The 243,793-nt window shown below is 41.0% G+C and overlaps 2 protein-coding genes across 6 annotated transcripts; both read right to left on the reverse strand.

Moving 5' to 3' along the window:
• Window positions 1–67,634: 67,634 nt before the first annotated feature.
• On the reverse strand, window positions 67,635–141,511 carry LOC309965666 (alpha-tectorin; the record flags this gene model as incomplete). 3 transcript variants are annotated; one of them, XM_082845303.1, is made up of 25 exons in its annotated part: window positions 141,400–141,511; window positions 140,140–140,195; window positions 137,521–137,585; window positions 134,218–134,351; window positions 131,219–131,506; window positions 127,301–127,438; window positions 126,789–126,954; window positions 122,740–123,152; window positions 116,263–116,833; window positions 113,759–114,351; window positions 111,893–112,466; window positions 106,593–107,194; window positions 98,109–98,670; window positions 90,939–91,138; window positions 86,464–86,847; window positions 84,118–84,404; window positions 82,263–82,543; window positions 79,069–79,179; window positions 77,526–77,728; window positions 76,417–76,580; window positions 75,735–75,983; window positions 70,955–71,117; window positions 69,758–69,845; window positions 69,334–69,450; window positions 67,635–67,735 (listed from the first exon to the last, which is right to left on the reverse strand). In XM_082845303.1, the coding sequence occupies exons 3-25, from the start codon at window positions 137,582–137,584 to the stop codon at window positions 67,635–67,637; spliced, it is 6,453 nt and encodes a 2,150-aa protein (XP_082701429.1). In that variant the 5' UTR covers window position 137,585; window positions 140,140–140,195; window positions 141,400–141,511. The 3 variants fall into 3 exon arrangements, with proteins under 3 accessions (XP_082701429.1, XP_082701428.1, XP_082701430.1); XM_082845302.1 differs by lacking the exons at window positions 140,140–140,195; window positions 141,400–141,511 and having other exon boundaries at window positions 137,521–138,060; XM_082845304.1 differs by lacking the exons at window positions 140,140–140,195; window positions 141,400–141,511 and having other exon boundaries at window positions 82,263–82,558; window positions 137,521–138,060.
• Window positions 141,512–146,759: 5,248 nt separating this feature from the next.
• TBCEL (tubulin folding cofactor E like) lies at window positions 146,760–230,324 on the reverse strand. 3 transcript variants are annotated; one of them, XR_014326403.1, is made up of 10 exons: window positions 230,163–230,324; window positions 208,913–209,062; window positions 207,100–207,239; window positions 200,815–200,996; window positions 199,253–199,509; window positions 195,878–196,004; window positions 194,234–194,350; window positions 150,274–154,012; window positions 148,070–148,263; window positions 146,760–146,879 (listed from the first exon to the last, which is right to left on the reverse strand). XR_014326403.1 is itself a non-coding variant. In XM_082845311.1 (8 exons), exons 2-8 carry the CDS (start codon window positions 209,043–209,045, stop codon window positions 153,694–153,696), a joined length of 1,275 nt encoding a protein of 424 aa, XP_082701437.1. In that variant the 5' UTR covers window positions 209,046–209,062; window positions 230,163–230,324; the 3' UTR covers window positions 150,046–153,693. The 3 variants fall into 3 exon arrangements, 2 of the variants coding, with proteins under 2 accessions (XP_082701437.1, XP_082701438.1); XM_082845311.1 differs by lacking the exons at window positions 146,760–146,879; window positions 148,070–148,263 and having other exon boundaries at window positions 150,046–154,012; XM_082845312.1 differs by lacking the exons at window positions 146,760–146,879; window positions 148,070–148,263; window positions 208,913–209,062; window positions 230,163–230,324 and adding an exon at window positions 205,265–205,370 and having other exon boundaries at window positions 150,046–154,012; window positions 207,100–207,132.
• Window positions 230,325–243,793: the final 13,469 nt, after the last annotated feature.

Raw genomic sequence — 243,793 nt, forward strand, 5'->3', positions numbered from 1 at the left:
GTACTGCCAGCTGCTGTGTGTTGATGGGATACATGGTAAAATAAGCGAATCCTGTGGGTACGATCACTTCTTTTACTGTACAATGGAATCCATTGTCAGAAGCTGTGTTGCGTGAGATACCACGGTGGTAAATCGTCATTTGGAAGTTTGTGCGTGGTGTTGCTAGCAGAAGAGCTGTGGCCAGGGAAAGCATACAACTATCCAGTATAAGTCTCTATTCCAGTGAAAACAAATTACTGCCCTTCCCATGATGATTTCTAAGGAAATCAACCTGTTACCCTGTGGATAACTGTACCCTCAAAGGAATTGTGCCATGTCAGGAGCTCAGCATTTATTTATGTTAACAGTTGGGCCTTCACACTGGCTTAGATAGATGAACCTTAGTGAGGAACACGCATGTCGGTGATCCCAGCAAAACCTCGGTGTGTGCCATCCGCCCACCTTACTTGAACTTGCGGAGCAAATACTTGAATGGCCATGGAAAGAGGCTGCTAATGACCTACAGAACAGGACATCTTGATCACCTAATTATTGAAAGCTGCCTCAGCAATGAATGATCTATGAATTCACTTGAGACTCAAATGTCCTCGTACGCTGTGTCCATTGTGCGAAGTTGATCCCTAGACCTCCTTGTCACCAGTTTTCCAATCTTGTTCCCTCTAAGTGCCTGACAATGTGGCCAAAGTGTTAGCCCATGCCCACGAATCTAAATAGGTCTGTATAGATCTGGGGATCTCTCTTTCTGGGCAAACTGAACAACTAGATGCACTGCTTATATGAGATGAATGCTCCCAGTGGGAGTGTCCCTTTTCCTCATTGTTATTCAGGGCTACCCTGAGTGCAGCTATTAACGCTACAGCTATCCACTTCTGGCTGATAGCAATTTATTGTGTATCATCATCTGCAAACTAGTTCCGCATTTTTCCTTCCTTAACTAACTGGTGATAGGGATGAGTTAAAGGAGAGCTGACAATTCATCAGGAGTAGGTGCCACTCCTAGCTGCTCAAGCTAAACATTGAAAACAGAAGCTCTGCTACATTTACGCTTATCAGTAAATTCCTACCTGGTCTAGTGCTCTTAAAATTCAGTCTCAGCTTTTTGTTCATATAAATTGGCAAAATATTGCAATCCTTTTGATGACCTTCCTGGGTCAGTCCTTGTACACATCCCCATAGAGCAAGGATTAGCAAACTCTGGCTTGTGAGATGACAGCCTGTTTTTGTCAATAAAGTTTTATCAGAATACTATGATGCCCATTTTTTAACATATTGGTTGTATCTGCTTTTGCAACAACAGTGTTGAATAGTTGTAACGGAGATTCTGTGGCCTGCAAGCCTAAACTATTTTCTATGCAGCTCTTTAAAGAAAAAATGCCAATCCCTGCCCTAGATTACAATAGAACATAACTCTAGTTTTATATCTAGAAGCAATGAGAGATGGTGGAGGTGCATTTGAGGAGAATCAGGATCTGCTTTAAGGGAAAAAATTGTGGGGTCTTCAGGCCTCGGAGGAAGGAAGTGCTAATTTCACTGGAACAGAAGAATGCAGATGTTCAGGCTTCTCAGTTCATTGGAATGCACACGTAAATATCATCATTTCAGTATTCAGGATCTCACTCTTTTTCAATTAACATCCAAAGTTTTACGTAAGAGACTTGACAAGGAAGTGACTGCTGTTTATATTGTAATTCAGCAATCTTCAGTATAATAATTTAAATGTTTTGGGTTTTTTGTTTGTTTGTTTTTTTGGACATATCAACCCCTGAAACTACAAAAGATAAGAGACTTTTTCAAGGGATTCCTAGAAGTTCTACGGTTCTCTCTTGGTACTTTGACCCAAGATTTTAAAGCCCTGATCTTGTCATTTTACTTCTTTTTAAAAAAATTATTGTTTATTTAGGTAACATTGTCTTATAACATTATATGTTTCATGTGTGCAACATTATATTTCTACTTCTGTATACCCTACAGCGTGCTCACCACCCAAAATTTAGTTTTCATCCATCACCATACATTTGATCCCCTTTGCCCATTTTGCCCCGTCCTCTCTGGTGACCACTACTCTGTTGTCTGTATCTATGTATTCGCTTTTGCTTGGTTTAGTTTGTTAATTTATTTTGGTATTTTTTCTTTGTTTGTTTTTCAGATTCTACATATAAAAGAAATCATGCAGTATTTGTCTTTCTCTGTCTGACTTATTTCTCTTAGCATAATACCTTGAGGTTCATTTTTGTTGTCCAAATGGTAAGATTTCGTCTTTTTTTATGGCTGAGTAGCATTCCATTGTACATATATACCACATCTTTTTTAATCTATTCATCCACTGATGGGCCCTTAGGTTTTTTCCATATTTTGGCTCTTGTTAATAATGCTGTGCTGAACATAGGGGTGCATATATCTTTTCTAATTAGTGTTTTCATATTTTTTGGATAAATAGCCATAAATGGGATAGCTGGATCATACAGTAGTTAGTTCCATTTTTAATTTTTTGAGGAACCTCCATACTGTTCTCCATAGTGGCTGTACCAATTTACATTCCCACCAACAGTGTAGTTGGGTTCCCTTTTCTCCACATCCTTGTCGCCATTTGTTATTTCTTGCCTTTTTGATAATAGCCATTCTAACATGTGGAGGTTGTATCTCATGTGGTTTTAATTTGCATGTCCTTCATAATTAGTGATGTTGAACACCTTTTCATGTGCCTGTTGACCATCTGTATGTCTTCTTTGGGAAAATGTCTCTTCAACTCCTCTGCCCATTTTAAAATCAGGTTTTTTTTTAAGTTGTTGAGTTGTATAAGTTCTTTACATATTTTGGATATTAACCCCTTATTGGATATATCATTTGCAAATATTTTCTCCTATTCAGTAGGTTGTCTTTTCATTTTGTTAATGGTTTTCTTTGCTGTACAGGAGAGTTTTAGTTTGATGTAATCCCATTTAGTTTAATGTTTATTTTGGGGTTTGTTTCTCTTGCCTGAGGAGACATATCAAAAAAAAAATGTTTCTAAGACTGATGTCAAGAGCATACTGCCTATGTTTTCTGTAGAAGTTTTATGGTTTCAGGTCTTACATTTATGTCCTTAATCCATTTAAAATTTATTTTTGTATCTGGTGTGTGCAAGTAGTCCAGTTAGATTTTTTTTGCATGTGGCTGTTCAGTTTTCCCAATACTATTTATTGAAGAGGCTGTCATTTCCCCATTGTATGATGCCTCCTTTGTCATAGATTAATTGTTCATATAAGTGTGGGTTCAATTCTGGCTCTCTTACTCTGTTCCATTGATTTATGTGTCCGTTTTTGTGCCAGTACCATATTGTTTTGATTACTGTGACTTTTTAATATAGTTTGACATCAGGGAGCATGATACTTTGCAGCTTTTTTCTTCCTTCTCAAGATTATTTGGGGTCTTTTGTGTTTCCATACAAATTTTAGAATTACTTGTTCTAGTTCTGTGAAAAATGCCATTGGTATTTTGATAGGGATTACACTGAATCTGTACATTGCCTCGGGGAATATGGTCATTTTACTGACATTAATTCTTCCAATCTATGAGCACGGTATATCTTTCCATCTATTTGTGTCATCTACAGTTTCTTTCATGAATGTCTTATAGTTTTCCAAGTATAGGTCTTTTACCACCTTGGTTAGATTTATTCCTAGGTACTCTATCCTTTTTGATGCAATGTAAATGAGATTTTAAAAAAAATTCTCTTCCTTATAGTTTGTTGTTAGTGTATAGACATGCAACAGATTTCTGTATGTTAATTTTGTATCCTGCTACTTTCCTGAGTTTATTTATTATTTTTAATAGATTTTTTGAGGCAACTTTAGGATTTTCATGTACAGTATCCTGTCATCTGCAAACAGTGATGGTTTTACTTCTTCCTTTCTAATTTGATGTCTCTAATTTTGTCTCCTTTTCTGGTTGATAAGTCTAGAACTTCCAATACCATGTTGGAACAAAAGTGGTGACAGTGGGCATCCTTGTCTTCTTCCTGATCTTAGAGGAAATGCTTTTAGCTTTTGACAGTTGAATGTGATATCAGCTGTGGGCTTGTCATATATGGTCTTTACTGTGTTGAGGTATGTTCCCTCTATACCCATTTTGTTGAGAGGTTTTATCAATATAATAAATGGACATTGAATTTTGTCAAAAGCTTTTTCTATTGAGATGATCATATGATTTTTATTTTTCAATTTGTTAATGTGGTGTATCACATTGATTGATTTGCAAATATTGAACCATACTTGCACCCCTGGGTTAAATCCCAGTTGATCATGGTGAATGACCCTTTTAATGTATTATTGAATTTGGTTTGCTAATATTTTGTTGAGGATTTGTGCACCTGTGTTCATCGGTGATATTGGCCTGAAATTTTCTTCTTTTGTTGTGCTTTTGTCTGGTTTTGGTATACAGGTGATGCTGGCTTTATTGTGTTATGTCAATTTCTCCCTTTATGTTTGTTAATACTTGCTGTATGTATTTAGGTGATCCTAGGTTGGGTGCATATATATTTACAATTGTATATATTGATCCCTTTATCATTATGTAATGTCTTTGTCACTTATTATAGTCTTTGTTTGAAAGTCTATTTTGTCTAAGTATTGCTATCCCAGCTTTCATTTTGTTTCCATTTGCATGGATACCTTTTTCCATCCCCCCCACTTTCAGTATGTGTGTTTCTGTACATCTCAAGCAAGTTTCTTGTAGGCAGCATATATATGGGTGTTGTTTTTGTATCCATTCAGTCACTCTGTGTTTTGATTGGAGCATTTGGTCCATTTACATTTAAAGTAATTATTGATATGTATGTACTTATTACCATTTTGTTAATTGTTTTCTGTTTGTTTTGTATTCCTTTTTTCTTCTTATGTTCTTTTCCCTTGTGATCTGATGACTGTCTTTAGTGTTATGTTTGGATTCCTCTTTCTTTTTTTGTGTGTATCTACTATATGTTGTTGGTTTGTGGTTACCATGTGGTTTATATACAAGAAAAAATTTTTGAGTTGATCTCTTAAATTCAAATGCATTAAGAAAAACCCTGCATGTTTACTCTCCGCCCCCCCCAAGTTTAATGTTTTTGACTTCATATTTTACATCTTTTTGTTTTGTGTATATCTTAACTACTTAATGTGGCTGTAGATGATTTTACTACTTTTGTCTTTTAATTTTTATTTTAACCTTTAAACTTTAAAAGTGGCTCATCTACTACATTTACCATATATTTGCCTTTACCAATGAGATTTTTCCTTTTGTAATTTTCATATTTCTAGTTGTAGTCTTTTCTTGTCCACTTAGAGAAGTCCCTTTAACATTTCTTGTAAAGCCAATTTAGTGGTGCTGGACTCTCAGCTTTTGCTTGCCTGTAGAACTCTTATCTCTCCTTCATCTGAATGATAGCCTTGCCAAGTATTCTTGGCTGTAGGTTTTTTCCTTTCATCACTCTAATTATATCATGTCACTCCCTTCTGACCTGCAGAGTTTCTACTGAAACTTTCTACTGAAAGTCAGTGATAGTCTTATGGGAGTTCCCTTGTATGTAACTGGTTGCTTTTCCCTTACTGCTTTTAAGATTCTCTTTAAGTTTTGCAATTTTAATGACAGTGTGTCTTGGTGCATTCCTTTTGGGATTGATCTTGTTTGGAATTCTTTGTGCTTCCTGGACCTGGATGCCTGTTTCCATTCCCAGGATAGGAAAGTTTTCAGCTTTTATCTTTTCAAATAAATTCTCTGCCCCTTTCTCTCTCTCTTTTGCTTCTGGGACCCCTGTAATGTGAATGTTAGTATGCTAGATGGTGTCATAGAAGTCTCTTAAACTATTCTCATTTAGAACAATTTCTTCTTCTTTTTTCTGCTTCGCTTAGGTAATTTCGACTGCTCTGTCTTCCAGTTCACTGATTTGTTCCCCTGTATCATCTAATCTGTTGATTCCTTCTAGTGTAATTTTTCAGTCATTGTACTCTTCAGCTCTGTTTGGTTCTTCTTGTTTATATTTTCTAAGTCTTTGCAAAACTTCTCACTGTGTACATCTTTTCTTCTCCCAGGTTTGTTGAACATCTTTATGATTATTATCTTGAACTCTTTATTGGGTAGGTTGCTCATCTTCACTTTGCTTAGTTCTTCTGGGATTTTATCTGGTTTGTTTGTTTGCAACATATTCCTGTGTTGCCTCATTTCACCTGATTCTCTGTGTTTATCTGTAGGTATTGCATAGATTGGTTACATTTCCTGATCTTGGAGAAGTGGGTTTATGCAGGAGATGGCCTATGGGGTCCAGCAGCGCACACCCTTCTGGTTCCTTGAGCTATGTGCTCTAGGAGCACCCCCTGTGTGCCCTTCTGATGTGGTGGAGCCAACTACTATGGACACACTGGTAAGTGAGGCTGGTCCCTGGCCCAGTTGGCTGCCAAGCCCTGCCTGGTTTGGAGCCTGCCAGCTGCGGGTGGATGGGGCCAGGTCTTGGGGTGGCTGGCTGTGCAGCCTGGGGGTGTCTCAGTACTGGTGCCAGCTGTCTGGTGGGCAGGGAATCCCCTGGCACTAAGGCTAGAGGGAGGGCTCCAAAGTGGCACTTGCCAGCACCAAGGTCCTTGTGGTGGAGTGACCTCCCCGAAATGTCTGCCTCCAGCATCTGTGTCCCCACGGGGAGTCCCAGCTGCCTCCTCTTTCTCCAGGAAGCTCTCCAAGATCAGCAAGTGGGTCTGACCTAGGCGTCTTTCAAATAACTGCCTCCGTACTGGGTCTCGGAGCATGTGAGTTTTTAGCCTTTTAAGAGTGGAGTCTCTGCTCCTTACAGCTCTCCAACTCTCCCACACGCAAGCCTTCAAAGCTAGATGTTCTGGGGGCTCCTCTTCCTGATGAAGGGCCTCAGCTTGTCCTGGATATTCAACTTCTGCACTTACAGTCACTCCAGGTGCTACCAGTCCCCCAGCACACTGCTACCTCGTGACAAGTTGAGGATCTTGGGCGTGAGGGGCAGGCTGTGTACCCCCAGCCCCTGGCCACTGCACCTAGTCCCCACTCATCACCCATTGACCCACTCATTGCTCCGAAGCTGGTCCAGGCCTTTCTACCCTGTTTTAAATGAATTGAATATTCTTTGGAATTCCATTTTACCTTCTCTAGCTATTCCTATTTGAGGAATTTTTTTAGTGGTGTTTTAAAGATTACAGTATACATCTTTGACTTACCATAGTTTATTTTATTTTATTTTTTTGCGGTACATGGGCCTCTCACTGTTGTGGCCTCTCCCATTGTGGAGCACAGACTCTGGACACGCAGGCTCAGCAGCCATGGCTCCGCAGCATGTGGGATCTTCCCGGACCGGGGCATGAACCCGTGTCCCCTGCATCGGCAGGCGGACTCTCAACCACTGCGCCACCAGGGAAGCCCTACCATAGTTTATTTTTAAATAGTATTATACTACTTTGTGAGCAGTATAAGAACCTTACAACAATATGGTTCTATTTATCTCCTCTTCCTTTGTGCTCTGTCGTGTGTTTTACTTCTACATACGCTATAAACACCACAAAACATTGTTATTGTTTTTGCTTTAAGTAGCCCATAGTCTTTCAAAGCAGTTTAGATATAAGTGTATGTCTATCTCTTAAACATAATGAAATCGGTCTTTTTTTATTTACCCACATACTTTTCTTGTGTTCTTCATTCCTTCCTTCAGCTCTAAATTTCCATTCCGCATCATTTCTCTTTAGCCTGAGTAACTCTTTTAGCATTTCTTGTAGTGCGGCTCTTCTGGAGATGAAATTGCTTCACTTTGGTCAATCTGAAAATGTCTTTATTTTACGTTTGCTTTTGCAGGATATATTTTGCTGCATGTAGAATTCTAGGTTGTCTTTTTCTTCTTCAAGTGCTTAAAGTTGTCTTTTCACTGTCTCTGGCCCACCTTGTTTCTAATAAGAAGTCAGCAATCCTTCTTATTGTTGTTTCCTTGTATGTAATATATAATGGCTGCTGTTGAGATTTCCTCTTTATCTTGGTTTTCGGCAGTTTGTGTCTGATGTGCCTAGGTGTGTGGTGGTGTGTGTGTGTGTGTGTGTGTGTGTGCGCGCACGCACACACATGCTCAGAGTTTGCTAATCGAAACCTTTAACAAATTTTGGGAACTTCTCAGCCATTATCTCTTCAATGGTTTCTTCGGCCCCACTCTCTCCTTTCCTGCCATACTCTAATTATTACATCTGTGTGTCCCATAGATCTCAGATACTTTATTATATTTTCTCTCATTTTTATTTCTTCCTTTCAGTTTATATAATTTCTTTAACTTTATAGATCTTTTTCTTCCTTGGTGTCCAGGCTGCTTCTGAGTCCGTCAAATAAATTCTTCACTTATAACAGCATATTTTTCATTTCTAGCACTTCCACGTGATCCGTTTTTATCATTTCCATCTCTCTGCTGACATTCCCCATATGTCTGTGAAAGTTCTCCGGCTTTTCTAGTAGGTCCTCTAACACATTTTTGTGGTTATCTTGAAGTCCCTCTCTCATAATTCCGATATCTGATTCATCTCCCAGTCTGCTTCTTTCCGCCCATGATCATGGGGTCCATTTCCTTGCTTCTTTGTGTGTCTCATAGTCTTCAGTGTACATTGGACATAGTGTATAAAAGAGCATTAGCGGCTGAAATACATAATATTTCCTCCAGAAAATCGCTCATCCCTGATTCTATCAGGAGGCTAAGAATCCCTGGCCCTGTAGAAGCGCCAGATAAGTACCAGTGAGACATCAGATGTTTCTTTGTTAATCTACAGCTTTCTGAACCATGAGTGATTTCTCTCTCTGCTTAACAGTCTGAATTCCAGCTTTTCAAGTCACTGGAAGTACCTCTTTGTCCTTCAGTTCCATCCCTACCTTTATGTACCTAAGGAGATCTCCCTATGCTCTACTGTCCTGCTTTCAGTCTGGCAGTTACTGCTTTTCACTCAGTAAAAGCCCAAGCACTGCAGAGAGATTTCTCATCTCCTCTTTCTGCCTTGCTACTTCTCTGCAATGGGCCATTGTCTCAACTCGGAAGAGGTCTGAGCACCTTCTACGGGATCTCTCTAAGCTCTTTTGCTCTCCTTTCAGCCTTCAGCATACTATCTATGTGCCCTTGATGAAGGCCTGTGGGAAAGAGTGGCAGCTAGGTGATACTCTTTCCGTGGCCGGGTTCCTTGGGATTCTGATGCATCATGGAAGCTCACATGTGGTCTTTATAAATTCATTAAAATATGGCTGGTTTCTCTTTATCACCTACTATGAAGTATTCTGTCCTCTTGCAGTTGCTCTGCTAGAATGAAAACACCTATAGGTCTCTACTCTTAAAGAAAGGCCTCTTTACTTTCTAGATTTTCATTTGGTTAGATTTAGTTCTATCCTCAGATCTCTGGTGGGTTTAAAAAATTATGATTTTGTAGCTTATCTGGTTTGTTGTTATTGTTAGGGTGGTAGCAACTACCCTTGTGACTTGAACTGAGAAGGCCTCGGCTTTTAATGGCCTCTAGTGAATAGGAGACAAAGTCTGGATCCAAAGAAGGGTGGGAAGTAGAATCCAAGATTCTAGCATAAGCCAGAACTCTAAGAAGGGTTGATGTAGAAAATAATGTTTCAAAGGGAGGTTTGTCTGTTTGCATGTGGCTCTAGGATAAGCAGGGAAAGAAAGATCAAAAGAGAAAGAGAGAAAGAAGGAAAGAACGAAGGAAAGAAGGAAGGAAAGAAGGAAAGAAAGAAAGAAAGAAAGAAAGAAAGAAAGAAAGGAAGGAAGGAAGGAAGGAAGAAAGAAAGAAAAAGAAAGAAAGAAAAGAAAGTAAGCTCACACTCGTGCTGATTTGGGGACATAATTCATGCTACCTACATGGTCTGAATACCAGATGCCTGGCACTAGTGGGTCAAATCTTCCCTGTGTAATTCATGTGAAACATTGATTTCAGCTCTTCCTATGCCTAGGATAGTCATGACCTACGGTCCTGAAGTACACAGCTGTTCCAAATCACTTGATGCTGGACATCCTAACTGATGTTTTTGCCGTTCATGCATCAACTGGGCCCTCTCATCATTTTACAAAGGAAGGGACTCAAGTGTGTCAGTACAGGAGAGAAAGTAAAGATCTGCACACCATGGTTCCTTAAGATTGAGGGCAGGCTGCACGCTGATATAAGCTACCCTGCCAGTTTCATGGGTGTCATCAACATTGAGAAGAGTGGTGGGAATTTCCATCTGATCTGTGACCCAAGTTGTTCATCAGGTTGTGCCCGAGGAGGCCAAGTATAAGTTCTGTGAAGTGAGAAAGATCTTTGTGGGCACCATCCAGATGGACATCTTCTGGATTGATTTGGACCTTGGCCAAATCAATTAGCTATTTCATCAAGTTCTGCTAACCCATGTACATTGATGGGGAGTGCTAACCTGGGACAGATTGATGGTATCACCAACACACACACATACACACACACACACACACACAGAAAGAGAGAGAACCTGACTCTTGACCTGAGTCATGTGTAGGAAGCCAATGGCACTAGCTTTGCCACCAGGCTTTCCCAACATATTCATCATTGGAGAAAACAGCAAACAATGCATTTCCCTGCACCAAAGAAAGAGTACGTGCCTCAGTATTGCTGAAGACAGAGACAAAGACAACAGAGCAATGGGTGGGATGATTTCCAGAGGAGAGAAGTAGAGAGCTTCTTTGGCTAATTAAAGATGTATTAGCATGGAGGAGAAAACAGAAACAAAACATTATTTTCAGAGAATTACCACCAAAGGAGCATGCACTCACAATTTAAAAAAAAAAAAATTACTAAAACACATGAAGAAACAAGCCCAAATAAACAAAAGTCAGCAGAAAAAAATATAAGAAACTAAAGTGTCAGACTCCCAAGATTGATATTGGAATTATTAGACTACACAGCAAGAACGTTTAATCTATCTAAGTTTTAGCTGCATGAATGAAAATGAGAATCTTAAAATCATAGCTCTGAATGAAAATAAAAGCAAGTCCCAAATCAGTAAAATAGGTAAATGAATTTTAATCCATTTATACCACACAATATCATAGAGCAGTTTTAAAAAATGCACTAGAAATATGCATATCAAGATGGGGGAATCTCAGAAATAGATGAGTGAGAAAAACGTTAAAAAATACATATAATTTCTTTATATAAGTTTCAAGACCTGTAAAAATTAAATATTATATTATTTAGGGATACGTAATAAAACTTTTTTAAAGTAGCTAGTAATTTATAATTCAGAATGCTGGTTTCGTATGGATGAAAAGGGGAGGGAGAAGCTCAGAGAGGGGGCATGGTGGGCTTAAAAGATTTATTAGGTTGTGTTTTATTTCTTAAGCCAGGAGGTTTAACGTAGAGGTATTTGTTTTTAGTAACATCACTTAAGTATATGAGTACCGTTTATTCATTATTTTGTATGAATGAATTATTTTTTTAAAAGCTCAAATAAATCTGGTGTTAAGGTCAGTGGCCTAAATCCTTGCTAGGAAGACCTCACTGAATAAAAAAACCATTCTCTTTCTTGGAAGACAAAATATCAAATAGGTCCATCTAGTGGTGGATTAGAGAATCTCAAATACAGGGATACTCCAGCTGAAGGAATACCCTGGGATGTAAGGCGTTTACTCAAAAATAGCCCATTCAGTGAACATTGGGGTGCATGTATCTTTTTTTTTTGACCACACCGCGCGGCATGCGGGAACTTAGTTCCCCGACCAGGGATCAAACCTGCACCCCCTGCGTTGGAAGCACGGAATCTTAACCACTGCACCACCAGGGAAGTCCCTGTATCTTTTCGAATTACGGTTTTTCCCAGATATTAAAAAAAAAATAGCCCAGGGCTTCCCTGGTGGCGCAGTTGTTGAGAGTCTGCCTGCCGATGCAGGGGGCGCGGGTTCGTGCCGCGGTCCGGGAAGATCCCACATGCCGCGGAGCGGCTGGGCCCGTGAGCCATGGCCGCTGAGCCTGCGCGTCCGGAGCCTGTGCTCCGCAACGGGAGAGGCCGCAACAGTGAGAGGCCCGCGTACTGCAAAAAAAAAAAAAAAAAAAAAAAGCCCATTCAAAAACCACGTACACAAATAGAAAAAAAAATCTTGATTGATTGAGTGAAGAACTCTTTGTCTTCAGACACATGGTAAAATTCTTTGGTTTGTCTCTAACTGGTTGAAAGACTAAAACTCAACCTCAGGTAATTTGTGAGACCCCAGCCTCCTTTATCTGCATCACTTTTGCCCCTTGTTGGCAGGTTTCCCCCCTCACTTCAGGTGCTGCGGTGCTTTCCTCCAGACCTCCTGTTAGTAACTGCATCTTCCCTGCCTGGGCGTTGGATGACTCCTTCCTACCCCGTTCTTCACCTGAGCTCAGTGCTGCTCTCACCTCTGCTTTAGAGCCATGGCGTATACTCAGGCAGCTATTCAAGATTTAGGTCCCTCTCTACGTACGAACATATCGTTAAATGAAATTGGGCAGGGGACGGAACTGCACGTAGCATGTGTTCCCATTCATATTTTTTAAAAGGATGTATATGTTGTCAAGTATATAGAATATCTGGGGAAGGACATACAAGAAACTGATAAACCTTTAGGGAAGGGCACTCTGGGGAAATTAAGTGAGAAAGAAACTTACGTTTGGTTTTTTACTATTTATTGATGCTGATTGAGTTTTGTTACAATGTGCATGTATGACTTCATACAAATTTTAAAGAGAAAATAGTGTGTTCTATATATGTAGATGCTATCACACTGATAAATAAGCTTCCTACAGATAAAGAGCATTGATGCTTTCTAATGGATGTTAAATCTTAGTGGTTATAAATCAACGCTGTGGTATAAGGCAGCCTTAGATTGTCAGGGGAATGGTCTTGCCTGGATTGAAAGGATCTCTCTTGCATGTCTTTGGATATATTCATTGCCCTTAATACTTAGCTGCACCCTTAGCTTTAAATGGTTTATCTGACAACTGACATGTTTTTCCAATTAGGTTGAAAAAAACCAGTTTAGGCGATTTATTGACATTCGAGCCTTGATACTTTATAAATTGCCTGAAATCTAACAGCATTTCTGACCTGTACTTGACCTTTGCACGATCTACTTCGGACTCTAATTGGAAGAAACACTGTAATTCCTTTTGTATAGCAAACTCCCAAATGAACATGCAATCAAGTGTCACTTCAGCAAAAGCATGAGTGTTTCCTGAGCAGATCTTTTGTAGTGGATGGCATGCTTGTTTCCTCAACATTTCTTCTCCCTTCCCATTGTGTGGCAGCAATGAGCTTTGAGGAAGTGAGCTGAGCTCCATTGATGGGCTCTGGTCAGGAAGCCAGGGATTACTTCAAGGACCTAGCCCTACCGTTGTGTGAGGGGATGTAAACTGGCCCCCAAAGGCTGAAGATAAAGACTTTCCATTTGTTGTCTTAGGGAGAGGCAATTTCTCTCATCTGCTGGATGTAAATAAAGAAGTCAGCGGGCCTTACTGTAACCAGCAGCTGTCTTACAACCCAGAGGGGAACCAGTCACCAGTTGTAGAATGATACAAACCCTGTGGTTACAGAGCAAAGAGATAGAAAGAACCTATGTTCTTGATGACACAAGTGAGTTGCTCAAACAACCAACCCTGGAGGCTGACCCATCTCTGGACTTTGTGTAAATGCCAGCTGGTCAGTTTTTTAGTGTTTGAGTCAAATGCGCTTGGTTGATTTTTCTATTTCTTCCAACTGGAAGCATCGTGGAGCATATTTCAATAGAACAGTAAGAAAAACCCTCAATATATAAATTACACAATGTCTAAGCTAGATCTTGAATACCCTTCTCCAGGTGAATTTCTTGAATATTTTAATTATAGAAGTGTAAATATATTTTAGAGTATGGATATTCATAAGAAGGATTGGATTTTACATTCTCGTATTAGTATGGTAGAGTGTCTTTATCTGTTCAGGCTGCTAGAACAGAATACCATAGACTGTGTGGCTTAAGCAACAAACATGTATTTCTCATGGTTCTGGAGGCTGGAAGTCCAACTTGTCAGCATGGTCAAGTTCTTGGTGAGAGCCTTCTTCCTGGTTTACAATGGCCACCTTTTTGCTGTATCCTCTCATGGCAGAGAGAGAGAGATAATCTCTCTCATGTTTCTTTTTATAAGAGCACTAATCTCATTCATGAGAGCTCCATCCTCATGACCTAACTACTTCCCAAAGGCCCTACCTCCAAATATCATCACAGTGGGGATTAGGGCTTCAACATATGAATTTGGGAAAGACAAACTTTCAATGCATAGAATAGAGTATAACATGAATAGTATTAAACACTAATCTAGATAAATCTTCTATTGTTAGAGACAGAGAAAGACCCCTAGATTAACCATTAAGCAAATAAGCACATGTTCAGGTGTTTTAGTTCATTTGTGCTGTTATGACAAAAATACCATAAAGTGGTTGGCTTATAAACAACAAACATTTATCTCTCACAGTTCTGGAGGCTGGGAAGTCCAGGATCAAGGCTCCGGCAGATTCATTGTCTGGTGAGACAGACATGGAAGACATTCGCTTCCTGGTTTGTAGATGGCCATCTTTTTTTGCTGTATCCTCACACAGAGAAAGAGGTAAGGGATCTCTCTGGGGCCTTTTATATAAGGACACTAATTCCATTCATGAGGGCTCCACCCTCATGACTTAATCACCTCCCCCCAAATCACTCCTTTTAATATCATCACATTAGGGTTTAACATATGAATTTGGGAGGGGGCACAAATATCCAGTCTATAGCATTAGGGCACTAGAGAAAGAGGGGCATCACAGGGCTCTTTCAAATTTTAATAAAATCAATCTTATATCAGGTTTCATTATGTCCTGATCCTTAATTTAGAAACTAACACTGTGACTCAGAAGCTACATATAAGTTCGTTGGCTTTTTACTTAACGTATCTATCTACTCTGCTGATTGTAGACTGTAAACTCCTAATTCAATTCCTTTCATGGTTTTAGATACATTGAAATTTTCCATTTTTCCTTAAGTCAGTTTTAGTCAGTAACATTTGTGTTTACAGGAAATTGTCTGTGTTTTCTAACTTAATGGCAGAAAGTTGTCCACAATATTTTTTTATTTTAAAAATCCCTGGTGTACTTGTTATATCTTTTTTATTCCAACAATTTTCTACTTTCTCCCTGACTTTTTCTTTACCAGTCATGATGTCAGGGATTTTATTTTCTCTCACTTTACTAGTCTTACTAAGCAACCTTCTTTTTTTTTTTTAATTTATAAATTTATTTATTTATTTAATTTATTTATTTTCGTTGCTGCACGTGGGCTTTCTCTCGCTGTGCTGAGCTGGGGCTACTCTTCGTTGCGGTGCGCGGGCTTCTCATTGAGGTGGCTTCTCTTGTTGCGGAGCACAGGCTCTAGGCACGCAGGCTTCAGTAGCTGTGGGACACAAACTCAGTAGTTGTGGTGCATGGGCTTCGTTGCTCCGTGGCATGTGGGATCTTCCCGGACCAGGGCTCAAACCCATGTACCCTGCATTGGGAGGCAGATTCTTAACCACTGTGCCACCAGGGAAGTCCCACTAAGCAACCATCTTGATGATGGTAAATAATCAAAAAAAAAAAAAAAAAAAGAGAACAAAAAGGAGAGAAAAGAAAGTAAGGAAAAGGGACTATTCATTCCATATATTAGAATGCATTTTAAATCTAGCACTGATATAAAAACAGAAATTTCAAATAGTATGGCAAAGTGGAAAATCTATAAATATGTGAAATTATGCATAAAAATTTAATATATAATGAGTATCATAAATGAGATTAATATGTGTGTATATATATTTGTGTATGTGTAAGTATATGCATATAATATATACACTTTGTAAACCTCATCAGTAAAGTACATGAACAGTCCAATTGCACAAGAGGAAAATCAACTAATAAACATTTTTAAATCTAATATTGGTAATCATAGTAACACAAATCTAAACAGCAATAAAATACCAATTACATCTATAAATAAGAAAAAGATAAAAAAGCAAGTGTAATATTTATTTAGGTGTGTCTCCAAGATAATTTTTTTTTTTTTGCGATACGCGGGCCTCTCACTGTTGTGGCCTCGCCCGTTGCGGAGCACAGGCTCCAGACATGCAGTCTCAGCGGCCATGGCTCACGGGCCTAGCTGCTCCGCGGCATGTGGGATCTTCCCGGACCGGGGCACGAACCCGTGTCCCCTGCATCGGCAGGTGGACTCTCAACCACTGCACCACCAGGGAAGCCCAAATCATAATTTTTAAGCTCAACATTTTTAAGAATTAATCTTTAATTCATTGTGAATCCCTGTTTGACAATATGCATTAAAAATCCGTAGAAATTCATATCCTTTGTTCTAATGAAGCATATCATAAGGATTTATCTTAAAATAATTCAAAATGTAAGACTATATTCATGATGATGTTTACCACAGCGTTAAATTATAAAGTTGAAATTGGAAAAAATGTTCAATGATAAATGCAGTGATTAGGAAAAGCATCATCTATAAACTGGATTAAACATGATGTGCTTCTTAAAAATTAAAAAAGTAAAGTTTGGTGTGTGTGTATCACCATTTATTGAGCACTGGCTATGAAGCAGATACTTTATATATACTTATTTCCAAAGCTCATATTCACTCTGCAAGTTAAGTATTTTTCATTCTCAGTTTAAAGAATCTGGGTCCAGTTGCTCTGTGAGATTAAGTCACTTATTCAAGGCAGCATAGCTAGTGAGTGATGGAGCTGGGCCTTGATCCCATGCCAGTACAGTGCCTGCCACACCCAGGGCCTGGTCAAAGGGGACAGGCCCGGCTCACAATTCCTGCTGAGGGAACAGCCTTTGGTAGCACATTCTGTACCATGTGGTTTCTGCATCTTTAACCCACGCATCCCTCCTACCACCACCGAGGCTGGGGCCTCACCTAAGGGCAGCCAATCCAAAGTCAGGCTAGTAGCTCATGATATGGTCGGTCATGGAATGCTCTGCTAGAGAGGAGATGAATTATCTAAATTCTCACTCTTATTGGTTTAATTTTAGAAATAGGGAGCAAATCAGGCAGTTGTTGGGAAAAGAGGCTGGGAGAATGTTAGACAAGCCAGAGGGCTTTTAATAATACTCTCAAGAACACTGCTAACTAGGTGAGACAGAACTAGATTGCTAGGTCACCCATGCCAGAAAGACTGAGGTGGGTTTAACTCAGGCAGAAAAAAAGTAATCAAAATATGAAGTAAAGGGAAGTAGTTGTCGACCACACTAAATTCTGCAAACAGTACCTGTTATCTGCATAATCATATTCATTACATACTCTAGTCCCTTCATGGTCTTCTCCCTTCTGCAGGCTCATGTCTTAACCCCACCTAAGCCAAACAGTTCATGTGTCTAGGGGTGTACTGTGCTGGTGATCAGTGTGTCTAGGGGTGTACTGTGCTGGTGATCAGTGTTGCCTTTCATCGCCAGATTCACCCTTTCGCCTGAATGAATAAGTACATCATGCTGTCCCCTCCCTGGAAAGTATTTTCACTTGTCTAGCTTATTCCCTTGCATCCTACAAGACTTGGCTCAAGAGAAAGTACCTCTAAGGAGCTTCCCGTGATCTTCTCCATCAAAAGGAATCCACATAAACACGATTCCATGGAGACCCTCTTGGCTATATAACAGCTTCATATCAGGAGAAGTTAATCTGAGTAATGATCAGATATAAAATGAGCAGAAAACAGAAGAGAGGAGTAGGTAGCAGATGTTACAAGGACTGACAGGAACCAACCTAATACCAATCCCTAAATGTGCTAGAGGAAAGTGCTCCCTCAAGAAAGGGAGGCACTAGCAGGTGCAAACTAGTATATATAGAACGGATAAACAACAAGGTCCTGCTGTATATACAGCACAGGGAACTATACTCAATATCCTGGGATAAACCGTAATGGAAAAGAATATAAAAAAGAATGTATGTATATGTATAACTGAATCACTTTGCTGTACAGCAGAAATTAACACAACATTGGAAATTGACCATACCTCAGTTTAAAAAATAAATTAAAAAAAAAAAAGGGACCTCCTTGGTGGCGCAGTGGTTAAGAATCTGCCTGCCAATGCAGGGGATGTGGGTTCGAGCCCTGGTCCAGGAAGATCCCAGGTGCCGCGGGGCAACTAAGCCCGTGTGCCACAACTACTGAGCCTGCACTCTAGAGCCCGTGAGCCACAACTACTGAGCCCACGTGGCACAACTACTGAGGCCCGTGCGCCTAGAGCCTGTGCTCTGCAACGAGAGAAGCCACCACAATGGGAAGCCCGCGCACCGCAGCGAGGAGAAGCCCCCGCTCGCCGCAACTAGAGGAAGCCCACGCACAGCAACGAAGACCCAACGCAGCCAAAAACAAACAAACAAATAAATAAATAAGGGAGGCAGACACTTGGGTTAGAATCAGTCACATATCCTTATCTTACCTCCTGAGTTAAAGTAGATATATTTTAAGATATCTACATACATACATGTGTATGTGTATATATATTATTATACATATATATATGTGTATGTAATTGAAAGTTTGAAATCAACAGACTTTTTATCCATTCGTAACTGGGACAAAACTGATATGGTTCTAAATTAATGAGAATGACACACTATAATCGCAATTTGTGTTACAAACTGTCCGAGGCAACCATCTGTACTACACAAATAAATTTGCCTCTGAGGCTGCAAGGCAGCACTTTCCCAGAGTCCTACGGAGAATCCAGATGCACATTTTCCTGGCTCACTGCCTTTGCTTTATCCATTTGGCTAACCAGTTCGTGCGCAAATTTATATGTAAAATTAAAAAGCTGGCTCAGGCCTCGAGAGTGAGGTGCAGAAATAATAACAGCAATTTGTATTTACGTAAGTAGAATATTTATCCTAAGTGATCAGATCATATCAAAATGTTCTCTCATTCATTTACAGCCATTTATTCAAAGCAGAGAAAGTATAAATAAATATTTCAAAAGCATGATTTGGTGAGAAGTATACCCAGCAGTCTACATTGGTTTAAACCGGACATGGGTGTTGTGATTTGTATGTCCCTTAGGGAATGTTTCTTTAAATTCAGAAATGTTGCTTTTTACCAACTGATTGAGATCCCATAAAGTTGTATTTCTTCATCAACTGTGCCTAAGAGCTACGAAACACTAAGCTCAGAACTAGAAATAAAACCGTAAGACTCAAACTTTGTAATCCAAGAAATTTACAGCTTAATTATTCTCCCCCCCCAGCTTTATTGAGATATAATTGACATATAGTATGGTATAAGTTTAAGGTGCACAATGCGATGATACATGTATATATTGCAAAATGTTTACCACAGTAAGGTTAGTTAGCACATCCTTCACTTCACATAATTACCATTGTTGTTATTGTGAGAACATTTAAAATCTAACCTTATAGCAACTTTCAAGTCTACAATACAATGTTGTTAACTATAGTCACCATACTGTACATTAGCCGCCCCCCCGCAAACTTATTCCTCTTATAATTTGAAGTTTGTACCCTTTGGCCAACATCTCCTCTTCCCCCATCCCCAGCCCCTGGTAAGCATACTTCTACTCTTTGCTTCTATGAATTCAGCCATTTTAGAGTTTACTATAAGTGAGATCATATAGCATTTGTCTTTCTCTGTCTACTTATTCTATTTAGCATAATGCCCTCAAAGTCCATTTATGTTGTCAAGAATGGCAAGAGTTCCCTTTTTTAAAGGCTGAATAAACACTCCACTGTGTATATCTATATCTATCTATATCTAAATCTAGATTCATCCATTTATAGACACTTAGGTTGTTGCCATGTCTTGGCTATTGTGAATAATGATGCGGTAACACAGAATAGTGATTTCATTTCCTTTGGATTTCTACGCAGAAGTGGAATTGCTGGATCGTATGGTAGTTGTATTTTTAATTTTTTGAGGAAACTCCATACTGCTTTCCACAGTGGTTGCACCAATTTATATTTCATCAACAATGCACAAGGGTTCCCTTTCTTCACATCCTTGCCAACACATGTTATCTCTTATCTTTTCTGATAATGACCATTTTAACAGGTGTGAGGTGATATCTCACTGTGGTTTGGATTTGCATTTCTCTGATGATTAGTGATGTTGAGCACATTTTCATGTGCCTGTTGGTCATTTGTTTGTCTTATTTGGAAAAATATCTATTGCTCATTTTTTAATAGGATTATTTGTGAGTTTTTAATTTTGCTATTGAGTTATATGAGCTCCTTTTATATTTTAGATATTAACTTCCTGTCAGAGAGATGGTTTGCAAATATTTTCTCCTATTCCATAGGTTGCCTTTCATCTTGTTCATTGTTTCTTTTGCTGTGCAGAAGCTTTTTACTTTGATGTACTCCCACTTATTGATTTCTTTCCTTTGCTGCTTGTGTTTTTAGTGTCATATCAAAAAAGCCTTGCTAAGACCAGTATCAAGGAGATTTTTATCTATGTTTTCTTCTAGGAATTTTATGGCTTCACGTATTACATTTAAGCTCTTAATCCATTTCGAGATAATTTTTGTGAGTGGTATTAGATAGGGGATCAATTTCCATTCATTTGCATGTGATTATCCAGTTTTCCCATCATGATTTATTGAAGAGACTGTCTTTACCCATTGAGTGTTCTTGGATCCCTTGTCAGATATTGGATGACTGTGTATGTGTGTGTTTATTTCTGGGCTCTCCATTGTATTCCATTGGTCTTTGTGTCTTTTTTTATGCCTGTATCATGAAGTAATTGCCTTGAAATCAGGAAGTGTGATGTCTTCGCCTTTGTTCTTTCTCAAGATTGCGTTGTCTGTTGGTGGTCTTTTGTAGTTACATACGAATTTTAGGGTTGTTTTTTCTATTTCTGTAAAAAATACAACTTTGATGGAGTTTGCAGTCTGTCCTTAGATGGCTTTGGGTAGTATAAACATTTTAACAATGTCAACTCTCCCAGTTCATGAACATGAAATATCTTTACATTTATTTGTGTCATCTTCAATGTCTTTCATCAATGTCTTACAGTTTTTACTTCCTGGTTAAATTTATTCCTAAGTATTTTATTCTTTTTGATACTATTGTAAATGGGATTGTTTTATTTCTTTCTCAGATAGTTATTGTTAGTGTACAGAAATGCAGCTGATTTTTGTATATTGATTTTGTATCCTGTAACTTTACTGGACTCATTTGGTTCTAATTTTTTTTTGGCTGCACCATGCAGCTTGCAGAATCTTAATTCCCTGACCAGGGATTGAACCCAGGCCCCTGCAATGAAAGCACTGAGTCCTAACCACTAGACTGCCAGGGAGTTCCCTCTAATGTTTTCTTTATGGTGTCTTTAGGATTTTCTATATACAAGATTATGTCATCAGCAAACCAAGACAATTTAACTTCTTCTTTTCTGATTTGGATGCCTTTTATTTCTTCTACTTGCCTAATTGCTCTGGCTAGGACTTCTAGTACTATGCTAGATAGGAACAGTAATAGTGGGCACCCTTGTCTTGTTCCTGATCTTAGAGGGAAGCTTTCTACCTTTCACTGTTGAGTATGATGTTAGCTGTGGACTTGCCATATATTGCCTTTATTATGTTTAGGTATGTTCCTTCTATACCCACTTTGTTGAGAGTTTTTGTCATGAAACTATGTTGACTTTTGTCAAATGCTTTTTCTGCATCTATTGAGATGATCATGTGATTCACATTATTAATTTGCATGTGTTGAACCATCCTTGCATCCCAGAGATAAACCTCACTTGCTCATGATGTATGATCCTTTTAATATGCTATTGAATTTGGTTTGCTAGTATTTTGTTGAGATTTTTCGCATCTATATGTATCAGGGATATTGACCTGTTGATATTGATCAACGTTTTCTTTTCTTGTAGTGATATTATCTGGCTTTGGTAACAGAGTAATGCTGGCCTTATAAAATGAATTTGGGAGTGTTCCCACCTCTTTAACTTTTTGGAAGAGTTTGAGAGGGATTGATATTAATTCCTCTTTAAATGTTTGGTAGGATTAATCCATGAAACCATCTTGTTATGGGCTTTTCTATGTTGGGAGGTTTTTGTTTAGCAATTCACTCTCCTTATTCATTATTGGTCTGTTCAGATTTCCTGTTTTTTTCCTGAGTCAGTTTTGGTAGGTTGTAAGTTCTAGGAATTAATCCATTTTTTCTAGGTTTGTCCAATTCGTTCACATATAATTGTTCATAGTTGTCTTTTATAATCCTTTGGGTTTCTATGTATTGGTTGTAATGTCCCCTCTTTCATTTATAATATTATTTATTTGAGCCCTCTTTTTTTTCTTAGTAAGTCTAGTTGAAGTTTTCAGTTTTATTTAACTTTTCATAAAACCATTTTGTTACATTCTTTATTTCTGCTCAGATCTTTGTTGTTTCCTTATTTTCTGTTAATATTTGACTCTGGGCTTAGTTTTTTCTTTTTCTAGTTCTTTGAGATGTAAAGTTAGGTTGTTTATTTGAGACCTTTCTTTTTTTCTTAATATACAAATTTATTGCTGTAAACTTCCCACCTGAACAATTTTTGCTGTATCTCATATGTTTTGGTATGTTGTTTCCATTTTCATTTGCTTGAAGATATTTTTTGATTTCTTCTTTGACCCATTAGTTGTTCAGGAGTGAACAACCACATTTTTATGGATTGTCAAGCTTTTCTCTTTTTATTGATTTCTAATTTCATACCATTGTGGTTGGAAAAGGTACTTGGTATGATTTCAATCTTTTTAAAATTGCTAAGTCTTGTTTTGTGGCCTAACATACAATCTATCCTAGAGAATGTGCCATGTGCCCGTAGGAATGTGTCTTCTGCTGCTTTTGGATGGAATACTCTATATATTTCTGCTAGATCCACTTGGTCTAAAATATAGTTCAAGTCCAGTGTTTTTGTATCAATTTTCTGTCTCGATGATCTATCCTTTGCTGAAAACTGGGTATTTAATTTTCCTACCATAATTGTATTGTTGTCTATTTCTCCCTTGTATCTGTTGGTGTATGCTTAATATAGTTAGGAGCACCAATGTTGCATACCTATATATTTATAATTGTTATATCCTCTTGATACATTGACCTCTTTATCATTTTATAATGACCTTCTTTGTCTCTTAATACAGTTTTTGACTTAAAGTCTATTTTGTCTGATATAAGTGTAGCTACCCCTGCTCTCTTTTGGTTTCCATTTACATCAAATATCTTTTTTCATTCCTTCACTTTGACCCTGAGTGTGTCCTTAAAGTCACAGTGAGTCTCTGGTAGACAGCATGTAGTTGGGTCTTGTTTTTTTATCCATTCAGTCACTCTATATACTTTGGTTGGACAGTTTAATCCATTTACACTTAAATTAATCATTGGTCAATAAGGACTTATTAATGTCACCTTGTTAATTGTTTTCTGGCTGTTTCATAGTTCTTTTGTTCCTTTCTTCATCTCTTGCTGTTTTCCTTTGTGCTTTGAGGATTTTCAGTAGTGGTGTACTTTAATTTCCTGCTTTTTAGCGTGTCTTTACCTATTATAGATGTGGTTTTGTGGCTACCCTTATGCTTACATGAAACTTCTTTTTTTTTTTAATTTTTAAAAAAATATTTATTTGGCTGCACCGGGTCTTTAGTTGGGGCATGCGGTATCTTCATTGCAGCTTGCAGGATCCTTTTAGTTGCGGCATGTGGAATCTTTAGTTGTGGCATGTGGGCTCTTAGCTGCAGCATGGAGGATCTAGTTCCCTGACCAGGGGTCGAACCTGGGTCCCCTGCCTTGGTAGCGCGGAATCTTAACCTCTGGACCACCAGGGAAGTCCCTACGTGAAACTTCTTATAGACAGGTTTAAGAGTCTATGTTAAGTGATAACAACTTAATTTCAATTGCATGTAAAAACTCTACCCTTTTATTCCCTCCTCCACATCTTATTATTTTTATGTCACAATTTACATGTTCTTATGCTGTGTATCCATTAACAGATTATTGTAGCTATAGCTATTTTTAATACTTCTGTCCTTTTACCTTTATGCTGGAGTTTAATATTAGCACCCACCATGTTACAGTATTGGAGTATTCTGAATTTGATTATATATTTTTCTAGTGTGTTTTGTATTTTCATATATATTTTCATGTTACTAATTAGCATTCTTTCATTTCAGCTTGAAGAACGCCTTTCCACATTTCTTATAAGGAAGGTGTAGTTATGGTGAACTCCCTCAGCTCTGTGTGTCTGAGAGTCTTTATCTTTCCTTTATTTCTGAAGGACGACTTTGCTGGGTAGTGTATTGTTGGCTGGCAGGTTTTTTTCTTTCAGCACTTTGAATGTATCATCCCACTCTTTTGCGGCCTATAATGTTTTTGCTGAGAAAGCAGCTGATAGCTCTATGGGAATTCCCTTGTAAGTCACAAGCTTCTATTCTCTTGCTGCTCTCCAGATTCTCTCTTTGTCTTTGATTTTAGACAGTAGTAGTATAATATATCTCGGGGAAATCATTTGGGGTTGAAATTTTGGGGTGACCAGTTAGCTTCATGAACTTGGATGTCTAATTCCCTCCTGTTTTGGGAAGTTCTCACCCATTATTCTTTAAGTAAGTTTTCTTTTTTTTTTCCCTTGTTTTCTCAGTTTATTTTTCTTTGAATTTTTTAATTTATTTATTTAATATATCAGGTTCTCATTACTTATCTATTTTATACATATTAGTGTATATATGCCAATCTCAATCTCCCAATTCAGAAAATATGGAACGCTTCACAAATTTGTGTGTCCTCCTTGCGCAGGGGCCATGCTAATCTTCTCGGTATCATTCCAATTTTAGTATATGTGCTGCCAAAGCGAGCACAAGTAAGTTTTCTTTCCCTTTCTCCCTCTCTTTCCCTTCTGGGACTCTAATAATGCATCAGTTGTTTCTTTTAAGGATGCCCCATAAGTTCTGTAGGCTTCTTTTCATTCCTTTTAATTTTTTTTCTTTTTGTTCCTCTGACTGGATAATTTCAAATGATCTGTCTTTGAATTATTGATTGATGCTTTCTTCTGCTTATCCAGTCTGCTATTGAACTTCTCTGTTGAATTCTTCAGGTCAGTCATTGTATTTTTCATCTCCAAAATTTTTGTTTAGTTCTTTCTTGTGTTTTCTCTTTGTTGAACTTCTCATTTTGTTTCATATTGTTTTCCTGATTTTCTTAAATTGTTTGTCCGTGTTCTCTTGTAGCTCTCTGAGCATCTCGAGAACAATTAGTTTGAATTCTTTATCAGGCATTCATGTATCTTCATTTTCTTGAGGTTACTGGAAGTTTACTGTGTTCCTTCAGTGGTGTCATGGTTCCATGACTCTTTGTGATGTCTCTAGCCTTGTATGTGAAGAAACAGTCCCTTTCAGATTTTATGGACTGACCTTGGTAAGGAAAGACCTCTGCAGCATGCTGGAGCATGTTGTGACTCTAGGTCCATACGTGGGGACTTGTGATGGTCCACGTCCAGGGGTTATGATGTCTCATCAGCTTGGGCTGCTAGGGTCCATGACATCAACAACTGCATGGTCCTAGACAAGGGCTGCAAGGGTCTGCAGTGGCTGCAGGGCCTGTTAGAGTCCTCATAGGTGCCTCCAGTTCCAGTGGCTAGGGACCAGGGCAGGCAGTGGTGGTGGCCAGAGCTGGTGATGTGCAGACACTTGTCTGTGGGGGCTGGGTACAGATGCCTTGTAGTGGCATGGGCCAGGTACAGAGAAGCACATAGTGGTGGTGGCCAGGGTCAGCAGCAAGGTGCCAGGGCCAACTGTGGGTGCATTAGCAGCTGCACGGGCCCTGGCTCTCAGTGTCCACTCTGTGGCTACAGGGTCTCCCTATGGGCACAGCATAGCTGTGGAGGCCAGCAATAGGAGTTGGCCTGGGGACAGGCAAGTGCATAGGTGGAGGGTCTAGCTGCAGGTGAATCGAGAAGGACAGGCCAGTGTCAGGAGACAGGGCTGGATCCAGGCCCACAAGCCACTGTAGGGCCCCTGGCTATTGGCATTCACTCCTGTGCCTGCAGGATCTCCTCAAGGGTATGCACATAGCAGTGGAGACTAGTGATGGAAGTCAGGCCAAGCGTGTGCAGGTGCACAGCTAGAGGAGCTAGCTAGCCCCAGATGTGCACAGAGTGCCAGGGTCTAGGCTGGCATCTTGTATTCATATAGCCACAGAGGCTCGGGCTGGCTGCCAGTATGGATCCTGGCTTTAGGGGTGAGGGAAGTTGAGGGTGGATGCTCAGGTGGCTGGCATCTGTGACCAGGAAAACCTTTGGAGGAAGTCTCAATGGTGGACTCTGTAGGGGGTCCATGCTGGCTCTGCTGGGCATTGGTTTCTTCAGTGGCAAAAGCTGCTGGTGTCCTCTGCAGAGCAGGTCACTGGGAACCACAGTCGCTCCGCTATGTGGCTAATACTGATAGCCCTGCTTTTCTTCCTTGTCCCTAGCTATGTCTATATGTCTCAGCCTTTTCAGTTTCTGGGTGGGGTGAGACCAAAGTGAGCCCCTTGTGCAGTGCCCTAAGCAGCTGATAAAGCTCTCACTCTCCCTTTCCCAGCGAGGGGAGCTCTTCAAGCTGGGGAGCTCCCTCCTGGTGCTGAGCAGGGTTCACCTGGGGGATGGGATGATGCAGGCAACATGATTCTGTTCTTCATTTTTTGTGTGGTTATTCTCAGGTGTTTTGTTCTACTGTGTTGCTGAAGTTTCTTAAGTGGACTCTGAACTCCCTCAGAGCCATTTTTGTTTGTGGATAGCTGTCTAATTGTTGGTCTTTGTCAGGGGCTGGAGGGTGGTGTCTCCTACTCTGCCACAATGGTCATGTCACTCAGCATAATCTTTCTTAACAGTAATTTTGCACCGCTTCTAAAAATAAGACACATACTCTAGTATGCTTTTAAAAATATCTTATTACGGATTTAATACAGACTAATTGTAAAAAAATTAAAACAACAGAAAAGTAAAAAGAAGAAAATGAAGCCATCTGCAATCTTAATACTCAAAAATAACTACTGTTAACCAGTCGGTACACTCTTCTTTTAGTCTTTTTTAAATGCTCATATTAAAATATAAATTTGACGTAGTTCATACAGATCTTAATTTTCAAATGAAACAATGTGAATTTTCTGAAGTGGCAAAATATTCTTCACAAACTTTATTTGAAAGACTGCAAACTTATTTATTATATACAACCATTAAATATTATTTTTTACACACATCTGATTACGTCAATTCCCCATTGCTCTCAGGTTTAAGTACAAACTGGGCATGGCCTACGAGACTGTTCTTAAACTTTCCCTTGCCTTGTCTCATGCTTTTTTTTCCTCCTTTATGTTCTAGACTGAGGGTGTACTCACTCAGTTTCCATGTATCATATTCTCTCTCACTTCCAGGACTCTGTCCGTGCTGATCATTCTAACGCATTATTATTCTTTTTCCTCTCCATCACTTAGTTCTACCCACTTCTGCTCCCACTCATGTTTTCTAATTAACACCTACTAATCTCTGATGGAAGGAGAAGGTATAGACGGAAGAAAAGAGGGACGCCTCTGATCAAGTCCTTGGAACAGAATAGAGTTCATAAGTAGACCCAGGCGTGTATCGTCAACTGATTTTGACTAGAGAGAGAAGGTAATTAAATGAAGAAACGACAGTCTTTTCAACAAACAGTGCTGGAACAGCACGGTATTTTTATAGAAAGGAAGAATTTCAACCTTTACCTCACACCATACATAAAAATTAACTCAAAATAAATCATGGACCAAAATGTAAACATTTAAACTACACAACTTCTAGCTAAAACCAGAGTATAATCTTTGAGATTTTGGAGTCAGCAAATAATTCTTAGATAGGACACAAAAGCATGAATCATAAGAGAAATAAATTCGTAAAATGAACTTCATCGAAATTAAAATCTGCTGTCTTGAGCACCATTTAAAAAATGAAAGACAAGCTGTAAAGTGGGGAAAAAATTTTACAATACATGTAAGTGACCCAGGACTTATCTAGAATATAGAGAACTCTTGTATCTCAGTAATAAGAAAACAGCCCATAAAAAATAAGCAAAAGAGGAGCTTCCCTGGTGGCGCAGTGTTTGAGCGTCCGCCTGCCAATGCAGGGGACGCGGGTTCGTGCCCCGGTCCGGGAAGATCCCACATGCCGCGGAGTGGCTGGACCCGTGAGCCATGGCCGCTGAGCCTGCGTGTCCGGAGCCTGTGCTCTGCAACGGGAGAGGCCACAACAGTGAGAGGCCCGTGTACCGCAAAAAAAAAGAAAAAAAAAAGCAAAAGATTTAAACAAACACTTTACAAAAAATACATGCAAATGGCCCATGAGCACATGAGATGTTAAACATCATTAGTCATCAGGGAAATGAAAATTATAACCACAATGAGATATCACAATACATCTATTAGAATGACTAAAAAAGATGGACAGTGACAAGTGTGGTGAGGTGTGGAGTGACTGGAACTCTGATGATTGGTAAGGAGAATGTAAAATGGTACAACCACTTTGGAAACAACTTGGCATTTCTCATAAATTTAAAGATCCACTTTATGACCCAGCAATTCAATCCAAAGTATTTATCCAAGTGAAATGAAAATACATGTCCACACAAAGACTGGTACATGAATGTTCATAGCAGTTTTCTTTGTAGAAACCCCAAACTGGAAGCATCCCAGATGTCTATCAACAGGTAGATGGCTTCCATACTGCTCACTAATAAAAACGAATGAACCACTGATATATGAAATAACATAGATAAATCTCAGAAACATGCTGAGCAAAATAAGTCAGAAAAAAAGAAAATATACAATCCCATTAATATAAAACTCTAGGAAAAATTTAAAGTATAAAAACAAAGTGTGTCAGTGGTTGTCTAGGATCAGGGTGGTTGTGGGGATTGATTGGAAGGGGCATAAGGGTACCTTTGGGGGTGAGGGACATGTTCTATATCTTAATTGTGGTAGTGGTTGCTACAGAGATGTATATATTTGTCAGAATTCATTAAACTGTACACTTAAGATGTGTACCTTTTATTATCTGTAAATTATACATCAATAAATTTGATTTTTAAAAAGTGTGTCCATTGCTATTGAGAAGTTTGGTTAGTCAAGGACAGAGAAGGGACTATTGCAAATGGCAATATTAAAAGTCATGGGTGACTTAATTAAGAATAGTTTCAATGAAGGGATGAAGAATAAAACCTGACTGAAGCAGGTTGAAGAGAGAATGGTGGTTGAGACAGTGGAAATACAGCTGTACATAATTCTTTCAAGGATTTTTGCTATGAACGGAAACAGAGAAATTGGGTGGTACTTGAGAGGCATGTGGGAGTCAAGGGAAAGATTGGGGTTATTAAGGCATAAGTGTATGCCGATGGGAATGATCCAGTAAAGAGAGTGAGATTGATGATACAGGAGAAAAAGAAAGTATTGCCGGAGAAAGTTGTTGAGAAGGCGAGAGCATGTGGGATATTAAGCACAAGAGGAGATACTTACCTTTCATAGGAGCTGGTGTACATTGTCCACTGTAGCAGCAGAGAAGGCAGGTTAGGTGGGTACAGACGCATGGAGATTGGTAGATTTGCTGGTGGGAGAGTGAAGGATTACTCATCTGATGGCTGGTTTTTCTCAGTGAATTAAGGATGAGTGGGGTAGAAGGTGGAGGCTTAGGGAGGGAGATTAAGGTGGGAAACAGTCTCTGGAGAGAGAGAGAATTCACTAGAAAATATAGCACGACTGGTTGAGATGACTGCCCACTGGAGAATTTTTAGTCATTCATTCAAAGGGAAACCAATGGGCAGAGGTGTGCGGCTTTCTCTAGCAATGCTCAGCTTATGGGCTGCAGGCATGTAGAGCACAGAATCTTGCACTGAACTAAGGTTGACACTTTGCAGGTGATTATGCAGAAAAAGCTGGGCAGAGGTTTTAGTGTGGTTGCAAGGGAGTGGTTGTATAATGGACCATAGAATCTAAGGTAGGTAACAAGGGAATGATGGCAAGAAGGGTGTGATAGATGGAGAAGTGGTCAGATCAATAGCTTGCAGGCTCTGCCGGGATCAGAGAATTGCTAGAATGGGAGTAAATGAGCTGAAAGGCTGAGAGTTGGAGTATGCTCCAGGAGTATGAAGCTTGAAATCAAGCTTTGAGATTGGGTTCAATTCTTTAGATGATGAGGGTTAGGGTATGACAATGGAAATGATGGCTGAGGGGCAGGTGGAAGTCAGAGACCTGACAAGTCCAAGGCATTTGAAATCACCAAGCATGATGACAGGAGTAGAGATAGAAAGGAGGGCAAGTGAGCCAGGACTAGAGGTACAAGTAAATGAGAGTGAGTGACCAAGTAGGACTCGGTAGGTGACAACCACCCGGAAGAGGAGCAGTTGTGAAGTCTGATGGCTGGCTTGTCTTTACTCTGAACCACTGAATACTATTTCCCCCTTTATATAGTTTTGAAGGGGGAGAGAAGGAAGGAAAACAAAATAGATTGTATCTATGTTCTTAAAGTGTTGAATTTTCCTCTCTGTTTTACTGATTTCAAGTCCACCTTGAATCACCTAATCATACTTTGCTGGATGAGTAAAGTTTGAGAGCTCTCCGCTGATGGGATTAAAAGTGTTTGGAAAAAAAAAAAAAAAGTGTTTGGAAGGATTTTCTTGACGATAACCCGATGCAAACAGCCATTTACAGCACTGTGAATGCAACTGCTACTGAAGGGATTAAATAACAGCTGAACCTTATTAACTATGTTATATGTGGCCCAAAGATCCAACTTTTTAAAAAAATTAATTAATTTATTTTTGGCTGCGTTGGGTCTTCTTTGCTGCGCAAGGGCTTTCTCTAGTTGCGGTGAGCAGGGGCTACTCTTCGTTGCGGTGCGCGGGCTTCTCATTGCGGTGGTTTCTCTTGTTGCAGAGCACGGGCTCTAGGTGCGTGGGCTTCAGTAGTTGTGGCTCACGGGCTCCAGAGCGCAGGCTCAGTAGTTGTGGTGCATGGGCTTAGTTGCTCCGTGGCGTGTGGGATCTTCCCGGACCAGGGATGGAACCTATGTCCCCTGCATTGGCAGGCGGATTCTCAACCACTGCCCCACCAGGGAAGCCCGATCCAACTATTTTTATTCAGAGTTATGCCAAGACCCCATTTACTGTGTGGGGCAGACACTCATGCCCAGCATCCTCATTTCTACTTGTGGTGTCACTCAAATTTTAAAAATCTATTATTAATAAATATATTAAAAACAATTACATACCATGTTGAATACCTACCATGTGCCAGACACTTGGCTAGCTATAATATTAATATCAATATTAACATTAATTGAATCTTATTATGTTCCAGGCATTTATGCTTTGAATGTGTAATCTAATTTACTCTTCACAGTAGCCGGATGAAGGGTTAAAGCTAAGATGAAGAGATTATGGTTCAAAAATTCTTGCCTAAGATCTCATAGTTATTAAAACTGAATGCAAATGGGGTTCAAAAGTCTGAAGTTGACTCTGAGGTTTCTGCATGAACAGTATGTCCTATTTGCCGTACAACGATCCTTACTACATGCAGAGGTGAATGGTCCCCTGAATGGTATCACCCAGTGGAGGGAGGTAGACCTCTCAACAAATAGGTACAAGACCACAATGGGTGCTAGGAGGAAGGCTTGAATTACGTAGTAAGTGGTGAGCTCAAGAGCCACGTCAAAGGAAAAATATTCAGCATTTAGCAGATTGACTAGTTGCCTGGCTACAGTAACAGCCTCCTAGGTGGTGGGCTCCTGTCACCAGGCCTTTCCTTCCATACCATTCTGAATATCACTGCTAGAGGTCATCTTCCTAAAACACCTGTGCACTTGCTCAGTTTTTCCTGTGTCCTATGCAAACATCTGCACTTAGCTTTTAATTCCCATGCTTCTTTTTTTCCTTTTTTTTCTGGGTGGTGGGAAAACAGGTGATTTTAATTTTCTTTTTTTAAACATCTCCATTGGAGTCTAATTGCTTTACAATGTTGTGTTAGTTTCTGCTGTATAACAAAGTGAATCAGCAATATGTATACATATATCCCCCTATACGAAAATAAACTCAAAATGGATTAAAGACCTAAATGTAAGGCCAGAAACTATGAAACTCTTAGAGGAAAACATAGGCAGAACACTCGATGACATAAATCACAGCAAGATCCTTTTTTGACCCACCTCCTAGAGAAATGGAAATAAAAACAAAAATAAACAAATGGGAGCTAATGAAAAGCTTTTGCACAGCAAAGGAAACCATAAACAAGAGGAAAAGACAACCCTCAGAATGGGAGAAAATATTTGCAAATGAAGCAACTGACTAAGGATTAATCTCCCATGGTTTTTAATGAAGTTATTTCTAAGAACTCTTAAGAACTCCAGCAGGAGTAAACATGTGTGGGGCTTTCTGTCCCAGACTCCCTCTGTCCCAATTCCTCTGAGTGATTGCCTTCTCTGCTGTGCCCATACCCACCTCTCCCCATGGTCCCCCCTCCATGGCAGGAAACAGGCCACCAGCATTCCTGCATTCGGCGAGTATTCCTTTCCTACAGGAGAGGCTGAACTCTTTCTCAGTTTCAGTGCTAAAACCCTAGGTTGGGACTTTTCATTCGAGTTGGAAAAAAAACTCTGAAAAAATGAATCACAGCCAACAGCAGGCGGTAAAAGGGTGGGAGGGTGCGGGTACATCCTCCTCTATATCCACAATACAAGGAGCATTGTGTCCAAACATGGAGAGAGAGAGAGCAAGAGAATGCTAGAGCAAGCATGGTTTCTTTGTTAAGTATGTTAACGTTTGGGGAATCTGGGAGGAGGCATAAGATTTATCTTCTAAGATATCGGAAAATTCTTTGAACTATTTTTAAACCTTTCTATAAGTCTGAAATTAGTCCAAAACAAATGTTCAGCAAATTTTGTGATATGTGTGGGCTTTTTTTTTTTTTAACCAGAATAAAAATGTAAAGTAAAATAAAATACAAGTGGTATCTGGGAGGGGACAGTCAGCTTCAGTTTCCATGGTGCGTGTCACTCCCACTGCCCTGCACTTGATTTTGCACAGGTACCTTGACGACCTAGCCTCGTGAAGGTGTTTCAAGGGATGTGCAGTTAGAATGACCTTACTGGGGAGGATATTGAGCACAGGGTCTAGGGATTTTGATGTTATTTTAGATCAGCAAACAGGTCATGGGTGGTTTTGAACAGTCAAGCAATATTGCTTCGAAAGAGAACTCTATGTGGAGGACAATTTGGAAGCAGAGTGACCTCAGGGAGACTTAACTAAGAACAATGGAAAAGGAAGGGAGAAAAGTGAGCTAAATTTTAGAGGAAGAACTGGCGGATTTGGCTACTGCTGGTGGTACCATTGATGGAAATGGGGGACACTGGATATGTTTGGGGATGCGTAAACATAGAGAGCTACAGAGCATTATAAATAGTGCCAGAGAAAAAGTAGAGGGACTTCCCTGGCGGTCCAGTGCTTAAGACTCCACGCTTCCACTGCAGGGGGCGCGGGTTCAATCCTTGGTCGGGGCACTAAGATCTCCGCACGCTGTGTGGCGCGGCCGAAAAAAAAAAACCAATATAAGATAAAAACAAATAAATCTAACCTGAGCAAAAAAAAAAAAAAGGAGAATCACCTTATGAAAAAAAGGCATGGATAAAATCATAAGGTGGGTAAATATTTATGTAATGGGGGGTATTTCTAAATATGACATCAAACAGAGAAAGCTTGGACTATAAAATTAAAAAAAAATATTTATTTGGCTGTGCTGGGTCTTAGTTGCAGTACGCGGGATCTCTTAGTTGCAGCATGCAGAATCTAGTTCCCTGACCAGGGATTGAACCTGGGCCCCCTGCATTGGAAGCATGGAGTCTTAACCACTGGACCACCAGGAAAGTCCCGAACTATAAAATTTTAAATTGTATCGATTTTTTAAACCCCCCCACACACAAATTAAAAAGTAAATGAATGACCTGAGAATAAACTTTGCAATGTACATTTATATATCTATTTAAGATATATTCTGAATATCAGTAAAGCCATAGTAAAAGACAAACTCCCAATTATGAAATTGGTTAAAGGCAGCCAATTTACAAAAGAAAACACACATATGGCTGAAGGAAGGAAGGGAGGGAGGGAGGGAGAAAAGAAAGTAGTTCAGTCATTAACAGTCAGATAATTAAATTAGAAAAGCTACTGTGTTCCACCCATCAAATTGCAAAGATTCAAAAATGATAGTAAGCTGGGGAGTTTGGGGAGTTATGCGAAGAAACAGGCAGTAACATACGTGATTGGTGGGAGCAGAAGTCTTTCTGGAAGAAATGTACATACCTATTGTCCAGCACTTTCCTTTCTAGAAATTAATCCAGAGTAAGTAATCATAAGTGTATACAGTAACTTATCTACAAGAATATTCATTAAAAGTGTTTAAAATAATAAAATTTATTGCAAATGAAGCAACTGACAAAGGATTAATCTCCAAAATTTACAAACAGCTCATGCAGCTCAATATCAAAAACCAAACAGCCCAATCCAAAAATGGGAAGAAGATCTAAATAGACATTTCTCCAAAGAAGATATACAGATTGCCAACAAACACATGAAAGAATGCTCAACATCATTAATCATTAGAGAAATGCAAATCAAAACTACAATGAGATATCATCTCACACCAGTCAGAATGGCCATCATCAAAAAATCTACAAACAATAAATGCTGGAGAGGGTGTGGAGAAAAGGGAACCCTCTTGCACTGTTGATGGGAATGTAAACTGTTACAGCCACTATGGAGGACAATATGGAGATTCCTTAAAAAACTACAAATAGGACTACCATACAACCCAGCAATCCCACTACTGGGCATATACCCTGAGAAAATCATAATTCAAAAAGAGTCATGTACCAAAATGTTCATTGCAGCTCTATTTACAATAGCCAGGACATGGAAGCAACCTAAGTGTCCACCAACAGATGAATGGATAAAGAAGATATGGCACATATATACAATGGAATATTACTCAGGCATAAAAAGAAACGAAATTGAGTTATTTGTAGTGAGGTGGATGGACTAGAGTCTGTCATACAGAGTGAAGTAAGTCAGAAAGGGAAAAACAAATACTGTATGCTAACACATATATATGGAATCTAAAAAAAAAAAAAAAGGTCGCGAAGAACCTAGGGGCAAGATGGGAATAAAGACGCAGACCTACTAGAGAATGGACTTGAGGATACTGGGAGGGGGAAGGGCAAGCTGGGACAAAGTAAGAGAGTGGCATGGACATATATACACTACCAAACGTAAAATAGATAGCTAGTGGGAAGTAGCCGCATAGCACAGGGAGATCAGCTCGGTGCTTTGTGACCACCTAGAGGGGTGGGATAGGGAGGGTGGGAGGGAGGGAGACGCAAAAGGGAAGAGATATGGGGACATATGTGTAGGTATAACTGATTCACTTTGTTATAAAGCAGAAGCTAACACACCATTGTAAAGCAATTATACTCCAATAAAGATGTTTAAAAAAATAAAATAAAATAAAATAATAAAATTTAAAACAACCTAAATGTATAAATTAGGGGATTGCTTAGATAAATTATGGTAATAAAATGCTCAGTAGCCATTATAAATGTTATTATAGATGTATGTCATAAGGATGAAGAGTTATTCAGTAAAAAGAAAAAGAGAAGAACAAAAATCATGTATATTGTAATATCATTCTTGTTAAAAAATTCAAAGATAAAAATCTGGAAGTACATGTATTAAAATAATATTAATAAAATTGTTTGTGAAGGCCAGGTATGGAAATTATTTCTTTCCCTCATGTTTTCTTACTGTATTTTCTAATGTTTGTACAAATAGTTTTATTACTTTTATAATCTTTTTAATTATACTTTTTTAGTTTAGCAATCTTAGATTTATAGGAAAGTTGAAAAGATAATAGATCCCTACATCCTTTGCCCAGCTTCATCTATTGTTGTTGCTTTATTGAGATATATTTCACACACCCTACAAGTCACCTATTTAAAGTATACAATTCAGTAGTTCTTAATATATTCACAGAGTTGTACAATCATCACCATACTCAATTTTAGAACATTTTCATCACTTCAAAATTAAATCTTATACCCATCGGCAGTCCCCATTTTCCCTCAGCGTAGACAACCAATACTCTACTTTTTGTCTCTATAGATTTGACTATTCTGAACATTTCACATTAAAGGAGTTATACAGTATGTAGCCTTTTGTGACTGATGATGTTTTCAAGGTATGTCCATGTTGCAGCATGTTTAAGTACTTCATTCCTTTTGATTTCTGCATAATATTCCATTGTAGGGAGATACCATATTTTATTTTTCTATTCATCAGTGGAAGGACACTTGGGTTGTTTCCACTTTTTGGCTATTATGAATAATACTGCTATGAACATTAGTGTACAAGTTTTTGTGTGGACATGTGTTTTCAATTCTTTTGGATGTATACCTAGGAGCAGAATTGCCGGGTCATATGGTAACTCTATGTTTAACGTTTTGAGGAACTGCCAGAATGTTTTCCAAAGGCACTACACCATTTTACATCCCCACAGCAGTGTATGAGGTTTACAATTTCTTAATATCCTTGGCAATACTTGTTATATTGTCTTTGTTATTCTAGCCATCTTAGTGGAAAAGTGAAATGTTATCTCATCGTGGTTTGAATTTGCATTTTCCTAAGGACTCACGATGCTGAGCATCTTTTCAGGTCCTTATTGGTCATTCGTGTGTCTTCTTTGGAGAAATATCTATTCAGATAATTTGCCCATTTTTAAATCAGATTATTTGGGTTTTTTATTGTTGAGTTATTAGGGTTCATTATATATTCTAGACACAAGTCTTTTATCAGATATATGATTTGTAAATACCTTCTCCTATTCTGTGGGTTGTCTTTTCACTTTTGTGATGGTGCCCTTTCAGCAAAAAAGTTTTTAATTTTGATTAAGTCAAATTTATCTATTTTTTGCTTTTGGTGTCTTATCTACGGAGCCATTGCCTAACCCAAAGGAATAATAATCTAAGAGTTTACTCAAGAAATGTAACTGTTAGCCTTTACATTTAGGTCTATGACTCATTTTGAATTAATCTTTGTGTATAGTATGAGAGAGGGGTTCAAATTCATTCTTTTGCATGTGGATATCCAGTTATCCCAGCACCATTTGTTGAAAAGACTGTTCTTTCCCCATTGACTTGTCTTGATCCCCTTGTCAAAAATCAATAAACTATGAATGTATGGGTTTATTTCTGGACTCTCAACTCTATCCCATTGATTTAAATAGGCATATGCCAGTACCACACAGTCTTAGTTACTGTAACTTTGTATTAAGTTTTAAAGTTGAAGAGTGTGAATCATTCAAGTTTGTTATTTTTTTTTCAAGATTCTTTCGGCAATCTAGGTCTCTTGTATATTCTTATGTACTTCAGGGTCAGCTTCCCAATTTCTGGGGGAAAAAAGGTAGGTGGAATTTTGGTAAGGATTGCATTTTGACTCTGTGAATCAATTTAGAGAGTCCTTCCATCTGTAATGGGTTGAATGGTGGCCCCTAAAGGATAGGTTACGTCCTAAACTCTGGAACCTGTGAATGTGGATTTTTCTGGAAAGTGACTCTTTATAGATGTAATTAAGTTAAGGGCTTCAAAATAAGATCATCTTGGATTTACAGCTAAACCCAATGACAGTTGTTCTTATAAGATAAAGGTAGAGGGAGATTTTAAGACTCAAGACACGCAGGGGAGAAGCCCATGTGAAGATGGAGGCAGAGGTTGGAGTCATATAACCACCCCCAAACTAAAAAATGCCTGGAGCCACCAGAAGCTGGAACAGGCAAGGAAAGATTCAGAGGGAGCATATCCTTGAGGACACCTTGAGTTCAGACTTCTGACCTCCACAGCTGTGGGAGAGAATAGATTTCTATTGTTTTAGGCTACCCACTTTGTGGTAATTTGTTACAGTAGCTGTAAGAAACTAATACATAATCAAACAGCATTAAATCTTCCAACCCATGAATATGGTATATGTTTCCACTTATTTAGGCCTTCTTTAATTTCTTTCAATGATGTTTTACAGTTTTCAATATACCCATCTTTCAATTCTTCTGTTAAATTTATTCCTAAGGATTTTGTTCTTATCGATGCTATTATAAATAGACTTTAAATTTTTAAATTCTTGGATTGTATAGAAATACAGTTGTTTCTTGTGTCTGCAACTTTGTTGAACCTGATTATTAGCTCTGATAGGTTTTTTGCATATGTGGATTTCTTGAGGTTTTATAAAAATAACACCATGACATCTGCAAATGGAAATACTTTTGCTTCTTCCTTTCTTAGCTAGATGCCTTCCTTTTTTTCTTGCCATTTTGTCCTGGCTTGAACCTCCAGTACAATGTTAAATGGAAGTGGTGAGAGCATGTGCACAGCATTATGCAACTACGTGGCCCTCTAGATTCCCAGGAATATGTCAGATAATTGCAAAGCCCCACATAAATATCTTATTCCTCAACTTTTTATTTTACCCCCAGTTTTTTTGTTATCCTATTGTGTTTTGAATGAACATCAGCTCCTTTTTGCTACCTTCAGTGGTTGCCAGGCTGCTGGTTTTAACTGTGATTGTGGGCTGTTGGTTTTCAGGGTTATCATAGAGTGAGAAGGGGATGGAAATAGGGCAAGTTAAATGGCACAGGGCTCATTGTTCTTATCAAGATTCAGCCTTTTTTCTTGAAAAAATGTTCCCTGATTGTTTATAGCCTTTGATTAATTTCCAGAGTTCCGAAAAGTTGATCATGACGATTTTCGCCAGTGTTCCCATTTCTTTTATAGAGTAGAGAATTTTTGGAGGTCATTTTCATTAATATCACCCTTATAGTCTTCTTAAGCTTAGATTTTAAAACTGAAAATATATTGTCAAATGTGTTTTAAGTACTGAGAAAGAGGTCTGTATACAAAGAATGTTGATGTAGATCTTCCAATAGCCAAATATCTTATTGTGCAATGAGATGTTGAAGAAAAGTCAGTGAGAGTATGATGAGTATGATTTGCATCCTGATTATGTAAGTGATCTATATGGCTAGGTGCTGTGTGTAAATACCAGCTTGAGGAGAGGTTTATTCATGTATTAAATCTAGAAATAAATAATCCATGTTCCTCAAGATTTATTAATAAAACATCGGGAATGTTATTAGGAATTAAGGTGGTCTGGATGGCTATGTTAAAGATGACTGAGGAATATTTTGCTCTGGAAAATTCAGCTCCCAGCTCCCCTAAGCATTTGAAGCCCGTCTCTCCTTAATTTTTGCCTTTTCTTCTTTTCCAACAAATGACTCTGCAACTTATACAACCAAATCTCCCAAACATTTTTGTCTCTTTGCAAGACTATGAGCTTTCAGTCATTTTAGAATCTTAAAAAGGTGTACTAGGTCACAGCATCCTCTGGCTGGTAGATAATTAAAATCAGCACACAACTGCAACGTATACCCTCCAAAGCAACGGTCAGTTCTCAGCCTTTTTGCTGCCATGACACGCTTGATAAATGATTCTCTTACGTGGAAAACACTCTCAAGGGCACATTCGTATTTGGACAGACATCTCCCAGATTTGGAAGTCATGCACTGTGGTAATCTGTAATCATCAGAAGAGTTAACAGTTAACAGGTAGCTCTTCGTGATCTATTGCATGAGATAAACTTGGGCTGTGCGGCAGGACATTCTTAGCATTCTTGCTATGATGCCACTCCCTTGTCTCCCAGAATTCATATATATATACATCTATACAGATATATGTATATATGAATATAAACACACATACATACATAAAGTAAATCGTTTGGAAATTTCAGCACTTTAACTAAAACACTTTAACATATTGCTTTTGGTTCAGAGTCTGTGCAGCCAGATTGTGTAGGATAGAATCTGACTTCACTGTGTGCTAGCTGTGTGATGCTCTGGCAAGGTACTTGACCTCTGTCCTTCAGCATCCTCATCTATCACGTGGACATAATAGTGCCTATGTCATAAGGCCATTGTGAAGACACCTGAGATCACGTATGTAAAGAACCAATTCTGCTTCTCATAGTGGACACTCTTGTTTGGAACAGATCACTGTGACTCACCTTGCACTTGATTGCTTGAAAAGATTAAGAGTTACCTAGTTTGGTTGAATAAGTTTTCACACCCATTCAGGACACTGTGTCAGTAATCTTGAAACCTTTTTGGTTTCAGAGACTGAATCCTTTATTCACATGAAATCATATGGAGAACCCCAATGTGGGAAACAGAAACAGATGCTCTATTTGTAGTGGAGGGTGGGAGGTCTGCAGTTCCATCTATTCTGTCTGCAGGGGCACTTGTAGAGTTGTAAGGAATTCTAGGGATCCAAGGAAGACAGTTTGAAAGCCTGTAGTCTGTTTGGTTATGCTCTTGCAATATCAACATTCTCTTTCTTGGCAACCTGTGAGCATGTAAAATTAAGTCTAATCTCCAACCTAGCTTGTTATGTCTTGGGCAAAATCAACATGTAGGCTTGCATTATTCAATGCTGTGAGCTCAATTAGCAATTTCATCCATGTATGTGTTTAGGAAATTATCTGCCTTGGGAGTGCAGTACACCATTTGGAAAGTAAAACCTTATAGGGTAGTGGCTTTCAAACTTTAAAAAACATTAGTATCACCTGGAGGGCTTGTTAAACCACAGATTTCTGGGCCCTACCACCAGTTTCTGATTTGGTAGGTCTGGGATGGGATTTGAAAATGTGCTTTTCTTTTTTATTTTTTTTAAACAATTTTATTGAGATATAATTCATGTACCATATTATGAATCCACTTAAAGTGTACAATTCAGTGGTTTTTAGTATATTCACAGAGTTGTGCAACCATCACCACAATCAATTTTAGAATCAATTTTCATCACCCCAAAAAGAAACCCTGTACCCTGTAGCAGTCACTTTCAGTTTCCTCCCAACCCCAGCCCTAGGCAACCACCAATTTGCTTTCTGTTTCTAGAGATTTGCCTATTGGGGACATTTCATATAATATGTGGTCTCTTTTTAAAAAAAATTATTTTATTAAAGTATAGTTGATTTACAATGTTGTGTTCATTTCTACTGTACAGCAAAGTGATTCAGTTATATATATATATATATGTATATATAGATATTCTTTTTCATATTCTTTTCCATTACGGTTTATCACAGGATAGTTCCCTGTGCTATACAGTAGGACCTTGTTGTTTATCCATTCTATATATAACAGTTTGCATCTGTTAATCCCAAACTCCCAATGCAATGCTCTCCCACCCCCTTCCCCCTTGGCAACCACCAGTCTATTCTCTATGTCCCTGATCCTGTTTCTGTTTCATTTGTGTCATATCTTAGATTCCACATATAAGTGATATCATATGATATTTGTCTTTTTCTTTCTGACTTACTTCACTTAGTACGATAATCTCTAGCTCCATGTCCACCCATGTTGCTGCAAATGGCATTATTTCATTCTTTTTCATGGCTGAGTAGTATTCCATTTATATATATATATATATATTTATATATATATATATATATATATATATGACACATCTTCTTTATCCATTCATCTGTTGATGGACATTTAGGTTGCTTCCCTGTCGTGGCTGTTGTCAACAGTGCTGCAATGAACACTGAGGTGCATATATCTTTTTGAATTATAGTTTTCTCTGAATATATGCCCAGGAGTGGGACTGCTGGATCAGAACATCCATACTGTTCTCCATAGCGGCTGCACCAACTTACATTCCTACCAACAGTGTAGGAGGGTTCCCTTGAAAATATGCATCCTTAACAAGTTCTGGGTGATGCTGTTGCTGCTGGTCTGGGACCACTTCGAAAACCATTATTATTAAAGATGAGAGTAAGTGGAGTGGTTGGTTAGTCCATAACACCAGGGACTTATTTTTGATAAAACAATCTATATTAATCTGCAATCTTGTGAAAGTTTGAGATTTAATTTAACAGTTATTTATTGAATTCCTACTATGGGCCAAAAAACACTGTGCTAAATACTGAGAGTAAAATAGACTAACTATACTGTATCTTCTTGAGAAGGATTGTATTTTAGTGTGGGACAGACCAGTAAATGGGCAATTACAATATGGTGTGCTAAGTACGAGGTGCTAGGGAACATCTACGTGGGCACCTACCACATCTTTGGGCTCAAAGACTTTCTCAAGAAGATGATACCTACTCTTAAAATAAAAAAGCACACTCTCACTTAGAAGACAACCTAAGGAATATTTGGTAGGTTTTAGGTTGTATTTGCTGGTGGTTAACTTTTATATATCAAAATAATCTTGTCATTGAGTCTAAAATTCAGTTCTTTTTATATTTACTATTCCAAGAGCTAAGACAAGTTTCTGGCAAGGCATGGAAGCATGACCCTTTGTACAAGCAAATGTGGAAAGGGGAATTATTGTTTTCTATGCTTGAGCAGCAGGAACAGTAATAAGAGAAGTTCCTGTAAGCGGTTTTCATTTCTCTTTCTTTTAAAGTGTAATTAGAATGACTGGTCTATCGTGTAGGTTATAATATTTGCTAGTAAACAACTTATTGATAAGTTTCTTCTGAAACACTTGATAGGAGTGATTAAAATGCATGAGACTGGGCTTCCCTGGTGGCGCAGCGGTTGAGAGTTCGCCTGCCGATGCAGGGGACACGGGTTCGGGCCCCAGTCCGGGAAGATCCCACATGCCGCGGAGCGGCTGGGCCCGTGAGCCGTGGCCGCTGAGCCTGTGCGTCCGGAGCCTGTGCTCCGCAACAGGAGAGGCCACAACAGTGAGAGGCCCACGTACCTCAAAAAAAAAAAAAAAAAAAAAAAAAAAAATATATATATATATATATCAAAAATTTTGATCAATCTAAAGTAGTTCTTAGAAAGAAATTTATAACCTTAAATGCTTATGTTAGAAAAAAAGAATTATACAAAATTACTTAGCTAATTCTACATTTTGAGGAGTTAAAAAAATAGCAAAATTAGCTCAAAGAAAGAATGTAATAAAAACAAAGGCAGAAACTAATAAAATAGAACACATAAATACAAGTAGGAAAGATGAACAAAACCAAAGATTGATTGTTTGAAACACAAATTGACAAATCTTTGCCAAGATTGATTAAGAGAAAAGGCCCAAAAGATCAATGTCAGGAATGAAGAAAAGGGGAGAGGGGGTTATTGGAGATGTTACAGACATTAAAAAGATGACATTAAAAAGACATTAAATAGATATAATCAATTTAATGCCAATAACATTTAAAATTTAAATAGAATGGAAACTCCCTAGAAAAATATAACTGCTAAGACTCAGTTTTATTAAAAATATTAATATTTTATTTATTTTATAATGATTATAATAATTAATATTAAAATATTTTATTAAAAATAAAACTGACTCAAAGAAATAGAGAACCACAGTAGTTGGGGATTAAGGGAATTGAGTCAGTGGTTAAGTATTTTTCCACAAAGAAAACTCTAGGGCTACGTGGGTCCTATAAAACATCAAAAGAGAAAGCAATTCCAGTCTTCCAAAAACAATTGCAAAGAATTTTTAAAAATAAGAAATATTCTGGAATGAATTATATGACTATAGCATAATTTTGGTATAAAATTCCAATGAGGACAGCATAAGAAAATAAAAACTATAGGCCAATATAAACTAATTATTAGCAATCCAACAATGCTCCAAAGGTTGATGTTTCACAAGCAAGTTGTATTTCTCCTAGGAGTGCAAGGTTGGCATCATATTAGAAAATTAATTAAGCAGTTCACCACGTTCATAAGTTAAAGGAGAAAAATCATGTGATGAACTCTATAGATGCTGGGAAAGCATTTGAGAAAATTCAGCATCCAGTCATAGTGAAAACTATTAACAAAGTAAAAATATAAAGGAGCTTTCATAAACTTATAAGTGCATTCACAAAATGTTTGAAAGCAAAGATAATACTTAGTGGAGACACATTGAAAATTTTCATTTGTGATCAGGAATAAGACAGAAGCAGCTGCTATCACTCATATTAAAGAGCATCCCTGATATCCTACCCACACAGTGAACAAAAGAAAAACAGTAAAATGTGTAAGAATGGCAATGGAAAAAACAGAGTTATTATTTTCAGATTATATGCTGTATATATGGAACACACAAAGACTCTACAGATAAAATATCACAGTTATCTAGGGAGCTTGTAGAAATTGCTAGGACGAAACTCAATATATATAAGGCAATTGTGTTTCAACACATCAGCAGCAGTTAGATAATGTGTTCAGAAACAAATACCATTTATGTAACAACAATAACCAAATACCTAGGAATTTTTAAAAAGAAATATGAAACCTTGAGAAGAAAAAAATTGCAAATATTTGGAAAATTATTAAAAATCTAAATAAATAGAGAATCACAAGTAGGAAATCTCAATGTTATAAAGATGTCTGTTCTCAAATGGATTTTTGGATTCAGTGCAATTCCAGTCAAAACCCCAACAGGTTTTTTTTTTTTTTTTTTTTTGCGGTACGCGGGCCTCTCACTGTTGTGGCCTCTCCTATTGCGGAGCACAGGCTCCGGACGCGCAGGCCCAGCGGCCATGGCTCACGGGCCCAGCCTCTCCGCGGCATGCGGGATCCTCCCGGACCGGGGCACGAACCCACGTCCCCGGCATCGGCAGGCGAACTCTCAACCACTGCGCCACCAGGGAAGCCCCCAACAGGTTTTTTTTGTGTTGTTTTACTTTGGGAAATTTATAACTTTTGTTTATGTGAATTTATATGGAAGAGCACATTATATATGCTGAAATTTATATAGAAGAGTAAATGCCTAAGAATAGCCAAGTCATTCTTTTTTGTTTGTTTGTTTTTTTAACATCTTTATTGGAGTATAATTGCTTTACAATGATGTATTAGTTTCTGCTTTATAACAAAGTGAATCAGCTATACATATACATATATCCCCATATCTCCTCCCTTTTGCATCTCCCTCCCACCCTCCCTATCCCACCCGTCTAAGTGGTCACAAAGCACCGAGCCGATCTCCCTGTGCTATGTGGCTGCTTCCCACTAGCTATCTGTTTTACATTTGGTAGTATATATAAGTCCATGCCACTCGCTCACTTCGTCTCAGCTTACCCTTCCCCCTCCCTATGTCCTCAAGTCCATTCTCAACATCTGTGTGTTTATTCCTGTCCTGCCTTTAGATTCTTCATAACCTTTTTTTTTTTTTTAGATTCCATATATATGTGTTAGCATATGGTATTTGTTTTTCTCTTTCTGACTTACTTTACTCTGTATGACAGACTCTAGGTCCATCCACCTCACTACAAATAACTCAGTTTCGTTTCTTTTTATGGCTCAGTAATATTCCATTGTATATATGTGCCATATCTTCTTTATCTATTCATCTGTCGATGGACACTTAGGTTGCTTCCAGGTCCCGGTTATTATAAATAGAGCTGCAGTGAACACTGTGGTACATGACTCTTTTTGAATTATGGTTTTCTCAGGGTATATGCCCAGGAGTGGGAATGCTGGGTTGAATGGTAGTTCTATTTTTAGTTTTTTAAGGAACCTCCATATTGTTCTCCATAGTGGCTGTATCAATTTACCTTCCCACCAAGAGTGCAAGAGGGTTCCCTTTTCTCCACACCCTCTCCAACATTTATTGTTTATAGATTTTTTGATGATGGCCATTCTGACTGGTGTGAGGTGATACCTCATTGTAGTTTTGATTTGCATTTCTCTAATGATTAGTGATGTTGAGCATCCTTTCATTTGTTTGTTGGCAATCTGTGTATCTTCTTTGGAGAAATGTCTGTTTAGGTCTTCTGCCCATTTTTGGACTGGGTTGTTTGTTTTTTTGATATTGAGCTGCATGAGCTGTTTGTAAATTTTGGAGATTAATCCTTTGTCAGTTGCTTCATTTGCAAATATTTTCTCCCAATCTGAGGGTTGTCTTTTCATCTTGTTTCTGGTTTCCTTTGCTGTGCAAAAGCTTTTACGTTTCATTAGGCCCCATTTATTTATTTTGGGTTTTATTTCCATTTCTCTAGGAGGTGGGTCAAAAAGGATCTTGCTGTGATTTATGTCATGGAATGTTCTGCCTATTTTTTCCTCTAAGAGTCTTATGGTGTCTGGGCTTACATTTAGGTCTTTAATCCATTTTGAGTTTATTTTTGTGTATGGTGTTAGGGAGTGTGCTAATTTCATTCTTTTACATGTAGCTGTCCTGTTTTCCCAGCACCACTTATTGAAGAGGCTATCTTTTCTCCATTGTATGTTCTTGCCTCCTTTATCAAAAATAAGGTGACCAGGGCTTCCCTGGTGGCGCAGTGGTTGAGAGTCCGCCTGCCGATGCAGGGGACATGGGTTCGTGCCCCAGTCCGGGAAGATCCCACATGCCGCGGAGCGGTTAGGCCCGTGAGCCATGGCCGCTGGGCCTGCGCGTCCGGAGCCTGTGCTCCGCAAAGGGAGAGGCCACAACAGTGAGAGGCCCGCGTACCGCAAAAAAAAAAAAAAAAAAAAAATTAATAAGGTGACCATTTGTGCGTGGCTTTAGCTCTGCGCTTTCTATCCTGTTCCATTGATCTATATTTCTATATTTGTGCCAGTACCATACTGTCTTGATTACTGTAGCTTTGTAGTATAGTCTGAAGTCAGGGAGCCTGATTCCTCCAGCTCTGCTTTCTTTCTCAAGATTGCTTTGGCTATTCAGGGTGTTCTGTGTTTCCATACAAATTGTGACATTTTTTGTTCTAGTTCTGTGAAAAGTGCCATTGGTAGATTGATAGGGATTGCACTGAATCTGTAGATTGCTTTGGGTAATATAGTCATTTTCACAATGTTGATTCTTCCAATCCAAGAACATGGTGTATCTCCATCTGTTTGTATCATCTTTAATTTCTTTCATCAGTGTCTTATAGTTTTCTGCATACAGGTCTTTTGTCTCCTTAGGTAGGTTTATTCCTAGGTATTCTGTTCTTTTTGCTGCAGTGGTAAATGGGAGCATTTCCTTAATCTCTCTTTCAGATTTTTCATCATTTGTGTATAGGAATGCAAGAGATTTCTGTGCATTAATTTTGTATCCTGCTACTTTACCAAATTCACTGATTAGCTCTAGTAGTTTTCTGGTATCGTCTTTAGGATTCTCTATGTAAAGTATCATGTCATCTGCAAACAGTGACAGCTTTACTTCTTCTCTTCCAATTTGGATTCTTTTATTTCTTTTTCTTCTTTGATTGCTGTGGCTAAAACTTCCAAAACTATGTTGAATAATAGTGGTGAGAGTGAGCAGCCTTGTCTTGTTCCTTATCTTAGTGGAAATGGTTTCAGTTTTTCACCATTGAGAACGATGTTGGCTGTGTGTTTGTCATATATGGCCATTATTATGTTGAGCTAAGTTCCCTCTCTGCCTACTTTTGGGAGGGTTTTTATCATAAATTGGTGTTGAATTTTATCAAAAGCTTTTTCTGCATCTATTGACATGATTTTATGGTTTTTCTCTTTCAATTTGTTAGGATGGTGTATCACATTGAATGATTTGCGTATATTGAAGAATCCTTGCATTCCTGGGATAAACCCCACTTGATCATGGTGTACGATCCTTTATTGTGCTATTGGATTCTGTTTGCTAGTATTTTGTTGAGGATTTTTGCATCTATGTTCATCAGTGATATTGGCCTGTAGTTTGCTTTTTTTGTGACATCTTTGTCTGGTTTTGGAATCAGGGTGATGGTGGCCTCGTAGAATGAGTTTAGGAGTATTCTTCTCTCTGCTACATTTTGTAAGAGTTTGAGAAGGATAGGTGTTAGCTCATTCTCTAAATGTTTGATAGAATTTGCCTGTGAAGCCATCTGGTCCTGGGATTTGGTTTGTTGGAAGATTTTTAATCACAGTCTCAATTTCAGTGCTTGTGATTGGTCTGTTTATATTTTCTATTTCTTCCTGGTTCAGTCTTGGATGGTTGTGCTTTTCTAAGAATTTGTCCATTTGTTCCAGGTTGTCCATTTTATTGGCATATAGTTGCTTGTAGTAATCTGTCATGATCCTTTGTATTTTTGCAGTGTCAGTTGTTACTTCTCCTTTTTGATTTCTGATTCTATTGATTTGAGTCTTCTCCCTTTTATTCTTGATGAGTCTGGCTAATGGTTTATCAGTTTTGTTTATCTTCTGAAAGAACCAGCTTTTAGTTTTATTGATCTTTGCTATTGTTTCCTTCATTTCTTTTTCATTTATTTCTGATCTGATCTTTATGATTTCTTTCCGTCTGCTAACTTTGGGGTTTTTTAATTCTTTTTTCTCTAATTGCTTTAGGTGTAAGGTTAGGTTGTTTATTGGAGATTTTTCTTGTTTCTTAGGGTAGGATTGTATTGCTATAAACTTCCCTCTTAGAACTGCTTTTGCTGCATCCCATAGGTTTTGGGTTGTCCTGTTTTCATTGTCATTTGTTTCTAGATATTTTTTTATTTCCTCTTTGATTTCTTCAGTGATCTCTTGGTTATTAAGTAGTGTATTGTTTAGCCTCCATGTTTTTGTATTTTTTACAGTTTTTTTTCCTACTGTAATTGATATCTAGTCTCATAGCATTGTGGTCAGAGAAGATACTTGATACAATTTCAATTTTCTTAAATTTACCAAGGCTTGATTTGTGACCCAAGATATGATCTATCCTGGAGAATGTTCCATGAGCACTTGAGAAGAAAGTGTCTTCTGTTGTTTTTGGATGGAATGTCCTATAAATATCAATTAAGTCCATCTTGTTTAATGTATCATTTAAAGCTTGTGTTTCCTAATTTATTTTCATTTTGGATGATTTGTCCATTGGTGAAAGGGGGGTGTTAAAGTCCCCTAATATGATTGTGTTACTGTGGATTTCCCCTTTTATGGCTGTTAGCATTTGCCTTTTGTATTGAGGTGCTTCTATACTGCATGCATAAATATTTACATTTGTTATATCTTCTTCTTGGATTGGTCCATTGATCATTATGTAGTGTCCTTCTTTGTCTCTTGTAATAGTCTTTATTTTAAAGTCTGTTTTGTCTGATATGAGAATTGCTACTCCAACTTTCTTTTGATTTCCACTTGCATGGAATATCTTTTTCTATCCCCTCACTTTCAGTCTGTATGTGTCCCTAAGTCTGAAGTGGGTCTCTTGTAGACAGCATATACATGGGTCTTATTTTTGTATCCATTCAGCCAGTCTGTGTCTTTTGATTGGAGCATTTAATCCATTTACATTTAGGAGAGTTATCGATATGTATGTTCCTATTACCATTTTCTTAATTGTTTTGTGCTTGTTATTGTAGGTCTTTTCCTTCTCTTGTGCTTCCTGCCTAGAGAAGTTCCTTTAGCATTTGTTGTAAAGCTGGTATGGTGGTGCTGAATTCTCTTAGCTTTTGCTTGTCTGTAAAGGTTTTAATTTCTCCATCAAATCTGAATGAGATCCTTGCTGGGTAGAGTAATCTTGGTTGTAGTTTTTTCCCTTTCATCACTTTAAATATGTCCTGTCACTCCCTTCTGGCTTTCAGAGTTTCTGCTGAAAGATCAGCTGTTAACCTTATGGGGATTCCCTTGTAAGTTATTTGTTGTTTTTCCCTTGCTGCTTTTAATATTTTTTCTTTGTATTTAATTTTTAATAGTTTGATTAATATATGTCTTGGCATGTTTCTCCTTGGATTTATCCTGTATGGGACTCTCTGTGCTTCCTGGACTTGATTAACTATTTCCTTTCCCATATTAGGGAAGTTTTCAACTGTAATCTCTGCAAATATTTTCTCAGTCCCTTTCTTTTTCTATTCTTCTTCCAGGACCCCTATAATTCAAAAGTTGGTGCGTTTAATGTTGTCCCAGAGGTCTCTGAGACTGTCCTCAATTCTTATCATTCTTTTTTCTTTATTCTGCTCTGCAGTAGTTATTTCCACTATTTTATCTTCCAGGTCACTTATCCATTCTTCTGCCTCAGTTATTCTGCTATTGAGTCCTTCTAGAGAATTTTTAATTTCATTTATTGTGTTGTTCATCATTGTTTGTTTGCTCTTTAGTTCTTCTAGGCCCTTGTTAAACTTTTCTTGTATTTTCTGCATTCTATATCCAAGATTTTGGATCATCTTTACTATCATTACTCTGAATTCTTTTTCAGGTAGACTGCCTATTTCCTCTTCATTTGTTTGGTCTGATGGATTTTTACCTTGCTTCTTCATCTGCTGTTTGTTTCTCTGTCTTCTCATTTTGCTTAACTTACTGTGTTTGGGGTCTCCTTTTCACAGGCTGCAGGTTCGTAGTTCCTGTTGTTTTTGCTGTCTGCCCCCATTGGGTAAGGTTGGTTGAGTGGGTTGTGTAGGCTTCCTGGTGAAGGGGACTGGTGCCTGTGTTCTGGTGGATGAGGCTGAATTTTGTCTTTCTGGTGGGCAGGACTGCATCTGATGATGTGTTTTGGTGTGTGTGTGACCTTATTATGATTTTAGGCAGCCTCTCTGCTAATGGGTGTGGTTGTGCTCCTGTCTTGCTAGTTGTTTGGCATAGGGTGTCCAGCACTGTAGCTTGCTGGTCATTGAGTGGAGCTGGGTCTTGGTGTTGAGATGGAGATCTCTGGGAGCGCTTTCACCACTTGATATTATGTGGAGCCAGGAGGTCTCTGGTGGACCAATGTCCTGAACTCAGCTCTCCCAACTCAGAGGCACAGGCCTGACACCCGGCTGGAGCACAACGACCCTGTCAGCCACACGGCTCAGAAGAAAAGGGAGAAAAAAAGAAAGAAAGCAAGCAAGAAAGAAAGGAAGGAAGGAAGAAAGAAAATAAAATAAAGTTATTAAAATAAAAAATAACTATTAAAAATTAAAAAATTGAAAAGTAATAAAAATAGAAAAATGGACAGACAGAACCCTAGGACAAGTGGTAAAAGCAAAGCTATACAGAGAAAATCACACAAAGAAGCTACACACACACACAGAAGAGAAAAAGGATAAAAATATATATATCATTGCTCCCAAAGTCCATCACCTTTATTTTGGGATGATTCGTTGTCTATTCAGGTATTCCACAGATGCAGGTACATCAAGTTGAATGTGGAGCTTTAATCCGCTGCTCCTGAGGCTGCTGGGAGAGATTTCCCTTTTTCTTCTTTGGTCGCACAGCTCCCGGGGCTCAGCTTTGGATTTGGCCCCACCTCTGTGTGTAGGTCGCCTGAGGGCGTCTGTTCTTCGCTCAGGCAGGACGGGGTTAAAGGAGCCGCTGATTCGGGGGCTCTGGCTCAGGCCGGGGGGAGGGAGGGGTACGGATGTGGGGCGAGCCTGCGGCGGCAAAGGCCAGCGTGACGTTGCACCAGCCTGAGGCATGACATGCGTTCTCCCGGGAAGTTGTCCCTGGATCCTGGGACCCTGGCAGTGGCGGGCTGCACAGGTTCCCGGGAGGGGGGTGTGGATAGTGACCTGTGCTCGCACACAGGCTTCTTGGTGGCGGCAGCAGCAGCCTTAGCGTCTCATGCCCGTCTCTAGAGCTCGTTTAGGCAGTGCTCTGAATCCCCTCTCCTTGTGCACCCTGAAACAATGGTCTCTTGCCTCTTAGGCAGGTGCAGACGTTTTCCTGGATACCCTCCCGGCTAGCTGTGGCGCAATAGCCCCGTCAGGCTGTGTTCACGCAGCCACTCCCAGTCCTCTCTCTGGGGTCTGGCCTCCGAAGCCCAAGCCTCAGCTCCCAGCCCCACCCGCCCCTGCGGGTGAGCAGACAAGCCTCTTGGGCTGGTGAGTGCCGGTCGGCCCTGATCCTCTGTGCGGGAATCTCTCCGCTTTGCCCTCTGCACCCCCGTTGCTGCGCTCTCCTCCGCGGCTCCGAAGCTTCCCACCTCCGCCACCCGCAGTCTCCGCCCGCGAAGGGGCTTCCTAGTGTGTGGAAACCTTTCCTCCTTCACAGCTCCGTCCCAGAGGTGCAGGTCCCGTCCCTATTCTTTTTCTCTGTTTTTCCTTTTTTCTTTTGCCCTACCCAGGTACGTGGGGAGTTTCTTGCCGTTTGGGAGGTCTGAGGTCTTCTGCCAACGTTCAGTAGGTGTTCTGTAGGAGTTGTTCCACGTGTAGATGTATTTCTGGTGTATCTGTGGGGAGGAAGGTGATCTCCGCGTCTTACTCCTCCGCCATCTTGAAGGTCTCCAGCCAAGTCATTCTTGATAGAAAGAACAGAATCAAAGGATGTGTCCTTCTAGGTATCAAGCTGTAAGTTATCAAGATAGTGTGGTTTTAGGTCAGGGATACATAGATAGGCCGGTGGATAAAATAGAGAACTCAGAAATAATCCATGCGCACAAAGGAGGCATTGCGATTCAATGGAGAAAGGATAACTCTACAAATGGTGCGTGGGCTATTTGTTACCAAATGAAAAGAAAAAGTGTATCCCAGTCTCACACAAAAATCAATCCTAGTAGATTAAAGACAAATATAAAACGAAAATTTAAAACTTTGGGGAGAAGAGCTTTATGAACTTGAGGTAAGAAAGGTTTTTTAAAAACACACACAGGCAGATGCCACTAACTGATTGATAAATCAACTATATTAAAATTAAGAATGTGTATTCCTTACAAAAACAGTAGAGTAAAAACAGATCACAAATTGGGAGAAGATATTTTCAACATATGTAATCATAAAGATTAGAGTCCAGAATATAAAAGAATTCTACGAATCAGTAAGAATGACAATTTATCAGAAAAAACTGAGCAAAAGACATAAACAGATGGCGCAGAAGAAGAAACAAAAATGACTCATAACCTTAATAGTAATCTAGACAATTTAAATAAGAAATACGATACACTGTTTCACACTCAACAGATTGGCAAAAATAAAGAAAGATTTACAAAACCAGGTTTGGTCAAGGAAGCCAAGCAATGTCAACTCTCATGCATGAGGTTCAGAGAACAAATGGATACAATCACTTTGGGAGACTGTTAGCATTACTTTGTAAAGTTGAACATCCCCTGTGACCCAGCAAATTCACTCCTGGATATATACCTTGGGAAGGAAAAATGTGCATGGTAGCACTGTTGATAACAACAGTAGAAGAAACATGATGCAATTCAAATGTCCTTCTATAATAGAATAGTAAATAAATTGTGGGTTATTCCTATAATGGAGTACTACAGTTGGCCCTCTGTATCCTTGGCTTCTACATTTGCAGATTCAATCAATCACCGATTGAAAATATTTGGGGGAAAAAAAATTACAGAAAGGTCCAAAAGGCAACACTTGAATTTGCTGTGGACTGGCGACCATTTACACAGCATTTACATTGTATTCACAACTATTTACATAGCATTTACATTGTATTGGGTATTATAAGTAAGCTAGAGGTGATTTAAAGTACACGGAACGATATGTGTAGGCTTTATGCAAATACTATGCCATTTTATATAAGGGGCTTGAGCATCTGTGGATTTTGGTATCTGAGGGGGGTCCTGGAACCAATCCCCCGAGGATATCAAGGACGACTGTATACAAAAGTAAAAACGAATGAACTAGAGCTACACACATTAGCATGGATGAATCTCAAAAATGATGGCGTTGAGTGAAAAAGCAAGTCAGTAAATACATACAGTATGATCCATTTTATATACAATTTGAACAAAGGAAAAGGGAAGTCATTTATTGTTTGGGGTTACAGATATAGGTGGTAAGATTAAAAGGAGAAAATATGAATGATTTAAAAGATAATGATTACCTTGAGGAGGGTTACGTGCATAGATTTGATTGGGGAGAGTCATTCAAGGAGGTTTCAAGGTATGTATTGGTAATACTCTATTTTGTGACCTATGTGGTTGGTACATGGGTGTTCAGCTTATTATGATTGTTTATCTTTATACACTGTCTTGTATATATATAACCTACTTCACAACAAAAATTTTAATTAAACATTTACAATTCTGCAAAGTGAACATTTGGACATTTTCTTTCGTTATTTACAAACATGTGTCTCAAAGCCTTTTAATAAATTAGAAATCACATTCGTAAGTAAAAATAACATTTACACTAGAAAACCCAATTAACTTGCTGCTATGTGCCTGATGATTATAGAATTCTGGCTAAGTATCGAAAATTTTCAAGAATAATGAAGCTTATTCTGTACTTTGCTCCTACTACGGTATCCCTACATAATAATTACTTAAAACCTCATCTTTAAAAAATATGCTCATCTTTAAAAAATATACATAATATGTTAGTAAACCAGTACCGATATCTAACTTGTACATAAGCATAAATATTATATTGGAGCACGCTCAAAAAATTTCTTACTGAGTGGGCAATCAAAACATTTGAAGACCACTGCTCAAGAAACCGTTTGCCAGCCCCTCTGTAACCAAGGGTGCCTAAGAGTCACCTGAGCACACGTTTAAAATGCTGTCTCCCGGACATACCCCCAGGATTCTGTTAAGTTAGTATGGAGAGGGCCCCGGAACATGCGTTTTTAATACACACTCCAGGCTGTTCTGATGTAAGTAGTTCCCCTGCCGCAATTTTGCTCTAAGTTTAGATAACAGTCAAGCCACATCTTTAGAGAGCTGTGTACCCAGACTGTGCAGAATGGCTTTGACTGAATTGAACTTTGGCATGATGCCATTGAGGGGCTCTGGCAGAAGGAAATGGCCTTTTAAAGTTCATGCCAGCCACTGGGATGAAGCTATAATTGATGATATAATGTATGGAGAGGTCAGATCATAAAGCCCAGCGCAGAGTGCATACTCAATAAATGGTCACTTCTTATGTTATAATTCTGTCTTATGTGTTAATTATCCTTATGAGAGCACTTAGGAGCAAGTTCCTTCTGCTCTAAGTATAGGGAATAATTATGCTATTCTTTATAATACAGCAATTTGATGGTCTCCTTCTTAGTTCAATTTATTTTGATACTGGGTTTAAATGGCTGTCATAGTGACAAAAGATACCTCCCACGAATAGGTAGATCCCAACAGAAAAATGAGTCATTGGTTGGACTTACTAAATGATTATACCTATTTACTTATCCCAAGTAGTCTGTTTTTATACTATAGACACTCCATTGAGTGACTTGCGTTGTTTCCTAGGCAGTGAAACCAAATTAGTGGCTCTTCCTTAGCATCTATGTAGAATTTCATGACATGCAAAAAGACATATAATTTTTTTATACTATTTTATGTTCTTACCCCTTTTTCTCACCTACTTCTAAATAATGCATTTGGGGGTTATTTCTATATTCCTGTATTGCCTTAAAGAGGTGTTGGAGTAGAGCCAGAGGAAGGGAAAGAAGAAGGTGTGAGTGAGTAGGAACATGGATGAGAAGAGGAAGAAAAGTGAGCAGCTAGAAGGGACCCAAGCATCTAGGTCAGTTCAAGCTCATTCATGCCCTGGGGCAATAAGCAGAATTAGGGTTCAAGTAGGCAGTTCATATTCCATGGGTATTTCTCTCTCTCTTTCATAGATATTTATCCACTGGTTCTATATTTATCCACTAGTTCTATAATACTAACAAATTAATTAGCTCTTTTATAGAGAATTACCTGTTATTTTTGCTTATAGACTGGTCTCCATTGCATCGTATAAGTCAGTGGTCCCCAACCTTTTAGGCACCAGGGACCGGTTTCGTGGAAGACAAGTTTTCCACGGACAGAGGGATGGGGGGGTAGGGGGGATGTTTCAGGCGGTAATGAGAGCGATGGGGAGTGATGGGGGGCGGCAGATGAAGCTTTGCTCTCTCTCCTGCCGCCCGCCACTCACCTCCTGCTGTGCGGCCGGGTTCCTAACAGGCCTCGGACCTGTAGTGGTCCGTGGCCCGGGGGATGGGGACACCCTGTAAGGTTTGAGGTGCATCTTTTTAATTAATTGGGGGAAATTTCCAAGTGTTCAATTTGGAGGATGATAGAGGAGCAGTCCTTCTTCAGTTTTTCTTGGATTCTTAGAAAGTCTGTTTTAATCTTTAAATTTTCATTGGTTGAATTTTCATAGGCTAATGGAATTGTTATCAGTCTAACTAGCCTTAATAGGACTTCGTGAGGATCGCTATTTTGAAAAGAAGTTTCTATTCTTAAGTGCTAGTTAAGAGCAATGTTTCATCTTCCTGCTGATAACATTTAGGAAGAATATCCAAGTGCAATAATAATGGGTCTGAAATGAGTGTGTTTACATAATTTTTAATAAATGAAAACTGCTCATTTTCTTTTCATTAATGCTTCACTGTTTTTAGTAGCTTTTAATGTCTCATACCTTTTTGGAAAGGCTGCATGCTCGATAATTTTCCCTTTTGGACAGAACTTCAGCATTCAGAAACACCAGCAAGCTTTTTGGAGAACATTCCAATAAGAGGTATCTATGTGAATGCTTTTACAGTAAGTGGGCTAGTATTCTCAAGAGGTTAATAACTTTGCTGATTTGGTCCCTCTGCAGGTTAAAATTAATTGGGAAAAAGAAGCCACTCAAATACTTTACAGGACAGACAAAGGGTATTAGGGAATGGTAAACAAAACAGGTTTTAAAGTAATTCATGGTATACTCTCTCACTGACACTGAAAAGCAGTGTTTTACTACAAGAAGAAATTTCTTCTTATACCTTTTTAATGATTTGTAATGTCAATAAGGAAAGAGAAATAGTAAAAGGCAGTTTAATTGGCATTCTTAGGAACACGGTCCTCTGCTAACTTCTCTTCCATACAGTACAGCGACAAAGATGGCATTGAGATAATGAAGATTGAAAAAAAAAAGCCTGCTGTGTACTTATTGTATACAGAGCCCCATGCTAAGTGGTTAGATTTGTCATTTCACTAAGTACTTCGAAAAAGCATAGAGAATAAGTAGTATTATTCTCATTTTATAGACTTGGTAGGTTCTCAGAAAGATTAAGTAACTTGCCTGATATCTTCGTACACTCAACACGATTGGCCACTCTATCCTGCTTGAAATACTCTCTTTCCTTCGTATCAGTCACACTTTCCTCTTGAGGTATGCTCGGCTTTTCCTGGCTATTCCTCAGTTTCCTTTGGTCACTCCTCCCTCTCTTCCTAACCTCTAAATTTTGATCCTGCAGATTCTCAGGCCCCCTGAAAGTGGGGCCCCTTCCCTCTCTAATTCTGTCCTCTGCTTAAATGCCATCTAAATGTATAGGATTCCTATATATGGCTTATCACCACCCCAGACTAGTCTGACAAGCTCCTGTCATATATCTTCCTGCCTACTTGACACCTCTGCTTGGATCTCTTACAGGCATTGCGTGCTCAACATGTACCAAACTGAACAGTTGATTTTCTCCCTGACACTATTTCTCACTCTTTTTCTATCCCAGTAAATGACATCATCATCCATCCTGCTGTACAAATCAGAAACCGTTTTGATTTCTATCTTTCCCCTATCTTCAAATCCCGTGTATGACTTAGTCTCACAGCTTCTTCCTTCAAAATATAGCTCGAAGTCATCTATTTCTTCCTAAGTCCCTGGGCTTTTGCCAACCGCCCAGCCCTGTACAAGAGTCACTTGTTTTTCCTGCTTCCTCTCTACAAATCCATTCTCCATATAGCGTTTAGAGTTATTTTTTCATGGAGGTTGGTAGGAATAAATAGGCAGAGCACAGAGGGTTTTCAGGGCAATGAAAGTATTCTGTATGATACTATAATGGTGGGTACATGTCATCATACTTTTGCCAAAACCCACAGGGCGTACATCACCAAGAGTGAGCCCTAGTGTGAACTATGGGCTCCGGATGATGATGTGTCAATGCAGGTTCATTGATTGTAACGAATGCATGGCTCGGTGTAAGATGTTGATGGTGGGGGAAGCTATGCATGTGTGTGGGCAGGGGATATTCGGGAAATCTGTGTAGCTTCTGCTCAATTGTGCTGTGAACCAAAAACTGCTCTAAAAGATAAAGTATTTCTTGAAGAGTAAATTGGATGATACCACTCTCCTACTAACAATTTTCTAGTGGCTTACAATTGCCCTTGACTTAGAATTCAGATTTTTTTATGGCTGCAAAGGCCCCTGCCTACCTCTCCAGCCATAGCGTGTGGCAACCCACAACAGCTCTCCTCTTCCCTGCAAATGCCATTCTCAAGCCTCAGGGCCTTACCCTTGCTCTGGCCTCTGTCTGAACCCCCTCCTTCATGCTTGCTTGGTTCCTTCTTTTCCCTTAAATCTCAGCTGAAATGATACCACTCAGAAGGCCTACTTGACCACTGTATCTAAATGAATTTTCGACCCCCATTTCCCCCCATAGCATCCTGTTTGCTTTCTCATAGGACTTTTCTCCTTTGGAAATTACATCTTTATCAGTTTTCATTTACTGCTGTAGACCAGTACGTGGCACAAGGGAAGCAATCAATAAATATTTGGAAAACGAATGAATGAATGAATGAAATGTATCTGGCTAGTAAGTGGTGAAACTAGGACTCAAACCCAGAATCTGTCTGACTCCAGAATCTGTGTTCTGAACTCTTATGCTAGGAGTAAAATCAATTCGTGTTCAGTGGAATTTTAGAGTAAAATTAATTTTAGCATAAAAATCTAAAATTCTTTTAAAATGTGATAATCCACATGGTAACCCTCCAAGGACAACAGAGTACTTGAGTGACGTCTCTCTTAGTGATGCTGGATAACATAAAGTGTCCAGCAGTATACAGTATGACAGTATGGATAACCTGTCATATTTGGCATTTTATTTACTAAGATGCCCACACAAGATCCCTTGCAATAATTCTTTCAACTTTGTCAAATATTCTGGGAAATCAAATAAAATGACTTTGGGAAAGTTACTTAACTTCTTTAGACCAGCATCTATTAAAATAGGAAAATAATGATTTCTTATGATTATTTAGGAGGAATGAAGAAAATAGATGAAAAGTCCTCACCACAGGGTTGGTATACGGTAATAAAATGATAACTGTGGTTCTTTAAAAAAGTCTTAATTCTTCGGTTGCTTTAAAAACTCTAATCTTCAGGGTTAAGTAAACAGGGCTCCTTTTTAAACTATTTCTCGATTCTGACATGATTTGGATGAGCTGGATTGACATGCCAAGTCATCAAAGACTAATGATAGCTGGAAAAAATAAGCAGGAGAGTTACCTCTTCAGGGGGACCCGAGAAATCCACAGGCAGCTTCTAAATCTCGATGAACTGACTTCTAAATTTCCATTGAGTTTACACTTTATTGCAAAGGACAGCTACAGTCCTGATTTGAAGTCAGTGCCATTCTTGGAATTTGTGTCTGGTTCATGAGCTTACATTTCCAACAGAGCTTTGAGGAATATACAAGAAAAAGGGAGCAACATATATGTTTTTCCAAATTACTTTTTTTTTTTTTTTTTTTTGCGGTACGCGGGCCTCTCACTGTTGTGGCCTCTCCCGTTGCGGAACACAGGCTCCGGACGCGCAGGCTCAGCCGCTCCGCGGCATGTGGGATCCTCCCGGACCGGGGCACGAACCCGTGTCCCCTGCATCGGCAGGCGGACTCTCAACCACTGTGCCACCAGGGAAGCCCTGCCTCAGGGGACTTTGCTTTCCAGTATTTGCCAAGTGCTCTATTTCACATGGTGTAATGAGGGTCTTGGGTCCCTTTTTTTTTTGAGATCAGTTTGAGAGGACCATATTTCTTTGATAAGAAAAAAACCTCAGAATTTCTTTTCTGTCTCTCAGGTTTTGGATGTTATCATGACAAAACTAGACAAGCTGGCAGAGGGAGCCATGGAAATTTTTGAGAATCTGAAAACGTAACATGGAGTTGAATGGATTTTGAACAATAGATTCCTCACCTAACTCAGGAGAAATTAAATAGAACTTTTGCTAAATATTTCACATTTTAGAGAAGAAAACTCAGAGCTAAATACTACAAATTTTAAGACTCATCATAATGAGAGTCTTTTCTTACAACTCATCCTGGAGTCTTACATTTACACACACACACACACACACACACACACACACACACACACACACACACACACCCCTGTAGAAATAAATGGAACCTCAGCTGTCCTTGATGACTGGGACTTAGGCAAAAGAGAATGGCCAAGCAAACAGTTTTACAACATCCTAGGGGGAAATTATTGGTATTTCTTATGTATCTTATGAACTGGACTTAATATTTATTTACTTGTTGTGCAACGTAATCAGTTTAGTGTTGTTTTAAAATAGGCATTTGTTCAGAAGGTAATTGTATCAAGACACTTTGTTCTTTCCTTTACGTGGCTTAGTGTCTAGAAGGAGTATTTTATTAGATTCAGACTTTCCTCCCGAGGGCGACATCCAGCCTTTACATTTCATTTCTTGGATCTGGATCCCATTAGATTTTTACTCGCTGAATTAAATCTGAGGGAGTCACGGGTCTCCTTCTTAGAGTGTTTCCAAACATCTCAGAAAGAGAATTAAGATAATTTTCTCCCACCTTTTAACGAAATCTGCTTAGGAGTTTTAGCAAGAGAGAACTTTCCTTTTCTTGTCATTTTTGGAAGGGGAAGTTAGTTACCTTTGATGGCATCTGGTCAACCTGGCTCTCTCGAGGACCCATGAGAAGTAAGGGCCAACCCCGATCCATCTGCGTTCTCTCAACTATCGTCAGCTGCACTTTCTTACATGTTGGAGTGAAATCTTCTTGTCCTACCTTCACAAAACTGAAAGGTTATACCACTCATTTTTCCAACCTATGTACATTTACATTCTTCTGGTGAGAAGGAAAAACCCAGAATAGGATTGGAATAAATAATGTAGGAATTTGTGAAAATGCTTGCATTTTCAGTTGTTCATAAAAATAAAGCTGCCATAGGCGCATGCATTGTCAGTGATCACTTCATGTTTTGGAAGTGGCATTTAAAGAACCCACTTCTAAGATTAGACCAAAAGATGAGGCATTGTGTTGTTTCTGTAATATTCAGGCACCTCAGGATGACACTTTTTGGTAGAAGACTTAGAAATACACCCATACATTGCACAACATTTTATTATGGAAAATTTCAACCATCATCCAATTTTAAGTTCTGTAGTTTCAAGCTGCCAACACAGTATGGAAAACTCAAAGGGAGAGGAAATATAAAAGAGTTCATACTGCTGTAGCTGTGAGGTCTCCTGGCTTCTAGGAGTCACGGGTACCTCTTTGGGGGTCTACCCAGGAAAGCTGACTTTTGATGAATTTGTGTTTTTAGAGTATAATACCTGGGAACACAACAATGTCCTCATTTGTTGTGACTGTCGTAAACTGCTCTTCCTAAACTTAAAAGTGTTTAGAGTTGTATGTGCAGATGCGTTTCCCTAGGATTTAGGCAACCTGTGCTTTCAGGGCAATTTGCCTAAATAGTGTGCATTTAAACTAATTGCAGTCATTCGCTAAATTGTTCACTATGGTCCAAGGTGGTGGTGGGTTTTTAAGGTAAATGTGGTAAGATTTCTCTCCCTCTGTTGACTTAGTTCTTGATTTCCACTTAAACTTAACTAGTGAAAGTAATTGTTTATGAAAAGGGCCAAAAGGGCAAAAGTACAACTAATAAATGTTAACACATGGGAGATGTGAATACAATCTACAGGGGCCAAGCATCTCTAGACTCTGCTAATCTGGAATTAATATTTAGAATATTTCCACTCCTGTCTTGGAGGTTCAAAGTAAGCATTTAGAATCTGTGGCTTTTTTAGAGCAAAAAAAAAAAATGTGTTCTGTGCTATCCACAGTTCTCACTTTATGCCTTTAATATTCTGCTACAACACCTAGACACTTTCACATTTTATGTTCATTTATCATTCATCATTTTCCCTTGTCGAATTAGTTTGCCAAATTGCTTTCTGATCAGGACTCTTCAAGAGAGCAGAGTTCCTCTTTGGCAGGGACGCAGGTACTTCTTAACAGCATTTTGCAGTCGTGAATTCAGAGACTCATGGAGAACATCATTGAATGTACACTTGTAACTCCTTGATTTGCATGATCCATGTAGATATTTAAACTACATTCAAGGACTAGGACGGCTGGTTGCATTGAGAATGTTTGTGGCAGGTAAGAGGAAAGTACAGGAGCCACGCATTTTTGTCTTTGATTAACATATAATTAACTTAATAGCATATTTCTATGTGAATAGAGTGTTTAAATCAGAAAACTTTTGTGAGTTCTAGATAGATCCAATGCAAAGATTTTCAAGACCTAAAGTACAATAATTAAAAATGTTATCCTTTTCAGTAAAATCATATATTTTTGCCCAACTAAAAATAGGGTAATATCAGTGGATTATTGTACCCTAAACTATTCCCCAAAGAAATTCAGGAGTTAGTGGGGGAAATCAAGAATGGTATGTCATGGTTTGTTTGTTCTTAAAAGGCACAAAAGGCTGAAAAGACTGCTATCATTCTCATATGTCTCATTAGAAGCTGGAAATTACTCAAGAAACCTATAAGCACAAGCACACATATATGAGTGGGTTTGCATTTTTCCTTAGCTAGTACTTTAAGCCATTGTAACTTCAACCTAACGCTTTCCCTCTGATTTCTCTGTCAAAATGCAGCATGATTTAGGATTGAATAATAGTAAATACGGGTGGGAAAGCACTTGTTATGAAAGATGCTCCATGAGCATAAGGTATTGTTATTTCATCTGATGAGAGAATGTCTAAGTTTCAAAACTATTTCATCATCAATATTTTATGCTAATGAATGAAACAGCAGCTAAGCCAGAGGCCACATGCAAACAGAAACACACTGCAAAATATACAAAGAACATTCTTCCTCCATTTGTTTCCTTAGCAAATAGAATTTGATTACCGAGTTCTTCATGGAGCGATGAGTCTTTGTGTTTTATTTCTGACTATAGACAGAGATCTGTCCCTCTGCCACGGAGATGTTGTCTTATATGAGAGTCATATTTCAGCAAACATAATTAAACCATCACAAACAGAGTCTTCCATTAGTCAGACCAGAGTTATGGTTGTTGTGCTTTAGATTCATAAGAAAGTATTTCACGTTCTGCTGGGGGAAAAGAAAGACCGCTAAATATTTCATGGCTTTTCTTGATCACATTGTTTATTTCTCAGCATTTTAAAGAGATACTTAATTTTTCTCGACAGCTATTTTTGTCAACACGTTAGAGAGACAGATATTAAGGGCAAAATTTGCATGGGATACCAAGAGCTGGTATTTTCCTGGAATGATGCTTACTGGGTGTATAAGAATAAATCTCACGCTGTTCTCCAGAAATGTCCTTGGCATATGATGTGTTCTCTAGAGCTATATTCTGGTAATGTTCCACATCTAAGGTTTCGAGGAGGGGGAGAAATCATATTTTGATTGGTGTCGTTCAATATACGTTTGGGTTTCATGCAGAAATAAAATGCGGACACTAGAGGGTGCTGTTTGATTTTCTTTTTCACTGAGTTGTGCTGCGGATTCCCGTGAATCAGGGCCCTGAAAAATACCATCGTGTTCTAACCAGGACCAAATTGCACTGCTCTACAGGATGTAGAAATACCCTGAGTTCAAGGAGAGAGGCTGGAAGGTTCAAAATGGGGTAGATGCCAAATTAATTCAGAATTAGTAAAGAAGTAATTCTTTATTACTTTAAACCTGTATGATTGTCATTTTTTGATAATTACTTAATTTCCTTGGTTGAAAGAAGTTTTATTAGATTTCAAGCTCTCACTAAATGTCAAATGGTTCTAAAAATAGCTAGAATATTAGACAATGTGAAACAATTGGTGCTCTCAAGTTTTGGCACTAGGATTTTGAGCAGAGCGCATACTTACTACTGGTTAAGAAACTAATTATAGAATTCTCAATTGTCAGAAATGCCAGACCCCGAGATGTTGTTTCTTTTTGGTATCAGAGAAATACCAAGTTAATAAGATTCCCAATTTTCACCTTCACTAAATATGTGCTTCCCCCTCACCCCAGACCCCCATCCCCCTGCCCTGCTTCCTTGAAGCAAATCTTTTTGAGTGGCAGGAGAAGGCAGTGTTCTGGAGTTCTCTAAATATATGATATCATATGGTTTATGTTTGTATCGTGTCATTTTCTAACCTAAGAATATTTTTTAAAAAGCTTAAAGTTCTCGTTTTATAGAGAGGAAAGTTAAGGTATTGTGATCTCAAATGATTTATTTCAAGCCGAGAATTAAATTAGTAGAAAGGTCAGGATCATCTCCTAGTTCTTCTGCCTTGCAGACAGTCAGCTAAGGGACCTGTTTGTTTTTAGTTCTGTAGATGTGTTTCTCTTTAATACAGATAAGGCATGACTGGCTCAGAGACTACTTGGCAGCCATCACCACAGATTTCCAGTTCTCCTCCCTTCCAGTTTCATGGGAAGTTCACAATTCCCCCTCTCTGAAAGTTAGTTCCAGCCATGTACCTTGCTTCGGCCAGTGAAATGGTAATAGAAGTGTGTGTGTCCCTTCTGGGGTGTGACCCCTAGCTGAGGTGAGCCCCAGAGCCTCGTTTTGAGCTGGCAGCATCAAAAGATAATGAAGTGTCAAGAAATAACAAGTGCTGGTGAGGACTTGGGGAAAAGGGAATCCCTTATTGGTGGGAATGTAAATGGGTGCAGCCACTGTGGAGAACAGTATGGAGGTTCCTCCATAAATTAAAAATAGAACTACCATACAATCCAGCAATTCCACTTCTGGGCATTTATCCAAAGGAGATGAAAACACTAACTCAAAAAGATACCTGCACCCCCGTGTTCACAGCAGCATTATTTACAATAGCCAAGATACGGAAACAACCTAAGTATCCATCGATGGGTGAATGAATAAAGAAGATATGGTCTATATATACAATGGAATATTATTGAGCCATAAAAAAGGAAGAAGTTCTGCCATTTGCAATAACATGGATGGACCTTGAGGGCATTAAGCTAAATGAAATAAGTCAGACAGGGAAACACACATAGTATGTTCTTACTTATATGGGGGAATCTAAAAACAAAACAAAACAAAAAACATAGAATGGATTGGTGGTTGCCAGAGGCATGGTAAAAATGGGTGAAGAGGGTCAAAAGATACAAACTTCCAGTTATAAAATAGATACATCTTCGGGATGTAATGTGCAGCATGGTGAGTATAGCTAATAATACCGCATTGCATATTTGAAAGCTGCTAAGAGAGTAGATCTTAAAAGTTCTCATCACAGGAGAAAAGATTGTAACCGTGTATGGTGATGGGTGTTAACTAGACTTTTGTGATGATCATTTCCTAGTGTGTATATATATATCGAATCATTATGTCATATTCCTGAAACTGATGTAATGCTATATGTCAATTATATCTCAATAATAATGTGATTCAGGGCTTCCCTGGTGGCGCAGTAGTTGAGAGTCCGCCTGCCGATGCAGGGGACACGGGTTCATGCCCCGGTCCAGGAGGATCCCACATGCCGCGGAGCGGCTGGGCCCGTGAGCCATGGCCGCTGAGCCTGCGCGTCCGGAGCCTGTGCTCCGCAACGGGAGAGGCCACAACAGTGAGAGGCCCGCGTACCGCAAAAAAAAAAAAAAAAAATAATGTGATTCTGACACAGGAACAGACAAATAAGCCAATGGAAGAGAATCCAGAGCTCACAAACAGAACCACAGAGGTTGAAACTTGATATATGATAAAGGCGGTACTGAAGTCTCATGGGGAAAGGATAAATTGTTCAATAAATTCTGTTGAGAGAAAAGAAAGATAATAAAGTCTCATCAACCTCCCTCCCAGGATGGAAGTAAGGATGAGAGCCCCCTGATATGAGAAAGAGAGAAATCTTTGTTGTTTAAGCCACTGAGATTCTGGGGTGTTCTAATATGGCTCTATACCTAGCTTATCCTGATGACAGACAAAGGTGTCAACCAAGTGAGAAAACCAAAGGCCAAGAATTAAAGTGTGGTAAGAAAGGATTTAATTAAAAATCTAAAAAACAATTATAGTGTTTAACTTAGAAATTTCTAGTGACTTTGATATGAAAATCAATAAAGAGAAGTTATTAAATATGAAAACATTTCCTCCTTGTATGTCTTCAGTTAAAATTCATCTAAGGAAATCAAGTAAAAAAAATAAATGAGATGTTACTGTGTTCAACTCAGAATCTGATTGTGAAAACCTAAACCTTAGACTATGGAAATGAGAATGGAGCTCTGAATCTGCTGATCTTGAAGTGGGGGAAAGTCTGGAGTTGAGGATTTTCACGTGAAAAAAAACATGTGCATGACATCAACTTCCATCATGGTGAGGAAGAGATACTGTGTCTCTCCTAGAACAGATGGTTTGATTCCTTAATCCATCTCAATGTTCAGCATTTTCCCAAAAGATCCTAAGATGTTTAAGTTGAAGCAGATGCATATTTTTCTCCATCAATACTGGTTGTCCTCTTGGCCGCATAGCATCTATGACTGCCAAGCTAGAGCTTGTGGACCCTCCCCGGGGCTGGGAGAGCAAAGCCGCTCAGTGTAGACTCAGTCTATACCCCGCTTCTTCAGCCCAGTGACAGTGTGATGCCGGGCCTTTTATACGTAAGACAACAGGAATCGTACCCACAACCCACGGTCAAGGACGCTAGGATTTCTGCTTAGCGTTTCTGCCCAGAGTTCCCAGAGAAAGAAAAAAATGCCATCAGCTTAAATCCAAAACAACTTCAAAATACACTTGAAGTGGCGTTTACTTTGTTTTTAACCTTAAAAAGAGAGGCACCCCAGGGATATATTTCCCAGGCCCTCTATTATGTAGTTAATTATAGTAAATGCGGGGTTTTGTGCCACATACGAAAGAGGACGCTGCCTGCTTCTCTTCCACGTGGCACCTCACTGAACACCCTGCTAACGCTCTGTCAGGACAAACAGCCACATAACAAAACGCGTTAAAGTGCTGGCCAGCAGGGCCTACCTGCTCCAATTGCTGCTGCTGGTTTTTTGTTTTTTTTTTTTTCTTTTTTAAATCAGAGGATGCTATTTAGTGTGCAAAGCTTAACATCGATAAGTATGATTCCAGCCACGGAGTAATGAGAATAATTGAACACAAAGTTTATTTAAGCATAAAACACGTTAAAAATGATTGGGTTGATTTGTGAGAGAGAAGAGTTTGGGTCTGAAGAGACGGATGGGGTGTTGGGGTTCCCCAGGTCTGCAAACAATACATGCGGTGGCCACGTGGCCCGGCAGGGCTGGAGGACACAGCGGCGGGTGTGGGGAGGGGAGCAACACAGGCGCACCGAGGTCAGATGCTTCCAAACATTGGAGAGATTCCTTAGGGGGAGTCAAACCTTCCAATCACCGCTTCTCAATATTCGATATCGTTCCAACAGGCCCTTTCTCTATAAAAACTATGATACAAAAACAGCACTGGTGGGATAGATTTCTCTGGTCAGATTTCTGACAGACTTGTCTAACCAGAATTTTTTCCTTTACCGGTTTTTCATGTGAACCAACGTTTCTAGTGACAACTAATTGGAAATTTTAGGCAAGATATATGTTTTCCACAACTGGCTTTTAGAAGCCCAGTTGCATACCTTGAAAGAGGAGCATGGCATTTCCCTCTTTTCTGGAACCCTGACCGTTTGGGGCAGGTGGCATCACTTTGAGACAGTGGGCAATCTCAAATAGGTTTTGACTTAAGGGCACACACCTTTTATCCTACAGGGAGTTGAAGTAAGTAAATTACAGTACTTTATATAGCAACCTTGAGTTAATTATGAGGTCATGCCTGATGTATAGACAAAATGCCATAATGAAATCTGGGTCATGATGAGAAGCAGCGTCCAAACTTGAAGTTCAATGGAAGAATTAGAGGCTGTGAACAGAGAGAGACATAGTAAGTCCTATGAAAAAAAATATACCTGTTTGACATGGATCAGACATCTTTGTGGCATTCCAATAAAGGAACCTACTTTCTTCATTGCCAAGAACCCACTTTCTCCAAATGGCCTGGACTCAGGCAGCATGGAAGCGAAATTAACCCAACCTTTAGGAGAGTCCTGCTAACTTAGAGGGTACCAGGGACACCTGGCAGCCAATGCTATTGCAGGAAACCTTGTTTGTTGGATCACACACCCCAGTCCCAGCTCAACCCAGGTAGACATGGGGCCAGATCTAAGGCCAATATTTGGTACTTAAATGGCTGGATAACTTCCTTCTTTAAATATCACCTTCATCTATACAAGCAGCTCATGCAGCACAATATCAAAGAAACAAACAACCCAATCCAAAAATGGGCAGAAGACCTAAATAGACATTTCTCCAAAGAAGATATACAGATTGCCAACAAACACATGAAAGGATGCACTAATCATTAGAGAAATGCAAATCAAAACTACAATGACTACACACCAGTCAGAATGGCCATCATCAAAAAATCTACAAACAGTAAATGCTGGAGAGGGTGTGGAGAAAAGGGAACCCTCTTGCACTGTTAGTGGGAATGTAAATTGATACAGCCACTATTGAGAACAGTGTGGAGGTTCCTTAAAAAACTAAAAATAGAACTACCATACGACCCAGCAATCCCGCTACTGGGCATATACCCTGAGAAAACCATAATTCAAAAAGAGACATGTACCAAAATGTTCATTGCAGCTCTATTTACAATAACTGGGACCTGGAAGCAACCTAAGTGTCCATCAACAGATGAATGAATAAAGAAGATGTGGCACATATATACAATGGAATATTACTGAGCCATAAAAAGAAACGAAACTGAGTCATTTGTAGTGAGGTGGATGGACCTAGAGTCTGTCATACAGAGTGAAGTAAGTCAGAAAGAGAAAGACAAATACCATATGCTAACACATATATATGGAATCTAAATTTTAAAAAATGGTTTTGAAGAACCTAGGGGCAGGACAGGAATAAAGACACAGATGTAGAGAATGGACCTGAGGAAACGGGGAGGGGGAAGGGTAAGCTGGGACAAAGTGAGAGAGTAACACTGACACGTACACACTACCAAATATAACATAGATAGCTAGTGGGAAGCAGCCGCATAGCACAGGGAGATCAGCTCGGTGCTTTGCGACCACCTAGAGCTGTGGGAGGGTGGGAGGGAGATGCAAGAGGAAAGGCATATGGGGATATACATATGCATATAGCTGATTCACTTTGTTATACAGCAGAAACTAACACAACATTGTAAAGCAATTATACTCCAATAAAGATATTGAAAAAAAATCACTTTTATCTTTTAGATAAAAGAGCAGGGACCAAAAGGTTTAAAAAAAAAAACCAAAAGGATGCTAGAATTCCTTGGGCGTTTTCCTCATCTCTCCTTCTTACGTTCTGTAAGTCTCATAGATAGTTGCTGACCGAGTGGGCCTCACATAGGACTGTCTCCTTCTCAGGGTCAAGAACTTCCTATGTCCCCAGCTGCCGGCCCTGAACGGGAGTCGTGCTCACCTCTGCAGCTCTTGCCGTCCTCCTGCAGGGTCCCCGTCACGCAGCTGCACAGAGGCCCGTCCACCCGGCTCGTGCAGATCTGCTCACACCCTCCGTTGTCCTCACACCAGTCCAGCCCTGAAAAAGAGCCGCTGGACAAGTTACCTGCAGACAGTCCAGCTCTTCAACTCGTATCTAAGGGCAAGGCCTTAAAGAGAGGAGTGGAAGGAAAAAATCCCGGTACTGTCATGAGTTTTTAATAGTCCGTGAAAAGATTTCATTATGGAAGCGGGCAGGCTTCTCAAACTGGGGTCCCCAAACTGGCGTCCTCAAGCTCCTTGTTCACCAGATTCACATAGTAGGCAAAACACACCCCAGACTTAGCCCGAGCCTTCAAATCCCACTGTTTTAATCATTTATAGTGTGTTTTAGGGAACATACATACTTTTTCTCCTAATAGGTCCCACTGAAATGATCTGTTCTTTAGGTTCCTTGGTGTAATCTGTGGCAATCCTGGAATTTTGAGGGCAAGTCTGAAAGACAAAACACCGGAGGGAAAATTTCACACAATTAAGCTGATAACTCATTCTTCACCACGTTTCCACCTCCAAAAGAGGCAGTGGCTCAGCCTGGAGCACTGCTGCAGCTCAGATTAATTAGAATCAATCCATTCTTGATCATTGAGCCCACTGGGACTCGGGGCTTTATGTTGAACAGAATTAAATATATTCTCCACACTAGAATTAGATTCAAAGAGGCTCCCTTCCCAGGGAGGAGGATCCTGTATCAGATCAGACAATAATGTACGCAGCAGCATCTGTAAGTAGCTCTGACCATAATTCACATCTCGATTCGGCCAACATGGGGCGAGCATAAAGCTGCAGTGTTAAAGGTTAGGGACCAGGTACTAGTGCAGTAAAACCTTAGGGACGTAGCCTGACGTGGTGGGGATGTAAGCCTGGCGTGGACCAGATGATTGGTTTGTCACCTCATCCCGCCAGCCCCTCCAGAGCCTCAGGCCTGGGTGTGGATTTGGACGATCTGTGGGATAATCCCTGTCTAAGGGACACCCGGATATAGTGTATCCTGAGCCCGGGAGTTTGCTTCTGTGGTGGAGGGGAGCTTGGCCCCATCGCTCACCTCAGATGCAGGTGGCCTGGCTCTTTGAGACTCTGGCGTATTGGTTCTCAGACAGGGCTCATTTTGCCCCCCGAGGGACACTGGGCAAAGTCGGGAGGCATTTTGGGTGTTGCAAGTGGGGAGGAGGTGATACTGGGGTCTACTGGGTAGAGGCCAGGGATGCTGCTAAACAGCCTGCAGAGCACAGGGCAACAAAGAATCATTCGGTCCGAAACGTCTGTAGTGCTGAGGTTTGAGAGACCCTGGTCTAGCGTCATGCCGGCAACCTTGCTAAGCCAGATAGAGGAGCAAATGGTCACCATGCTACCCTGCTCTCTTATTGTTCCAGATGACTGCCACTCCTAGGCATCTGAAGATGCTTCCAGTTCAGCCACTGCCAGGTGCAGTGAGTCCTAAAGAGCTCTGAAGAGCCCCCGCCGTCGGGATTCGTGACTCCCCACGTGGGGAAAACTGGGACTGAGAGAAATAAAGCTAAGCACTGAATTTTCACGCTCTCACTTACTATTTTACAGGAGTACTTTTCTGAATCACAGAGGGACACTGCGCAGTGAAGATGGACTTCATCGTAATCCCCAATGAACTTAAAGACGGTGACGTGGAAGCGACAGGTGAGGGAGACACCGTTTTCCTCGATGCCAATGGTGTTGTCTTTAATGTTCTGACACCTATTCGGAAAAAAGGGACTCTCTGCTTCACACTTTCACGTTTCATACAAAAACCATCATGAACGGTAAAAATGCCTTTGCGTTTGAAGGTGACCTCTGGAGTGTGTGGGTCTGTCATTTACTACGACTCCCTTATAGTTTCAGTTTGTTGGAAAAGCATCAAATAGCACCTCAAGTTAGGATCTTAACTACAGCTAAAAACAAAATGACCACGGGCCTGCACTCAATTTCCCTACCCGCCCGTTTCTCATTCCTCCCCCTCACAATGCTGTGTTTTACTGATATCAGTTTAATAAACACAAGATGAGTCCTTACATCTTCTGTACTTTCTTCGGTTAATTATCAGTTTTGGCAGGGGCCCCTTTTTCAAGCTCTATTGCGAAATCTGTTTTCACTTGTGGGAGCTGGAGAAGACAGACCAGCAGTCAAAGATGAGCTGAACGATTGTTCTGATGGAGGGATCACTCCCTTCCCCTCTCCTTGTGGTCCTGAGCCAACAGGCAGGGACACAGGTATCTCGCCTCCACCTGTTAGAGTTTCTTAAATGGACCACAGTCTCTTATGCCCCAGGGTCTTTCATGTACTGTTTCCCCCACCTGGAAGCCTCCCTGCACTCCTTCCCCTGCTAACTAACCCTGCTCTTTCTCCAATGCCCATCTGTGGCTCCCCCTCCTATATACACATGCCCTGACCAGGCAGGAACAGGTGGCTTTGCCTGGATTTGCCAACAACACCCTGCTGAGCCCCTGGGGTGCAGGAACCAAGGTGTAGTCCTCACTGTGTCTCCAACACACTGGAGGGCACACAGTAAGTATTTAAAAAGATGTCGTACATATATACAATGGAATATTACTCAGCCATTGAAAAGAACGAAATAATGCCACTTGCAGCAACATGGATGGGCCTGGAGATTATCATACTAAGTGAAGTAAGTCAGACAGAGAAAGATAAATATATGATATTCTGCTTATATGCGGAATCTAAAAAAAGTGATACAAATGAACTTATTTATAAAACAGAAATCGACTCACAGACTTAGAGAAAGAACTGATGGTTACCGGGGGGAAGGCTGGGGGCGAGGAATAGATTGGGAGTTTGGAGTTGACATGTACATACTGCTATATTTAAAATAGATAACCAACAAGGACGTACTGTAAAACAATAAAAATGAAAAATAAATTAAAAAGAATACTTAGATGCTCTTTAGTCAAACTCACACAAATATTTGCCTGAGAAGCAATAAAAGCTATGACCCGTCTTTCAGCTCTGAGAGAACGTGTATGTGTATATATAAAGCTGTATTTTTACTTTTGAAACATTACGTACAGTATTAACTCTCAGAACCGTTTTGTTTGAAATATGGTATTAAAATTATACTTAATTTTTAGACCAAAAAAATCTTTTTTTTAGACTGGATGAATCAGTGACTGAATGAATGAATTGTGGTTCCATGGCCAAGTTTGGCCCACTGTGGCCAAGAAGCTCTTTAAAACGATCTTATTGAGATAAAAAGGGTGACTCTTTTCCTTGTGTTTCCTTCCCCTGGCCCCCAGGATTCAGTATCTTCGTGATAAGGAAAATTAAAAATGGAAGTTATGCTTCAGCATTCCCACGCCTATTCAGTTTGGTAGTTAGTCCATAAGGCAATAGTTTCCTAAATGCTTTGAAACAAAAACTTACTTGCCATACTTTTCCTTGTCACTGTGACTCATTTGAATAATCTAAATTGGTTCAAGGATTCTACAGCATTCTCAGCCCTCCAGTCTTCACGCAGACCTTCCGTCTTAACTAGACCCCCAACTCCCAGAGAGATGATTCGAGGTTTAAGTGTCAGAAGAACAGGAAGCGGAAGGAAGGAGCCTCGGGAAGCAGGGACAGGCTGTCTGGATGCCGCCTTAGGGGGACAAACAGACCGAGCACTAGAATCCTTTGTCCACGTTAGTGTCCTTTCCTCTGGGCACATGAAGAGAACAGAGAAGTGACCTTCGTGTGCCCAGACCTTGGCATCACTGGTAGATGGCGGTGGCGTCTCTGCCCCCAGTGTAGCTGGAGAGGAGCAGCTGGCCCCTGCCCCCAAACTCTGATGCGGACCCACTCTGCTGCTCAGCCGTTCCGCACTGGGCAGCAGTTTTCCCGTAAGCTCACTGGGAAAAACCAATAACCACATCCCTCCAAGAAAGGTCAAGAGGACTCATGAATTAAATTCTCTCACACGATGAAATTACTTCACACCCAACAACAGTTTAATTTGAAGACCTTCATGCAGACCCTGGGGGGAGCTGAGATTTATGAACCCGCTCACTTACTCTCCCTCTCTGGGTCAACTCTATTAAATACCGTTTAAAAAATGCTAAATGCCACAGTGTCCTTCAAAGGCGGCCCAAGCCTGCCCACCCGGGTTGTACAGCGGCTCAGATCGTAGCTCTTTTACTTTGGGAAAGGGCCATGGCTGGGGCGGGGGGAGGGGGAGGGAGAGGAAGGGAACAGATGAAGAAACGGAGACCTGTGATGTTAGCCAGAGCATCTGGGCCTGTTAAGATACCACATAGTCACCAAGTCCTTCCCTCTGCCTCTAGGGAGGCTAAAAATCAACTCAAAAAGATAGTGCCTTCATGAGGCCTTTGCTGAAAATCCCACTCTATGCCTCAGCAACGCAGGCCACAAGCCACACCTGGCCAGGTAGGGAGTTGATGCGTCTTGGTGCTTGAAAGATTTCTTCCTCTGCCCCTTGCTGGTTGGGTGTCCTTGGGTGAGCTGTGTACAGGCTCTGAGCCTGTTCATGTGCAAAATAGTGGCTAGCTATTGTTTGTCTGCCTAGAACCATACTCTTCTTCTTTGGGAGAACCATCCCTTCCTTCCCCAACTTTAAGGCTAATTACAGTATCCATAGTATCCCTGACCAGTCCAGGGAGGGATGCTGACTCAGGCCTGGGATAGGGTTCAAGAAACACTACCCCCAAACCTGGGACCTTGAATATTTTAAGCTGAAGGAGTTTGAGAAAATGGCAGAAACAGGAATGTCACTCTTCCCACCTGAAACAGGTCATAAAGCCCTTATGTGAGAGGTGCCCTCCCTATACCAGAAGGAAAGGAGCATCCTTATTTCTGAAGACAAAGGGACACTGAGATGAAACTGAACAGTCTGGCTAAGATTCCCTGCAGTTTACTACAATTACCACATACTCTTGACCTTCTCCACGACTGTCCACTCTTCATCAAACCGGGCATAACAATACTCAGCATGAACTGTTTCCTCGAGTCTTCGTTTCCTTATGAAGACTCCCATGTCACGTAGAACTTAACATTAGATAAATGTCATGCTTTTTTCCTGTTAATCTGTCTTTGTCCATTTAATGTTCAGACCCAGCCAGGAACCTTAAGAGGGTCAAGAAAAACTTTGTCCTCTGCAACACCAGGCAATTTAATGTTGCATCTCCTCCAAACAAGGCAGAGGAAATCCATCCAAGAAAGGCTAATCATACTCCTTCTCAGGGATTCCCTGAATTGGGGTTAGAAGGAATGCTCACTCCGGGGGGTTACAATGCTGAAAAAAATGCCAGTGTCTAACGAGGTCAATGAGAGAGACAGAGACAGAGAGGGACAGTGACTGAGACAGAGAAATGGAGAGCAAGGGATAGAGGGAGGGAGAGAGTCGACAGCATCTGGCTTCCTGGACCCAGTCCCTGAAGCCGCATCTGCTTAACGTGATTTGGTTTTGTAACCATGAAGTGCCTTGCTTTCGCATAAACTAGCTTGAAATGGTCTCTACCACTTACAAGAGAAAGAATTTTGATTAACATAGTCAACTGCTTTTAAGAATTATGGTACTGGGATGATGGAAATGTTCCAAAATTAGATTTTGGTGATGGTTGCACTTCTCTGTAAATTTACTAAAAATCATTGAATTTTACACTTAGAGCAAGTACATTATATTGTATATAAATTATGTATGCAATAAAAAAGTATTGTTGCTTGACAAAACCAGTAAGTATGTTTATAAAATAAAGATAATTATCATGGTTGTTGTTTGGTCCACAGTCTTTTCTTCTTTTTCATTCACCCATTCATTTATTCATTCATTCAACAATTTTGTTGCATAACCATGCTGTTTCAGGAAATAGACTAGGTGCTGGGCATATACTGGTAAGTAAAAAAAAAAAAAAAAAGTTTATAAGCTATTATTCTAATCCCTTTTTAATTTTCATAGATGTCCTATTCACCAACCTTTAGTTATTCTCCTTACATCCTTTCATTTGCAGATAATCCACATTCAACTCAGATTGAAATTCAAGTAGGCAGGACAGAATGCCCTCTTGGGTCACATTGAGAGCAAAGCATTTTGTAGTTAATACCACATGGAACTGGTGACCTACCACTAAATTGCTGTGGATTTTAAGCACTGCTTGATTCACTAAGCCTCAGCCTTCTCATCCGTAAAATGGGGCTTATAATATCTACCTCATACGTTGTCATCAGGATTAGATAGTTCTTGGGTGCAAAATGCTGGCCCTGTAGGTCGTCAACAAATGTTAGTTCCCGTTCTCTTCCCTAAAAAACAATGTAGACAAATCTAATACTAAAGGCTCTGAGACTGTCCTCCGAGAAGAGGCTACCCACCCTTCTTCAATGATGAAGTATCGGAGCTTGTCATTGCTGTCGCGGGAGGGGGTGGCGTAGCATTTGTTCAGCGTCAGAATCAGATGCGTGGAATCGGCTCCAACCACAAAGACCCCTACATACAGCACATCTCGAGTTGTCAGCACCACTTCGCCCTGGCGGTATGGATGTTTGTAGGAGGCATTTTTGTAGAGCGCCATCTTGGTGGTGAAGCTGCCTTCTTGGGTTGGAACTGTCAGGTTAATGACGCTACAAGAGAAACAGTCATAAGTCGGGGAACCCCAAGCAACGTTATCTATTCAATTACTTACCATTTTCCAGGCTGCAAATGCAGAGGGAAGGCCAAGCAGAGAGTAGTAAAGTCTAATAATTAAATTTAAATAATTAAATCTAATTTTAATTAAAATTAAAAATTCAGTTCCTCAGCACCTCTCTCGCCCTGGCACATTTCAAGAGCTCAATGGCCACATACAGACACTGTATTGGACAGTACTGATATAGGACATTCCCATCACTGTAGAAAGTTCTATCGAACAATGCAGGTCTAAGGCATCTAGGTTCAGAAAATATGAATTATTCTCTCCCTTGTGCTTCAAAGACAGATGCTAGCAGTTTTGACTGTGCTAACCTTAACTGTCAAGGAAAAGACAGAGCAACTTGCACAGCCCATGAGATTCTCTACCTTAGCATAGGCTTCACGACAGAGTCCAAGGAGATCTTGATATCCAGCTCATAAGCACATGAAAATTCCACACTGATCGTCCTGTCCCTGGTGATGATGTTGCCAGTATTGTTGGCACTTTCTATCCAAATGGTGTTTTTATACATGATATGAGTGGCATTGGACTGCAAAGCAAAGGGAGGTCAGAAATCATTAAATCTGGGCACGAGCATGTGGCTTGCATTTCAAATCCACGGGCCAGAAAGTGGAAAAATGGCTTCATTTCATATATAACCCAGAGGCCAATATAAATCAGGATGGAGCTAGTCTCAGCACTTACTGGGAAAAAAGTATTAACAATAGATGTCAACAGCACCCTTCAGTCTGATAACCTTGAATGCCCACGGAGGGTGATTTCATGTACCACTGAATTCTAAGTACAACCAGTCCCCAGTTATCTGCGGGAACCCAAGCCGGGGACAGCATGAAGTATTGCCATCCTGAGGTAATACATATCTTCTCTTTCAAGTCTTAATTCAAAATCCAGCCTCCGCCAAGTCTTGTACCAGACAGCCCACAAGTACCAAAATGAACACACGCATGTTTCACCGTCTTGCACCTTTCACTCCCTGATAAAAAGTGTTAATGAACACAGTTATCAAAAAAAGACAGTAGGAAGGCACAGGAGGAAGAGAAGTGAGATGCTTTGCTAACCTATGAATTGGATAACCTGACACAAAATGTTGTGACCTTGCTGTATTTCTGCAGCCAACTGTTAAGTGATGTCAGGGACACCCTTACACCCTGAAATAGCTGAACCCAGCTGTCTTTACCTGGAAGAACAACAGAAGCATGAGAGAAGTAAAAAATGTGTCAACATGCAGGGCAAAGGACAGCAGACAGCGCAAGCCAGGGAAGGAAGCATGTCACTTATCTTGCTTTCAGTTCAACCACTTAGCACCCAATGATTATTTTCCCGCTGTCCTTCATTTCGCACGTGCCTTTTGCTGTTTTCCAAGGAGCATGTTTCTAAGTCGAACCCCTGAAGTTGGCTTAAGAACAATCAATGTGCAAACACCTGGAGCTGTCACCACCTCAGCCAGGTGCTCTTTCCTGCCCTCGTTCCTCACCTGCACAATGTTTCCACAGTTCCCTTTGGTGTTGTTGATCTGAAAGGAGATAAAGTCCTCTCCCTCAATGCCGGTGCACTGCCTGTCATTGATCCGCACACCCTCCCTCTCGAAGCCGAGCTGGAAGAGTTTGCACTTAGATATGGACACTTCCATCTGGGCAGCCTTGCAGGTCACCTCTGCATCAATGATGTCGTGGGAGTCTGTGGGGAAACAGTCATTATGAAAGGCACGTCAGTGAGAGTTGGTCTTGCTGTGTGGGTCGGCGAAGCACCCCATTCTCTTTAGAAGAGGCTGATGGGCTTCACACAGTGGCTGCAGCATTTCTAATGAAGCTCTGATCAAACTAAATGAGTATATGAACTCATTCAAAGCAATAACTTGGGCAATCCTAGGGCCTTTTTTTTTTTTTTGGTCCATGCCGTGTGGCATGTGGGATCTTAGTTCCCCGACCAGGGGTCGAACCCACGCCCCCTGCATTGGAAGCGAGGAGTCTTAACCACTGGACCACCAGGGAAGTCCCCAGAGAGCCTTTTTTTAAAGGTGAAAATGCTATACAAAGCGTCTTTGATCTTTTCTTCCTAAACCCAGGATTTCCGCCCCGCTTTGGTGGTAGCTGCTGTCCGTAAGCTCCATACCGCACCTGGCTCACTGTGGCCTGGCTAAAGAACGTGCCCCCAGTGAGGGCAGCCCCGGTCAGGCCTCTCCACAGCCCAGCTGGTACCCAGGCCAGCACTCGGAGCTCTTGTTTTTTGAAATGGACATTTTCCGTGAGTACACAAACACAGGCTAATAAGCACTAAAGAAACGGAGAGAAACGTTTTTATCTGCTCAGGTGAAGCCTTTGAACAACACATGTGGTCCCCTTCTGCGGAGCCTTCTGGTCAACCAGGCTTTCATTCTCTGACGATGCTAAACGTGGCATGTGCCTTCTGAGTTCCTCGGTTCAGCCAAGGACACGGAGCTGGGAAGCAAAGCACGTCCCCCACGAGCCGACAAAACGAGTGTGCTCTTGGCCAGGGCACAAGGCCATTCCTACCTTAAGGGGACTCCTACCTGGAGTCCTAGTTGTTTGCCGTTTGCGTCAACATTTCTGCTTTCTTCAGGACCCACCGAAAAGCTTCGGGCCAGATAAAGCTGGCTTTAAACACGTCTTACAGCACCTGGCACTCTCGTCCTGATTCTTTCATGTTTTCGTCAAACCACCTTATCTCCCTGTGAGTCTAAGAGATCAGTTTGGATCCCTCTGATGTTGAACATGGCCTCAGATGGAGCTGGCTGATGCTATGCATGTCCAAATTTGCGTGTTATCATTTATTGAAGAAAAGGATGTAGCTACAAGGAAACGAACATTAGCCTGCTTTGAAGAGGTCGGGTTCCTTCCTTGTTCTGCTTAAATGCTCATGAAAGCTTCGTTACTTGGGTTTCTAACCCACAGTGTGGGACGTGCGGGCTCCCACCCGAAAGCCTTCCTACATGGCTGCCGGGCGTCTCCCGCGGGGCCTGTCTGGCTGGGGGTGGGGTGGCGGCAGGTGTCACTCACTGTTTCCGTAGGGAGGGGGCTCCATGCAGCCACACAGCTCCCCTCCGTTTTCCAGCTCACAGGTTCGATTGGGACAGTCCGCTCCCAGACAGGGATCTTCAACCACTCCTGCTAAAAAGGAAAACAAACAGAAACACAACTTGATTTTCACACCAGTGCACGGTAGCATGTGGTCACACTCTGGACTCGCCACTTCAGTGGACCTGGTGTGGTCAGATGGCAGATGCAAACCAACAGACAGGGCAGCCTTCCGGGAAATAATGACGATACTAGTAATTGGGTCCTTGCTACGTGCTTCATGCTTTGGTGGCATTACCTCTTCCGACCCTTACAAGCTCTGCCAGCTAAGTATCGTAACTTGGCATCACAGCTGAAATGCACCCAAGGTCACACACAGGTGAAGGTAAGAGGGGAAGATGGAATACACAGACACGCTTAACTGCCGGGACATCCCGAGACTGCTGCACTTCCTGCTCTGTACCACAATCATATGCATTGGTATCGTTATATTTATATAAAGAGTAGGGTCCAAGCCGTTTACCTCTAGATTCCCAGCACCCAGCCACCTCATAGTAGATGCTCAACAAATACTTGTCAACAATGAAGATTCTAGGGCCAGTAAGGTCCCAGAGAGGTCCCTCAAACCAGGACTTCTTAGTCTTTTTTTGATTCATGGTCCAGCTACCCCACAAACTTCTACTTAATTTTATAAAAATAGACAAACTACCTACACACAACTCACCAGCATTGACTTAGAGTAATGGTACTATTTTACCAAAGAGGGGAAAACTCTAAGTAAAATACAAATGTATGTGAAGTGTCACCACCAACAGGTTATAAACGATATTTCTGTAGCAGATGAGCCCATAGGCCACCTGTGAGCTCGTCAACATTTCAGTTTGAGAACTGCTGATTGAGAGCATTTCTTTTAGACACTCACTTTTTTTTTTTGAGTTCTTTATTTTATTCTTGATATGAGTTTGTTTTCTGATGATTTGACTCAATATAACAAAAGCACATTTCACTTACATATTTCAGTTGTTATTTCTAATTGTGTTCCCTTGGAAAATTTTAATTTTTAAAGTTTTGTCAAATTGCCATGCAAAAAAAAAAAAAAAAAAAAAATCAAGTAGTCCTGAGAAGCTTAAAGTGAAACACAGCAGTCCCTCGCCTAGGCCCTCTCCACTTCCCTGTTATTTTTCTTGGTCATTTTAAAAGTCTTTTGGTTGTTTCTTCGGATATTTAACTCTATGTTTGCAAATGGTAAGCGAAAACTGTTTTCATTTAATTTCTGCTTTTATCAGAATAATACTGGTAAAAAGTCAAATAATGCTGTATTGAAGAATGGCAATCCCATGTCCCAATCTTCTTATCTTCCAGTTCTAATGCTTCTGAGACAACTATTTTAAATCTTTTAATTTTTCTAGTTTTTGCGTCCACATTTCGAAATATCACTATTTTTCTTGATTTTTCAGTATTCGATCTCTATCGACTTCCTTTTAGAGAAGATTAGGATTTAGTAGACACTCACTTCTTTATTTAAAGACTGTCTCCCCATCCAGGTGTAATAATCCTCATCGTCGTGGCATATGATGGTGAGTGTTGAAGAAACAGCAATGATTCAATCCCAGCACGAGCCAAGTTCTCTTCACGAGTTCAAAAACAAAACAAAATCCCTGAGCTACCCCATAGCTGCAGGTGCTTCTCCCGGCCCTCTGCCAAGTAACTATTATACGTGGGAGGACAGGGATGGCGTAGCACCAGCCTGTCTTAATTCCTAGAAAGACAACTGAAGGAAAGCCATCAGCATCAGTCAAATGCACTTACTTTTTAAAGGCTTCCTTTTGTAAAGACGCTTTTGCTTGCCCAGTGGGTTCAGCACCTAACACCGGTGCTAAGCACGCAACAGCCACTCCATGAATGTGCTGGTTGATTAACACAATATGAACACCACCCAAGAGAATAAGGGAAAGAAAGTGTGGAGGTTACAGCTTCCAGGAAGGAAAGAACCTCACTTACAAACATGATGGTCCACCTACCGCTTGGCAAATACGACATGCCCAATTCAGAGGGAAGTTTGAAGGTTAAAAGCAAAAATCCATACTTAAAAAAAAAAAATCCACACAATTTTTAAAGTTCAAAACAGTTAACGTTTTTTAAAGTATTGTTTATTAACAGAACAGGGTAAAATATTGAAGTTATCAAACAAACTATTTCTGTTGCTTGCTAACAGAGACCGGTCATTTGCTTGTTAAGAGTTTCTGAAGTCACTGAATGCATATTTTAATGAACCACATTGTTTTCAGGTTCTGAATTAAGTGCATCCCTACTCTTGCTCAGGTTTGGTCTGCAGATTTACTGATGTGCACGCTCAGTCTTGGAGTGAACAGGGCCAGTTTTCATGGCAGTACCTGTATGCACATTGGGTTGGTGGTGCATGTCGAGGGACAGGCACACATCCTGTCGGCCGCAATGTCATACTGCATTCATGGGACAGATTGATCAGTATGTATGTACACACACATATATGGATGTGACACATTTATGTGTGATTATGTACATATTTATTTGCTCCATGTATTTGATTAACATGGTAAGAAAATGAACAAAGAGAATAATGGATAACGCAGATCAAAATAGTTTTCTTACTACAGAAAAAAAATGCAAGAATCTACAGATCTTTATTTCATCAGTAATATATGTGTAATCCCTTTATGAATCCAACCATGGCTTCCTTGCAACCAGGCAGATACAGCCAGCTCAATTCCAACTCAACTTGCCACTTGCCATGTGCCTTCTCTTTCTGATCTGGGCTCTGACCCATGTTAAGGGAGCCATGTTAAGGAGAGCTGAGTTTGGGGCACTGAAATCAATCAGGAATCCTATACTCTGTCCGGCTATCTTAAAGTCACTAGCTACACTGGTGTTTCTCCAACCCAGAGAACCTCACCTTCCCCAGCGGGTGTTCCAAATTCCATAACTGGTCAGGCAATTAGAGGGGAGTCAGGCTCCACTGAAAATGCGCCCCATGAAATCTGCTACAAGCTCACACAGCTCTCCACCCTCCAACCCTGGAAGCAGATCTATGGGTCAAGATGCAGACCAGCCAGCCGGCCCTGGACACGGCGATGCCACTGGCAAAGCTGTGCTTTCAACTTAGAAAAGAGGCTGCAGAAATAAAATAATTCTCTTACAGCAATTCTCTTTCTCAATCCACTCGGTGCTGAGGATCCCAAAGGAGCGGCAGGACTCCCCATAGGCAGCCAGGGAGCCGCACAGCTGGTACTTCTTGTGGTTGTAGCAGCCGTCCAGGTAGCAGGACTCGTAGAAGGGAAGGGGGTCGAGCAGCCCATAGCAGGGCTGGAAGAAGCCCTTCATGTCCGTGAGCTTCAGGCAGTAGCCGTCGCCCTGCATCTTCTGGATGTGCACGTTGTCACACATGGCCGCGTACTGGGAGAACTGCAGCTCGTTGCAGCTGGGGGCGAGAGGTCTGGTCAGGGTAGGAAGCAAAACGAGGCATCCAAGATGGCCGATGAAAGGGCAGACCGTGGCAGTGCCCTTTTCAGCTAACCCAGAAGTTAGTGTGGGATGCTGATCCCAACACTAACAGACAGTGTGACCTTAGGAAAGTCACGGTAATTTCTATTGTTACGCCACTGGGATAAGTGAGGGTAAAATAAAGTGATGGACTGGTAGCCAAAGTGTCAGACAAAAGGTAGATATTGGTATAATAACCATTAACCTTCGATATAACTGATACAATAACTATTAACGGGTGTTCATATAATAACAACCACCACCAATAATAATAATAGTTACTATCACTATTAATAATCATAGCAACGACAGCTGGTAGAATTAAAGATTTGAAAGGAAGTCCAGAAACTTCTCAACAGTTCCAGTTTAGCTATCAGAGACCGAAAGTAAAATCATCGCAAGAAACTTGGCGTCAGGCTGAAATCGTTCATAAAGGAAGAAAAAAAGGAAGAAAGGAAGGGAAAGGAAGCTTAAACAGACTCATAATTCCTCAGGAGGAACTGAAGCTTGCTCACCTTTGGAAGCCCCAGAATAGCTTAAGTGTGCAAAGTAGTCATTTTTCTAACTGTGGGCCCTAGAAGTGACATTTTAGAGAAAGCATCACATTAGGAATTCTGGAATCTAATCCTGGCTTTGCCACTTATAGGACCCCCTCAACGTAAATCATTCCACTCTAGCCTCTGTTTCACCTAGAAAAGAGACTGGACCAGATGGTGCCCAAGGTTCTTTCCGGCTCTGGGTCCCATAATGCACAGGATAGTTTAATTTACGGTACATTTTTCGGTTTACACCTGCAGAAGGGTCACAGAGGGTTTGGGGCTTCATTTTCACATCTGGGAATTTAGCTGATGTTTGGTGTATTAAAGCACAAGGGGACAGAACCACTGCACGAGCAAAGAAATGCCAGGAAAGAGAAGCATATCTATAGATCCTGAGAGGAATTAACATAATTCAGCAGCCCAGAAGGGCCCTAAATTAAACACCTTTGGAGTAACTTGTTTAGCTCATTCTATTTCAGCTGGCCAGAGAGGGGCCTGATAATCCCCTCGCGGACTTCTGCTTTTAAAAAGGCTTTCTTGATTCCCACCAACTTGTACCTGCACAAAACCAAGCCTCCGGTAAGAGTCCCAGACACACAGTCTCAGCACGGGGGAGCAAGGGATAGCCCCCATCTCCTGGGTTAAATCTTAATCCCACCCCCCAGCAGGGGTGCGCAGTTGCAGTCGGGCAGCTGGCCAAGGTTTCAGAATTCTAATCTTGGGCACACTCTTCTGTTTAGCCGAGGGCTGGATGACACAAAAATGTAGACTTTTATCATCTAAGCCTAGTTCCTCCCTCTGCTGTTCAAGAAACTGCTGTGCCTATTTGTATGATGAAAACTCCAAAGACCTTCAGCTTAGCTCTTTGTAGGGGTCCGGAAGGGTGATGCTGTACAAAGTCCCTTCCTCAGCAACACCTGTCATGGACGTGGGAGGACTGGGGCCCCTGAGTCTAGCGGCTGGAAGTTCTCACCTCTTCTGCATACCGTTGGTTTTCCAGCTCTGGGCCAGCACCACGCTGCTCACCACAGGCCTCCCCCGCAGGGTCACGTAATCATCGGTTAAGTCCCCGTTGAAGTTGCCACAAAGGCCACACACTTTGTTCTGCAGCCTCTCACTGATGCTGATTTTTATTACGTTGAAACCATTGTAGTGTATCTGGATGTCAGGGCTGGTGTCGATCACCAGGAACCCTTCGCTGCTGTAGATTTTGGTTGCCAACCCGGTTATAAACGGAACATTCACTTGTGTGCCATTCACCTGTCAAAGGAGAAAGAAAAAGTATATGACCCTCAAAGCAGGGGCTGGCAAACATTTACTGTAAAGGGCCAGAGTAAATATTTTAGACTTTGCGGCCCACGTGATCTTGTCAACTCTGTCCTCGTAGCAGGAAAGCTGCCAGAGACAACAGTAACTAAATGAGTGAGGCTGTGTTCCACTAAAGCTTTATTTACAAAAACAGGCAGCAAGGAGATCTGGCTGAATTTCATATTTTGCTGACCCCCGCCCTAGAATTTGAGTACTCCCTCATCTAACTGTCCACAGTTCCCCCCAGAGAAGCAAAATATGGAGGCAGAGAGTTACAAAAAAAAAATGATGGAAAAGTATAACTCACAACAAATGGCTGGATTTTTGTATAAAACTTTCTCTAGCATAAACCAATTACTGAAAACGAAATCCCAATCCTGTGCTAAGGAGGGTCTAACACGGTTAAAATGAACCTGGGGGTCATTGCTATGTTAATTGTTTTCTTGTTTATAATGTTGAAACAGGAGGTAGCCTCCCAGAGGTCCTATAGGTACAGTATTTTCTCCATTTGTCATTTTCTTGCTTTATAACAGTTTCTTTTTTCCTTAGCCCTTAGGACAGAACATAACATGCCTTTCCTGTACTTACAGAATAAATTCTTCTCCCCACCCCAGGTTATTAGTAACTTTCATTTCTTAAAAAAAGCAAAAGCCTTTAAAAAATATGATTCTTTACTATTTTAGTGGCTGGGGGTATTTTATTCAGCACAATGTCAGTTTTGCTGTCACGTGGTCCCTTTTCACTTTCTTGCTGCTGTATTCTGGACCGATGCAGTTGTTTCTATGTGGGCCAATTTGCGAAAGGAATTGGAGTGTCAAAAACAGTAGCAGCTTTCATTGACGTTAAAAACCAGTATTAAAATCCAGACTTTTCCTTTTAAGCCTGCAAAATACTGCCAGTCTTTTCCCTAAGGCTGGATACTAAGCTATTTGATGACTCTTCAAATAAAGATACTCCCCGTGCACAATTATCTGAGCCAGTGGTAGAAAGCAGATACAGTAACACTCAATTCCAAAAATGCTCCTATGCGTGTGCTGGCTCTCTCCCTGGCCCTCCCTAGCTGGAACCGCAACCCGGGGTACGGGGTGCTGACTCCATGGTTCTGGTCTGTCTGCTGTGAACAGCCTGGTTTAGCTGAGAGGCTGGGGGTCACCACCACTAGTTCCGAGCAGATTATCTTCTTAAATGGAGGGATGGGAGGAATGCAAGTTGGAGAGGTGTATTAGTTATGGGGGTGGGTTGGAGATTCACATTTATTTATATACGGGTCTAAGATTCACAAGAAACCAGGCAGCAGGCCTAGGGAAGGGCCAACCTAAGAGAAAGCCACCATATCCTTCCTCTGTTTTCTTTCCCTTGGTGTGTCATCAGGGGGCGCTCTCATAGCGAGGGACGATCCCTCCCTGCCGTTTTTGTTTGTTTGTTTAACATCTTTATTGGAGTATAATTGCTCTACAATGGTTTGTTAGTTTCTGCTGTATAACAAAGTGAATCAGCTATACATATACACATATCCCCATATCTCCTCCCTCTTGCATCTCCCTTCCGTTTTTATTTAGTAGCTGTGTTTATAGGCAAACGCTTGCCTTCTCTCAGTTTCTAGAAAGGATGGCAGAGACGAAAGAGTGGGTCTTGGTACAGGTAGGCAGAGCTAAGAATTTTAAAGGCTCTTAAAAGCAAATGAGATGCTTTTTGGAAATTAATTCAGAGTAAAAGTTGACTTAGCTACCATTTTATCACCTGAGGCTCTATCAGCACCCACACCGACCTTATAGCCCTGAGACACTGTACATTTCCTTTGGAAATCGTTAGTCAAGGACTAAATGGGGCCCACGCTTACGCTTATAGAATCTTTATATTTTCATTCTTTAAAATCTGGTCATCGGTGTATGGTACGTATGAAGCAACAGCCTGTTATCCTCAAACCTCACGGAAAACCACAGCAAACAACCCCCTAGACACGCCCACGTTCCAGAGTACGTTTCTTAAGAATCAAGGACAGGCTCGTCACCTTGACAGTGTGCCGGTCGTTGATGAGAATCTGCTCTTCGTTAATGTAGAAATAGACGGGCGAAATGATGGTGAGATTGGGGGACGACCACTTGTCGAAGTTGATGATGAGCTGGAAGGAGATGTCGGGGAGCTTCTGGCAGATGGTGGAGAGCACGAAGGCGCAGTTGGCTGGGAAGCGGAGGAAGGCGCCGTCGAAGGTGCGGAAGACGCCGCCGCCGGCCGCCAGGCAGTAGGAGGTCTTGGTGCTGAAGCAGCCGCGCACCCCGTTGCGCAGCGCGCACTCTTCGTCTGACTTGCACTGGCGCGGGTCGCACTGGATCAGGTTGCGCCGGAAACAGCGGCAGCGCCGCGTGCAGTCACTGTTCCAGAACAGCTGCTTGGGCTGGAAGAGAGGCGCCGTTTGCATGCAACTCAGGCTGTGGTCAGAGTTGGGGCCCCCAAAGCCCAGTCCACCTGGACCCTTTCCAGGCGGGGCTGGCCTATCAGTAATGGGGCTGGAATTTGCAACAAGGAGCAGTAGGGAGGCTGGTTCAATTCAAACGTTACACCCCCTGCACGTAACTCAGATGCCAAACAATGTGCAATTTAGTCTTTATTGGTTTCAGTCAAGAATTTGGGAATCTCTACGGCTGGATTGTAGAACTAATCACAGCCAACCAACTGGAATGGGCAGCTGCCAGAGGAGGAACTAAGTGAAGAGGAAAAATATTTGGTAGGAAATTAATCTAACAAGTACCAGCTCCACTTCAAGGAAGAAAATTAAATTCACTCAATAATGATAAACCCCACCCTTCAATCTTAAATAGGTTAAAAGAAAGCGATAACCAACTCTTATGATGAACCATTTCAACATTCCACAATACTCACTGTTCCAAACGTTTTCCTTGTATCTAATCTACTTCCAATTTACTTCTGTTGCAAATACTCCATTTCTATGTCCTGAAGTGAGAGACCTAGATAACAGTGAGGTTCCATGAAAGGAGAGCTTTGAGATCAGGCCACCTGGGGTTTGATCCCAGCCCTGCCACCCTACATGTGCCACCCTGAGGGGCACTACCAAGCTCCCAGAGTGTCAGTTTCCTCTCTCGAAACTGGAGATAATGATAATATCTTGCAAGGCAGTTGTGAAGATTAAATAAGACATGTGAAGCACATTTTCCGGCTGAGAGAAGGTACTCAATAAATAATAGCTGCTGTTATTGCCGGAGAAGGACCGCTCACCCTCTTTCAGATAGTGAGGAATTATATAAAGTTATATTAAATACTACAGCCAAGTGGATCATCAGTTGGTAGCAGCTATTCTTTTTCACTCCTTCTGCAAATCTGTAGACATGACTCTGCTTGGGGACCTCGTGCTCTTGATCTTGCACTTGTTCTAGACCAAGAATTCCAGGAAACTGTTGGAAATTGGTCGTGATTGTCCAAGTGGAGTGTGGTCCCAACGAGTGGACTACTTCATAGAGATGTGGCCACTCGGGGCATTAATTCAATTTTCTAAAACGGTGCTATCCAGAGGTGGTTTATTTATTTATTGTTTTTGCGGTACGCGGGCCCCTCACTGTTGTGGCTTCTCTCGTTGCGGAGCACAGGCTCCGGACGCGCAGGCTCAGCGGCCATGGCTCACGGGCCCAGCCGCTCCGCGGCATGTGGGATCTTCCCGGACCGGGGCACGAACCCGTGTCCCCTGCATCGGCAGGCGGACTCTCAACCACTGCGCCACCAGGGAAGCCCCAGAGGTGTTTAAATGGCACAAGATGGGCCTATGCTACTGTCTGGTCACCATTTTCCATTTTAACTATAGACTTATCAAAACCCTGGATATCCAATACAGATCTGACTCAGATCCAAGGGTAAGTAGATAGAGGGTGAGATCTTCCAGGAAGAGTTTTCTCAATCTGGTGCACTTTAAGATTCCAGTGCACTGCTGATTCTTTCATCCTCAAAATGAAGTAGTTCCCGGAACCAAGCCTTCCCTCCTTCCAGACCTGTAAAATATTGACTTCCTTTCTCTTGTCAGATTTGCGGAAAAATTGAGCGGACGGTCTGGCCTCTCTCTGATAAGAAGTCAGACATTACATGGGTGGAAAGAGCAAAATAACCTGAAGCATGTGGATATGATCAAGGGTAAATAACTCATCCCACAGGGGAACTTGATCATGAAACTGGCATCACAGTAAAGAGACAGGCCCAGTGTTGCTTTCTCCACCTTAATTAGACCCGACAACGTCAGCTGGGTGATTACCCTATGTGCTAATGGCTAGATGTGTTCTCTTTTTATTTCCAAAGAAATCTGTTGAATAAACAAGCCTCCAAGCTTGTTTGAATTGTGGCAAGTAGATTATCTGTTTTGTGAGTTTGCTACTTCCCAGATATATGTTGTTGTCAAAACCCACTGACTTTCTCATGAAAAGCGGATAATAATGTTTATAGTGCTAACAGCTGCTGAGAGCTGTATTGTGCCTTCCCGAGAGCTCCAAGGGCTTTTACACGCATCGTTTCATTAACACACCTGGATTTTTCATTTATAAAATGCTTCTGAAGAGAATGAACAAAATCAATAGCAGTTGCCAATTATTGAACTACTAGGTGCCAGGTACTAAGGCACCTGGCATTGATTATTTACACAACCACCATACTGAGTTGGTATTATTAGTAATGCTTTGTAGATAAGGCAACAGAAGCTCAGAGGAATGACACCGTTTGCTCAATGTCACATCAACAGCATTGGTTCAGCTAGGATCAAACCCGAATCTCATTCCGTTATGTCACAGACACTCAGGATCTCTGTGGAGGGGTGCATGACACACTTGCTAGATGGATACATTTCAGTAAATCTCTGGACAGGGGAGCAGAGATTATAATAGTGTTTTTCAGTTTTGAGCCTGGTTATCTCTTCTCCCAGATTGTGGGAAAACGGAATCTATTATTATTTTCTCCCACATGGTCTGCCTCTTCCTTTCAAATAATCAATATTTCTAAGAGCTTAACTTCAAAACTCACCTCTACCAAGAAGCCTTCTTTGATCAATTTTACTATTTTACTCTACTTTTTCCCATCTTTCTAATACAACGTTTAAACAAATTTCCCACCGAAAATGAGACCGAAGGTAACGTCCATATTGATTTTCTTTTATCTCCTCTCAAAGTAAAGCCAACTTAGTTGTTCTTGAACAAGAACAATGCATCTTTACAGAAAGGAGGCATTATTTATTTTTTGCCTAGTTTATTTCCAGTTCAGACATTTCAATTAGATTTTTTTAATGCTGTGGCTCTTTTTCATCTTAAAATTGATTAGTTCTCTAGGGTATTATATTTCACTTGTTGATATGTTATTTTGTAATTGTTCTCTTGTTCTTTAAAGTGCTTTTTTTTTTTTTTTTTGCAGTACGCGGGCCTCACTGTTGTAGCCTCTCCCGCTGTGGAGCACAGGCTCCGGACGCGCAGGCTCAGCGGCCATGGCCCACGGGCCCAGCCGCTCCGCGGCATGTGGGATCCTCCCGGACCGGGGCACGAACCCATGTCCCCTGCATGGGCAGGCGGACTCTCAACCACTGCGCCACCAGGGAAGCCCTAAAGTGCATTCTTTCCCCCTCTCCTGAATAGATTTTCAAGTTCCTTAAGGCAGGGAACATGCTTTATCATCCCCAACGATACCACTAGCACAGCAATCTGCAAATAGCAGCTATTCCATCGATGCTATTGTTAACTGTCTACTCGCCAGTGTACGGTGTTGATATCCTTTAAACAGAGAATGGCCTGGAGGCAGAACCAAGGGCTAAATACCCTCTCCAGGAAAGATCTCTTCTAGCTTAGCAGCACAGCACATAAAGAAAGATTACAGGGTAGAAAAGTAAATGATTTTGTGAGCTAATATGTTTTACTCAAAGAAGGGCATCTTCATCAGCTTTATGTGAAGCCCCCAAAGAGAGAGAAGCAGAGGGTAGGACACAACTCTCGGGGGACGGTACTAGAGTGACAAATGACACATGCAGAGATGGCAGCCCTCACTCTCTCTAATGGAGCTGCAATAAGCAGAAGAGGCAAAGCCCCATCTGCTAGCCTCGAGCTCTATCTTTTGCAGTTAAAAGTGTCCTTAGCCGAGACAGCTACAAATGTCAGATTCACCACCGTCCTATTTCCAAACAGTAGCCACATCAGAAGCTTTCTAACTAAGATTTACAGGAGAAGAAATCAGAAGGGCCTAGAGAAAGGCGTGGAGGAGAGAGAAACACAAATGCTAGCGAGGAAGGGTGGGAGAGTGAGACCCAAACACGTTTCCCAATCCGGTACTCCGTGCGCAAGAGCCTCACCAGACCTGTCCTTGACCTCTCGGCCCCCCGCTCTGCCTCCCTGCGAATCCACACCACAATCTTTGTAATCAAGTGGGAAGATGGGTCCACCGTGGCCCGCCTCTTGGAGCGGGAGAGAAATCTGCTGCCCAGCAAGGAGGACCCGGTGGGTGGGGCGCCCCTACCTCGTAGTACTTGCCGTCAGAGTAGCAGCCGCAGTTGTGGGGCAGGATGCAGCTTTTGCCGTTGAGGACGTAGCCGGTGTCACACTGGCAGCCCTCCACGCAGTAGTGGTTGCAGTCGCTCTTCAGGCGGATCGCGGCGCAGCGGGGCTGGCACACGCTCACGCAGCTCTCGTAGTGGCTGTTGGGAGGGCAGGTGACGGCTGGAACGGGAGACGAGAGTCAAGATCGACAGTCACCAGGACGGTCAACGCTTTCCTCTGGCCCATCGCTCACCCACTTGCGGAGATGGAGGCCCGGCGGGGAGGAAGCTTTGCCACCTTCCCTCTTTCCTACTCTCTCTGCTTATGGAAAGCCTCTATCTGACTTATCCCTGTGGAAGTAATGGACCAAAGAGCAGATGGAGGTGACAAGGCTCCTCACACCATCTTTGTTCTGTCCTCAGCCTTGTTTCCTGAGGTCCTCTAGAACCTGTTGCCTTAAACCCATCTCCCAACATGCATCTTGACTCCAGTGAGTCACTGGATGGCCCCCCGGGGGTGCCCCATATTCACTCCTGCCTTTAGGTCCCCAGGTGTGTTGATCTCCCTTCCCCAACCCCTTCTTCATCCTCCCAGCCTATCTGAATCCTGCATTCTTCAAGCCCCAGGTGGAGTCCCAACTTATCTGCAGAACTCCCTACTCTTATACCAATACCAACTCAGAACTTCCAGGACCTTTTTCTAAGACAGTAGTTTATAAACGGTAGGCCCCTGAGCCTCTTGATTTCTGAGAAGGCAAACGTGCACTGTGTGTGTGCCTGTGTATACAGACCGACCCATGTCAGCTATGTTCTGTGGTTTTCAAATGCATGTAGATGCTTTTCTGGAAGGCAGTTGGGGTACTGGTGAAGAGCGTGGGCTCTGGAGCCAAGCTGTAAGAGACTGGAGCCATTACTTAATCTCTCTGGGCCTCAGTTCCTTATCTGTACAACACAGATATCCACAGCACCGCTTCATGGCTCATTGGGAGGGAACGAGTGAGTCTGTGTACTTACAACAGTGCCAAGCAACTAAGCGTTCAGTAAGTGTTAGCCAATCATTAAAGACAGGTTTGCTTAAAAGTTTTACAGAAACTAATAATGCCATTTGCAGTGACATGGATGGACCTAGAGATTGTCATACTGAGTGAAGTAAGTCAGACAGAGAAAGACAAATATCATATGGTATCGCTTATATGTGGAATCTAAAAAAATGGTACAAATGAACTTATTGTCAATTCCACTCCTGGGTATATACTCAAAAGATTTGAGAGAAGTATTTCAAAGAGATATTTATACACGTTGTCATAGCAGCATTATTCACAATAGCTAAACCATGGAAGCAATCCAAGTGTCCATCAATGGATGAATGGATGAGCAAAATGTCTATATACAATGGAATTATTCAGCCTTAAAAAGGAAGGAAATTCCGCAGTATACTACAAGGATGAACCTTGAGGACGTTATGCTAAGTGAAATAAAGCACCCACAAAAAGACAAATACTGGGGGACTTCCCTGGTGTCTCAGTGGTTAAGAATCCGCCTGCCAGTGCAGGGGACATGCGTTCGAGCCCTGGTCTGGGAAGATCCCACATGCCGCGGAGCAACTAAGCCCATGCACCGCAACTACTGGGCCCGCGTGCCTAGAGCCTGTGCTCCGCAACAAAGAGAAGCCACTGCAACAGGAAGCCCACTCACGGCAACAAAGACTAGCCCCCGCTCGCCGCAACTAGAGAAAGCCCACGCACAGCAATGGAGACCCAAGGCAGCCAAAAATAAATTAAAAAAAAAAAAAGACAAATACTGTACGATTCCACTTCTCCAAGGTTTCTAAAGTAGTTAAGTTCACAAAGACAGAAAGTAGAACATTGGTTGCCAGGGGCTGGGGTGGTGTGGGGTGGTGTGGGGTGGGGAGAATTATTGGAATGTTATGGAATGGAGAGTTATTATTTAGTGGGTACAGAGTTTCAGTTTTGCAAGATGAAAAGAGTTCTGGAGATGGATGGTGGTGATGGTTGCACAGCAATATGAATGTATTTAATGCCACTGAACTGTACACTTAAAAATGGTTAACATAGTAAATTTTACGTCTATATTACCACAATAAAACAATTTTAATGCCATATCTGCTATGTCCTTATTTCATCTGCATTCTTTGTGAGGTTGACTGTCTTCCCATTTGTTTGTAATCCATTTGTATGTCTTTCCTGTGAACTGCCTTTTCACATCCTTTCCACATTTTGTGTTGGTTGAATTTTTTTCTTATTGAATTGTAAAAGCTCTTTATAAATTAAAAAGAGACTTTTGTCTGTCATGTGTTAAAAATATTTATCATTTGTCTTTTGACTTTGCTGCTTCTTTTTTTTTTTTGGTATGTTTGTGGCTTTGATTATGTTTTTGCCACGTAGAAATTTAAAAATTTAAAGTAATCAAATTTATCAGGTTTTCCCTTATGGCTTTGGTCATTTTGCTTAGAAAGTCCCTCTCTACTGCAAGACTACCAAAAAGACTCCTTTGTTTTTCTGCTAGTAGTTTTATAACTTAAATTTCTATGTTTAATCTTGGTTCTATCTGGACTTTATTTTTGAATAATAAAGTCAATGGTGTTTTTAGGGAAACTAAATGAAATTTTTTCATTCCCTTTTCTTTTTAATTTAATTAAATTAATTAATTTTTTATACAGCAGGTTCTTATCAGTTATCTATTTTATACATATTAGTGCATACATGTCAATCCCAATCTCCCAATTCATCCCACCACTACCCCCCCAGACTTTATTTTTGATTGAGGAAATGAAGGAAGTGTTTAAATAGTTTTCTGCCTGCTAGTTTGTCCCTTATTGAATAGTACATTTCCCCCCAGTGATCTGAAATGCCAGCTTTACTATATACTAATTTCTCTTTAGTGTTTGAGCCCGTTTCTGGACTTTCTCATCAGTCCACTGGTTGGTCTTTCTGGGAATGTGCCGGTATTGACTTGTTTTAATTACTGAAATTCTACAATACATTTTAATATCTGGGAAGATATACTATCGATTTAGAGATGTCCACTGTTGTTTCAAGTATGCTGGTCCTATTTCTCCAACTAGACAATAAACTCATTATTTTACACTTCTGAATCTTCCAGGGCCCTCAAAATAGTGCTGAGAACATGACAGGTGGTTAATAAATATTTGATTCTTGAAAACAAACTTCCAAATTCCTAATTCTGATTTTCTCCACCCAAATGAAGTACTAAGAGCTGAGAGTGATGATGCCTCTACACCTGGATTTCTATCACGGTCACGAATGTGTCTCTTGCTGTGGCCAGTGGACTGATGTAGCCTTTGTGCCCAAGGTGGGTAGGATGTGTGGGTCCCTCTGAGGAGCAATGCAGCAATGCAATAGAATTGACCTTGTTTGAGCCCTGGCTTTGCAACTAACTAGCAGTGTCACCTTGGGCAGGTTACTTACTCTCACTAAACCTCTGCTTCCTCATCTGTAAAATGGGGATAATAAGTAGTAAAGATAAAATGAAGTGTGATTTTGCAAAGCTTCTGGTACAGTGCCTGGTACTTCAATGAAAGCTTCTGTTATTAATAGTAGGAGCAGTTGTCGTAATAGTAATAGGAATTTTTAAAAGTTGTTCCACTAGAATTTATTGAGTTTGCAAAGAAATATATAAGAAACCCCCTAATTACCAGACTTTGGACCCAGGACTCTGAAGTAGCAAAAGCTGCCTCTGATAGAAGAGAAAATGATAATGATACTCAAACTTGGCTGACCACGTACCAGATGTCAGGCACCAGGTGGCCTGGTTTATGAGACATCATCACAGTTAATTCTCACGATGGCCCACTGGGAGATGCCTTCACAGACCTGATCCTACAGAGCTGTACACCCTCTGCAGTACCTGCGGGCTCCCCAGCTCCTCAGGGCCTCCTGGCCTGACCAGGGTAAGAGAAGCAGCACTGCACAGGGGGAGAGCACTGTCTCTGGAGGTACTTTCCAACTTATCCGAGCCACTTGCCTTGGGAAAGTCACTGAATCACTCTGAGCTTCAGTTTCTTCCTCTAGAAAATGGGACTATTAATGGTGCCTACTTTACAGGGTTGCTGTAAAGTTACAGGAGTCAATGAGTGAGGACTCATATCGCACTTAGAATAGTGCCTGGCACATGGGCGGAGCTAAATACCTGCTATGCATTTGTTATTTGCTTCTCTTACCGTACCCTCACCATCCAGTGCTCTACTTTAAGTCCCCCATTAAGGGACTGAAAGAATGACAAATTCAGCTGAAAGAATTTTAAGGATGGGTTAGTAATTAAGACAATCGGCCTCCCTTTCCCCCCACCCCGCCCCAAGTCTGTTTGTTCAACTTGGGTGAAGGCGTTTTCCAATGCATTTGCAAAGAAGGTAATTGAGTAATAAATTATCCCATTGATAGGAACAGCCAATATCATTGAAAAACAACAGCATTCTACCTTGTTACCAGTAAAGCGTACATTTAACGGGCAGTTCTGGTTTAATCCTTTTTCTCCTGAAAACACCATTCTCATATCTCAACATGTGAGTGTTGAAATGGATTAATTCTTAGTAGAAGCGGGGGGTGGGCAGAGGGATGCTGTTCTGCCCTTGCTTCTCAGAGATTAACGTCATGTCAGATATGGTTACAAACAACTGTATTCAAGGCAGCCTATGTTCACTGATCTCTCAGATTGAATTGGCTGAGTTAGGACTCCATCTCCCACGGCTTTTCTCTGTTCTGAAATTCAAAATGGAAAACTAAGCTGTCTCCAACTGTGTCCGCCCCCCCAATTTCCACCCACACGCCGTCTTTAAAGTATAATTTCTTTCTCTTATTTTAGCTTTTCTTTTTGCCAGTCACCACCACCACCTCTTCAGGAGCTCTCTTTTGGATCTTGGCCCCTGTCCTGAAATGCCAAGGTGGGGGAAGGTCTATCCTTCTCGTGGTAAGGACGCTTGGCCTGGGCCTTGCTGGCAGGCAGCTATCTAGGCCCGGATGGGGCCCGTGGCCAAGGGTGAGGCAGGACAGACTCTGCTCTGAGTGCCTTGGATGGAACTCCCTGTGACGGTGTATAGAGTAGGCAACCGATGTCTGGACAGAACTTTGAGGAGGGGAGAGGAAAAGTTGCTGGTGGAGGGGACAGACGGACAAGAAAAATAGTTTTCATATGCATTATGAAGGGTATCCCTTTTCCAAACTGTTTCCCCATCCTGCACCAGTTTCAGCCCCATGGGTCCAAGTGCATAGAAGTAGGGGACCTTCCTCCTCAAAGGTAAGGTCATAAGGGCTTATGAACTTGCTTCCTTTTCTTTCCTGTGAGTGACAAAAATTGATATCCATAAATTAAGGTGAGACTTCCTGGAATTAGCCTCCTCTAAAAACAGTTCTTCCCTACAGTCTCCCTGCCCATTGCAGCTGGAGGCAATGGATGTGGGCATATGCTACCCCTCGCTCCCCATCCCAGCCACGCCACACAGCAGTGCAGTCGCCATGGCATGGTCACAGGAAAAGAGGGAACGCCCTGTAGCAGGTCTCAAGAGGCAGCAGGCAGTGTCTCCTTCCTAAAACTGTCTCCCCATCCTGCACCATCTTTAGGCCCCTGTGTCTACAGCCTGGTGTGCTGATTTAGAGGAAGGCAAGCTCTCTCGCCCCACTGAGCTCACCCCAGTGAATCCAGAGTAGCTCTAGAGATTTATCCAGACCCTGACGTTTTTATAGGCATATTTATTTTACTAAAGTCACCAGAGGCCAATTAGTCTGGACAGTCACTCCTACTGGCATCGCTCCCCCCAGCCCCTCACTCAGGGACTGAGCATGGCTGAAATGGCATCTTTTCCCCCGCCCCCACTTCCTCCCACCCTGTCCTCCCAATCTACACGAATCCAGTTATGTGGGATGTAAATGAACTGTGTGAGCATTAAACGACAACACTGTTTCTGGTTTTTTATCCAAATCTCCCTTTCCCAGGATGAAAAGGGAGTTTACTCTCCGGGACCCCTGCTGGATCACTTATTTAGAGCTCTTTGCATTCAGCGTCCATGCGTAGCCTTTTTCATACAGTTAGGCCTAAAAGAAATTTGCTATAGCTAATGAGATTGAGATGGGAAAATAGACCAAGGCAGATTGGCCAAAGACCAATACTGGTTTCCCTTCCCCATCTTTTCCTATTGTGATGTGCTAAATGCAGACAAATTATTCCACTGTGAAGCGTATGAGTTGAGGGCAGGAGCTTTGGGGCTGGAAGGTCAAACCCTGACTTTGCCACTGAGATAGTAGGACCTTAGGCAAATTACTTAACTCCTCTGAGTCTCAGCTTCTCCCTAATTGGGTTATGGAGGAACAAATGTTGATAAAGTGTGTAGCACTGGGCTTGGCTCAAAGCGAGCCACGAATGTTAACGATACCACTTAACATGCATGGAGTGTGCTAGGCTTTCAGTTACCCAGTTTGATCCTCCTGACGTTTCTGTAGCATAAAGAGTGTAGGCAGAGCATTATCAGGGGGAAACTAAGGACCAGGGAGGAAAAGTGAAATGCTTCAAAGTCACACCGATCCTTAAGGACAGAGCAAGGCTAGAATCCAGGAGCTCTAGCTCTTTTTCTTGTTTTTCATTGAGATGTAGTTGATGTGCAATATTAATGTTAATTTTAGGTGTATCTAATTCTTTTTCCAATGCTTTTAACATTCTGCTATATTTCAATATATCAATGCAGAGACGGATATATGACATATATGAATCAAATAGAAAAACACACTAAGAGAAAGTGTATAAATTATCAGTACACTTAATGATGGGTCCATGAGGTTCTAGAACAAAGCAATCTACTAACTCACTCTTCCCTCGATTGGTCCTTTGTTAGAATCTTATTGTGCCCTTGCTGAGCCCAAAGGCCATGTGTGCTGCTCTGTGCTTTATGTATGTGATCTTATTTCGTCCTCAGAGGAATACAGGGAATAAGCGGTATTAACCCCACTTTACAGATAAGAAAACGGAGGCTCCAGGCGGTTCAATCTCTTGTTTCAAGGAACAAACTCAATTCCAAAGTGCATTTCCTGAAATTGCCCCACTCAGTTTGCTCTGACTTGTACTGGATGACCGGCCTGCCCACACCAATCAAGATGGAAGGAGAGACAACGGGAAGGACTCACAGCAGGACGTGTAGTTCCTCCAGCCGGTCACTGCGATCCCCTGCGTCTGGCACGTGCTGGCGTAGTTCTGCAGCCAGCTGCAGGCGGTCTGCACGGCGCCGCCATCGATGCAAGAGTCAAACAGGCAGTTCTTGTAGAAGAAAGCGGGGTTGACCTTGCTGTGACACTTGGTGAAGCCTGCGTTCTGGTTGGGGATCAGGCTGCAGAGCTGCTGCACTTTGGAGAAACCTTCCACTTTGGCACAGGAAGGGCAGCGGTCGCCACAGCCAACCTGGCAGAAGGTGTCCCTCTTCACCCAGCTCTGTCCAAACTCATTGACGCTGGAGGCCAGCAGACCCATGGGCATCTCCAGGTCGTCTTCGGGGTTGCCGTTATAGCGGCCACACAGGCCGTAGGTGATGTTCTGCATGCCCCGAGGGACCGTGATGGACAGGAAGGTCTTCCAATCATACACAACCTTCAGGCCAAAGTCAGTTTCCACCACCACATGGAAGCCAAAGGAAAAGATGTTTATCTTCCCTTGTCCCAACTTCAGGGGCAGATAGAGCCGTTCATTGTTGACCTGCAAGAGCAAGAGGGTCGGCACAGACAATACAGGTGGCCCAGGCAGCCCCGCCCCGCTCTTCTAATGATTAGCCTCTGAGAGGCAGCCCCACGGGGGGTTGGAGCAGTTGAATGAAATCTTTGCATTTAGTGTTGTTTCTGTCCCTCAACTAATATTATTAGGATTTGAACAGACTTAAATGACTATCCTTTGTACACGAATATACCTATTTATTTCAGTGCCTTCTCTTTATAGCATTATTCCCTCCAGGAGTTCAAATTGTTTTCTCCAAGGTAATGAGAGGGTAATAAGAATTCAATTAAAGTTTAGACTAAAATACCCAAACCTAAAACTCTTGTGTTTCTATTTCCAGCTTTACTGTGGATTTCTCTTAGACAAGCCCCAATTTATTAATTCCTCTAGGATCTTCTTTTTCCTGAGGAATGACTTGATTTTGCTGCTGCCTCTGCCTAGGATGCCGTTCTTTACCTGCCAATATCCTTCTCATCCCCCAGACCCTGCTCAAATGTCGGCTCTTCTATAAGGCAAGATTTTCGGAGCTGGTGGTCAGGAAGAATCACTCCCTCGTCTGGGCAACCAGAACATGTTACTTATACTTCTCTCGTGTTCTCCTGCACCTCTGGCCAAGACCAAGCACGTGTACCCTGCTACTGAAGCACACATCGCATCTGTCTTATATTACAGCTGCTTGTCTACACCTCTGTCTCCACTACACGGTTAGGAGCAACCTGAGGGCAGGGACCACACTTTATTGATCCGTACGGCCACCTTCCCCTCACCCCCTGCTGGGCGCCCAGCACAATGGAGACAGCACTGGATGCATGTTTCCTCCCGCAGATTTTAAATTCAGAAAACAAGGAAATCCCTTAAGTCAAACTCCGGAACTGCACGGCCCTTGAACCATTTTGATGCAGGTGAGCCAAATCCTGCAGCCCTTGGCTGGGTGAGTGCTTGACGGAAAACAGACTGTTGTGAGGGCTAAGAGGAGAGCTGGGCTTCCTCCTGAAAGAAGAAGGTGGCCCACAGGGTGGTGGTCGCAGATTGCTCCCCGCCAGGAAATAACCCCGCTCCTGACCTCCTTAATCTCTCTCCCATCTGACACCCCTGCCCCCAGCCCCACTGCTACCACCTTAGTTCAGACTCTCATCACCCTCCACCTTGACTCTTGAATATGCCCCCGACTGGTCTCCCTACCCTGGTACTGCCCCCCTCCTCCAGCCACTCACCACTGCCTCTCCAATATTTTTTAATGCAATTGAAAGCAATTAATTAATACTTAAGCAATTAATTAATACTTATGCAGGGGGTAATTAATACCCCCTGCATAGCTTGAATAAAATGTGGGGTACGCTTAGCACATGGTACAGGGCTCTCCAGGAGCTGACCCCTGCCTCTCGGGCCCAGCCCACTCACTTCCTCCACCCCAGCCATACCCAGCACTTTGCTGCTCCCCAGATGGACCGGGCTGCCCCGTTCCACATGCCGTTTCCTTTGCTGCGAGTGTGGTGGTGCCTTCTGTGTCCATCCTTAGCAGTTGTGATTGTGAGTTAACGATAACTCGCAGCTGGCCTTGGCCAAAAGGGGGGCCCTTGGCCCAGGAGGTTATGACACCCCCATCCAGCCCCACCCCCACCCTAAGGGCAGCCCTCGGGCGATGACTGACCAACACGGGGGACCAACTCTGTGCGCAGGTCATGCACCAGAGCTCCCAGTGGCCCAGGCTGATGTCCAACTTAGACCACATCCTCGCTGAGCTCTCTGCCCTTGGTTTTTCCCTCACTTTCAGGAATCCCCACCTCAGACTCTGCCTCTAGGGAACCAACCTAAGACAGCAATGGTGTCCTTCCCCCATCCTCTCTTTCTCTGGGGCAATTTTCACCCTTCAAATTTCAACTCAGCGATCTCCTTGCCTATGAATATTGGTCCAGGCAGAATTCACTCCTTCATCCAGGAGTCATCAGTTTGGCACTACTGTGCACCAAGCACCGTGCTAAAGAGCGCAGGGCTCTTTCCCTAGGAGCTCACAGGCATGTGGCAGAGACAAGTACATAAACAGGTGATAATAACATCATCTGATGAAAGCACCGATAGAGATAAATAGATGCCCAGGCACCAGACTCAGCCTGGGGACAGAATCAGGGATGCCTGCAGAGGATGGTGCCCACATCCGGTCCTGAAGGCTGAGTGATGTTGTCCAGTCAAGATAACTAATAAGGACCTGCTGTAGAGCACGGGGAACTCACACTACTAGATGATAACTAATAAGGACCTGCTGTAGAGCACGGGGAACTCTCACTACTAGATGATAACTAATAAGGACCTGCTGTAGAGCACGGGGAACTCTCACTACTAGATAACTAATAAGGACCTGCTGTAGAGCACGGGGAACTCACACTACTAGATAACTAATAAGGACCTGCTGTAGAGCACAGGGAACTCACACTACTAGATAACTAATAAGGACCTGCTGTAGAGCACGGGGAACTCACACTACTAGATGATAACTAATAAGGACCTGCTGTAGAGCACGGGGAACTCTCACTACTAGATGATAACTAATAAGGACCTGCTGTAGAGCACGGGGAACTCTACTCAATACTCTGGAATGGTCTATACGGCAAAAGAATCTAAACAAGAGTGGATATATGTATATGTATAACTGATCCACTTTGCTGTACAGCAGAAACTAACACAACATTGTAAAGCAACTATACCCCAATAAAAATTTTAAAAAATATAAACACTACTATTTATAAAATAGATAACCAACAAGAACCTACTGTACAGCACAGGAAACTCTACTCAATATCTTGTAATAACCTATAATGGAAGGGAAAATGTAAAAAAAGACTATATATATATGTGTATGTATATATACATGTACACACACACACGCACATATATGTATGTAGAACTGAATCACTTTACTGTACCCCTGAAACTAACACAACATTGTAAATCAACTATATTTCAATAAAAATTAAAAACAAAACAAAACGACAACAAAAAATGAAGGAATGAGAGTGAAGAAAAGGGAATCCCAAGAAAAGGGTGTAGCCTGAGCTGAGGCCAAGAGGAGGGGAAATGCCTAATAAACATGAGGAATCACAGCAATTGAATGATGCTGGAGCATAAAATGTGACCTCGGGGATGATGGGAGAGGAAGACGGAGAGGCGGGGAGGGCCTGGACCACGGAGGGCCTCGTCTGTAACGTCCCATGAAATCAAGCCTGAAAAAGACTCCTTCAGTTTTCAAAGAAGAAGTCGCCAGTGATCTTAGTAAGAGAACTTCAGTAGCGTGATGATACCAGAGGCTAGGTCGCAGAGGTTAAACAGCAAACAGGGGATATGGAAGCAGAGATGTCTCTCTCCGGGAGTTTGGTAGGAAAGGGGAGGAGAGGGATTGGTTAGAAGAGGGATTGGATTGAATCGGGGTCAAGGTTTATCTTAGAATGAATATGTTTATGGGTTGAAGAGAAAAGCCCAAGACACAGGAGGGGGAGGAGATGAGAGACAGGCAAGAGCCTGAGAGGGCCAAAAAGGGATGGTGTAGGTGGAGAGTGGCCATGGAGAGGGGAAGAGATAATTCGTGCTCTGGAAAGAGGACAGGAGGTGAAGAGGGCGTGGTGATGGGTCATTTCAGAGACAGCATGGAGGGGGGAAGAGGAAGAGGGAGATCGTGCCTGGTGAGCATAACTTTCTCACCTGGGAGGCCCAGAGACAGAGAGCACAGGTGTGCAAAGTCACCGAGGGAAGCAGAGGCCGTGGGGACTCCCACGAGCCTTGACAACTCGCACGAATAAACTAAAGGCTGAGCACCCAAGGGCTCACGCGTGCTGGCTGGCTTTTCCTCCTGAGTTTCTCCGCATTCTCTATTCCTGGCTACTGGGTGTCAAGGAGGGGGCGATACCTTGGAGAGGCCATGTGCCTGGATTACAGCTCAAGGCCTTCGAGTCCTGTCACTGCCCAGGAGCACCTGGGAAAGGAAGGCCTCGATGCAGACAGGCCTGCCCAGCTTCTCCCTGTCTCTCAGGCCCCAGGAATGCGACCTCCACCCCTACATCACTGCCCTGTCTGTCCCTGTGAAACGGAGGGAAAGAGAGAGGCAGAGGAAGGGAGGGGTGGATAAGGATGGATGGAAGAGGCCGGCGCAGAGGAGGAAGAGAGCAGGGCATGGGGATGAGTGGGGGAAATGTGTTTCTAATACTGAAGTATTGGAAATAAGGCCACATATTCGCTTTTCAGTAGCGAGCTTTCCTTTAAACAACTGGCTTTGATTGCCGCTACAGCTGTTCTTCAGCTGTTCTAAGGCCCCCTTCACACCCCCGCCCTGGATCTCCACTGACGTTTCCTTGTCCTAGGACGCCCTTTGCCTCTTTCACGGCCTGGCCAATGGGTGCCTTCAGGGCTCAGGTCTGGATCATCTCTTGCAGAAGCCTTCCCTCCGTCCCCCCAGGCGGCTCAGGCAACCTGTTCTCTCACGACACGCCCCCCTTCCCCACTGCACGTCACATTTTTCTGGAACTTCACATCACGCTGACATTCCCTGCAAACACGTCTGTCTCTCCCACTAGACCCTGAGTTCCCTTAGGACAGAGGCCGTGTCTGACTCACGTTTCTACCCGAAGGGCTTGGCACAGAACAGACTGTCAATGCAAGCCCGTCAGATGCAACTGAGCCAGAGTGATGCTCAAAGCTTCCCTCTTCTCTCATGGCCACGGGGTGGGCAATCAGTGATAAAAACACCAGCTCTGGAAGGTCCTGAGAGCCTGCCCCTTGGCCTGGACCGTGCAGGACCCGGCTGTGCAGAAGCCTGAGGGAGATGGAGGAGAGAGGCCGTCTCTGTGGAGCTTGGGCTGTGGACGGCTGAGGCGTGGGCTCTGCGGTGCCTGGGAGTGGCTCACCTCTGTCGCTCACCCCTACTCCCTGGCTGGTATAAACATAGCATATTTATTTCTAATTTCCCTCGGCTTGGTGGGTTTCCCCACATCCTCAGTACTGCTTAATGCCGAGAAAGGTCAGAATCACAGAGGGACCCGGTGTCCCAAGGAGTCACTTCCATGTCACCTCCGTTTTTGCAAGCACCAGCAGTGACCCGGGCTCTGTGCTGTGTTTTGCCTGGCGCTCCACCGCGCGCTGTCATTATGACGGCCGTTATTCTTCTCTCAGGGAGAGATGGTGACTAATAATAACATCATGGGAAAAACAAACGCAAATCATTGAACAAGCAGATCCTGCAATGCATATTAATAATTCAAAGTAAATGCTAAATCTATCCCCTAGGGCCCAGAAGAAAAGAACCTTCAAGCATCCTGAACTTGGTCTTTCTGTCAGAGATCTGAAAGCTGTACACTCTATTCCCAGCTTGGGCATTTTGGACATCTGGTGACCTAGAAAGAAGAGCCCTGGAAAGGGTCCCCCCACCCCTTTAATCAATTCCTCCTTCACGCCCATTACTCTCTAATTACTCCCTGTTGTAGATTGAATTGTGTCCCCCCAAAAGGTATACTGAAGTCTTAACCCCCAGGACCTGTGAACGTGACCTTATTTGGAAATAGGGTCTTTGCAGATGTAATCATTAAGATGAGATCATGCGGGGAAAGGGTGGGCCCTCAATCCAATGACTAGTGTCCTTAAAAGGAGAGAGAGATTTGGCACAGAGGGACGAAGGCCATGAAAATACGGAGGCAGAGACTGGAGTTATGCTGCCACAAGCCAAGGGTCACCTACAACCACCAGAAGCTGGAGGAAAGCCTGGAACAGAGGCTTCCCTAGGACCTCGGGGGGAGCATGGCCCTGAGGACACCTTGGTTTAGGACTCCTGGCCTCCAGGACTGTAACAGAATAGGTTTCTGCTGTTTCAGGCCACCTAGTCTGTGATGCTTTGTGACAGCAGCCCTAAGAACGAATAGACCCTTCCCTCCGCATTTCTTTGTGGGAGGAAGAAACCAGCTGTGTAGTTCTCATGGCTCTTGACTTTAGGCGTGAGTGCATCTCATGAGACACGTGCCTGGAAGGTGAGCTGACCCAAAGGGAGGGAAACACCTGGTGAGAGAAGAGAATCAGCCACTGGGGAGGAGAGAAGGGAGAGCAGGAAAAAGAACAAGTGTTCATGAAGATCCAGTGTCTATATGTGAAAATAACTGGGTCAGAAAACATGGGTAGCCTCAGATGTCTATATACCTAAACCTTGACAGCGTGTAACACAAGGCAGAACATACGCTTTCAGAGTACACTGGATGGGACAGGGCCTGTTAACAGATTATATTTTAGAAGAAGAAAAAAACCTGAAAGGTAGAAAGGTGGAAAAGTGTTGAATGTCACAGAGATAAGGAACGATATCCAAAATTATAAATCTAAGGGTAGAAATATGTCAGAGGAGGAGCAAAGGAGAAATATGATGAAGCCACATGGACAAAATGATTGATGTGTTTGTTTTAACACAATTGATGAAAATGGAGGAGAGGGAAGTGATTGTAAAGAGCGACTTTGACTATCCGGACATCTGTTGGAAACGTTTTGTGGCTAAAAGCAAGGCATCTGATACACTCCTAACTTGTCCAGGTGGCAATTTCATCTCTCAAATTGCTAAAGAAGTGACGAGCAGCAAAATAAAAGTCGTAGGAACCTTGGAAGAAAGGGCTTATTATGTTATCTCCTTCGTTCATTTGACAAATGCTTTGAGTGTCATAGCACACAGTATATTCATTTAACATAAAGATGGATTATGTGTGGTTCCTGCCCTCAAGGAGTCCACTATGAATATTGAGTGAGCTGGACTTGAACATCATGGAAAAATACAGTATGATTAATGCCATAAATGATAGAGGAACCAACTGTTAGGTGAAACACAGAGGGTACCAATGGCAGTTTGGGTAAAATACCCAAGAAAAGGAAGAAGAAGGTTCATAGTGAGACTTCCATCTTAGATGCTAAGAAGGCACACTTTCCAGTAAACGTGAAAGGGAGGACAGTTTAAGAAGCTCAGAAACCTCTCTTTGTCAGAGAAGGGGTTTAAAGGAAATTCTAAGGAAGGAAAGAAATCAGCAGAGTTGCCCAAGGAAGTCTTTAACAGCTCAGAATTTGAAAGGGAATGTATATGAGAGGAAGAGGAACCTCCTTAGAGATAAATTACACCGCAGACCTGGGAGGATGGTGTTAAAAGGTTGACATCCTAAGTCAGCTCCTCCAAAATGCTAAAGCAGTGGCTTGCTGGTGTCCCAAGTGTTGCTGAGGGCGGGCCCTTGGGGGAGGGGTGGCCAGCCTGTGGCTGCGGCTGACATCCTCAGGCTGGACTCGGAATGCATGGAACTCCTCAGCCCCTACCTGCTCCTGTCTTCATGGCCAAGGGAGTGAAAAGTAAGAAGACTGCAAGGGAGCCCCAGGGTGCTCCAGATGTGGACAAGACTCCTGAACTCCCAGGTCCCCCGGGAGTGAAAGGGAGACTGAAAGAGGCAGCAGGAGGCCCAAGGAGGCAAATATTTTGATCTCAGCTAAGGGAAGGAGGTGGATTAGACAGCAGTACCACTTACTGACGCCTAGTCCATGCTAGGTGCACATTCTCGTATACACACAGCGACTGTCTGAGGCCGCTCAGTGTAGCCAAGCCGGGACTCCATCTAGGTCTGTGCCGTCTCCAACACACTCTGCTACAATATGAAAGGCACCATTCCTAGAGCTGGCTCTGTTCCTAATTTGGTGCCTGTGACTTGGGTATTTTTCTCTCTGAGGGCCCTGTTTCCTTATCTGTAAGATAAAGTGATGGGAAGTCTCCAGGGCCCCTCTGTGCTCTAACATCCTCTGCTTTTCCTTGGATTCTGGACCTGCCTGGTTCAGCTGCAGCCTGACTTGCTGACCCGGGACCCCTATCCTCACATCCCCATGGCTCCCCTCCTGGGGTCTGGCCTGTGACCGCTCACCAGCACCGTGTGCTTGTAGGCCCTGTGAATCACGATGCTGTAGCCCAACACGGTCACGTCCACCTGCTTGACCCACAAGGCCAGCGACGGGTCCCGGTCCTCGTTCTTGGCTGTGACGACGAACTTGGGGAATGTGTCTGAGCTCGGCCTGCTTCCTGTGGTGCACAGGATGAGCGGGCAGCTGGTCTGGAAGTCAAAAGGGTAGCCGTCAAAGGTCAGGTAGTGGCCGTAGCCCGAGACGATGCAGGAGGCGTCGGTGCGGGCCTGGCAGTAGTAGAGGCCGCCCTCCTCCATGCAGTACTCGTCACCCTTGCAGGGGATGTTTTCACAGTGGACGCTGTTGTCTGTGCCATTGCAGTAGCAGAAGATCTGGCAGTCCAGGTCCACCCAGAAGGTCTCATTGGTGGCAAGTTGGTGTCCCTCAAAGTTGCAGCCACACTCGCTCCGGGGGACGCACTGGCTGCCTTGCAGGGCATAGCCCTCGTCACACTGACACCCCTCGGAGCAGCTGTCCACACAGATGGGGCCCAGTGCCAGGGTCTCACAGGTCTCTGTACACATCATGCACTCCTCGAAATGGCTGTTCTCCGGGCATTCCAGAGCTGAGGGTGGGCGAGGAGGAGATGGGATTGAGAAAGGGACAGAGGTCAGAGACAGAGTCTGTGTACACTCATTGGTATGCATGGGTGTGTGCATGTGTGTGCATCTATGGCTGTGTGCACAGTGTGCGTGCACGTGTGTGCGTGCAGGTATATAAGCTGCATGTGACTTATCTGTCCAGCACGGTGAGCTCAGCAAATGCCATGTGATCGGCACCACTGCCATCCTCATTTGGGGTGATCCACAGGGCTCAGCGAGCCCCTCACTCACGTGCTCCTCTAGTGCACTTAGCTTTTCAAGTAGAAGATTCTGAGACGATGGGCCTGTTCTGAGCACCTGTGGCACACCAGGCACTGTTCTAGGCATTTTAGTGTAATTTTCTCAACAATCTGGATGGTAAGGACAGTCATATCACCCCTGTCTTATAAGTGAGGAAACTGAAGTTCAGGGACTTAATCCAGCTGATAAGTACTGGAGAGAGATTCGACTCTGCATCTCCCGACTCTGAGTCTCCTGACTCAAAGACTCCGGAAAGAGAGTCCTGGAAGGAACAAGTGCTCTGAGGCTGTAGAGACCTGTGGGTACCATCTCTGAGCTTCAGTTTCTTCTCTTATTAAATAAGGACAGTACTTACCTAGGACTGCTGTTCTGAGGATTAATAACCTAATATATCAAGCCCACAGTAGGGTCTCAATAAACACTGCACCCTTTCCCTTCTTACACTTCCCTCCATTACAGATAGGTTTCATGGAGGTGTTTCTACTCTACACGTTGGACCTTCCCTGTGTCTTTCATCTCTCTGCTCCTGGTGTCCTGTGACCCCTTCCACCTCCTCACTGACCTCAGCACATGGTCCTGCCCACCTCCTTTATTCACACCCTTTGCCCCTCCTGCACAGCCTTCACAGAGCCGAATCCTACCCATCCTCCCAGTTTCATTTCAAGTCACTCTTCTGCCCAGAAGCCTTCCTTGATAGATCAAGACTGTGCGTCAGTAAGCACAGCACATACAGTAACGGCGCATGCGGCTCACCATGGAATTCCGTGTAACTTCCATGTCTTTTTATTATTTTTGTTTGTCAAAACTTGACATGAGCCGGGATGAACTCAGGAATACAGGAGAAATCTACCCATAGGTCTGTGTTCTCTAAAGATCTGTGAACGTCGTCACCGTCTCCTGGGAGTTTAAGATCTTGCCTTTAAGGCTTTCTTTAGGTCTTATGCATACGATCACTCCTTCAGAGGGTTTTATAATCCAAGGACACAAAGGACACTGTAGAGAAATTGCATGGCAATAATAGTTCCGCCCACAAGTACCAGCTCAACAGCTCTGCCCTATGGACTGAAAGCCAATCTTTTTTCCCTCTGGGCTAAAGGACTGTCTCCACCTTCACTGACTAGTTGTAGGCTAGTTCGGCACTGATTAAATATGTCTGTATAGAGCGATTTTCACATTTGTCTCTAAATTATGAATGTTATAACACTGACTGCAGGTTTATGGTGATAGCAAATAACATGACTTATTTAAATGGCTCTCGTTTTATGACTTATCGTGTTGTCTGAATGTGTCTGAAAGTCTGGAACATGCAGACATGAAGTAATAAAACTTCCCCTGGCTCCTGAAATGCCTCTGAAATTACTTAATTGGGCAGCCTGGCTCTGCCAGCGAGAGCTGGTTAAAAATATCTGAACACAGAAGCAGTGGTTGCCTCTCTCCAGGTCCAAAGAAGATTGTGTTCCTGATTTGCAGCTGTCACTCAATCCAATCCCCACTCGGCAAAACCCTGACCAGATTAACCCCTTAGTACCCAGAGACTTGATTAATCAAGTGTGAGCCCTGGCCCTCCACCCGAGGAAGCCATGCTCCACGTGGCTGCTTCCGTCCACAAGTCTCTCTCTAAAAAAGGCACTTACGAGCGTTTGCTCCAGCTCTTCAGGCCCCGATGAAGGATGGGGAGAAGTGATTCTCAGCAGGCATCGCACCCGGAAAAAGAGGGAATCACTGTCATCCCGCCACACTTCCTTCGCATGAGCCATGCCACCAAGCTGTGCTTCGCGCAGTACAAAAAAACCAACCAGAGACACTTCCTGCTGGGTAGGAGTTCATAGTCTAAAAGCATGGCACAGACACGGCCTGGCAACAAAATGGATTTGGTATGGGGCAGACTCTAATCCCGTAATGTGAATGAACTGTAACTAGAAAGTTGAGTACAGGAGCAGGGGCAGAGATCAGTTTAGACGAGCTAGAGGTGGGGCAAAAGAGGATGTGGGAAGTGGGTTAAAGAGAAGGCTTTGAGAAAGCATTCTAAGGTCCCACTAGATGTGGTGGTCAGTAGGAACCTTGGAGCCTCCCTCCCTTTAGGTGACTTTATGAAAAGAGCATGCTTCCAGAATTCCACCTGCAGATTCACAGCCTCTGTTACTAATCCCTCCCCAGTGTGGCTAGGGTCACCAGGGATATAACCGCCCAACTCTGAGATGATATTCCATATGCTCCTCTGGACTTCCGGTGCTCAGAAACCAGAGCATTATTTTTAAATAACGATATGTGGGGGGGTGGGAGGCGGGGGGGGGATATTCTTAGCTCTGTCTAAGATGTTACTATTGCAAAGGCTTAGAGGCAAGGTAAGGATACCCCAATAGCAATGGGTAAACCTCACCCAGACCATAGCTTCTAATAACATTCCCCACCAAAATGAATCATGATTTTTCGGAGTGATGGTTGATTCTAGGCTGGGGCAGGGAAGGTTAAGAGGTGATGTGAAGCATCTCGTTAATCTAGAAAGTAAGAAAACGATAGAGGCATATCCGAAGGACATAGGAGGCAACTGGAAGGGGCACCCACAGGCCAAATCTGTCATAAGGTTAATGCCAAAATAACAAATGTGATATGAAACATAAACCATTGAAACAAACAGGAATCTGTGTGTCCATGTTGATAAGATAGATAGATGATTGAGGTAAATAAATAGATGGATGGATGGGTGGATGGATGATAGATAGGGGCCAGGCAGGCAGAAGAGATAGGAGGGCTCTTGCTTACAGTAAAATGACATCTGCTGACGGGTACAAGTGGAGAGAGTGCTGGAGCTGTAAACTGTCAGCATGTGATCGTCATGCTGGAGATCAGTACAAGCAAAAGTCCTCAGTGGGCACTAAGCTGAGGAGGGGGATCGTGATGACAAGCGGCAGCGGCATGGTCTTAAAGTACTTCCCCACAGACTGCCCATCAGTCACAAGACAGAAACGCAGCGACACAGAGTGGTGATATCTGACAACCCCTGACCAGGGGATCAACGTGCCCATCACCAGTGAGAGGAGGCTGAACAGAGCGTGCCCCACATGGGACCTGGTACCATGAGGAAAACATGCCTCTCCTATGCAGGGGGCCGGGGGGGATGTAGAGCAGAACCCAGCCATGGCGGAGCACCAAATCCAAAGGGAGGGCCATTCTATTTCACAAGGGGCGAGACTGTAATCTAAACATGACACGATCACAAGAGACAAAGAAGCTAAGGGATTGTTCCAGACTTAAGGAGACCAAAGAGACATGACAGCTAAATGCCCCAAGTGGTCGCGGACTAGATCTGCACTGAGGGGTAGGGGAAAGCCATAAAGGACACGACTGGGTCAACGGGCAAAATTGAAGTGGATATTAAGTTATCGCATCAGTGTTAAATTTCCTAAACTCAGTAACTGTACTGTGCTGTGAAGGAGTGTCTTGATTCTAAGGAAATATACACTTAACGTATTTAGGGGCAAAGGGGCATGATGTCTGCAACTTCCCTTCAAACAGAGAGTCAGTGAGAGAGAATGACAAAGCAAACAGGGCAAAATGCTAACAACAGGTCATCTGAGTAAAAGCTATATAGATATTCTTGTAATCCTTCTGTAACTTTAAAATTATTTCAAAATAAAAAGTTAAAAAACTAAACAAACTTAGGTAGGAAGAAATATAATGGACGAGACATAACCAGATGTAAAGGATGGAATCTCAGTGGTAGCGCTGGTCTTCGTGAGGGCCGACCTTCTTGGTGGGGAAGGGGTGGGAGATGTGGTCCAGGTGGGGCAGTCCTGCCTCCAGGCCTGGGTCCCGCCCTCAGCCACTTCTCCTTCTACCCTTCCATTTACTCCTCCCCCTGGGCTCGCCCAGAACCGAGGGGATTATATGTCTCGTCTTCCCAGCAATTATTCTCATTACTATAAGTACTGCTGAGAGGGGTCAGATACTCTGGGCACAAAATGAACAACCAGGCCCATGGGACTCTCTCAAGAACCATTGTCAGGTTTGCCCCGGGGAGCGGGGCTAATCTCTACTCCGGGAAAGGCACCCTGACTGATCACCATGTGCTGAAATGAATGCGGTCCTGCCTTGCCAAGAGAGAAGGCGCCCACTGAGCCATCACAAAGATTTCCGGTCCTTTGACATGATGTGTTCCCTCTGCTAGATATAACCAAGGGTCAATAGCTAATTGTTCTACAACGAAGAGGGATTGTGTGATTAGAAACAACAATAAAGATGCGCAATAGTCTGGTCTGGGGGGACGAGCCTTCCAGAGGACACATCAGACTAGGGAAGATGTGCAGGGTTAATGAGATTGTCCTTGAGTGCGATTGCACCAGGAAGAGAAGAAGATCCGCGGTCTCGGTTACCAATGCCCCGCCCCGGCCGGCCGCCCCCATGGCGTCACCCGAACTCACGGCAGAAGTCGTGGGTCCTCCAGGGCTGCACCTCCACGTCGGCGTTCTTGCAGGCGCTCGCGTACCGGGCCACAGAGTCACAGAGCTCGGACTCGTTGCCCCCGCTCTGGCACAGGCGGAAGAGGCAGGTGCGGTAGTAGGCGGTGACGTTGACCACGCCGTGACACTCCAGGAAGGAGCTGTTGGAGGGGTCGTTGATGATGCCGCACATGGAACGGCTGCGGTAAAATTTCAGCAGCTCTGAGTCGTTGCCGCAGGCCTTCAGCAGGTCCCCACACTCCCCGTTGCAGATCTCCTCGAAAGTGGTCCAGCTTTCCAGGAACACCGCCAGGTTGTCCGTGCACTTGCCATTGGGGAGACAGAACTCCTCGCTGACGTTCGCGTTGAAGAAGCCACACAAGCCCCCCGTGCAGTTGAAGTAGGCGGTGGAGAGCCGGATGTACAGCAGACCCACGTCTGAGTATTGCACGGTCACGACACCCTTGGACTCGACGGTTGTGCTGTTTTTGTTTCGATAAATTTCCAGCTTCCCCGAAGGATGGAAAAAAGGCAGTTCCACTTCCTGACTGTTCACCTGAAAATTCAAATCGCTATCATCAGTTCCAGATACACACAGGGTGCCCACAATTTCCTAGGCTGTGAATAAAGACGTGGCTCTGCCCCATGACTAGCCTTGGAGTAAGGTTGAGAAGCTGACAGTGTGTGGAAACCACACAGACATCAACTGTTTTTTTCATGGGCATCTTTGTTTCTTTCTTTCCAGCCTCCTCTGATCCAACACATTTGCTGTTTGTGTGTGTGTGAGACCCTAAGCCAGTTCCAAACAAAACTGAAGTGTGAGCAACAGTCACCGTAGACGTGTGGCTTCCTCCTGTCCCCGACGTCCTGCCTTCTTCTTCTCCCTTCAAATTTTACTTTTCCTGTGTCTCAGCCCCTTGGAAGCACACAGTGTATATATCTAATTATCTAGCTGTCCATCCACCTATCTACCTATTATTATTTTGATAAATTAATTTCTGCCAGTGTGTCAATGGGAATAAAAACACAGCCCTTTCAGTTTGTGGATGTATGCTTTATTCACTGCATTGACTTTTGCTTTCTAAATTAGATGTCATGTGATATTATGAAATGCACATGGCACTGGGAGGAGGGAGATCTGCTCCTCCCTCACCCTCCATCACCCCCGCTCTGCCACCTTCCAGCTGTCAGGCCCACAGCCCTCATTTAGCCCTTTGGGAGCCTCATGTGAAAACAAGGAGTTGCACTCGATGATGCCCAAGATTCCTTCTTACTCATGATCTATGAGTCTGCATGCTTAGTGATGGGTATTTCAGACCAGGACAGCAGGGCGTGAGGCACCATGGCAGGCACCCCTTGTGCTACTCCACACGGATTCCCATCTACAGGAAAGAGATGCAGCATAGTACAGGGTAAAGAGCACAGACTCTGGAGCCAGCTGACCCAGGCGTGAATCCCACTTTTATGGCTGTGTGTCCCGGGGGAAGTTACTTAACCTCTCTGTGCCTCTGTTTTCTCATCTGTAGAATGAGAATAATGATGTTATCTACCTCTTAGGATGAATGTGATACTGCTTAGGCTAGTGCTTGGCACACAGTAAGCATCCTATAAGTATTTGCTACTCTGGCGAGCTAGTTCTGCTCTAATTCGAGGAATTCCAGCTTCACTCCAGGTGTCCACCTGATGGACTTTTATTTGGTGCTGACAGTTAGAAAATGCTCCCATTTCGGAGTCATTGCCTCCCTAGAATCCGCTCACGGTCAGAGGCAGCCAGGCAAGCCTGAAGAGCGCGGCTCCTTCGCTTGGCGGGACTCATCAGGAAAGTCTCCAAGGCCACAAGGGTCTTACCTTGACCTCTGAAGCCCCGATGCCTTCTATCTTGACCTCCTGGTCGGCCACCAGGATCCGGAGACCCCGCAGCCAAGCAGGCCCTGCTTCTGGCTTCTTCTTGTTGATGTCGATTTCCAAGTACTCTGGCCGCTCAGGGCAGGTCTTGAGGAGCGTGTAGGAGAACTCGACGGGGAAGGGGTAGGCGGCGCCGTCGAAGGTGTGCAGCACCTGGTTCTGGCTGAGCAGGCACAAGGTCTCCCGCTTGGGGAAGCAACCCTGGTAGCCGTTCTCCACCGTGCACACCTCCTCGCCACGGCACGTCTTGTTGAAGCAGTACACGTCGCCGCCCTCCTCACACAGGCACTGCACCGTGCAGTTGGCCGTGGCCCAGAAGAACTCGCCCATGGCGTAGTAGTGGCCGTCGAAGTCACAGCCGCACTTGTGCAGCGGGACGCACTGGCTGGTGCTGAGGACAAAGCCTTCGTTGCACTCACAGCCCTCCGTGCAGGGCATGGCGCAGGTGTGGGAGGCCGTCAGATCTGAGCACGTGTCCGGGCAGCTGCTGGTGCACACGGAGTAGTGGCTGAAGCTCGGGCACTGCACCATGGACACTGACGTAGGGGAGAGGAGAGAGCGCGACAAGGTGAATGACCCAGGGGCTAACCGGCCAGATCCACCACGCACGGGGGCCTGGAGGAAGAACGCTCCTTCTGGACCAGTTGGCGCCTGGAGGGAAGGCCGAGCCACCACTCACTGGGGGAAGGGAGACTGAGGGTGCGCAAGGGGCGCAGCTGCTCTGGTAGTAACTACTGAGCAATGTGATGGGGCGGGATCTCACTGGATCATCCTGACTGAAATAAAACTTCAGGTTCCTATCCTAACTAGACTCGACTGATTATTCAATACAGCTTTAGTACTGGGTGAATTACAACCATCGAGATGGTTTAAGATCTTCAACTGATGGGCATATAAGTTGGTCTGACTTTAAAGAACACGGCCCATTCCTAAGAGGAAATAAATCCAACTCACAGGAGAAATGAAAAATCTAACTCTTAGAGGAGGAATTTGAAAAAGTGAACTTTCAAACAGGGACCAAAGAAGACTGTGAAAATGAATTCTCTGGGATATTAAAAATAAGAAAGAACCTTAGCTATCTGAAAAGAACCTGCGTGCCTATTCCCCCAGGAGACTGAACTGGAACTGGATGCCTTCTGAAGGCTCTTCTTGCCTTGGAAAGCTTCGATTCTTATTTTAAGAACATATGAATCTGGTTTGAGTCTGGTTGACCCCAACAGGCGGAGACTCAAGAGCCTGGTAGACGAGTTCTCTGATTTAAATACAATTCATCCCACTAAAATGAGAGACAGGGAGAGGAACGTGGAGGGTAGGATAGTAGTACCACTAGAAAAAAAATAACCATTATAGGCAAAAAATTAGGTAATTGGATGCCCTTGGATTGCACAAGGGTCAAAGAGAAGTCATATTCAATCTCAACTTCAATCAGGGTATGGATACTCCAGGCATGATAGAGGCTGGCCAGTCCACACACACAAAAACATTTAAATATACTGTCTTTTAGTAGTTTGATCAATTCTCTAAGAATTGATTCTGATACATATTGATTTATATGAATCCAACCTATACAGATAGGAAAAAATTGCCCTCTGGCCTTGGAACTGAAAGAAACTTTTAAATCTCACCTCCATAGCACTCTCAAATGCACGGATAATAATTTTCGGTTTACTCATATGGAGAAAACCAAGGACCAGGAAAGAAACAAAATTCCAAGAAGCAATTTGGTTTTTCGTTTGCCCGTTTTTAACATTTACATAACTAGGAAAAGTGAGAGAGATGTAAGTTGTATAGAAGGAAGACATAAGATAGCTAAATTGTTCCAAACGCTCAATCCAAAAGTGTAATTCCAAGGGGACAGCTGGATTTCCCACACTTTGGGGGCTTTTTTCCTCACCACCCGGCATTTTAGAACAAGGCCTCTTTCCGGGTCTGCTACCTGCCCTGTCTACTGCCCCTTTTGGACCAGCTGAAATGCTCTAGAGCAGGAGTCACAGAACCTGAAGGTAGAGAGGAAACATCCAAGGACAAAAATGCCATGGGTTCCATCTGGGAGGTGCATTCTTCTCCCAAAGGCTGCTCTTGATTCCCCAGGCCAGTGTCCACATGTCCCCAACAGCTGTGGGGACAGCCACCTCCAGCTCAGAAACGGCCCCCTCCCTGCTCAACTCTGCCCGGGCCACCCCTGCTAAGGGCCCTCTTCCGGCCACGCACTCCGTGTCTCCTGCACGGATGCCCATCAGTGGTTTCTTGTTTTCTGGCCACAGTACTGGGTGAGGAGAAAGGTCAAGATGCTTTTACAGTTCGTTCTTTATCATTTGCTATATTTCAACCTCACCCTGACTCTCGGGCAATGTGTCTTAACAGGGAGCTCTCCGAGGAGCCCCGAAACCCTCTCCCGGCCCCCCTGCACAGGCGTGGCCTTCCGTGTGGACAGGATGCCAGCTTACCACACCCAGTCTGGATTCGCCAGTCTCCGATCGGAATGCCCTGGGCTTGGCACACGAGGGCGTAGGCCTGGATGGCCTGACACAGGAGTGTCCCGTTGTCCCTCACGCTGCACAGGTCATACACGCAGCTGTGCACGAAGGCCATGGGGTCCACGACAGTGCCACACTCCCACAGGGGGCCGTCGGTCTTGTTGAGGAAGCCGCAGTAGTCGGGGCCAAAGTAGAGGGCTTCGGTGGCCGTGTCACACTGGGTGCAATTATCCACGCAGCCCGAGTCACACTTCCAGTCGGCGTGGTAGACCCGCCAGCTCTCTCCCAGGTCTAGGATTGACATGGCTGGCCTGCCGTCGGGGCGCAGGAAGTCATCCAGAGGGTTTTTGTTGTAGTTCCCACAAAGCCCGCAAGTGGAGTTGATGTAGGAGCCTGGGACGGAGATGGAGGCGTAGTGCTGGCCGTCAAACGTCACTAAGAGCCCAAAATCCGTTTCCACGGCAGTAGACATGCCACTCTGGTAGACTTTCACCGCCCCCAAGTCTAAGGTGACGGGCAAAGAAGCCACTAGGTCATTAACCTGCCAACAACAGCAATAGTAAAAAGGCAGGTGAGCAGGGGCCAGGGCAGTGGGTCCAGCTGAGGTCAGGAAAGGGGGGAGGGATGGAGCGACTCAGCGCCACAGAGAGAGTGGCCCCCAAACGGCTCGGGTGCCAGCGGGCTTGCCTCCCAGGAAGGCAGAGGCCCCAGAACCTTTGAGAGCAGGCCGGCGTTTGAGTTGTGACAGACGTGCATTGCTTAGTGCCACTCTAAACCCCTCTGGGGACCAGGTGCTTGTCAACACTTCCTGGCTGGCTCTTGGGCCAGCTTCACGTCTTTTCTTGAAAGACTAGTTACCTGGCTTTTCCCCCTTTCTCCTCGAAATCCATTCTTTAAGTCTCAGCTTAAGGCACATACTTTCCATGACCCCCTCGCTGCCCTTAGCACCCCAACCCCTCCTCCCAGCTGGAAGGTGCTCTATAAACTGTCCCCACCATCGAGTTTTGAGGCTGCCCTGGTGTTATTCTCTGAGTGTTTCACCCTGTCACTTCCTGATACCAGGCCTATGTCATACCATCGTTCAACACAACAAATTTGAACACCTACTGGGTACCAAGCACGATGTTAGGTGCTGAGAAATAAAGAATAAAAAAAGTAATTGTCTCTGCCCGTTATGAGGTCTGGGTCTACTGAGGAAGAGGGACACAAATTGATATTTATGACATAGAGTTTCAAATATGCGTTCATAGGTGATGCAGTGATGCAGTGGGAGAACGGTACCTGACCACTGATCCAGCCTGGGGACGGGGGGTCATATAGGCTTTTCAGGAGCAGTTGAGTCTGACCTGGGTCTTTAGAGGTAAAACAGAAGCAGCCAAAGGAAGAGTAGGGGGCAGAGAATTCCAGGACAAGTGAATAAAATCACGTGGTTAGAAGTAGCTGCATGAGAATAGGGACAGTCATGGGGTGTCACTGTACTGCAGAGGGAAGGGAACGGGCGGCTGGAGAGGGAGCTGGACACAGGCAGAGTCCATTCATTCAGTAGATGTCAACTCAGCCCTTTCTGTGTGTCAAGCTCTGTTCTAAGAGTTGGGGATTAGCAATGAGTGAAACGGACGAAAATCCCTGCCTCTTGGAACTGTCTATTCCTCTTCAGGAGACCAACAGCAAACAAAACCAATACGTAAAATACATAACAGCATCAGAAAAGTGTTCTGCAGGAAAATAAAGCTGGGAATGTGGATCCAAAGTGCTAGGGAAGAGGGTTTCTAATTTTAGACAGGAGGGTCGAGGAAGACCCCACGGGGAAGGGGATATTTGAGATGAGGAGGAAGCCTTGCAGTTATCTGGGGTGAGAGTGGCTTACGCAGAGGGGACGGCCAGGCCCTGGGGTGGAGCGTGCTAGGCGCTGGGTTCGCACGGGCCAGTGTGGCCGGAGCGGAGAGCCAGGAGCAGGCAGTGGTCGGGGAGGGCAGAGAGATAAGAGCAGCCACAACAGGCACGGCCTTGTCAGCCATTGTAGAGACTTTGGCTGTGACGCTGAGGGAAGCCGAGAGCGAAGAGAGCGCCCAGAGCAAAAGATCGACACGATCTGACTTCCGTCTTGGGAGAATTGCTCTGAATTCTGTGTTGGGAACAGATCTTGGAGGGCCTTTGAAGCATGTTTTTAAGAGAAAACAAAACGCCACAAAAACAAAAACAACAACTTGGATTTCTCTTCTGTAGGAAGAGCTCCAAAAAGTTTTAAGTAAGAGAATGATGTGGTCGGACTTGTGTTTAAAAAAGTCCACTCTGGCCGGTACGAAGGGTATATTGAAGTAGGTGGAGATTAGAAACAGAGAAATCAGGCGGGCAACTGGTGCTGGAGGCCAGGGCTGATGAGGGCGAGGCCTGACCTGCGCCCGGACGTGGAGGAGGGACAGCTCGTGGTGGACACTCCACAGGGCCTGGGGCTTTTTGCTGGGGGGAGTGAGAAATGGGGCAAGAATCAAGAGAGAGTCCCACAGGAATGAGGACGCAGACGTGGAGAAGGGACTTGAGGACACGGGGAGGGGGAGGGGTGAGCTGGGACGACGTGAGAGAGAGGCGTGGACACGTACACTGCCACATGTAAAACAGATGGCTAGTGGGAAGCAGCCGCCTAGCACAGGGAGATCAGCACCTGGAGGGGTGGGACAGGGAGGGTGGGAGGGAGACGCAAGAGGGAGGACATATGGGGATATATGTGTAGGTATAACTGATTCACTTTGTTATACAGCAGAAACTGACACACCACTGTAAAGCAATTATACTCCAATAAAGATGTTAAAAAAAAAAAAGAGTGAGTCCCATGTGTAAGTGGCTTGATAAGCCTCCAACAGAGAGTTAGTTTTCTTCTTTTTCACCCTTAACATGCCTGGCATCTCTAGACATCACTTTTGAGGGCTGGAATGGATGGTTAGTCCTAGAACAGCCCTGGTGGGTTGACTGTAAGTGCACGTCCAGGCTGCCCTGCACCTGTACTGATTTCTGGCACACAGAAAGATCAAGGGTCTTTAGTGCCACCATTGCTGCAACTCTCTGCGTTGTCTAGGAAGTGAGACAATAGACTGTCCAAGCATTGCTCCCAAGGTTTACCATGGCTAATGGCATTTGCAATTCTCTGGCCCTAGAAATTAGTATGACTTATGGGGGAAGGGAACAAAAAAACAGGCTTGAGATGTAAGCCATCCTATGAGAGCAGGAAGTAGGAAAAAAAAACCACCCAGGGGTTGATTGATTTATCCTTATCTCCCAGGTAGCAAGTTAGCCAACAAGGATGAGAAAAGCCACACTCTGAGGAAGGTCAGCCAGCGAGAGCGCTGGGTGATTATGGTGTATTGCTCTATGCTGAGATGTAGGAAGTGAAATCTCCAAGGCGGTATAATCCTAAATGCCAAACACCTCCCTCGCTGAATGCCCTCCTCTCCTCTCACTCAGCCCCTGCTAACAAAGGACAGTGGTTGTGCTTCAGAGCAGAAGCCACAGGGTGCGGCGGCGGGGTGGGGGGGGGACTGTCTCTGGATGTCACAACCATCCCCCTGCTGCATCCGACCTCGTCCCACGCACACTGCCTGTGTCCCTACGCTGCCCATCGGCGTTGCCCAGATTTTCCCTTCTTTTTCGACGTAAGTGGTCATTTCTCCCCCTTTCTTTCTCATGCATGTCTCAGTTTCAGCCACACCTTATAGAGTCCTGTGCTTGTACCCCAGAGGGCTCGGAATGGGAGCAGCTGGGGACTCTCACCCAGCCCATGGCTCCTTATTTCTTTCCTGCTGTCCCAGTCCTCAGACCCCGATGAGCCAATGTTGATGAGTCTCCCTGTTTGCTTCCCTTCTTCTCCCTGTGTACCAGCCAGGACCCCCTTTAACCATGTCTCTCCCAGGAGTGGGTAGGGGCAAGGTTAGGTGGGAGCAAGGTTGGGAGAGAGAAGTAGCATCGTAGGACAGGCCTTAGAATGAGCAGAACTTTCGGTGGGAATGGCAGTGTGGGAATGAGTACTGAGTGCCTACTGAGTGCCAGGTTTTGTACTAGCCGTCGCACATGTGGTTATCCTATTTCATCCTCACAACAACCTAAGAAGGTCCTTACCATCTCCCCCTTTTGCAGATGAGGAAATTGAGATTCAGGGCTTGCATTATTTGTGGGTGACAGGACCCGACCCTCCACTGCTTCCTGCTGCCTTTGTTCAGTGCTGAGTTGAGACAGCCAAGTCCAAACTACAGCCAAGAGCCCTGCCTTCTAGACATGACACGATTACCCCATTTTACAGATGGAGAAAGTAAAGCTCAGAGAGGCCACTCAGCTGGCAGTGGTGGCCCAAGGCTTGTGCAAACCTGACCCCAGAATCAGAGCTCTTTGTCACCATCAGCTATTTGGCGTTGGCACTCTTTTCCCTGGTGTACCCTAAACTACTCAGTTTTATCTGGGGGAGAAAGATGAAAACTGATAAGTATTAGTTAGAAGGAGACATTTACTATATATGGATGTTAGCTGGCTTTCTTTGGCCCCTATTAGCATACACAATCCTAAATTGTTTACTTTGTCACTTGAGAACATTTCAAAGGGGGAACATGCATATTCAGAGCCCAGTTCCTAATCCCAGCATATGGAGAAAGGCAACCTGTTCGTTAAGATCTGTTTGCAAGGCCCCGCCCTGCGTGTCTGAAAGTTGGCAGATCAGGCTCCTTCTTGCCTGCCACCCCCTCTTGCCTGTCCCCACTTCACCCCGGGTGGGGTCTCTGCCATCCATGCAGGCACCCTCCCCAGCAGGGCAGGTGTATTCAGAGACGCTCGGAAGCCATTTGGCAAAAGGAAAAGGGACCCATTGTTTGCTTGCAGTTGGAATCACATAACCTTTTCTTTCTGAAACATTTACATTCACATCCACATCTCCCTGTCGCTACAGAAAATTGAGGAATCCATGCCCTATGCTCGGACGATGGAAGAGAGCCACGCAAAATTAGCAGAGCTGCTGGGCCTGAAAGCAAGGGGCTGGTGTCCCTTTCCTTCTTAAAAAAAAGAGTCTGACTGTGAAGGGAAAAGAATTTTAATCAAAATGGAAAATAGGAATACAGCATGAAGCTTTCTTTTCCAACTTCAGATATTGTACACAGCATCCCCACAAGACAAGGAAGTAGGGGAGAGCTAGCAAACATTTTTCTAGCTGGAAATGTTAGCATCTATCCACAAGGACAAGTGTGGTGCTCAACAGCACAATAGAAATTTAAAAGGGAAAAACCCCAAACTTCTGCAGCCGAATTCTTACCTCTGATTTGATTTACAGAGCTGTCTCTAGGGAGACTAACCAAACACCAAGCAAACTGGCATTTTAACCACTGTAATAGCCCACTTTTCTAATTACGGCACTGATACGCTGCACAGACCTAGGAAGGGCAGAGCCAGAAAAAGTGGAATTAGTTCCTTGGTGCTGCCTTTTGTTGGACACGCTGCATCAATTAAAACTACAACACGTTTTTTGAAAAAGAAAGACCTCCCTACACTGGCATCAGTTCTGGTTTGTAATCTCTGTGATGACCTCCATGCTTGGGGATTAAGGACAGCATGGGGTTGCAGCAATCAACCCCTCACGGTCCTGGTTATTACTGCTTGAATAAATACATGGCTGCTCTGAGGTCTCCATTAACATCACGAAACTTGGGGCCTCCACAGATTGAGTAATTGCTACTGGCTTTTTGTTCTCCCTCTTTTGTCAGTGCCCCAGCCTGAAATCCAGGTAGACAGGGACAGGAGTCATTTGCATATGCTAAACGAACCCCAGAGATCCGTGTGCTCTCCCATTCCAAGCAGGAGTGGGGGATTCTGTTAAAGGGGTAAAGCTTTCAGGGGAACTTTCCACCCAGGTTTCACTAAAGCAGTCACCGAGCCCACTCCAGCTGCCTGGACAGGCAGTGCCCATGGATATACCAATCAGTTTGGACGTTTGGACGTTTCTCTGAGAAGGAAGCCACAGCTCTTGGGTAAACAGGATGGGGGGATGTGAGGACTGTTAATCAAAAGCTGTAGTGAATTATGGGTTTGTACTTTGTGTTTACACTGTCCCCAGGGCATGGCCACATGGCTACCATTGTTGCAAGCCAGGTTCATGAGAAACAATTTACTTCTGTTCCCAGTTATGTCTGAGCTTGGATGTGTGTGTGTGTGTGTGTGTGTGTGTGAGCTAAGAAGTTAAATGTACTTTAAGATAAACAGCAGATAGACATGTCAAAGAGAAAGCCTAGGTTAGCTCTTGTACAAACAAAATTTAGCCTAGTAAAGAATTTCACAAGATATTTGCATGGTTCTTTACAAAGATCCATGCATCTTTTTGGTACAAAGAGCAAACAGCAGTAGATCTGGGAAAGTCTTCCCCAGGCTGAAGCACCTCCAGCTTCTCCATCTCCCTGTGAAGGACGGAGAGGGTCTCACCTTGACTTTTCCATAGCTTCCTTTGGGGATGAGAATCTTGTAGCCATTCACCTCCACCGAGAGCTCCTTCACCCAGGAGACGGCTGAGCCCCCCCGGTGCTCGTTCTTTGCCTCCACGCTGAAGAAGGGGAGGCTGGAAGTATGCAAACACTGTCGGGCCAACAGGTAGGCACAGGAGCCTTGGAAGTGGAAGAGGAAGCCATCGAACGTGTGATAGTGCGGCTCCCCAAACACCACGCACGTGCTGGTCTCCACCGGGCTGCAGTAGAAGAATTTGCCTTTGGGTTCGCACACCTCGTAGGGGCTGCAGGAGACCTCCTGGCAGTAGATCTCGTTGTTGAAATCCAGACAGCGGCACTTGATGGTGCAGTTCAGGTCATCCCAGAACACCTCCCCTCGCCGAAGGAACTGTCCTGGGGAATAAGGACAGTAGAACTAACATTTATTGAGCATTTACCTTCTGTGCTGCGCATCGGGCTAAAGGCTTTACTTGCCTTATACCGTTTAATCGTCAAAAGAACCCGATTAGGTATGAAGCGTTGCCCTCACTTGTCAAGTGAGGAAACTGAGGCTTAAGAGAAGTTAGGTAATTCATCCAAATCACGCAGCAACTCAACTGCGAAGCCAGGATTCCAAGCCAAGTCTGTCTGAATCCAATCTAAGCTCTTGACATTATTGTCACCACCACTGGTGAGCACACTTTCATTCAAGGAAAGACACATTGTCTCACTCCATGGGATACACCAGGACACACGGCAGTCCTTGCCTTCCTTTCAGCGATAAGAGGAAGGGTATTCCGAAAGAAGGCCCTCCCCCAACCCCCGGGTAACTCGGCAACACTGTCGGTTCATTTGCTAACGTGATCATTCATTCACTCATCCACTCATTCAACAAACAGCTGCTGGGGGCTCAGTATGTGCCAGAAAAGAATCAGGAGTCAGACCCACAAATTTAAATCCCAGGCCTCCTGGGATGATTCTGGAACGGGCTGACCCCTGGCTTCCCGCATTTCCGGGCTCATAAATCCTACAGACACTGTTTAGGCAGAACTTACACCTACACCAGTCGTCTTCTCCCCTCACCCTAGGCCCGGTCTAAGTCCAGCACTCCTCTCTCTTTATCCCCTGGACAGAACTTCTTGACAGAATCTACATCAGGAGGAGAGTGAGATGGGGAGGGGAATGGTCCTAAGGGATGTGCTAATGTTTAAAATACTTCTATTGCCTTGGTAGGCTTTCAGTCTTTAAAACCATTTCTCTAAATGAATGATTTCCCCCACCAAAAACCTTGAAATTTACCAGTTCTTCATATCAACCTTCAGTTGACACGGGAGCATCTCTGGGCTGGGGGCTATGACCTAATCCTTGGTTGGGGGTCGGGGTCAAGAGAACTGGGCAATGGTCACAAATCTGCAATCAACTGCCAAGGCTACTGACTGGACTTCCGCCTGTCTTAATGTTCTGACCCACAGAAGGTGGACAAGGTTATTTTCTCATCCCTGCCTCCTGGGGAACAGAGATGCTATAAAAAGTTGGCACAGGTCAATAAGGTAGAAGTATTTGTACATTGAGACTGTCTGAAAAGGAAAGTATCAAAGATACAGCATTAAGAATTGTAAACAATATCATACACCAGGAGTAACTATAGTTTGAAACCGTAGTTTGAAAAGGTTTCTCAAATTTTTATAAAACTGAAGACCTAATGCAGAGCACAAAGGTGCCAGGTGAGCCCAGGCAGAAGCCATGGCAGTTGGACAGCCCTTTCAATATCTGTCCAACAGGAACAATTATGTCTCAACGGGCAGTTATGTTTCATATGGCCCCTGAATGGGATAATAGATGTATTCACAGTCCCAGTAGGTCAGATGCATCAGCCCTGAAAACAGGCCCCTCCGACCTCAATGCTTTTTGGCACTCACCCAGGCTGCATATATTCTAACAGCCTCCACTCGGTATGATTTCCAGTCTCTGCTTTCTCAGGCTTCCAATAAATGAGGGGGAAATGTCTTTGAATAGAGGAGGTTTGGACCAAAAGGTAGACTCTCTGAGATAATTTTGTTTGCAAAATGATGATATAATAAACCAGCTCTATGCAACACTTCCCCTGTTATCGCCCAGGCCAAATCCCCATCTCCTTAGATTGATGTATGTCCAGTGGCACATTAAAATGCACAGCAGCCTGTATGAGGAGATTGAATTTGTCCTGTATATGAAACCCAAAGCCATATCTCAGGAGGGAAAGAATGAAGTCAAAGTGAGGACTTTGTACCGTGCTGGCATCTGACCAACCCCACAGCTCTGTGAGCCAGTGTTTTCCATTATCACAGCATTTCATTCCCGGGACTCAAGGAGAGGCTGTCACCTGGCACTTAGGTAGCACGGCCACAGCCAGTCAGCTCCATGACACTTGGACAAAGGCGAGAGGCATTGGGTAGGTCCCTAGCCCAGGCCATAAAAGCGAGAGAGATAACGGGGCATTGGTTTGGTATCTTCATAGACGTTAGATGATGTGTTTACACTCTGTAAGGGAGGAGAGTGCAATCTCTGAAATCCTGGTGACCTTTGGAGCTAGATTCTTTTCTGTCCAGTTTAATACTGGCTTAGCTCTAAACATTTATTTGCTCTTCTGAACATGGAGGACTTTACAGAGTCCACAGAGGCAAAGATGCCCAGGCAGGCCATCTTCACAAATGACCTTTCATCAGAGCAAAAGCAGAGGTTTGATAAGTGTGACCACAGCGCAGGGGATGAGGGCAGAGGGTGTGGGCATTTCAGATCAGGTGAATATGGCCCTTCTGATTATTACACAAATCAAAGCCCTCAGGGGTGCCGAGACTCAGAGGTCACCTGGCCATGCTCTCAATGGAAGGAGGGGAAGAGACCTCCTAAAATTTTCATCCCAACCCATAACTTTCTGGAAGCGTTTTCCCCAGGGTCATCTCCTGTGCTTACACAGTACCCTGCACTCATATCTCTCATAATAGGTCTTACATTGTATCATCACTGTTTCTGTGCTGTCTTCTCTACCATGGTAGGGTCATGGGGGTCCAGAGCAAGCACCATCTTCACCAACCTAAGAGATTGGCTAAGCACATTTGGAAAGATGCAGTGGCTGGAAGGCTAAATGGATGGATGGGTAGATGGGTAGATGGGTAGATGGGTGGGTAGGTGAGTGGGTGAGTGGATGGGTAGATAAATGCACAGACAGATGCATAGATTGACTAATTCTAGTTGCTATAGCCTCCACTCCTAGAGGCAGAAATATGCCCAGAAATCCTGTTTTCTGAATACTTTTAGACATATAAGAAGCAGGAATCTATAAACCATGGTGTCCCTGTGAGAGTCCTGGGCTGTTTTGTACATCCGAAGGGGTTTTGACATTTCAGAGGAGGCTCTAAACTTTGGATGCCAATGTAAAGGAAACCCATGGAGGTTCACCTACAGCTTGTTCACACAGACTTAAGGCCGGCTTTGATTCTCCCTAAATTCCTGCATGTTTTGCTGCTGCTTGGAGGATTTTAGGAGAAGCTACCCTAAAGACTATGACACGTTTTTTCCTTTCTTTCTAATCATACTAGGAGGTACTGATTTTCTCTCGTACAGACTTGGTGATGCTTCAAGCTCACCCACTCCCATGGATCTACAAAGTGCAGATGGTAGAGCAGGAGTAAAGATGAGAAGGAAAATTTAAAGGGGGACATGGCAACAACAACGACAACGAAAATAATGTTAAACAGGAGGGCTCTCTTCTGTCCCTCTGGCTGCGGAATCATTCAAGAGCCTCGTCCACTGTGCAGTAGTTCCCAATGGGGAGCTGTGTTCATACCCCAGGCAAAGGCTTCAGAAACTGCGGTATGGCCAGTGCAGGGTTTCAGCTCCTGGAGCGATGAACGTGCATGCAAAAATTACCTTGATCTCCATTACCCAGAGGAGAGACTTCAAAGGGTAAAGCATCAGCCAGGAGTCCCCCCTACCATGGCTTAAAAGCCTGCCTGTCTATCTCAACGAAACAAACCCTGCTTTGCCTCAGAGAAGAGGAAATGCCTTTACCTCTGGAGGTGCAGCCATTGGCTGGGTCAATTTCCTTCCCATCAACTTTAAATGCCCAGCGACCTGGAACATTGACGTTTGTGGTCTCTTGGATATTCACAATATCAGGGGTTCTTGACCCCGGAAGGCTGAAGTAATTGGTGATGTTTCCACCATTAAATCCTGCCTAGAGCACAAAAGGAAGAGCAGACTTTTGAGCACACACATCATCCCCTAACCCCCGCCCCGACCTTGGTTTACTTGCCCACCATCTTGTTTTCAGCACACCTGAAATCAAGAGACCCCTTTTCCTGGAGTCTCTGGGGCCACCATTTCAGGTGATAATGGCCCGCTAGTTCATGCCACACCCGGATCCAGGTATCAAAGATGGGCAAGACTAGTCCCTCAGTCCACCTGCAGGACCAGACACGCTTCTCCAGTTCAAAGCAGGATTTCCCCCAGATGCTAAGAGCATAAGAAGAGAGTGCAGTGCTTCAGAAACACATAGGAGGATGAGCCAGAGAACCACCTACCTGGGCCATCACTCCCCCAAGACCCGTCAGGGGATCACCGCCGCTCGCCGTCCCAGTGGTCCAGTTGATTTCGTAATAATTGAAGAGCGTGAAGGTATAGGTGCCGTCAGACACCAGGACGGCCTGGAAGGTGTTCACCTGCAGGATGCGAATGGGTGGGTGGGCTCAGGACTCACATCCCCAGGAGCTCCTCTCCCCAGTAGCAGCTCCCTTTACCCTGCCCCCTCCCCACTCAAGCAGCTCAGAGCTGCTCCGACCCCAGCCTCTGTGCTCTGCCTTCTCTCCAAATATGTTCTCACCTCCAGGGGGAAAAGCAAGACATGTGGGGCTGTGCATCCAGAAAAGAAATTGCCTGAGAATAACCTAGAGGCTGACTCAGCATCCCTCTTACATCTCTGACTGGCACCAGATAGGAAAGTCAGCGGCCCGACTCAGCATGTGATAATACGTGGGCACCTATAGATGGCAGCATGAGAATAAACTATAGGAACTAGTCAAGCCAGGGAGAGGGCTGTGAGCACCTGTTCCCAGAGCAGGTGGGGTAGGGCGTGGGGGTGGGGAGGGAGAGGGCAGAGCACGCAAATGCCAGTCGGTGGGACTCCAGTGGTGGCATGGGCCCTGCTCTCTCGCTTCCTGGAACACACCGCTAATCTTGGTGAGATGTCTCCCCCTCTTTTAAATGCAGGTTGGAAAGTGATCCGTTGCGGAGCACAGGCTCCGGACGCGCAGGCTCAGCGGCCATGGCTCACGGGCCCAGACGCTCCGCGGCATGTGGGATCCTCCCGGACCGGGGCACGCACCCGCGTCCCCTGAATCGGCAGGCAGACTCTCAACCACTGCGAGACCAGGGAAGCCCCTGGAAATTGATTTTTAAAAAGCACTTGGTGGGGAGAAATTGCTCCTCTAATGGAGCATTTATGCATCACTTTATATCTGCAAAATTCTCCACCTCCATCTGTACCTCAACCAATGCTAAGACAGGCAATTTTTTGGCCCATTCCCATCATAGGAGCTAAGAAAACTGAGGGCTCAAGGGAAATGAATTGCTGGAAGTTCCACAATGACCCAGCAGCAGAAAACAGAATTGGAGCCAGAGCTCCCAGTCTGATCTCTTCGTGCACTGTCATTACACACGGTCTTAATTTTCAACTTTTTAGGACGGAGATGTTATATACATTCAGATCAGTCTTGCAAACAGTTTCCAGAAAAAAGCTGTAGCAAACTCTGTCCTTTACTATTTCCCTTTGCTAATCCCTACCCGCTGATGCATGTTTTCAGGAAATTCAAGTAAAAAACAGAGTTAAAAGGAGAGGCTGCTTCGACCTTTTCCATTCAAACCTAGCATTTTCCCAGCTGCCCGATACCATCCTGGTTAACATTCTGTCAGATGCAGAGGAAGACCCACATCCTTATCCTGTGTAATCAAACTGGGGTAGAGGATCTTGGAAGCCCCAAATCTCCCATCCTAGACAGTCCCAGGGAGGGAGAAAAGGTGCAAGTAAAGAAAAGCCCTTTTTGTACACGAGAACTTTCTCCTCAAGCTCCGTGCTTGCCACAGCTGATGGCGTTTATGATAGAGCCGCCCAGGTTTATGCCTCCATTCTCTGGCCCCGTTCAACAAAAGGGCAAAGTGGGACACAGAGAGGAGCGAGCAGTCACCTATGGCCGCTGTGGGGTCAGATTCAAGAGAAAGGCATAAAGTCAACGTCACACAAGGACCAAAGCTAAACCCTCCTTCAGACCAGGATGCTCCTTCCGGATGTGAATTCCTTCTCCTGAAATAAAGTTGGAAATATCTTTGGTCCAAGCAGGTCTTGAACGCAACCCATGTCTGATCCCAGAAGTCACCTTAAAACCAGCCAGCCATCCTAAGAACGCTCCAGAAGCTGGCTCGCCCTCATGCACCTTCTCCCTCACTCTCACCCCCCCACCACAGGTAACTCTTCAACACGGGTTGTAAGACTCCTCTGGATCTGTTCTTGTAAAACCATGTTTTTAATTCTTGAAAAGCCCTTTTATACTTCAGAGGACTTCTAACGCTACCTGGAGGGAGCAGCTGAGGAAAGAGTTCAGGATTCGGAGTTAGGAGACTGGGTTTGCACCCTGCTCTGCCGCATATGAGGTTCAAATCCCTTTTCTTGACACTTGGGCAAGTTACTTAACTTCTCTAGGCCTGTCCCCTCACCTTTAAAGTGGACGGCGAACTTCCTTGGGAACATTCTTGTGAGGGCTAAATGATTTGCAAAGATAGCCTATCACAGCCCTGGGTTCACAGTCAGCCTCAATAAATATTAGTTTTCCTTCCTTAAAGTAAACACATCCTCTTGACTTTCTACTGGGCTTCTGCTTCTAAAAGATCTCTCATGCCCAGTGTTTACTTGGCTTGTTGATACGTGTTCCTCTAAAGAAGGGGGGGCCTAGGATAGTGGGAGATGGAAGAGGGGCCGATTCCGAAGACAGGGCTGGAGGGACACTCCTGCAGCTCTGGAGGATTTTTATCATCTTTTTCTCCAAGGAGCTCAAAGCACTTAGATGTTACCTCATTCATCCTCATTGAAAGAGTCCTCGCCTAGTCCATAAATTTACACCCAAGTACAAACCAGGAAGTATCTGAATTATCTTGCCATTTTTACTGCCAATGGAAGTTTTTTTTGAAAAACTGGTGGTCAGCATTTGATGGGCATTTCTTCTCTTTATTTTTCTCCCTCTGATACTAAAATTTATCGATCGCTGGCATCCTGCATCCTAAAGCTGTAAGGTATGAGGCTCAGGACATAAAACATCACCCAAGGAGTCGTTAGCAATCCATAACATGACAGGGGGAAATTTTTGCTTCTTTAGAGGTTATTTCTAGCCAGTGCATCCACTGTTTAAACTTGTATCTTTCTGTTCTCCAGAACCTCTTAGTGATAAAGTGCTTTGCGATGCTCTGGTCAGAAGGTGCAGAGAGGCAGGGTGCTCACGGCAGGGCAGCTACGAAATGCAAGCCCAGCACTTTTCCAACTCTGCCTCTAACTCAGTAGTTTCTGTTTCACCCTGAAACAACTGACTCATCGCCAGGGAAATCGGAAAACAGATGGGATTGGAAATAATCCTAAGAAAGCGGAGGGAAGATGTCTGAGTATCTTTGCTTACTGGAAATTATACATTGAAGACGCATCTGCTGCTTCAAAAAAACTCCATTGCCAAAGTCATCCACACAAACGGCAGGCTTTCCTGAAAATTATGTTCTGTCCCTTTCTGTAGAAAGTTGATTATCTCTATAATAATGCCAGTGATAATCTTTCTTATCTGACTGTTATCTGATTGCCCATTTAGGATTTCTGAGCAGATGCTGAAACTTTATTCATGAAACACTTCAACTGCCCAATCCAATTACCATCAAATATGAATAATTCTAGCCCTGGTCACAATTTTAAAAAAGGTCATAACATAATAAAATGAGCCAGATCATTTGGCTCCAAACTGGCACCCTAGTTTCCTTTTCCTATCAGGTTTTGTGAAAAAAGAAGAAAAGGAAATTAGCTGATGGAGAGAGGCATTTGGGCCTCTGGTAAGGAAAAGGGACCTTTGGGTTCCTGGTGGGTCCCTAATCGTATGGGGTCTCAGTGTCTCAATCACTCTCCTGCAAAATAGGAATGCTACCTACTGCAAGAAACTTGTGGAGGGCTTCTTTTTAGACATTTGTAATGGTTCATGATAGAGATGACACATCTTCTGAAATATTACAGCTGACTGGACTGGTTAGGTGTGATAGCTCCCTCTGTTTCCTGGAAAGTGGGTGGCAAGACTCCTCAGTGTAACTCAAGGAAACTGACATTCTTCAGCTCTAACAATTAGACTCCTTCACAGTAGTGAAGATGGACAAGAATTAGATGTCAGAATACGAAGTGGAAAAGGGAAAATTTGAATGATTACAGGTGTGGTGCTGCTTCCTCCATAAAACGTTACTTCGTCCCAGGTCACAATGAAAACCCAAGTGGCAGAGAAGGTTGCCATGTCTTTGAAGTACTTCCTGATGTCCTTGGTGGCTCTTTTCAAGATGACAGGGTCCGTGGTCTCTCTGTAATAGATCTCGCCTCGAATCCCATTGTGTACATCTGCCCAAAATGGAGCAATGAAGGCCCTCCCATCCGTCAGGGGAAAAGATTCGGGCGTGAACTGGCTCACCAGCACGTTGAATGAAACAACTCCGTTGTTATTGACCTACAAAAATAAAAGAGGTTTTGCACAGTGGATCTGAGACCGTGACAATTTCAGAGTTATAAACCAAGACAGATGCTCGCCTAATCATATGAATGGAAATGACTTTTAAACTACTGAATCAGAACCCCCAAACAGCAGCTTCCATTGCTCAACTAGGAGGTTCATTTGCTTCCAGACAAACTCATTGGTTTCCTTTCACTTGCAATTTGTAGCCAGCTGCATTTCTTATTAATAATCAGCCTCATTTTCATGTTATCTATCCTGTCTTTATTTATACTTATCAAATGCTACTGGATTGTGTGTGTGTGTGTGTGTGTGTGTGTGTGTGTGTGTGTGTGTTTGTGTGTGTGTGTGTTGGGCTAGGCAGTGGCTTATGTGGGCAATAAAGAAGATCCAGAGTTACAGATGCAAAATAGACAGGAAAAAACCCAAAAAACATGGAAGCAGAAAGTTAAATGAAAAAACGGAGGAACTCTATATTAGACCTTGATTCCTATTACATGACAAAAGAGGAGTGTCAGTGAAAGGTAAATCAAATACTCCATCACCAAACTCAGATCTCAAGATGAACCATATCCCACCCTGGATGAGACATTTAAAGGATTTCTATTGATGTCAGAACCACTCGGTACTCAGAAAAAGATAAGGTTACAATCCACAGATGAGCCCAATTCCATTACAGCTCTTGTAGTTTGTTAGCTTCTTTGTATAGTCTCTGCACAAAATGGAGACATGAAAACTTTACACTGTGTATGTAAATGACTACCTTATGGTGATTTCTTCATGATTTGTAAATGGCTTAGTAAACTTATTAAATTACTAAACCTTACTGCAAATAACAAGCCGATATATATACTCATAAACAGGATCTGTAAACAATTTGCCTCTGCCTGTGTCTGCAGCTCAGTATGTTGGTACATGAAGCTGATTTAACCCAAAGGCTTGTATGGTTTCAACAGCAGGAGTGTCTGTGATGGGAACAGCAGGAGTGTCTGTGATGGGAATACTTGCAATTCCTCAATAGAGAAACATTCTATTGTTAGGTTCATATTTAATTAGTAATATTATGGACATTAACAGTGACTCAGATCCCAGAGTTAAGTTATCAGTACCTGGGCCAAGGGTATGTATGTCAACCTATTTTGGAAGCAAGGGTGTGCAGTTTGGAAAGGAAGCTGGAGATCCAGCTACAAGGATATTGAGAGTCTGCTGTCTGCAAGTATCAGTGAACAACCCAGAAGCCTGAACAAGACTGCATGGCTTAAAGTGCTGGAAACCCAAGGAAAAATTTGCCCTCAAATAAGCCTCCCCCAAATTAAGGACCCTCCTTCTGCAAAGGCAAGAATTATTCAGACTCCATGTCACTTAGTACAATGGAGGAGAAAGGGGAGCTTAACTAAATACACGTGTTCTAGAGGTCTAGGAGACCAAGGCTTCCAGAATGGAAGTCCTGTGCAGCCCTCTCACCTCCAAAATCAGGTCAACACATTCAGAAACTTACAATCAGCTGTTATAGACTAAGGAGGCTCTACAGTGAGTAGAGCATAAAAGGCATTTCAGGATGCCAGAGCAATGTGTCTTCTAGGGAACAGGGGTGTAATTAAAACACACAGACTAGCAGAGGAAGTTAGTGATGACCCAGATTTGTTTTGATTATATTCTATAGTTAAGAGCAGTGGTTCTCAAACTTCTGTGGGCATCAGAATTCCCTGGAGGGCTTGTTCAGACAGACAGCTGGGCCCCCTCCCAGATTCAGTAGGTCTGGGGTGGGTCCTGAGAAGTGACATTTCTAGCAAGTGCCTAGGTGATGCTGCAAGTTCAAGGACCACAGGTTACATAATGGAAGAGGGAACTCTTTTCTAGTGGGAGTCAGCCTTGAGCTATCAATCAAAAGTTGGGGAAGATAGAGGTCCCAGATGCAGAGGAGGCCAGAGATGGAGGTGCCTGGAGTTTTATTTCTTCTTCCAGGGCAGAGCGCAGAATAGAATAGGATGTAATATAATCTACATTTGCTTCACTCAATTCTTTTAAGGCCGAAAATCAAGACAGATTCAGTTGCTCTGAATCTTCTTGTCAATGTGCTATAGTCTCACTAGCAGCAATTCCAATGATCAAAAAATAAAAAATAACCTGAGAACACAGGTGCCCAGGAGAGCTCTGACAGCAAATGATACCATTTCTTCATGCAGCTTTGACAATGAGACCCTATGGCGTATCTCAGGCCCAGTGAGGTTGGCCAATTCTGCAAACAACCTTCATATAATAGTTGAGTACCCCTCTACTCTGCTTTGACTCTGCTCCATATTGGTAGGAAGCCTCAGAAGAGCAGATGCCTAAAGTCTTCACACCCCCAGAAGGGAAAGAAAATTGCTGTTGTTCCTATTATGGTTCATTGTATCTTTTTATCTTGTCTAGTGGCAGAAATAATGTTCCTGGCATTGGGGCCTCTGCTTCGCTTGGGTGTTTCATCACCCACAAAAGCAATCCATTGCTCTGTATACTCCTCCGCTGTGAACATTAGCCATGACATATACCTTTGACTTTCTTAATCATAAAACCTATCAGCTCATGAAATCTCAGAACTCGTCACCTGGGCTGCCAACAAATCCTCCATTCCCAGAGCCCTGGAAGAAGGTATTTAAAATACTTTTCCTTAATGACCAGCAAGGTGGGAGAGCCCTAGAGCAACAGCTGGGCTGCTTGTCACTTACATAGATGGTGCGGTAAGGAACGCCAAAGAAGTAGATGGGGATGGCCAGCTTAATCTCAGATGAGCTTCCGTCGTCTACTTTAGGGGTTTTGGTGTCATTCTGCCAAAATGGATACATGAGCTCCCTGGGCTGAACTGTCAAGAGACAGGGCGGTTAGGTGGATGGCCGATCCCCCTTCGGTTCGGCAAGCTGCTTTCCTCCCACCCACTAAAGCCAGCTTCTTTCAGTAAGTCTTACAAACGACGTGTAAGTCAGACAGCCTTTTCATTTATCCTCAACCTCGGCTGGACACGGTGCATTATGTTCTGCCTCTGGAAAGGGGAGCGTGGAAGTGATGGCATTTCTCCTTAAGAGAAATCACTTCCCGCTTCATCTCTATGTTTCCATACATTTCGGAGACAGCAGTGGTTAACACTGGCTGGAAGGTTGTGAAATCAGCCCTGCCTGGGGCTCTCAGAGCACTGAGAGGTGCCTCTAGGTCTGGTGTGGTTTAGCCCGCTGAATCCTTGATCAGAAGGCAACGTACAGAGAACGTGGCCAGTGGCTATGAGACTCCCTTCTAGCTCAAGAATTCTACTATCAAGTCTTTTCCTGAAAGGAGTCCCTTTCGTCCAGATGCACAATAGGAGAAGATACCAGATCACAGAGGAAATAAACAATAGTTGGATCTGGGACAAGAGTGGGAAGAGAGGGTTTGTAGTAACTGGCCTGTGAATGACCTTGATTGAGCACCCGCCCCATGAGAAGTCTCTCTGCCCAGCTCCTGTTTACAAAGACAGACATGGGATCCTCTGGGGCAAAGGAGGTTGGGCCTTAGAGCAGTCTTTGGGAGGAGGCTTGGGGCGCTTACTCATCATCCTGGTCAAAGGTGAGAGTCATCACACAGACACACACGGCTCCCCTCCTGTAACCATGTCACCACCTCTCTTGGCAAGCTGGCTTGTTTCTCAGAAGTTTCTCATCCAAACTCTTGCAAGGGGTGGCCCAGCTCAGAGAGAGAAATTAGACAGTTTCCCCAGGGTCTGCATTACTGATGATCAGGTCCAATGGCATTTATGAAATAATCTATATCTGGGGTGTAATGTTTCTTTGCCTCTGTCCTTTCTTTTCTTGGATGAAAACAGAGCAATAGAACATCATCTGTTCTTCCGTTTTCTTAACTCACGTGTGGCAAATGCATTCGGGGCTTCTGCTGACAGTTCGTGAGGCACCTGCTTGCAGATGTTGATGCCCCATCCCCAGGTCGGGGGCCCCTCCTTGGGAAAATCCCTGCTGTGTGCTGATGGAGCCGATAGTCTGGCGAGAAACCACCAAGGGCTGCCCTGCTCTTTTGGGAGCCTTTAAGTGAGCAGAGAGCGGCTCATGTTAAGAGAGTGGCCGAGTGACCAGAGAGCAGCTCAGTAGTGCCTGGCCGAGTGCCAGCTTCTCTCCTCGTGGAGCAGGGAATGAGGGGAGGTCTGCCTGGGGGAAGAGCTACTCTGTTTCCAAGGGCTAACTAACATCAAGAGGGAAATGGGGAAGATGAGCCTGGTCATTGGTGTATAAGCATCGTTCCCCACCCTTCAGAAGTCTCTGTGAAGCCAACCAAAGGAAATCTTTGGGAGGTGCTGTAGTTAGTTTTATCACAGGGGCACTCAGCCCACGTGCTTTATTTAATGTCACCATCAGTAGACAAAAAAGGTTTCTCTAACAGTCATAATTACATAGAAGTAACAAATTCCAAATTCCCAGAAGGAAGCAATTTAAAAAAAAATCTCTTTATAATCCCTATCATAGAATTATAGACAGGTACTTATTAAATCTGAAGGGTAATGAACATTCTCAAATTAATAATAATAAATCAAATCGTGTCATGGATTTATCCTTCATGGGGACCTTTTTAGAAGTGATGTCCAAGTGTGAACAAGGTCTCAAATTCACGCTGAATTGTAATCATTTGAATAGAAAGATTAATTGGTATTCGGGGCAGTGTTGGCCAATCTGCCTAGGACAGGAGAAATCCATGCCCCTCCTGAGGAGACAGAAAACTATGGTCAGAGAGATTGTCCCTAACTTCTCTCTCTGCTCCAAAGGTGACACAGATTTGCAAGATTCATCCCTTCAGGAATGATCCTAACTAGCTCATGTTTTTGAACTGGAAAGGATGGACAATCAACATTTTTCAATTTTAAGAAGAATACAAATAGTCAAGATATCTAATATTGTAAGTACTTATCAAATAGTTGTTGAATAAAAAAAATATGACTAATAAAAGGGAGTAGGTTTAAACTACAGTAATTCCTACCTTAGAAGTCATTACTATTATAAAAATATAGCTTGTTAACAGCATAGCCTATCAATAGAATCAGAGTGAACAGCAGATAGAATCTCCTCACCCATGCTGATTGTAGGCCAGGAATTTTACAATAAACTTTGTGTTCCCAGAACGTTGTTTTTTTTTTTTTTCCTCCAAATAAGACACACTTTCTTAGAGCAGGAGTACGAGGTTAGAGGCAGTTGGAGTCATTATTGTGGGGTTTCACACTATAGCCTGCCTGCTACAACTGCTTAAGTTTATCCAATCCTAGAAAAATGTTAGGGCTCCACATGCCTCATAGATCTGTTCACTCACACTTGTAATCATGTGTCCGCTGAACTAAGCAAACAAAACAAAGAAGATGCTCTAGAGTTTTAGCCATAAAAGTTTCAAATCGATATAGACTTTCCCACCTTTCTTGCCTAAAATTCAAAAACTGTAGAAAGAAATGCATGTGATCTCCTACCTACCCGGGGCAATGCTACATAGAGAAAAAGGAGGAATCACGGAGGGGAAAAATTTTCTTATTTCACTTGCAGTTTTAGATTTTTGGCCATTGTAAGTGGCCACTGATACTCAAGTCACGGACATTAATGCCATTGGAACTCCCTCATTTTGGCTTAAACAAGTGTATTTTTTAAAGTCTGTGCCACCAGTTAAATGCCTTCATTGGAATCAATCATCAGGTATGGGATGCACACACACCTACCCTGTGTACTTTTAATGAAAATAATTTGCATATCTTAAAGACTTATTCCATTGACAAGGGGCAACTTGGTATATACAAATTGTGTTCGAAGTGAAATAAGAAAAAGTAGGAATGTAAATGAACATCATTCAGAGTTAATGTATTTTGCCCTTGACGGAAGAATTTAATTTACATTTTTCTTGTTGTAACTGTAGACACATGTACACCTGCCCTGATAATTACAGTTCCAACAAAAGCGTCTCTTTATAAATTCAAGAGCATGCTAATCACGAGCTTTATGGAATTTTGTAGTACTCACCTTGGTGCCGTACAAGTGCGAAGATGAAAGAGACCCAAATTCTAAGTAATGATGAATAATTCATCCTGGAATTTTAAAAAGAAAAAGAAAAAAAAAATCCCCAGCTTGCCAGAGTAAATAGAACACCAGGTGTGTTTGGTGGCAAGTCCCAAGACACATCACAACCATCATAGAACATTCACATAACAACATCAACAGTTCTGAGTCAGGATGAAATGCCCTGGATGCTGGCGGGCCCTCCTATGTTCAACACCTCATGAACAAATTAGATTCCCCCGTGAGAAGCAGTTTGGAAGTGTAATGAGATCATTCAAATGGTCAGGAAATTATAAAGAATCAATGAGCACGGCAATGAGTCAAGGAAAGGCATCTACTCTCCAGCTACTAAAGCCCTGAAAAACAGGACCCCACTCTAAAGATGCCTGTTGTGTCTCTAGAACAGACATCCATCCTCTGTGAGACCAGGCTCTCCTAATTTTCACAGCAGCTTTCAATCAGGATCCCATAAAAGTCAGTTAAAACACAATGTGGTCCTACAGGTAGGAGGATTTAGAGTCTGCCATCACCTTCTGTAAACTATAGAGCCAGTCCATCACTCTGAAGTACAGACCAGAGTCACAGGCTGTAGAAGACTGTCCACTGACTTTCCATATGTGAAATGAATAATAGACATGTAATAAAAAAAGAACCATGCCAGGGGTGGCTCCTTGGAATTACAATAAAAATAGAATCCGGTATACAAGCAAGTAATTAGTCGCAGCAAATTAATTAGGGAAAGAACATCACAAAAGTGAACTTGCTTTCATTTTAGTTACAATCCGTTGGACCGGTGGCTTTACCCCTTCGACGATCTGTGCCGCTCTGTAGAGCTGAGAGGCAAGCTCCAAATCGTACGTACTCCTGTGTCAGCACCCAGTGCATGGGTAGACACTGAAGTTTGCTTCCGATAGCATTCTTAAAACTAAAAACCCTTCTCTAATTATTGGAAGCTATCACAATTCTTCAGCCAGATTTCCATGGAAAATCAGTGAATCTCCTCTGTGAGTTTTACTGTAAATCTTCAGTTGTCAGGCACACACATTGAAATCTTAAGCACATAATAAATATTAGTCAGTTTTGCTGAAAATGGGAGGAAGCCTTTAGCAGAGATCAGACACAGCTTTTAGCAGAAGGAGATGTCAGGCAGGTTTAAGACTGGAGTCCTTAGGGAAACAGTTCAGAGAGCAGGAAGGAGGATTCATTTAAATATTTGTATTTATGAAAAATGTCACTAACCTGTTCTGCAGAGACTGGAGGAATGGAGTCGGAAATATTAAGCCAAATCTTGGTAAACCAGGAAAAATTAGGTAAAACAAGAATTCATGTCAGTTCTCCCCCACTTGCTGCCAATTATTTCTGATTCCTGAAATGATGTCTGAATCCCCTACTCTCAAAACCAAAAATTCAGTTAGTCCTGTGCTAGAGTCACGTAAGTGTTGAGTTGCAATCAAGTTTTTCTTCTATTGATTAAGGAAAAGTAAATCTAAAGATCAGTTTCAGGATTGCGTAGAGAGGTTCTTTTCCTGAAAAACTAGACCTTTTTCTCCCCCCTTAAAAAAAAAAAAAAAAAAAGAGAGTAGATTCAGATGGAAATGTCAGTTACTTGGAGCTGAAACCTTGGTCCTTTCTGATCGGAATCACTTTGCACTGAAAAACACAGAAGAAAACCCCCCTTCTACCTTTGTACCCAAAAAAAGGCAAGTGTATAATGTTACGGAATTAGCATCCACCAGCATGGGATTCAAACACCAAACAAAGCTGCTGCCTGCAATATTTAAAGTTGGTTTTCTACCAAAGTCTTTTTTTGTTTCTCTGCTTTTGAACGGCTGCCACAAATAGGCTCTACCCTGTTTTTTCACAGGTGTGCGTGAAGTATTGAAAGAAACTGTCTCAAACTTTTCTAGGTTTTATTCCTGCCCTTTTCCCTCTGATACACCGCAGGGCAGCGGGTTAGGCCGGGGGACAGGTAACCAACGTGAGGCAGGATCTTTCACAAGGGAAAAACCAAGGGCTCTGGAAACCTCCACAGATACCCAGCGAGGGTCCTTGGAGGGAGTGGGGACAGATAGACCCCCCCTGACGAAAAGCTGCAGTAGGTATTTAAAAGGCATCGTGAACGAGGTAAAAAGGTGTCCGGTTCGATGCAGAATGAGAAACATTGGCTAAGGCAGAAACTAAGTTTACTATCCAAAATATTTAAAGTGAGACTTGTTAAAAAAAGGAAATCATTTGAAGGTAGCAGGAGAAAACTCTCTGTAAATCAATGGGAATTTAAAAATTGCTTCAAAGTTCTCTCTGACCAGACATTTAAATGCCAACTGTATCAAAAGACATAATTCCAGTTTTGAACAAATTGTCCTAAAATGGACAAGAGGTTTGGGAAACTAGTCTTTCAGTCTAAATTATTCAATATTTTTTCCCATAATCCCGTGGTGATTCAGTAGGTTTTACGAATTCTCCACATTTACTTTCAGAGGTCAAATGACTATTTTCCTCCCCAAGGCACATATTTATGTAACAGAAAATCTGATTTTTTGGGTGCCTGTCCAAAATAAAATTAAACTCAAATCCAAGACTCACCTCAAAGAGCATTCTCCTTGCCCAGCCTTTATTAAGGTTTCAGTCCAGTAGTCAACCTAAATGTAGTGAAGCAAAAGAGTTGGTTCTATTTTAAAAACTGCTCGTGTCATAGTAATTGCTTTGGTCTTCCTTCATGCGCTCGTAGGTATTTGTGTCTCAGCCTTTTGACCCATATTAAATGTTTCATCCTTCTTGGGGCAGGACTGCTCCTGGGATAAATGCCACCTGGGCTAACCAGATACACAAGATGGTGGCATAAATGGATCAGAATGACTGAGAAGCTGGGTGCAAGCGAGTGCCAGGTGCCTGAGGACAGACGGAGCTGGCTTATCGCTGGTTGGGCTGGGGAGTCAGTTAGTGAGCATGTATTCCGGGTGTACACTCAGTGGTCACAGAGGGAAAAATGACAAAAATCTCTTTTTATGCCATGTCGGCAGGAGGGTTTATTCTGTTTGAAGGGGTGAAGTGAGCCAAGATTTGACAAGATTTAGACCAAAGGTGGTGTGGGCGTGGCTTGGAGCTAGTAACCCAAGACAATTTGTGTTTTACAAAGATGGCATAGATGGAAGCTGCTTTTTAGGCAGGAGGAAAGGCAGTTCAAACGAAACACAAAACAAAAAAATATTCCTAAAAATGAGTAGAATAAGCCTTATATGCTGATTGTTTTTGTTTTGTTTTGTTTTCTTAAGTTTCTTACACCTTCTGTGAAAGAAATAGTCAGATCTGAGCTAGTTTGAAATGATGCAGTGAGAAGTGTGGACGGCCACGAGCCTCCAGCTGTGGGCTCCTTCAGGCTCAGCCTCACTGCTGGAGCCAAGGGCAACCCCATCCGTGACTGGGCGAGGTGCTGGGACAATTGCCTCAGCACTTTCCACCCAATGCAGGACTCCCCTAATGGGCAATTTTTGCTCTGGAGAACCTACCTGAGGTGACAAAGGCTATATCAAGGGCTCAACTGAAGCAGCTCTACTATGCCCAAATCAGGGTCTAATTGGGAAAAACTTGGACTTGTGTATATAATTTTATGCATTGGGATTTTATATATGTATGTGTGTGTGTGTGTGTGTGTATACATATATATATAAATATATATAATGTATATACATTGGGGTTGAAATGTCCAGATTACTGTGGCAGATGGCAGAAGAAGGGATTAAAATTCTCAGAGACACGGACACGCATGTATATCATGTGACTCCAGAAGACCCAACAGATGATCATGTCCCACGGAAAGGCCCAGAGGACAGACACATCACCCACCAAAGGCAGCAGGAATATGCTGGTGAGAGACGCACAAGCATCACAAACAAGCTCGGTGGGGCTCCCCTCAGCAGGTCAGGGCTGATGGCAGGAGTGGTGGTCAAAGAACTTGACTGTCCAATCGCAGTGGGGATGATGGGCACCTGAAACAACAGAGACCAGGTAGCAGCACTCTACTGCCTGAAGCCAAGGGGGTCGAATCTTCATAATAACCAAGCAGGTCAGAGTTGTAGCCAAGGGGCCCTGATCCATAGAGAGTTATGGAGATGATTAATAGAGCATGGCATCCAAGGGGCAAAGTAGATGCGCAGCCAACAAGGGTATTGCTTACTATATATAATAAAAAAGAGCAAGAATGGTTGAGCAAGAGGCCAAAGACCGTTGCCCCAATGAAAGGTCTTGATCCTTTGCTCAGTTTGTGGATCTGAGTCAGTTTTTCAAATCTGGAATCCATAGACTAAAAAGGTAACCAGGTCACCAAAGGGAAGAATCCTGCAACATCATGACAAGTGTGTACAGTAGTGATTCTCTCAGTCCTTCCCCCAAAGGACCTATGGTCATTTACTTGATTGACTGTAGACTGGGGGAGGGGAATGCCTAGATACCTTGTGGACTGTTGGACAAGGGGTTTGAGTTAACATTGATACCCAAAGACCCCGTTAGAGTGAAAACAGAGAGGCCAAGGAAACAAAAGGAGACCTGGCCAAGTCCCAGCAGGCCCACAGGGGCTGCCGACCTACCTGGATGTCAGTTCCCGAGTCCCTACATATAATTGGGTTTAATATACTTGACACATTTGGTCCTTGGTCTGTGTGGCAGAAGCTATCATAGCAAGGAAGGAAACTGATCCTTCTACTCCAGCCAAGGTAGTAAATACAAAAGAGTCTTGCATCCTGGGGTTGGGGGAAGATGGTGAAGATTAGTGTCACTCTTAGAGAGCAGGGGTGGTGGGATTTATCATATCTCCATTTAATTGGGCAAGGTGGATCCTGAAGAATAACTGTGGGCTACTGCAAGCTCAACCAAGTAGCAGCTCCACTCTGCATCTGCTGTACTAACATATCTTTGCTGGAGATACTGCGTTAGTACAGATGGCTTCAGATACATGGCTTCAGATACATGGCATGTGGCCGTTAATTGGGCAAATGCATTTTTTTCCCTATCTGATTCAGGCGTGAGGATCAGAAAAAATAGTTCATCTTCAAATGGAACAGACAGCAATATACATTTATAGTTTTGCTGAGATTGGATGGAATGTCTCCTATAGAACATCACCTTGATTCACAACGTTGACAACATTTATTGGCACAATGAGGAAGAAGTGCTCCGAAGGTGGGAGTTACATTCTTCAGAGATTCAAGGCTAGTACTTCAGTAACACTTTTAGGAATCTAGTGGTCAGAGACACGCTGGGATCTCCCCTCCAAAGCAAAAAGCAAATGTCTGTATCTTGCAACCTCTCTACAAAGAAATTCTCCCCTCTTCGTAGCTTTCTTTGGGTTCTAAAGGCCACATATTCTGTACCTACAAAAACTGCTCCAGCCCACATACCAGGTGACATAGAATTCAGCCAGCTTTGACTTGGGTTGAGAGCATGAAAGAGCTTTGTAGCAGCTCCAGACTGTAACGCAAGCAACCCTGCCACTTGGGTCATATGTTCAGTAGGTGCTTTGTTGTCGGAGATGTTAGGGGCAGAAAAAGATGAAATGTGATGTTTATTGCAAACCCCAGTGGGAAAACCATAACTCAGGTCCCTGGAGTTCTGGAGCAAAGTCGTGACATCCACAGCAAAAAATAACACACCTCCTGAAAATCAGCTCCTGGCATGAGAATGTACCCTATGATGGAACATTTGACCAAGATACAAGTGACCACGTGCCAAGAAATTCCCCTCATGAGCTGGGCCCTGTTGGACCCCCCAACACATAAAGTCAGGGGGTCCCAGCAGTAATCTACCCTAAGATGGAAATGGCATAGCTGCATATCTTGAACTGGCAATGAGCAAGCTGCTGAACTAGGTAGCCCAGAATCCGTGTCACCTTTCAGAGTTATACTGGTTACCCCGCCCCGCAACCCAGACAACACATATGGCCCTATGTGAAGTGAGAGGTGGGCGGTGCATATGACAAGCTGAGGGAGGATGAAAAAGTCTAAGCTTGGTGTGTGTCTGCAAGCCCAGAGCATATGGTGGCTCCACTACAGCCTCATGCAAGGGTGGCCTTGAAAGACAATGATAGAGGAATATTTTCCCAGTGGGTGGACTGGGAAATTATATCTTGCCCCCAAGTACTCTGTGTCAAAGTGTCTGATGTTAGAACATGTACAAATTCATAGGCGGTGCTGAATCACATATCCAGTTGGACGAGGGCCTGGAAATAAAAAAGTGGCAAGGAGGCCTGGAGTAGAGACATGTGGATAGACAGATGGGAATGGACATGAAGTGTGAAGATCTTTGTGTCCTATGTTAACACCCAAAAGAAAGCATCCACTACAGAAGAGGGACTAAACAACTAAGTAGACAAAATGACTTGGGCAGCTGACCTGAAGCAGCCTTTGTCAGTGTTGGTATGATGGGCACGTATATGAAGTGGCCACAGCAGCAAGGATGGAGGTTATGCAGGAGCCCAATAGCATGAACTCCTATTTAGCAAGGCTGAGTTAGCTATCCTGGCCTCTGAATGTTCACCCTGCCAATAACAGAGACAAAAGCTAAGCCCTCAGTCTGTCACTGTTCCTCGGGGAGACCAACTGGCCACTTGGTGGCAAAATGACTACACTGGACCACTTTCATCCTGGAAGGGCCAATGGTTCCTTTTCCTAGGAATAGACCTGGGCTCTGCCTATGTGTATGCTTTTCCTGCCCACAGGGCCTTAGTCAGCACCACTAGTGAGAGGCTTGCAGAATGCCTGATCCACAGGCATAGAATTCCATGCAAAATAGCATCCAACCAGGGAGGCCACTTTACAAAAAAGGGGATGTGAGTGTGGGCCCAAGATTACAGTAGGAGCCCCTGGTTGGAGCAGTGTCCCCAGTAGAAGGAATGCATGGGTCCAGGCACCAAAGTGTGGAAGCAGGAGTAGTCCCACCTGCAAGTACTCCCAATGATTATTGAGGGACTTTGGCTTCCCAACCCCTCATCTCTAGGTTGTGCAGAGTTTGACATCCTGGTTCCCAAGAAGGCGTGCTCTCACCAGGGGACATGGAAAGAGTCCCACGGACCCACAAGCTATGGCTGTGATGCTGCCTGGGTACTCTGGGTTCCTTGTTGCAGAGACTAGCAGGAAAGACGAGCCACCACCCTATTAGGAATCCTCGACCCTGAGAAGCGGGAGGAGGTGCAGCTGCTGTTGCGTGACAGGCTCAAGGGGTAACATGCGGAACTCAGGTGACCCGTGATGGTGGCTCTTGCTACTCCCTGGCCCAGTTGTGACTGGGATGGACAAGCATAGCAACCCAAGTCTGAGCAGCATATAGTTACCAGGGATTCAGATTCCGCAGGAATCAGGGTTTGGGAAAAACCACTAGGTAAACCACTGAGACCAGCAGAGGTGATAGAATGGATAATGGAAGAGGGAGATGGTGGGTACCAGTTGTGGCTCTGAAGCCATCTGCAGTGTCACGGGCTGTAGCCCGTTCCCCTAACCTCCCTTTTCTGAGGGTCCCCTCTGGAAGGGCCCTGGAGGAGCTGGCTCTGATCACGGATGAATTGCATCTACACATGGCACAGGGTGGACTGTGTGGTACATACAGTCGTGCACCACTCAGATCCACCTTCAAGAAAAGAATGCTTTCCAGCCACAGGGAGTATGGTTAGCTGACAGCTCCCAACTGTTGGCTCCTTTGGCGTCTGCATCAGTGTTCAAGCTGAGGTCATGTTCCTGTGTTCCTCCATCAATGACCTGAGAAAAGCTTTGGTAAAAGGACCTAAGTGGGATGCCTCTAATAGGAAATCTTTGCTCTAGAGCATCTTATTGGGCTTGCAGACTTTTTCAGGACTGCTGCATGGTGTGATGCCCCCTCCTGCCCCATCTTTCTTCTTCCCCTTTTCTTTCACAGGTGTTATTACCCAATAAACCTTTTGCACTCCTAACTCCACCTTAGCATCTTCCTCCTAGCCATCTGAATCTGCAATACTGGTGTCTTGGATAAATATACAAGCCCTCTACAACTGATCATTTTGCTTCATTGTATAATCTGCCATGGAGATTCCAGATATTTTTGTAGTGCGGTTGTTTCTACCACTTATCCACTGATTGAATAATGTTCAACCTCCTAGATCTAGCTGGATAAGGTGATTACCTCGAAGGTTATGCTTACGTTCTCCCTGAAAATGGTAGTTAGCCACAGCAGAATCCTTGAAATGGATGAGGTGATATAGAAAATGCAATTATGCTCGTGAAGACTTCTCCTGAACAGTAAAGATGTTCATGATGAAAGGGTCTCAAGAGCACCACATCTGGAAGTTTGCTTCTCTTATTGCCTTGGAATCTTCATTCTTGGACACCTGGGTTAACTTTCATGGGTTCTCCTGAAGTCTGTTTTTCATTCTTAAGAGAAAAGTGTTTAAAAACCTGATGTCATATTTCTGAAATTTTCATATTTACTAGTATCATGGTAATAATCGTTTAATGGCAAGCTGCAAGCATTAGGAGTTAAAATCGTAGCACAAATGCTCTGGACATGTCTTTTTAAAGAATTAATATTATTTGCCTCTAAGTAATTTTCTTTTTGTGCTGATCTTACTCCATCTAGACACTGGACTCTTAATTATGAGAAAAATGGCATTGGCTCTTTGAAAATCACATTGAGTAACATTAATGTTTATTAACTAGCAAGACTTTCTAGATCTAAGATCTCAATAATAAACGATGCTCAGCTCTGAAATTTAAACAAGAACTCACAGATATTTTCTGAAAGTAACTCTAGTACCTATCTCTAGGCAAGGAGTTTGAAATAGCTAATTCTAAGTAGACCAACATAACCAAAAAAACCTCACAACTGATCTTATTCTAACATCCTTGTTAGCACATTAGCAAGAAGGTTGAAAAGGGGCAGGGGGAGTGGAGAGACACTCTATATTCCCTATTCACCAAGTAGCACCAAGTAGTTCTAGAAGAATTTCACTGGTTGGCAAGAAGCAGCTCTGATTAAAGCTTACTGCAGACAATAAACAGAGGGTTTTAGCACTATTTGTCTATCACTTTTCAAGGGCACTCAGCTGAAACAAATGCTCATACATTGTTAAGGATAAATAATACATATACCTTTTCCTGCAGAGGTGAAATCTCACTCACCAATGATTAAAAATTGCAGATTCCAAGGGAAGAGAGCTCATAAGACAGACGATATGCATGGCTCATGCAAATCTATTATGCGTTGAATTCAAGTGCCTAGATTTGCATGCCTAATTGGGAAGAATGCCATCTTGGTTGCACTAACATCTTGCACGTATCAAGCCCGAGATCAGTAAAGTCTTTGACCTTGCAGGGATGTGACAAGTATTAAAATCAGAAAAAAAAATGTTCTTTTATGTAATTCCAGTGGAGAACAATTTGGCAATATCTATCAAAATTACAAACACTCTGACCTTTTGATCTAGCAGTCCCACTTCTGGGAATGTATTCTACAGATTTATTTCAAACATGTAAAAGAACATATGCTTTTTACTGCAGCAAATTGAAAAAAGTAAAAAAGAGAGAAAAAAAGAGGGAGGGAGATTGGGAGAGAGAACAACGGAAGACTCAAATGTCTATCAATGAGGTGTTGGTCAAATAAACTGTATACCACATCTATAAATGGAATACTATATCTTATAAACAAAGGGTAAGGTGATTTCGTATATGTTGCTATAGAGAGATTTCCAAGATACATTTTAAGCAAAAAAAAGCAAGGTGCATGATGGTATATAATATGCTAACTTTGCTGTATAAAAAGGGATCAATAAGTATATTCTCATTTGCTATTATTTGTGTTGACTCGGCAAAGACACACAAAAAGCTAATAAAAGATGGAGTACAGGGGTTAGAGTAGAATTTTCCAGTGTATACTTTGTTTATATTGTTTGATTTTTGAATCATGTGAATGTTTTGTATTTAAAATGAAATACAAATGGTTCTTAAAAGATGTCTTCTTGTAAACAAACTGAACTATGAACCAAACAAAATTTTAACACGACCAAAGCAATTCACAATGTCCTAGTTGTATTGTCTAATAGTGGAATAAGGCTTACATCTGCCCTCAAATGTATCAGGTAGTTCAGAAAACATTGTATTTTTTAATGTCTGCCTCCTCTTATTCCCATTCTTATTTATTTAACACCTTAATTGTATTACCTATAGTGACTAAGAAGCATTCAAGGATGAAGAGTCTGTGAAAGACTCAGTAAACTGAAATTGCATTGTGATTTTTTGGCAGACCTAGATCTCACAGACCATAATAGATAAACTGCCTCCTCTGTTTTGTAAGCAATATTTATATTCCTCACAAGGCTCTGTCTTGAATTGTAAAGAGGAACAATAACAGTGACAGCCTCAACCTTTCCCGTAACAAAACCTGTGATATGGGCTCCATTAGATTATCTACTTTTTCTCCCCCTATAAACACCAAGTTCACTTGAACACGGATGCCTCCTTAATAAAAGTCTGAGTCAAAACTGAGTGACCTGTCTCACCTTTAGTTGTTCACGGAAAACAAAGCGTTAAGGCTCTAGAATGTCGTCAGGTTGAAGACCAAGTGACCGGTGTTCAGCATCATACTGCAGGTTCACTTCTTCTTGTCAACAGCACCCATGACAAGTGTCCAATCTGGCTCCTCCCAGGAGAGCAGGGAGGACAATGGATATACACCAATCACAGTGTTACAATTCTGAAAATGGCATGAGGACAAGTTTCAATTTGGATTTAGAGCTATCAGCCGCATCAGTGATTTTGTTATAGAGCAAATCAATTTAGTAACTGAATATGGAGGAACATCTCACTTTAGTGTTTTAGTGAAACATAAACACTAACATTAATGGTGTGACTGTGGAGGGCTATGGGAGAACCTTAGCAGCAGGTAGTATAGTACAGCTCTCAACTGCAGCCAGGCTGCTTGGGTTTGAATCCTAGCTCTGCTGTCTTTTATCAACGGTGTGACTTTTGGCAAGTTACTCAACCGATCTGTGCCTCACAAGTAAGAAGATGGGGATAATTAACAGTGCTGAATCATAGGGATGTCGTGAACATCAAAAGGGCTTAATATAGGTAGAGCATCTAGATTGGGCCCGGGCTGATAATAAACGCTCATTGTTAATGTTTAGAAGAAACACGAGCATGAAAATTATAAGCCTGGATCCCTGGCACTGACTCACACGACCAGCAACCCTGTCTGCTTTTGTCTCATCTCCCTGTTGGATTATGAGTTTGTTACTCCCCTCTTGATACGTGTGCCTTAAAGAACGCAGGCAAATTGCTCAGGTGCCTCAACCACACTGAAGAAAGGCATAAGATGTTCACATGTTTTCTACTCATATGTCTAGGCAAGTATATACATCTGAACATCTTAAGAGATCAGTTTGTTACAAAAAAAAAATCCTACCCATTTTTAGTGTTATTCTCAAATTTTTTCAGGAAAAGGATTCAGAAATTCATTATATTTTACGGAGATATAATACGGTATGCTATCCCTTTCATGTATTAACTCAATTCCTAAATTTTAGTTACATTAAAAACTTAAAAGTAGATGAAATGACTCATGTTAATATCTATCATGACCTATGCGTTTTAAAAGTTACCTGGCTAAATTTGTATCCTGAAATCCTAAGTCTAAGTTGGAGAACACAGATAACTTCTTTTCCAGAGAAGAGCTGGAAAGACAAATGTGACTTCAAGGGTTAACCTCCTTGTTTTCCATGCAATCTGGTGGAAGTTATAGCATTTTTCAGTCCAATGGGTATTGGGTGTCTTGACATATGTCTACCTCGCAAGAACTCAGAGACCCTCATAATAAATACTAAACAGAACTTAGCACAGAGGTTAAAACTATAATTTTTTGAAATTTGAATAAGAGGTAGAAATAATCTTACATTTAAACAGATCGCGATACTTACACACTTCTGAAGCCCTGAGAAAGAACTTGATAGAGTCTGTCTTCTAAATACAGTAATAAAGTATATATAGTTCTTGGACCTTAGGTCTTGGTACAAGGTTAATTCATAACAGATTACCAAGAAATTACTGATAAGCAGATATGGTTCAAGTGCCCCAAACCCTAATTTTTAGAGAAAATTATTTTTCAAAGGAAAGAAACGTCACGTGAAAAAGTGTCGCAAATTTCTAATTCATCAAAATGAGATTCTTACTCAAAAACGGGAATGCCGAATAGCTCAAAGGTGGGTTTTCATCCTTAAAAGAGCATGTTAGAAGTATAAAACTTTGCTAACAAAAAGGTAATAACATATTTCCTATGAACCTTTGTTTTGCGGTTTTAATTTCTAACTTTGGCACGATGCCAACTAAATTTGTTAAGCTGGTCAAACTCTTACCAGCTTAGGCCAGTTCCCCAGAGGACTCAACCACAGCACTGATGTTGAATTTCTGCTGTATAAAAATAAACATGCACCACGACTCCAGGAAAAAATCAGAACACAAAGAGAAAGTGGACTTTTAGATTTTTAATTTTTTTTAAAGATTATCTATATATCTATATATATATTAATAAAAGTGCAAAGAATAGACCTTCATGTTTAAATTATATTCTAAAATAAAATATATATTTCCATGAACTGCAGGAGACAACTGGCAAGTAAAGAGCCTGAGAGAGTCCAGTCCCTCTCCATCACTACAATGGACATATATTTGAAGGAAGCACCTATGAAAAATAGTGTTCACAACACACCTGGTAACACAGAGAGCTTCTGGGTGTTCTTGAAAGCAGTTTGCATGTCAATCTAACACGAAATGAGGGGAAAAATCAAATTCATAAACAGAAATGACATTGCTTAGAACAATCCATTATTCTGTACTCTTGTTTTATTTGCCCTGGAGCCTAGCACCTCCCACGGAGCAAGCCACCTTCACACACGCGCTCGTGAAACTATCGCCAGCGCGCCTCAAATGGTGATAGTTCCTTGTGCAACAAGCCTTCCCTGTTCATAACACTGCTGATTTAGCATCATAGCTGAAACATCTGGTTAGAACTGAACTTTTCTTTTTAAGTAAACAAACTTTTAAAACATAGCATCATAACATTCGGCTCTGTTACACATAGCTCATGTTTTGGGCTTGTTTTCACCAAAAGGTCTTAAAGGAACAAGAGTTATATAATATCTGCTGCTTTCTTATGTATTTAGGGTCATGGTGGTGATAGGTTGCAGAAACAATAGAAACTTTCAATAATAAAAAAAGATATATGACTCTGAACTTTTTCTTTTTTCTTTAAAGCAATCTGGGATATTTCAAAAATTCAAATTCAAAAACTGACTTCCACTGTGGTGTCAGCAGCTACATGCCCACATGAAAATGATGCCTCAGTTTTTACCTGGCTTTCTTTTATTACTCCTTTCCTTTTTCAGAACTGACAAAAAATTTCTATTTTAGAAAAGATATGTTCTATACACTGTGCCTGTAGCAACATATCTGTAATACTGGCTATGACAGAGTTTTGCCTCATGAATGTCAATAATATGCTCTCACTGAATCTGGATGAAGTTAACATTAAAATACAGATAAGCTACAATCAATTATGCATAACTTGTAGACTCAAAAGTCCATGGTCTCTCCTCTCCTTCTTTTTGACCTGTTATAAAAATAATTTTGGTTACAAGTGTCTACACAGCACCAATTTTATTTCAAAAGCAGCATTTTTACTCAGCCACCCAAATCAGTCTACATGTATACATGCTCAAATATCTTTTCTCATTTACTTCTGTTCTGTAACTCTAAAAGACCGGTAATTGCATTAGATCTTGTCTCAATCAAAAATCATTTAGCAATTGTTAAAGCAATCAATTACAATGCCCTAAAAATACCCACGGCCACTGAATTAAATGAGAAGTTCCCCTGACATGCAACTGTGTAATCAGAGAATTATGCCTGCAGTCGATGAGCACTGTGTTCTGTAATAGCAGAAGGAACAGGTCTCTAATAGTAAAAAAGCATTTCATAAAACTTTGTCATATATAAAATATCTTATTAATTGTCATCATTCCACTGATGATTAAAGCATAAGTGTTTGCTCTGCTTTCTGCTGTGGGACAGTCGGGGGTCATACAACCTCAAAAAATAAGGGGGCATCTGTTTCTCAGGCTGACAAAAGCTCAGTTACACTGTTTCTCTCTCAAACTCGTCTGCACTCACGCACACGTACACAAAGCATCCACAGTTTTAATCTTCCTGACACTGTTGCCACACTTTTTTCCCACTTCCAAAAACCTGTCAGGAAAATGTGATTGCAAAATAATTATTCTTGTCTATACCCAGCCTGGATCTCCATCGCTCATTTTTATGATTTTATGATTTTGAAAGATAAAGCAAAAGGAGAACAGGCATCATTCATCTTCCTCAAACCCTTTGGTTTCCACTTTCAATGTTACAGTGAATGTAGATTTGACTCAGCAGGCCTGGGTCAAAGGCTTTACAGATACTGAACCTGAAGTGCATTAAGAGAATAAACATCTGCTATCATGGCGTAGGACAATTTAAAAAGTAGCATCCGTGAAGAGTTTACAAGAGTCACCTAAAAATTTCCTAAGAAATTAAAGAATTTGTAGGAGGGACGGAATCATGTAACAAAGGTCAAAAGGTCAAACGCAATCGGGTAACAATTACATTCTTTGAAAAATACTTCATGTGCACATTTTCTGCCCCAGGTGCACTAAGTCCTTCTCAAGTCTCCTATCTGTAAACATGGTGGATCCAGAAAGACATATATCAAAGAAAGAGATTACACTGATTAACAAAGGAATAGAAGAACAGACAAAAAGATTTCACAGCAGGTAAGGACTACCTTTTAAAGGAAAGTGCTTTAAATACGCTTCTGCAAAAAATATGACTTGGAGGCAAATCTGAAGTTTTGACACTTATACTTTACTCAGAGATTAGTCAGAGTTGTTCTTCTGTAGGGGCAACTAAACTGAAACGTAAAACAAAAAGAATTGTTCAATTATGACATCACAAAATCCCAGGGAAAAACTAGGAATCAAAGCTCCCTTTGATTAAAATTTCCCACTTCGAATGCAAAGTGCAAGAGCAAAAGCTTCCAATGATGACAGGCAGGAAAGTCACAGTACTCGTTCTCCCATACTCCCCCCCCACTTGACTCCCTCATACACACTACAGAGAGTTTACTAGCTAATTCTCAGCTCTCCTGGCACGTATATCCGTTGCTCTGTTGGATTCTTCATAAAGTCAGGCCTCCATTCCCAACAGTTTAAAGTAATGAAAAAGATAGACAGATACGAAGAAATACATTCAAAAAGCAAAAAGCGAAGAACTCTGGAATGTGACGTAGCTCATGTCAGTAATGGTTGATATAACTGTGGGAGGAACATTAAAATTGAGACAGTTACATACAGAGTGATCAGGCTGCTGTGCCTGTGCTTCCTGGAATTCTAACACTCCATCTACTCTTCTTCCAGACCCTAACAGAGCTATAGGTTCTAACTGTACCTGAGATCAGAATCAGGCTGACAAATGCGTGACACACTTGAAATTATTTAAAAAGGGAGAAATGAAGAAAAACGTTACCCAAGTTGAAAAATAAGAAGTTCATTATGGACAGAATAAAACGAAAGTAAACATGTATGGACACGAGTCAAAATGAAAAACTGAACCCAAGAAGGAAAGGAGAGAGAGGGAGGGGAAAAAGGAGGAATTGGGAGAGAGATGTGCTGCCCCTTCCTGGAAAGATTCCTTGTTTCCTGATTTAAGTGCAAGATACTCTTCTGAGGGGACAATGCTGTTCACGCCATCATCACGAGTACACCTAAGTGGTCATGAGGACCAAGGAGTAGACAGATCCCAGTGAACACAGTAAGAAGTCGGTGGCTGCCTAGTCCCCTCTCATGAGGGAGGGCACAGAAACTGGAGATGTGGCCAATTCTGGTGGCAGAGTAGAAGGAATCTGTGGTAGAAAATACCAAAAACAGCCCCCTACCCATTCTAGGGGGAAATATACAAAACCCCCCTGAAACCTAAACAAAACAAAACAAAACAAAATAAAACAAAACAGAGCAAACTTCTCCCTCCTGAAGGAAACCTCATGGGAACAAATGCCCTGCGAGTCCTAATACGTGTGTTCTCACAAGGCTGGCGGAGGTTATTTTGTTTTGGATTCCACAAAAATTTTGTCTCCATCCCTAATGCCAAAAGAATGCAAGGCTCGAGAGCTGTACTTCATTTCCTCTGGGCCAAAGGGCGCTTCATGGTCAAAATAGTAGAGAAGCATGTTGCTAGTGGGTAATTGCACTAGAGTTTTTAATTGTTTCTTTAGTTCTGCAACTGTTTGGTCCAGACGAATGGTCATTTCTTCCACCTGGTCGTTAAAGTGGACTTCTACTTTCGCACTGCTCTGGGGTCTCAGGTCCACTTCTGCCAAAGGCTCCAACTTCCCATATTTTGTGACTAGTTCATGATACCTAGGAGGATAAAAAAACAAAACAAAACAAAACAGTGACAACTTAAGCCACTAGCGCATGAACTACTGACTTCTTCAGAACTATAGGTAAACTACACTGTTATTCTCAACATCTTTCTAATATCCTAGTCTAATATTATATCTACTTACCTGCCTACCTACCTATTGGGTGACTATTGTGGAATCTGTGATCTCAAATCGTTGCCCTTTTTTTTAAAAATTAATTAATTTTAGTTTTGTTGTGTTGGGTCTTTGTTTAGGGCTTTCTCTAGTTGCGGCATGCGGGGGCCACTCTTCATCGCGGTGCACAGGCCTCTCACTGTCGCGGCCTCTCTTGTTGCGGAGCACAGGCTCCAGATGCGCAGGCTCAGTAGCTGTGGCTCACAGGCCCAGTTGCTCCGCGGCATGTGGGATCCTCCCAGACCAAGGCTCGACCCCGTGTCCCCTGCATTGGCAGGCAGACTCTCAACCACTGCGCCACCAGGGAAGCCCTGAAATCGTTGCCCTTTGGAGGCCACAGTAAAACCCCATTCTTGAGTGTCTGGGAGGAGTCTCTCCTAAAGATGGCCAACACACCTGCTGCTAATCTTTATATAAGAGTCAGCTTAGAAAGGAGAGGAGGACGCAGAGAAAAAGTAGACACTACAAAGGTTATAGAGAGAAGTCTAATCACTCTGTAGAGCCTGCTTGCTTGGGCACCAGCATCAAGGCAGGCAGATATCTAAGCTCGTGTTCCTTGGTAACAGATGGGAAGATGGACGTAGACCAGCAGTTTCCGACCCCTGGGGAAGGCATAAGTTACAAACAAAAACATCTAGTTGTATGTTAGCTGTTAACTCAGCTTTTTCAGTGATGCTTTGTTGAATGTTCCAGCCTAGCCTGGTCGACTGTAACACAAGGAGTTTGTGGAAGAGTCAAGAATACGCTCTTGTAAAGAAGTGGTAAATGAGGGACACAAGTTCCTTGATCAAGGCAGGAATAAACAGCCAAAGACACCAGGAGGGAAGTGAATTATAGAGGTGAGACTAGGGCCCAGGAGGACAGGTTTCCCATGTGGAAAATCCTGCCTCCGCTGCCAGCCTTGGAGGATCTAGGTTTGATTTCATTGAGAAAGCTAAGCAGTTTCCTACAGTCCAGAGAGGGGGAAAATGCTGAAAAAGTCTAATATTAGCTTTATTATAACCAAGATATACTGAGGTTAATTCGGGATCAGAATACAATGGTCATAAGATTACCCCCGCCACGTTCCCCACCCTACTGGCTTTGATTCAGTTAAATCAGTGTTATAATAAGGTTGGTAGGAGCACGGAAGCTGTAGTAAGACATCTGTGGTCAGGGATGGAAGTAATCATGTCCATGAAAGGGAGTAGCAGGTATGGTAAAGTACTGGCCTTGGAGTCAGAAGACCTGACTTCAGTCTTGACTCCATCTTATAATTAGCTGTGTGGCTTACCAACTCACTCAGTCCTTTTGGATCTCAGATTTCTCGCTAGTAAAACTGGGATAATAAGTCTGCCCTTCCTACCTTGTAAGACAGTCATAAGAATCATATAAAATAACAGATGAGCAAGCAGTTTGTAAGTTCTAAGTTCATATGCAAATAAAAAGGATTAACATTACATTCCTGCTGTCTGGGACTTACATTATTAAAACGCACACACCACTAAGAAAATATATGATTGAAATCTTCTTAGGTAGGACTTCTTGGAAAAGGTGATGGTACGATGAAAAAGATGATAGAATTGTCTTCTCCCACGACTTGAGCCCCAAATGGTATTCTTTTAAAAGGGTAAAATATTACCGGCAGCAACTAATACAGGAAAAGAGGAAACTGCCTTATTGCCATAACCTTTTAAAAGGAACCAAAAGCTCTGTACCACGTGGTTCTGTTAAGCAAGGGTCCTAACTCAACCCCCAGAAGCCATTATGGAGAAAGAAGGTAAGGAAACAAAATCCTGAGCGTACTGACCAATACTTCCTAATTTAGAGCAAACTGGGCTGGGGGGTAAGGAGTCAGCTGGGAGGAAGACTGAGGAAACACCTTAGGGATCAGAAGTCTCTACATCCCACTGCCAGGATGTCAGGATCTTAGCAATGGCAAACGAAACAAAACAGTCCACACAAACAAAAAACAAAACTACCAGGCCTTGAAATTTTCCAAGGCTCCAAACTGAAAAAGTGAAATGATTCAAAGTCCAAAGGTATCTTTCCTTCACCCAATCTCCTAGCATATGCCTTTAAGTCAGTGAAAGTAGGTTATGATAATTTAATAAAATCTTGGAAAAGACAGCAGAACCTAGGGGTCAAATAAGCTGAACCCAATTCTACGGATATTTTCCCTTCAGACTACAGAAAAGTAGACAGAATTGTAATACCCCAGGCTCTCAAGCTCTGCCCAGGAGGGACAAAAGGAACAATGGCAAAGGGGTCAAGGAGTTTACTTATACTATGCTTCAGTAAAGAGATGGTGTAGACAGAGGTATCCACTTTTATACATAAGCAAGAATATAAGACACAAAATGGCAACTAAGCACATACCACTGCAAAAGGAATAAAAGAGAGAAACACATTAAGTAAAAGGCAGAGGCAGAACTCAATCTGAAAGAAAACATAATCGAATGAAAAGAAAATGCCCCACAAATACTCTAAGGTCTAGAAATTAATAAGTGCATAAATATAATAAAACAGGAGCTCAAAGGTAAATGATAAACAGCAGAATGAGATGAAAAGGGAGATTTCAGCACTGGTGAAAGAAACAGGAGCAAAATGACACATTACCTACCGAATAAGTAAATTAGGAAGTATGACCCAGGAATATTATACCTCACCAAGTTTTTTTCAGAAATAAATTTAACAAGCAAATATTCTGAAACAAGAACTTAGGGAACAGGGCACCCATGAGTCCTTCTGAAAAAGAAAAACACTACTCAACAATGGGATTAAAGAACTAGTGTTAAGCCCTGAATCTAGTTAAATATAAAACTAAAACTTAAAATAATAACTGTATGATCCTAGACTTATTTATACTTGACACTATAGTCAACTGAATTTATCTCAAGCACAAACATATTTTTACACAAAATTATGGTCCCTGTGCAGAAACTAGTCTGCAATTGGTCAAGTCTATCTACAAATTAAATGACCTATAAATTAGGACACTCTAAAAGGTCTTATAGTTTTCTCAAAATCAACATGTCCAGAAATAATTCATTGCTACTCCCCAACCATCTTCTCTTCTAGTCTTCCTTATCTCAGCAAATGGCACCAGGAACTGAATAGTCATCCCGATTCCTTCCTATCTCTCCTCTCCACTTCTCCCACTCAATCACTTGCCGTGTCATACTAATTCTATTCCTAAACATTTCATGAATCTACCTTCATCTCTCTTGCCCACCTGTCTTATAAATTCAAGCCACTATCATTAATAACCTGGATTGCTACAGCTTTCTTTGGATGCATAAGCTGGGTAATTTTCCTCAATATTTGTTTCAGCCACCTCCTAGAATGCCTTTCTGTGCTGCAAAGCTGAAAGCTACATTTACCACACTCCTTTGCAGGTAAGATTTAACTTCCATCGATCTCATTCAACAGCCCTGGGGAGAGACATAGTGGATTTAGCAGACATGGAGTGGGAACAGCTTGGGTAGAGGCTTCCTAATTACCAGATTGTGGTTCAAGTAGTGTGTTCCTGGAGTCAACACCCTTGGCAGCAGCTTGCTGATCTCCAGATCACAGCTAAGGTGGTGTGATCCAGCACCAGGGACAGCAGCTTCCTGAGTCTCCCCTTATCTGATGCTAGCAGAGGTAGCAGTGCCCTTGGTGGGCTAGTTCTGCGGTACTGCTCTAGGGATAAACCTAGGGAGGCAGCCCTTCCAAAGATTTTGTAAGCACCTTATTCCCTGTATGAAATCCCTTTCTTCTTAAAATAGCTAGTTTGTGGCTTCTGTTATCTATAACTGAATTTCAAATGATACTCTTTCAAATGGTTTCCCAAGACTTCAGGGTGGTCCCCAATTGACCCTTGTCTATATCACAGCCAAAGACATTGTCATAAAACACAAATTTGACTACAACACTCCTCTACTTAAAATCACACAAGACCCATCAGAATAAAGCCCTAACTCTTTAACATAATTGTGGTAGGCAAAATTTTGGCTCCCCTCAGCAGAGAACCCAGTTAAGCCATCCTGGGCCCACACTTTTGACACATACAAACTATAACATGGTAAATATATATTGTTTCAAGCCACTAAGTTTATGGCAATTCGTTACAGCAGCAGAAAACTAATACAATTGATTAGAAAAGGCCCTTCATGATTTCGTTCCTACGTAACTTTCCAAATTTATTTTGGGCCATTGACATTACCGCTCCCTGTACCTGCTTTCCACTTATTTAATCTTAAAAGCAATGTTTACTTATTAATTTTCAGGTAAATCCAGCAGGGTTTTATATATGGATAAAAGTTTGGATACGGACTAGGATAACAAATATTCACTCTTTATGCTGTAAAAATGAAGAAACAGCATTACAGTTGTGACTCACTATAACTCACTATATACACTGAATATGTCCCCCTAAAAGTTACATAAGTAAAGATCATGATTTTAAGATAGTATGTTTACTCCTAAGTATCTTACTTCGGATTATCTTTAAGCAGGGCAAATCAGTAGATAAAAGAAATCATGATTTTACAAAATGCCCAGTAAATTTTAGAAACCAATTTCTACCTTAGATATTTTATTCATTATTCAAAAGTTCATCTAAACTATGTCTGAACTATATCTGTATATTCTGTATTATCTGAGCTTTTCTTAGCATCAGCCCCAAAGCTATAGTCTTAAGAGGTAAAGGGCTTTTTTCTTCCCAAAGCTATAGTCTTAAGTGGTAAATGATTTCTGATGACTAAGTAGTCTTCAGAATTAATGATCTCAATTTATATTCTACCAGTCAGTACTTCTATCTGATTATTAAAAAATATTTACTATTTATAAGTCTCATTTCTGAAGTGGGCAAAATGCTATAAGTCTACCTTGGATGATATTATTGACAAGGAGGTACTGCAATAAGCAAATGTTAAATTGTAATACATATTTGTCTGTGTTTGTGTTCAGAGCTTCTGAATAGCATTCCCCCACGGTCTCCTAACAGAAAATGATCAATCATGACAAGAACAAAATTTACTACACACAGCATAAAGGCCAGCATGACCACATGGGCAACTGAGAATGATAAATGGGAACCAAATGTTAGCTGAGACCTTGTGAAGAACACTACCCACAGGCAAACTGGCATTGTGCTTTTTTTTTTCTTCCTATTAAATAAAAACACCCACGAGGAGAAAAGCTTCTTTCAACTTTAAGGGTTTTTTAATCGTGAGCAGTTAAAAATCAGGCTACTGGTAGGGTGGGGCTGAAGGTGGCACTAACAAAGGGGGGACCGGGGAATGAACCCATGCTTAGTGGAGCTAGGGTAGGGCAGCTCTACTCCCAGTGCACATAAGTAAGCCTTCACACACTAGCCGTTCCTTGTCCATGGCACACCTGCCTGATGTGACAGACACACGAGCAGATTTTAGTAGCGTGATGGTCAGGTTGGGAGAGGTATGCCCCTTTCTCTTATTGCCCATTTTCACTCTTGATTCCTAAGATAGCTCGGAGCATTTCATCAATCACCATCAATCACAGGTCTATGAAGCTAGAATAAAGACTTGGCACACTACTTGAAAAAGACTGAATGTTCCTACTGTAAATCTTAGTCTGAGGGTGAACTTATGACAAAACCTAAAACCCAAAGATGGACAGAGACTAAAGGTTAACTCATTTTCAGCTCTAACTAGTTTAAAAACTATTCTAACTAAATAATATGAACATTAAATATTTTACATAATTTTTAGGAACCTGGAAGACTAAAGGAGGCCTAGAACCAAAGGCTTTGAGCTGGCAGAAAGCTCGCACATTTGGACCTCACGGCTCCAAATCCATAAAAGAAGCAGCTCACAACCTCAAGGAGCATCCTAGAGAAACATGATGGGGTTTACATTTTATGCAGGTACATATACCACAATGGGATTAAGGGTATCCCAGCAGTGTGCTCACAGGTGGCCTATAGTAGTCTTATGCTAACAATTCTATTACTCTATTGATTCTCAAATGCAGACCCATATTGAATCAACTGGAGTCTTTATTCTAAATAAAGCTATTTTACTCCAAAATAAATCTCTAATACATACATCTCTCTCTTTAAGGAAGGCAACAAATAAAACATGAAAAATCTCTTATGGTTCCCTTGGTTGAAACAAATCATTAAGTATAACTAGACGAAAAACATTCACGAAATTTACTTTGTTTCCCAAGGCATTATGAAGGATTCAAAATACATTTCAAATATCTGATTGCTGTTATTTAATCCCTCCTGTATGGTATGCTTTCTCTCTTTGGTATGGTATCATACCATGGCATATCAAAGAAATCTCCCTAGCATTCTACAGCTGGGACTTTAAACTCTTACTGAAACAGTTTCCTCAAGGTCACCAATATCTTATTAAAACACATAAACATCACATTTCAGAGGCAGAAAGGATCGTAGAGATCATCTATTACATATTTTACAGATATAGTAATAGAGGGCCAGTTTGCTAGCCCAAAGTCTATTAGCTAGTGAATGCAAGGGTGGAAATTAGAACTGAGGTCTAGTTCTCAGATCATCATTCTTTCTCAGGTCTCATCATCTTAATGGTTTGCTGCAATAATGAATACCGTTCTAGAAATTCTCTTCTCCTTTCTACATTTCAAATGTCCCCTTTCAATCTCTCTTTACAGGTTCTCTTCCTACCATATACACTTGGGTAGCACTCAAAACTCACTCCCAGATTCTCTTCCCTTTTCTCTTTGTGATCTTCCATCACAGCGCTCATTCTCTTATTTAGCTTAAGCCATAGATGTTTCCCCCTTGTCTTCCTCAAGCTTCTGTATTTCACCTACCTCCAGAATGATTTATTCTCATCTTTCATGCATAGCAAAGAATCTGAAACTGAACTTAGTATTTTCCATATAGCTTTTCATCAAGGCTTGAATCATAGAATTTTTTTTCAATTCACTATTTCTTAAATTCAAGTGCTGTCAAAATTGCCTAGTAAATGGATAAAGATACCTAGTCATATAATGGAATACCACACAGTAGTTAAAATAATTATTTTAATCTACATTTATCAATATGGTTAAAACCTTGATCAAAATGGCTCCATAAATTCACATTTTAATGCACTTCTGCTCCAAATACAGAGTAAAATGGATAAAATATGAAAGGGTTGAATTGCAAGAAGACACACCAAGTCTCAAAAATAACAGACATCTCCATGGACCAGAAACTGAACAGAAATACAAAGCATACAACTGAAACCACAGGACCACTGGACCCCAGGTCCAAATCAGGCAGTAGCAGTCACGAGTTAAGTTCGTGTTAGGCAAAGGAAATTAAAAGTACTCCATGGGAGAGAGAGGAACTCAAGACAGGTTCACTGCCTGAAGGAGGGGGAGGGTTAGGGTGATGTGAGGCTGGGCATGAAATAAGGAGGCAAAAAACTGCTGCAGATCCACTGCCTCGGGCTGCCTCTTTTGAGCAATGGGTCTAGGTAAAAGAAGTAATAAGGTGGCTCTACCAAGAGGAATTGAATCAAATCACCTGCTGCTTAGGCGACTAGACCTACCCTAACTCTACCATCAGTGGGATAGGGCCTCCAAAATCCATTACAAGAGCTGGTTCTAGACCAGGGGACTGGGGAGCTGGTTAGAGATAACTGCAAAAACCATTAGACAGGGAGAGGTAAGCCCAAACAGGAAGACGTAACAATCCTCAATGTGTATGTATCTAACAACAGAGCTTCAAGATAAAGAAGCAAAAACTGATAGAACTGGAAGTAGAAATAGACAAATCCACAATTACAGTTGGAGACTTCAGTACCCCTTTCTCAGTAACTGATAGAACAAGTAGACAGAAAATTGTTAACAATGTAAAGACTTGACCAACACTAAAAACTTGACCTAACAGACATTTTTAATACACATTTCCAAGCAACATCAGAACACACATTTTTTTCTAGTGCATATGGAAGTCTAACCAAGACAGACCATGTTCTAGGCCCAAAACATACTTAATAGGTTTAAAATAATTGAAATAATACAAAGTATGTTATCTGATTATAATGATATTAAACTGGAAATCATTAACAGAACAACAACAATCCCCAAGAATTTGGAAAATACACAACACACCTATAAATAACCCAAGGGTTAAAGAGGAAGTCACAAGAAAAATTAGGAAATATTCTAAATTCAATGAAAATAAAAATACAATATATCAAAAATTATAGAATGTAGCTAAAGCAGTGTTTAAAGGAAAATGTATAGAATTAAATGCCTGTAAAAGAAAAGAAGAAAGGTCTCAAATCAATGATCTAAACTTCCACCTTAAGAAACTAGAAAAAGATGAGCAAACTAAACTCAAAGCAAGAAGAAGGAAGGAACTAATAAAGATATGAGCAGAAATCAGTGAAATAGAATGCATATAAACAACAGACAAACCATGAAACCCAAAGCTGGTCCATAAGGTTAGTGAATTTGGTAAACCTCTAGCCAGACTGATCAAGAAAAGAAGACACCAATATCAGGACTAAAAGAGGAGACATCACTACAGACTCTACAGACACTAAAGGTTTGTAATAAATGAATATTATGAACAACCTTATGCCCATAAATTCAATAACTAAGATGAAGTGGATGAATTCCTTCAAAGACACAAATTACCAAAGCTCATTCAAGAAGGAACAAATAACTTGAATCAGGCTATATCTATTAAATAAATTTAATCAGAGTTAAAACCACCGGTAAAGAAAACACCAGACACAGATGGCCTCATTGATAAATTCTACAAAATACTTAAGAAAAAGACAATATTAATTCTACACAAAATCTTTTAGAAAAAAGAGGAAAGAACACTCAAAAACTCATTTTATGAGGCCAGCACTATCCTAGTACCAAAACAAAGGCAGCCAGAAACTATCAAACTCTTAGAGGAAAACATAGGCAGAACACTCTATGACATAAATCACAGCGAGATCTTTTTTGACCCTCCTCCTAGAGAAATGGAAATAAAAACAAAAATAAACAAATGGGACCTAATGAAACTTGAAAGCTTTCGCACAGCAAAGGAAACCATAAAAAAGACCAAAAGACAACCCTCAGAATGGGAGAAAATATTTGCAAATGAAGCAACTGACAAAGGATTAATCTCCAAAGTTTATATGCAGCTCAATAACAAAAAAAAAAAAACAACCCAATCCAAAAATGGGCAGAAGAACTAAATAGACATTTCTCCAAAGAAGATATACAGACTGCCACCAAACACATAAAAGAATGTTCAACATCATTAATCATTAGAGAAATGCAAATCAAAACTACAATGAGATATCATCTCACACCAGTCAGAATGGCCATCATCAAAAAATCTAGAAACAATAAATGCTGGAGAGGGTACGGAGAAAAGGCAACACTCTTGCACTGCTGGTGGGAATGTGAATTGGTACAGCCACTATGGAGAACAGTATGGAGGTTCTTTAAAAAACTACAAATAGAACTACCATATGACCCAGCAATCCCACTACTGGGCATATACCCTGAGAAAACCATAATTCAAAAAGAGTCATGTACCAAAATGTTCATTGCAGCTCTATTTACAATAGCCCAGAGATGGAAACAACCTAAGTGCCCATCATCAGATGATGGATAAAGAAGATGTGGCACATATATACAATGGAATATTACTCAGCCATAAAAAGAAACGAAATTGATCTATTTGTAATGAGGTGGATAGACCTAGAGTCTGTCATACAGAGTGAAGTAAGTCAGAAAGATAAAGACAAATACCATATGTTAACACATATATATGGAATTTAAGGAAAAAAATATCATGAAGAACCTAGGGGTAAGACAGGAATAAAGACACAAACCTACTAGAGAACGGACTGGAGGATATGGGGAGAGGGAAGGGTGAGCTATGACAAAACGAGAGAGTGGCATGGACATATATAAACTACCAAACGTAAGGTAGACAGCTAGTGGGAAGCAGCCACATAGCACAGGGAGATCAGCTCGGTGCTTTGTGACCACCTGGAGGGGTGGGATAGGGAGGGTGGGAGGGAGGGAGATGCAAGAGGGAAGAGATATGGGAACATATGTATATGTATAACTGATTCACTTTGTTATAAAGCAGAAACTAACACACCATTGTAAAGCAATTATACTCCAATAAAGATGTTAAAAAAAAAAAAGAATGCTCAACATCATTAATCATTAGAGAAATGCAAATCAAAACTACAATGAGATATCATCTCACACCAGTCAGAATGGCCATCATCAAAAAATCTAGAAACAATAAATGCTGGAGAGGCTGCGGAGAAAAAGGAACACTCTTGCACTGCTGGTGGGAATGTGAATTGGTACAGCCACTATGGAGAACAGTATGGTGGTTCCTTAAGAAACTACAAATACAACTACCATATGATCCAGCAATCCCACTACTGGGCATATACCCTGAGAAAAACATAATTCAAAAAGAGTCATATATCAAAATGTTCATTGCAGCTCTATTTACAATAGCCAGGAGATGGAAACAACCTAAGTGTTCATCATCGGATGAATGGATAAAGAAGATGTGGCACATATATGCAATGGAATATTACTCAGCCATAAAAAGAAATGAAACTGAGTTATTTGTAGTGAAGTGGTTGGACCTAGAGTCTGTCATACAGAGTGAAGTAAGTCAGAACGAGAAAGACAAATACAGTATGCTAACACATATATATGGAATATAAGAAAAAAAATGTCATGAAGAACCTAGGGGTAAGACAGGAATAAAGACACAGACCTACTAGAGAATGGACTTGAGGATATGGGGAGGGGGAAGGGTAAGCTGTGACAAAGTGAGAGAGTGGCATGGACATATAAACACTACCAAACGTAAAACAGATAGCTAGTGGGAAGCAGCCGCATAGCATAGGGAGATCAGCTCGGTGCTTTGTGACTACCTGGATGGGTGGGATAGGGAGGGTGGGAGGGAGGGAGACGCAAGAGGGAGGAGATATGGGAACATATGTATATGTATAACTGATTCACTTTGTTATAGAGCGGAAACTAACACACCACTGTAGAGCAATTATACTCCAATAAAGATGTGAAAAAAAAACTAACAAGGCAAAGACATTAAAAGAAAATTACAGATCAATATCCCTCATGAAAACAGACACAAAAATCCTCAACAAAATATTAGCAAGTTTAACCCACCAACATATAAGAAGGTAATACATAATAAGCAAATGAGATTTATCCTGGGAATTTAAGGCTGGTTAAACATTTTAAGAAATCAGTTAATATAATTCACTGTAATGGACACTAAATAAGAAAAACTACATGAATTTCTCAAGATATGCAGAAAAAGAAAAGGAAAGAGAAGAAAAGAAAATAAAAAAAAGAAGTATAAGTCATATAGATTGGAAAAGAAGACATACACTGTGCCTCATCATACACAACATGACTGCCGACAATGAATTCACAAAAGAACTACTAGAGCTAATAAGTCTAGCAAGGTTGCAGGATACAAGGTCAATATACAAAAAACAATTGTATTTCTATACCTAGCAATGAACAATTGAAAAGTGAAATTAAAAAATAGTACTATTTATAATAGGACTTAGATACATGAAATCCTTAAGTAAAAATGTAATAAAATATGTGCAGAATTTTTGTGAAAAAATACAAGACACCAATTACTTAAAGAAATCAAAGAAAACTTAAATAAATGGAGAGATACACTGATTCATGGACAAATAAATGGAGAGATATACTGGTTCATGGACAGGAAGACTCAATATTATTAAGATATCAATTCTACCCAAATTGTTCTACAGATTCAACACAATCTCAATCAAAATGCCAGCAGAATTTTTTTTCTAGAATTCAACAAGCTTATCCTAATGTTGATACGTAAAGGCAAAAGAACTAAAATAGCCAAAATAACTTTGAAAAGAAAATCAAAGACATATACACACTAACAAACGTAGTAAGGTAGATAGCTAGTGGGAAGCAGCCGCATGGCACAGGGATATTGGCTTGGTGCTTTGTGACAGCCTGGAGGGGTGGGATAGGGAGGGTGGGAGGGAGGGAGATGCAAGAGGGAAGAGATATGGGAACATATGTATATGTATAACTGATTCACTTGGTTATAAAGCAGAAACTAACACACCATTGTAAAGCAATTATACCCCAATAAAGATGTTTAAAAAAAAAAAAAAAGAAAATCAAAGTTGGAGGACCCACATTACCTGGATCCCAAGACTTATTCTAAAGCTACAGTAATCAAGACAGCATAATACTGGCAAAAGGATAGACACATAGATCATGGAAAAGAACAGAGAATCCAGAAATAGAGAGTCTACCTATATGGTTAATTGATTTTCAACAAAGGTATAAACTCAATTAAATAGAAAATAGATAGTCTTATTAATGAATACCACTATAACAATGACACTCATATACCCAAATTAAAACAAAACAAAAAGTTAATCCAGATCCTAAACCATATACAAAAATTAACTCAAATGAATAAATGTGCTTAAACTATAAAATGTCTAGAAAACATAAGAAATCCCTGTGATCTTAAGTTGGTCAAAGATTTCTTTGATATGACACCAAAAGCACAATCCATAAAAGAAAAAAATCAGTTAAGTTGAATGTCATCAAAATTTAAAACATTTGCTATTTGAAAGAAACTGATAAAAAATAAAATAACAAGCCAGACTGAGAGAAAATATTTACAAAACACATGTCTGGTAAGGGACATATATCTGGAATATACAAAGAACCCTCAAAATTCAATAATAAGAAAATAACCCAGTACAAAAGTAGGCAAAAGATTTTAACAGATACTTCATCAAAGAAGGTATTTGGATAGCAAATAAGCTCATGAGAAGATGCTCTACACCATTAGTCACTAGGGAAATACAAATTAAAACCACAGCGAGATACCATGATGTATCTATTAGAATGGCTAAAATTAAAGACAGAAACAAGAAAACTGAAAATACCAAGTGGTGGTGAGGATGTGGAGCAAAGGAACTCTCATATGTTGCTGATGGGAAAGCAAAATGGTACAGTCACTCTGGAAAACAGCTTGACAAGTTAAACACACACTTCCCAAATGACTCAGCAGTTCCACCTCTAGGTATTTACCCAACAGAAATAAGAACTTATGTTCACACACAAACTCATAGGTGAGTGTTTATAATAGCTTTCTTAATAAATTGCCAAAAAAGGGTAAACAACCAGAATGTACTTCAGCTGATAAATGTCTAAATAAACTGTGTACTACTGAGCAGTAAAAAGGATATCACTAGTGATACACACAAGATAGACAAATCTCAAATGCATTATGCTAAGTAAAAGAAACCAGACTCAAATGGCTACCTACACCTCCTTTCAGAAAAGGATAGACTTACTAGACAGAAAATCGGCAAGAATAAGATCTGAATAAAACAATCAATCAACAGTATCCAATTGAAATATATAGAACACTCCATCCAACAACAGCAGAATACATGATTTTTAAGCACCCATGGAACAATCACCAAGGTGGGTATAAAATACACGTTAACAAATTTAGAAGAATTGGTATTATGCAAAGTTTTTTTCTGACCATAATGGAACCAAAGTAGAAATCAGCATCAGAAAGATAAGAAGAAAATTCCTAACACTTGGAAACTAAACTTCTAAATAATCCATGGGTCAAACAGGAAGACTCAAATAAAATAATAATTTAAAAAAACACAGAACTGAATGGAAATTAAAATGTAACACATCAAAACATGTGGGATGCCAGCAGTCCTGAGAGTGAAATTTATAGCACTTACGTGTTTATTAGGAAAGCCTTCAAATTAAGGATCTACATTCCTACCTCAAAAACTAGAAAAAGAAGGGCAAATCAAGCAAAAGGAAGGAAATAAGCAGAAATCAATGGCTTTTTTAAAAAAAGGAAGACAACTCTGAAAACTACAAAACATTGTTGAAAGAAATTAATGAAGGCATAAATAAATGGAAAGACATTCCATGTTCCTGGATTGGAATACTTCATATTATTAAAATGTCTATACTGCTCAAAGCAATCTACAGATTCAATGAAATCCCTATCAAAATTCCAATAGCACTTTTTTTGCAGAAATAGGAAAAATCATCCTCAAATTCATATGGAATCTCAAAGGAGCCTGATTAGCCAAAACAATTTTGAAAAGGAAGAATAAAATTGAAGGACTCACATTTCCTTACTTCAAAACATATTACAAAGCCACAGTAATCAAAATAGTGTGGTACTGGCATAAAGACAGACATATAGCCAATGGAATTGAATAGAGAAGGCAGCAATAAAACCTCTCATACATGGTCAAATGACCTTTGATAAAGGTGCCAAGACCACTCAATAGTGAAAAGACAGTTTCCTCAACAAATGGTGCTGGGAAAACTGGATACCTACATGCAAAAAATAAAAGAAAGTGGACCCTTTTCTTATATCATATACAAAAATTAACTCAAAATGCATTAAAGACCTACATGTAAGATCCAAAACTATAAAACTCCTAGAAGAAAACATAGAGGAAAATCTTCATGACAATGGATTTGGCAATGATTTCTTAGATACTACACCAAAAACACAGACAACAAAAGCAAAAATAGACATATGGGACTACATCAAACCTAAAAAACATCTGTATATCAAAGGATACAATGAACAGAGCTAAAAGGCAACTTATAGAATGGGAGAAAATATTTGCAAATCATGTATCTGATAAGGGGTTAATATCTACAATACATAAAGAAACCTAAAACTCAACATCAAGAAAAATTAAAAAAAAAAAAAAACAGATTTAAAAATGGGCAAAGCACTCACACAGACATTTCTCCGAAGATCACATACAAATGACCAAAAAGCATATGAAAAGACATTCAACATCACTAATCATCAAACAAATACAAATCAAAACCACTGTGAGGTAACACCTTACACCCATTAGGATGGATACTATTTAAAAAACACAAAATAACAAGTGTTGTTTGGTGGAGAAACTGGAACACTTGTGCACTGTTGTTGTAATTGTAAAATCATACAACCAACCATGGAAAACAGTATGGTGGTTCTTCAAGACTTAAAAAGAGGATTACCATATGATTCAACAATTCCACCTCTGGGATTCAAAAGAACTGAAAGCTGGGTCTTGAAGAGATATCTGCACACCCATATTCACAGCAGCACTATTCAAAATAGCCAAGAAGTGGAAGCAAACCAAATGTCTACTGACGGATGAATGGATAAACAAAATGTGGTATATACATACAATGGAATATTATTCAGCCTTAAAAAGGAAGGAAATCCTGTCACATGCTACAACATGGATGAACTTTGAAGATGTTATGCTAAGTGACATAAGTCAGTCACAAAAAGACTATATGATTCTTTTTATATAAGATATCTAGAGTAGTCAAATTCATAGAGACAGAAAGTAGAATGATGTTTGTCAGGTGGTTGTAAGGAGCTGCAGGGAGAGGGTGATGGAGAGTTGACATTTTATAAATATAGAGTTTCAGTTCTGCAAGAGGAAAAATCTTTCTGGAGATTCATTGCACAACAGTATAAATATACTTAACACTACTGAAATGTACAGTTAAAAATGGCTAAGATGGTAAATTTTATCTTATGTATATTTTACCACAATTTTAAAAAATAATTAAGGTGGTAAATTTTGTTATGTGTATTTTAGTAGAAATAAAAAGTTTTTATTTTTATTTTTTTGTTGTTGATATGTCTTTTTTTTTACATCTTTATTGAAGTATAATTGCTTTACAATGGTGTGTTAGTTTCTGCTTTATAAAAAAGTCAATCAGTTATACATATACATATGTTCCAATATCTCTTCCCTCTTGCATCTCCCACCCTCCCACCCTCCCTATCCCACCCCTCTAGGTGGTCACAAAGCACCAAGCTGATCTCCCTGTGCTATGCGGCTGCTTCCCAATAGCTATCTATTTTACACTTGGTAGTGTATATATGTCCATGCCACTCTCCACTTTGTCACAGCTTACCCTTCCCCCTCCCCATATCCTCAAGTCCATTCTCTAGTAGGTCTGTGTCTTTATTCCCGTCTTACCCCTAGGTTCTTCATGACATTTTTTTTTCTTATATTCCATATATATGTGTTAGCATATGGTATTTGTCTTTCTCTTTCTGACTTACTTCACTCTGTATGACAGACGCTAGGTCCATCCACCTCACTACAAATAACTCAATTTCATTTCCTTTTATGGCTGAGTAATATTCCATTGTATATATGTGCCACATCTTCTTTATCCATTCATCCGATGATGGACACTTAGGTTGCTTCCATGTCCTGGCTATCGTAAATAGAGCTGCAATGAACATTTTGGTACATGACTCTTTTTGAATTATGGTTTTCTCAGGGTATATGCCCCATAGCAGGATTGCTGGGTCATATGGTAGTTCAATTTGTAGTTTTTTAAAGAACCTCCATACTGTTCTCCATAATGGCTGTACCAATTCACATTCCCACCAGCAGTGCAAGAGTGTCGCCTTTTCTCCGTACCCTCTCCAGCATTTATTGTTTCTAGATTTTTTGATGATGGCCATTCTGACTGGTGTGAGATGATATCTCATTGTAGTTTTGATTTGCATTTCTCTAATGATTAATGATGTTCAGCATTCTTTTATGTGTTTGTTGGCAATCTGTATATCTTCTTTGGAGAAATGTCTATTTAGGTCTTCTGCCCATTTTTGGATTGGGCTGTTTGTTTGTTTGTTACTGAGCTGCATGAGCTGCTTGTAAATTTTGGAGATTAATTCTTTGTCAATTGCTTCATTTGCAAATATTTTCTCCCATTCTAAGAGTTGTCTTTTGGTCTTATTTATGGTTTCCTTTGCTGTGCAAAAGCTTTGAAGTTTCATTAGTTTCCATTTGTTTATTTTTGTTTTTATTTCCATTTCTCTAGGATGTAGGTCAAAAAAGATCTTGCTGTGATTTATGTCATAGAGTGTGCTGCCTATGTTTTCCTCTAAGAGTTTGATAGTTTCTGGCCTTACATTAAGGTCTTTAATCCATTTTGAGCTTATTTTTGTGTATGGTGTTAGGGAGTGATCTAATCTCATACTTTTACATGTACCTGTCCAGTTTTCCCAGCACCACTTATTGAAGAGGCTGTCCTTTCTCCACTGTACATTCCTGCCTCCTTTATCAAAGATAAGGTGACCATATGTGTGTGGGTTTATCTCTGGGCTTTCTATCCTGTTCCATTGATGTTTATCTTTCTGTTCTTGTGCCAGTACCATACTGTCTTGATTACTGTAGCTTTGTCTGAAGTCAGGGAGCCTGATTCCTCCAGCTCTGTTTTTCTTTCTCAAGATTGCTTTGGCTATTCGGGGTCTTTTGTGTTTCCATACAAATTGTGAAATTTTTTCGTTCTAGTTCTGTGAAAAATGCCAGTGGTAGTTTGATAGGGATTGCATTGAATCTGTAGATTGCTTTGGGTAGTAGAGTCATTTTCACAATGTTGATTCTTCCAATCCAAGAACATGGTATATCTCTCCATCTATCTGTATCATCTTTAATTTCTTTCATCAGTGTCTTATAATTTTCTGCATACAGGTCTTTTGTCTCCTTAGGTAGGTTTATTCCTAGATATTTTATTCTTTTTGTTGCAATGGTAAATGGGAGTGTTTTCTTGATTTCACTTTCAGATTTTTCATCATTATTGTATAGGAATGCCAGAGATTTCTGTGCATTAATTTTGTATCCTGCTACTTTACCAAATGCATTGATTAGCGCTAGTAGTTTTCTGGTAGCATCTTTAGGATTCTCTATGTATAGTATCATGTCATCTGCAGACAGTGACAGCTTTACTTCTTCTTTTCAGATTTTCCTTTTATTTTCTTTTCTTCTCTGATTGCTGGGGCTAAAACTTCCAAAACTATGTTGAATAAGAGTGCTGAGAGTGGGCAACCTTGTCTTGTTCCTGATCTTAGTGGAAATGCTTTCAGTTTTTCACCATTGAGGATGATGTTGGCTGTGGGTTTGTCATATATGGCCTTTATTATGTTGAGGAAAGTTCCCTCTATGCCTACCTTCTGCGGGGTTTTTTTTTTATCATAAATGGGTGTTGAATTTTGTCGAAAGCTTTGTCTGCATCTATTGAGATGACCATATGGTTTTTCTCCTTCAATTTGTTAATATGGTGTATCACATTGATTGATTTGCGTATATTGAAGAATCCTTGCATTCCTGGAATAAACCCCACTTGCTCATGGTGTATGATCCTTTTAATGTGCTGTTGGATTCTGTTTGCTAGTATTTTGTTGAGGATTTTTGCATCTATGTTCATCAGTGATATTGGCTTGTAGTTTTCTTTCTTTGTGACATCCTTGTCTGGTTGTGGTATCAGGGTGATGGTGGCCTTGTAGAATGAGTTTGGGAGGGTTCCTCCCTCTGCTATATTTTGGAAGAGTTTGAGAAGGATAGGTGTTAGCTCTTCTCTAAATGTTTGATAGAATTCGCCTGTTAATCCTTCTGGTCCTGGGCTTTTGTTTGTTGGAAAATTTTTAATCACAGTTTCAATTTCAGTGCTTGTGATTGGTCTGTTCATATTTTCTATTTCTTCCTGATTCAGTCTTGGCAGGTTGTGCAATTCTAAGAATTTGTCCATTTCTTCCAGTTGTCTATTTCTTCCTGATTCAGTCTTGGCAGGTTGTGCAATTCTAAGATTTTGTCCATTTCTTCCAGATTGTCCATTTTATTGGCATAGAGTTGCTTGTAGTAATCTCTCATGATCTTTTGTATTTCTGCAGTGTCAACTGTTACTTCTCCTTTTTCATTTCTAATTCTATTGATTTGAGTCTTCTCCCTTTTTTATTTGATGAGTCTGGCTAATGGTTTATCAATTTTGTTTATCTTCTCAAAGAACCAGCTTTTAGTTTTATTGATCTTTGCTATCATTTCCTTCATTTCTTTTTCATTTATTTCTTCTCTGATCTTTATAATTTCTTTCCTTCTGTGAACTTTGGGGTTTTTTTGTTCTTCTTTCTCTAACTGCTTTAGGTGCAAGGTTGGGTTGTTTATTTGAGATGTTTTCTGTTTCTTAAGGTAGGATTGTATTGCTACAAACTTCCCTCTTAGAACTGCTTTTGCTGCATCCCATAGGTTTTGGGTCGTCGTGTCTCCATTGTCATTTGTTTCTAGGTATTTTTTGATTTCCTCTTTGATTTCTTCAGTGATCACTTTGTTATTAAGTAGTGTATTGTTTAGCCTCCATGTGTTTGATTTTTTACAGATCTTTTCCTGTAATTGATATCTAGTCTCATAGCATTGTAGTCAGAAAAGATACTTGATACAATTTCAATTTTCTTAAATTTACCAAGGCTTGATTTGTGACCCAAGATATGATCTATCCTGGAGAATGTTCCACGAGCACTTGCGAAAAATGTGTATTCTGTTGTTTTTGATTGGATTGTTTTTGATGGAATAATTGTTTTAAATGATAAAAAAAAGGGTAATTAACACCAATTTTACACAATCTTGTCCAGAAAACAGAAGAGAAGAAAAAACTTCCCAACTCATTTTATGAAGCCAGTGCTACTGATACCAAAAGCACGTAAACAGTTTCAAAAAAAGAATATGACATACTAATATCTCTCATGATGTTAGACACAAAAATCCTCAACAAAATATTTGCAAACTAAATCCAACAATGTATAGAAAGAAATACACACTATAACGAAGTAGAATTTATTATAGGTATGCAAAGCTGCTTCAACACTTGAAAATCAATCAATATAACTCCCATATCAAGCAGCTAAGGAAGAAAAATCATATAATATTTATTGACACAGAAAAAGCATTTGAAAAAATTCTATTTTTGATAAAAACTCTCAGCATGTTAGAAATAGAGGGGAAGTACTTGATACAGAACATCTCCAAAAAACCTATAGCTAACATTATACTTAGTGCTGAAACATTATACTTAGTGGTAAAACACTGAATATTTTTCCCTAAGATTGGGAGCAAAGCACTCTCATGCAACACAGGTACTGGAAGTTACAGCCATTGTAATAAGGCAAGAAAAAGAAACAGTCATATAGACTGGAAAGAAATACAATTTTTTATATTTGCAAATGATCTGAAATACTTAGGTATAAATCTAACAAAAGACCTACAAGACTTGTGTGTCAAAAATTATTAAATGCTTATGGAAGAAATCAAAGAATGCCTAAATAAATGTATAGACATACTGTGTGCATGCATTGGAAGATCTAATATAGTAAATATATTAATATTCCTCAAACTCATCTGTAAGTTTAATAAAATTCCTTTCAAAATCCCAGAAAGATTATTTGTAAACAAAGACAAGTTTAGTTTAAAATTTATATAGATAGGCAAAGGCCCTAGAATAGCTAAAACAATCTTGAAGAACAAAGTGAGAAGAATCATTCCACATGATATTACAACTTATTATTACAGCTACAGTACTTGGTGTTGGTGGGACAACAGACATAGATCAGTGGAACAGAATAGAAAACCCAGAAATATACCCACACAAATAGACTATTTCAATTTTTTTTAAAGTTGGAAAAGCAATGAAATGAGGGAAAACAGTCTTTTCAACAGATGGTACTGGAGCAATTGGACAACCATAGGCCAAAAAAATGAACCTCAACCTAAACCTCTCACTTTGCACAAAAATTAACTCAAAAAGGATTATGGATTTAAATGTCCAATGTAAAACTATAAAACTATGGGGGGGAAAAAAAAGAAAATCTTCAATATCTATGGCTAGGCCAAGTGTTCTTGACACTAAAAGCTCAGTACATAAAAGGAAAAATTGATCAACTGGACCTCATCAAAATTAAAAATTTTTGAGCTATAAAAGATCATGTAAAAACAATGAAAAGACAAGCTACATGCTAACAGAAAGTATTTACAAACCACATATGTAACAAAGGACTAGTATCTAGAATTTATAAAGAGCTCTCAAACTCAACAGTAAAGGAACAAGCCAATCAAAAAATGGACAAAAACCATGAATAGATATCCTACTGAGGAGGCTTTACAGACGTCCAGTAAGCACATGAAAAGATATTCAACAACTTTAGCCATCAGGGAAATGAAAATTAAAATCATGAGATATTACACACCTATCAGAATGGCTAACACGTAAAAATAGTGAAAACACCAAGTGCTGGCAATAATGCAGAGAAATTTTATCACCCATTGATTGCTGGTGGGAATGTAAAACGGTGCAGCCATTCTAAAAAACAGTATAGTAGTTTCTTATAAAACTAAACATGCAATTACCATAGTACTCAGCAAGTGTAGTTTATTTATCCCAGGGGAATGAAAACTGGTATAAAAATATTCATAGATTATCTTATTTGAATAACCCCAAACTGGAATCAATCCAGATGTTCCTCAACAGGTGAATGTTCAAACAAACTGTGGTACATACATACCACAGAATTTTTTAGTATTTGCTTTATTGTTTCATCACTATTCAGCAATAAAAGGCACAAACTGACAAATGCAACAACTTGGATGAATCTACAGGGAATTATGCTAAGTGGAAAAAAAATCCCAAAAGATTAAATACCATATGATTCCATTTATGTAAAATTTTTGAGATGGTAAAATTTTGGAAAAAAAGCAAAGATTAGTAGTTGCTAGGGCACAGGGATGGGAGTTGAGGAGTGAGCAGGGAGTTGAGTGTGGTTTTAAAAGGGCAACCTGAGAGGTCCTTCTGGTAATGGAACTGTTCAGTATCTTGACAATAAACTTACAATGAGATGTACAGAGCTAAACAAACACACACACAAACAAATGTATACAAGTAAAACTGGAGAAATCTGAATAAGATCAGTGGAGTCTTATCAATGTTAAGATCCTGATTGTGATACTATACTATAGTTCTGCAAAATTTTACTATTGGGGGAAACTAGTTAAATGGTACATGGGATCTGGCTGTATTATTTCTTACAACTGCATGTGAATCTACAACTATCTCAATAAAAACTTCAGCTGAAAAAAAGGCTATGTATTGTATGATTCCATTTATATGACATTCCAGAAAAGTAAAAAAAACTACAGGGACAGAAAACAGATCAGTGGTTGCCAAAAGGTGAGAGTCAGGGGAAGGTTTGAGGAATTCAAAAATTTTTGGGGGGGGTTATGGAACTGTTGTATATTCTGATTGTGTTGACAGTTATGTAACTGTAGTGTCTGTCAAACATAGAAATGTATACTAAAAAGGGTAGAACTATATGTCAATTGTATCTCAGTAAACCTGATTTTAAACAAAGTACACTACTAAAAAATAATCATTTAGCAGGAACAATCAAGAAAAAAGAGAAAAGCAGAAATAAACATTAACAGGAAAGAAAAAGGAGATAAATACTGATATAGTACATTTTTTAATCACAAATATCCCTCATGTAATGATATTGAAGATCTACTGATAAATGAAAAAGGCAAGATGTGTATTTCTTTGTACCACTTATGTACAAAAAAATATGCACTGAATAGCAATGAGAACTATAATAAGAAGCTAGTGTCAGTAGTTGCCTAGGGACCAAACACTTGAGTGGCTGCTAAGGATAAAAGTGGGAAAACTTGGGTTTTGGTCTATACATTTAAAAAATTTTTCAAACGGGTATTATGTGGAAATATTACTTAGTCCAAATGAGAACTAAATAGAAGAAAATAATTTAAAAACTTAAACACCTACCCTCAAATAATAATATTATGAATGACTATAAAATTTTTTTAAGTTTTTTTTTTGATGTGGACCATTTTTAAAGTCTTTATTGAATTTGTTACAATATTGCTTGTGTTTTATGTTTTGGTTTTTTTGGCCACGAGGCATGTGGGATCTTAGCTTCCCGACCAAGGATCGAACCCATACCTCACTGCATTGGAAGGTGAAGTCTTAACCACTGGACTGCCAGGGAAGTCCCTGACTATAGAATTTTTAACTTAAAATAATTTCATAGAAAAATATAAAATTACCAACCCCAAACCAGAAAAGAACAGTAGAAAAGAATATTATAGTATAATTTTAAATATGAAAATATAGGGAAACATTCCCAAATAACATTATAAAATTAAATTCTGCAGTCTTGAAAAAGAACACTTAATATTTTACAAACAAGTTCAACTTGGGAATTCAGACTTAACTATAATTTAGCAATATAATTGAGCAAGTCTGTAATGGTACAGGAATGGACAAAAGATAGGGTGTGGGAAAAAAGGGAACCCTCTTGCACTGTTGGTGGCAATGTAAATTGATACTGCCACTGTGGAGAACAGTATGGAGGTTCCTTAAAAAACTAAAAATAGAACTACCATATGACCCAGCAATCCCACTACTGGGCATATACCCTGAGAAGACCATAATTCAAGAGTCATGTACCAAAATGTTCATTGCAGCTCTATTTACAATAGCCCAGAGATGGAAACAACCTAAGTGTCCATCATTGGATGAATGGATAAAGAAAATGTGGCACATATATACAATGGAATATTACTCAGCCATAAAAAGAAACGAAATTAGGTCATTTGTAGAGATGAAGATGGACCTAGAGTCTGTCATACAGAGTGAAGTAAGCCAGAAAGAGAAAAACAAATATCATACATTAACACATATATATGGAATCTAGAAAAATGGTACAGATGAACCTATCTGCAGGGCAGGAATAGAGACACAGACGTAGAGAACAGACATGTGGACACAAAGGGGGAAAGGGAAGGTGGGACGAATTCGGAGATTAGGATTGACATATATACACTACCATGCATAAAATAGATAGCTAGTGGGAACATGCTATAAAGCACAAGAAGCTCAGCTTGGTGCTCTGTGATGACCTAGATGGGTGGGATGGGGGTGGGGGTAGGAGGGAGGTCCAAGAGGGAGGGGATATATGTGGGGGAGGGGATATACACATAGCTGACTCACTTCATTGTACAGCAGAAACTAACACAACATTGCAAAGCAATTATACTCCAATAAAAAAAAATACATCAATGGAATAGAACAGGACCCTGACAAAGAACCATGAATGCACATAAAATAACTAGATCTATAACAGAGCTGGCATTACAGATCAATGGTGAATACCAATTATCAATATGGAAGAAAAAAAACAAAGACTTCGATCTCTATTTGAGACTAAATACAAAAATAGATTCCAGATAGATCAAAGACATAAATGTGAAATCACTTTTAGAAAAAAGCCCAGAAGATTACCTTCAGTGATCTTCACAAAGGAAATGATTTCTTAAATAAGATGGAATAAGAATAAACTGTAGAGCAAAGGATTGATACACGTCATATTAAGTTTTTAAGACTTCTTTTCAACAAAATACAAAATGAAAAGATCAGATTGAAAAGCTACACAAGAAGAAATTAAAATGTATAATGACAAAGAATTATAAGATCCTACTTTATATTTTAACGGATATATAAAGTATAATAAGTAGACATCAAGGATATACATCAAATTCTTGCCAGTGGTTGGTTACTTCTCGGAGTAACGAATAGGACTAAGAATAGAGGCAAAAACGTACTCCAATTTTATCTGTAATATTATTTATTTCAATGAAAAAATAAACTTGAAGTAAAGGGTAAAATATTAAAAATCATCAGTTCTGAACAATGTGAACATGAGTGTTTGTTTTATTATTCTCAGTATTTTCTTTTTTAATCTAAAAAGCAACCAAAAACAAAAAAGATAAAACTGGCTCCCTGCCCTGGCCAAAACAAAAGTTCAGACACCAAAGATAATTTCCCCCAAGACCATGATTTGGGAAGGCTGGCTCTTATTCTTTCTTTCCTTTGCAGCTATATTCAAATTCTCATGTATAACTCTAATCAAGATGAGGAAGGTAGCCTATCTTCTGCTGGGCTGGGAAAGTGGAAAGAAGTCACAATCAAGTCCAAGGTAATTGGAATGACAAAAGCTGTAAGCAACAGGGAGAGCTAACATTTCAGAGGCTGTCCATGGTGTGCCAAGGAGAAAGCCCCTTTTGTTTCTCATCAGACTCGCAGCTGAATGTGAGGAGTGCTGTGTCATGGCCCTTGTCAGAGGATGATGGAGCCTGGCAATATGGAGAACCCCAGGAGATTCATGTCCAATGTAGGAATGTTCCTTCACAACAGCAGGTCCTCTGTCTGGAAGGAATATGAGGTAACGGACACAGCACACTAGGATTTCTCCAGCATCCAAGACAAAATAAGCCTTCATTGAGGTGGTGTCCAAATACAGGCTGCTGCCCTGCTCTCACAATAACATGAAGATACAATCAGCTCTATTTAGAAAAGCCATTAGTCTTAATCAGGAAAAAACATACTCTCCATATTTTAAAAAGCTGGTTACCACTAATGACAATCCAATAAGCATTTGAGAAATGCCCACTATAATCCTTGACATCATAAATCAGGATTTCCCAGGGCACAGTTTAGGGACTCCTTGGGACAAACACAAAGTGAGGTACTGAAGTAGAATAAAAGCAAAGAAATGCCTGTAAGAAAACCTATTTCTGGCTTTGCCACTCTGTCTCTGACAACAGCATTTCCTCCTGTCAAATAATTGTTCACTGTAGCTACGCCTCTAACTCCTCTTCACGTAAACCAAAATTCTAAAGTCTGGAAAAAGACACCCCAAATCAATGAATTTACTTTCCCTGACCGTTCTCAAAAACAAAAAGAAACCACTGGACCCCCAAAAGATACATGATATGTTGATTTCTAAAAGAAAAGTTACATGGTTTTTCTTTTTTGTTTCTCTTTAAAAATAAACAGAGGGGGACTGTATTAGTTAAGTGCTAAATAAGTAATTTAAATTCAATCTCTCAGGAAATTCAGAGATAAAGCAAATACAAAATAAAAGAAGAGCTGATAAATATAGGCAATGTGGACAGACATCTGATAAATGGCGAGGCAGAAATAATAAACAGGTACACTTTAAAATGTACCAGATTCATAAACGTAGAGGTTTCTTTCTCTCTAAATGGTACTTTTATACCCCTAGAGAAATCAGAGCTATAAATACCAGAAAACACGTGTTTTCTAAGGACTACTTCAAATTCTGCACTGAAATTTAGTCTTATGTAAAGAGACATAAAGGACCTCCGATTCACATATCCTCCTTTACTCAAGTCTCAGTTATTAACTAGGTCCCTGGGTCTCTCTCAGCTTCTCCTTCTAGATACAAACCAAAATCTGCCCACATAACTCTCCCATTGAAGCCTTTCAATGATTTCCCACGGCCCACAAGAAAAAGTCCTAGTCTGGCATGGCATACCAAGGTCTCGAATGACCTGCCCTGTTTTCTACCTTCCTCCTCAGTGTTACCTGCCACTACTTCCCACTTAATTGCTTTTCACTAAGTCATACTGAAACTGCTGTAGTTCACTACATATAAAGAGTTATTCCATACCTCTGTGCCTTGACTTCCCACATACTCCCTTCTGTCTGGAATATTCTCCCTTCACCTTCACCAGATTAACTCAGTCATTTTCTAGAAAGTCCCACTTCTTCCAGCAGAGCTAAGTACTCCTTTGTGCTCCCAGAGCTTAATTTGAAGATTTAATCACTTTACTGAACAGCTGCTATATTGTCAGGTACTGCTGTAGGCATTGAGGATAGGGCAAAGTACAAAAGAGAAGTCCCTGCCTTTACAGAGCTTACAGTACAGTGCAGGGGAGACCGATAATATATAAGAAATGTAAGTTAGGTGTTGATAAATAAGAAAAATAATGGTAGGTTAAGAGAATGATAGGAGACAGAGGTGTGCTAGTTTAGCTAGGTTGGTCAGGGAGACTCGGAGTCTCTGATGAGGTGTCAGAGAGGAAGAGAGCCAAGCAGTTAACTTGGGGCATTCTGGACAGGGGAAAAAATGCAGAGGCCTGAGGTGGAAGTGTGCTTGGTGTGTTGAGGAACAGCAAGGCTTTTTTTTCTTATACTTGATTTCTTATAAACTGGCTGCCATGTGGAGAATAAGCTATAGGCGGCAAGGGTGGATATAGGCAGGCCAATTGCAATAACGAAGAACAAATCTGACTCCATATTAGATCTGTTACTTTTACTTAACGTTTGTATTCTACTGCTTTTGCTACAAGTTAAGAATGTTGCCTATAGCCTGAAATATATAGGATAGCCCATTCTCATGGGCTCTGACCATTAAAAGTACACCACTTTTCATTCATATAGAGATTAAAAAGTTGCAGAACAGAGAATAACATTTGTCTTGTTGGAGGTTTACAGGAACATCGTGACCTGACCTGACCTACTTGGACAGCTGCAAGAACAAATGACTCCCACACCAAGAAGTTTGCAACAAGCAGCCGCACCCCTCCCCTTTTAATATAAAAGAAGCTTGAATTCTAACTCAAGTAAGATGGTTCTTTGGGACTCCAGTCCACCATCTTCTCAGTCTGCTGGCCTTCCAAATAAAGCTGTTGTTGTCCCAACAACTTTTCTCTCGATTCACTGACCTGTTGTACAGTGAGCGGTACGAGCTTGGTCTCAGTAACACAATTGGAAGGCTACTACCATAATAACACAGGTAAGAGATTAGGAAGGCCTGAACTAAAATGATGCTAAGAAGTAGTAGGATTCTATATATTTTTGAAAGCAGAATTGAAAACAAGAACAAATGGACTAGACGTGGAGTGTGGGAGAAAGAAATCAGGGATGATGCCCAACTCTTAATCCTGAGCAACTGGAAAAATGGAGAGATTGAGAAAAATGTGCAGAGCAGGAGATCAGGTGGGGAGGGGAAGGGGCCAGGGAAAGGTAAAGGAGGGACCAAAAGTTCAGTTTGGGACACATTAGGTTTAAACATCCAGGTGGAGATGTCAAGTAGGTATCTGGAAATACTAGTCTGGAATTTAGGGGCAGATCAGAGCTGAAGGTATAAATTTGGCAATTATTTGAAATCAAAAGGCATGGGAAGCCACAGGACTGGATGAAAGTACCCAGGGGATGAGTACAGAAGAGAAGAGGTGTAAGTACCAAATCCTGGGATAACTGAATTTTTAGAGGTTAGGAACGCGAGGAGGCTCCAGCAGAGGAAATATATCTCTAGCTTAGTCCAGACGGCAAGCTTCTTGAGAGCAGACACTACTTCTTTTGTCTTACCTTCAGCTTCTGGCTCTAAGCCTCTTAGTCTATAGTAGGTATTCAGTAAATAAACTGTCCTTTGAAACCCAGCTATTAGAATCTAGAGTTATTTCCTAGAAGGTCTCCTGGTAAAATATGAGAATTCAATGACTGAAATATGACCAACCCAGTGAGGACATCTTTTCAACCACCTGCAGCACAAACTGAACTGATTTTGAAATAGCACACCACTGCTACACAAGCCATGAAGAGAAAAGGCACCGATGAAGGCTCTAAAAGAAAGAGTCTATTGATTGGAAAAGCAAACACTATGATGCTTAAAGGCCAAGAAACATGAAACAGAGATTTTTCATCTCCTATTGATTCACAAAGTAAATAAACATGAAACATATGGGCGATTCCTCACTTTGTGTGTGTGTGTTAGTCCATTATCACCATAAACAGCTACAGTAGAGAAGCTAAACTTCCAGCTCCACCTGACAGTAGAAGGCAATAAGATGATAACTGAGCGCCTGTAAGGAATCATAACACTCTTAATGTCTCCTGTCAGTCCTCTAAACATTTTATTCCGTTCATCAAAAAAAGTTGAAGTCATACAGGTAACTGGAGCTTGTATTTTATTCTGAGGTAGAAAAACAGAACATGTAAATTTCTGGATCATCTTTAAAGTCTTCTGTTGCCAAAATGACTAATCACATGGAAACAGATGTGTCTGAATAATTCAACTGACTCACCAAATAACTTTGCTACCATAAAGGACACTAAACTGATTATAAAGGTTTTTTATTCATGCCCTCAAAAGACATTTTGGCTAATTTTTCTTACTTAAGTCTAAGTTGAGCAGAGGTATTTGGTGTTTAATGACACAAGACAGGAAAATGAGAGGAGAAGGAGAAGCTCAGGGAACCTAACAACTAGGGAAGGATGCTGCAGAAGTTAGAATTTATAGGAAAATCAAGTTAAACACTGACTTTAAAAATCCATGGTCAAATGAAAGGAAATTCTTTTCCTCAAAATGAATGGATACCTCAGTCCCTCCAAGGACACTAAAGCTCAAATGTGATTCTGTATGAAACACTGAATTATCCAGGCAGTCAAGTCTTCACCTTTCACTAACTATGCACTGTGCTATTCACTATTCAATGGCATTTTGGAGAGAAATTATGCATAAAACTTGGAAGACAATTTAAAGGTATGGTAAGTATGGTACTAATACCCTGTTTATATCTCACTCTTAATTCATAATGAATGTATTTTAGTATAAATTCCTCTGTGCTTATTCACCATTTCATCTCACATCAGCATGAATGCTATTATAGTTCTTTTTTTTTTTGCAGTATGCGGGCCTCTCACTGTTGTGGCCTCTCCCGTTGCGGAGCACAGGCTCCAGACGCGCAGGCTCAGTGGCCATGGCTCACGGGCCCAGCCGCTCCGCGGCACGTGGGATCTTCCTGGACCGGGGCACGAACCCGTGTCCCCTGCATTGGCAGGCGGACTCTCAACCACTACGCCACCAGGGAAGCCCTATAGTTCTTTTTAACGTACCTAACACAGTCCCTGGCACATCACAATGGCTCAAAAAACATTCCACCAGGAGACTTGCAAGAAAACTACTAGGGAACATGTACTATAGTGGGTATATGTCAGCTGTGGCTGTCCAGCATCTGAATGCCCTTCTGATTTGAGGGAGACCCAAGACAGATGAGAGGCAGAAACCACTTCCCACTACAGAAACTAAAGAGGAGTAGATATTCTCTTTCTCCATTCCCTGGAAGTTAGAACATGGGAAGGTGACATAAACCTGTCTAACTATAGCTGGAATTTTAGATATTAAGATGTAATGCAAGGACATAAGGTCTGACAGAGATTCTTCACAGAAGATGGAGAAGAGTCAAGCATTCAGACACACGGCTGCAGATGTCTGAGGGCAATGAAGTTGAGCAGCCTGCTGATGACTGTGCAGTAACCAGTGTAAGAAGCCTACAGTTTACACAGTGAGGTCTACAGAAAATCTTGGCTGTGCCTTGCTTCCCCTCAATCCTGCCCAAGCCTAATTCTCTGATCTTGTCAATTCTGTGCGCTACATAGTATTCATTATTCTTTTACTAAATTCCTATCCTACTTAAACTGGCCAGAGTTGATTTCTGTTGTGTGCACTGGTACTAGGGAGTAGATTACTGGCAACAGTACCTCAGGTAATCAAGGGCAATTTGGGATTGGTTTCTGGCCTAGTAGAGGCCAGTGAATATCATATTAGTTTTCATAGAAGGGATTCTGCAAGTCCTTGACATGGAGTGGTGAAATAAGTAATTATCACTTGAGTTCACATGAAATGCTCTAGGAAATTGAGAGAGTGCTGTCAAGAATAAAACAACATGAAGGGAATGAAGAATTCAAGACTATGGGCATCTGCTATTCTAAGCGCACAAGGCAGCTTACATAAAGGGAATATTAAGGTCGAGTTCCTATAAACTAGGCTTCAGGCACAGACTGAAACCGAGGTACTTTTAAGAAAAGGATCTTTTCTCTCTTACAACAACAGAGCTGAGGTAGCTATGAAAACAAATACACAAGGTTTGATGCTCTAGGTTGCTGAATTAGAGGTCAGTTAAACTTGCATCCATATTGGGACTATTCCATGAAAGCTGGAGCATTGATTGGAGAGAGAGAGACAGAGAGAACAAATTGGAATGGCAGTGTAAGGGAGGATTCTGAGGACTTGGGAATATCCTGAATCCCTAGACCTCACTGAGGCTCCCCTTGCTAGCTGGGTCCAGTGTGACTGTTCCTCTTCTGCTTGAAAAGGCAGTAAAATCCCTTTGCTTGAAGGAATTACCTTGCAAGTGTAAACGAATTCCCCATTTGCCTCATCCTTCCACATACGTACTCTACTGCACTACCATCAGATCACAGCATGGTCTGTGGGGTGAATTACAAAAATATCAGAACATTTACAAGACTTTGGTCACTTATATGGACAAGCATATAGGAAATAAATACAGGGAATACAGGAAATGAGTGTGTTAACCAAGGAAAGAAAAGCAATTCTAGATCCAGCTGATTTTGCGTAGGTATATTACCAAAGGTTCTGAATTAAGAAATCTAGCCTCAGTGGCTAGCTTCAGTGGTTTAGAATCATTTAGAGTGGTTCTAAATATTTGTCTAGTTCACTGATTGGAAACTGGACTCAGTGGTGGTCTATGCTAAAGGAAGTTGAGATGTCACAAATTATTTGAGATAATGTGGAAGGAGGAATTCAAAAACTTCAGGACAGTGGCTTCCCTGGTAGTGCAGTGGTTGAGAGTCCGCCTGCTGACGCAGGGGACACGAGTTCGTGCCCCGGTCCGGGAGGATCCCACATGCCGCGGAGCGGCTGGGCCCGTGAGCCATGGTCTCTGAGCCTGTGCGTCCGGAGCCTGTGCTCCACAAAGGGAGAGGCCACAACAGTGAGAGGCCCACGTACCACAAAAAACAAACAAACAAACAAACAAAAACTTCAGGACACAGGAATGATGGAAATTATTGTCACCCATGTTACCCCTTTACCCATTTCCATCTATGGACCCTACAAGGACTCAGAGACATTTCCTTCTCTAAGGCCTTGAAAAATACATTAGGGCTTCCCTGGTGGCTCAGTGGTTAAGAATCCGCCTGCCAGTGCAGGGGACACAGGTTCAAGCCCTGGTCTGGGAAGATCCCACATGTCACGGAGCAACTAAGCCTGTGGGTCACAACTACTGAGCCTGCGAGCCACAACTACTCAGCCCGCATGCCACAATTACTGAAGCCCATGCGCCTAGAGCCCATGCTCTGTTACAAGAGAAGTCACCGCAATGAGAAGCCCATGCAGCGCAACTAAGAGTAGCCCCTGCTTGCCACAACTAGAGAAAGCCCGGGCACAGCAACGAAGACCCAACACAGCCAAAAATAAAATAAATTAAAAAACAATAATAATAAATAAATAAATTTATTTAAAAAAAAGAAAAGTACATTAGTGAGTAGAACACTCACATCTTTGGAAAACATTCTACAGGCCAGGGATGCTGGTAGGAGACACTAAAATCAGGTTGCCCATTTCAATTTCAAGAAGGAAGGAAGAGAAGATTGGTTCAAGATGGCGGAGTAGAAGGATGTGCTCTCACTCCCTCTTGCAAGAACACCAGAATCACAACTAACTGCTGAACAATCATCGACAGGAAGACACTGGAACTCACCAAAAAAGATACCCCACATCCAAACACAATGGAGAAGCCACAGTGAGATGGTAGGAGGGGTGCAATCACAATAAAATCAAATCCCATAACTGCTGGGTGGGTGACTCACAGACTGGAGAACACTTATACCACAGAAGTCCACCCACTGGAGTGAAGGTTCTGAGCCCCATGTCAGGCTTCCAAACCTGGGGGTCCGGCAACGGGAGGAGGAATTCCTAGAGAATCAGACTTTGAAGGCTAGCGGGATTTGATTGCAGGACTTTGACAGGACTGGGGGAAACAGAGAGTCCACTCTTGGAGGTCACACACAAAGTAGTGTGCACATCGGAACCCAGGGGAAGGAGCAGTGACCCCAGGGGAGACTGAACCAGACCTAACTGCTAGTGTTAGAGGGTCTCTGGCAGAGGTGGGGGGTGGCTCTGTCTTACCGTAAGGACAAGGACACTGGCAGCAGACGTTCTGGGAAGTACTCCTTGGCGTGAGCCCTCCCAGAGTCCGCCATTAGCCTCACCAAACAGCCCAAGTAGGCTCCAGTGTTGGGTCGCCTCAGGCCAAACAACCAGCAGGGAGGGAACCCAGCCACACCCATCAGAAGTCAAGCCGATTAAAGTTTTACTGAGCTCTGCCCACCACCAGTCCCTCCCATCAGGAAACTTGCACAAGCCTCTTAGATAGCCTCATCCACCAGAGGGCAGAGAGCAGAAGCAAGAACTAAAATCCTGCAGCCTGTGGAACAAAAACCACATTCACAGAAAGACAGACAAGATGAAAAGGCAGAGGGCTATGCACCAGATGAAGGAACAAGATAAAACCCCAGAGAAACAACTAAATGAAGTGGAGATAGGCAATCTTCCAGAAAAAGAATTCAGAATACTGATAGTGAAGATCATCCAGGACCTTGAAAAAAGATTGGAAGCAAAGATCGAGAAGATGCAAGAAATGTTTAACAAAGACCTAGAAGAATTAAAGAACAAACAAACAGAGATGAACAACACAAGAACCTACAACCAAGATTACTCTACCAGGCAAGGATCTCATTCAGATTCGATGGAGAAATCAAAAGCTTTACAGACAAGCAAAAGCTAAGAGAATTCAGCACCACCAAACCAGCTCTACAACAAATGCTAAAGGAAATTCTCTAAGTGGGGAACACAAGAGAAGAAAAGGACCTACAAAAACAAACCAAAAACAATTAAGAAAATGGTCATAGGAACATACATATCGATAATTACCTTAAATGTGAATGGATTAAATGCTCCAACCAAAAGACACAGGCTTCAGGCTTCCCTGGGGGCGCAGTGTTTGAGAGTCCGCCTGCCGATGCAGTGGACACGGGTTTGCGCCCTGGCCCGGGAACATCCCACATGCCGTGGAGCGGCTGGGCCCATGAGCCATGGCCGCTGAGCCCGCGCGTCCACAGCCTGTGCTCCACAACGGGAGAGGCCACGGCAGTAAGATGCCCGCGTACCGAAAAAAAAAAAAAGACACAGGCTTGCTGAATGGATACAAAAACAAGACCCGTATATATGCTGTCTACAAGAGACCCACTTCAGACCTAGGGACACATACAGACTGAAAGTGAGGGGATGGAAAAAGATATTCCATGCAAATGGAAATCAAAAGAAAGCTGGAGTAGCAATACTCATATCAGATAAAATAGACTTCAAGATAAAGAATGTTACAAGAGGTCTTCCCTGGTGGCACAGTGGTTGAGAGTCCACCTGCCGATGCAGGGGACACAGGTTCGTGCCCCGGTCTGGGAGGATCCCACATGCCGCGGAGCGGCTGGGCCCATGAGCCATGGCTGTTGAGCCTGCGCGTCTGGAGCCTGTGCTCCACAACAGGAGAGGCAACAGCAGTGAGGGGCCTGCGTACTGCGAAAAAAAAAAAAAAAAAGAATGTTACAAGAGACAAGGAAGGACACTACATAAAAATCAAGGGATCAATCCAAGAAGAAGATATAACAATTAAAAATATATATGCACCCAACATAGGAGCACCTCAATACATAAGGCAAATGCTAACAGCTATAAAAGAGGAAATAGACAGTAACACAATAATAGTGAGGGACTTTAACAACTCACTTACACCAATGGACAGATCGTCCAAACAGAAAATTAATAAGGAAACACAAGCTTTAAATGACACAACAGACCAGACAGACTTAATTGATATTTATAGGACATTCCATCTAAAAATAGCAGATTACACTTTCTTCTCAAGTGTGCACGGAACATTCTCCAGTATAGATCACATCCTGGGTCACAAATCAAGCACAGTAAATTTAAGAAAACTGAAATCATATCAAGCATCTTTTCTGACCACAATGCTATCAGATTAGAAATCAATTACCGGGAAAAAAACGTAAAAAACCCAAACACATGGAGGCTAAACAATACGTTACTAAATAACCAAGAGATCACTGAAGAAATCAAAGAGGAAATCAAAAAATACCTAGAGACAAATGACAATGAAAACACAACAATCCAAAACCTATGGGATGCAGCAAAAGCAGTTCTAAGAGGGAAGTTTATAGCTATACAAGCCTACCTCAAGAAACAAGAAAAATCTCAAATAAACAATCTAACCTTACACCTAAAGGAACTAGAGAAAGAAGAACAAACAAAACCCAAAGTTAGCAGAAGGAAGGAAATCAAGATCAGAGCAAAAATAAATGAAATACAAAGAAAACATTAGCAAAGATCAATAAAATTAAAAGCTGTCTCTGAGAAGATAAACAAAATTGATAAACCATTAGCCAGACTCATCAAGAAAAAGAGGGAGAGGACTCAAATCAATAAAATTAGAAATGAAAAAGGAGAAGTTACAACAGGCAACGCAGAAATACAAAGCATCCTAAGTGACTACTACAACCAACTCTATGCCAATAAAATAGACAACCTGGAAGAAATGGACAAATTCTTAGAAAGGTATAACCTTCCAAGACTGAACCAGGAAGAAACAGAAAACATGAACAGACCAATCACAAGTAATGAAATTGAAACGGTGATTAAAATCTTCCAACAAACGAAAGTCCAGGCCCAGATGGCTTCACAGGTGAATTCTATCAAACATTTAGGGAAGAGTTAACCACCCATTCTTCTCAAACTCTTCCAAAAAATTTCAGAGGAAGGAACACTCCCAAACTCATTCTACGGAGCCACCAGCACCCTGACACCAAAACCAAACAAAGATACTACAAAAAAAGAAAATTACAGACCAATATCACTGATGAATATAGATGCAAAAATCCTCAACAAAATACTAGCAAATAGAATCCAACAACACATTAAAAGGATCATACACCATGAGCAAGTGGGATTTATCCCAGGGATGCAAGGATTCTTCAATATATGCAAATCAATCAATGTGATACACCATATTAACAAACTGAAGAAGAAAAACCATATGATCATCTCAATAGATGCAGAAGAAGCTTCTCACAAAATTCAACACCCATTTATGAAAAAAACTCTCCAGAAAGTGGGCATAGAGGGAACCTACCTCAACATAATAAAGGCCATATATAACAAACCCACAGCAAACATCATTCTCAATGGTGAAAAACTGAAACCATTTCCTCTAAGATCAGGTACAAGACAAGGATGTCCACTCTCACCACTATTATTCAACATAGTTTCGGATGTCCTAGCCATGGCAATCACAGAAGAAAAAAAATAAAAGGAATACAAATTGGAAAAGAAGAAGTAAAACTGTCACTGTTTGCAGATGACATGATCCTATACATAGAGCATCCTAAAGATGCCACCAGAAAACTACTAGAGCTAATCAATGAATTTAGTAAAGTTGCAGGGTACAAAATCAATGCACAGAAGTCTCTTGCATTCCTATATACTAATGATGAAAAATCTGAAAGAGAAATTAAGGAAACACTTCCATTTACCACTACAACAAAAAGAATAAAATACCTAGGAGTAAACCTACCTAGGGAGACAGAAAACCTGTGTGCAGAAAACTATAAGACACTGATGAAAGAAATTAAAGATGATACCACCAGATGGAGAGACATACCATGTTCTTGGATTGGAAGAATCAACATTGTGAAAATGACTCTACTACCCAAAGCAATCTACAGATTCAATGCCATCCCTATTAAGTTACCAATGGCATTTTTTACAGAACTAGAACAAAAAAATCTTAAAATTTGTATGGAGATACAAAAGACCCCAAATAGGCAAAGCAGTCTTGAGGGAAAAAAGCAGAGCTGGAGGAATCAGACTCCCTATACCACAGACTACCTATACCTATACCACAAAGCTACAGTAAACAAGACAATATGGTACTGGCACAAAAACAGAACTATAGATCAATGGGACAAGATAGAAAGCCCAGAGATAAACCCACGCACCTATGTTCAACTAATCTATGACAAAGGAGGCAAGGATATACAATGGAGAAAGGAGAGTCTCTTCAATAAGCGGTTCTGGGAAAACTGGACAGCTACATGTAAAAGAATGAAATTAGAACACTCCCTAACACCATACAGAAAAATAAACTCAAAATGTATTAGAGACCTAAATGTAAGACTGGACACTATAAAACTCTTATAGGAAAACATAGGAAGAACACTCTGACATAAATCACAGCAAGATCTTTTTTGATCCACCTCTTAGAGTAATAGAAATAAAAACAAAAATAAACAAATGGGACCTAATGAAACTTAAAAGCTTTTGCACAGCAAAGGAAACCATAAACAAGACGAAAAGAAACCCCTCAGAATGGGAGAAAATATTTGCAAACGAATCAATGGACAAAGGATTAATCTCCAAAATATATAAGCAGCTCGTGTAGCTCAATACTAAAAAAACAAACAACCCAATCCAAAAATGGGGAGAAGACCTAAATAGACATTTCTCTAAAGAAGACATACAGATGGCCAAGAAGCACGTGAAAAGCTGCTCAACATCACTAATTATTAGAGATGCAAATCAAAACTCACACCAGTTAGAATGGGCATCATGAGAAAAGCTACAAACAACAAATGCTGGAGAGGGTGTGGAGAAAAGGGAACCCTCTTGCACTGTTGGTGGGAATGTAAATTGATACAGCCACTATGGAGAACAGTATGGAGGGTCCTTAAAAAACTAAAAATGGAGGTACCATATGACCTAGCAATCCCACTACTGGGCATATACCCAGAGAAAGCCATAATTCAAAAAGACACATGCAGCCCAATGTTCACTGCAGCACTATTTACAATAGCCAGGTCATGGAAGCAACCTAAATGCCCATCGACAGATGAATGGATAAAGAAGATGTGGTACATATATACAATGGAATATTACTCAGGCATAAAAAGGAACGAAATTGGGTCATTTGTAGAGATGTGGATGGATCTAGAGACTGTCATACAGAGTGAAGCAAGTCAGAAAGAGAAAAACAAATACCGTATATTAACACATATATGTGGAACATAGAAAAATGGTACAGATGAACTGGTTTGCAGGGCAGAAATTGAGACACAGATGTAGAGAACAAACGTATGGACACCAAGGGGGGGAAAGTGGCAGGGGGTGTGGGTGGTGGTGGGATGAATTGGGAGATTGGCATTGACATGTATACACTGATGTGTATAAAATGGATAACTAATAAGAATAAAAAAAAATTAAAAACAAAAGAAGGAAGGAAGAGACCAAGCAGTGGCCTCTAACCACTAGTGAGTGAGAAAGGAGGCATAATTACATAAATAGGCAGCAAGGCCAGAGTGGTAAGTAAAATAGCTTGACTGTATAAATCTTTGGCAGCAGCTAATCGCTCACAGTCTATGTAGGATTAGAATAGGTTATCTCATTTCAGGGAGAGAGAAATGTGTTTTCATTTATACAAGGAATTTATTAGGATAGGTAAGAATAATTTTTAATATATAACTATGGGGAAAGTCAAAAGTGTCGGACTATAGTAGACATTCTTTTTGCTGAGTTGTTCCTATTTGAGGGGAAGTCCCAAGATCAGGGGAAGCAAGATTCTACCTCTCATTGCAGAAGCCAAAGTGGAGAATATAATCTGTCTTCCCTATCTCTTGGGAGACAGAGTGTGGGCAAATGCCTTAAACATACCCAATCAATTGGTCAGATGCATAGTTTTGACACTTAGGGAATGAAGCAAAGGTCAGCGAAAGATTATATTCAGCACTTATGGGGAAATCAAAAATCCATGACACGGCTGCAAGTGTTCAGTGGTTAAGTCCAGCGTTGCAAGTACCAACAGAAATATATAAAGAAGACTGTAAGTCGAAACTTTGGCTAACCTTGCCTCCCTTGGTTCCTGTCTAAACCAGGTTCTCTAGCCCACCTAGCAATTCTTTTAGTTTCTCAATATCTCTCCAGTAAAGTCCTCCCCTGATTAAAGATGATTTCTATAACATGCATTCAAGCACACTGACTACTACAGAGGCATAAATGCGCTTTAGGATAATTATGCCATCAGGGACAGAAACAATTTACTGCCTATGTATATACTACTTCCTGTAGCAGACTGGAAGATAAATACACTATAATGACAGACATATGCTCAAAGCCAGAATATTTACTTCTTCTATTAATATGTTAGATTGAATCAAATGAAAACTCTAGTTATCAGACCATTTTTTTTTAACCCCCAAAAATTTTCATGTGGTTTAACCTAACATTTCTGGGTTGTGTTAAAAAGGCAGTCATATCTCTCCCTACCTAGCTGTTCTTAGCTAATTTTAAAAGGTTAGCTTCAAAATCCTTACTTAATTTGTCTAATATTTTTTAAACGCTTAAGCTTTAAAATTCTACTGATAATAGCACAGATAGTTTTACACAGCACTGGTTGAGCCTTATAGAATGGTGACCCCCTTAAAGTCTGTAAATAATAGAGAACTTTGGGAAAAAATAATGTTCAGTAAGAATGAATTAGAATCATAGAAATTTGTAACCAGAAGGACAAAAGAAATTTATAACCAGAGTGTGATTTGACTCACATTTAGTCCTAACTTGCATCTTGTTGGTTTGAAATTCCTCCTGCCGAATGGCATTTCGTATTATTCTTAAAGTCATTAAGAAAAGAATATAAATTTGGGGGTAACTGATTCTAGTTTCCAACACCCAGAAACCTGTTTGGGGTTTTTTTTTCCCCTTATATTTACGTATATCATATCTGCTACATTTCCTTTTACATTTACAGAATATTAAAGGTAGTTTCTCACCAAACAATACATATTTACTTTTCATATACTTAAAGGTACTAATTTAGGCCTCAGCCTTTCTATTCCTACTCAACCATCCTAATTCCTTTAATATTTCCTCAGGAGTCTATTTTCTAGTCCCTTTCTCATATTCTCTAAACCTCGGGCACATTTGTCAAATCTTCCAAACTGCAGAACATAGTATATCTTAAAAGCGGATGCAATGTGAAAGAAGAAACCAGTTTTGGGGATGGGTGAAAATGTGCTCCTGGAGAAGAGGATCACAAAGGAACTGATGATAAGGAACATGGAGTGGGAACTACTAGAAGTAGTCAAATACGTACTTACCCAACCATTCTTAATACAAGTGCAAGGCTAGAAGAAATACACTGTGGAAAATGAGATAAAGCAGGTTTGCTTTTTGCGTTTCTTCCTTTAGTTTTTAACCTATCACCAAAGTTCTCTAAGAGAGTCCAACAACAGATGATTAGATTTTGCTCTGAATCAATAGTTCCTAGGTCGCCGCAATACTTGCTCACGTGTTGCTGAGCTGACAGGGGATTTTTACCTGAATGGCACTTCTTCCTGTGGAACATCCACATAGTAACGAATAAAAAATCTCTCAGAATCTTCTCGCTCACCATCAGTGACAACACTGCCATTAAGTTTGGAAACCGATGGCAATCTATAAATAAAAAGCAAAAGAGACATAATAAACATATTGAGACTTAGAAATAAAATGATTGGTTTGAGGCCCAGTCTTACTACCTTGAAAGGACTCCTTTGATGTAGCTCTGCTTGTGTACAACCACCAGCATGAACTAACGTGGTACAAAATAAAAGGACCAAAAATATCTAAAGTTTCATTTTTGATGTGACGCCTGAGCTTTTATAACCATACCTCACCTTTCAAAATAAGATCCTAGGCAGCACGGTCCAACCTAAGTATTGTGCAAGCCACACACGTAATGTTAAATTCTCTAGTAGCCATATTTTCAAAAGTAAAAATAAAACAGATAAGATTAATTTTAATAGTATATTATATTTAACCCAATATATCCAGGATACAATCATTTCAATCTACAATCAATATTAAAAAAATAACTAAGATACTTAAATGTTCTTAATACTTAAATGTTCTTTTTTTTATATAAAGTGTTTGAAATCCAGTGTGTCTTTTTCACTTATGGCACATTTCAATTCAGACTAGCCATGATTTCAAGTGCTCAAAAGTCCCCCATGGCTGATGGTACCATACTGGACAGCACAGGTCTACAAAGCAGTCAGTACAGGTTGGTCATATAGTTCAGGAATTCATTTATTATATTTACAAAAGAACTGTGTAAAGAAAATAAACTACAAGGCCTGTAAGACTTACTCTTCGTAGAAGAAAAGTATGCTGAAATTTATTTCTTCAGTGGGATATTACTGTGTATGTTAACAACTGGAAAGCAGTAAAAATCTGGTAGGTATTAGTTGGTCAGAAAGATCAAAGTGGTTTATAGAACCACTCTTCTCTAGGGAACCTTAAAGCCTACTGTTCCCCTGTCAAAACTACTATGTATAGTACACGAGAGAACAAATCAACACTCCGTGGCCCTTTACATCTTAGTCAAGCCTTACTGCTGCTAAAGACACATACAAAAATAAACCCTCATGGGACATTTCAGTAGTCTGGGGGAGGCAGAGGCTGAGACACGAAAGGCAGGGGAGTCAGAGGAAGAAGGTAACAGCATGGTGGTCACATTTAAGTCAATCTACATTGAAGAAGAAAACACAGGTGCTACTCTCTTAAGTTGTACACTAATGAAACAGCCCAATTTTCAGGTATTTACACTTTAAATGACTTCTATGTTAACACAGAAAATAAGGGTAACTAAAATAGAGTTGATTCCCTATTATACCTACTTTTTCTTCATGACCCAAAATAGGATTTCAAATACTGTAAATATTGAAAAGTATAAAAATAGAATAGATTTGTGAGGGAATTTTTCAGTGGTCTTGGCAGATCAATCATATTTCACATTTTTCTCATCATATTGCATTCCTTTTCCTCTAGGATTTGGAGCTACAGAAGCAGCTCCTTTAAGCAGTCTGTTCTAGAGATGGATAAACATACAGTGCGCTCCCCTCACCCCCAAACAGTGCATTATCCCTTTAATGAAACAACAAAGCCCCGAGAAAAGAAAGCAGAATAATCAGTACAACAGACCTGGCTATTACCAATTTCCTTCGCTCCTCGGTGGTATATGGCTGAAGAAGAGGAATTCCTAACAACCTCACTTCTTCAAGTTTAGGGAATGAGTTTAGTTTGTCAATGTCTTCCCAGGACCGCAAACCTAATTTGAGAAATATATTGTTTAAGTAAATCCAGAAAAGCACACAAATGAGAAGATAAACATAGCAAAAAAATTTATTTCCATTAATAGGTTCTTCAATGTTATAATGATCATAAACTAGTTAGAGATCCTGGAATTTTTCTTTATCCAAGGAAAGAATGGAATAAAACACCATAAAAACTTCCCTGTAACCTCTCTTATCCCTGTGATCCCAGTGCTCAAAGGACGCCCTTTATTCTCCAACATCCACTCATCTACTGATTCTCCACCCAAATGGCTGGTAAAGGGGGTCACTGGTGGTTTAATAAGCAGGATGGATGACATGATTACATAATTGAAAAAGTGATGTGATCAACTCTTTCATCAGACAGAGACTCAGAGAACATAACTGTGGATCAGATTGGACACCGCCAGAGTAAATTTCTACCTAACAAACACTAAAATGGGCAAGGTCAATAGAACCTGAAACTAAATATCATCTTTCAACTGTCCTCATTTTGGGGGCAGGGAAAACAGGTTCAAAATTTAGAACACACAAACAAAATCAAAAACAAAAAAACTGAACCCTTGGGTAGGAAAACATGAAACAAATTAAGATTGTTCAGACCTAAAAGGAAACTCTTCCTAGAGCTGTGAACAAATGTATCATCCTTGGCACTGGTAGGAAAAATATCCCAGTAATGATGAAGCTGGTCAGTTTTACAACACATTAAATCCATTGCAGAAAACAACGCAGTCCCTTCCTATTTCTATCAACCTTCAGCAAGGGTAAAGGCAGAGGAGCAGTTTGTGAGGACCCTGGTGCAAAAATTATCCCAGGTCACTGTCCTCTTCCCTTCAGAATGGCATTGCCATCTAGGAGGAAGAATAGAGTTAGCTCAAGGGATGTCAAGTTGTGAAATAAACAGCTTCCTTATGCAAATCACTTGTTTTTAAGACTTAATTCCCGCCCTTATAATCTCCGTGGTGGAATAAACCGTTTATGTTTTTTCAGTTATAGGTCAGAATTATTTTTACTTATGTAGTTGTTTTAAAAATAGGCTGAAAGACAATACCAAGAGAATGAGAGGAAAATCCATACACTGGGAGAATGCATTTGCTAAAGGCATACTGATAAAATATACAAAGAACCCTTAAAACTCAACAACAAGAAAATGAACAATCCGATTAAAAAATGGGTGGAAAACCTGAACAGACACCTCGCCAAAGAAGATATACAGATGGCAAGTAAAGCATATGAGAAGATGTTCCACATCATATGCCATCAGGAAAATGCAAATTAAAACAACAATGAGATACCACTATACACATATTAGAATGGCCAAAGGCCAAAACACTCACAGCACCAAATGCTGTCAAGGATGTGGGGCAACATAAATGTAGAAAGGAACAATAGAAAAAAATCAGGTGCAGGTAAGAGGGTTGTTGTAGATTAAGAGAGTATATTTTATCTGTTAAAGATACACACTGAAGATTTTAAGGCTGAAATTACATGATTGCCGAGACTTGCTTTTAAAATATTTCCCCCAAAGGAAAAACAGTATGGGGGATAAATACAGGAAGCAAGATGCTAATAAATGTTGAAACTGGAAAAAAAAAAAAAAGGATGTGGAGCAGCAGGAAGTCTCATCCATTGCTGGTGCAATGCAAAATGATACAGCCACTCTGGAAAAGAGTTCAGCGGCTTATTTCAAAACTACACGTACTCTTACCATATGATCTAGCAACCGCACTCTTTGTTATTCACCCAAATGACCTGAAAACTTACGTCCACACAAAAACCTGCACATGGAGGGTTACAGCAGCTTTATTAATTAAACCAAAACTTGGAAGCAATCATGATGTCCTTCAGTTTGTGAGTGGATAAACTGTGGTACATCCAGACAATGGAATATTATTTAGTGCTAAAAAAGGAACATTCTATTAAGCCATGAAAAGGCATGGAGGAAATTTAAATATGTAATAGTAAGTGAAAGAAGCCAGTATGATTCCAACTATATGACATTCTGGAAGAGGCAAAACTATAGAGACAGCAGAAAGATAAGCGGTTGCCAGGGATTAGGGGGAAGGGAGGGATGAATAGGCACAGAAGATGGTTTGGGCAGTAAACTATACATTATGTACAACACTACAATGTGTGTCATTACAGATTTGTCCAAACCCACAGAATGTACAACACCAAGAGTGAGCCCTGATGTAAACCATGGCCTTTGGATGATGACGTGTCAATGCAGGTAAACTGAAAGGTGTCACTTAGGTGCTGGGATGTTGATAGCGGCGGAGGTTGTTCCCATGTAGGGCGGGGAGTATACTGGAGCTCTGTGTACTCTCTGCTCAGTTTTGCTGTGAATATAAAGACTCTAAAAAATAAGGCTTATTAATTTTTAAAAATAGGCTAAAATATTCATTCCTGTGATATACAGAATCAGATGGCAACAAACTGGTAATCAATTACATGTAGACACTAGGAAAGGAATGTGAGAATTTGAAAGCCACAGCAGGTTGGGGTTCCTCAACCTAAATCAAGACAAAAGTCTAGTTTGTAATTCTCTGTACTCTTTTTACCCTGCCTTTTACTATCCAATTCATCAATTTCATTTCACTCCTTTCATAGCATGACCCCTTTAATATACAAAATATTAATAGCTAATATAATGCTATGCCAAACAAATATTTGTTAAATACTGGTATTTATCAGAGCATTTATGGAAATGAATGCCTTAAATTAGCTAATCATTAGGCATCTGCAGGCTTCCCTGGTGGCACAGTGGTTAAGAATCCGCCTGCCAGTGCAGGGGACAAGGGTTCGAGCCCTGGTCCGGGAAGATCCCACATGCCGCGGAGCAACTAAGCCCGTGCGCCACAACTACTGAGCCTGTGCTCTAGAGCCCGCGAGCCACAACTACTGAGCTTGCGAGCCACAGCTACGGAAGCCCATAATGCCTAGAGCTCGAGCTCCGCAACAAGAGAAGCCACCACAATGAGAAGCCAGCGCACCGCAGCGAAGAGTAGCCCCCGCTCGCCGCAACCAGAGAAAGCCCGTGCGCAGCAACGAAGACCCAACACAGCCAAAAATAAATAAATTAAATAAATAAATAAATTTTAAAAATATAGGCATCTGCATGTCACTCTTGAAATTCATCCTGTAAGAAGGCAGAGCTGTGACTGACAGAAATACACTTTCACTGTATTTCATGCATAAGTTCAGATCAATCTGCATGTAGAATGAGAACAAGCCTGTTCCTCACCTGCCTTGTGGAGGCTGATGGATCGCAGATTAGGAAACAACCTCGCCAATGAATCATCAGGGTCCTCAATAGCATTCACATGGTTGTTGGCCAGGACGAGAGTATCCAGTGAAGGAAACATAACTCCTAACTTGCGTATTTCAGTCCAGTCTTGGAGGTTATTGTCTGTTATATGTAGTAGCTTAAGAGAAGGACAGCAAATAGAAGGACAAGACACTGTTTCATAGTCATTAAGGCACAGGAAGAGCTCTTCCAAACTGCAGAGAAAAAAGGAAATATTTCATTGTTTAAAGCAGTTAAGTTTCTGCTCTGCACCTATTTTCAGTCATTCAATAAATAAGCGCCTACTATGTGTGAGACTCTGCTAGGTGTTGCAGAGAAAATTATAAAGATGGCTTTCTGAAGCTTAAAATACAGCTGGGAAGGCAAAGTCTAAAATACATAAAACAGCAGAGAATGATATAACCCAGTACCAAATTAATTTTGTGCTTAAGTAAATAAGTGCTAAATGAAGCAGCACTAACCGTAAGTACAACAGTACTTCATATAGGAATAGGATTGAAATTGTGGTTGGAATAGTCAGGAAAGGATGCATGGCCTTGAAGGAGGGGTAGACTCGGGTAAATTGAGAGGACACAGAAGGAAATTCTAGAAACAACATGAACAAGTATTTAGAAAAAGAAATAATAACTATCATTTATTGAATTCCTACCCTGTGTCAGGTCCTGTGCAGGTGCTTTATAGACTATACTTCTATTTCTGCAATTTTATAGACAATTATGTTCATTTTATAGACAAAAGTTTATCAAAGGTCATAAGGATAGTAAGTGGAAATGGGATTTAAAAGCTCATTCCATGCCATGCTAGATGTTGCATGCAGTGAGAAAACCAATCCCATTAGAGGGAGAGGAAGAAACTAAGATGGAATGAGTAAGTTGAGACCAGATTCTGAAAGGCTTTCATAGCTTCCATATTTAGACAGTCAAGGAGACTACAGCTTCATATATTTCTTTAAACTACTTCCTTTTAATATTTATGTGCATATACAAAGAGAGATACAAACAAAACAGAACAGAGCATTTCTAAGCTGACAGACAAAAGTATAATTTCCTGCTTAAATTATTGAAAGGAATACTAGGTCCATTTTCCCATCATGCAAGCTAGGCACTTAATCATCTGAGTGTTAATATATTTTAGAGACACTATGATTTTTTTTCCCTCCCAAAGAAAAGTGCTAAGGCAAAATTCTGGAATCAGGTAATCAGAAGATTAAAATGGAAAAAGGCTGGGTTGATCTCGAAACGATAAGTGCTTCTCAGGGATATCTTCTCGCCAAAGGATGACATATCCCATGTCTTGGTGCTACCCAACACTGAACAAGTATTCCAATGAAAATGTTACTAGATTACCCTCACAGCCTCATTTAATTACTTCATTTTTCTAACCTCATTCTCCATTCAATCTGCAGTTCTAGTATTTCTGAGATGGGAGACCAGCAGTAACTCTATGTACTAACACAGACGGCAACATGGCTCCCTCTCCATCATGCTCTCTGGGCTTACTCTGGTAACTCCTGCAGTATCGTGTGGACTGTCTCCCAAGAAGCTTTGCTGTTGTTGAGAACAAGTTTTCGAACCCCGGAGAAGGACCCAGCACACGTTCTTTCTAAAACCGATAAATTCAGAGGGTTGGAACTCAGGTTTAGAAACTCCAACTGGGGAACATTTGACACAATTTTACTGACCTGTGGAGAAAAAAAGGAAAAGCATATCAGGCAGTAATCAGAGCTTTTAAACAACAATCATACTCAAGAAAACCTAAGTGAGTGGGTCTCCAGGCAAAGGGCCATTTGCATTATGGAGTCCTATTTAGTGATAGTACCCGCAGAGAGGCATAAATAATTGCGACAAATCATGGTAAATAATTTAATCTCCTTCTATGAAATAGTAGCATAACTGAAAATTAATGGTAGAAAAGAAAAATTTTCCATGTTACCTTTGGCAAAGTTTTTGATTCTACTCTGTATAATATTCTCTTCGATATCACTACATGATATTTTCGAGAAAAGATCATTTAGATGACATTTTAGGCTACAAGTTTTAAAGAGCTGGGATTGGGTCATGTACAGTAATTCTCTTTGAATATCTCCTTCCTTCCATCCTCAGTAGAATATTAAGGCTAACTGAAGGTTTATTAAAGACTACATGGTAACAATTCAGGTATTCAAAATTGATCACATAGTCACAATCACTTAGAAAACAGTTTTGGCTTGGTTCAAAGATGCACCAAACTTTAAAATATATTTACTCAGAAGTAAAAAGCATCCATAACTATATTACAAAAGAGAAAACATGATCATCAATTTAATGATTTAGCTAGCAACTTGGTAGACAGAAAAAAAGAAAAGGAAATGAGCTTTACTGATTACTGACCTTAACTATTTGCTCTGCATTGTACTAGGTTTTTAAAATATAACTTATTTCACTAAATTCTCAAAACAACTTGTAAGATAACTAATATTCTTTTATTTTAATAAATGAGGAAACTGAGGCTCGGAGATGTTAAATAATTTGAGTAAGATTTCAGAGTCACAAAAGCCAAACCTAGGATTTAAAAATCAGAGCCATTGTTCTTTCCAATACACCACAACAAGTAAATCATAAATATAACCAGGAAAAATGAAGAACTAGCTTAAACAAGTATGATATAAACACTAGAAGCCCAGTAAATGTATTAAGCATCAATCAGCCAGGCAACATGGTAACTGAAAGTTATGAGAAAAGGAGTAGAACAGAATAGTTAGGATTGGTTTTAGAATCAGAAAACCTGGACTCAAACCAGGTTCTAACACTTCCTAGCTGTGTGGTTTGACAAGTTACTTAACCTTTCCAAATCTCAGTTTCCTTATTTGTAAACTAGAGAAAACAGTTCCCATCTATTTTACAGTATTGTTGGTAGGATTAGATGAGATACATGTGTAAAGCACTTAAGAGTGATTGGTACATATTTTAGAAACTTGTTTCCTTACCTACTGCCCAAGAGAATGTAAAAGCAGGGATAGTACTTACCTGGTTCACTACTGCAAAGTGGGCACTTAATGTTTGTTGATTAAATTAATGGCACAAAACCATTTAATAAATGTAACTATGACTAATAGGATATGTACAGTATGAACCAGTATCTCAACCCTGATTATATGTCATATCAGATTTATTTAAATATGTCATATTTAAAATAATTTGTAGAATTTTAAAAATATACTGATTCCCAGGAGCCACCATAAACTACTGAATCAGAAGCTTCACAGGTGGGACGAGCTTCATGGTTGGGACCTGGATACCTGTTTCTTTTCAGAGCTCCATAGGTAATGACAAAAATGTATCCAGTGTCGAGGACTATGGGGAGAAAGAAAAGGCAGTCTGCACTTTACATTAGGTCTGTGTACTATGTACTGTACAGTTTAGGAGCTCTAAAATCAGTGAGAAGTAAATTAATTCCAAGAAGGTTCGGAGAAGTATGTAAGAGGGAATGGTCTTCACACACACTAGTTAATCTAGTCTAACACACCCTCTGAAGTAGTACCGTATTTATTTTCATTTTATAAATGAATAACTAAACTATCTTTCAGAGGAAAATATACTAGGCTTCAGTTTAAAATGTAAAAGATTCATACCAGTCAGCATATATTCTCCTGTTTGGTCTCTTCTGTGACCAAATGATAACAAGCATTTGTGTGATATATGGCTAGGATTTGGAGTTTAGTGTGTGGCCACAACACAGCTAAACAGTCCACACAAGGACCAATCCTTCACTGCAGTCTACCACCTGGATACCAATATATGAAGGCCTTTCGTACATAAGATGATGACTAGCTATGCTTCACCTCTTTGAAGGGCAAAAAAAAAAGATGAAAAGGAACTGTGCTCCAACTACAGCATGGAGAATAACTGCTAATTATAGGTACAACCCTAGTTAAGTAAACAACACATAAACCTTTGCTAACCACAACCCTTCATATTTTATTTTTGTAATAAAGAAGAAAACACCCCCCAAAGTGGAGACTATCAGAGTCTTTGAAGCAATTTCTGAAAGAATTCCCAAAGCTAGCAGATACATGATGTGATCTTTCATAGTCTGCATCTGCACTACTGTCCATTGAGAATAAAGATTTAAAACAATGACTCAGCAGCCCTAGAATATCCTAAAAAAGGTAAAATTGGACTATAGTTTCATAATCCAAGCAGCAAAAATAATATATGTTAGAAGTAAATATTTTCTTTAAAAGGTTAAAATTAGGGCTTCCCTGGTGGCGCAGTGGCTGACAGTCTGCCTGCCGATGCAGGGGACGCGGGTTCGTACCCCGGTCTGGGAGGATCCCACATGCCGCGGAGCGGCTGGGCCCGTGAGCCATGGCCGCTGAGCCTGCGCGTCCGGAGCCTGTGCTCCGCAACGGGGGAGGCCGCGGCAGTGAGAGGCCCGCGTACCGGAAAAAAAAAAAACAAAAAACATTAAAATTAAAAAGGATTTTGTGTAACCTTAAATTAATGATAATATTCTGGAAAATATTGTATTCATTACACAGGTAAATTTATTCATGGTAGAAAATATCTTAATAGTAAAGGCTATTATTATTCAGTGAGTGTCTAGGGCAGTATACTGACTTCTCTTTTTTAAATTCTAAAAATAAAGACGCTTCTAGCTGGAGTGAGTTCAGGACACTCATATGCAGAAACATGGAGATGAACTTAGATCACCTTTTAGATCTCCAAAACTCTATGATTTAATAGAGGACCCTCTACTCTCAGTTTTGAAAAGGAAGAAACTAAAGTTTTAAGAAAAATGGGGAAAGGGTAGTAAGATAACAATCTGTAATTTATACCCAAGCTATTCTCTATCTCACCCATGGTGAATTCCTCCCTCCTCTCAACTGCTTAGTGTAATGTCTTTTATAAAATGGTTTTGATAAGGAAAGGAGGAAAAAAGAGGTACCTTGGGAAAAGTCAGACAAAAATCTACTTAGCCAAAAAATTCAAATCAAAAGCTAAAAAATGCATCATTTTTTTATACATAGATGCCCAGTTTTAGATGGACAGAGACAAATCTTTGCCTCTCCCCAAAGCATTATACTTCTCACTCATATTTATATTAGTCTCTGAATATAAAGCAGCCAGTAGTTTAAACTATAAAAGAAGATACTCATAACATTAGTGATCACTCAAAAACACTAAAAGAACCAACTAGATTATTCTGTTCCATGTTGGTATATCAAATACTGGCTGAAATAAACTTAGTTAATGGCCAGGGACAAATGATCTTCTGGGTAATCAAATACATGGGTTGCAATGGGTTGCAATGTAATGTCTTAAAACTGTGACCTATGAGGCATTTTGCAGCTTGGCAAAGAGTATAATCAATCCTAAAAATCAATATTCTTTCGTTGTCAGTACTTCTCCCATCTCTCTGTGTTCTGATATATATTCTAGAAGATTGGGACCAACTACAGTTAAGGCTAAGGACAAAACATAAAGGAATGATGAAAACAAAAATAAATGGAAACCTGAAAGGTAGCAGCAACAAACATTCATTTGAAAACTGCCTGAAATCAGACTATAGGGCACTTACAGGAATATACAAACTGAGCACCAATAGAATACAAATAAACATGTGACCCTCTGGCTGTATCTGTCAATGTGAGCTGGAAAATATTCAGTGGAGACCTTTGTCTAAGCAGAGAAAAGGCTGAATTACCTAGTGTAAACTCTTGTGTTCTGATCCATGTTGACATTGTTCTTCTGAGGCAGCAACTATATCACTATTAAACTGTTTCTACCAGTTAGCAAAAGCTTATGTATGTGGTCAAAGTATAGGTCAAAGCAGAAAGCACAACACCTTTATGAAATTTTTACTCCCAAAGAAATAAATTTAGGGGAATCAGCCTGTGAACATAGGAGCTGAAATGACTCAGGGTAAGAGCTGGTCTGAATTGTCACCCATGCAGGTCAGAAATCTCACCAGAGGCTCAGCAGGACTCCTGAGGGAACTGTAGAGAAGAAGGATGAACAAGGTCGCTCTCTTTGCATCTGTGCATGTGGACAGAGCATGCATGTCAATTCAGCATCTCAAAGGACCCAGAAGGCACAGATTGTAATTTGTTGAACAGTGAACTATAACAGTTGTTTGGATAAGTAACTCAATCAATAATTACATGGACAAATAGAGACTGTTTCTTGGAACAGCCAAGTAAATCTGTATATTAACACATGACTTAGAAATCAAGTGACGTGCATCTCAAAGAATTTGGTAAACATCTTAATAAAAATAGGAAATATAACTGGTAGCACAGATACCAGATTAAACAAGACTATGAAATAGACGAATATAAGAAAAGCTAAAGAAAAATGGGTTATAGATAGATTTTTCTTAAACAAGAAAGCTGTCTTAGAATCTGTATCATATTTAATATCTACCAAGTGTCTCGATGATTAATTTTATCAACAGTCCTGTCTTATGGATGATAAAGGATTAAGTGAATGTCTTAAGATCACAGGAAAAGTTAGAACAAGTAGGCCTGATCAAACCTTAAGATACAATCATTTATTCATTAAGGCATTCAGCAAACATTTGAATGCCTAGAATGCCAGTGCTGATGATAAAAAACAAAACCCTGGATAAGCTCATGGTCTAGTAGAAAAACTGTCAAGTAAGCAAATGATGGTGCTACATTGTAATGAATCCCTTTATAGCAACATGATACAGGTGTTAGGATAATCTAATTCTGCCTGAGAGTCAGGGAAAGTTTGAGAGGAACAGCAACTTGGGCCAAGTCTTGAAAGATACATAGGAAGCAACTGGGTAGACAGAGGAGAAAGAGAACAGTAGATTTAGAATGAGTAAAAGCAAGGAAGCTTTTCATGTCCACATTTATCATGAGCTGCAAGAAAAGCACATGGCTAAAGATGGAGATAAAACTCTAGAAATAGCAAAGGGCCGTATGATAGAGGGTCACACTTAGAGAGTTCAGACCATAGTTTGTAGGTGGTGAAAAGCAGCGAAGGGACTTGAAGCAGGAGTTTCATAATCACACTTCATTTATTAAAAGGAGTCTGGTAGCACTGCAGAAGGTTAGCTTAGAGGAAGCAGAGTAAAACCAGAGTCAGGAAAACCCATTAGGACACTTCTCCAATACTCCAAACAGGAAATAAGACCCTAAATTAAGAAGGAAGAACTATTTTTCTCTTATTCTTAAGGGTAGCTTCTATCAGGTCATGTAATAATCAGGTAGGTAATGTTATATATAATAATAAGAGAGAATGTCATAATACTTTTATTTGTGCAACTTGGCTTAGAGTTACTCTGAGGTCAAAGGCATCAGTTGTATCAAATTACCAGTGCAACTTAAAATAAGGAAAAGTTCTAAAAGATTTGGAATAAATTTCAGTAACAAGAATAAATATTTTTATAACCTTAGTTTCGAGCTCCAGTAATTTTTATGTCAATTTATAGTAATAAATGTTGAAGCAGTAGCAGAGAATGGGCACAGGATGTGTAAACTAGTGAAACAGTAGAGAATTTAATGCACTGTTTGCAATCTAAACCTCTGTGGTCTTATTAACCTCTTGATGCCTGGAATAAAGTTCCTCAGTGCTTTTCACATTAATGAAAAACAAATCAGCAATAACAAAGTTCATTGAAAGATCACCATAGAAACAGTTGAAGCAGTCAGTTATTTCTCTTGAGACATACAGAGAAGAATCTCGAGTGAGAACCAGAATTCAGCAGCATACGTAATAACGTAAACAATAATACAGTGAGTTATTCACCAGAATGCAGCAGTATAAAAACTTTACCTCGTGCCAGTCTTCGAGTTTGTTGTCAGAAAGATCTAGTTCTGACACGTGAGCACAGAAGGCAGCAATTTCTTTTTCATCTCCTGCACAGGTTATTCCACAGCTGTTCAACACCAGTACACTTGGGAGGTTGAGGCGATCTGAATCATGGGAGAAACAAAATACTTTCTACGTCAGCCTAATTCTTGTCTACATACATTCAGCCACCAGGAATCAAAATCAAATTGTGTGAAATTACACAAGGACCTTGAAAATAGAAGATACGCTGGGATCCAAGGGTACTGAATTCTAAGGGGAGACAGCCAAATATGGCCCAGGAGATCAGAAGAACTAGACCAGTACCCCCAAAAAGTCCTGGAGGTTTCACCTCCTGGCACCATTGTTTATCTCAACTACCAACAACAGAACCATCATCCATGCTGTCACCTTATCATGTGACACTAGATCCATGTGATTCATGTCAGGGCTACCACTGTGTTCTCATTGGCCTCAATTCTTTCTTTTTTAAATTTAGTTCAAAAGTATCATTCTGGATAGCTCTTTTCTCTCTGTCTGATTTGTATTTTCACCTTTTGTTGCCTCTGGAAATTATCTCAAACCATTAGATAGTCTATCTGCTAAACCACTTCTGTTCTTCAAGTTCATATCACTCAAGGAATCTTCCTCGCTTACGTGGATCCATTTAAAAATCTATATCTTTCTCCCATACTTGTCCATCAATCATTCCCCTTTCATATCCATGTAGAATTTGTCCCTTATGAAAATCAGACTTTTAAAAATATATAATTATAATGAGAGAAAATGTTTTAAAGTCTTAAACCATTCAATGAATTCAGTCAAACTATTGCTTGTTCAAAAGTCTGTCAATAAAATCACTCTTCCTATCTCTAATAAAAAGGATAAATATGAGAATTCAACCACTCTTTTCCCATTTGGTACAAAGCCAAGGCTCACAAAAGTATATTTCATTAATGGAAGCCTCAAATAATATGAACTTTCAACTTAGTACTTTTCACAAAATCAATTTTCTCAGAATGGGAGTGGATCCTGAAGAAATGAGCAAGTAAGAAGTCCACTTCTTTCTGCTGTTTCAGTTTATATGGATTGATAAGACAGTTGCATTGAGAAATAATAAACATTCAGTAACCTTTGGACACAGGAACTAAAACACTGTTCAATATTCATCTCCCATCACTACAAAGAACTACTTCCAATAGCAGTTAATTACAACATCAAGCTAAAATGCAAACCAAAGACACACCTTGCACGTTTCTAGTTGTAGATCTTTGCTCACATAATAATCCCCCTCCTAGAATGTCTTTATCTCCTCTCTAACCAAATTCTACATTCTTGAAGGGTTAGTTCAAATCTCACAGCTTTGAACCCTTTCTTGATCCTATAAATTAACTCTCTAAATTTCTTTCCCAATCACTGTGCCATTCATTTGACTCAACATAAACTACCTTGTGTTATTATATATTTTTGTAAATGTGAATATGTTGTAATCCAATAAGCTGTAAGGTCACTGAGGGCACAGGCCAGGCTTGTACTATCTGCACCCTCCAAGTTCCTTGAAATATTATCACTCAAATATTGCTCTCACCCTATGAGTGCAACTAGAATGCCTTTTGGCCAATCTGCAGGAAAATAAATCCTTTCAGGTTTTCAAAAACACTGAAATCATAGCAAGGGAGAAAGACTATTCAACTCATAATTCAAAATAAAGGGAATCATTTGCAAATAAGGCAATATTCTGGTTTAATGTCCTAAGTAAGCTCCAGTAAAAAAATGTTTTAGGCCCCATCTTTCTTACCTTTCATAGGAGAGCCCTGAGGTGTGGCTGGGACATGGACTCCCATCCCAGGACCACGGCGGTAAGGAAAGTTTTCAGGACTATATTTTTCACATAATACTTGCATAAAACTCCTCCCACTAGGTTGATCCATCTTCCTTTCCTAAAATTCTACAAGAAACCAAGAAATCATCAAAATTTATTTATTTACTCATACAAGAAATACTTATTGACAATCAATTATTTATAAGGTACTAAGCTAGGCACTGCATACACAAAAGACAGGCAGGGAGAAGAGTTAGATGCTGCAAAAATACAGGGGAAAGATGATGAGGGCCCAAAGTGGTACAGTGGTAGTACAAATAGATTTAAGATCAACTTAGAAAGCAAGCTTTTCAGGAGTTATAGGGGCTGACGGGAAGGTGGAGTCAAGGCTGACCCCCAGGTTTCTAGTACAGGAGACTAGGTGACTAATGACACAACTAAGAAAAAAGAAAATATGGAGAGATCTAGTTTTAAGGGGGAAATTGATGAATTCTATTTTATACATGTTCAATCTGAGGCACCTGTTTCAGGGGAACAGTCTGAAGTTGGGTGAGAAAGGTGAGCTAGCGGCGAAGATTTGGACCTCATCAGGAAATATCATGAATAAGAACAGTAGGGCACTAGAACTCTCTGGGACACTGATATTTAAGATACAGGCAGAGGAAGCAAAGCCATGACGGAAAAGTAAAAGGGATGATCAGAGAGTGAAGTGTATAGCCAACATTTTGAGAAGTTTTGGTGAGAAGGGGAGGAAGAAGATGGGCTGATAAGGTAGGCAGGAACAGGAGAGAGTACAGGATTGGGGGCAATTGCCAAGATCTTTCCTCTTAAAATAGGAGAGAACTGAATACGGTTATAGATTATAGAGAAGCAGCAAGTACAGCTGGAGAGTCTGAGAATGACTCCTGGTATCTGGTCCTAGGAAAACCCAGCAGGAATGAGCATTAAAAAACTTCTAAAAGGCTGTTTGGTACTACCCATATAGTACTCCAAACTGTTTACCATTGGTGGTGATATATTTACTTCACTGTGCTGCACTGGTTTACTTTTCCTTATACAGTTTAATTATACTGAATGGTAGGTATTTTTCTCATGCGATTGCCCTAACTCCACCATTACATTATGAAGGGGAGCAGTGCTATGCGATTCTACTTTTCCAGTATTGATTCATAGCACCTGGCAGAGTACACTACACACGATAAGGGCTCAGTAAATGCTGCTGAGAACTAAAATCACGAGCCTCCAGTATGCTGAGCGGAAAGAGAAGATGCAGGATCAGGAGTGGGTTTAAGTCCCACCCGGTTCTACCACTTAATAGTTTTGTGCCATCAGGCAAGACAGTGTATTTCTCTGGGACTCAAACGTCTTATTCTGTAAAATAAGATATTAATATCTATACTGCTTGGAGTTCAGCGTTACTGTAGAGTTCTAAAATGTACAAGTGCACTATTGAGATTACAGGGCTCTTGTAAAGCTCTAAAACACACAACTGTTATTACTTGTAAAAGGAATTTGTAGTATGGTAGAAAAAGCACATAAACAGAAAACTTAGGCTCTGTCATTTACTAGCTGGGTGAAACATAAGCTAGTTAGCTAACCTCTCTCTACTTCAATTTTCCCACTATGGATGAGCTAAAATTTTCCTCTTGGGTTTGTAACAAGAATTTGAAAAGGGCATAAATATCAAAGTGGTCTTTAAACTTGGTCCATTTTCTAGATTACGAGTATTGTACTTCGTGAAATCAATTCACAAATGCCTAGAACACAGAGTAGACACTCATTGAGCACTTGTCCAAAAGTTTTACCCGTACTTAATTTATCAAAGTTTAGACTACGTAATACATTTCATAACAAGTATATCACAAGTCACCTTGAAAATATAGGGCTGCCCTCGGTCAGGGTCATCATTTGGGAGCTTAAGAACAGAGCCTGTTTTAGGACAAGAGAGTTTGTTCTTTCTGTCCAGAGTGGTAAGTATATGCTGCTGCCCTCTATCCCAGCACTGTGTCAAAAGTGAACTGTGTGGGTTCATCTAGGACTCCAGGAACTTTCAGGTGGAAAGGTTCTTTTTCAATGTAAACTCACCACCAAGAGCATACAACACAGAGCAGGTGCTATGCCACTAGTGACAGGCATCATAGTTCTTATCAAAGACCTGTCTCAAGCAGAATGCCAACAGAATTTTCAGAAATGTTTAAAAAAAAGTCAAAGAAGTTACACTGCTATCTTCCATACAACTGGCAGTTCAAAAGAATAAAAAGTGTGTGGGAGGGTGCTGAAGTGTCAGTGTCAAAATAATAGTCACCGAGTTTAAATAGCATCTTTTAACTGAGCTTCAGAATCTCTTAAACTCCAACCTCTTCAATCCAAGGGCAATAATCTTATACACAATTTATTTACTTATTTATTTATTTATTTTTTGCGCTACGCGGGCCTCTCACTGTTGTGGCCTTTCCTGTTGCAGAGCACAGACTCCAGACGCGCAGGCTCAGCGGCCATGGCTCACGGGCCCAGCCGCTCCACGGCATATGGGATCTTCCCGGACCGGGACACGAACCCATGTCCCCTGCATCGGCAGGCGGACTCTCAACCACTGTGCCACCAGGGAAGCCCTACACAATTTAAATATAGACAAGCTGAGTGTGGAACTAAAGAAACCTCAGCTAAAATTGGAGTCTGGACAGACCTATAAGCAGAGTCCTCACCCTTGCCACGCAACATTAATTACTCCAAATGGGAAGAGATGCAGGCCTACATCTCTGACAGGAAAGTGTTGCCTACTTTACTATCCAGCGGGAAGAAGAAAACTCTTTGCTCAATGACAGCCCAGCCAATCAGAGACCACAGCAGCCCAACCAACCTCCATACTTCGGACTCCCAGCTTCCTCCAATGGACTGTTTGGTTTTAACACACTCCCCCTCCCCTCATTTCCTCTGTAAAAGCAAGTTCCCCTTCCTTGTTCTCTGGATTTGCCTGTGGTCTGCCACAGTTTGCACATCTCAAATTGCAAATCCTCTGGCTATTCCCAAATAAACTGGCTTTTGCTGGTTAAATAACTGGCTATTATATTATTAAAATTGATATGAGGGATGGTGAGGTTAGAAACATATGCAAGTCAAAGTAAGTGTTAGTAAGCAAGCAATCATGGGAACTGAAAAGTTACTCCTTATGGCCCCGTGCTTTCACAATGCTTCCAAATAGTCTGCTTTTTCTTTTCCTAAAGACTTAAAAGCAATGCCAGTCACCTTCATTGGTCATTTTCCAGGATACTCTATTGGAACAGCATTCCAGGCATGCAGATAGTGTACACAATAATACATGGGTTTCGAATTAGAACATTAAGATTGCAAAATGGATCAGTGACATAAATCTACTCAAAATCTGTTGGGGCAGTTGGAGGAGGAACAGTAGGTGGGAAAGGAAAACTGAAAACCAAATAGATTGAAAAATGAGGACATACAGGACGGAAGAAGATCTTTAACTGGAGACTTTTAAAAGGTTTTTTTTGGAGGTGGAGGGGTAATCTATGACTTTCTGGCAAGAACCAGTGTCAAATAACATCTGACTACCTTCTACAGTTGGCAGAGGTCTAATACATTTGTAAAAGTGTGCTGAATTGGTGCTTAAAGCCAGGGAGCCAGGAATCTGGGGTGATGTTGCTTGGTTCCATTACCAAGTCATGGAGCATGCCTGTGAAAAACTCAACTCCTTTGTGCCACAAATCCTGACTATAATATGCTTTCATAAAGCACTTGGTAAAAGTGCAAGTTGGAGGATAAGGTGCTCGGCCCAGTCACCTAAGTAACCTCAATAGCTATCAATTTGTACTTTCTGTTCCCAAGGTCAGGTCAAAATTAGTATGAAACTCAACGCAATTGGAAACAGAAAATAGGCCATGTCTGACCACGAAGAGTGGAAGAGATGCAAGATATAGCCTTATGCTGGTATGCAAGATCAATATTTACTTCACCAAAAAATTTTATGTTAAATTACCACACTTCATAAAGTGTGAATACTACCAGCCTCACTCACAACTTCCAAAAAATATAAATACTACCCCAGAGTCCCCAAACATGCATTTTAAATCTTATAAAAAATAGGTTTATCTGCCTATATATGCACAGACTACCTCCAGAAGGATAAAATAGAAATTAGTAAAATTAATACCTGTGGTTGACTCCAAAGAGAGGAAATGAGGAATAAGGTGAAAAGGAGATTTCCTTCTCACTGTTCAACCATCTGAACCGCCTGAACTCACCAGGTGCATACATCACCCTTTTTTTCCATACATTATCTTTTCAAAATACAAAACATTTTTAAGTGATTTATCTGGGAATGACCTAATAATTTGTCAAAGTATTTTTTAAGTCCTCATTATTATCAACTGTCTGTGAAAAAAAAGCCAAACTCGACCATGTGAAATATATAATATTAACTTTTAAAGGAATTGGGAATTGAGGAAGAAAAGAGAAATAAAATGGGTGGCCAAACGGAAATACTTTTGTAAACGAGCATTGGTAAAGAAAAAGAAAGCAGTGCAAAACACATCTGAGCCTCAGAACTAAACTACAATCAGAATGAGAAGTAGGATTGAGAAGAAGGAGGGAAAATGATTCGTGGTACTCTCATAGTCATTACCATGGCTTTAACAAGGGCAAAGCAAAAGTTCCACTATGAAGTGTACAGAGGGGTGGGAAGAACACCCTCAGATCTGCCATGTTGCTTCCTTTGCTAGCCAAGTTAAATGTGTTAATAAAAGTTACCCAAATAGTTCATCCAAATTACCCAAATGGTATCCAAACTATTGTGACTCTGGAACCACAAGGGCCCCAGCAGGCAGAGGTTACAAAGCCATAGCCTAAAGATGCTGGGGAGCTTCAGGCCTCCCAGTTGCCTCCTGCTGTGGAGACTAACAAAAGAATGGGGCTTCCTACAGCAAGATGCAAGTTACTGGAATAATAAACAGTTGGGAACTGATTTAGAGTTCTAAAAAATAAATTGCAAGAATTCAAAATATGCATTAATATAGGATGAGGTTAAACACCCAGGAAGAGCTTTCATAGCATAAAAATAATAGAGAGGAGGGAAACACTCCCAAGTAGCTTAAAATTATTTTCAGTCATTTGACATGGACCCATTTATATACAACTAGCCAATCTCATCTATTCATCAGAGAAGGGCAGAGAAAACCACATTCTCAAAGCTACCTGCCAATATTTTGCTACCAAATATGTGAAAATAAAACTTAGGTTAAACATTTTGGCCAAAGGCTCCACAATTTCACCTTAGGGTTCCTTTGGTCAGATGACATTTCATTCCAGGCATTTTTCTCTTCTCAGGTGCCTATCTCCTTTACAAGACAATCTGAGAATAAGAATTTCTTTACCACTTGTTTAATAAAAATGGAGACTACAAATATATCCAGTTTTCTCTCTTTTTTGCACCTTATCAAGTGGTTCCAATTAGGCTTATTTGACCATTTATTCATAAAATGTGTGCCCTCACAAAGCTTACAGTCTCGTGTGATTCCATTCAACAAACATGAACCAGACACCGAATCTGTGCCAAGCTAAATACTAAAGAAAGTGAGAATGAATAAAATCCAAATGCTGCCCTCGGGGCATCCAAAACCTAGAGGGAAACACAGGGAGGTAATGCGTACCTGAAACAAGCCACCCAGAAAATAGTGAATTCAAACACAAGAAGCGATTAACTTTTTGGAAGTATGATCAAGGAAGTAGGAGGTGAATCCTGAGCCATTTTGAAAGATAACAAAGATTAGGTTAACGGGTTGGAGAAGAGCATTCCAGGCACAGGAAACAACAGAAGATAAACCAGCACAAGAGACATTAAGCGGTATTGCTACAACATAAAATATTTGTGGGGAGCAGGGGAGACAGGAGATTCGACTGAAAGGTGGACAGTGGTCAGCTCATGCCTGACCTTGCTCAGGTTTGACTTTATCCTATAGAGGTAAAAGTAAGAAAAGTTTTGATAGACTGCTGTGAATATTGTGCAAGGATGGGGGTGACCGATCTTTATGTAGACTATCAAGGGGTCAAAAATGATGAGAATTTAAAAATCCCTAAAGGACTGGGCAAGTAGGAGTTTGTTTACCTTAGTGGAAGCATTTTCAGTACAGACAAGGGAGTAGAAACCATAGTTTAGGGGGTTAAGGAAGTAAATAAATGAAGACAGTAAGTATAGACCATGCCTTTGAGAAGCTTAGATGAAAACAGAAGAGATGGGACAGCTGATGAAGAAAAACCAAGTGTTCAGAGAGAGACAGAGCTGTTATATCTTGTTCTTTTTTTAAAAGAACAAAAGAGGCATTTATAGGCTGAGTTTGGCGGGTAGGGGCATGGAGCAGGTCAAAAAACTAACAAAACAAAGGTAAGAAAAACAAATATCATGTATTAATGCATATATGTGGAATCTAGAAAAATGGCACAGATGAACCGGTTTGCAAGGCAGAAATTGGAGACACAGATGTAGAGAACTTTCCCAGGGCAGGGAAAGTGCGGGGAGAGGGGGGTGGTGGTGGGATGAATTGGGAGATTGGGATTGACATATATACACTAAATGTATAAAATAGATAACTAATAAGAACCCGCTGTATAAAAAAATAAAATAAAATAAAATCCAAAAATAAATAAATAAATAAATTAAAAAAAAACAAAGCTAAGGAGGAAAATCTGGATAGCATCAAAGAATCTCTTAGTATTACTAGCTTTCTCAATTTTTGGAAGTTTTTTTTTTTTAAGCCCGTTTAACTTTTACTTTATGGACTCCTAACCTCATCCCTGCAAAGCTTCCTTTTGTGAAAGACCTCCACTATATCTAAACCCTGCCAGATTCTTGGACATTTTAGGTAGCTGGGACTTTAGTTTGTTGTTTTGTTTCCTAAATCTTTCTGATCCTCAGCAAAAGTGTACCCAATAAAACATAACTACTCTGGGAAAGTATATGTGTATTTTACATATTTTTACCTCCAGGAAAGATAAAAATGAATAAACAAATAAAGGAATGGATAAAGAAGATGTGGTGCATACAGACAATGGAATACTACTCAGCCATAAAAAAGAACAAAATAATGCCATTTGCAGTGACATGGATGCAGCTACAGATTATCATACTAAGCGAAGTCAGAAAGAGAAAGACAAATACCGTATGATATCACTTATATGTGGAATCTAAAATATGGCACAAATGAACTTATCTGCAAAACAGAAACAGACTTACGGACATAGAGAACTGACTTGTGGTTGCCAACGGGGGTGTGACTGACTGGGAGTTTGGGGTTAGTAGATGCAAACTATTAAATTTAGGATGGATAAACAACAAGGTCCTACTGTATATAGCACAGGGAACTATATCCAATCTCCCGAGTTAAACCATAATGGAAAAGAATATTAAAAAAGAATATATTTATGTGTATAACTGAGTCACTTTGCTGTACAGCAAAAATTAGCACAACACTGTAAATCTATACTTCAATTAAAAATTAAATTAAAAAAAGAAAAAAAGGGTCTATTGATAAGCTTTTTTCTAAATAACTGCTTTAAAAATACTAGAGATATATATTCTGAATTTTTAAAACTTACCAACTGAACATAAGCAAAAAACCTATAACCCCATGTAGATGTAGTTTTACTTTTCATTAGCTAAGCTAAGCACGTAAATAAGTGTCACCAAAAAGCTTTTCTTACCTGAGGCATATTTAGAGCCACAGCCATACCAGGAAGCTCTGGTTGACAGATTTAGAGAGTAGATTAAAAGCCTGAGGATGCACTTTATGGTGTATATTTTTTCAGACCATTTTTTCCGTACTATGTAGATGCATGACGTTTACACAAAGATTAAATTACTTTTAGATACAGAGCTCTGTAACCTGCCTTTTCACTAAACAGCTCATGAAAAACTTTCTATATCCATAAATATATACATATACAATCTTTTTTTTTTTTTTTTGCGGTACGCGGGTCTCTCACTGTTGTGGCCTCTCTCGTTGCGGAGCACAGGCTCCGGACGCGCAGGCTCAGCGGCCATGGCTCACGGGCCCAGCCGCTCCGTGGAATGTGCGATCTTCCCGGACTGGGGCACGGACCCACGTCCCCTGCATCGGCAGGCGGACTCTCAACCACTGCGCCACCAGGGAAGCCCTATAATCATTTTTATGGTCTGTAGAGTATTCCATTAACAAGCTTTTGCACCTGAACTCATGAATGACAGCAATCTCTCCCATAAAAACACATTAAAGACATTGTCCAAGTCAACATACTTAGGCTAGACAGTCTCATTCTGTATGGCAGTTCTACCTTCACTTATCATAAAGTACATATACCTGCAATTCTATCTCGGTTACCTCCTTGAGCATTATGTAATATACCTAAGTGGATGCCTTCCTGGGATGAAAAGTAAGGAAAATAAATTAGTTCTAATAACCTTTCAGAACTCTTCTGTAGAATTATAGTTTACTAATTCACAAATTGACTCTGAGTATGCCAAGTGCAAAACTTGAGCATAGCTGATAAGTCCATTATCATAACATACCACACCACCATGATTTCACACCCTACTATGAACCACCCTATTTCTCAGTCTCCTTCTCAACTGTATACTAAACTATATCCAAGTGAAATAATGTAGCACATCAACTTTTCTTGGTAGATTATTTTTTTAATTAAAAAAATTATTATTATTTTTTTAAATCCAACATTGCCAAATGAAATGTGAATTCAGACTCCTGGTCAGTCCTTGAATTGGGCTATTAGTAGGGCACTGTTACCCTCTTCACTTATCACAGCACTATGCTTCTCCTTAAAAGTACCACAGGTATTAAAATATCTAATCCAAATCCTTTATTTCATTATATTAGTGGCACCAAAATATCTAAAACTGTGACTCTACCTTATCAGTGAGTACAGCCCCAGAGCTGTCTGTATTTTCTACTAAAGAACTATATTGCATACAAGGCACATTTGATGTTGGACAAAAGACAAAGTTTTCTCATCCACAACTGCAAATTAACAAACAGGACTGATTCTCACGCTAGTAGTCTATTCTACGTAGCACTCAAAATTTCTTATCCAAATGCACTAGCCCAAGAATTTTATTATTTTGATGAGAAAGTATCTGAGAGGAAAAAAATTTAAGAAAATACTGCTATTTAGATGTAAGTACCTCTTTGTGTGAAAATATTTCTAAGAACTTCTTTCTTAATTCCTGTAGCTTCTAACTGTCCAGAAATGTTGGCTTACACCAATTGTCTATATCCCTATGAAATTAGGCATTTTAGAATGCAGAAAAGCACTTTCCACCAACTTTCAGCAATCACAACATAAAAACTTTAATATTCACCACACCCCTTACTTCAATAAATTCCAAGGAGAGTCCGCCCTTATCCCCCTTCCCAACCCCTTCCCAAACAAGTCTGCATCCATCCCTACCTTTCTATGTGGCCCAGATTCAATTTGGGAAAATCTCAAGGCTTTTATGTTGCACTTTACTCAAAATTCAGGAGTAGAAACATTTACTCTTGAATCGATGCTCCCCAAAAGCCGAGTGTCCCCAAACTGAGATTAACAATCATTTGAAAGACTAGTAATTTTCCACAACCATCTTCTGAAACAGCCGAACTGACACTTATCTCTATTTACAGGACATGATACTGAGGTGACTTGCTCGGGTTTCCGAGGCCCAACCAGCATGCTAAGTTATACTTTCCGTATCCCTAATCTGTTGAGCCATGCTGTCTTCACTGAAGGAAAAAAAAAAAAAAAATTCATGTCAACAGTATGTAGCATCATGCACAAATCACAGAAATACAACTTATTAAAATTTATGAAAATCATTACAGCCAAAATACTTCTTGTAACCATGTCAAAGTAGCTGAACCACAAAGCTAAGCAGCAGTACTGATTGGTCTAGTCACCAAAGGGGGAAAAAATATTCTCAACTTCCCTTTCCTGCCAAAAAGCAGTAAATATTAGTTTCTTGAATGGATTGGTTTTCATCAGGAGAAAATTGTATACACATGCTATCTTTCAGCTGTGAATACACAAGTTTAAGGTCAATCTGTTCTATAAACTCAGCTGTTTATAGAACAGATTACCCCATCATCTCTACTTGTAAGTAACTACAGAGGCTATCAAGTTAAAGCAAGGCCTCATCAGGAACGGACTACTAGTTCATCACCCTGCAGCCTTCTACAGTTTACAGACCATTCTGGCTCACAGCGACGAATTGCCAGAATGTAAACGTCAGCCACGCAGAGAGGTTGCCAGAGTTTACAGGTTATTAAAAAAATTCACTAGCCCTTTCCATATTTAGTGCTATAGTAGTATTACTGCCCTATGGTGATACTGCCTAGTGGTAATAAGTGCTGGTTCTAGAACCAAAATGCCGGGATATACATCATGACTGACTCCACCACTCCATTTGACTACAAGGAGGTTACTTTGGTTTCTAAGTCTCCACTGCCTCACTTATAAAAGGGGTAACGGATAGCCCCTAACCCCTAGCTCATAGGGTTGCTGAATGAATAGAGATAACATGGGTAAAACAGGTTTCATTCAGTGCTTGGCACATGGAGAGCACTCACTAAATACTGGCTTACTATTACTCCTACTGCTACTGCTACCACTGTTACTACTCCCATCACCACCCAGTGAGCATGGCAGCATTAAAGTAGGGCTGGGGACTTATTTACAAATTTTGCTAAATAGATTTGATCTAATATTTTTTGGTCCTGGGCCTATGCTAATTAATGCCAATTAATGATTCAGGCAGTAAAATGTCTGACGTTTATAATGTCACTCCTCCTTAACTAGAAGATCTTCCCTTCTCCACCTGTCTAAATTTTATGCATCCTTCAAGGCCCTACTCAGAATATACTTCGGAGATGAAGCCTTTTCAGATACCTCCTGCCATAATGATCTGTTTCCTTTGAGCTGAGCTCATGGTAAATATTTATTGCCAAAAATATTCAGTGGGCAATTAATCAATCACATATTGGCATGGACTCTTTTCATTTTTGTCCCATTATTAACTCATGCATAGTGTTGTGATTTTCTTTTGTTTGTTTAATATCTTTAGACTGTATAGCTCTTGAGGGTAAGAACCATATCACAATGCTTCTATCTATCATGGACTGGAACTTTGCATATAACTGGCACTCAATGAATATGCTAATCAGTGAGTTTTCTAATCATTTCTGATTGTGCATATCAAATGTATTTTAAAAAGTATGAAAAGCAGGTGTATTAATAAACTCAGATCAGAGTAGTTACAAACAAAAATGCATCATAGCCACCACTGAATTACTAATTATGTCTACCTCTCCATGGGGATTCCAAAAGTAAGAGATCGCACGACAGGGCAATGAATCAGTAACAGAGCCAGAAATACTTGCTTCTGAGCACAAGCTAAATTCTTCTGCAAAAACTACAGCCACAGTAGATTTAATACTGAATATATAACTTTGGTATCTATACTATACTATATGTCTTATATGCAAGAGTTAGTAATTTCTGCCATACTTCAGACCAATAGGCACAGTGTAGTAACTAAAGAAGAATATATGCGCATTGCTGGTGAGACTGTAGAATGGAGCAGCTGCTGTAGGAAACAGTGTGACAGTGCCTCAAAAGATTAAACATGGATTTACCATATGATCCAGAAATCCCACTTCTAGGTATATACCAAAAGAACTGAAAGCAGGGACTTGAATAGCTATTTGTACACCAATATTCATAGCAGCATTATTCACAATAGCCAAAGGATGGAAACAATCCAAATATCCATAGGCAGATGAATGGATAAGCAAAACGTAGTATGTACATACAATGGAATATTACTCAGCTTTGAAAAGGCAATTCTGACACATGCTACAACATGGCTGAACCTTGAAGACATAACACTAAGTGAAGTATGCCAAACACAAAAGGACAAATCCTATGCGATTCCACTTATATGCGGCATCCAGAGTAGTCACATTCACAGAGACAGAAAGTAGAATGATAGGTGCCAGGGGCTGGGGAGAGTGGGGAACAGGGAGTTATTGATTAACGGGTACAGAGTTTCAGTTTGGGGACAAAAAAGTTCTAGAGATGGCCAGTGGTGATGGTGGTACAGCAATGTGAATGTACTTAATGCTACTGATCTGTACATTTAAAATTGGTTAAAATGGTACATATTATATATATTTTACCATAATAAAAATACTTCAAAAAATAGGGAATAAATAAAATATGTTACACTAAAAAAAAAAAAGATAAATACAGGTCAAGTCCAAAATGCCTGATTCTTACTCCCTCAGCACAGTTATCAAATTAATGCCAACAATTCACTTAAGGATCTTAAAAAGTGGGGGATAAATTAGCCAAGTCTCAATAAATGCATTTTGTAGGAGATATGATTTATAATGTATACAATCTTACATTTTTCTTGGATTCCTTTACTGGTGTTCACATGGAAAAATGTCACTAATGGATGAGGGATTAATAGAGTTAACATTTAAACTACAATCTCCAAAGGGACTTGCCTTTATAAAATGTATGCCTTAAGTTACTAATAGTACCTATGAGAAAATATGATCCTCATATAAGTCACAATAATAAGGGTTTAATAATCTAGACCTGTTTCCAACATTTTAAGAATCATGATTCTTTCCTAAAATTCTTTTTTCACTTATCTATAACTAAATAACAATACCATGTTATAAATATAATAAAAATATTCTCAAAATGACCTATTAAGATAATGGCACCCGTCAACCAGAACTTAGTATTTGAGAGATTCACTACATTAAATCATTATTTTAAAATAAAATGTTATAAATATATGTCTAAGCATAAGAGGGAAGGGAGAGTGCTAAAGTGCCTGAAAAACTGCCTCCCCAGATTTCATAATACAGTTGAGCCTCATTATTAGCAAATTCTTTATTTGCAAATTCACCTACTCGAATTAATTTGTAACCCCAAAATCAATACTTGCAGATCACTTGCAGATCATCTGCAATCATTTGCAGATACTTGCAGAGTAAGAAAAAATTTGAGTCACCTGACAGACGTGTACATTTTCAGCTGAGACAGAACAAGGCGTCGCTCTGCCTTCTTGTTTCAGCTCTCATACTGTAAACAAGTGTCCTTTTCACGGTCTATTCAGTGCCAGGTTTTTCATATTTTTGTGCCTTTTTGTTGATTTTACTATTGAAAAAGGCCCCTCAGTGCGATGCTGTGTCCCTAACCACAGGAAGGTTGTGATGTGCCTTATGGAGAAAATTGGTGTTAGATGAGATTTATTCTATCTAACTATAGTGCTGTTCACTATGAATCCAAAGTTAATGAATCAACAATATATACTGAATAAGGTGTCTTTAAACAGAAACACGTATAAAACAAAGTCAGTGTATATATGTCCATGCCACTCTCTCACTTCGTCCCAGCTTACCCTTGCCCCTCCCCATGTCCTCAAGTCCATTCTCCACGTCTGCGTCTTTATTCCTGTCCTGCCCCTAGGTTCTTCAGAATCATTTTACATATATACACTACCAAATGTAAAATAGCTAGCTAGTGGGAAGCAGCCGCATAGCACAGGGAGGAGATCAGCTCAGTGCTTTGCGTCCACCTAGAGGGGTGGGATAGGGAGGGAGGGAGGGAGGGAGATGCAAGAGGGAGGAGATATGGGGATATATGTATACATATAGCTGATTCACTTTGTTATACAGCAGAAACTAACACACCATTGTAAAGCAATTATACTCCAATAAAGATGTTAAAAAAAAAAAAAAAACAAAGTCAGGTATTGATCACTTGACGAAAATGTTGTGTGCAATGACTGGCAGGACCCTAACCCTACATTTCCCCTGGGAGCAATGGTTCCGTATTCACTAATTTGGTGTTCATGGCAACTTTACATAAGTACCATGAATAACAAGAATCAACTGTATTTTGTAAAGAAAACTCTGGAGGAAAAAAATAGATCAGTGGAATTGAAAAGAGAGCCCAGAAACAGGTCTATGTAAATGTACCTGCAAGCATCATAGACATCAGTAAGAAAAGGTTAAACTACACAAGAACTGTCCCAGGACAAGTGAACATAAATCTGGGAAAAATGAAAGGGAATCCTCATCTCACAACACAGAAAAATTCAATCCAGCTAAAATGTGGAAAGCAAACTTTATTCCTATGAGAAGAAAATAGTTATTTTTTTTTAAATAGGAAAAGAGCTCTAAGATCTTGATTTAGGGAAATATTTCATAAGCAAAATGCAAAAAGGAACCATAAAGGAGAAGTCAAATGAAAAACTTTTGATCATCAAAAGACTTTAAACACAGAAAAAGACAAGCCAAAAACTGGAAGATAATTGCAACACATGTAACTAACATGGGGGAACTCCTAAAACCAATAAGAAAAAGGCAAACAACTCAATAGAAAAATGGAAAAGACATGAACAAGTATTTAACAGAAGATAAAATTCAAAAGACTGATAAATATATGTAAAAGATGTTCAAGTTCAATAATTCAGAAACAGAAATTAAAATCTCAACAAACTATCATTTTATATAAATTAGCAAAACTTAAAAATTCGACAATACCAAGTGCTAGAGAAAATGTGGAAGAATAGGAACTCTTCTATTGCTAGTGAGAGTACAAATACCTTGGAAAACCATTCATCATTGTCTAGAGAAGCTGAAGATGCACATTCCCTGTGACCCAGAAATCTTCCTTCTCAGTGTAAACTCTACCGGAACTTGTAATGTGCACCAGGAGAAAAGTACAAGAATGTCCACAGCAACGGTATTGTTTGAAATTACAAAAATCCTGACCAAAAAAAATGCCCTTACGTGCAAGAACAGGCAATTGGATACATTGCATTATATTCATAAAATGAAATGTTTCCACAGCAACAACACATAATACTTGATCATTTGCTATGCCTGCTTCCTTATCAACGTGAATGACTTTTAAAAACACCGTTAAATGGATAAAATAATCACAAGAATATATACAGCACAAGCCCACTTAAACAAAATCAAAAAAATAGAAGATTAATCATCGTATTGTTTAGCGTTACATACATAGGTGATAATTGTAAAGAAAAGTCAGAGAATAAACACGAAATTCAGAACTGTGGTACCCTTGGAGGGTGGGGGTGTATCATCGGAGAGAGGCACACGGGAGGCAAAAGCAGAGTTCTTAATTCCCTCCTCAAACCTGCTTCCTCCTCCACCAAGTCCCCACCTCCAGAGTTACATTTTTCTCTTCCTCTCACATCCCCGTAATTAACCAACCTCTAAAACACCCCAATTCTGCCCAGTTCTTGCCATTTCCTCTACTTTACTCTGGGTTAAGCCTCCATCAACCTCTCTCTAGGACTGTTGCAATAGCTTCCTCCCAGGTCACTCATGACCATATAATTCATTCTCCAAGATCATCCAAGTGATCTTTTCAAAATCTAAGTCAAATCATGTCCTTTAAACTGTCCAAAAGCTTCCCTTCACACTCAGAATAAAATCCAAATCTTTATCATAGCCTTCGGGGCTTCATTTTATCTGTTCTGTGCTTACTTCTCTAAACTTACCTCCTCCCACCCTTTTCTTAGCCCACTAGGTTTCAGCCAGCATGGCTTTCTACTTCTCCAACCTGCCAAGCTGATTGCCCCTCTTAAGGCTTTTACAGGAATGCCCTTTTCCTGGCTCTCGGCTTAGCTGGCTTCATCTCAGCATTTGAGCCTCAAATAAATGGAAGCACAAATGTCGCCTTCTCAGGGAAGCCGCCTCTAACCAGCCCGTTAAAAATGGCGCCACTGCCACCGGCAATCACTTATCACCTCACCCTCTTTCATTCTTGACAGCACTTATCCCGACCTATTAATTTAGTGACAAACTCCACCCAGAACCGAAGTCCCACAAAAGCAGGGACCTGTCAGTCCAGTTCGGCCTGGTACGAAGCAGTGTCAGGCGCATGGCAACAAATATCTGTCGGCTGAACAAAAAAGTGAATTTTTACTTTGAATAAATATGAAGCAGTATTTTCTGACAGTGACGTGAAAACCACGAAAACCAGTGAGAGGTATTACAGATGGAAACTTTGCAAATCACTGGAAAAGCATTAATCTAAGAGGAATTTTAGTCGAAGCCTTTTCTCAACAGTACTAGTAATAGATCACATTCCTAAGGACCATTAACGAATGATTAGTGAAAGTTTCATATAGCCAGAGTCCTGAGTTATGGAGGTGTGGCATCTGTTTAACTCTCCTAATTCAACCTGAGTTCAGTTATGAATCTGCACTGAAATTTGAGCAAGTTATTTACCTCTCTACGCCTGCTCTCTCATTTGTAAAATGAAACTATTAATAGCTATTTCATAGAGTCACTGTGAAGTTTAAGTGAAAAAAAAAAGTGTTTAAAGCATCTAGCTGCACCTGGCCTAGCAAGTGGTCAATAAATTGTAGTTATTATTATGAAAACTGAGTAGGAAAGTCCAGAAAAATGGGAGAGCTTATGAGTCAAATAACCCCCAGGCACCTTCTGCTTCTAGCGGAGGTAGACTAATTATATACAATGTACTGGGACCATAGGCCAGGACCAAGTCCTTTTCCCTCCAAAAAGAAGACCAATGTACACAAGGGTAATACGTAAGTACGGACAAAGCACTTTGAGAACACCAAGGGAGTGACTCTCTTCAAGAAGGTCAGCCACACATAAACCTGAGTCTTAAAAGAGGTCACAGGAATTCCTAGATGAAAAATAAGGGGGAAAGGCACAAATAAGTGAAAGTGAGAAATGCAGTGTGGCTGGTGTGGAGTGTGAGGGAGAAGGGCTGGGAGATGAAGATGGGCCTGCAGGACCAGATGGCAAGAGGCTAAGGTCCTCTGTTTCCAAGTCTGCACTTTATCCTTCAGGGAGATGAAGGGTGGGGGGGAAATCTAACATGTTAATTTGATATCAACCCTTCTAAAGAAGGCAAAACACATTTTTATGAATTTAAACCTAAACACCATATAAGTCCACCAACTGTTAAGTCTAAAATGGAAAATAAATGTTAAGCCTAAATTCTTGAAAACACGAGCAATTTGCTTAACAATGACCGACACAATCTGTTCTCAAGTTTCATTACTTTGATGAGCCTTGTTACCATGATCATCATGACAAAAGCAGAAAATATCTATTGAGTTCACTATTTACCTTGTAGTATGTTGTTTTTTATGTGCTATCATTCAATTCTCACAACACCTTTATAAAAGGTACTATTATTAACCCCATTTTACACGTCGGAAAACTAAAGCAAAGAGAGGCTAGTCAGATGGCTAGTGAGTGAAAGAAGATTCAAATCTAGGCTGCCTGACTCCAAAGCCCTCAAATTAAACCAATATGCTGAACTGAAACTGCTCAGTTCATTTACATCATTTGCTAAAAAAACTGTATGTGTACCTACTGTATTTTAAAGCATCACAGCTAGGTCAGCAATTCTCAAGTTTTACTGTACATTAGAATCACCTGGGCAGATTCCTAGATTCTGATTCAGTAAGTCTAGGGCAGAACTTCCAGAGATCTGCAATTTTAACCATTAGTTCAATCAATTCTGATTCACTTGATCATAGTTCATTCTGATCACCATGAACTATCCTGTGACAAAATGTGTGCTAGATGTCCTAGAGATCTGAGTATATTTGAGCTTCTGTCTCCATGAGTTTACAATCTAAAAGAGACAGGAACAAGATACACAAACAGTAAATACAAAGCAATACAGGAAAAGCAGTATAAACAAAACGGCAAGAGAGCCTTCAAGGAAGAAGGATCATCTGTAATGAAATGAAGATGAGTAGGATTTCATGAAGAAAGGGAACATGCTTCCCACAGACTCTCAGGAATAATGTTACATACAAAGGAAGGTACGACGAGTAGACAGCTTGGCAGGAACAGAGGATCTGCGTTTAGGAATGCAAAAATAATGTCAGTAAAAAGTAGAAGCTGTAGAATGCCCTCAATGTCAAACTAAACACTATGGGCTTTATTCAGTGCTGGCACTGGGAAACCGTTAATGGTTTTTGAAGAGGGAAATTATAAATGACAGCAATATTCTTTGGCAGAGTACTCTGATGAAGCTATGCAAGGTCAAGCAGATGGAGAACGGGAACAGTTAGGCTGTTAGCATTCCAATCCCAAAGAGGTGAAAGCTAGAACACAGGAGTGGCGAAGAAAAAGGGGAGAACGGTACCTCAACGATGAACTGCATGCAGGGCAAAGGCAACAATCACAGCTAAACGATTTCTTCACCCCTCAAGTTCAAACTGTATTACTATCAGTTTCGTATTACTCTTTACAACTTTTTCTGTACAGCCAACTAGGCCCAAAATATACAGAGTTCACTTATTTAAAACACAGCCCACGACTAAGATGTCAGCCAACAGGTCTCTGAGCAGCCAAAATACATGTCACATAGTTGATACACTAAAAAAAAAGTATTTATATATATAGTATTTAACATACATATAAATGAAAGAACATTATTCAGAGCTATATAATCTCATGCGACGCAAAGTTCTAACAAAGGTAAGCATCTAATTTCCAAACCCACAGCAGTTTGGAAGCAAATATTAGAAAGGGAAAAGAGCCTGCTATAAGTGGAAATACTTAAGAGTCTGAGGTTCAAGAGAAGAAATGAAAACTATAAAAAAGCACACACAATCACTCAGGGTAAATTCTCCACAACTGTTTATTGACAGGTACACGTGATTCCCAGAAAAATGAAATTAATGAGAATCTTCCTTAATGTCCCGAACACCTACCACAAAAAGAAAACTTTTAAACATTCTTTAAAGAGAAATATTTTAAAACAAATATTTACCTGATTAGAAGGTAATTTTTAAAGGACGGCTGATACATGCCAGCACAGCCCCTCTCATCAGTAACCAAGACATAGTCAATAGTTAAAGGTAAGAAAGATATATTTTATAACACACAAAGTTTGAAGATAATAAGAGTGCTTTCATAAGGCATCTAATCAAGAATGTGGTCCCACTGGTAAACTTTAATTTGGGCAATACTTTCCTAATGGCTGTGCCTTTGAATTCCATGTTCCAAATAATACAAAGGCATCCTCAACAAAAACTAAAACTATTAAACTGGTCTTAAATACACCCTATAAATGTACCTACTGAAGTCAGGCAACATCATTTGACACTCAACGCCCTGTAACAATAGGCTGTGTGACAACTTTTAAAAGGACTTTAAAAATGGCAACACATGAAGGCCTCTCACTTTGTTTACCAACACTCATTAGCATTTATAATACTACTCATACAAGAACCTCACCTATTTTATAAACAGATGAAAACGCCCTTTTTATGGGGGGAATTAAGATGTTAACTGAATCAAAGTTATACTTAAGTTTATGATTAAGTTACTAAAGCCATAAACCTGCACCTTTAATCATGTAGAAAAAGTATACCATACATTAATTATTGGAGTAAGGAAGTATGGGTTTCAGCTTGAGATTTTTTAAACAGCAGAAAAGCAAAATTACTGTATTAACACTGTAAGATTAAAATAAAATTACCTTAAAGATGCTGTAGGGATGAATCAACTATATGGAACTAGGCCTCTCATATTTCTCAGACCCAGCAAAGGACAGAGAAAATTAAAGCACACACTTATTTCAAAAATTTCACAAATGATCAGGCAACATTAAGCTATCAAAGGTTAAGATTATGGTACAATTTGCTACCCCTTATAAATATGTAAACAAATGAAGCAGTCCGTCGCACCAGGTGGGCTCCACTCTACCTCCCCATCCATCTCCTTGTAATCATCCTTGCTCTCTAGAAACATACATGAAGACACTAATTGAAGCCAAAGAAATGTGCCTTGGCGAAAGTGCCTGTCAAACTGCAACTTGTGACCCACATAACAATTTAGTGGATTGAGTCAGCATTTTTTAATGGAAAAGAATGAAATATAATAGAAATGATCAGTATGCATCATAAGTAACAAGGGTAAATACTGCTTTGTGAAACTTTTGTCGGTATGTACTAGATCATGATGTAAAATGTGCTTCTAACTATGGAGCAAAAAGTTTGAAAGCTCCTACCCTAGAGATTTAGGTCAAATGCCTCAGGACTCAAAGGCTGAATGTCTTCATTAGTCCTCCGAACCTACACATAATCTCTTAGCTCAAGATGGACTCGTGGAAACCAATTTAAGAGCTCCAGGGCAGCATAAAAAGAATGGGGACATGCCTCAACTAAACCTGTATCTGGACCTGAAAGAACTGCTAACTTCCCCAAACAACAGACCTAGGCGGTGCCTACAAGCTTCTGGTAGCTTAGCAACCTTCAGAGTAGAGCTCCTCCTTCCTCCACTGACTATAAACAGTTCTAGTCTTCCAACCAACTTCCCTGAACTACAACTTCTAGAACACTGTGCCCCAAGAGAAGACAGTATTAAATCTCCTTCTCGCTTCACCAATTCCCAGTATGTCTCCCTAGAAGAGAGCCTTGTACTCTGTACTCCCCATTCTCAGCGAAGAATGAAGCTCCTCACAGGTTCTTACCCTCCCCCTTTCCCAGATCCCAGGACGGGGCACCCTCCTCCCAGGCCCCATCCTACTCCAAGCGCCTCACTGTCAGTTAATTGTCTTGGGGGCAAAATGATTCTCCCAAAAGTCCTTATTGAACTACCGCATCCCTCTACCAGCCCCCGGAAGGGGCAGGCCTAGAGTCCCAAGAGCCTGGGAATGCCAGTCCGCTCCTTGCCCCACCAAACCTCCCTCGGGAAACGTCCTTTATTTTATTTTTGATTTTTTGATTTTTTTTTTTTTTTGCTTCAGTGGTTCAGAGGCAAGTTTCCTATTTCCCCAGCAGCCCCCGAGTCGTCTCATCTCCTACCAGCCAGGGGGCATCTCCTCATCCCCCACGCCCCCGGGGCACAGTGATTAGTCCGGATTCTCAGGAATTCGGACAGGCTCCCCCCAGACGCCCTCCTCCAACCCGGGCCCCGACTCCCTCTCCCAGCCCAGGCCCTCCCCGCGCCGCCTCAGCCCAGGCCCGGCCCCATCTTCCCTCCGACCGGGCAGATGTCCCATCCTCCCCTTCGCCCACGCAGGCCTCGTCCCGCTCCGACTTCTTCCCGCTGTTTCCTCGTACGGCACCCCGGCTCCGGAGGGGAGCCCCTCGGGCCTCGAGAACCCGGCGGAGCCGGCAGGCCCGGGCTCCACTCACCCCTCAGCCCGGGAGGCGGGGGAGCTGCTGCGGCGGCTCCTCGGGCTGCGCCTCTCCTCCCCCCTCCCGGCCGCAGCCGTGGCCGCCGCTCAGCCTCCGGCCTGCTCCCGGCCGGCTGCAGACCGGATCCGCTTCACCTCGTCCCCCACTCCGGCCGCCGGAGCCCAGTGTCCTGCATTGACCCGGAAGCAGCTTTCCCGGCCCAACAACAACACGTGACCCCGTCGCACGTGTCACGTCCGCTGCGTAATGGGAGGGGGCGCCGGAGGAGCGGGTCCTCCCCGACCGAGCTGGGGTTGCCATGGCGACGGGGATGTCTGTGCCGGCCTGGTCGACCCTAGAAACACACCTCATGGGCTCTTTCTCTTGCCCGTCATGAGGGGACACCCTGGGTGCAAAGGATGAGTACAAATTGTCAAATCAGAGTGGAATAGGGGCAGGTCAGAGCAGAGCCCGGGCTTCTGCGAGGGTGCTGTCTTACAGAAAAGGAGCATTAAGTTGAACCTTCCAGACTTACTTAGGATTTTGTCCTGATTCTGTCACTAGTTTGCCGTGTGACCCTGATCAATTCACTTACTGTCTCTGTCTTCAGTGTCCTCAATAGCGAGCTCTAGGCTGTAATCTAATACAGTCCCAAGATGCTTTTGTGTAAGGATGCGGTAGCACTCTGGCCTTTATTCTGTGTCCTCTTCACAGGGCCTGTGGCATCCTGAGCTTTTGGTGCTCCAACACCTTCGTAGTAATAGCATCTTCCCCTTATTGAGCCCCTTCCAGATAACAGGCACTGTACATATGCTACTTCTAATTTTTACCACCTTCCCAAAGTAGGTATTTTATAGAATTAAAAACTGAACTTCATAGAGGTTAAGTGATCTGCCCAAGACCATTAGTAAAAATGACCAGGCTGAGATTGGAATTCAGGTCAATCTGGCATGAAAGTCAAATCCATGCATTTCACATTATGCCATACTGTTGCTCCAGCTCCATACATGTTATGTCTTACTGTTTAGCTGTGATTGCTTAGTACTTCTTTGACCATTTCTTTTGCAGGAATGTACATGAAATAGGGATGATGCTGGCTGATCCTGAAGAGAATTCAGCCTTATGAGGATATTTTAGCTGAAGAGCTATGAGTTGACAAGGTCTACGTGCATAAGTTGTGTGTGCTTTCGTGTAGTGTGTGTCAGGGAGCAGGTGAGGAGTTGTGATGTGCATGCACGTGTATTTATTGGTTCATAGAGTGGGGAAGACAAAATTCTTTACGAGGGACTCAGTGGCAGTTCCTGGGGACTTACTTCTCTTATTGTATTTTGTTTTGATTTGTCCCATTGGTAGGGCTTAGGGAAATTCGAAAAAAAAAAAAAAGCCTGAAAGAGATGATTAAAGAAACTGTTCTGGGGCTTCCCTGTTGGCGCAGTGGTTGAGAGTCCTCCTGCCGATGCAGGGGACACAGGTTCGTGCCCCCGTCCGGGAAGATCCCACATGCCGCGGAGCGGCTGGGCCCATGAGCCATGGCCACTGAGCCTGCACGTCCGGAGCCTGTGCTCCTCAACAGGAGAGGCCACAACAGTGAGAGGCCCGCGTACTGCAAAAAAAAAAAAAAGAAAAATAAAAGAAACTGTTCTGAGGATCACGGGAAGGGTGAGCCAAGCAGTGGGGCTGAGGTGGGGGCCTCCCTCCTCCTTCTTCAGAGAACAGAGCATCTTTCTGGCACCTTAGGATGGATGGCTTTGGAAGCATCAGGATTGTTGGCATAACCAACATCTAAAGTCGCCTCAGTGGCAAGGATCATGAGAAGAGCTGAGTAGACTAGGCACAGAGGAAGAAGAGTGAGGCAGATGCTGCATGGATACTTTACTGATAGACTTACTTGTGAGCTCAGGTACCCTTGGGGACACCCAGAAATATGCAGGAAGTTAGATGTCCTGTGAACAACTAGGAAAAAAGGCAAGAAATGTGGGTCATTACTGTTAACGAATTCTGTGTACAATGTATATAACTACATATATGAGTAATGTATATGATTGGGTGTGATTAGATACAGTCAGCCCTCCGTACCCCTGGGGTTCGATACCCACAGGTTCAACCAATCGCAGGTAGAGAATATTCAGAAAAAAGAAAATTCCAGACAGTTCCAAAAAGCAAAACTTGAATTTGTTGTGCACAGGCAACTATTTACATGGCACTATTTACATAGCGCTTATACTATATTAGGTAATATAAGTAATCTAGAGATGATTTAAAGTATACTGGAGGATATGTGGGGGTTATTTGCAAATACTACACCATTTTATATAAATGGATTTTGGTGTCTGCATCTGTGGATTTTGGTGTCTGCATCTGTGGATTTTGGTGTCTGCAAAGGTCCTGGAACAATCCCCCACAGATATCGAGAGATGACTGTGTATGCTTCCTTGTTTCTTGGAGATATCCTTGACTTACTTTTCTTTCATTCCCTTCTCTCCCCTTATGGTGCAAACTCCTAAAGACAAGATCAATGTCTCTACCTATCCCTGGTCTATCTCCACAAGATAGGCAGAATTATCTTTCTAAAACTCATGTGTGATCGTGTTCTTCCCTGTCTGCTCTTATTCTATACCGCCCTGTTCAATCTGGTAGGCACTAGCCGTATGTGGTTATTTAAATTTAAATGAATTAAAATTGCATTTCCTGAGTCACATAACACTAGCCACATTTCAGGTGCTCAGTAGCTATATGTGACTAGGACTATCATATTGGACACTGACAATATAGACTATTTTCATCATCACAGAACGTTCTCTTGGGCAGTGCTGCTCTAGACTCTCAAGCCCTCATGTGTAAGTTCTTTGGGAATTTGCTTCGCTGAACCCTTTGCTTGAAACATTATTCTTCCACCTCCTGGAGACTGAAAATTATATATAATTGCTTATTTTCTTGTCTCCTTGACTAGCACATAAGCCTTAATGAAGGCAGGAGCTAGATCCATCTTGTTCACAGTTGATTCCCTATTATCCCTAAAGGACCGTTATAGACAAGGAGACAGTTGATAGGGAAGTAAAATGAGAGAAAGTAACAGAAAGGCACATTTCTGGTCATTTTAGTAGAAATTGTTGGTAATTTAATTTTTTTGACCTACAAACAGCAATTTCATATAGTTCAAGCTAATAATAAGGAAGAACTTCTGAAGAATTGGAGTGCTTTAGTGGGTTCTAATGAATTCACCGTTACTGGGATAGGTTAAGCAAAGAATGGGATAGGTTAAGCAAAGGGGAAATCTGTTAGAATGGTGTATAAATAATTCCTGGATCAGTTGGACTAGTTAACTAGTCAACTAGTCCAATTCTAAGATTCTAAGTCTACGGTCCTCCATCCAGCTCTTTAATTCAGGGCTGAGTATGCTATAACAATAATCATAGCTACTTTCTGAGTTTTTATTATGTGCCAAACATGCTCGAGATATTTCACATAGATTATTTCCTTTAATCCTCACAAAGATTTTTTAAAATTAATTAATTTATTTTTGGCTGCATTGGGTCTTCGTTGCTGCGCATGGGCTTTCTCTCTAGTTGTGGCGAGCGGGGGCTACTCTTCGTTGCAGTGCACAGGCTTCTCATTGCGTTGGCTTCTCTTGTTGTGGAGCATGAGCTCTAAGCGCGCGGGCTTCAGTAGTTGTGGCGCACAGGCTCAGTAGTTGCGGCTCACGGGCTCTAGAGCTCAAGCTCAGTAGTTGTGGCGCACGGGCTTAGTTGCTCCATGGCATGTGGGATCTTCCCGGACCAGGGCTTGAACCTGTGTCCCCTGTGTTGGCAGGCAGATTCATAACCAGTGCGCCACCCGGGAAGTCCCTTACAATGATTTTTGTGAAGTACATTTGGTGCCATCAGATTTGCCAAGTAAGACTCAGGTTAAGTGATATACCCAGCAACATACAGTTAGTAAATGGCAGAGGCTGAATTCATATTTAGGTCAGTCTGACACCAGAATCTGAGTTCATAATAATGGGATATAGTAATGATGGGCTATAGTTCAACAGGAAGTTTCAGTCAGATTTTTGCATGTTCTTCTAATTCAACAAATGGTTATTTTATAATGGATGTATGTCTTTCACCTAGCTAGGTGGTTTGGGGAAAACAAAGACGGATAAGGCATCGTCCCTAAAATGTAGTTGGAAAGATAATGCATGTGCCCAAATAACAGTGATATAGGACAGTTAAATGTCTATTATTTTAAAAGGGGATTTAGGGAGTCATCTTCTTAGCTGAAGACCTCTCCCAAGTAGGCAAAAGGATAAGGACAGAATTATATGAGAATTCAGTATGAACAGCATCAGTACACAAATGGGAACACAGGGGAAGAGAAAAACAACTGCTTCACTTGAAAGAATAATGGCTGGTTTCGAAATTGAGAGTCTGCAATGCTAGTCCTGGTTTTCCCACTAACCAGCCATGTCACTTGATCTCTTTCTGCCTTAGAGCTTTATCTGTCTGATAACCTGAATTGGATAAACAACCATGGTGAATACATATAATATTTTACATGTATATATTTTCAAGAGGAAGTACCATAGTTTCCATGAGATTCCCAGAGAAATCACTACTCAAAAAACTTTTAGCCTACATTACAGCTTTAAATTCTGCAGTTCTGAGATTCTGTATTTTATTTTGGTCAACATTATTGACGTATCTGTCAGGAAATGAACTGTCATGCCAAGCTTAATGACCAAGCAAAAGGCAGAAATATTTTTAGTTTAACCTGGAGACTCATACCTAGAACTACTTAGAAAGCATTAGGATTTTCTTACTGGGCAGAATATGGTCTTAAAAAAAACCAATTAGTTCTGCTATGTGCATAAATGGATCAGTCGTAAGAAGCTTAATTATCAAGGAGGCTTTACATTTATTAAGATCATTTGTAACAAATTGCTGGAAACGTCACTAAACCCTCTTAGTTTTTATATTTCTGTGTGTATAATATGCACAGAGAAAACTGTACATACATGAACAGTTCAATGAATTATCACAAAGCAAAAACCCATGTAACCACCAGCCTGTCAAGTCATAGAACAAGGCCAGTTTCCCAAAGTCTTCCCCCAGTAACTACACCACCATTCTCCCCAAAGTTAACTACTATTCTTCTAATATTGTAGCTTATTTTTCCATTTTTAAACTATATAAATGAAATGAAATGAGATGACTTCCTTCACTTAACACGGCGAATCTTCCACATTGTTGCCTATAGCTGAAGTTTATTCATTTTTGTTGTTAAATAGTATTTCATATTATAATCCACCACAATTTATTTATCTGTTCCACTATTGAAGGATGTTTGGGTTGTTTCAGGCTTTTGACTATTATGCATAATGCTGCTATGAACATTCTTGTACTTAATTTTTAGTGCACATATATACACGTTTCTGTTGGGAATATACTCAGGAGTAAAATTGATGGGTCATAGCTTTAGATCAGCACTGTCTAGTAGAAATATAGTGCAAGTCAAGTCACATATGTAATTTAAAATTTTCTAGTAGCCACATTAAAAACTTAAAACATGAATATTAATCATGTACTTTATTACTCCAATATATCCAAAATGTCATTTTAATGTCATCAATATGAAAATTATTAATTAGGTATTTTACATTCTTTCATATATTGAATCTTCAAAATTCAGTGTGTATTTTACCCTATTACAATTTGTACTATCCACAGCTTAAGTGTTCAGTAACCAAATGTGGTACTAACTATTACTACTACCTCTTAAGTGTTCAATAAACAAAAGTGGTACTAACTATTACTACTACTTCTTAAGTGTTCAGTAACCAAATGTGGTACTATTACTACTACTATATTGGGCAGTGCAACTTTGGATTATACTGCCAAACAGTTTTCCGAAGTGCCTGTGCCAATTTACGCTTCTGACAGCAGTGTACGAGTTACAATTGTTCCACATCTTTATCAATACTTGGTATTGTGCATCTTTTTAATTTTAGTCATTTTGATGGTTGTGTAGTAGTATCTTATTTTTTTTTTTTTTTTTTTTTTTTTTGTGGGATCTTCCCAGACCAGGGCACGAACCCGTGTCCCCTGCATCTGCAGGCGGACTCTCAGCCACTGCACCACCAGGGAAGCCCTCTTATTTTGTTTTAATTTGCATTTCCTTAATGATAAGGTGGTTGAGTATCTCTTCCTATGCTTATTGGCCAATTGATATTGTCTTTCATGAAGAGTATATGTCCTTTTATTCTACTGAGTTTGTCTTTTTCTTATTGGTCTGATAAAATTAGTTGAAAAGTATTCTCTCTTTTTCAGTGAAGTAAGTCAGAAAGAGAAAAACAAATATCGTATATTAACGCATATATGTGGAATCTAGAAAAATGGTACAGATGAACCAGTTTGCAGGGCAGAAATAGAGACACAGATGTAGAGAACAAACGTATGGACACCAAGGGGGGAAAGTGACGGGGGGTGGTGGTGGTGGTGGGATGAATTAGGAGATTGGGATTGACATATACACACTAATATGTATAAAATAGATAACTAATAAGAACCTGCTGTATAAAAAATAAAATTAAATTTAAAAATTAAAAAAAAAAGTATTCTCTCTTTTTCTATTCCCTGCAAAAATTTGTGTAATATTGGCATCATTTGTTCCTTAGATGATTGTTTGAGTTCTCTGGTAAAGCCATTTTGACCTAGAGTTTTTTATATGAAAAGTTTTCAATTACAGATTCAATTTATTTCATAGTTAGGCATTATTCAAATTTTCCTACTCTTCCTTACACGCACTTTAGTTAAGTTGTAGTTTTCCAGGAATTTGTTCACTCCGTTTAAGTTTTCAAATGTATTAGCATAAAGTTGTTCATGATATCCTATTATCTTTGTCAGAGCTACAGGACCTATAGTGACATCTCATTTTTATTCTAGGTAATGGTTACTTGTGCCCTGTCTTTTTCCTTGATTAATCTCACCAGTTTTTTTGGTCTTCTGAGAAAATCAATTACTGGTTTGTTGAATCTCTCTGTTATACTTTTCCCTGTTTTATTATTTTCTACTTATTTCTTTATTATTTTCTTCCTTCTGCTCTTATTGGGTATAATTTACTGTTCTTTTTCTAACTTTCTTCTTTTCTCTAATGCATTTAGAACTACATATTTGCCTCTACATACAGCTTTAGTTGATTGCCATAGTTTTGATATGCAGCATTATCATTCAGTTTAAAATATTTTCTAATTTGTTTAGTCCATTGATATGACAGATTACATTAATTGATGTTTTTAATTGAGATATAATAACATACAACATTGTGTAAGTGTTAATTTGATACATTTATATATTGCAATATGTTTACCACCATGGCATTAGCTAACACCGCCATCATCTCACATAATTATCACTTCTTTTTTTGTGGTGAGGACAGTTAAGATTTAGTCTCTTTGCAACTTTGAAGTTTAGAATACAGTATTGTTGACTATAATCACTTTTCTGAGCACTAGATCTCCAGAACATATTCATCTTCTAGTTGCAAGTTTAAGTACCCTTAAATAACATCTCCTTAATTCCCCCACTCCCCAGCCCCTGGTAACCAACACTTTAGTCTCTGTTTCTACTACAAGTTTGGCTTTTTCAAACTCCACATATAAGTGATATCATACATTATTTGTCTTTCACTGTCTGGCTTATCTCATTTAGCATAACACCCTCAAGTTTCATCCATGCTGTTGCAAATGCAGGAGTTCCTTCTTTTTCATGGCTGAATAATATTGCATTGTGTATATGTACGCCACATCTTCTGTATCCATTTATCCATTGACAGACACTTAGGTTGTTTACATATCTTTGCTACTGTGAATAATGCTGCAATGAACATGGGAGTGCAGGTATCTTTTTGATATCCGGTTTTCATTTCCTTTGGCTAAATACCCAGAAATGAGATTGCTGGATCATATGGTAGTTTGATTTTTAATTTTTTGAGGAATTTCCATACTGTTTTCCCTAGTGGCTGAACCAATTTATATTCCCACCAACAGTACACAAGGGTTCCCTTTTCTTCACATCCTCACCAACACTTGTTATCTCTTATCTTCTTGATAATAGTCATTCTAACAAATGTTAGGTGATATCTCATTGTGATTTTGATTTGCATTTTCCTGATGATTAGTGGTGTTGAGTATCTTTCCAGGTACCTGTTGTTCATTTGGATGTCTTCTTTGGAAAAATAGATGTCCGTTGGGAAAAATGCCTGTTCAAGTTTTCTGCCAATTTTTAAATCAGATTGTTTGATTTTTGTTTATTGATTTGTATGAGTTATTTTAAATTTTGAATATTAACCTCTTATTTGATATGTGGTTTGCAAATGTCTTAGTCTGTAGGTTGCCTTTTCATTTTGTTCATTGCTTCTTTTGCTGTATAGAAGCTTTTTAGTTAATTGTAGTCCCACTTGTTGATTTTTTTATTTTGTTGCTTGTGCTTGTGCTATAACATAAAAAAATCATTGCCAAGATCAATGTCAAGGAGCCTCTTTCCTATGTTTTCTTCTAGGAGTTTTACAATATCAGGTCTTATGTTTAAGTCTTTAATCCAGTTTGAGTTGATTTTTGTGTATGGTGTAAGACAGGGGTCCAATTTCATTTTTCTGTATATCCAGATTTCCCAACACCATTTGTTGAAGAGACTATCCTTTCCCCATTGTATATTCTTGGTTATCTTGTCAAATATTAGTTGGCCATAAGTGCAGGTGTTTATTTCTGGGCTCTTTATTCTGTCCTGTTGGTCTGTGTGTCTATTTTTATGCCAGTACCATATTGTTGTAATTATTATAGCTTTGTAATATAGTTTGAAATCAGGACCTGTGGTGCCTCCAGCTTTGTTCTTCTTTTTCAGTGTTGCTTTGGCTATTTGGAGTCTATAGATGGCTTGGGTAGTAGGACATTTTAACAATATTGACTCTTTTGATCCATGAACACAGGATATTTTTACATTTTTGTGTGTGTCTTCCTCAGTTTTTTTCATCAAGTCTTGTAGATTTCATTGCCGCAAAACAAGTCTTAGCAAATTTAAGATCAAAATCATACCAAGTATCTTTTCTAACCACAGTTATGTGAAACTAGAAATCAACAACAAGAGGAAAACTGAAAATTTACAAGCATGTGTAAACTAAACAACACACTCCTAAACATCTAACTAATGGGTCAAAGAAAAAATCAAAAGGAAATTTTAAAATGTCTCAAAGTAAATGAAAATCAAAACACAATATACTAAAACCTATAGGATGCTGCAAAAGCAGTTCTTACAGGAAAGTTTGTAGTGATAAATTCATATATTAAGAAAATAGAAAGGTCTCAAATAGGCATCCTAACCTTATACCTCAAGGAATTAGCAAAAGAATAACAACTAAGCCCAAGGTTAGCACAAGGAAGGAACTGACAAGGATCAGAGCAGAAATAAGTGAAATAGAGACCAGAAAAATAATAGAAAAGATCCAGAAAACTAAGAACTGATTTTTTTTTAAAAGATAAACAAAATTGACAAACCTTTAGCTGGTTTGACTAAGAAAAAATGAGTGAAGACACAAACTTCTAAAATCAGAAATGAAAGTGGAGTTATTACAACTGATACCACAGAAATATATAGGATCATAAAAGACCACTATGAACAATTATGTGCCAACAAATTGGATAAATTTATCTCCCCAAGTGGATAAATTTCTAGAAATATACAACTACCAAGACCGAATCGTGAATAAACAGGAAATTTGAACAGACCAAAAAGGAAATTGAATCAGAAATCAAAAACTTCTCAACACAAAACGCCCAGGACCACATGGTTTCACTGTTGAATTTTATCAAACATTTAAAGAATAATTAAGGCCAATTCTTCTCAAATGCTTCCAAAAAATTGAAGAGGAGGGAACACTCCCAAACTCATTTTACAAGAACAGAATTATCCTGATATCAAAGCCAGTTAAGGATACTACAAGAAAAGAAAACTATAGACCAATATCCATGCTGAATACAGATGCAAAAATTCTTAACAAAATATTAACAACCTGAATTCAACAACACATTAAAAGGATCATACACCATGATCAAGTGGAATTTATCACTGGGTTTCAAGGATGGTTCAACTTATGCAAATCAATAAATGTGATACATCACATTAATAGAATGAAAGATAAAAATCACATGATCATCTCAATAGATGCAAAAAAAGCATTTAACAAAATATGACATCCTGCATTATAAAAACCCTCAATAAGTTGGGTATAGAAGGAACATACCTCAATATAATAAATAAATGTAATAAAATAAATAATATGACATACCCACAGCTAACATCATACTCAAGAGTGAAAGGCTGAAAGCTTTTCCTCTGAGATCAGGAATAAGACAAGAGTGCACATTCTCTTATTCAACATAATACTAGAAGTCCTAGCTAGAGCAATCACTCAAAATAAAGGCAACAAAATTGGAAAGGAAGAAGTTAAATTGTCATTATTTGCAGGTGATGTGATCTTATATATAGAAAGTCCTAAGACTCAACCAAAAAACTGTTAGAACTAATCAACAAATTCAGTAATGTTGCAAGATATAAAATTGTACAAAAATCAGTTGTGTTTCTATACAGTAACAATAAAATATCTGAAAAAGAAATAAAGAAAACTATCCCATTCACAATAGCACTAAAACTAATAAAATGCTTAGAAATAAATTTAACCAAGGAAGTGAAACATCCATACAATGGAAACTACATTAATTGATTTTTAAACGTTAAACCAGCCTTGCACTGCACTTGATTGTGTTTAATTCTTTTTATATATTGTCAGATATGATTTGCTGATATCTTGTTGAAGGTTTTTGCATCTATGTTCATGAGAGATATTGGGATTTTTACTAATCTTTGACTTATGCAAGAAATATAGTGTCAATAGATATGGGAACTTGAGAGAATTTTAGTGAGCATTTTAAGCTTAATAACAGAGCTAAACATGCAGTGAGCTCTTGCTAGAGCCAGATATTATTCTTAGCTTTTCATGCACTTACTCATTTAGCTTCTAAAGATAAAATTTTATGCAAACTCAAGTCATTTTTCTCCAGTAAGGATTAATCATTTAAAAGGGGAATCTCTCTAAAATTGACATACTTCTACATCTATAGTTTGCTGATAACACTCAGTAACTAGCTCAAGAGTTGGCCATGGTAGTTCGTCAACAAAATTGGTGGAATATATGAATTAATGAATAATATTAGAACATAATTCAACTACTAATTGTACTATTAAGTTACTCTCTAAAGAACCACTTGTAGACTCAAATGAGGGTGCAGAAAACATTTAATCAAGTGTTCTGAGGCATGTTTTAAATGCGGGTTCACAATAAAGCAGCTGCTTGGCTACCCTGTCGTTCTCTACTCTCTGTGAACATTTAACTCAGCAAAGTTGTATCACAGTAAGCGTTGCCTCCAAGCCAGGAACTTGTCATAGGTAAACCTGGCTTTCCATTAAGATTAAATATTGCTCAAATGTATCCTTCTGTTTTGGAGGGTTTAGTTGCTCACCTACCTCTGGAGGCTCCATTGAATTCTGTGAATATGTCATTTAAAAACATTATACCAATTTTGAAATAACACTGAATGCAATTAAACAGATTGTACATGATGTTTATCCAAAAGATTCAGCCAGCTATTAAGGCACTAGGAAAGTAATCCTCTTCAATATAAAATTTTCTTGTTATGTTATTATTTATTTGTTAGAATTTTACAGCTAGTTGTGTCTAAAAATCTTCACGGTTCTCCTATGTGACTCATTTAAACCTGGCTCGTCTCATGTAAAACTGTAAATGAGGGAAGTAAGGTAGACTACAGAAAAGTCAATGAGAAAAACAAAGGTTCAGGGAGAACTTTGGAAGAGCAGGTGGCATAATTGCATACATTTTACACGTAAAATTTGTATAGCAGTAGGCATCACCTCAGTGCTAGCAGACTGGCTTTCCATGAAATGAAAGGTCTCTCCTATTTAATGATCTGATTCACTGACTGTGGTAGTTTTAAAATAGGCCACAAATTCTTTGACCCTCCTTGCATTGACTGGCGGGGTCTTCATCCTCTCTCCTTGGACCTGGAGAGCCTTTGTGACTGCCTCAATCAGTGGAGTAAAACGCCACGTACTGCTCTCATGTTCTCCTGAGACACGTGTGCTGACAACTTAGCTACCAGGCTGTGAGGAAGCCAGTGGAGGCACATAGAGAGGTCATATGAGGGTATCCCAACAGCCCTGCTAAGGTCTCAGATAATTACATCAGCTGCCAGACATGTGAGTGAACGAGGCTTCACATGTTTCCAGCCCCCAGCATTGAGTCACCCGCAGGATTTGAGTATTTCTGGCTGTGGCCCCAGGCATTATGGAGCAGAGACAAGTCATCCCACTGTGTCTTCTCTGAATTCCTGACCTGCCACATCTGTGAGCATGATAAAATGGTTGTTTTATGTCACTAAGTTTCGGGTAGTTTGTTGTACAGAAATAGATAACTGGAACTCACCCCTAGTTGAGGACTAGAATCTGGGCACAGCCTGGTTTTCCTGGCTCTCCTTCTGTTCCTCTACTCCCGCCCCCGCCATACTCCTCTCCTCTTCCCCCACCCTTGCCCAGTCTGCTCTCTTTCATGGGCACCTGATGTACTTTCACGTTTCCTGGGCCTTTGCTAGTGCTAATCCCGCTTCACGGGCTTGAGCATCAGCGAGACCCGGACTTGAGTCCCACTTGGGCCTCTCAGTAAGCAGAGTAATCAACCTCCCTAATCCTCACCAGAAAAATAGGAATAAAAACAGACCCTATTCATAGATTAAATGGCTAAAGTGTGTAATGTGCTTAGAGCCTCGTAGATAGTAAACACTCAATAAATGTTAGTTCTTAGTATAAGTTCTTTCTATTCTCTTAAGTGAGTTTCTTTGGAACAAAGGTTAAATGAAACCTTTTGTCTCTTAATTTTGAGCTCATATGTCAATTCCTCTGTGAAGACATCCCCACCCACCAGACAGATTTAAATTGCTCCTTCCATTATGCTCCCAAGAACTTTTCATATTCTTTTATTACAGCTTTTAACAGGTAACTTATTATATATGTGACCCCCATTAGACCCCAAATTCCTCAAGGAAAACATTTAAGGCAGAGGCCTCACAGAAGTAAAGAATGTCTTTGTCTCTTATATGAACATATGCATATGTATGTAGGTATGTATATATATATATGCATATACACTTAGTATATATGTACATCAAATACCATAATGGGGAAAGGGAAGTGAACAGTTGGTTAGATGGGTAGAGCAGGATAAGACTCAAGAATTTACAGAGCCTCAGTTCCTGCCAAAACATTCTCTCCACTCACAAACTTAAACTTTTCAATTATGTTGAGGATGTATAAATGAATTGTGGAAGTCATGTAAGGGGAGATGTATGTTTTTTATTTGTTCATTATTGTGTACCCACCACTGTGTACCAGCCATTATGGTTAGTGCTATACAATTTAGACTCCATGGTCCAATTTCAATTTTCTTAAATTTACCAAGGCTTGATTTGTGACCCAAGATATGATCTATCCTGGAGAATGTTCCATGAGCACTTGAGAAAAATGTATATTCTGTTGTTTTTGGATGGA

This window comes from Leucopleurus acutus (assembly GCF_964270905.1).
Source record: "Leucopleurus acutus genome assembly, chromosome: 8".
Classification (NCBI taxonomy): Eukaryota; Metazoa; Chordata; class Mammalia; order Artiodactyla; family Delphinidae; genus Leucopleurus; species Leucopleurus acutus.

What these genes read in the sequence shown, in the direction of transcription:
- TBCEL (XM_082845311.1), bottom strand. Translation starts at nt 209,045, where the DNA reads ATGGATCAACCTAGTGGGAGGAGTTTTATGCAAGTATTATGTGAAAAA. An exon ending in TCAGGGCTCTCCTATGAAAG is followed by an intron (nt 207,240 to 208,912) that starts GTAAGAAAGATG and finishes CCCATGATTCAG; the next exon opens with ATCGCCTCAACCTCCCAAGT. An exon ending in AACTCGAAGACTGGCACGAG is followed by an intron (nt 200,997 to 207,099) that starts GTAAAGTTTTTA and finishes TTTTCTCCACAG; the next exon opens with GTCAGTAAAATTGTGTCAAA.